The sequence below is a fragment of the Solea solea genome, chromosome 13, assembly GCF_958295425.1.
Source record: "Solea solea chromosome 13, fSolSol10.1, whole genome shotgun sequence".
Lineage (NCBI taxonomy): Eukaryota > Metazoa > Chordata > Actinopteri > Pleuronectiformes > Soleidae > Solea > Solea solea.
The window spans coordinates 11,682,389-11,926,181 of record NC_081146.1 but is presented as its reverse complement, the minus strand read 5'-3'; the positions used below and the strand labels follow the sequence as shown (position 1 = coordinate 11,926,181).

The 243,793-nt window shown below is 40.2% G+C and overlaps 7 protein-coding genes across 15 annotated transcripts; 2 read left to right on the top strand and 5 right to left on the bottom strand.

The window, feature by feature from the left end:
• Window positions 1-544: 544 nt before the first annotated feature.
• rcc1 (regulator of chromosome condensation 1) lies at window positions 545-7,150 on the bottom strand. 2 transcript variants are annotated; one of them, XM_058648705.1, is made up of 10 exons: window positions 7,039-7,150; window positions 5,727-5,815; window positions 5,420-5,607; window positions 5,134-5,313; window positions 3,342-3,438; window positions 3,132-3,254; window positions 2,844-2,984; window positions 2,590-2,709; window positions 1,906-2,058; window positions 545-1,277 (listed from the first exon to the last, which is right to left on the bottom strand). In XM_058648705.1, the coding sequence occupies exons 2-10, from the start codon at window positions 5,803-5,805 to the stop codon at window positions 1,102-1,104; spliced, it is 1,257 nt and encodes a 418-aa protein (XP_058504688.1). In that variant the 5' UTR covers window positions 5,806-5,815; window positions 7,039-7,150; the 3' UTR covers window positions 545-1,101. The 2 variants fall into 2 exon arrangements, with proteins under 2 accessions (XP_058504688.1, XP_058504689.1); XM_058648706.1 differs by having other exon boundaries at window positions 7,050-7,132.
• Window positions 7,151-8,127: 977 nt separating this feature from the next.
• phactr4b (phosphatase and actin regulator 4b) lies at window positions 8,128-37,348 on the bottom strand. 8 transcript variants are annotated; one of them, XM_058647858.1, is made up of 16 exons: window positions 37,273-37,348; window positions 28,721-28,810; window positions 27,970-28,014; window positions 19,633-19,803; window positions 19,234-19,314; window positions 17,931-18,464; window positions 15,872-16,210; window positions 14,757-14,888; window positions 12,452-12,983; window positions 12,008-12,306; window positions 11,564-11,762; window positions 10,953-11,008; window positions 10,655-10,716; window positions 10,426-10,563; window positions 10,191-10,267; window positions 8,128-9,670 (listed from the first exon to the last, which is right to left on the bottom strand). In XM_058647858.1, exons 3-16 carry the CDS (start codon window positions 27,980-27,982, stop codon window positions 9,655-9,657), a joined length of 2,649 nt encoding a protein of 882 aa, XP_058503841.1. In that variant the 5' UTR covers window positions 27,983-28,014; window positions 28,721-28,810; window positions 37,273-37,348; the 3' UTR covers window positions 8,128-9,654. The 8 variants fall into 8 exon arrangements, with proteins under 8 accessions (XP_058503841.1, XP_058503839.1, XP_058503838.1 ...); XM_058647856.1 differs by having other exon boundaries at window positions 37,223-37,334; XM_058647855.1 differs by lacking the exon at window positions 37,273-37,348 and adding an exon at window positions 37,141-37,228.
• A 7,340-nt stretch (window positions 37,349-44,688) lies between these two features.
• LOC131470876 (endothelin-2) lies at window positions 44,689-47,058 on the bottom strand. Its single transcript, XM_058646923.1, has 5 exons — window positions 46,898-47,058; window positions 46,182-46,335; window positions 45,812-45,925; window positions 45,357-45,410; window positions 44,689-45,262 (listed from the first exon to the last, which is right to left on the bottom strand). Exons 1-5 carry the CDS (start codon window positions 46,953-46,955, stop codon window positions 45,202-45,204), a joined length of 441 nt encoding a protein of 146 aa, XP_058502906.1. The 5' UTR covers window positions 46,956-47,058; the 3' UTR covers window positions 44,689-45,201.
• Window positions 47,059-51,346: 4,288 nt separating this feature from the next.
• Window positions 51,347-96,304, bottom strand: LOC131471325 (transcription factor HIVEP3). The gene is made up of 9 exons (XM_058647823.1): window positions 96,048-96,304; window positions 62,502-64,844; window positions 61,948-62,231; window positions 59,752-61,794; window positions 58,789-58,937; window positions 55,726-55,901; window positions 55,464-55,565; window positions 54,110-54,762; window positions 51,347-53,554 (listed from the first exon to the last, which is right to left on the bottom strand). Exons 2-9 carry the CDS (start codon window positions 64,492-64,494, stop codon window positions 52,892-52,894), a joined length of 6,063 nt encoding a protein of 2,020 aa, XP_058503806.1. The 5' UTR covers window positions 64,495-64,844; window positions 96,048-96,304; the 3' UTR covers window positions 51,347-52,891.
• Window positions 96,305-100,725: 4,421 nt separating this feature from the next.
• serinc2l (serine incorporator 2, like) lies at window positions 100,726-106,290 on the bottom strand. Its single transcript, XM_058648246.1, has 10 exons — window positions 106,158-106,290; window positions 104,970-105,131; window positions 104,642-104,829; window positions 104,467-104,546; window positions 104,186-104,323; window positions 103,910-104,079; window positions 103,608-103,698; window positions 102,952-103,102; window positions 102,647-102,856; window positions 100,726-102,393 (listed from the first exon to the last, which is right to left on the bottom strand). The coding sequence occupies exons 1-10, from the start codon at window positions 106,194-106,196 to the stop codon at window positions 102,255-102,257; spliced, it is 1,368 nt and encodes a 455-aa protein (XP_058504229.1). The 5' UTR covers window positions 106,197-106,290; the 3' UTR covers window positions 100,726-102,254.
• A 3,854-nt stretch (window positions 106,291-110,144) lies between these two features.
• Window positions 110,145-112,674, top strand: stmn1b (stathmin 1b). The gene is made up of 5 exons (XM_058648247.1): window positions 110,145-110,286; window positions 111,385-111,428; window positions 111,778-111,950; window positions 112,075-112,266; window positions 112,339-112,674. The coding sequence occupies exons 2-5, from the start codon at window positions 111,413-111,415 to the stop codon at window positions 112,393-112,395; spliced, it is 438 nt and encodes a 145-aa protein (XP_058504230.1). The 5' UTR covers window positions 110,145-110,286; window positions 111,385-111,412; the 3' UTR covers window positions 112,396-112,674.
• A 4,281-nt stretch (window positions 112,675-116,955) lies between these two features.
• paqr7b (progestin and adipoQ receptor family member VII, b) lies at window positions 116,956-122,857 on the top strand. The gene is made up of 2 exons (XM_058648753.1): window positions 116,956-117,110; window positions 120,614-122,857. Exon 2 carries the CDS (start codon window positions 120,620-120,622, stop codon window positions 121,676-121,678), a length of 1,059 nt encoding a protein of 352 aa, XP_058504736.1. The 5' UTR covers window positions 116,956-117,110; window positions 120,614-120,619; the 3' UTR covers window positions 121,679-122,857.
• The last annotated feature ends 120,936 nt before the right edge of the window (window positions 122,858-243,793 follow it).

Genomic DNA, 243,793 nt, shown 5'->3' with positions numbered 1-243,793 from the left:
CGAGAAAACAAAAAGGCATGTAGCTTTGATGTACGTACTTGTACCATCATTTGCATCCAAATGTTTCTGATTTACATTCACAGATTCAAATGTAAGGAATGTGGCGTTCGCTTCCATGTTGGGTATTAAGGAGAAGCAGTGTGAACTGACTGGTCAGCTGATAATGACGATGCTCTTTAACCCATAGAACACAGAGCATTTAGGCAGCTTTATTACATTTGTGTTAAAATGTACTGTATAAACAGAGGCTATAAGAATATGCAGTATAGAGCATCTTATATCCTTTTTTTCCCAGCACAACCTATAAGCAATCTGATTAAAAAAAGAATGTATTCTCAGCAACTCCATCTTGATGAACCAAAAATTTTTTTTAATTTAACGGCCAATGTTTGCACATTGTTGACGCATACAGTGATACAGGAAATGGACAGTGTTCCTGTTTTCCTTCGTAGCATTTAGTAGTTTTCCTCTGCTAGTGCCATGATGCCATCAGAATTAGCACTTGGAAAGGATTAAGAGAAAAAAAATTAAAATGTTGCCTGTGTCAATTTTTAAAAGTTATCTTTATTTTCAGACTGGGAAACGAACAAAATGCAGGATACATTATGATGCATTTCCAATTGTCCAAATGTCCACAACCATATTGTACACCCTGTGTAAAATGAACAGTAGTCTCACACCTGCAAGTATAAATGTTTTGTCTGAAACAAGACCAATTTAATTGCTGCTTTAAAGAAAGAAATATGTTAAAAGACTGTGGGAAGGTCATTAAAAGGCTGGCACTCTTGTTTCTTTTATATGCATGCAAGTTGCATTCTCAAACATCCCGTCCACCATCTTAAAGTCATACTGATGACCTGTAATGAGTTCAAAAGGGAACATAAAAAAAACTAGAGTTAAAAAAATAGTCTCATTTGTCACTATCTACGAAACATCCACAACATTTTCCTCATGCCAAGAAGAGCAAAGTTATCTTAAGACTGGCTGAAGCCCCGCCCACAGCACAAGCAACCACTTACGGATTTACCGTCTACCAACATATAGACAAGGCCCCTCCTTGAAACTCATCAAACTCCTCACACATCAGTCGAGAGACGAAAATCAGCTCTCCTGCTTGTCTTTGACCAGCAGGACTGTATGCTGCCCTCCACTGGAGGCCATCAGTACTGCACGGTTCTCCAACTGTTTGCCTGTCATCTTTACTGGACTCAACGCGTCATCCTCCTCCCCTGTGCCAAGTTGCAAGTTGGTGCCCATGCCCCAGGCATACACCGATCCTGGAGAAAACATAAAGCTATGAATGAAGCGTTTGCTTTTCCGAAAGAAAACATTTTGTGGTGGACTGAACAAATGATTTGAAGGTAAATTCTGCAACGTCTGATGATTTTTGATGTTGATGTTATTCTGCCAGCCTTTTGGAACAGATGCTGTCTCCATCTGTCAAGCAATACTATCAGACCTGACTGAGGAATACAGCAGTGTGTATACAGCAGCAGCACAGGGGCAGGCATCGCAAAGTGCTTCACGACCAGGTTTAAGCAATAGAACTCACTTTTTGTGCACAGTTCTTTGTATTTCAGTCATCTCAATTTACTAGCACAATGTCGCCGTTTCCGTTGTCTGGAAGGAATTAATCACTTCCTGTGTGCAGTGCAAAATGTTGCTAGGGGAAGAGTTGTGTGGGAGCCGACAGGCTTAACAGATATTGTGTCAACTGATTTGATAATGGTTTGAAGGAAACGGACATTTGTTTATATCTAAGTTAAGTAGCACAGTTTTAAATAGCAAAGGCAAAGGAAAGAAAACATTTCTTACACATTTAAACACTGTCTAAACGTATTGCTAAGGTAGTAGGTTATGTTATGAGTCAACACCTGAGAAGCTAACATTGCAACATCTTCTCACCTTCTTTAGTGACCGCCAAGCTCACAGCCGTCCCACATGCCACACTCCTGGCCGGCTCCATCCCCTTCACAGGTGTGGGTTCGCTCTGCTCTTCAGCCCCTTGGCCCAAACCAAGGCGACCATAATCTGCTCTACCCAGGCTATAAACCTGCCCTGAGGGTTGAGGAAAGATTTGAATTAAACTAAACTGTTTTCCAGTGTTTGGGTTTTAGTGTTGAATCCCAATCCCAAGTATTTCATCACTGTTACTTCACACTTAAAGGGCTAATTCATACTAAAATTAGCAAGTATACCACCGTGGAAACCTACTCCCTTTGCCAGTGGTTGATCTGTTTTTTTTTTCCTCCATTCTACAGTTTCCTGTGCGTTGGATTTTGATGTCACAAGAACTCTGGCAACAAAACAAGTCGGAGGAAGAAGAAAACACCACTAATGACAACGTTACAGTTCATACCATTTTGTATCTTTTACTTCGGCCCACCATTCTTTCTTTGCAGCCGATTAGAGCTGAAGCCAATAAAAAAACCCATACGCTTCGCAGAGTGATTTGACATGATGAGAGTGAAAGCAGACAAAACACACTCCCATTGGACAAAAACGCTTGACTTTTTAGACAATTTGTGATCCCACTGCAACAGACTGCAAAACAGTCAAAGATAATCAGGATCCTGAGCTGCACTTTACCTTCAGCATCAAGGCAGACAGTGTGATGTTGCCCTCCAGAGAAGTCAACCCAGGAGGTGGTTGAGTTCTTGAAGCAGGTGAGTTTTACTGGCTCAAAACACATCTTGATGCTTTTTGTGCCTGGTCATATGAAGAGATAATAAAAATTATTAAAAATACAACAGCATTTAAAACATCTGATGCAGTGAGCAGTTCATATATAAGCAACTATTGGGTCAGACTTAAATTCTTGCATATTTTGGGTACATACTGACCAAGCTGGTGGTAGTTGGAGAGGCCAAATCCATACACATGTCCGTCTGTCGATACAGCTATAGTGAGGTATGACCCACAGAAGGCATCGGTGAAGTGAACTTTCCGTTTGAACTTGACCACCTGTGGTTTCAGCAGACGTGCTGAAATCACGAGCGACACAGTCAGAATGCATCAGCAATAAACATATGCACAAGACATGAAGACATCTATGGGAAATGCAATCACATCATATATTGTATAATATTGTATTTTATTAACTGAAGACTTTAGAGGCCCGTGTAACTTACCGAGGCCTTTCCTGCCTCCTCTGTCTGAAAAGTGCTCAGAGACTCTTCCCAGTTGCCCCTGCTCTGCTGTTCCTGATGTATAAAGATCTCCACTGAGTGTTACCAGTACCAGGTGATCATTACCTGATAAAAGTGAGCACAAACATTGTGAGATGTCTATACGCAGTGAGCAAATAGAAACAGTTGGCACTGAAATGGATGGTTTCTTACCAGATGCTATTTTGATAACAGGTTCTGGCATGTCGACATAGAGTGGAACAACAGATGTGTTCATAGGCTCCAGGAGGCCTATAACACCATTGCTATCCTGAAAAGGGTGCAGGAAATTAATGATTTCATCGAGCGATCTATAAAGCTCACATTTTGGCTTACACAAAACAAACGACATAAGTGTAAATGTGACTGGTGTTTGGTCATGTAGTGGTGAACTTGATAGATAAATACAACATAATCTGTGTTCATATTCTTTCAACAATTTACCATGACTTGTGTTAGTGTTTAACCGTGCACATGCCTGTGCATGGTGAAAACAGATCACCTGGCAACAGCATGTCAGTGAAATTCAGTGCAGCTTACATTAAGTGTGTGGCGGTTAACGCAGCAGCATCAATGGTTTAACAAATTTGTGCCATAAGAGAAAGAAAATCAATACCGTGACAGTCCTGAAGCAGAGGTTACACACTGTTTCACAGCACTGTCATAAATTAAGTGGGACTGCAGATGGCAGGCAGCAGTAATAAGAGATATAATTGCCAGTGTGCCACTGAGTATTAATTAAATCAAAAAATATGAGTTATCTTGCAACAGGAGTGATAAGTGTCGAGAGGAAAACAGTGAGGCTTAACGAGAGCTCCACAGTTGAATTTCTTCGCTTTTCTCTTTGAATAGTTAATTGTGGACAATTTATATAGTCATAAAAAGTACTAATGATGTGAAAAGGTTGAAAATGAATGAGGGTTTATTAGTAAATTGTGACAAAGGTAAAACTTCAAGCTTTGTCACTCAACACTGTAGATAATCGTCGATCGACAAATGTAAAGAGCTGTTTGACATTTAAGTCGTATACATATACACAAAACAATGTATGATGGTGTCTTACATCACAAAATCCTACAGGTGTGAGGAAAGAAAGAAATCATCTAGCAATTTGTTCTTTTTATTTGCAAAAGAACATTGTCAGATATTATACACCCATGACTCCAATACACTTAAAACTGAACTTAGTTCAGAGGGACAAGAACTGGAGAATATGATTTTATTCTTACCCAAGTTTTGTGTTAATGAGATATCAAGTGTTTGGATAAAAATCACAGGATAATCGTGTCATTTGCTCAAGTGCCACGCAAGAGAAACTCTAAACAACTTGAAAAAATTTATTTTTCATGTAGATACTGCAGAGATAATACAATTTAAAATGAAAGTGGAGAGATAAATAAATAAAATAGAGGAAGGTAAAAAGTAAGGTTCAGATATTTAAAAGAATGAATGAACAAAAAAGGGAGAAAATATTCCTAAACCATGAAGATGATAAAGACTCTCTATTTTCATCATGGACGCTGCTGTTATTTTTGTTATGCATACTAAATGGCAGTATGGTGCTTCGTTATTAGACATTCTCAGTGCAATATCTTGCAAAATTAGATATTAGATCATTCAAAAGCATTATATAGAGTATATATATATATATATATATATATATATATATATATATCGCAATATTTCTGGAGACATATTGCAGTGTATGAGGAATCCTTTTTTTCCCCATCTACAGGGCTAGGGCTTGGTACCAAACTTTAATACTTGGATGTCACTGACTGATATGCTCACTTTTATTAAAGTTAAAATAGCTCAGAAGTAAAATTCAAAAGAGTCAGTGACTCAATACTCATGTAGCTTGTACTGATACTTGAAAAAGAAAGTGTCTTCTCTCGTGAAGGTTGAGAAACGTTATAAAAACTAATCAACTAATTAACAAGTTTTGGAAAATAGCTCATTAACTTACCCTGAAGGAGCCCCAGAGGTAAACTTTTCCATCCTCTGTGAGTGCAGCTGTGTGACTGTCTCCTGCTGACACCTGGATCACCTTCTCCTCCAGTGTCACCTTTCCTGGAACCATCTCAGTCCCCAGCCCTGCTGTGTCACGGCCAAGGGCCCCTTCATCATTACAGCCAAATGTATACACCTGGAGAGGAGAACAATTCAGAATTCAGATTTGCTGTGAAACGTAAGACATTTCTAATATTGGCAGAAAAACATTTCAAAGAAGAAATACAATTTTTTCTACTTACATGTCCAGTGTCACTGAGACACACTGTGTGCATGCCTCCAGCAATCACCTGCACAACTTTTTCTGGCAGGGGCACATGGGCTGGCTTTTTCCTCTCAATGATGTCTTCGCCCAGACCCAACTGTCCTACATCACCCTGGCCCAGGATAAGAACCTCACCTGCCTCCTTACCATGACTTCTATGGGAAACTAACACACACAATTAATTTAATATCAAACATATTTAATATCATAATTGTTATTTTTTTAAGTTTGACTGTAAAACATACCAAATTCTACCACATGGTGGAACCTGGGCTTTCACATACCTTTCACTTTCTTGGAATCTGTTTCATCCTTGAGAATAGTCTCAGGCTTTCTCTTGGTGGCACTCTTTCTAGCAGGCATGACAGCAACACTAGAAAAAGGAGACTGGTGTAAAACTGGTTGCAAAACAACAATGCGTGTTGAACTAAATAGCCACAAAATGGCCACTTTGTAACATTTGTGACATGTTTTTTTTTGGTTATGGTTACATTACATTACATTTACAAATGACACAGACTTGCTTAAAACAAATAGCAATCATTGAGCAGCACTTGTGTGTCTCTTCAATCTGTATTTTCTCTCTACAGTGCACTTCAATAATATATATCAATGACAATCAATGTGAAATAGACTTTCAAAAACATTTTAGGGAGAGCTGGTTTTAGTGATGAGATCTGCATGCCCCATTTTATTTAGCCCAGGAACTTATTACACATGGGAAATTACCATGTATATGCAAGAAGACATCCACATATAACATGAGCACCACCACGCTCTACAAGATGAAATAAACACGGGGTGCATTTTTTGGCGGAGCTAGTTATACAGCTGCCGAGATTTGAGTCATTTTATTTAGCCAAGTGTGAAATTAACTCTACATATTTCCAATGACTCAGACGTCTACAATGAACCAAGTAAACAGACAGGCACAAACAGGCTTTGTCTCTCACCGCAGAAGCTGTTCACAAGTGTCAGAGGGAGGGTCAGTTCAACAGCAGACACTCACACCACACACAACTGTAAACTCTGCTCACATGCTGCCCGTGTGACAATCAGTGTGGCAATCAGCATGACTTGTTCTACCACTTCACCTAACATCCCACTGAGCCATAATAATAATAATAATACTAATAACTACTGTGGACTCAAACTTTCATTTCGACATATATATAGACAGCTTTAGGGTGCGTTAACTTTAATGAATGGTCTAAAATAAGCAGCGTGAGCAGTGACCATGTGTCCATGTAACCATTTACAACATTAGCTACAAGCGGCTAACATTAGCTACAGGCGGCTGCTCTTCAGTCTGGGTCTTTAATCAAAATGAAAAGGTGTCTGGCCGGGCTACTAAAACAGCAATGATATAACACGTATAAACACACGTTTATTGACGCATAACACATTTAAACCAGCTGGATTTAAACTGAAGCTTACGTGTGAATGTGACGCTGGCTAACTGCCAGCTAACAGCGTTAGCATGCCACCCTTAAATTAATTTACTTTGAAGCGTAAATTGCATAGATATGTGGAAACATATTTATCAATGCATAATATCTAGTGCATGTGCGGTTTGTGAGCTAATAAATTACTGACCTGTGACGTACGGAAGCTTATAGTTTTCCTTGAAGTGAAGGTGCGATGCGTACCTCTTCGTCCCTGAAGTTTTACTTCTTCTTCTTCGCTGGAGATTTACGGCAGCCTTAGTCCACTATGGTGCACACTACTGCCACCCTCAGGCATCGTTTCCCCTATTTTCAAACTATCCAACACTGGCCTTCAAATCAGGATGAAGTGACTGTGGCGTCTTTTAAAAAATGTGATGGGGGAACGTTTTAGTAAATTGAACCTAACATTTGTTAATATAACAGTGGATTACTTTTATTTAATGTATACACACTGATTAGAGTTCTTATGAGCAGACAGAGCACTAAATACTGTATTGTTTAAAATGATAGATTATTTTCTGACAAAAACAGCAACAGGGTTGTTTTCACCTCCCCTGGACATTGTGGCAGGGTAATCACTGGTTTCTCTGTCATTTATTTTGTTGTTTTTAAATATATAAAGCTCTAACGGAAGGGTCCCTTTAACCTTGATGGTAAGACTTTGCCCCCTTTATTACTTTCTTTTGCAGTTTGTCTTGTCTCTCTCGTACGCTTCCCTGACATTATCCTCTTTACTAAAGTATGTCCAGATGTTTTCTAGCATGCTCTTTTCATTGCTTGTTATTTTTGCCAACAAATACTTGTGCGTACATTACTGGTGTTAGTTCTATTCTGAGTTTTCATTTTTTTTAATTATAGTACTTGATAGATCAAGACCCTACATTTGCTTTCTTGTTTGAGTTATGCATTAATTAATAATAATAATTGTAGGCCCGCAAGGATACTGGTTTTCCTCACCATTGATTAAATCTATACGTTCTACTGTTACTCTACAGTAGTACTTTAGACTTTTATTCTGCTACTGAAAATATACCACTTATGTTGCATCATAATGAAATCACCAAGTTTTGCATTTAAAATACATTCAGAATACCAATTTTATTGCAGTGCTCAGACTCTTTCATTATACAAAACTTGCCTGCCACCAGGTGTCACCGCAGCCTCATGTTTTCACTTCATATTCCAGTTTAGGATGCCTATTGATTAGTGCTTACAGGGGGTGGTCAGTGCACAGAAGTTTCAAGGAATTGTAAGATTTTTATTCGATCCAGATGTGACTATTTACAATTAAAATGAAGAAATCTCAGTCCATACAATTCCACATTCAATTACAAATGTACTTCGTTTTACAGAAAAAGTACACTTTCATAATCCCATTCTTGTAGCATTTAATCATAAACTAATACTCTGTGCTTAAAAAAATAGCAACCTATCATAACTTTATTTTTTTCTAAATTAAAAGGAAGACAATATACACAAGCATCAGTTAAAACTACTGTTTATCAACCTGTACAAAGCGTAGAGGACCCTGTAAGCGACTGGCCAGACAACGATCCAAGATAAAACACTTCTGCATTGTCAGAAGGTACCAGCCAAAATGACTCCCTGTTGACCGTATACATTTTCAGAATGTTTGATAAATCCCTGATCTACACTCACAGCAACTTACATACATACTCTTAGTATAGACAGTACTAGCATGTCCTTATTCAGAATGGCTACAGAATGCATTGCATGTTTGAGCTTTAAAGGGAAATACAAATATCCATTAAAAAAAAGAAAAGAAAAAAGTATAAATGAAAAATATCCAAATCCAGCGACACTGGATTCTGTGATGGCTCATGCAATGAATTGCAGAAATCAGTGATATGAAAACCAGTATCCTATAGTCCTTTGGGCATTGGGTAGATTGGCACACACAAAAACAGGCTCCTGACCACCACCTTTTCCTATATCTACATAGACGCTTAAATGGCCAACTCACATCAAAACCATAAATACAGGCAAGCCAAATAAAAAAGGCTCAAATAAAAGCTGTCACTACTCTTGTGATCAAAATTATAATACAAAATATCTTGTGCATAACAGAATTTGTTTTTAAGTAGATCTCTCCATGTTTCATTCTAACGTATCACAACAGCAGTCTGTACACAGTTTATGTAAAACAAATACAATATTCCAGAGACGTCCAGTCGTGCAACAGAGTATCCCAGCTTTCATTCTCTAGCATTTTCTCGCTGCTGCCACTGGTCTCTATTATCTACTATTACCGTGTGTAAAGTTAAGCCATTATCATTATTATTACTGTTATCGCGTTATTACATAGACAAGATGAATTAGCTTTTTCATTTACAGTAAAGAAGAGAAAAAGGCAACACAGAATGAGGCCGCATTAAAGGTTGTAACTAGTTCCAAGTCCCTGATGGGTACCACATAAATAACAGCAGAGTGAGAGGTAAGCCCTGTAGGTCCGTTGCCACTCCTCCACTTCATTGGCATGTGGTTTCCCCTGTCATCTGGGAAAATACTGCATCTGGTCCTTACCCACCTGCACCTCAGTTTAGTGAAAGCAATGTAGTGAGAGGGCGATGTGGGGGTGGGGGCAAATGAGAAGCATTCTTGCTTTTAATTCAGTTCCAGGCTTTCCCTGATAATCTTTACAGTACATTCAGGAAACATAAAGGGCCATCAGTCTGCATAGGGAGCAGCCTCCAGCCACAGAAATCTTAAGTGCTTCACGATCTAAAAAAGAGCGGGGGGGATGCTAAGGTCGATGGAACCTGAAGGAAACAAAACAAATAGATCAATAAATATTCTTTTTAAAAATCACACCGTGCATTTGCAGCTCTTTATGTTCAGCATTTTTTCCAGCATTAAAATCCAATCATTCTGTAAATTCATCTCTATATAGTAATAGGACTCATTGTTCGTGGCTAGGTTCAAATTGCCCTCACAAATGAGGGAGTCGTCCACTGGGAACAAAGTAATCCAATGTTACATTTTCTAATGTTATCCCTCTAACAGCACTCGTGCTGTTTACTATTCTCTTTTCTCTCCATACAGGATTAGCATGAAGTTAGTGGTAACAAAAACCCACATTTCAGGCAATTCACATTAAAATATTTAGTTTTACTTTTATAATGAAGCAGCCACAGGAAACAGTGTCTCATAAAGCTCAGTCTTGTTACAAGAATTTTGGGTAGCACTTCAAACAGATACACTTTCACAGTCACCAAATTAACCAGGACTGAAATCTGAAGGAACATCACATCAAAAACAACCCAACTGATTAAGGTGTACCTTGTGTAAATTCTGCTCTCTTCGTGAACCTCCATTTCCATGCTCTTATAATCGTTAAGCTCCTTCCGGATGGCAGCCTAGTAAAAAAAACAACAGGACAGTGATTGTCAGGTAGACGTGATTTTAAAAAACAGATGACCTAACCATCAGTATTCACAAATTGTGCACTTAGAAATCTGTATATACAGAGTCTGCTTGATACTTGCTGGATCAAGCAAAAACACTGAATCTGTACCTTGTCAGCAGGAGTCAGTTTAGTCCACGGCTTGTCTGCTCTCCGATCGTAGTCTTGAGCATCCGTTACTTCCACGTACTCATGAAAACGCAGGATTTTTCTGGCCTGCAATTCTGCGACAGTGGGTCTTTGACTCAGCTACAACAAACAGAATGTATTTGTCAGCTGAATATCCAGAAAATACACATCATTTAACACTTGGATCTCTGTTGGGAATGTGATGTCTCACCTTCCTGGTCAACCGCCTCTTGATCTCTCTAACTTCAGCTTGTCTGTCGGCGTGATTTTTGGCTGAAGATGGAAAGAAAGAGGAGAAATTAGGTTTGAAAGCCTGGTTTTGATGTGCAGGAAAGGGAGAGCGGTTTCTAAAATTAGACACTGAAAATGTGATCCACATTTCAGCCTTTTTAGGTGTAAATTCTTGTCCCTGCGGTGTTTAAATATCAGATTTTTTACATGTATTGTAATTAAATGCAAGTTTGGCTTCCCCCCCAAAACAATAGTACATTGAAAGATTTGATACTGACGCTGAAGGATGTTTCTTTGCTCGAGCTCCTCAGCTGTGGGTCTCTGGCTAAGTCGTCTGAAGGGAGAAAAAAAAGAAAGCAGTACTATTTTTACACAGTTTCATCATTCTGTCATTCAGGCAATAAGTAGGACAAGGATCTAACAAATTATCACCTGAAGTCTTCAGAAAATGCACATTCACTCTTGTCACTTTAAAGGACACAAAAGCAATGGAACATGTACAAAAGTATGACATTCAGAATCATATTAGGCACCACTGAGCCCAGGATAATAAAAAAAATACACATATGCCCCTGGGGCAGCAAGCAACGGCAGTAAAAGTACATTAACAATTAAAAAATCCCACAAATAACAGTATTTTATGTCAACTGAGTAACTGTATAATCCGAATGTTCAAAGCTTTGATTTTTCAGTGTGTAGGCAGCAGTTCGGAGGTTGTTGATGTTTCCTTTACTCAAACAGTGACAGGCCAGAAGGAGGAGGAGAAGTGTAGTTCGAACTAGGCTCCCAATGACAGGATCATACACCATGGAAATATTAATAACACATAATAATAAAACCTTATTTTTCCAAGCACTTCTCTAAACAAAGTTACGGTGTGGGAAATAACCTTGTGAGTGCAGTGCCGATCTGTGTGCGAATGGCCTCCCACTGCTCCCTGCTCTGCCAGGTGAGGCCAGTCTGTCCCGGAGGCTGGTCGTCTCTGCAGCTCCTATCCTGCAAGAACCTGTCCCTGTTTGGAGCACAGGGACGGCTACTCAGCTTCAGAGCCAGTGTGTCCTTCCTCCTCACCTTGTTGGCCAGGGCACCTAGATGAAAACCAAGCAGAGAGGTGTAGTCCTGTGTAGAGGACAACAAATATCTGCACAATATTTGAATCCACTCTTAAAACAAATACATATGTTTAAATATCATCTTAAAAATAGTTTTCTCTCAGTTGACCTTAAAAAAAGTATTGGAAATTTTGTTTATCAGTGTTTTCTGCGATCCAGTATCGTGACAGTAGCATATCGCAGCCCTATTAAATACATTTTCTAGGTTTGATTATGCTTACTAGGTGGGGGTTCATCCTCCTCATCCGAGTCTTCATCTCTATGAAGCACAGGGCCATCTGAGTCACTGTCGTCCCGGTGCAGGTCATGGTCATCGTCCTCATACTCTTCCTCATCTTCCTCCTCCTCGCTGCTGTTTCCCCTTGGGATAACACAAACACCAGCATCACCAACGAAGCACCGGCGACTCCGTGGCTCCAGCTCCGGCTGGGGGATCTCGCCATCGTACTCCTCCTCTTCTTCATCATCATCATCGTCGTCGTCCTCTAGGTCTTCCTCTTCTGAATAGTCATCTTCAGATCTAATGGGGAGAGAAAATAAATCAATAAAATAACATATAAAGCATCTGTATCAATATTACAGACACATTTCTGTCCTCTGTCTGGTAACCTTACTTTTGCTTTAACTACATTGTACGGAAATGTCTTTCCCCCTGATTGACTCACAGTTTCAGTGGTTGGATGCTGACAGGCAAGGGTCGACCGCGATCTCCTTGGTACTCCTGAGGGGTTTCAAAAAGCAGAGCATGTGCACGCTGTGAGCCGTCTGGATGTGGCTGAGCCGGGCCGGGACTGGACAGAGCTCGCTGGATCATGATATGCAGCGGGACAGGAGCCGGGCGCTGGGGCGACTCATTGATGGGGCTCGGTGGGTCAAACAGCATGGGTATGGGTTGTGGCAGCGGGTGCGGGTAGGAGTGCTGATGGTGGAGGTGGTGGGTGTGTATATGTTGGCGGGGTGGAGAAGGTGGTCTGTGAGATGGAAGGGGAGGAGAGGCAGGAGGGGGAGGCAGCTGGAAGCCCACAGAGAGGCTGCTGTGATCCTCCAGAGAGAGAGGCGAGGGGATGATGGGATGGCTTGAAGCAGAGGAATCCTCTGTAGTACGTTTGGTGACAGGGGTCGTCCTCTTGGGGGGCATCGGTGGAGAAGGCTTGGCTGGCACAAGACTGGCACCTCCACTGGCTTGGGTGAAGTCACCTGCAAATAAGTACCTTCAGTTATTTCATCCAATCACAAAGCAAAAGAGCGAGAGCAGGAGGAGCTTGGAGGTTAACACCAAGCGCTTTTGTTTCCGGACTAGTTTTGCCACTGTGACGTGAGAGCACATACATCAGCCATGACAGAACACACATGAACAAGTACAAATACTGGGATTACATGTCTGACTGAGCATTATCTCATACATAGAGCGGAGTTGGGTCACATGACCGTGTCAACTTGAATGCACACACTGCCCTAACAACCCAGTGTGCAGCATGTGCCCCAGGTCACAGAGACAAATTCAGCCTACATGCTCTACACAGGCAGATTCTAAGATATTGTTCATCAGCTTATTTAAAGTGTAAAGAGCTTGAATACACATATTATATGCATGCACATTTGCATTTTGTAATTAAGAGCTTAAAGGTCCAGTGTGTAAGAATTAGTGGCATCTAACGTTGAGACTCCGGAGAACTCTGATGGCCTTTATGTACAAGAAAGTATCATGTTCTTCTTTGTTTGCATAATAAACTTCCATTTCAAAACACGAAATGCACGCCCTGGCTGGTTTGTCGGTTGGGGTTGTTGTAGAAATATAGCTTCTTAAAGCAGTTATACCCTTATACAGACAGTATATTGGGGTATGCAGCTCGGCTTTAGAGGACAGTTCCATACATGGGCTTCGGATCAATACTTTTATACTTTTAACTATGGGATAATTAGTTTTGATTCAATTTATTTATTCTTTCCATTTTATGACACTAATTACGTGCCGTCATCTTTATTTCTTAGACGGAAAACTTGAGGCCTAAAATAAGACCAACATTTCTTGACACTGTAAATACAAAGTAAAGTTTCACAGACACAGTCATGCCCAGGTGCCTCTCTTTAGCAATCAGGGAAAATATAGCTCGTCTTAGCCCAATATTGCAGTGTATTAACTTTGCTCTCTTAACACTGAGAATAAAATTAATATTACAATTTCACTAATGACAGAGAGACAAAGGGGAAAGTAAAAAAGGAATGTATTTTGTGTGCTGTCTGTGGAGGTCCATCCAGGTCATTGTCAGGAGTTTAGCTGTGGGCATATGGACTTGAAGAATATCTTCAGTTCTGACTAAATGGTGGAAAAAACTCCAGGTATTTCGACTAGTATCTTAAATTCCTCCCAATAAATTGTGCTAAATGTTACAAACTGGACCTTCAATACATTCAAATGTTAAAAAGCAATAGCCGTGCTCTTGAGGCATGATAGGAAATCAGTGTTGCCACACTGGAAACATGCAGTAGACTTAGACTATGCTTAACTGTATTACACCATCTACTCTAAATTAAATCAAGCCTTTATGTCAGAAGAACCCATCTATCCCTCCGTCCATTCATCCATCCATACTGAGCAGAAGCAGAGTGGAGTAGCTCCATTATATTGACTTGATGCACTGCAGGTCACAGCTGGAACCTGCCACAGCCTCTTTCTCACTCACATGCCAAATAAAAGAGTACAGCATTGTACTCATACACTCTGAGGTCGTTCCTCATATTCGCAAAGCACCCAGCACACTTATCAGAAGGCTATTATGTGCATGCGACGCTTATATATCACACCCAATGAGAAGCAACCAAGGCCAGTCAGCAAGATAAAGGCATCTTTGGGGGAGGGGTATGTTGGCGGCGAGAAAGGACGCGACAAGATGAAGAACGCAGACTCTGAAGGAAGACATTCCAGAAACAAGTGCCCCGGCCAAAGAGATCCAGAGGGCATCTTTTTACCTGAGCGCAGGCCTCCAGCCCGTCGGCAAAGGTAGACGGGCAGGGACAGGTAGACATCATAGTCGCACTCTCGCTTCCAGCAGGACCAGTAGAGGGGAAGCTGAGCATTCTCTCCCCCGTGCAGGGCGGAGACTAACGGGGAGGAGATGGAGGCCTTCAGCTCGTGTGTATGCGTGAAGGGTGTACTGGTGTGTGTTGTTGAGGTAGTTGTTACCCCATTTACTCTTCATTATGTCAGTCATTTAAATTTCAACCCTACTTTTGACTATTCTCCCATCTCATCTGATTTCTTATTACACCACTCCTGCTTATGGAGCCACATTTAACTTACAGATAGGAGGGTGGTTTTCATTTTCTTTAACTTTCAGCAAAGAAACAAGTACACAACTCTCCCATGTTGTCAAGAGTCAAAGTTACTACATGTTTTTTAATGAATATTCTGTCAAGTTAAATTTGCTGGAAGTGCATTCTATTTTCAATCTGTTACAAACGATAAGTAACCACAAACAGGACATCTTGCATGTTTTTTTTCTTCCCTCATTCAACTTGATGGTTTATTAACATGTGAACAATACAGTATAACAGCTCATAACTAAAATGAACCTTGCGTAGTGCAATCGCACAGTAGTGCACACATTTGTACGGTGCCAAAGTCAAAAGATCTGCTAATAAAATTAAAATGAGTCGAAGTAGGCGAGATCGTTTTGCCTGAGTGGCAATTAAGGCAAGATCCCAGATGAGACATACCCGGAGTAAACAACAACAACAACCACTACACTGCATCTGACTGAGCAGCGGTCCGCAGCCAAAACAGTCCCCATTATCTTCAGAGTCTAGAACACTTGAAAAGTGGCAGCTAAAATAGTCCAGGCGTAATAAGTAATTAGCTGGGGGAAAAGCTGCTCAAGCTGTTCAGATAACATCATAACCAGGCCGTGTGTTCAAGTGTATGTTCAAGTAGATGTGTTGAAAGCTTCACTTCACCATCAGGTGTGCACTGACTCCTAAATGTACATGCTGCTTTCACCCGTGGGAAAATGTCACCCTAACAGAGCAGACATTTTATTCATAACTGCTGATGTAGGCTGCATCAGGCCACTAGCTGCAGAACTCACCCAACATCGTGGCGTTGTTCCTGTTCACCGGCTTGGGTGGAGGCAGAGGCGGCTGCTTGGTGGCCTGAGAGGTGGAGGTTGCAGATGAGGACTGCTGAGTGGACACACCTGCAGAGGAGACGCAGCGAGCGGCTTTGGACGCTGCAGCCGAGGTGGCGGAGGGAGAGGAGTACTTGGCCCCGGGGTGGTTGCACGGGGTGCGAGGCGCACCCTCGCCGTCAGGTTCAGGGGTGGAGCTCATCAGCCACTTTGGAGGCATGACAGGCTGTTTAGGTGGCAGAGGTTCACGCAGGGTGCTCCGCAGGGCTTCAGGGTCAGGCACAAAATGGCTATCTGACTCTACAAAGACAGAGAGAGAGCGAGAGAGTAATGTGGGAATATGTTACATAACAGAAGTTCAGAAGTATGTAAAGCACTGCAATCAACTGGGACGGAACACTTTAAAACACACTTTAGTGACTGTGGTGCACATACCATATTCGGCACAGCTGCCATTTACAAAGACTGTTTATCTTTTCTTCTTTAATTAGCGATGTCTCACAATATAAATATTTCTGTGTGGAGAATATATAAATGTTTCAGCCCAGGCACTGAGCCATATTCTGCTGCCATTTTCAGAACTCCATGTGCTCTCTAGAATGGCACTTGTTTGAGAACTGCATTATCTAGGGATCAGGTGCAAAGATAAACAGAGTAGGCGACTGCAATTACCACCAAAGGCCCAACTCCCTCTGTCCACCACACCGCACCCATAAGCGGCCTCCACACATCAATTGCTCCCACACAATTCCTCAAACCTGCGGCTCTGAAGTTGATGGTTATTTATTTACAGACGAGCCCTTATCACAGTGACGCCATGCGACTAAATAGGAAATAATCGAGAGGAAAAGAGGAAGTGAGCAAGAACAACGGAGGGAGAGAGAGAAAAGAGGTCAGAAAGGAGGAGATGCGATAAACATAGAAAGAGAGTGGGAGACAGAGAGAAAAGCAGCATCAGAGAAAGAAATCTGAAAAATCCAAGGTGAGACGGAATAAAGAGCACCTTCTTAGAGTAGTTCTGCTCTGGGGTTTTCAACATGAAAGTCAGTCATGTGTCACATACACTGGACAACTTGATGTGGTCATTCAGGATTTTTTGGGTGGGGTTACATGGCCCATGTATTACATACAAGTAACTGTGTCCCGCATGCTCCAGGTGTCAAGGAGCCGCCACAGACAGGTGGGTGCAAACTCAGCAGAGACCTCATCAGAACATCACAATAAACAGATTCTGGCAACTTAACAAAAGGCTCAGGCTCACCTACTATATTAAGTGTAAGTATACACATATAATTTCACGTCTGACAGCCTTTTGTAATAAACTGCTAGTCTGATAAACTGATTGTCATGCTCTGCAAATTTCAAACTCCTTGTACTACGGTAGATCCGATGAATTCACTCGCAAGGCACATACTGCCTTGATTGTTCAATTTGTGTTACTTTGATTTATTTGAATGATTGTTTTAAGATAAAATAAGATAAATAAGATAAAATGGCAAAGACATTGCTAGGATAGTGTACACTTAAGGAGACAGGTGCTTGTGTGTAATACACTTACTGTGTATAAGTACTTCATACAAGCAAAGTATTCCAAACTATCTCTTTTAGTCTTAAAAGAGAGCAAAACACCATAATGTAATACGTAAATGAAACTTTCAGCCGTGATTCTTCACCAGTTATTACTGAAATGTCAATGTTAGCGTTAAAGGGCAGTAATGGGTTTGGCGATTACGACATTTTAATTTGGAGAGGAGAAGAGAGGACGAGCTATTCCCTCATGTGCCTGAATAAGAAGCAGAGCTGGAGCAGGGCTCCTGGGAGCCAATGGGAGTCTGTCTATATCTGGGAGGACAGCATATAAGCAGGAACATGACAGCAAATGAAGGAGAAAAAATACATAGACTGCAGAATGAAGAACATCTACAGACGTACATGAAAAATACAACATACATCTCGTATGAACTCATAGTGAGGAAAACTCAACAGGGTTTTTTTGTGTGATTTGGTGTGACTCACTCACCTCTGTGGGCCCTTCCCTCCTCTGCAGATGCGTGTCGAGGAAGCACAGGTTTCCAGTTGGCTTCCACGGGCCTGCTCCTTCTGCCATCCTCAGATGGGGTCTTCTGCAGTCCAGGCCTCTTCTGCCCATCCTCGGGGTGAAGTCGGATTCCACGTCTGCCCTCCTCCATCTGACTGTGAATCTGGCCCTGCCAGACCATGTTAGGCTTCCACTCACCCTCACCATGTGTACGCATGCCCATCCCTCCACCTCGCCGCCCATTTTCATGCGCTCCTGTACCTCTGGCACACAGAGTCCCCCAGTGGTCTCCGTCTGATGGAGGGCAACCCTTACGGTCATCTGGATGGATGAGCCAGGATGGGTTCATCCTAAAGTCTGACTCTGAGGAGAGTTTGCCCTGGTTGCATGGGCTCCTGCCACTGACAACTCCCCCACCTCCACCTCCACCTCCGCCTCCGACCCCAGTGGTCACAGGCAGAGTGTGGCCGTTCTTCACACAGGGCTGCTTGATGCTTTGTGAATCAGCATCTGTAACTAAGGTTGACAAGAGTCCACAATCTTCAGTAAAATGAACATGAATGTGCATCCATCACTATTCTGAGTTGCTGATCTAAATTATTCATGTGTTGTGTTTCATAGAATATTCATGTCATTTACTGTTCCCTCCCCTGTTGAATGTAGATGCGATGCGCATAATTAGTTGATGAATCAATTATTTAATCGACAAAATGTTACACACAGACATAATTTTATGCAAAATCATGCTAAACATTTGCTAGTTGTGGCTTCACGAAAGAGAGTTGGCTGCTTTTCTCTGGTTTTTATTACTGTAAATTTAATACGCTTGGGTTTAGCGGTTCAAATCATATCCTTGAACCCTACAATTACACGATGAGCATGACTTTAGGACATTTAAAAGACTGACCAACTACAGAAAATGCAACAGATCGTTGATGAATGGAAATAAATATGTGTTGCCCCATATCACTGTTAAAAAAACAAATGCCCAAGTCTGTGTTTGTTGGTGTGATGACAGAGCAGCTGTAGGTTTTAATAAATAGGTGTCCGCTACAGCTGGGCCAGCAGAACGCATGCACACACCCCTCTCAAAGCTGTTTTGCTGCAGGGTACAATTCGTTCCACTTCCCTCAGCTCAGGAGAGAGGAATGCCATTTTGAACAGACTTTATATCACTTTAAAAAATGCAAGGTGAAAATAGATTTTTGAAAGAAAAAAAAAAGCCCATCCCAGACTCTTGCTGGGTGTGATCAGAGATCAGATAAATCACAGAAGCACTTCTCACCGTTGTCCGAGACCTCCTTTATCACTCCCTGCTCAATCAGCTCCTGTCGCGTGCGCCTTGTCGACATCTTTCTCTCCAGCTCTGTCATCAACGAATAGAATTCAGGTTACACACACACTCAGTTTGGTTTTTCACACTCTCCATAAGGAAAAACACATTTCTCGTTGAATGTGTGACCTCATGCTCCAAAATTCTAACAAAACTTCAGAAGGAGTTTGTTGGCAGCTTTGCCTTATTGTCTTATTGCAGGTGGACTGAACCAAGAGGCCTGTAAACAGTCAGGCAGGAAACAGGCATTGAGGAATTCTGATGAAAGCTAAATGCAACCGATATGACCAGTGAAAAAGGCCATGGGTGGGGTGGGGGTAGAGGTGTTGAATGACTTCAACAAACACCAACCTTCTGAGGTTTCCTTGAACTTGTCGCTGCTTTTCTTCTTCCGCCACTTCCAGGGCTTGAAGATCTTGCCGAGGGTAGAGAACTTGCCCTTACGCTTTGGGGGAGGAGTGCTGTCCCCCGTGGTGCCCTCCTCTCCCACCATTGTGCTGTGGTGCTGCTCATTTTCATCATCTAAACAACAGAGGGAACATTTTATCATTCGTGCAAAACTAACAGGGCTGGATATCGCTACTGAATTACTCTATTCTGATTCACAAGGTCTTGATTGGGTTCAATTACTGATTTGATTCGATATCGATTCTTCTTTTTTTTCCCCCTGATATTTAGTTTTCATACCATTTTTGCTTGGCAGTGAAAGAGATCGTCATAGAAAACTAATGCTGCAAATTGTACATTACGTGGATCTCTGATTATTAATGCTAATGTTCAAATTTAAAACGGAACCCAAAAGTAGTTATATCAATGCACTTTTCATTTAATATGACCACACAGTGCAACTCTACAGTACAGTCACAGGCGACAAAGGCTTTAATGAATCAATATCAGATCATTTAAATGAAAATTGATATGAATTTAAAAAAAATTTAACCCAACCCGACGAAACACTGGAGCATCCATGAGCTGTCGCTACATTCCCACACGGCTTGCCTCAACTCGGCACGGCACGGCACATGGGTGGAGTCATCGTAGCACGGTTGCATCAAACTGCCGTGACGCCGTTTCACACGAGACACACGCAGACTAGTGATGAGTGACTTGTAAGGCAGTTATTTTCGGTGTACTGAATCATTAGACTCAGTTAATTAAAAAGATATGTTCAGAGAATCTTTCAGTACGTCCTGCATGACCGGAGCACAGACTCAGTCTCAGAGAGTTACCAAACTGAAATATGGCAGAAGGGGTTGTGATGGGGCTTGCTGCTTGAAATCGCCACTTATGGCTGCCGCTAAATACACGACTCCTCTGTTTTTAAATGTTGGAGATTACGGCATGTTTTCAGGATTTTTACGTCTTTTTAACTGATCTACAGTTCGGCAAATAGGGTCCGATTGATTCTTGTGTCAGACGTTGCGCTCATGAATCTTCTAGTGACGACACTGACCAATATAGTATCAGCTCAGCTCGCTTGGAACCTCACAAGAGCAGATTCTAAAAACTTGCCGAGTCATGCTGTGCCGAGACGAGTCGGGTGCCGACTCGACAACTGTGTAGTGGAAAAGCGCCATCCGACAGAGGAATTCTCTAATCTAACAGATCTCATCTGCCGTCTTTGTAAAGATGGCCATCCTTACTACGGCGGTTATCATCTTTAGCTGTTAGTTCTCGAGGACTGATTGTGCTTTGACAGGGTGATGCTGAAAGCTCATGGCCTCCTCCACGTATCCACAGCATAACAGGAAAGGTCTGATGCTGGCGTTCAGCCATGATTTCTCACTGTCAAGTGCTCACATTCCTTGGCTGGATGGAGACTAGTGCCTTATCTACCATTCAGCCCTCACTGCCTCTTTCCACACAAATGGACGCAGTCACACAGTAGCAGGGAAAACTGTCAGTCATCATGCTCCATATACACACAGCTAACAACCACGCGGCAAAACCTTTTAAAACAACGGTCATTAGGAGACACTACTAAGACCTGAAGCACTCCATTAAATTAGTAGTCATGGTTACGGAGAATGTGCTATGTAATTGACAGGCCAACTGACAGCGTGCTGAGCTTCGATAGCATTTCGAACATTTGCTCTCAAGGCTGCAGCTGCCGTATTCAGCAGACATAATATTTACCAGTGGAGAGAAAAGAGGGTCCGATTCAAAATTACCGACGATAACGCACACCCACAACGATATCCTCCTGACACACAAACTACAATACTGATGGAGTTTAACGAGCAGTCCAACAAAAAATACATGAGAACAGAACATCTAGAATGATTCAAACCCCGTTCTTGCAGCAGAAGGACAATGGGAAGTGTTTTCCCATTTCCTCACACGGTTATTCTTCAATGCTGCTGGCAGGGTCAAATCTGACCCGAATGTTTACATAGTCAATAGAAACTGAGCTGTCAGTAAAATCTCCAACACAGTTCAAATCAAATCACAGAAAAAGTTAATCAAGGAATGTACTTCTTTCTCTGTATAGCCTAAAATGTTCATTCCTGACAAACTGGCCATGCCTCAGTAGTAAAGCGGGTCATTTTTCAACTGGAAGGTGGTTTAAGGTTAGGGTTAAGTCCACTTAACCCTAAGTTGCTCCCAACGGCAGTGCTGGCAGTGTGTGAATGGGTATGATAGTTATAGAAACAGATACAGATAGAGTTGTGTGAATGGTCTAGACTAGACTAGTGCTATACAATTACAGACACTTACTATTTAAAAACTCATCAAAAACAGACACTTTAGTCAGTAGGGCTACATGGATAAATCGATTACTATATGAATCGTCAACTGACTTGGTCATTGAGTGGCGTTTTGTTTATAATTAAAACAAGTTCTCTGATTTTTTTTCAGCTTCTTAAATGTGATTCTTTGCTCCACACAACAAAGAAGTAAATGAAACTGAATCATTTTGGTTTTTGTTCAAAACAAGAAATTTGGGATCATCATTTTAAAAGTTTGGGAGACAACACCGATCAACATTTTCACCAAACAACTTAACAATCACTCGAGCAAATAATCGACAGATCAATCAATGATGAAAATAATCAGCTAATTAATTAGTTGCAGCCCTAATAGTCTACCTGAAAGAGAAGTGTTAAGTGTCCAGCTTGCATGATGGTGGGACTTGAAACAGCATGCCATGAGGAAGCAGGGAGCATTTGTCCACCCACAAATGAACTGTCCTGTTAATATCCCAACAATAAAACAATAAGGAAGAAAAATCCAAGGGGGGCAAGATGCAGGAAACTGTTAAAAACGACTGAAGAAAGTGTCCTGGATCATGGAAATCCTTCTTATTTTGGTAAGGTATACGTAGATTGGAGGATTCAGGCCAGCGGCCATGACATCCGGATAAAGCATTGTATCAGACGGCTTTCCTGTGATCCAGAGGTTTTCACACAGCCCGCTGTTCTGATACAGCGGCTCAGCTGAAGCCCGTGAAGCAGGATAAGCGCCGGCTGTGTCAGGCCTGCAGACTCCACAGCACTGCAGAGATGACGACGGTCGCAGACAACTCAACCCATGCAGCTGGCATCCGCTTGAAAAAGATGACAGATCATATCCTCGGAACTTTTGTACATGAGCCAGCGTCGCCTCATTGTAAAAAGTGTCAATCCACCAACACAAAAAAAATGTCCCCGAACTTAATTATCACTTTGAAAAGAGCTGTGGATCCACTCAGAAATCATTCTTCAGATACAAAGAAAGGCCCAACAACATGTCATTGTTTCAGCCGTAGTGAGAGGAGGTCTGGTGCGTGGTGACACTACAGCTGTGTGTCACTGTGGGAATGAGAGTAAAGGGTAAATACGCTATGACAGACAGAAAAAGTACAGGACTTATGGGGGGGGGGGGGCAGCCTGGAAACACAGGGAGGAAACGGCACTCCACCCTGATTCTGTGACCGAGAACAAAGACAACCTCTTCCCCTCTCACTCCGTAATACAGTCAACTGTGCAGCTCATGGAAACCGCGATGAAAGGCACACAGTACTGTAATGACACTTGTGAAAATCATTAGCACTGTGACTGTTGATGATATATAACAGGTTTTCCATTCAGAACAAAGCCAGAACCAAAAATCCTACTCATGCTCTGTAATCAGGAGTTCTGCCAAGATAAGGCATACCAGTCAGGAAACATGGGGGTGTGTGACACTGTGCGAGTGTGTTCCTCTGACGTAGTCCTGTCCTGTAAACACACCTACCACTCTCTCAAACACGTCCCACAGACAGTTTTGCCTCAAACCCCATGACTGAATGTGTCATGGCAGCTCGCTCAGGTGGTTAAAAGACTTATTTTTTTTATTTTCTTTAAATGCTCCTGGCCTTTAAAGCCAAGCCCTCCCATTCACTTACATAAGAAACTCACTTCCACGAGAGGAAATGGTTGGGAAATTCGACCTCATTATTAGCCTAATCTTTGCAAGGGCAGATTATGAAATGAAATGTAATCTATTTAACAAAGTGACTATAATGAGCGTGGTTGGTTCTTGTGGAATCTGGTGAGGCCTAAAACTAGTTCACCAGTTAAAACTCAATTTCACAGAACAACCAATTCTGATACATACTATGACCATGTCACTAAGGTAAGAAATTTGCAATTTGCAACTTAATAATAATCGACTTATCAGTTTTCACTCTGCAATATGAAAAAGTGCATTCATTAAAATTGGAAAATGTTAAAACAACTCAAAAATCAATCATTTAATTCATTAATTAATCTCATACAGTCACTCCTCATACATTAAATCACACTAAATAAAATGTCTTTCAAACATCTAAGACCACACTCCTGTGCATTGCAAGATAATAAGTAAATAAGTGCAAAATGCAAGCATGAGAGTATAAAAACACAGCTGTGATTCATCCACGTGATCCCAGTGATTTAACATTCCTTGTGGTGGTGAAAGTGAAGGGGGTAGAGAGAGGGTGAGGATAACTGTGCAACGTTTATTCTACAATACCCAGTCCTTTCTTTCTCCTTTGTTATCAAAAAGGCACTAAAAATGACAAAACAATCAAGACTAGAATACGCAAATGTACACACATAGTGCACAAAGAGTCCCAGAGTCAGCGAAGAAACTCACCGCCATCACTGTGTTTTTGTGGGTTCTGAGCTGGAGTCTCCACACCAAGGCTCTGTCCCATGATCCAGCCCCTGAGGGGCCTCGACCTGTCCTGCACCCAAAAAATGTGCACACTACACCGGACAAATCGGCAGCTGCACCTGCCTCTGTTTGTCTTTGACAAAGCTCCCAGATCTCACTCCACCTAAGGTATTTTCTTCTCCTCTCTGTTTCTCTTGTCTGCCCTTAGTCTACGTCTTTCGGCTCAGACCCTCCTCTGTCCCTCCCTCTCGCAATCTCCTTAAGACCTTCCCTCTCTCTAGGAGCTGGACTCCCTCTCCCCTCTCTCACTGACCCTCCCTCCTTGGCTCAAAGCACAGGTCAGCATTCACTATAAGTGAGAGGGAGAGAGAGAGAGAGAGAGAGAGAGAGATGCCTACCATTCCAGGGAGAAAGACGAATTACAAGTATGTTTTCAATTTCATGTGTGCTGTGGTGTGTGGTGCGGAGCGTGCGTCCTGTAATGATGTGATGCATGCTCTGTGTTGCAGCAAGTCTCAAGAGAACAAGAGCTCGCATGATCATAACACTGATCCATGCCAAGCGAAACAACAAAAGAACACAACCATCACTGGAAAAAAACCTCGACTTAAAACCACTGAACTCAAACCACATTGTTTGTCCTGAAAACTATGTGTCTGACACACTGCTGTCAGTATTTTTTTTTTTCTTCTTCCCAGAGCTGACAACGACAACAAGAGAACAGAGGACAGTGATGTACACAAACTGACATTTTTCGTCTGAATAGAAAAGACAAAAGGAAAAAACAGAGAAATTACTTTTTGCAGGAGCAGCGTAAAAGTCCACCAGAGCTGCTCCATCACTTCATCTGCATGTAATTAACTTGTAATAACAGTAGAGTTATGAGTTTTTCTATGTCGGATGTCAGTCTTTAGAAAATATTACAGTCCAATTGTAACAAATGGCACAAACGCATTTATTGAACAACACTTATGGTTCATCTCTCCAATCTGCAGTAAGTGGCTGCACTGAAATGGACTCGGGCCGTCACTTTTTATTCAAAATTCAATATTATTTCCAACATAGGATGTAAAGCTGTAATGACCTCCTCGAAAAGCATGCGCCTATTGAAGTAGTACCAAGCCAAAAACATATCTAAATAACTGATATTTTCACAAAGTAATTTTTATTTCAACATAGTTGCAAAACTAATAGTAGGATTCTATGTAGTTAGTTTGTACAATAATGGTTTAACAACAGAATCCAACGTACTCATATGTAAGGATCCATTATGTAAGCAGACTACTCAACCAATGTCAGCTCAGTATAATTATACACATTTTATTTAAAAATTCATGTTGTTCCAGTTCTGCTCGTCAGGTCAAAGTAAAAATATAAATAAGGCAATCCGCCATCATTTAACAAAATTACATTACCCTACACATGTAAACCTTGTTCTTTGTCAGACTGGTCTTCATATGATGCAAATATCTGCTGTATCACTAACAATGTTAGAAAGCTATCCTTCAACATGCTTCCCAGGTTCTACCCAACAAACTCTTATCTACAAAAGACTGTGTGTTGTGTTAAAAAGAGAGGTAAAATAAATGTGGTCAAGATTCTTCTTCTTGCAAATTCTTTATCCACAAATGTAGATTCTTCAGAAATGTAAATAAATCAATATTCAATGACAAAAAGTATAACTTAATTTAATAGGTCTGGATCACTGTTATTGGAAAAAGTGACGGCCATAAAGTGCACATGTGCATGTATCAGCTATAAATTAAATAAATATGCATTCATTTTCAACAAAAGAAATACAGTTTTAATGACTTGGCAGCTTTTCTTTTCTTTTCGTTTCTGAGAACTTTGTGATATGTAATAATTGGCTGGTTATTATATAATAATCAAATATTTAAAAATGTCAAATGTCAATCTCCCCACATATTTGATTGGTAGCACGACAGCTGCTGCTACTAGAACACAGACAGTGGCTAAGTGTTGATCACATGCTACAACTGTAACTAGCACAGTGTTTATCATGCTGCTCACCTCTGTTGAGGCCTCCAGACACAATTCTTATGCACATCTCCAAGTCTCTCATCACAGTATGAATAGAATCATAAAAGCATTAGAAACACACTTTGCCAAGAAGAGCTGCCCTATTTGGGATTAGGAGTGCAGACGGACCCGTCTGAATTTACTTTTGGTCTTTGGAAAACCTTTTTTTGACTATGCCTCAGGGAAATCCAGAGAATAAGCCGAGTCATTATTATGCCAGGATAGATCAGAGTTTTCGGAGCGTTTGGCCACATCTCAAGCTGTTTAAAAAGATGGGAGCGATCGGAAGCGTTCCCTTTCTCTTCCTATGCCCCACATACAGCCTTCACAGTGGGCCGGCTTCCAAAGAGAGCTGAGCCAATCCAGAACCTGTTGGCCTGACCTGGATAAGAGACTGGGCCAGGCCACTTCAGCAGACAGACAAACTGAGCCAGGTGCACGTGCACACACACACACGCACATACTCCATGCTGTCCAACATAGCAGGAGTGTGGAACATGTCCTATAGACTGTAATGTCAAACAAATAACTGGCTTTTTAACAATTTAACACACTTGGATTATCTATATATACACATTTTACGCGTGTTCTTGCGGGCAGCTCATAGCCAAGCGGAAAGGAAATCTGGCTTGTAACTGAAGGGTTGCCGTTCGAGCCCATACCAGGTCATGGACTGGAGTGCTTGCTCCTGAACAAGAAACCCAATCCCCATTGCTCATTGTTAACTGGACATTCTAAATTGACCCCAGCCACAGGGGGGTGACATCCAGTGGAGTTGCATCCAGCATAAAAAATCTCAAATATCAAATCAAATATGAGGATGTGGGAAGAAGCCAAAAGAGCAAAAGAAATTGCATACTCGTGTGAGATGTAAATATACATTTTCTTCATTGTGCAAAATCAATAAAATAAAAAGATTACATTAAATAGATTTGGAGAGGACGCCAAGACATTTCAGTCACGTTTGCAGAAATCCCCATTTTAAAGCCATAACCAATATTCTGGCTATAATATTGTGCATCCCTAATACTTTTGTCAATTACAAGTCGTTCCCTTTGAAAAGTGAGGGGTGGTCATACCACAAAAGTAAAGTTAAATAAAGTCCTAAGAGCAGAGTTGGTGATAAATCTCAGGGCTCTCAAGTTTGGACAAGGTGGACAGTATGTTTACTTTTGGACATTTCTGACGACGTCTTTAGCAGATCCATTCTATTAAAAGTTGACTGATCAGCTGAAAAGCTGCATGTGGTCTGTGATCAAACCACCTGTTACACCACCTGAGTTTCTGTTGTGGTACTGTCACAACAGTCTCATACATAAACACACAGAAAAGCCGAGCCACGAGAGGGGAAACCGATCCTCAGTCAGCTGAGAAGACATATGGCTCTCGTCCGGAGAGGCTCGTAAAATGTTGGAGGCCAGACAGACCCCATAAACACTCTGAATGTAAAGCAAGATGAGTGGATCTACAGCTCTCTGCCCAGCATTAACGCGGCACTTCACAAACCACAACAAGCAACATGGTACTCACCGCGATTTTCCATTACAGATTTTGAGGCACACCACTCGACAGTTCCTGAAAGAAAAAAGCAGTTTGGTTTTAACATTAAAGTACAGTAATAACATGATGACGTTATTGGAATGATATTGTACTAGGGAGGTTATATTCGTATTTATTACAGTAACACAACACTTTTTCTAATGCAATTTCCATCTTGATAATAACAATAGAAATAGTGTGGCAAAAATGATAATTTTGTATGTCTCTGTAATGGTTAATCCGGCAGTATGCAGAAGCTCTTTAACCAAAATTATATTTTTATGTTAAAATATAATAATTATTGTGATCAAGAATTTTCAAATTCACCGTTTTACAAAAATAACCTGATAACCTATTATTTCTTACTTAAGATGTCAAATTATAGTTATTTACTTGTATTCCATTCAAATGTGAATTCTCAACAGGTGGTCTAATTAATTTGTTAATGACTGTGTGAATATGTATGTATATATATATATATATATATATATATATATGTGTGTGTGTTTGTGTGTCTTTATTATTGTTAGATAAATAAAATACATTTACCTAGTATACATTATGGACAATATGTGAGTGAGTGTTTTTCTTTCATTCTCAAGTACTTCAAAACTAAGCACTCTTAGCCTTCAAAGAAAATACACTAAAGTACATTTTATACACATATTGCATGAAAACATTAAATAACGTTCGCATCATTAACCCTGAGTCTGTGGAAATATTACAAGAGGTGTAGACGTACACAGCAGAAAGTCATGGATGGAGTGGGGGTAACCGCGGCATTTATTCAGGTCTCCTGATGATCATGGCAGCTCCACAAATCTTAACCCCTCTGAAAAAAAAACAATAAAAGAAGATCATAGTTAGTCATAAAACCAGGACCATTGCCAAGAAGTAGTGAGAATTAAAGATTAATGGGGATTCCTAGAAACTCGAGTGCATCACTGGGAAAAGCGATAAAACATTTAAACTGTAATGTCTGCGCTTGAACAGTGGCCTCATTTTTCCGCATCATGACAACTGTATGCTAGGGCTAAAAAAAAGAGGAGAATATATAAATAAATAATAAATACTACAAATAAAAGCCTGCAGCTTATAGATATAGACACCAAGAGGCAACAGAGCAGCTATAATGTGCATTTTTAGATACATACAGTAGTATGTGAAGGTGTCACAGGCAGAGGGACAACAGTTTTACTTTAACTGTCTTTCCCCACAATGACAATAAAGGGAAATTGAAAAATGAAAAATAGATTTTGTGCAGCAGAAGATATTCTCAGAACACAATGAAGTAGACTGAAAACTAGGGCTGAATCCATTACTAAATTAATTGTCAACTATTTTGATAATCAGCTTCTTTCTTTCTTTCATTTTCTGGTTTCTTTGATTCAAAGAAATTTTTAAAACGGAATCATTTTTGGTTTGTGGACAAAAGAAAACATTTGACAGCGTCATCATTTCCAGGTTTGAAAAACACTGTTCAATATTTCCTGACATTTTATGCAATTAGCGCTGCAACTAATGGTTATTTCCACAATCAATTAATCTGTTGACTCTTTTCTCGAATAATTGATTGGTTGCTTGGTCCATTAACGACGCTGCAACAATCCAACATCAATTATTTATCAAGTGTCAACTATTTTGATGATTGATTTGATCAGTTTGAGCTTCTTTTTGTTTTTTAAAGAATAAAATCCATTTTTCTGATTTTTCAGCTTCGTAGACGTGAATATTTTCTGGTTTCTTCGCTCCACGTAACAAAGAAACGAGGGCTGCTCCATTATGGAACATATAATAATCACGATTATTTGTGTCAAAATTGAAATCGGGACACAAGTTTGGAACATCATCATCATTTCCAGGTTTGAAAAAACGCTGCTAAGCATTTTACGGACCGAACGATTACTCGATTCATCGGCAAAATAATCGACAGAATAGTCGGTGATGAAAATTCTCGTCAGCTGCAGCTCTACTGAATACAGCCAGAAAAAAAAAATACTGTTGCAATCCTCAAAAAAAAAAACTGTGCAAGCAAAAGTGTGAGTGGATTTCTGTTGCGTCATGTGGATGGCAGTGTTAAATATCACTGTGGGAGACACTCAGACTTTGGATTCCATCTGGGCATTGTTCAAACTGTTCAAGTGTAAAAAGCCGTCTTCTCTAATTAGATACTTGTGACAGCCAAGTGTTTCCTTTCATTACTACAAAAAAAATGTTTTAAGAAAAGCTGAAGTGCAGTACTTGTTTGGCTAAACATAAATACTGGCGACACGAATTCCAAGAAATGTCAATGACACGTTGGTCTGTAGCTGTGCTTCACTCTCCTTGAAAGACAATGTCATTACCTCTCTAGTCCTAAAACCATACAGCTGCGATTAACCTTCGTAGGTCTGCAGTTTACACTCCTCTTTATCTTTCAGATACATTTTAATTTCATCCAATCAATGTGCTTTTACAGAGCAACTTTAACTGTGTAGGGTTTATTTTTTTTGACTTGTTTTAAGCAACTAGAGACAATGTGAGAACAATTTGAGATTAAAGATAACCAGCATTAGGCAACGTTGCAGGATGGAACCACGCACAGACTGTATGACTGAGGGCAGAGTGAAGAGCTACAGGGCAGAGAGCAGCAGAGCACAGAAACACAGTCAGCTGTGATTTGACTCAGTTTGGAGAAAAGATTGAGTTTGGCACCAGTACAGTGAGGCTGTTATGGGAACAGTTTCCAGACCGTAAGGCAACAAAAAAAAAAAGAAAAGGAGGAATGAGAAACTTTGCAGACTTTTCTTTGCTGCACCACCTCGGCCTATTGAATATGCTCACTTTTGAGAATGGAAATATTAATATCTGCGTTTGTCGTTTTTAAAAGATGGAAAAAACAGAATGGTGGACGATCCATTTCTTATACTGCTGAACAGGAGAAATAAATTCGAAATTTGTATTCCTTAAGCAAAATGCCAAACATCTGTTAGTTAAATCTCGTAAATCTAAAGATTATCTGCTTTTTTTTGCCATTATGAAATTTTATTAAATATATTTGTGCTTTGCCATTGGGGATAACAGCACAGTGATGACGCCACTGAGCTGAGGGATTTATGAAGTTATCTATGATGAGTTTAAGGAAAGAAATCAGCTCTTGACCATTTAACCACATAAATTATTGATTCCAGGCTTTGACGGATGCTTTTGAAAGAGAATATATACTTGGTCATTTACTTTTTTTGTTTAATCAAATCAAAATGAAGCTTCTGCTTAATCCATGTGTGCATTTTAACACAACTGATAATCATGTTCAAGACCAGATTAAGAATGTCAGATTAAAACAATGTAGAACGAAAACTAAATCAAAAATAATAAAGTTACAGCCCTAAATTCAGAACTTAACTGCATTATTACACACTGGCCTGCCAATGCTCCATTCTTTGCAATTAAAATGCTGCCACACTATAAAAGCCACATTTTTAGTGCTTCAGAAAAAAAGAAAAACAGCACAGAGATTTATTTTGCATTAGAAACCCAAAAGATTTTAAGAAAAAGCCAATTTACATACCAAACCCCAACTCTTAATGTGACCACAGCATTCCCTTAGGTCTTCTCTCAGTATTTCTGATGACTTTCATGGCTACATAAATCTTCTGGTTGTTTAATAGACCTCCATATTATCTGAAATTTCTGTGAATTACTGGTCAAATTCAAATGCAGCACGATACTGGAATAAGGTTAAGTTATTTTCAATGACTGGAGAGATAACAGCAAGAAGCTGTTTTAAAACTCAATGACGTCCATTGATGTAATCAATGATCAATGTTTTGTCTTCAAAGCTCCGTCTGTCTGTCTCAACTCAGCCGTGCAAACTCATAATTGGTTTATTACTCATATAATTGTATTCTGTATTTTGGTATTCTTCTCTGTTCCTCTTCCAGGGGAGTTTACCGGCAGGGCCAAAGGATAAACTTCCCTATGAAAAGAAGAAGTGTGTCACGACACATACACATTATGTGTGGCAGTCTGAAACCAAATAAACGAGGCTTTAAAAGTGTTGTAGGTTTCGTAGTACAGTCTTACAAACAGAGTGGAAAAGGAAAACCCAAACACCACTGAGAGGAGTCACTATGTACTGTATCTGTGGTCGGAGATGACATTGGTTTTTTTTTACACTCTCACACGGTGCCACAGTCTTGGCTGGATGACTCAAAATAATCAACAGCGTGGTGAGAGTTTCCCTCTGTCCAAAGAAAGAGAAAATATCTTTGGTGTCGAAACGACAGCACAAACTGGAGGCACTGAGGGGGCAGAGCTGCAAATGCAGAGAATGTTCCGCCATTTCAGCCACAACACTTGCTCACCACGCCGCATGTCAACGACAACATACACAACAGTCCAAAGGAGGGAGGGGGTGCTGGCTTGAGCAGCAGCACCCCACGATCGAATATTGGTCTGTTTCACTTTCTGTTTATTATTTCAGACTCAGAGCCAGTCTCAGAATGTGCGCCATGAAAAAAAAAAAAAAAAGGATGTCAATGATGGCCTAGTTCTCATTTGAGTTATTAACCCTCTCACTGCTCTTTACAAATAATAACTTCATCCAAACTGTACAGGATCGCTGTCACTCTTCTTAAGTCACCGCACAAACAGATCAACACAAGCCATCAATGACAAAAACACCCATTTAAAGCTTAATTAGAGAAGTAACCAACAGTTACCTCAGTTCCCAGCACCGACATCACCGTCTGTGCTATTGTCTTGTCACAACGCTCCACAGTCAGGATTGGTCACCTTGTTTAAAAACTCACATTAAGGAGCCACATCCTTTTCGTGGATGATAGTTAAAGTATGGATGACACCAGCCCTTCCTGGCCTCTCTGTCCCACAAACACAGCCACCAATCAGGTATGTGAAAGTAGCCGTTACAGTCCCGACTGTATAATCTGTGGAGCGCACACACCCTCGCTGGTGCACACAACTAACTCTGATTCAATTACGATGGGAGCGGAAATGACAGCAGCTGGCTGTGTTATGCCATCTTTAAATAGCACCTTGCTTCTCATTCCAGTGCTTGGGTTTTGGGCAGAAAAAGCTTGCCAAGTCAGTGGATAAGAATCTTTCATTTCACACTGTCTGAAACGGACTTCGTTACGATCAACAATCTTATCGATTTAATACCAGTTGATACCTGAGGCAGGTGGAGTGAGCTGATACTTACGCCGGCTCCAGAAAAGGTGTCAGTGAGAGATGTTGCAGATGAGGAATAAGCGGCAAAGTGTGTCTGCTTTTTCTGCAGTGTGTATCCGAGCCGCACACCGTCCCTCTCAGAAATGGACGGACAAGACAAAAGTGTGCGTTCCAAATCCGGGCCGGGTGAGCGTCATCACAGAGCCTGCCCCAGAAAAGCACCATTCACCACAGGGACCGGTGGCCCACTTTTCACAAGGAGCCCAAAATGCTCCTCGTCTTTGCTCAACTTTTTCTTCCTTGCTGTTCCTCCACCTGTGTAGAGACAACTGCACTGCAGGAGCATGGAGCACGGCTTAGCATGCAACACACAGCTTCAGTGAGCAAGTGATCACACACACACCCAACATGGTCTGCTTTTATGCCCACTTAACATTCAGTGCCCCAGCTTGAGGCAAGACTGTCCACCTCTGCTCCCTGTCAGTGCATGGAGGAAAGAAGGAGAAGGAGGAGAAGGATGGTGGTGGAGGAGAGGCATTTAGCTGTGGGCTTCCGAGGAATCTCAAGCACATATCATTCTCATCTGTGGTTTTAAACCAAATCAATCAGGCCCTGGCTGACAGCTTAACCATTCTGGTTGCCTCTTAATGGCCGATTAAAGAGGGGAGGGGGAGCCTCCAGTGGGAGGTGGAAGGAGCTAAGCTACATCACAAGACATGAGGCAGCATTTTTCTCCCAGAAGAGCAAATTAACTTCTGGAGGAATGACACAAAATGGAACCAGAGAAAATGCACGTTGTGCTACAGGAGAGGAGGCACCTGAGTGGACCACACTGAATGTGGATTTGACTGTCAACTGATTAAAGGAGAATTAAAAATCCACTAATTAAATACTACTACTACTACTAATACTACTACTTTTACGCCAGTTTGAAGGCTCAAAAAGAAGCTCCCATCATTAGGTTTTCTGATTTAAACTTGTCGACGAACGAATCACTACAGGTAAAATAATGTCATCCAGTATATTATGATTGTCACTGAAGACAAATATATACAGTCTCCACTGTCAAATGCATAGGTGAGATAGGTGAGGGGGGGGGAGAAGCTTCACCAGCAGCGCCACCATCTCTCTGAAGTATCACCAGTCTTCACCGTGGTAACGTAGAGACCCGAGTGTGGACCACGTCTTCCATCTTTACCCTCAACAACCTACGTCCTAATTAGGTCTACATGGAGCGCTGCTTTCTAATTGTATCGCCGAGATTAGACGTTCTGTTACTTAACCAGCGCTTTCTGTCCGGAGGTAAAGCTCAGTTTACCTGGCTGCGGGTGGCGGTGGACTCGGTCTATGGCGTGAAAAGCATCCAATTAAAGAGCAGTTACTCCAGTTACTCGCGGTTCACGAGCACAGCCGACGACACACACGCACACAGTCTGTCTCTGCCTCTCTCTACCAGCGGATCTCGCGCCAGAGAGCTCATGATGCTGTGAGTGAACAGGAGACCAGAGTCAAGTCAATCTCACAGGATCACACAACATCCGGTCATACACTTCAAAATAAAAGCACTGTCAAAAATAAACCCAAACAACCCTGAGTTGTTGTTGTTTTTTTATTTTGTACTATATACTGTATTTGATTCTGTAAAATACTGTATTCAACGTACATTATGCAGAATTACTGACCAATTATGTAACAAAATAATAAACTTTCCTTTCAGCATAATGTAAATTCAGAGATAACCTGCATGGATACCATTCCGATCCTTGATGCTCTCAGTGAATCCTGATTCAGACACAACTCCGTCTTGAGTTCAGCAACTATTAATTTTCTTCCCAGTCAATGATTTCACCCCCAACCCTGAACTCTGACCTTTTTACTGTAACAGTAATCAGTATAACGTTCAGAATGTTAACAAAATAAAAACACACTGGCATAATCAAATATTTACTTATTACTAGAAATTATTACTATGTAAATTTTGCGAAATATTTCTAGGTCGCAAAACATAAGCAGAACCAAAGTTCTACCGACTAACATCATGAATTGCGGGAAGTGCTCAAAGGTCATCAGAGGTGAGCAGAAGTAAACGTGACAGTGTGCAGCAGTGAACTTCTCCACAAGTTCTCCTCAAATTCACCAGACACCCAAAATAACACCAGACATTTAGTTTCTTCCAGAGATAACTGCATGTTCTTAGTTTCCTACGCCACTTTCACTGTCCTTCCTTCTTTCTCTCACCTACAGCTTACATTGATATGGCCACTGATGGCACCAGTTTGAAAGGGAGAAAGATGATTCTGCACCTTCTATGAGCTCTAACTACAGCATCTTCCGCGAGAATGAGTTTTGTATCTTATCAACTTTTTTCTGCCCATGGAACCAAAATTAATTAATTAATTAAAATGCAATTTTTTTGAAAACCAATTACCCTACTTTGGGGAAATAATGATGTCATGCCTGTGATGGGACAATATAGAATATTATTGCTCATCGTGATAAAAAGCACTTATAATAACTTTATCGTGGTGAGTTTTTATCGTGATAATCATGACTAGAAAAAAAATTAATATTTCACGCGAGCGAAAATCGTGTCTCACTCACCTAGTTTTTAATGTGCCACAATAATTACCTCACAACTTCACCTCACTATGATCTCATTAAATGCATTCTTTTTCCACAAAAAAAATATGTATCCTATCAGCGATCCTATTTGTTTCTGACCACCGTAGGTACATACATAACATAAGGCAACGTCTGTTTAAGTTTAAAAACCTAAATAATTATATTAATTAGTCACCGCAATAATATCGTGAATCGGAATAATTTTGGTCAGGATAATCATGACGGAAAAAATGTATATTGTCCTATGCCTAGTCATTTTTTGGTGTACATGTGGCATTAAAGAACACAGGTCAGACACAGGTCTGGCATATATTACAGCATTTTGAATCTTTTTGAGCGGTTTTGTGAGTATGAAGACATTTCTTGAAAGTGGGTATGGCTTAAATAAGTGGGTATACACTATATTTTGAGATAGGGGGTTTCTCTTATTGGCTGTTCCATGAAACCTACTCTACATACAGGTCCTTTCTGATACTGGAGTACCAACAGTAACATCCTACGCTTTAAAGAAACCTAAAAAAAAAGAAGACAACAGTGTAACAGAGACTCGAGCTGTAAACGCAATAAAACATGTGTCAACATCAGAAAACAGTTTCAGGGATAGAGATTGTCTTAAATCTGTTGTGTATAAATGAGGGGAACGCAGGGCACAGAGCTGTGATCCCAGAGAACGTGAGTCTTTTTATAACCTGTGGACGAAATGCTTAAAAAATGAGTTAATTTAAAGTGACTTTTCAGTCATTTTACACCTACTTTTTAGTTTTATTAACTGTAAAATACATTGAAACTCTGGTATTATTATAGTAAATGCATTTTGCAGATGCAGCACATGCAGATAAACAAAAAGCAAATATACTTTTGTTCATTTGAGTATTATGACTTTGGAGCAAAGAGATTTTCTTTTCTTTTTTAATGAATTTTTTTTAATTTAAAGAAATTCGGATATATTTTTTTTTTTCCAGGTGCATTTTGCATCTTTACGTAACAACAACGAGGTCATGTTTTGTTTTGTTAAATGATATATATTATATGATATGTCATACGACATCTCTACTGCCTCCATCCCGGATGTCACACGCATCCTTTGTTGTGCGTGGAAAGAGCATCCGTGGAAAATGGAGTTTCAGGTGGAGAAACTGCTGCAGTGATTTTCAGCGATTTAACAGCAAATGCAAACATCGCAAAAAACGCAGCAGAAGCAACACAAGAGCCAGACATTCCGGCTCTGCGACGTGCAGTTTCCTGCTGGCGTGTGTGTTTGTTGGGAGTTGGGGCGCAACTTGGTTTATTGTGTTTGGGGAAAATCTTCCCTTTAAACTCTTTCACAGGCGTTCAGCTCTCTCACACACCGCTTCTCCCCTCACTTACCCTCCGCCTCCTCTTCCTCCGCCTCCTCCTCCGTAAACAGTTACAGGCTTATTTAAAAATAGCAGCCCGGTCATCTCCTCACCTCACTTTGCTCGTCTTGCAGCGCCGGTTCCAAACATTTTACGCACTTACCGGAAACCATCCCGAGCCAGGAATCTCGGTACCGGTAGTTCTCCATGGAAGCTGCATCTCCTCCGTAGCTGTAGCAAACGCCGATGCTCTTTGTGCTGTGAAGACTCCACTACCCATCAGGCATTGCGGTGCATTGATCTGGGGTGTGTGAGGTCGGAGTGAAGGGGGGTGGAGGGATGTCACTGCATACCGTTATATTCTCCAGCCTGTCGTAATAATACCGAACAATATCTATCTATCTATCTATCTATCTGTCTGTCTGTCTGTCTGTCTATCTATCTGTCTGTCTGTCTATCTGTCTATGGCCAGAGCCTTCTGTTCGTAATCTTACCTCATTTGCTTCATATTCAAAGACCATGAACCACTTGTATCTAAACACTTGAGCTAATATTACAAATATTATATATTATTATTATTATATAAAAACATTGCTTGTGGTTTTTTTTTTGTGACGTTTGTGACGTTTCCAACAAATGTTACAAACAAACATGAATTGTTGACTTGCTCATACAGTATGTGTTTTAATGGCCCCTGATTCTGGAATGATCTTCAGTCTGATCTTATTACACTGAATGAAATTACGTTTTGTTTTACTGTCTGTATTTGTATTTATTGTTTTTGTCATATATATTATTTGTTGTTGTGGTGGGTTAGGTAGGTCTCACTGGTAAAAGAGATTTTAATCCACTTTGAAGTGAGGTTTGATGATGGATGATGACGTTAGAAGTGATGATTCTAACCATCTTCTACCGCTATCTATCTCTCTCGTTGTATCATTATCTCTTGTCTGCTCCATTTACTACAGGATGTGGTAAAATTGTTATATCACAACGAGGGATGACTGTCAAAATAATATCATAAAATAATATTTGAAACAAGTGCCACTCCTCCTATGTGTCAATATGATGAAGTGCCAACTCCTTATCTGATATGGGTTTGTATCTCAGACTTTAGGAATGTGGTTTATGCAGTTAGTGCCAAATAAACTTTTGTTGTAAATCGTCATCAGCTCTTTCAAAATATTTACTTTTTATATTGATTTAGGTTTTTTTTTTTGCTTCCTCAGCCTTTATTCAACTCACAGTGATTAAAAATAACCTCCAGTTTTTCTAATTGTACTGATTTGCTTTCTTTTTTTTAGATAAAATAAACCATGTGTGCTTATTGTAATTCCCTTCATCTCATTCCCCAACATGCTGTCACACTAGTTGGCCAGTAGGTGGCCTCTGGGTATCATAAACGCAAAAAAGGCATCAGAGTCCTATTTCATTTTGCTACCCATTAAGTTTGAGGCTACTTTTTTAAATCCTTAGCCTTCATTACCATTCAGGAAGCATCTGATTAGTTCAAATTTCATTCTGCAGTTTTACAGTGACCCTAAATGTACATGTGCAGCATGTGCGGTGTGTCCTGCTGTAGATGGTCCACCTGCCACAGACTCCTGATCTCAGCATCTCATTAAAGAGGTCAGAAGAACTGGGGTAAGATCTCCAAGATGACTGAAACCAACCAGACCGCCAATTCTTTTCTGATCAATTGTGTGCATGAGCACTGAGAAGAACCGAAGTGGTTCGGAAACCAAATGGCCAGAGAACATACTCATTTCATTTTGTCTTATTGCTACACAAAATATTCACTGCGTTGTTGTGTTTTTTAAAACTGCACAGAATTACACAACTCAAAGAGGAAATTAGCCTAGTATATGCTCAGAAGTTATTTTCATGTTGTTATATTTGGCCTGCTACCACAGAATTCTGATCTGCAGATAAGCACTTTTTATGGATTTGTTCCACAGTGATTTTTTATAACATTTCCTGAAGGGAGTGACAGTCTATTATGAATATATTGCAGTGTATCTTTATCCCTATGCTGTCAAGGCTTATATTGTCCTCCTTTCAAAGTGATCGTTTGCACTTTGTCCCATACTTTGTTAGTCATCCCTCTTTAGCCAGAGGTGAAAAACAGCACCCACTGCTCACAGACGGAGGTTGGTCCTGCACTGGTTTGGATGTTGACATGAACATGAACAGCACCTGGCAGCTGCCTGAGAGTCGACGTGAAAAAAAAAAAGAACATGATCTTGTGCCCAGGTGGTAAAGAGTCATCGCATTGCACAGTGGAGGGTGAAACACACACACACACGGATAAGTTTATATTTTGATGACGGGCCCGCTTGTCTTTGCATGACACTGCACAATCGTGTGTGTTTAGGTGGCTCGCACGCTGCACTGCACATTGTTGAGGAGCAGATGTGGACGATCTGACCACTGGCTACATCGGAACAAAGTCGTTGTTTTTGACACATCACACACGGAGCTGCTGTTGATAGTGCTTGTTTGAAGTTTTGTGTATTACTAATAGATTAAGGAAAACCGAAAATCCCAGAATCAAACCCAGTACCTTGCAGTGAGGCAAGACCAGTAAGTAATTATACTTACTGGTCACTTAATCAGCTACACGTGTACAACGTTTTATGAATGCAAATATCTAATCAGTCAAATTAGCAGCAACCCAACGCATTTAGGCATGTAGACATGGTCAAGACGACCCGCTGAATGGGAAAGAAAAGTGATTTTCTTCAGAAACTTCTGATCTATTGACATTTTCCCACACGCAACCACATGTAGTGTTTACCTAAAAAAGACAAACTATCCAGTGTGCAGCATTTCTCTGACAGAAACTCTCATGTTGATGCCAGGGGTCAGAGGACAATGACAGCGGTAGCAGAAAAAAGGTAGGATGCAGGTGTCATGTGTACCTAATAGCTGTAGCTCATGAAGACCACAAAGAGCACAAAATCCTTCCTCAAATGCAATATTTAAATGCTATTTTACATGAAGCATTTTCTGCTGTTTTACTCAGCGAAACTTAATCATAATGATCTTTATTGTCTTTATTTGTCTTTGGCTTCACAGGCTAATTACGATACAATAAAAATAAATAGATAAGACAAAATCGCACATAATACAGATACTAGTTTCAGTGTGAATAGTGTTAATGCATTTGTTATAAAACACTCGTGTTTTGCATCGGATGGGAGGTAACCATTTACAGCTACATCTTTACACCACAGACTCAGCGCTAATATGAGTCATTTGAAGGCTTTGGTCCCATTCAACTGTATCATGCTCACAATGTGAATAAATTGAGCATTATTCACTCTCGCTCCACTGAGGTTTCAGGGGAACAGATGCCAATTAGAGCATGGTGACTTCCCCCCAATGAGAAGTATGCACACAGTCATGAAGTATCACATGAATCACCAGATGTGGCTGATCCTGCACCTGCATCTTTAGAGAACAACGCCAGGCCAGTGTCTGCTTCTGTGGTTCACTGAAAAACAAATCTTTGCATGACCTCCTAACAACAATGTATGTAAATCTGCCTGTTGCATAACGTAGTATCTGGACTGTTGCCAGGGAAACCCCTATAGTGTTAATATTAGGACTGATATTTTTAGCAGAGGAAACTTGTCAAGTATGTTTTATTTAAATGTCACAACTCAAAAAGTAAAGCACAGATTGTGATGGAATGTGCTGGGGATGTAGGTTATGGCCTGAGGATGAAATTGATTTAGTTTATTGTTATTATTTTTTTTATTTTTTTTTAACACAATTGTAGTTAGAGTAAGAGTTCATTGACACTATGGGAAACTGAGCAACCTTGTTGGAGCTTTGCACTTTCATTTAATTTATTCTGATTACTTAATAGTGTATATAAATTACAGGACTGTGAGTAATATTAGCATAGTGAGGGAAAACAAAATGCGCCTTCGAATGCAGACTCATACCTAAATCAGACAGAATACTCTCTGACTGCACCTACACCAGAAACATGTCCGCTAGTGCTTGACAAAATGAAGCGTTTTCTTTTTTATACCCTTTGTTGCAGCTCATTTATTTATTTCAATTTAAACAATGGTATTTGTTATTGTGCTGAGCTACCACAGTCACTATAATTTGCATCATTTTGTGGTATAAATCAATCCTTTTAATTATTACTGTCTCTCCAACAACTGTTTAGTGTTTTCATGCTTTCCACAAAAACATCCTTTGTATGAATAAATGAATAAATGAATGACTAAAACTGGAGTAATTAGGTCTCTATATGACCACGGTAACATTGTATTTCCTTCACAGTAACTCCTTCCCTCTTATCAGACCATTTATTTCTTCTTTATCAGCAACTACAACAATAATGTTTAACTTTCAGTCCCATTAGATCCAGTGAACAGTCTCATAAGGCCGCTGAAGGAGCCAAGCAGCACAGGAGGCAAACACAGTGACAGAGTTCACTGGACAATAGCAGAGAGGGGGACTTATTAAAGAGGACAGAGCTGGAGAAAAGGTGAGAGTTTGTTTGTTTGTTTGTTTGTTTGCAGATGAGAGATTTCCTGTTTTGGAGCTGCGCTGGCTGAAGTGGAAAGTCTGAAGTCAGTCAGACTTTCTAAAACTACCACATTGTACGTATAGTAGTTTCACAGGCCTGTTTCCAGTGAAGCAATAAAGCAAAGTTATTACACAGAGGACTATGGAGCCACAGGTAATGTTAAAATGTAACTACAAATATACTCATTCTGCATACCAATGTGTGTAAGATATTTTTTCATTCATTTATTCATCTTCTACCGCTTTAACCTCCACATGAGGGTGACGGGGGGCGCTGGTGCCTATCCCAGCTGACATAGGGCGAAAGGTGGTGTACACCCTAGACAGGTCACCAGTCCATCACAGGGTCACATATAAAGACAAATGACCATCCACTCTCACACTCACACCTACAGTCAATTTAGAGTGTCCACTTTCATTTTTCAACTGTGGGAGGAAACCGGAGAAAACCCACACACACACACGAGGAGAGAACCTGCTATCTCCTTACAGTAAGGCCCTTCGTTCTGACCAGGTCGCAAAAAGATATTTTTTATTATCCTATTTTATTATCCACATATTTAAAAGCTGCATGATAAAGAGTCCTTTTAAAAATGTCATCACTTCAGTATTAAGGTTAGTTAATATTTACCCACATTGGTTTATGTATTAACACATTGTTATACCTAAGAAAGTCAGACTTGATTTTGGAATTAATAATGCGATGTTTAAAAACATGCAGTTAGTTCACTGATGCAAGCACCTCGATATTATAATGACTTTGACATTGATTCAGTGGGTTTATTTTTAAATCGTATTTCAGTCAAAGAGTTCTCCTTTAACCCATTCTATCTGTCTAATGTGTTTATCCTTTGATTCTTTATTAAAGTTAATCAGGTCTGTATTTTCAGAAACAACAAAAACAAATGATGAACTGATCTTCAAGGGTTTTACCTGGTTTATTAAATGAACTAGAGCAGATGTGTTTAGTGGTTCACTGCAACGTGTCCTGTTCCAGCACCATGGACAGAGTTCTGCCACTGATGCTGACTGTGGTTCCTCAGCTCACACTGTCATCACAGAACCACATCGTCTTAAATAAGTCTTAATCAGTAATTGGAATTTGCTTCTTTTTCTTTTTTTGGCATGTTCTTGATCACTAAGTTGTGATGTGGAATAGTCGGTGCTGCTGCTGGTGCTTCTTGGTCAGTATGACCTTTAGAAATGCACAACAATAATAATAATATTAATAGCGTTTAATGACTGTTAAACTATAAAAGACAAAGACGCACTCACAAATCCCTGCAACAAGTTTAGTATTTAAAAAATTTACTAAAATATCAAGTTCAGTCCTGAGTGACACATACAGCATCTGCCAGTAAAAACAAGGGAGGGAAAGTGTCACATCCTCTTCGCTCTGTTCCTCCACCTTGTCTTTATCTTTTTCCCTCTCCTCCTCCTCATCCTTCCCTTCTTCCACTTCCTCTTGATCTTTATTGCACCTTCCACTCTTCATTCACCTCCAATTTCTACTTGTATTCCTCCTCCCCCTCCTTTGCATTTTTGGCTCTGCTCATTGAAAACACTGGAGGTGTACGAGGAGTCTTATGTCAACCTCATATGGCAATATTCTCCCTCCTCCTAACCTTCATTGTCCTTTTCCTCCTGTCCCTGCTAAGTCTTTCTCCTCGTCCACCTCCATGTGTCTTCCGATGACTGTTAAGACAACACATGTTTTACTTTGAGAGCCTTTTGAGAGCCTTTAATAATAATTACACTTATTTTATGCATATATGTTATTTTAGTCTCTTGAAATATTTATATTTTTTCTTATGTATATTTATACTTTTTTTTACAAAAGCATCTCTTTTTTACTTTTTACTTTATGCTGGTGTTTTTTGAGTGGACAGCAAAGTAAGAATTTCATTGTACAGGGAAACGTGTTTCTTTACTGTGCATATGACAATAAACACTTTGAATCTTGAATCTAAAGACCCAATAAATGGATTTCAACACTCTAAGGTGCGTCTAAAACCACGACAACCATTTGTTAAAACTTAATTTGCTGTTTGTAAATGCTAGATTAGGTCTTAATTTAGCATAGTCGTGTGTTTCTGTATTTATTATACTATTTAAACTAATGTAGACACCTTTGACCATTTCTGGGTAACTATGGCAGTTACTCCTTGTAAATTACAGCTGTTAGTTTAATTTATTGTTTAGTTTATTTGTCACTTGATATGTTATCTGTTGCATGTGAAGTGACTGAAAATGTTACTTTCTTTAGGGAACTAATGAGTAAACTATTAGCAGCTCATCCTACAAAGAATAATTACAGAATACTGGGTCAAAAATATAACAATTGATCTTTAAATATATAAATACATGTTTAATCAGTCATGCATTTAAACTCCTGCCGGCAGTAACAGTTGCCTTGACTGCGACCAGTTGTTTTTGCAATTCTGACCATGCTCAGGCCTGTTTGGGGGGAAAAATGCCTGCAGGGTGTCATTTAAAAAAAAAAAATGTGAAGGAGAAGTATGACAGGCATGAAATAAAGTGCAATGAAGCCAGGAAACTCACTGAATGAAATCAGGGGCACATGAACACTTGAGTGTTATCGTTCATCTGGTTATTTGACCAGACTTCAAAGTTACAAAACGCTGCATTCTTTCCACAGATCCTTGGGATAACACGGGCCATGCTGCCTTTGACTACCAGGTGAACGTATTATTATTATTGTGTGCCTTGAATTCCTGGACCATTCATCCATCTCAGGCCTCCGTTTGAACTGAGAAATGTGTTTGCTCATCACACAATTGAACCGCACATGCTGCCTAAGAGGATTTATTTTCCCTCTCTTTTCAGTATGGGTTCTTTACAGTAATCACTTCATTTACACTGTGCACTTGCCCGAAGCAAATAGGGTATATTTTAAGCCTATGACAAAAACAAAACGGGGAGGACATGTTACACATGAGAGTGTTATTTTTACAACCCAAAAAGTTGAATTGAGAAGCAGGTCGTAAGAGAACGAATCAGCCAACTGTTGCCACAATTCAGATTTAATTTCCGCACACAATAAAATGCTTGATAGTTGTGTTGTAATTCATAATTCTACAAAACTTTCTTTGTCAAAGGTCTACCACATAATAACATACACAGATCTCAGATTCATAAAACAAAACTGTGACTGAAACGATGGATTCTTCCAGTATCCATGTCGCTGTGACCCAGTGCTGCTGGCCTGTATCTACATCTCTGCCCAGCCTGGCACTCAGAGGAGCAGCACTTTCAAGCCCTGATATAGTATTGGCTCATCTCATTGCTGGACCACCTCTTCTGTTTCCGTGATAAGTCCGTGCAACACTGTTGTGTTTTTCCACCGTGTGTCTCCAGGTACAAACATCTCTGCGGCCCTTTTCGGCCTTCCTGCATCAGACTCATCTTTCAGCAGCCCCCTGTTTTTTCCTCCTCCTGCTCTCCATCAAAGGAGCGTCATTTGTTCAGCTGCTCGCTGTCCTCTTCCTCTGTCGCGCTCGTTGCTCAACAGCCACTTTGTTTAGTGAGTGTTGTTACTTTGAGCCTCAGAGAGCTGCATCCTGGTTCTGCTCGCCAAAGCTCTGTGGCACAAATCGTCAGACCCGTCAGGAACAATGAGAGGACAGTGTTCACTTTTGAGAGAGCTTATAATGTTGCACGTAAGTTAAAGCTCACCTTAGGATGGTGAAGATGTTTAGTTGACGACTCTTCATAGATTTGATCTCAGGGCTGCACAGCAGTAAACAATGTAGTTATAGTTTACTGTTAACTTAAAGAGCACCTTCACTTGAATGAAAGTATCCACTACAAATACAAAAACAGTTCATATCTTGAAGGTTACAAATGTCTCTTGTCAAACTAACAGTATGTTTCCTGTCACCATCTCCATGTCAATGCTCATCTTGTCCTTTCAGTGCTACAGAAATGAATTATTTGGTCCTCACAACCACCCGAAACAAAAGTTAACCTTGCACCCTGATGTTGTTAACACTTAATTAGGACAATATCAACAACATGAGGCTAATAATATCCTCCTCAAAGAATATACCACCACCAAATAACACCCGCTGTTTGCTCACATTAGCTTTTAACTCTTGCTTGACACTGTGTGATCTCCAGGCCTGACTCACCTGTGTTGACAGAAGTTGGTACATAATTGATCTTGAGGTTTGGCACAGGTACAGCGGCCGGTGGACCTTCTGCGCCGGGTCAGAGCGCTGCCTAAACCATAAACTGTGGTCTTACTGCAGAGAGGGAGAGAGAGAGAGAGAGAGAGAGAGAGAGAGAGAGAGAGAGAGAGAGAGAGAGAGAGAGAGAGAGAGAGAGAGAGAGAGAGAGTGAGAGAGAGAGGGACATTCTTGATTAAAACAACATGCAGACTTTGCTCTTTGATACTTTATGCAGTAACATCTAATGATAGCTCTGATTATCTGTCATCCATATACAAAAAGTGGTTCATCTGATGTGTGTTTGAATACGTATGTGCATTCTCATGCTCACCTGGGTGTATTGACCCATATGATGTCCAGGTGGCAGAAGTAGTGGCACTCAGAGTCCAGCTGGCTCATGCAAGCACAGCGCTTGGTCCTGATTCTTTGTGTTGGGGTTCCATCACCAGCTTCTTCCAGTTGTTTCATTACTGGAAGACCCAAACCTAGTCCAGTAGCAAGAGCCATTCATTTAGTGAACATCAACCGCTTTTAATCCAATCTACAATTTCAGTAGCTTTGCCCACCTTTACTATTTATCCACTTTTTTTAAATCTCTATAAAGATTGAGAACACAAAAAACCTCATCATGTCACAAAGTTATAGTCTTTTCTACTAAAACACATCCGAGTTTTGTGAGCAAACAAACATTTACAGGATTAGAATTTATTAATTCATGGACAAAATACTAAATCTCAAAGGTTCTCAAAGTGAATCATTTATATACTTCCCCATTTTTCTTTAAAGAAAAAAGATATAATACGTGTAACATTCTCCATCTACTTCAGTTATGAGGTAAACAATTAGCGGTTGTGTGACATGACCCCTGTGCTGCTGTGCTTGCCAAAACATGCATGAGCACCGATATACGGTGATGACCATGTGCTGTAAGATTATTACCATTACATAAAGTGCAAGAGTTCCATTTGTCTAACACAACCTAAAACTGATCTTTGAGCATGGAATTTTAAATGTCTTATATCAGAATATTATAGAAAATAGACTCACCGTCCTGCATTGAAGCCCAAAGAGTGATGAAAAGCAGAATGCTCTTGTGTGCAGACATAGCTGATGACAGATGGACAAAGCTCAGTAGAGACGACTATTGTATCTGCACACTCAGCTGTGTTTTTAAATGTGCTGCAGGTGTCTGAGCTCTGCCACTCTATATACTCCCCCCCCCTCCCCCTTCCCCGTCTCCCATGATGTCACAGAAGTAGCCCAACCCACGGCCACTTGTCATTAAGACACACGATGCAACCCTTGGTTGTTGGAACCTGTGACACATTCCAGGAATACCTCCTGATCTGTATCTTCACCGTGACTCCACTGCAACCTGCTGAGTGACATTTATATCTGCAGCTTTCACTTTTCTCAATGAGTGAATTTTCGAGGGGTGGGAGAAAGATGGAGGAGGACACGGTGTCTCAGGAGGCGTTAGAGGGGCTCACGTAATATTATAGAACGCAGAGGCGAAGGCTGATCTGAATATGCTGCAAACAAAAACGTCAGAAGAGATCGAAGACACGGATCACTGGGAGCACGCGAGGAAGAGTGTGCTGGAATGCAAAATGGATATGACACCATGAGGTTTGCAAATGCAAATGTTTCCATTGGTTCATATATTCAACTAAATGTGCATTTGTTAAGCTCCAGAAACAAAGACCTACACAGTGCCAGAAATGAGTTTTCCCTATCAGCTTAAAATGTGACACTACGTCAACATTGTGCTGGCAAAAAGGTCAAAATGTCAGTACTGACCAAACTGCTGTCTCCATGGTGGCTGGAGAAGTTCAACTCACAGATAAGCACTGGCAGTTGGGTTCATTTAATCGTGTCCCACCCACATGGTCCCCAGTCTGCAGGTCATCCATGCCAATGCCATGCAAATACCCATGTAAATAGCCCACATTACAGCAAAGGGCATCTTCACTGCCATATTCTACTGTATTCAAATATGGAATAGATCATGTCTTTTATGTGACTGTCTATTTTGATGACTGTATTGTTCAAACCAAAAACACAAGCGTCTATAATCATTATATTAGGTGTGTTCAATTATTTTGGTAAATACATTTTTCCACATACACATCTATTATGAACCCCTCGATGTTGTTGATTTAAAGAGGCTCTTATAGCATTTTTCATGAAAGCAGACACCTGAACATGTCATGGAAAATAGCCAAGAAGAGGCAGCACTTTTCCTCAGTGTAGAGGGTTTTTACCATAGCTCAAAGAAACTAAACAACATCTAAGGGTGAGACTGCAAATTGTAACTATGCGCAAGCCTCCCTTTCCCAATGTTGTCAGGGAACTGTGGTGGCCTTCACATGCCAGAAAGGATGTCGTTCTTTGTTTGCATACTGAGCTAAATGCAAACACGTCGGCTGGTTTGGGCTGCAGTAGAAACATGATGGTGCAAGATGAAAACCAAGCTCCTTTTTTTTTTAAAAGTCATATACACTCAGTGTTGTAATGTAACAAAGTACACAAGTCTTTACTGTACGTAAGAACAAAATTCACGTATCTGTACTTTTACTTTATTTATATTTCTAGCAACTTTTACTTTTACTCCACAGCATTTCCTCAAACTATCTTTGTTACTTGTTACTACCAAATAAACTCAGAAGAAGAAGAAGAGTTGGTAATGATCTGTATATATATACAGTATAGAGCTAATTTAGCCTTGATGAGCTGCTTTACACTATAGTTTTGCCATTCACCCATTCACATGCTGCAACATGGGGTTAAGTGTCTTGCTCAAGGACACATAGAGACTAGCAGAGCCAGGAACTGAACCCACAACCTTTCTAGTTGAAATACAACTCACCCTACCAATGAGCTACCGTGGTCATTTTTTTTAACTTTTGATACCTAAGTACAGTAAATGTCATATACTTTAAGACTTTTACTTTATTTATTATAAACAGTGACTTCAACTTCTACCAAAATCATTTTCTGGTAAGATACTTACAATAGAATTACATACATATATATTATATACGAGACTGTATACACTTATACAGACATATTTATGGGTAGTTTATTCTATTTCTGCCTATAAACCTTCCTAAATATTACACACTGGACCTTTAACACGAGAATACACCCATTGCTTCAGTGTGTCTGTAGCTCTCTTAGCGATCACTACGTCGCTCTGAACATTTCACTGTCAAACACATCATCTGCCAGGGGAGGGGGACGCCATGTTCCCTTTTTCGCATAAAAATGCAAGGAATGTACAGTATGACACGGTGATGTGATGCTACACACACACACACACAGGGGGTATAAGTTGAGTTCCCTCAGGAGCACAGATGTTCCCCCACTCTACAGACATTGCATCACAGCAGCCCCGTCTCTAAAAATATTACCAGAAGGAAAACAGTGAGGGACGAACGTAAGAGGAGCAGCAAGAGTCTCTTTTTGATTCAGCTGCACCCTCGTGTATTGTGCTGACTTTTGTCCTAGAAACACATGTTTATTTTTAATTAGCCACATTACCTCCTCAGATGCCTCCTTAAAAAACCTCCCCCTGGCTCTGTTGTTGTCAGCATGTTCTGGGCTTTGGAGGAGGAAGAATTTTTTACTTCAAGCTATTTTTTGATATAACATAAAGTAAAAAGAAAATAATACAAGAGCCTATCTGCGCTCCTTTTGTAACATTTTCTATGGAATGTCAAGTCAGAGCAAATACCAACCTTTTGCTTCTTGTCGACACACTTGCTGTGGCTGCTTTACATAATCCATGTCCTGCTGTGCTGTTAAACGTTGTTGTTGTGCCAAGGACATGAGAGAGGGAACACTGCTGGGGTGGAAGATATGCACATATTAATAAATATTGTCCAACACAAGTTACATGCATGTGCCAAACATGTCAGGAGCATTTACACAACTAAACAAAAAGGTGAATTGAATGATAGTCAGTGTGAGATATAATAATAATATATAATATAATATAAAGAGGATGAAATCCAAACAGAATAAGTAAGTGCTCATAAAAGGGAGTCACAACCAGAATCCACTGTCAACTCACTGTTAACCATAGTTCCTGGAATTCATATGCATGATGTCATGAAGTTCATGTTGGTTCAGAGATGATAAGGTGAATTTCTTTTGAAAGGCGTTTCCCTGTCTACTAAAATTAAAACTGAAAACCCAGGGTATCTCTGTGATTCTAGTCTTCACTTGACACACTTCTGTATCAAACATTGCACCAGTGAAGATGGAAACGGAATCTATGACTCAGTAAGGACACCTAGTGGCCATACTAAAGGAATACCATTTTTGAATCCTACAATAAGGTGCTGAAAACCAAGTGTATTATAGAGAAGCTGCAATTTATGAACATTTATTAGATGCAAGAAATTCAAAGATAAAAAAAATGAAATAAATGAGAAACACAGATGCAAGGCGTGAGGGGTCAGATATGTATGTGAGAAATAATCTGTATGGCTATGGTTCCAAACAGTAGATCTCAGTCCTCTTGTACATCTCTGTTACTTTGATGAATGATATTTGACATATTCAGACTCTCTCAGATATTGAAATTTGAAGTTTGACTTTTGTCATTCTATGAACACGTCTCTGCCCCTTAAAAGGAGAGTGTGCAGCATTTTCCTACAAAACAAACTACAGATGAATCCAAAAGTAATCCATATCTATCGTCCTTGATGGGCCACAAGGAGTGTGTGGTTTTCACATTGTTTTGCTCAGGGTCAGTTTCATTTCTGTGTATTGACATTAGGCCACAGAAAAGTAGTATCTTCACTGGTGCAGTGTTAGAAATAGAAGATTCTTCAGCCAACAACGGCAAAAAATACAACCACGCAGGTCTCACAAGCTGCAGTTTATAGCAGACCCGAGAGCTAAGATGTGGTAAACAGCGAGCAGACAAGAGCCGTTCAAAAACCATTGTGAATCTGGTGCTGGCAAACACTGATGGAAAGCACAGGGATGAAGAGCAACACTGAAGAGGCCTCTTTTGTGTTAAGCAGGTGTACTGTTATAGGTGCTATGTTAGCCTACGTAGCTTGAAACTACTGCTAATTACGGTGGGTTCTGACAAACAAACTTTGAATCAAAAGAGCACCACTGTGGCTAATGCAAGCTAGCACGTCTGGGTCTGAGACTGACCTAATTGTTTACATGCCCAATTATGAAAATCCATTCCAGGTACAGTTCCCCAGCATTGTGTGGTCCAGGTCCAGGTCCAGTTTCGTACTCCTGGTAGTGAGCATGGGAACATGGGAGCCAAACTTGGGGGCTGATGTTATCAAAAATCAGCCCACAATTCTTTAAATCTGCAAAATCAAACAAGCAATTGAGAAATATTCTGTCTAAGTTTTTGAGAAGCTTAAAATAGTAAACATGTAAGTTGTATTGGGGGGAATATGTAAGGAGAATTGTGTTCCTAACAGTGCGACGGTAAATTGAAAGAAAGGAACAACCAGGGTATCTGGTGCTTCTTTTTTTTATTTCCTCAGTGACTAGAAATGTTGCTGTGTGTGAAATCTGCAGGGCACTTGATCCTTCAATACGAGCCACTCAGTCTCATCTTTGTCACCAGTTCAAGTCACGAGAGAATCATGGGAGAAAAAAAAAACACACATAATGTAACAAAGTAATCTTTCCAATAACAAAAAAGTAAAAAAAACAAAAACAAAAAAAAACAACAACCTTAAAACAATGATTATTATCATCATCATAAAAAAAAAAAAACAATAAATAAAGAGCACTCTTCCCTGTACAGAGATATATTTTAGTCTAAAATCTTTTGTCATAAAAAATAGATCTTCAGTGCATTTTCTTTGACTCTCCTTCAATATTTCTACTCTGTGATTCTTGGTTACCCTGGCATTAAAGCAATGGCCTTTAAAACAGAATCATTTAAAACACCAAATATTAAGCCTCCTTAAACAACAATGCAAATAGCAGATATAAAATTTCACAGCCTTCTCTTTGTCTATCTGTACTGTACATCTCAAAAAGCAAACCTGGACAGAAAAGGCACAAGTAACTTTAGTTTGAGTAATACTGGACAAAAACAAAAATGGAATAATTTTTCATTTTAGATTTTGGTCATTTACAAATTCATTAATGTTCCTTTATAATATATTTAAACAGACATTAATATTACCCGTATCAATAGAGATACAGGAGATATATATATGTATATATATATATATATATATATATATATTAATATACCGTGTTTGTATATATGTGAATGTCATATCAAACATGTGTCATTTTTTTCCAGTTATAATCGAAATTTTTCGTATTAAATAAACAAATTCCATCACTTTGTTGATTAAGAACTTCCAGATCTTAGGTCTTTGGATATGCAGTGTTGAAACAAACTGTGTTACTACACCCTCTGTCACCAGAATGGTGACATAAAATGTTTCATCCAACAGAAAGATAAAGAGCCAAAACATGAGAAGGGAAGAAGCAGACGATGGAAGAGCGGTACAGTCTCCAGATTTACATCAATATGAGCTGGTTTATGATGAACTGGACAGAAGGTGAAGCAAAGTAACCTAGTGCAGCCCCATTTTTGGGAACTCCAGCAACAGCATTGGGACAGTGTTTCTGAACAATATTTCACTTTCCTTCGCAGAAAGAAGTCCACAAGTGGGCTCAGCTGCTGAATGAGTCAAAACTTTATATTAAATTAAATCTAGGAGTTAAGAAACGGTGATTCCTTTTTAAAAATCTATATTAATTTGTTCTTTGCTTTGATTTCAGAAAAACTGAGACACTATGTAAATTTCAATAACAACTGGAAAAACGTATACACTTATATAGAGAGATTCGCTGAAACATTGTCACAAAGGAAAAAGTGCATTTTTATAACAAACCTGAATGTTGCCAAGGAACAAACGATTAAGTTAACAATAGTATTGAAAACTGTATAAAAACAAAGCAATAAAAAACGAGACTAGTGTAGCAACCAATAAAGCAAAATGGGATGCACGACGCATCAAGTTGTAGACACTGTTAAGTGCTCTGGTCTGTTCTGGACGAGTCTTCCTTAGCTCCACCCTCCACCAGATCACTACTCGATGGTGGCTCCTCCCTCTCCTGCTGCTGTCCAATGAGACGTGAGGCTACAGGGGCTGCTCGACTGAGGGTTGCTCTCAAACGGCTGTCTCTGAAGGAGCATTCACTGGTCTCAGTGGCAGACCTGCAAGTGTGGTCGGCGCTATGTGAGCTGCCATATTGCTTTGAGTCTGTGGTCTCCAACTCCAGTTTGGAACATGGTGGAGCTGTGCTGAGACTGCACCGCCCAGACTGGCTGGTTCCTGCAGCCTGGTGCTCTGACCAGTGGTCTCCAGGAGTCCTAAGCCCTTGAGTTTGGGGTGTTCCACCCCAGTGTAATTCAAATCTGGCCGTTGATGGCCCCTCTAAGGGGGGAGATGTTGGGGATGAGGGGGTGGTAGGGTGGGACCTGGTTCTGGCCTGTACCATTTGGATTCCTCCAATGGAGATCATCAGATAAGGGACCTTGGCTTGTTGGGAGTGCATGGGAAGATGGCTGAATATGTTATCTGCTGCTGGGTGGCCAGGATAACCTTCACATGCAGAGAGACGAAAAGCAGCAGGAAACAAGCTGGTTTCTGGCATTGTTGGTCCTTCACCAGCTGCTGTACGTCTTTTCTCCTGTAGGGGGAGCAAAGACTTCATCATTAAATAATGGACTTGCTGAACAAGAGGGAAAGCCCAAAGGAAATACACTCACTGGCCACCCTTTTTCTGTACACCTGTTTACATGTGCTTAGTAATGCAAGTATATAATGAACCAGTCACATGGCAACAGCTTAGTGCATTTTGGCATGAAGACATGGCCGAGACAACCTGCTGATGTTCAGACTTAACGTCAGACGGGGGGAGAAAGAGAATGTTCCCAAATATATCAAAGTGAGTGGCAGTTCTCTAGTCAAAGGAGAATAGTCAGACTGGTTTGAAATCATGGAAGGGCAACAGTACCTGCAACAGCAACTCAAATAACATCTTTTTACACCTACAGTATGCACAAAACAATCTCTTTCATGCACAACACAGCAAACCTTGAGGCAGATGGGTGACAGCAGCAGAAGACCACACCAGGCAACACTCCTACTCCAACACTACCTTATATAGTGGCTAGTGAGTCTATATTGTGGTTTTTAGTTAAACTTTCTAAGCAAAGATGTAATAAAAAAAAAAAAGACTCACCAGTCTGACATGACTACCCTTTGTACTGGGACTCTCCCAAGGCAGGTATCCAGTTGTCCTGTGCTGCAATCCAAGCGGTAAGGGAGCCGTCCAAGCTAGTGATGATTGGTAGCAGGTGGGTGAAATGGTATGAAGTGGAGAAATAGGTCTAATGGGAGAAGGTCCTCTCTCAGGGGAAGGTGAGACGTGTCGGCTGGGTGAGGACAGGTCAGTCCTGGGGGAGAGGCTGTGGATGGGTGAGGACAGCTCTAGGCGGGGGGAGAGGCTGCGGCTGGGGGAGCAGCTCTCGCTGCTGGGGGAGAAGGCTCTTGGTGATGCCTTCCAACCCCGCCGGGAGTAAAGTGCTCTCCTGCTGCCCGGAGAGGCGGGTCGTCTGCTGAGCCACACTCCCCTCGGGGAGTGCTCCTGACCAGGACTGGGGCCTGAAGGGGGCTCTGGTTCGGGGGTACCCTGTTGAGACTGCCTACAGCTGGTGGAGTGCCCTCCAGTAGATAGGTGGGTGTCTGACGAACAGGAAGAGGGTACGTCGTCATGGGATATGGACTCTTCTTCCTCATCATCGTCATCCTCATCATCATCCTCAGAGTCTTCCACGTCGGAAAACTGATGCTCCTCCTGTTCCTCTGAGCCACACACACGTTCATCACTTCCTCCTGTTTGTGCAGACACAGACAACATATACATGCGTCATGTTTACATCCATACCATGGCATTTCAATTCTTAAGTCATAAGAATTATCCTTACATAAGTTGAGACAAAATCCTTTGAACAGAACAATCTCACAAAGCCTTGAGACATCGTACTGTATCATTCTGACAAACTTCAGCCACTACCCACCAACAGCTTTATAAATAGACTCAGAAGGAAAAGACAGTCATTTCATTCAATTGCACCATTCCTCTATTCACAAACTATCTCAACGGTCATTTGAATGGAAAGCGGGTTTAAAGGGGCGTCCTTGGCTGTGAAGAGTGTAGTCTGTCAGCAAGAATGAGATGACAACCGGAAAGGTAGTAGAGAAAGGTTAGAGAGGAGATCGTGATGTGGCGCTGACAGTGGAAGAAGTAAATGCTGGAGTGCTTATTATCATATGCTATCCTTGAGGACAAGGTATACTTGCCAGCCTGCTGCAACTACCGTTCCATGCTCTGGATTCTTTTATTTATTTATCTGAAACTGTTTCATACCATTTCTTATGCAAGGCCAAAGGGAGAAGAATAGAACATGTTGTTATATAAGCTGTCGGTGCTGAGCTACTACAGTTCTTCATAGGCGTTCATTCAGCTGTGTAACAATATTTCTCTAAAGTGGAAGGGAAATATGTGAGATGCCTCCCCATCCCCTCTTAAGTACCTGTTTCCTCGCTCTCTGGCTCATCCAGTGATGACTCAGATACTCCCATTGCCTGACATTTTTTCCCATGAGCCTTGGACTTCATGTGTTTAGTAAGGTTTCCTAGGAAAGAACAAGAGAAGCACATTAAAACGGTCCTTGATGTACACAGGGCAAATTTAGGTACAACGTGATCACTGGGCACAACACTGCTGTTTATTTATAATATAATGGAAACATGAGATACAGAAAATGTCTAAAGTCGTTTCCCCAGCATTGGTACCTTTGGTTTTGAAGGCAAAATTGCAGTGTTTGCAAATGTATGGACGGACATCTGTGTGTGTGCGGATGTGCTTTTTCAGCATGCTGGGCTTCTTACAGCGGATGCCACATTCTCCACATATGTACTTTCCCCTGCCACGACCTCGCACATAAGTATACTCTTCGTTGGACTTGTACCTAAGAGACACAAAGAGAGCAAATTTCATTGCTGCTTAAATAATTATTTCGTTAATGTTAATGTAATGTTATTATATTGCCCCTGGTAAAGTCGGGAGCTGAATGCATAACTGCCAAGCTATGCTGTCTCCTCTTAGATGGTAAATGCACCAATGTTGACTAATCAGATGCAAACGTATGTGGCACTGGATGGGCAAACACACACTCACACACAAACAGAAGGGTTTCTTTATAGAGGCAGGTTGGGAAAGCCCCACCAAAAACCCTGCAACACTGAGACTCTGGGTTGTTCCCTCCACTAAACCCTGGGCACACAGAAAATACCAGCTATTCCACTGTGATCAGGTGACCCGGCCAACAACAGCAGCAGCTAAAGTGGGGTGGGCAAGCCTAGCTCAAGCCAACAACCTAAAATAGATGTAGTATATATATATATAAAAGTCAAATAACACATTTAGTTTGAGTCTATAAAAAACGTTGTTTACACACAATCTTGAATTTGACCAAAAGGCTATTTGTGGACACAGTGAACCACAGTCAGTTTAAATCCGAATGAATTGTCCTCTATGAAAACCTCTGCGCACACTCCTCACGAGGAGATGTATAATCCAGTCTGAATGGTAAATATCCAGTTTGTGATGTGTGTAATTGCAGGATATGCACCACATCTTCAGGAAGCCCAGCTGTGAATGCTCCCTGTTGTATAACGGAGCCAGCAATAGCCGTTCATAAGAAATCATCATTACACAACTGTAAAATAGTCTCCACAAAAGCATTATGTTGTATTCATTCAACGGATGACTGGCAGTTTACTGGCATGCATTTCTTGCTACTGATAAAAATATCCACCCACAATTTGGGAAAACAAAGCACACGTTGCAATTCACACAGTGAACATGAAATCGGCTGCACGTCTCTCACTAAACTCAACCATCATTCATCATTCGTAGTTTATTTTTACGCTCAGCAGCCGACATGACAGGTTGGTAGAGATTGTAATTGCGTGAATTTCTAAGCAGTGACAAATGAATATCAGTAAATACTAATAAAGACAAATAGAGATTAATCTCATTTCATTTAGTGACAGTTTTAACCAAAGGAAGTTTGACAGCACTAATCTTTTTGACACGAGCCACAAACTCTTTCTCACAGACAGACAATGCCAGTGACTGTTTCACCAGTGTCATGACAAAATTTGCAGCATTGACCTATTTTACCACAGAAATCAATCTGCATCTCAACAGAATCCAGAAGAAGACAGTGTAGAACACACTACAGACTTTTACTGCCACAGAAAAATAAAATCACATGAACGTCGTCTATCTTTCTTGACAAGATCTCTAATGGTGTGAGACATTGGATCAGAAACAAAGCAGCATGATGAATATTCATTTAAAAAATGCTCCTTGTTCTTCAGAATAAAATGAGTGGCGCACAGTCGGGTTTTCAAAGCACTGACAAAAGGCAGACGGGGATAATGAGTCCTAACTGAGCCAGGGAACAAAATATTCAGCAGAGTGCGTAGCTGTGCTTATCCGCAGTGCATGAAAAACATACAGCAGGACATCAAGAGGTACCGTATAGGTACCGTACACAGAAACACAGGGGAGCCTGAGAGGCTGCGATGAAGATGCACTTTTTGGATGCGTGTGTCATGTGTCAACTGATAATTAGTGCCTTATCTGGTTAAGCACACAACTCATCCATGTTCTATGTGTGTGCCTTAATGTGTAAGTGTAACTGTTAAACAAACCTATCTTTGTGAGGACATTTTGGCTGGTCCACAACAACTTTAACGGGCAGCATTATTATGTCTATGAGGATCCACACAAAGAATACAAAACCATGTATTTATATCTATGTGAGGTCCAAAAAAACACTAAGATATAAAAACAAGCTTGTGTATGTGCATGTCAACACACATGCAGGTTTATGCAGCTGTTCTTTGGACTTCCATTTCGTTGGAAAGTGTTATCGCTAATCTTAACCTTTCCTTCTCTATAACTAATCAGAAGCTGGGAAAGCTGCATTGGAAAAGTCAGAAATGTATGGACAACATAAATATGTTAATGCAGCATCAGTGATATAGTGTGCAGGTGTACACACACCAGTGTCAATTGCTCTAAGACAGCAAGAGAAGCTCAGCTTCCTCTAGAATGTATTTACAATACTAAATGTGCACTAGAACACAATTAGAGCATGTCGTAGCAACCTTCGCATTAAAACCACCTGAAGCTCAGCTTCAACTGTTCTCTAAGGAATGACACAGAATAGGTTTATTTCACTGCAGTGAGCTCGGCGGTGATTGGACAAATGTGACAAAATCATAATTTCCATGGAAGCTCAGCTTCTCTTGGAGTCAGTGGAGCAGTGGGAGTGCGCTTAATTGGAGGAACTGTCTGAATGGCGGAACCAGTTTTTGATTGGCAGCGTTGCAGAAACATACGCGACAGCGAATACTTTTCTGCCACAGTCCTGTGTGGATTTTGTGATTCTGTAGACAAATAGCTGGTGGTTGTATGTTATTTACTCGGTGATATAGCCCACCATTTACATAATTATCCCGAAAATAAGTGGGCCTGAAATGAGCTTCCCCTGTTTCAAAGACCAGCAACTGCCACTGACACACACACACAGACAGAAACACACCTATCTCTCCAAATGAGCTATACTAAAACACAGACATTCATGCCAACAGCAAGTGGATCGAGTTTGGCTGCAGGTTCAAATGAAGCTCCCATCTGTTACTGTCATTCCCTGTGCTCTCTTCTCAGCTCTCCATGTTTTGCTGTCACTAAGCATAGGGATAAGGCTGTCCAACAGATTCCTTGTGTAAAGTGTAATAAAAAGCTGTGAACTTCAACGGAATCACTCTTATAAGTCTTACCCGCCTTCGAAAATACGAACACGAGAAGGCTCGCCCTTTTTGGAAGTGGAGGGTCCTTCCTCCTCTTTCATCTCTTTATGTTCCTCCTTCTCGTGCTGTTGCTGCTGATCCCTTACTTCAGTGAGGGTGCTGGTTGGGGTGGCATGTACCTACACTCGAGACACACAGAAAAATTCAAAACAACTTAAAATGAAATCTTCTGTTTTCCTACTACTGACTTGGAAGGGTACTCATGTTATAGATTGTTGCAATTACAATGCACTATGCAGTATACAAGCATATTATGTAAAGTGCTGTGCAAAAGTCTTTGGCTTCCATTAGATTTAGCGATGCTACAATGACCATAGAGTAGAATTATTTTTCAATCACTTTATTGGAACACATGCCGAAAATATGGAAACATGAATGCAGTTTTAAAATAACTAAATTCTCAACAACAACAAAAAAACAAAGAAAAAAAACAACTTCAACAAGTGTATTTAGTGTGACACTACCCTTACATTTGAACAATAGCATGATCCTGGCTTTCTTAAAAACCTGGAGTGGAACCCTAAATAATGTTACTGGTAAAACCTGTGTTTTTCCCACTATCATGTTGTATCGTATATACTGTAAAGGTTATTCCTAAAATAGGATTCAAGGATTCAAGGATTCAAGGTTTTTATTTGCCATTTGTGCTTAAACAGACAGTCCAGGCACATTGGAAATCTTGTGCGGGTTCTACGAGTCAGTTGTAGGAGACAGAAACACAAACTTAAGTATAAATATAAATATAAAAGTATAAAAAGTATAAAAGTATACACTATAAAAATAGTGCAGAATAGTGGACATTCCTCTTTAAGTGTATTAACATGGTTACATGTAAAACTCACTCATTAGTAATTTTTTTTTTTCAAATTGTGTGTCTCTATATCAGACAGGTTTACAGAGTTTACAGAGAGCGTGTATTGTGGTTATGTTTACCTCTGACACATGTGGAGTCCTGCTACTGACAGTGGGCAGCTTGTTCTTGGCCGGGTTTGAGGCTGTGGCCATGGTGTACGTCTCTGTGCTGTGCTTTTGTTTGGAGCACAGTAGAGACAAGACCATTTTAGTGCTGAGTCCTGGCAAGTTGGGGTTGTGAGCACTTACACTCCAGGTAGAATAAACTGAAGTGTGGGGGTCCCTCTGTGTGGATGGGTTGGGTTTGACATAATTCAGGTAGCACCAGTTGACTAAGGTGGAGGTGTGAAGGCTCGGGAATGTAGGGACGCTTAATCTCTCAACCCCCCCTTCCACAAATGGCACCTCTTCTTTTTTTTGACTGGTCTTCACTGTTGACTCCTTCTCCCCCTTTTCCTTTTCCTCCCTGTTATGTTGCCTTGACTTTTTCTCCTGCTCCCTCTCCTCTTTCACAGCGGTCACCTCTACGCTCCCAGATTGTTCCTTCTCTCGCTTTTTCTCCTGCTCCCTCTCCTCTTTCACAGCTGTCACCTCTACGCTCTGTTCAGCATCCCCCTCCTCCTGTTCCTCCTCTCCTTCCCTACATTGCTCCCCTTCCTCTTCCTCTTTTACCCTTTTCAGGTGACGTTGAGCCTCTGTGCTGAGCTCCAGACTGGCTGCAGGGGAAAGCATCCGTTTACTTCCTCCGGCACCCAGTGGACCATATGCCTCCCCAGATCCAGAGGGCAACTCTGAAGGCAGACACAGGGGGAGAATGATGTCTGGAGAAGGGACCTTCAAGTATGAACTTTGCAGCTTTTCCCTTTCAGTTTGGCCCATGATGACCATAGCTGTGCAGGAAATGGGTTCCTGTGATCGTGTGCAGGCCTGGATCTGAGACAGGGTGGTATACATGGCACTGGCATAGGTAGGGATGTGTGTCTGGAGGCGAACTGGAACCACAAGTGACGCTACTGGTGTGAGCTGTGCCAAGCATGTGGTGATGACAGGCCGTGGGTGGTGGTAGGGAATTGTTAAAAGCGAGGGATGGGGAAGGTCAGAAGACATAGAGGAGATGGAGGATCTGCTGTCTGCGATCGGAGGGGAAGGAACATGTGTGCTAAGTCTTGGAGGAACAGGCAAGCACAGAGACAGACTAGCGCTGGTGCTGGAAGAGAACTGAAGAGGAACTAAAGCTGGAAGATGACGGAATGGTACACCCAACTGTTCTACCATGTGGATCTGTGCTGGGTGTGTCTGTGTATGTGGAGGTCCTGACTGAGGGTGTAAGAAGGCTCTGTGGATGAGCTGAGTGGACAGCGCTTCAGAGATGGTTGTGGTGACGGGGAGTAGCTGGGATAGTGATCCTGCAGGGAATGATTGTTGGCCTCTGGGTTTCAAAGGGAGCACATCCTGAGGGGGTGGGATGATTTGTGGCTGTAACATCTGCAATGCCTTCCCTGTGGCTTCCAGGCTGAATTGGGTGCGTGGCTCAATGGAACACCGAGGAGGAAGGATGGAATGAGAAGGCCCAGGCTTTGGACTCTCTGCTCTGTATGCATGACTTGTGCTGGCCCCTTCCTCCTGTTCAGGCTCCCCTAATGTGGCATGCTTTACAAGCAGACACTTTCTCTTTTCTTTCCAGGCAGATGTAGACTGCTGAGGGGATAGAGACCCATAGTCAAAGGACTTACTTCTGGTCTCTGAGATCTGCTCTGTTTGCAGAGGGCTGGCCGGTGCCTGCTCTGAAGCTGAGCGCCTCATCTCCTTGTGGCTTTGGTGGTGTTGATGTGAAGCAGGTGGCACCATTAACATCTGGGAGCTTTGGTTACCGACAGCCCAGACAACAGGCTCTGATCTTGCTGTGTCCTCAAAAGAGGCAGAAAGGCTTGAAGTGTGGGAAATGTTGCTTTCCTGACTGGGGCTGCGGGACAGAGACGCAGATTCAAAGCTAGACTCTCCAGAGGACTGGGCTGCTTCTGCCAGACGGAGTCTTTTCTTCTTTGGTGGCAGTTTCTCTGCAGGGAGCTGGGCTAGAGTCTGGCTACGCTGAGGCCATTGGAACTCCTCAATTCTCTCCACCTCCTAGGACAGAAAAGCAATTTATTAACTCATCCTGCATCAACATATGTAAGCTCTCATCTATTTTAGGAAAAATAATTCAGTCAAAAAGAAAACAGACCTGTAGAATGGAGGTCAAGAAATTACCAGAGCCAAATACTTCAAATAATGATGTACCTTGGATGAGGATGTTGGAGATGAGACAGATGGCATGTCAGCATCAGGCTCCACAGTAACAAGAATCTCTGGCACTTGGATGTTTGGCTGACGGATGAGGCGAGATGTGGAGGGTGATGGTTTTGGCTCGGGTTGCTGTGTTTGCTGACACTTTCTGTGGTCTGGTTCCTGACTTTCCATAGATATACTTTCCTGCTTCTCAAAGGAGCTTGTGTGCTGGATGACAGACACTCCCTTCCTGTCCTGTTGCTGCTGTTCTTTCGGCTCTGACTGTAAAGACAAACCTGGAAACATAGAGAACACATACAGCATTTCTATCATTCTATTATATTGATATACTGCATTTAAATTATGGTGTTTAGTTGTGGATGGATTCTATAATTTGCAGTGTAATGTTTTCTATACTCTATTACGTATTATACGTATTGAAAGTTTATATACCTTCTCTTCATCTATTTAGATTTATGAGATGATAAAAAAGTATCACAGACAACAAAATGATTGCTCAAATAGAATTAGGTTAAAATTGTGTCAGCAGGGATGCATGAACAGACCTGAGAGGGCCTGGTTGTGCTCCGTTCTGCTTGGCACTGGAACATGGCCTGTCGAGCTACCTGACGTGGATACTGATCCAGGGCTGGCAGGGTCCTCCTCTAGGCTCTCCTCTTTCCTCCTCTTCCTCACAGCCATGGCCAGTGCCCGAAACTTATAGTGCATCATCATCGGGGGACGGTCCTCCCGGGATGTTTTTCTCACATCCCTGCTCTCCTGCTCCAATGTTTGCTGCCCTGGGCAGATGCCTCTGTGGGCCTCATAGCTATCGCTATGTTGGAAGTGGGCCCTGCATGCTTCACATTCAAATGGGCTGGGACTTTTTTGCTGTTGTTGCAGCTGCCTGGCTAGTTCAGTGCCTCTGGCTGAGGAGGAGGAGGTGGATGGACCGACTTCCTCCAGCATTACCTCAGCTCCCAGTGGGACTTCTATGGCAGGCTGGCGCTTCAGCATACGCTGAGTATGGCCGGCCCTCATCTCTGCTACCACTGCTTGTTGCTCATCGAATGACTGGCTGAGACGATAACCTCTGGGAGACATGGTGCTAGAGGTGGAAGGCTCTCCTTGGCTAGTAGATGATGGCATTGAGTGGCTTCGAAGCAGAGGTATAGATGACAGCTCCTCTGTATCTAGTGGCTCTGCCTCAGGATTGTGGAGTTGCCTCAAACCACTTGGACCAGCAATTTCTCCTTTGGGATCAAATGTGTAGGGATCTTTAGGGGCACTAAATTTAGGTGATTCCATACTGCTCTTCCTAGACAGAGAGGAGCGCCGTGGCTTTACACTATCAATTTCACTGGTGTCTACTACTGCTTCATTGATAGTGATGAGCTTTGTAATGTGTTCTATTACTTGGGTTTTTTGTACAGTGAAAGGAATGTTCTTTTCCTCCATTCCTGATGATGAGGAAAGTGAAGAATGAGGCTGCTGCTGATGCGGACTGCGCTGCTGTCCTCCCAGCCTTCCATATTTCCCCAGAATAATTTCTGCATAGGTTTTGGCACTGGCACTGGGGGGGCTAACTTGAGACAGTTCAGTGCTACCTGATCCAGAAAAGTAGCCAGACTCTGTGCTGCCTTTACTGCCAGGGCCTAGAGAAGAAGATGAGGTGGAGAGGGAAGAGGGAGGGTCATCTGGAGAAGCCATGGGTCCACGTTTCCTTTCACTAAGCCTCAGTGCCAACCTTTGCTTGACAGCCTGGGAGTCTTCAGGCCTCTGACTCTCCTCTGAGCCTGCAAGGACCTCTTTACCACCTTGACTCTGCTGGCCCAACATCTCCTTGACAGAGGTTTTAGTGTGTTGTCCTGTCTCTTCCTCAGACTCAGTGCTTTCTCCCTCTGTGTGCTCCTCTGGGTCTTCACCAACGCCACTGCCCTCTGGTCCACTCAAACTGGGCTCATCACGACTGGATGCCAATCCTGCTTTAATGCGATGGGCATGGGACTTACGGTGTTTGTACAGATTACTCTTGGTCTTGAAAGAAAATCCACAGGGGGCACAAGGATAGGGTCTTTCTCCAGTATGGGAGCGAATGTGTTTCTGAAGAACACTTGGCTTGGCACATGGACGGCCACAGTAAGAGCACACATATTTCCCTGGTTTTGGGGGTTTCTTCTCTCCTTTTCTGGGTGAGCTGACCCCCTCTACACCCTCTTGGCTGGAATGAGATGGGGCCCCATGGCCATGCTCACCCTGGCTGGGGACGAATGAGGTGGACGGGGAAGCTGGAGAGAAGAAGCTGCCTCCTGAGGGACCTGGGTTGTCTGAATGCTGCCATGCTACTGCTTGCTGCTGCTGCAACCGAAGCAGAAGGTCAGTGCGTCTGGGCTGGCGATTTTGCAGACGTCCCAAGGCTCTGTGTACAGGACGAGGATTAGGAGGCTGCTGGGGCTGCTGAGGTGGACAAGATCCAAGTGGGGATTCAGTTGTCACATGCTGCTGCTCTTGCCTTCCAGAGCGCTGCCCATCAGCTGGACGGCTGGGCTCAGCCTCCATAGAGTGGAGAGGAGGCCTCACTGACACACAAGGAAGGGCTCTTGGAGCCTCATGGGGCTAACTGCTAGCTAGCAGATTGGGCAGAGGCAGGGAAACATCAACAGTGTGGGTTGTAAATGAAAATGGAGGGCCTTCCTCAATGTGGGCCAAAAGTTATTCAAGAGGACCAAATGAGACATCATTAAAAGGTGCCCAAGAACTGCATAGATGCAGATAAGCATGGATCATATCCATTCACAAAGCAGCTCTGCTTCTGTTCTGCCTCAGCCATCCTAACAACTCTCCCATGGTCTTCTTTGCATCTTCTCCGTTGGTTGTCAAGACTGCCAGATGTTCAACTTCTGAGGGGTCTAAAGAAACACACACAAAAAGGAAGAGCTGAGTCACAAAATTGGAAATAGGTTTATATAATAAAGCAACAATAACGGAAAAAAAGGTTCTGCTCTGCTCACTAGAAAAGAATACCAAAAGTAGTGTCCTACTATACTGTAAAATGATCTATTAAAATGATTTCCACATACATCTATAATGTAATGAGAACATTAACAAGGTATGAGCGACATGTTCCCATCTGCTCTAACCTGTGTGCGCAGGGATTCAGAAGTGAAAGAACATCAACTATACATTTATTAAATATGTGGTACAGATGTTCTTGCTATTTTGTCATTATCTAGTAGATAAATCTCTTAAAAGTCCAGTGCATTATGTTTCTCTCAGTGTATAAGGGCTTTAAAATAGCCTTAGAAAAGCATTTATATGTACTTTAGGCAAGAGCCTTGCTTTAACACCATGTTGTGCTGCATTTAATTCTTTTTGTAACCTAGTATCCGAAGGCCACTGTAGTTCCCTGACATGCTTACGAAAGGTAGGGGTGCAGTCTCACATTCTTACACATAGAACCTAATTTCATCACTTGGATTCAGTTTAATACATGATTCACCTCTGACCCATGACTGGGTATAGTAAACCATAGTGAGACAACATCATAAATGTGCCTGATGACCACACATCTCAAAGGACGTATAATATCCATTTGATTAGCATCAGTGCAAAGGTTTGGCTTTAAAAATGATCACCTGATTACCTGCAGAACATTAAGAAAGAATATCACTATGAAAATAGGGCAACGATAAAAAGCAAGCTAATATTCAGCCTAATGGGTCATGTGCTGATGAAACAGTATAATAATATGCCAATAAAGATGATGATTTTGTTCATTGTTATTGTGAAATCACATTTATTTTCTGTGTTAACTGGCCTACACTGCAGGACCAGCCAGGCAACAACCACAGCACATGCCCCAAGAGAGGAGACCAGAGTGGCAAAGAGTCAACACAAACATTGGAAATATAGCCTTTACTTATCTGAACTGGCACTAAAGTAAAAGTGGGTAAACAGAGGGGGGGCTGTTTTGAAGTGAATAAGAGGACTTGACAGCCACAAGGCCTAAACCTTTACCCCTCATACAGCCACTAGGGTGCAGTGTTTATGAGGTGCTAAGACTGGAGCCTCTTGTGAAAGGATATTGTGAATCCTTTTAGTAAAATGGATGTATTGAAATATTGCCCACTCACACACTGCTAGAAAGCGGTTTATGAGTATAGATGATCATAAACACAATAAGAGATGAGACTAAAATTAAATCTCTTCTTCTATCAAGATGCATGTTCTGTAATATTTCCCACTTACAACAAATCTCGCACTCCATCTTAGCTCGAGACGCAGGATTCCTGTACCACAGCTTATCACAACACATTCGGGGCCAATCATAACATTTTCACCAAGAAGCCATGCCCAACCACTGACAGTCCCATGGTCTCATCAGAGTACCAATCATCATCTGAGAGGTTGACACTGCTCGCAACCCCACCAGTCCATCAGGGGATCAGTGGTAACAGAGGGGGACACTGTGCATGTTTACCTCAAAGCTGTGAGGGTGAGTGAGATGGTGGCTTGAAATGCTTAGCACTGACGCAGAGCAAAATGCAGAAACTGGCAATAAAAAGGTTGGATACAGAGAATGCTCAAATGTTTTATAATGATAGATAGTGGGTATGCAATTGAATATGGAAGATGACGTTGAAATTAGACAAAAATCAGTGATTCAGTGGCTGAATAAACAGGCCCAGCAAAAGACTGCAGCTGAAGGTGCCAGTGGTGGCAAGGCAGCAGTGACAGGTTTTTTTTAATGAGCCACACTTGCTCTATTCATATGTGTCTAAAGACACATGCTGTACAGTCAGCCTTCGTTAGAGTCAGTCTACTGTGGAAAAAAAAAGGGGGGAAAGAGAATCACTCCTCGTCTTTGAAACAACTTGACAGATTCCCCAACATCTGTTAAAGTCGATCATCTGTTTAGCATATGTTCCACCATGCAGACCAGTGCTTTGATTACAGCAGGTTTATGCTATCACCACTCAGTAATTAGACAGCATAACAGACCAAAATCAACACCAGTAAAATTCAATTCTCAGTTTTTTTTTAGTTGCTCGTCTTCCACATCTCCTCTGTACACTTTTGAAAATAGTGACAGCTAAAGCCTTTTCTGTCCAGAGCTGTAGTGAGCGAGAGAGAGAGAGAGACACACACACACACACAGCACTCTTGGGAGTTACATGGTGAGAAGTAAGATCAGGAGGGAATTGAGCTTACAGAAGAGAAACATGGTGTCTCAAGAGTATTGTTCTTCACACACTTGCATTTCAGAGAGAGAAGTGACGTGGCAGTAAAGTGTAAATAAAAGAGGAGATGGTGTGGGTAAAGATAGGGGCAAAAGTGGGAAGGTCAGGATGTGAAGAAGGACGATGCAGTGGAAAGAAAACAGAAGGACTAAATGTTTACGTTGTCAAGTGAGGGGATGTAAATCCAAGTGTTTGCATAGTATTTGAAGCATTATATTCAGCATATTCTGCATGGGCACCATTTGTGTCCAGTGTGTCTATGTACATGTGTTAAAATGATATCTTGATTTTGGGTAACTTGCTGTTTATTCTGGTAAATTCATGGCAAATGCATTTCAATAGGCGGTTTATTTTAAATAATTCAGAGGGGAATTGTATTTTACTGCTTTTGGAATGCACAACATGTTGATAGTTTATACCGGTTGTTTGCTGGGAAGAAAAATGTGCTACTTGTTTACAAAATTGCATTCATTGTATATGAATGGCAATGCCGAGGTGAAACAGAAATTAAGAATGAATACGTGTCTTGAGACTTGAGAGGTGAGTACTATGAGTAAAAATGGAAAGCAAGACAAACTGACTTCCTCGACGTCGGAGCAATTTGTTCATGTAGTTGGTTATCCGAAAGCTTTAATGATCTCTGGCGTAGCTGTTGATGCAGCCCTTAAACAATGTGATTACGAGGTTTTAAGGTTGAGAGCATTGCCTCCATTATTCATGGAAGTCTAGACTGCCAGCTCTGAGTGGGGGAAACACACAGTCACAGCCTTGCCAGGAAGATGAGGGAAAGGAATGCCAAAGTGTAAACTACATTGAGCCAAAGCACACATGCGCACACCCCACCGTGTACAGCGCTACACTCGACAGAGAAACAACCACCAACACACAGCAGCCAAAACCTCGCTGACAGCAAATGACCAGCCAATTAACTGCAGTGCCCGGAAGTGACCTATGCTGGTAGCGCTCAGCTGATCCTCCTGCTGTGAGATGAGGGAATTCCTTTCACATCACCCTCATTCCTCATGGATGACCTGACGAGTTCATTGTAACATGAGAACATTGCAGTCATGTGAGGTAAAATGTGCAGGCTATGTACAGTATATTTGTCCGGTCTTATCAATGAGCATAAGGCAGGGTGTTTTTTTTTGGTTTTTTTTTGTTGTTTTTTTTTTAACTCTGCGCTATTTTTAGGCTGAGGTGTGAGCAGGAAGCCGCTGATGCAGCTGTTATACAGTGTTATATTCTTATGACGGTGGGTGTCAGATCAAAACCATAAAGCCCAACATAAGCAGCAACATGGAGCAATGTTGTCCCATTCCAGCCCGTCTCGAAACATTGTATGATAATTCATGCAGCGCTCTCATGTTTTCTGTGGTGTCTGCACCAAAAATGTGGTTCACAACTAGTCTACTAAGAGAAGAAGGCAGGATGAAGGATGAGGGTGTGTGTGTGTGTGTGTGTGTGGGGTATGCATGTGTATGTGAACATGCAAAGGGGCTTTGTCAGCAGAAAGAGGTGCTGATGTTTGTGGTCCCGAGGAAGCCCACATACGACATGGTCGCACATGCAAACTTGTCATCATTGGCACAATATATTCCCTAGCCCCTTACCCTAACCCTAAAACCAGATCTGAACGCTGAAAAAGCCTTTCAACATTGTGGGGCCCAAACAAAATGTCCCCACAAACATAAGAATACAAGTACACACACAGTCTCCTGCCATCATCTTTGCTGCTTCTATTAAGCCAAGCAGTTACATTTCTAAAAGTGTAAATCCTATAAAACAAACATTTAGCTCATCTCCTGCTCAATAAGTAGCACGGGGGCTGTGCAGCAGCTGTACAGTTAAAACTTCATTATCATGCACGGGAGAGTGTGGCCGGCAGAGTTAGTGTTCATTTCCTCATCAATACCCAGATGGATCCGTGCAGCTGGTAATGATGGATAAAAAATATGGGCTAAACATTAAATTACATTGTGCCCAGAGAATAGATTAGACCCTCTTAAGTGGTTTTTAAAAAATCTGCTGTCATACTGTACCGCTCCCTCCTCACACACACACACACACACACACACACACACCTCTCTCTGTCTCTCTCTCCCAATTTCTTTCTTCCTGGCTGTAGCCTGGTGCAGGTTCCTATGGAAACCAGCCTACTCTGAGCAACAGCAGATGGAGAGGGAGCTGGAGGTCTAAATTTATCTCCCAGCATCCTCTCTGACTACAGACACATAGTGGCAGCAGGAAGTGTAGAGGGGAAATGCTTGGCCTCTGCTTGTATTGACAAACTGGCATGACCCTTGGTATCCAGCTCCCTTTGAGTGACACTGTCTTAATGTCACAGCAGCACCATATGTCACATATGCAGCACCACCTGTGACTGCCTCAACCGAGTAACTCATAATCTGAACCAAGCAACTCAAAAAAGCATTTGATCATGAAAACGCTCCGAAGTGCACTCAATAAATCCAATTCCTTTCCCCTGCAAAAAAACACAGCTGTCAATCAAACCCAGGCCCCAAACCCCAGACATTAACAGTGAGCAATTACAGAACCAGGAGTGGAAACATTTTGGTTTGCTAAATGACTGGAAAAACAAACCCAGATGACAGAACAAGACACTAGGTAGAGCATAAAACCTCAACTCATCAACACTCACCCAGGAATACCACTGCTGTCAGGGGGAGCAGCGCGCTGAGGAGGACGCTGTCTGAGAGAAACACCACATACCAGAGCGCTCACTCTCTCTCTCTCTCTCTCTCTCTCACTCTCTCTCTCACTCTCTCTCTCACTCTCTCTCTCAGCTCTGTGCGGGATGCTTGGGGATCGCCGCACCTCTGAGGTGAGACGCCAGTGTGGAGAAAGATTTCACAGGGCTTTGAAAAGACTGGCAGTTCACAACCGTTGCGCTGTTCACTTTGATTAAACACAAGCCAGTGAACTGCAGGTCAATACCGGCCTTTTAAATCAAACACGAGTGGCACTGCACGGCCGGGTAATGCACACCTCGACGGCAGGGGAAGATTGCACTCAGAGTTTTAATAATACCCCTGCCAGTGGAAAAATCAGCTCCTATGGTGACATAATGAACTGAAATAACACACTGACCACAATTTGGACCAAATTGCAGGTTGCCACATTTTCTGTCATTTTATTTGTGGCCAAGAATTTAATACATGGAAACTGGTTTTGGTCATTTCTCAGTTTGTCGATTTTAATTCTGTTTGCGCGCTGTATATAGCCCAAAACTTGTCTTAGAGGGCTTTACCTCTGATGGGAGAGGTAAACTTTGTCCCTCTAGTTAAATTCCACTTTAACAGCAATGGAGACTTCCCAATGCCAATTAAACCTGTGACTCTGAATCCTGATGTCCATGCAGCTCAGTGGTGCCACGTTAAAACAGCTCAGGTATATTATTGTACAGAGGAAAAAAGTGGTTGACATTGACAAAATAATGTTGACTAAAGTGCCAGATTATAATCTAACAAACAGCTAATTTACAGTAACAAACAATCAAATGTAGACACTTCGCCCCAGTCACACAGGTACAGTCACTTGACTAATGACTAATTTACAAGACATTGGATTGAGAGAGAGCGAGAGGGAGGGGGGGGGGGGGGGGAGAGAGAGAGAGAGAGAGAGAGAGTGGGAGGGTGGGGAGGAGAGGAAGACAGAGAGAGGAAGACAGAATGAGGGGAGGGAGAGATAAACAGGCAGAGTTTAGATTACCTGACAGAGCAGTCTGGTCTTCCCCCTTAGAGTCGCTTCACAGGCACTGTGAGACAAGCAGGGAGAGCCAGAGAGTAAGAGCGGATATGGTTGTTTGAGTGGGTGTGTTGCAGAGCAAGAGAGAGAAATGGAAAGAGAAGAAGAAGAGGAGGGTGAGAGAGAGAGAGAGAGAGTGAGAGACAGAGAGAGAGACAGAGAGAGAGAGCGAGAGAGAGAGAGAGAGAGGGGGGTGCTGGGGTAAGGCAAACAAGACTTGTGGAAAAATATGGAGGTAGAGAGGAAAACACTACATGTATGTTTCCACTAAATGCACAGAAAATCATGGATTAGAAGGGAGATGAATGGGAAGAAGAAGAAGCAACAATTTACAGTATAATATTAATGGCAATAATTGTGGACATTGTTAAAATTAATATTATTTTTAAGTCATAATTATCCAGGTAACAATCAGTATATATAATTATTACCTCACTATTATCCCATTGTTTACCAAGTGTTAGCAAAGAAAGTAAAAGTGACTCATCATCTCAGACATGAGAACCACACAAAACAAATCACACCAGCATCTCTAACCACAGTAAAAGCATCAATGCTTATAAGGTGCAGGAAAAAAAAACAAAAAAAAAAAACAGAGAAAGACAGACAGCACACCTTAACACATCCCAGGACGGAACGCACACACATTCAGCAGTGGTGGCACACTGCCCACAGATAGGATTACAAACAGGTCTGACATGGGGTTTTCCCCGGCAACACAGAACCCTGGAAGACAAATCCTGCAATTATCACCTCCTTATCAGCAAAGTTATCTTAATGTAGCAACTCAGACAAACTACCTACAAGACCATGTCTCTTAATTAAAAAAATAAAAAAAATAAAAAATGAAAAATATATATATATATATATATATATATATATATATATATATCTCCTGTCAGAGTGCCACGGTGCTGCATCTGTAAATGGATTCCAGAGTGGCATCCATTCAAGCAAGCCCCCGCATTACTCAGAACTTAGTCAGACTGAGCCTATCAGCAATGCAACACCAGAGAGAGAGAGAGGAAGAGAGAGAGAGCGAGAGAGACGGAGAGACAGAGAAAGAGAGAATTCAGAATGAACGGAGGTCCTGCTGTTCCATAGAGCTTTGCCTCATTGGCAGAGCACAGGAAGTGTGAGTCACACACTTTAAATAAACACACTCACACAGTGACGAGTCGGCACACAGAGTGAGCGGATGGCTGAGCTACTGATCAGAAGACACGCAGAGGGAACATGGTTCCACACAGGCCAGCGACACGTGGTGGCCTGGTGGGACTCACAGCCAGATGACGTGTACAGTCAAAAGGAGAAGATGGGTCTCTTCTCCTGTTATTGCTCCATTCATTACATCTATCACTTTTGTTTTCTTTTAAACCTCATCTGATTAACCTCATCTCACTTATTTGCCTCTCATTTATTTAACTTTTACTTTTATTGTTCAAATCCAGTCTCAACCAATTCATCTCTTTAGCCAATTAATGAGCTCTGGTGGGACATTTTACAATCTACTGCCATTCAGTGGACACGATGGCACCTGATGGCTGCACGGCCTCTGCCTGTCATGTTGCTGTGTCAGATCACAGTTCTGTAGTTGTTACTAGTTAGTATAGTGTGCCTAGCACAAATTACGGGAAAATTGGCCACTGGTGCTGTGTGTAAATGTGATATTCTCCCAGTGAATAATAACAAAAACAACTGTTTTAACAACAAACAAAGAAAAAGGCATGGGAGATTCAGTGTCCCCCACCGGGTTGAGTTTAGAGGTGCATTCAAGGAACATGGCAAATTTCTGCAAACACATGCAGCCCATTAACTATGTGCTTGCTACTGCTGCCATCTGGTAGTAACGGAATTATTTTTTATCAATGCATCATCTATTAACAGTGGTCATTATATATTGCTGTAGCAAAATTTATTGGAATATCACAACATTGATTGAAGTTTTTCTTCCTTGAGGAGTGGGTGGTAGGGGACTATCGGCTTTTTCATGCTTCAAAAGGTTATGCTATCTGCTTTTGAAAATCCACTATTGATCAACCCTCCTTTTTTTGCCTCTGCTCTGTTTCCTCTCTCATTTTATTTGGTTCCACTCAATAAGAGTGTTGTTCAGGACTTGGTGATTACCCCTGACTCCAGGGGGACCGTGCTGGCCCGATGCTGGGCTTCTCTCACAGGCTGTTGGCCTCACTGGCCGAGGCACAGTATTGTGTCTGCCTGAATGCACGCATTGTCGGCCTTTACAGCACACACCTTCTATACTGTACTTCCCTGTGAGGGACCTTCACCCATCTGTCATGCCTTTGTCCTCTGTTCCTCAGACTGAGGGGTTCTGACTGGAAGGTGGCAAGAGGAGCAGAGGCTGAGGAACAAAAGTGCTACTGTGGCGATGATTGACAGCAAAGTCGCTCTGCGCAGACGTGACGATTAGCAAGGCTGGGGACACACAGTGTGCCTAGACGCTAGCGAGAGCTAGGAGGTGTTAAGTTTAACAGCTTTGCAAAAAACAACAAGAGAGATGATATTCATTTTTCAAGTTTGGGATCAATATAGGAAGTGTGGTGGTCGTGAAGGCGTGAAAACAAGCTTCCACGATGCTGTAACGTATGAAAACCAGATGCAACTCGCTGACCACATGATGCTAAGCTGTTTGCATTTACAGTAAATGGAAACAAGGGCTCTCCTGTGGTATGTGTGGTCACATGAGGCAATTATACATACATGACACACACAAACACACACAAACACACACACCTCCCTATGCAATATAATGCAGAGGCGAGTAACACCTAAAATACAAATATCTTCATGCTGTTTTGGAGCAGCCACAGACTATAATTTGGTCCAAATGAGTGGTTTGTGCATTTACAGACAGCCATACAGATGCAATATTTTTGGACTTTCACCCAAATAAACTGCAGACACAGGCAGTAAGACAGGCAAACATGGGTGTATTCAAAGAGGGTTCTCTCTGGTCTGAGGGTAGATTATTCCAGACGTGTGGTCTTGTAAACTGACCCCTCCTCTGTCCATATGACTGTGGTATTACGATAGAAACAAGATCTATTTAAACCAGGGAGCCCACCTTCTGTATAAAAGCCACTATGGACCAGTGTTTTTTTTTTACTCGGTTTGCATTTATTGGCAAAGAAAAAAGGGGTAAAGGGTTAAAACATCTGAGTCTCCTGGAACCCACTTGACAAACCACTAAAGCCAGTAACAGCTAATGTAAATGCATCCCTTTATTTTCACCTCCTACCTCAGTATTACACTTGCATTAAAGCTGAGGGAAAGAAATGAGGTTTTACGCCTCCTGGCCTGGGTACAGCTGCAACATTGATCTGCTGATGAGGAGTGGAACATCTGTTGATGGTCCAGTAAACAGTGTGAATGTGTTATTATTGAGCAGGCAAGTGATCCCTGTGAAGCTAATGTCATATACCGTAGAAGTGAGTAACTTCAAAATGTTTGTTTGACACTGGTACAGATGCAATATCTGTAGATTATCGTTTAAAAAATGTATTTTTAGTCATGGTGGATGGCAGTTCAGGCAGTCGGGAACTGATATAAGTATTTCAATAAGTTGGAATGGATAATACATGAAATTTGGTACAAGCATTCATGTTCTCTTTTAACATTAAATGTGATAACTTGGTGATTCATGACTTTTTATTCAGCAGAATCACAAAGTCAGGGTTGAAATGTGTCCACTACTTTGGTCAATACAAAGCCAAATGCCACTTCCATTGAACTCAGCTGCACATTCTGTTCAGTGCTGTACATGGATGAGGACGACTACGCAAATCATTTGTAGAGATGGGAAAATATCACTTTTCTGTGTCCGGTACTGATATCACAAACTCGAGTATCTAACGATACCGATATTAGTCAAATACAGTCATTTTAGACCATTTATGAAGCTGTGAACATCACATTTGTGCTGAGTCATTTCAAAGACACCATTTTCCAACTGTGTAACAACTATTGTCATTCCAAAAGAAGAAATAAACAGCTCAAACATGAAATGCTTTTGCTGATTTGTATTTACATTTTTACAGTCTATGCATAATGAAGCATGCCATATACAGGATTTTTGGATTTGATCAGATTTTACATTTTTATCTGTCTGATAGCCGAGCCATTGATTTTGACCAGTATCGGGCTAGTACCAATTCCCATCTCTAGTAATTTATCAGTAGTTTGGCTACAGATATTTCTCAAAAGAACTTTGTCAGGCAATAAATCTATCCATCTATTTATTGTGATAAGCTTGTCTCTAATCAATATCTCCCAGAAATGAATCAACAGCAAGGTAATGAGTAACTGTATGTACGTGAAAATATTTGAGTCAAAGGGAGATCACGTTAACATTTACATCATGCAAATTCACACACACTAACATGGAGCACGGTTTTATAGATGCAAACGATCAGCCAGCTAATGGAGTGAAGGATACCAGTGTTGTGCTAGCGCCAATCGATCCATATCCTCAGCAGATGTGACATCTGATCCTGTGAAACACTGACAGACTGACCACTGGTGTCCCTCTTTCTATTTCTATCTATTTCAAATCGGACACAAAGACATGCACAACTCCTACTTTGCATCCACTCTCTCCCCATCTGGTTCTCAAATTCCGCCTGGCATCACACTAATCTTTTCCACAGTGCTGAAGCATTAAGAAACACCAGTGACTGCATGTATATTACGAGGAAAGCTACCGGGAATTCATGTCTCCAGGGTTGCTCTGGTAGTCATTATGTAAAATTTCTCTCAAGGTAAGTCATTTCTTGTATATAGAGGTGATGTATCTATGGCAATTTGTGATGGTGGTGTAAACCCTGCTATTATAGTTATATAAAATTGGATTTCATTCATTGCTTGAGGGCCAAAAGGCACAAAATGATTACATTAGGTACAGTAGCAGTGAAACAAAACACACACACACTCTAAAACCATGTTGAGAGGTACCGTGACATAAATGATACAGATGTGTTCATCAAAGACATCTCGTCTGCCTTTGGACGGCTCAACACACAAACATTAAACCGCTGCACAAGTGTCCAAATAAAAAAAAAGAGTGACAAAGCATGTACGGGGGTAAGGGATAAACATAGAAAGAGGAACTGATATTTTCAAACGCTGTCCTCTCTGCGCCTACAAGTTTCACTGATGCGTGGATGTCGAGATCACAGTGCAAATTCGCCCACGCAGCTGACTGTACCCGTCGTTCACAGTCGACTGTTATATGTTTGCTCTCTCACTCGTGGTGTAACTGAAAAGAATGGGCTGCAGGCAAAACTGTGATAAGTTGGACATTTTCAGCTCATTGACTGGAGAGCAGGCAAGTACATGCTCATAAATCCATTAGATAAAAAGACTCATTATCATATAAAAAAAAAAAATAAATTCACGAGAGGATTTGTGCCTTCCATTAAGTCATATATGAGTTCGATTTCTTTCATTTCCAACATTAAAACATGAGGTTTTACTCAAATTTCCGTCGTTCCAAAATTAGAAATCTGTTTCTGGTCAGTGCAGTTATTTCTGATAATCTATTTTTTGCTGAAGTCACCCATGTGAAATCCTCCCCATGTCATAGAAAAGTCTGTGCAGGTTCCTCTTTCTGCAGCTGCTGTACAGCATCCTGTGTGAAACTACGGCAGGTAGAACGAGCACCAGTGTTGCACTGTGCATGACCCAGTGCCACGAGTTATCTGCACATCGCAGTGACCTGGGGAATATGTTAATCAGAGCTGTTTTTTATTGCTGCCTGTATAAACACAGACATGGTGAAGAGTCAACAGGTGGATGCTCAGCCCGAGTGCATTCAAACACCAAGAACCAGGCCCGCGGAACATATCAACACAGCCTGCGGCCCTGCCATTAAATCCTGCCCCTGGCAGAGGGGCACCCTCCTGATTTGGGAGTTTACTCAAAGCCAGACCAGTCCAAGTAACTGCTACCCACAGTTACAAACAACTCCATTCAGCCCAAGAGTCAGATTACAGTTTACTCTCTGTCCTGCGGAACCCTGCTGCCCATTCTGCCTGGTGCCAAGCTGACTTCCTGGCCTGTCAACAGAGACTCTCCATCAACGTCTCATCAGCCGCTCAGCTTTAAACCAACTAAGAAGTGCATGTATACAAACGCCATGTGCCCTAACCAGTCTGTTTGTGCGTTTATTTCTCTAAAAGTGGAGGTGGGAGTGAGTGCTTCTGATAGAGAGAGACAGAGAGAGAGAGGGAGGGAGAGAGGGAATACATGTGAGGCAGAGAATAACAGGAGAACTGCCTTGTGCAAATGTGTAGGAGACGGACAGAGACACAAAGAGAGACGCAGAGAGTCAACTCTCATATATGGTTATCTCGTGTCCTCAGAACAAAGCTGGGCCTACAAACTGGACTCTATCTACCATCTGAGACAAATCTTATAAAAGGCTATGAAATGTGTGTGCGTGGTGGTAGTGGTGGTGTGTGCAGCCTCTATATCTTGAGAGTGCAGCTCTGGGGCTGAATGAGGCAGCTCATCAATCATACACAACAATCAAGTGCAGCTAAAAAAAAGTCTCTAGGTAAATCTCTGTGTCTATGTGTGTGTGTGTGTGTGTGTGCGTGTGTGACAAGATGTAAAATGCTGAATCTACAGAATACATGTCACCTATTAATACTATCACGTGTATATACTTGAGATTGTCCCTAAAATTATTATGCTCAACATCTGGCTGTTGCACCTCATATATGAACACTTTCCTTCAGCACTAACCGTGTTCTCAAACATTTCCTCTGAATATAATAATAATGGGTCTTTTACATCCTAATATGTTTGGCTTAAATAGTCAGGATTTTAGGAAAATCACTGGAATCCAAGATGGGGGACTTTGACTTGAGTAAAATGACAGGAAACTGACTTGATTTATGGAATATTTCTCAAATATTGAGGTTAAACGTTACAATTTGTTTTTTGAAAGACGGGAAACACTGGCTTTCGAGGCCTTGCATACAAACCTGGCAACCGAGTTACAACAACACCACAATGTGAAATTTCATTTGACACTTCAAATCACACAAAGGAAGACAGGAAGTCAATTGCTATTTTAATCTAACACTAGTTAAATTCTTGCTGGGTCAAAAGCTGTTTTTTTTTTTATTTCCATGGTTTAACGTAGGCCTCTAGTTTTATTTATTAATTTAATTGATGTTAATTATATATATTATTTTAAAAGCAATTCAGTTGTATGGGACCATGAAACAGTCCTTACATTATATGAGTAATACAGATGCAAGAGTGACTTTGGACTTGCTTTTCTCTGGTATTAATATACTACTCATTGCAATGCCAAAGTTACTCTGGATAATCCATTGAAGCAATTTATGTCTGCAAAAGAAGAGTTGCTGTAGAACTTTGCAAAACACGGTCTGATGCTTTGTGTGTCCCAAACAACAAAGTTCATTCACCTCCATTGTATCAACACTTGGGTAAATAAAACCAAATATGACCTGTTAATATGATATTAAAGTATTTGGCTGTACCGGCCCTTTAAGCCATTTTAATATGATTGATATGAATGAACCATTACATAAATAATTCATTCCTGGTTTAGGGTTATGTTTTGCAGAATAATTGAGATAGTCTTTCCACCTACAATTTAAAGTGAAGTACAGTCAGACCTGCACATCATAAGCCGCTAAAGATGGTTCGATGGAAACACGTTAAATCATTGTGTTGCACTCAGTGTGTTAATCTTAAATGAACAGTAACAGCAAGCGGAAGAAACATGGCTGCACTATCAACACAGGGTCAAGGACTGAGAATAGGAATACAACATGTGCATCAAACTTAACTGCAAACCAAGCAGCCCACTATAGAACACAGACAGGCAGAACTGTGTCACTGGCTGTGCTCATTGATGCCGCAGGAGGAAGAGTCCACTGTGGACACTCGGGGGGGAAAAAGCCACACACATCCACACTGTGTGGTTTCATGGTATAGAAACAAAAACTTCTGAATGAGATCAATTTATGACACACACTCACATGTCATGGATGCACATTTCTCTCCCCCGACCACCCAGATTGTTTAGATCGCTGCGGGGAGGAAACCAAGTCCCCAAGATCATGTGACCCACATTAGGAGGAATTAGCGGTGCATTCCTGCAGCTGTCATCACCTCGTAAAGATCTGGTGAGAAACCGGACTCCAAAAGCCAATTTGCCCAACTCTCATGCTCACCCCCATCTTCCACCATCCCTTTCTTCTTTTAACTCGGCCACATCCTCCTGCCTGTGAGGCTGATCACTTGTTCAAGACAACAAAGGACACAAAGACAACAAAGACAACACAGTCAACAAAGATGAAGAAAAAAAAGAGAAGCCCTTAAAATAGAGGTGCTGTGGCTTTTAGAGAAGCAGACGCAGAACGTGAAAAGCACAGGGAGACGGGGGAGGTGACAGACAGCTAATTGAGTGGGCTTGTGTGTTGAGAAACTAAGACAATGCACTGATGTAGGTGAGGCGTCCTTATGCATTGATTTCCTGTTAGTTTATGCCCAGTTGCTTAAAGACTTGTCATCCAATATACGGTGAATTAGTGTCCCTGAACATGTCCAAAGCTCAGATGCACCACCTTGTTTGTAGTGTGGCGCAGGCAGAGACACGAGGGGTTCCACGAGCCATAGCCAAATAAATAGCAATAAATGATAAAATGACGTCTTATCAGGCAGGACAACGGATACGTGGAACATATTCATACTTCTAGATGCTTTCGTGAGAACAGCGAGACTGAGACGTGACCAAGGTTTGGTCATTTGTACAGATTTTGTGGTAACGAACGACAGACGCTGACAGAGTCGCTTTATTTTGTACGTATAAAGTGTCACCACAAAGATAAAACTGTAGGCTGCATCAGCAGGTGCTTGCATCCAAACTCACAGTCCTGGACACTGTGGTCACATTATGTTTGGACCACTTTGCAGGAAGATGGATGCTGGACATGAGACACTGTTAGAGTATATCACTCTGAATCCTTGCATGTAGTTCCCTCCCTTTTCACAATGCATACACACAGGTGATACACCTGCTTCTGATTGGCTCTGATCCTGAGGGCAATGAGTACTAGTCCATCAGAGACAGAGTAGGTTGATTGGGAACTTCTTCACGTCTGTTTGCAGGTGGGAGGAGCGAATATCCAAATACCGTTGAAGAAGAATAACATGTAACATGATATTCTTTTAAATGGGATTTTGGAAAAAAAAGTGACAATCTAGGCCTAATCTAGGAGTTCAAATGACAGTACACATATACTTAATCTCTGTTAGGATTTAAGGGCAGCCCTTGGAACATTATGAGAATCCCTATCCTACGATTTACTGTGAGAGCTGTCCGTGTTGATTACAACACTCTAATCTCAGTGGAACCTCCAACTGCCTCCATCAGAACTACAGATTGAGTGTCAGTCCATTGCAAGATGATTTGACCATTATAGAAGATATAACTATAAGAAACCACACAACATTGAACTTGCACAAACACTGTTCATCAACCAGGGTTACCAGATTAAAAGCATAGTGGCTTTAAATGGATTATTTCATGATAATATGTTCCAACTTGACATGTTAATCACTCTGCTCTGGTTTAAAACACCATCATATGATTCAAAGCTCAGCCTTCTGACCCAAATGCTTAAATGCAGACAGTCACAGTGAAGAATGCGACAAAAACACATCAACGTGTCAGAGACAGAGCGAGAGAAACCAGTGACTCAGCACCATTTGTTGTTTTTTTTACAAAACAAGGTACCGCTAGTTCAGCCAGATAACTTACGTTTGAATGTTAGAATGTCTATTACATCACAATACAAATGATTTAGTTTTGGCACCCAGGCTTCGACTTCATTCCTCTACAAACTCCGCACGGACAGAGAAATGTGTTCTCTTTTCCAGGACTGAGAGAAAAGAATGACGTCATTATTTTCTTGCAGCCCTTGTTTGGGAGTTCTTGCAGCTTGTTCTTGACACATCATCTGGGCAGAACTTTATTTTATTGTGTGACTGGCCAGAGATTTGAAGTGTGCGTGTTTAATGTGGTTCTCGTGAAGTATGAAGTGTCCTGGCCAGAACTAACTTTGTTCTTGTTCTTGCCATGTTGAGAATTAAACACATTTCTCTGTTCTTGTGGAGTATGTACAGGCCTTTATCGACATATCGGGGAGTGACATGTCAATCAAACATCCTAAATACCTCAGTCGGAGCCTACAGGTGGATGTTGGGGTGGAGGTGTGGCTTAAAGCTCAAGCAGAAACACCAGACGTTTTGCAATTTAAATATCCATCCAGATTGATAAGGATATGTATGTGAAGCGTGACATGGATTTTAAAAGGCAGCTCGAACTAGCTTGCATCCTTTTGTTCTTCAAAATTCAATGCAGTCCTCTAAGGAAATAGAAACACAAGCTGGAGAGTTGCACATTGCCAGAATATAAGAGGAATTAAACATTTGTGATGATTAATTGGGCCGACATTTGCCATTTTTCAATAATCGGCATTGGCCTCTTCTCATGTATTAATCGGCCAATTATTACAATTTGTTTTTTGGAACTTGATAAACATTGTCAATAGTCACTAAAACGGTATTGTTTTCATCCAAAAGTTTCATGTACAGTATGTAATATTTCGTTTTTTATATCAATGAAATGACTGTATATAATTGCACTGTCGTGCAGACATCAAATGTTAACTGGAAAGACAGTAAGTATGAGTAAGTTCAGTAACTGGTTACTCAAGTTAAGCATTTTTTTTTCATTAAAAAGTTATATATACACACTTTTAAAATTGGCTAAATATGAGCCCGAAAAATTCAGCATCAATTATCAGCCACCTGCTCTGATACAATCTCTACACAATATTACACAATATTATATGCAACATCTAGGTTTGATGTAATGACATTTGTTTGAGTTATTGTTTGTACTAAGACAAAGGAGAATTTCTTTATTCCCAGGGCAAGTTTTCTGGCACAGTTTCTATTCGGATGTCATTTTATTCTCCATGGTGCTTCGAATTCACAGGCTCTGTGGTCAGCAGGGTCCAGTCACCGTGCACCAACTGTATCAGCGGTAGAAGTGCACTTCATACATGGATCACAAGACAAATTCTCCTTTGTGACAATGTATGACTTTGTCACAGTTTTGAATTGCAGGGGTCTTGAAAGGCTCTTTTGTTCACCAACTATGCAACTGTAGAATTTACTGCAAGATGTGATTGTTGAACTTCACTTTGATATAATCTCTTCAATCTAGCACTTGATTTCAGTCATGTCACTGTAAATTGAGGGGCAGTGAAACCAAACAAATATTTGACCAAGTGATAATATTTCAAGGTCTGAGAAAATGAAAAAAGTAATACTGGCAGAATTTCCAAAAAAAAATAAATAAATAAAATTATGCATTGACCTCTATTGATTGGATTATTTTGTGACTTTTGGGAAGTTGAATATGCCAGGCAAAGAGTCGAGAATGTCACGCGCGACGGAACATCATGGACACATGTACAGACACACATGGAGTCTGAGTTGACTGTCTAGAGCTAGACTATATCTCTGAGTGCTACCGGATGCTGAAACATGTTTTCTTTGTCAAAATGAAATAAAAAAAAAAAAAAAAAAAAAGAGGAAATGAAATGTATGATGATAATGGGGGCGGGACTAGTTAAGCTTTGCTTCTCCCACTTTCCCTTTCGGTTATGTATATTGTGTGAACTGCACTGTTATGTGATGAGTGATCTAAATGTCATGACCGAAATAAATAAATAAATAAATGTTCACAAGATTATTTGATTATTAATCGATTACTAAATTAATTGTCCACTTATTTGATAATTGATTTATCGGTTTGAAGCTTTCTGATTTTTCAGCTCATTAAATGTGAATATTTCCTGGTTTCTTTGCTCCATATAACAAAGAAATCATTAAAACTGAATACATTTCTGGTTTATGGACAAAACAAGACATGTGAGAACATTGTTATTCCCAGGTTATATCAGGTTTTTCAACTTTTTCTGACCAAGCAAGTACTTTTTTAATTGAGAAAATAATCGACTGATTAATCTAATGAAAATGATCGTTAGTTGCAGCTCTACTTCACACTAAAATCCGTATCATCAATACAATATTAAATAAGTCATTTGACTTAATAATAAATCTTTTATGAAGAACTAACTCATGCTTGAAGTGTCTTATTTAAAATCGTACTGATAGAATCAAACAGATGAAACAATTATAGCAACTAAGAGTCTCAACCTTCCGTAGAATGTTCTGGAAGAGGAGGAATGTATTTACAGACCATTTACAGGAACTCATAAGCATGACAACACAAAAATTAAACAAGTGGAAAGACAAGGCCTCCAGTGACTGTAAAACCAAGAGCGGGAATCTAATCCGAAGACCAGTAAAATGTAATCCTGGGACTGGCAAGCAGGGTAACTTTTATTGCTGAGGCAGTTTGACTGTGCATACCGGGTTTCACAGCATCTGAATAAACACCACAAAGAGAACGAGGTATATGGAAAAGAGCAAGATCCAAACTGAGGTTTGAGGTGATAGAAAGTGGGACACAGGCTGTAGATCTGGGCTTAATGTGTCCACTGCCTAAATCTGATGAATCTATGACACACACACACACACACACACACACACACACACACACACAGACACACACACAGAAACAACATAGTTGAAACATGAGCAAACATCACATCGGACAGGTCTTGGCAGATCCTGTCATACTAGCTTTGTTTATATACTGCGTGTTCTGCTCTGGCAAACCTCAACATGTGTTTGGTTAGAAGCTAAATTATTTTTTAAGAGGCTGTGCAAAAGACATTGCCTTCACTCCGACATGAACACAAACCCTCTCCTATTTAATGGATTTTATTCATATATTTGACTATAATCTGGCTGTCTGTATTATGTTGCATTGATAGAAGGAGTAGCATATAATATTAGATGATCCAATATATATATATATATATATATATATATATATATATATATATATATATATATATATATATATATATATATATATATATATATATATATATATATATATGAAATATGCAAGCACCACAATCAAAAGAGGTACCTGATTTCAAATCCCAAATGTGCGAAACCACAAACTCCCTTTAGATCCAGACTGGCTTTAGGGGTATACAGTAAGTTTTTATAAAGGCATGTTTGCAGACACTCACACTAAGCTGCAAAGACCTGGCAGATGAGATACAGTCTAACGCTGTACTGTAAAAGCAATAAACACAGAAAAGCAATAAACTGTGCATTACATAAACTGATGTGATGAAAATGTGGCGCTCGGTGCAAAGCAAATTGCAGCTTCAGAATTCTGAGGAGAAAGAGAAACAAATGTTTGAATATAAAGAGCAGGTTTGGTGCGAGCTCTCGAGCTGGCCACTAACCAACAGCCAACCTGTGAATGATGTGATGCCAATAACAACAACAAACCAACGTTGCAAGTAATAAAAGTTAACTCTGACCGCTGGAAGATGGATTGTTGCAGGCCTCGAAACAGGGACAAATCTCACCAGAGACCGTCCATCCATTGAAAGCCTGACAAAGACACATTCTCCCTTAAGACGGACAACAAAAAATATGTACAGCCTAGACAATAATGAAATATTTACAGTTATATTTGTTGTCATGAAGACAACCTTTACTCTCCTGCTTGTGTTTGAGTGGTTCATGACAAATTGATTTCTCCCCCCCTCCACCCTCATTTCCCTCATCGCCCTCTTCTGTGTGGTCGAGGCAGCCTGTAGATTTGCGTGAGCGTGAGTTAAACAGAGAAAACTTCTTGATTCATTTATTCAGCACAAAAATCACAACTAACACTATTCACACAAACACAGACTGACTGACTTATATAGTGCAGCTCTAGTTCACCACAAAACAACACAAACAACTCTCAAAATGTATAATTCAAACCCCCACTGTTTACACACCCTTAAATTCTGGGACAGATTATGAGCCAGTGGGCCCTATGGGCACATACTGGAAAAGGGCCCTCCGCTGCCACCCCGCGTGCCCTCACACACGACAACAGAGGTACAAATGTTGCCCAAAAGAGAAAAAAGTTCAAACATATTAGATCACATAACCTAACCTTTGTTAGTTGACTTAGGGCCCCATCAAGACATCAGGGGTGGAGCACATCGCCTAAGGGGCCCTACAAGGACATCACATAATAACCAGTGTTATTTGGCTGTGATTTAGGGCCCCTTTCAGATATCAGGGGTGAATAACATTACTTGTGGTATACGACGAAGTGGCCCTTTTAAAATATTGGGATGAATAATATAGTAGCAGAATAGTAGCACAGAGCCAGGCTTGGGCTTCAGGCCCCTAGTAAACCTATCAGCAATCTGTCCTTGTTAAATTAAATTTAAATTAATCCTCAATAAATATCAATCAAAAATGTATACCATTAAAATGAATAAGCAAACCAAACAGAAACCCCTCTGCCTGCCTCCTCAGTTGTTGAAACCCTCCTGGAACTATTTATAGGTGCACAAGCCCGCGGGGAAGTATTCTGCCCCAACACCCTGGGAGAGGGGGAACTGAGCGCAAGTTAATGTTTCGTTTCCAGATTGATTTACAACTCTAATCATCGTCCGTTTTTGGAGTTTAATCCAGCATTTAACCAAGAACACTTTTAAAAACGCACTCAATATTGCTTTCCGTTGTTTCGGGCGAACACCGAGACACCCGGTGTCCGCGCCGTGGAACGCAGATTCAGTCGATGTAAACAATCACTCAGTCTGTCAATCAATAAAACCGTTAAATGTAAATCACTCCCGTGTGTTCAGTTCTCCTTGCTTAACAATAAAACTGTCTGGTAATGGCGACCCCTCGTTACACAGCCCCAGAGTAATGGACACCCTGGTGAAAAAACCAGCCCCACTGCACTCACAAAGAATCCCAGTCTGTCCTTCTCACAGTAATACATTAATACAGCCTGGAAGCTGACATAGAGGCAGAGAAAGAGAGAGTAGGTCCTGCAGAAAAGGAGATCCCCCCCCCGTCTCCTCAGCTGCTCTAGTGCTTCCAGCTGTGCAGCCCCTGGTTTCACTACAGGTGTGGATGTTAGGGTGATTTATGGCGCAGAGCCTTGAGCCAGCGATGCACCATACTACCTCACATCATCAACGGCAGCCCTTTCAAACAATTTACACCTGAGAAAGGAAGTAAAGAAAAGGGCGGCGTTCTCCTAAGAGGACGAGCATGCAGGGCCATTAAGCATATTAAGAGTTGCAGAGTGTTGATGAAAAATCAAAGTCTGCAGTGGCCTCGCTGAGCTTTGCTCACAAGTGCTTTGCTGACAGTGCGAAGCCGGGGGGAAGTGGGGGACTACCTGGTGCAAACACGGGGAGAGCGTACTGTTTCAGGTTGTTGAGGACAGAGCAATTACATAATGGAAAACACTAACACTGAGGAAGAGTGTCCAACATCGTGCTCTGTCTTTTTCCCCCCACAATAAAGGCATCTGCCTTTCTCAGTCTAAGCCATAGTCTACAATATATTTACACTGAATAGTCTTATAGACCATTTGATTCGTATATTACTAATAACAAAATAAGTAAAGAGATAACCAATAACAATAATAAAAAGATTTAGATTATAGTGTTAATTGAATGTAAGGAAAGTATATAAAACAAATTGCAACAATGCATTATTTACAATATCCACATTTGTGTTTCTAGCTCAGCATGTGTGGGATTAGGACCGAAGGATTTGTGGAAAATATCTAATTGCAATTTCTGTATTATTGAACTGAAGTTGGCTACAGATATGTTGTGTAATAGATTCAAACCATGATGGAGCATGACCACATGAAACATCCAATGAATACAATTTAGGATTTTTCGCACATCAACAGGGCTCTCAAACTCAAATGACCTAGGGGGCCAATGAGTATCTAGTCTGGCCAGTAGGGGACCAGTCAAGTAAAGTCAACTTTTTGGGAAAAAGCTACTTTTTAGGAGTGGAAGTTTTGTAAAATTTCAAAATAAAAGTGTCTGTGTTCATATTAAAATAATACAAAAAAACGCCACCTCATTATATAGCGGAGGGCAACATGGAATAGATTGGAAGTGGGAGGAAATTAAAACACCACACTTTATTTGTTTCTGGTGATAATAAAAAGCATAATTTTATCATATATGAAATTTATGTTGAGACATACCCTGAATTCTACACACTGGACCTTTAAAGACTCTACAGTACATTCTAATGCAAGACTGAGAAATGTGAATTTCCAACATGCATGTACTACATTTTTTAATTTGCACAAAAGGTTTAAAAACAATTAAACTGCAACATTTGTAAATGGCCAATTGTGTTGAATTAAATTGAGATTCCTATTTGAAGACAATGAATAGTTCAGCTTGAGATGAGATATGCTGCAAATCCTACAACACCACACAGGATGAGCAGGTGCGGTATAGAAAATTGACTGGTGGATCACATGTGCATCGACATCAAACATCACTTTGTTTATCTGCCGTTTTTCACCAGCTTCATCTGCAGTCCATTCCATCTCATCCGTCCTCGCTCAACAAAAGGTGATGAAAGATTCGGCCTTCACATCGCGCAGCAGAGAATAAACATGCCCTATGATGGGCAGATAGCAGATAGCACTTCCCCCCCCCCATCATCTGTTTATTTTCTCAATTACAGTGTCAGCAAATTTGGGGATTTGCTCTGGCAAGATGGGAAAGGGGGAGGGGGGGGATCTTTCCTGGGGCAAGAAGCTTCAACAAGAAGCAAGGAACTGATAATATCTGGTAAGTGCCAAAGAAATATGAAGTATAAGGCAGGAGAGAGACATGTTTGAGTCACTGTGTAACCGAACATCTCCCCTACATCAATGTTAATTCATCCTCAATTGTTATTCCACTGTAATATTCTAATGAATGTGACATGAGATTACATCACCATGGCTGTGAGCACAGCAGCGCTTGATCTTGACTAGGATGATTGACCGAAAGAAGGACTGTGTGATATGACTGAATGGGTTAGCATGATTAAAATATCTCAACATCAGATGCTACAGACAATAAATATCAGGTTGAGTGTTACAGAAATGGGTTAATTGTGTCATGTCCTGAATTGTTTCTATGTAATGCATATACATTATATTGCTGTTAAATGATATTGCTTTGATATTGATATTGACTTTAAAGCCTTGGGATAAAGTCAGCAAAACATCTTCATTCAAACCCTAAAAACTGCTAGATAAAGAACACAACCAGTTTTTGGTCTTAGTCAGTTCAGTGCATTTGCACGTTTAATTTAGTCGGGCAAAAACTGTATCTACCGACAAAATGCAATTTCTGAATAAAGCAATATTGATCGCAAACCTTCTTTTGATTGTCTGACTTCTTATGTTTGTTGCTTGGCTGAACCTTTGCAACAAACCTGTGACCTGTGAAGATCATTTTGCTCCCTAATTAAAAAAAAACATTGATGTTTTACTGCATGCAAGAATAAATGCAGACTCTTAACAAACCCCACAACTAACTCCACATCTCAGATTTCAATCTCAAAGAGTTTATATTGTAGAAACCAAGAGACGCTTAGACTGTCAGTGTCTATCCAGTGCCATTGTTCCTCTTATTCACATATATTTAAAACAATTAGGAAACTTTAAATCATACAAAACCATTGACTATATACACAGCCGCTGCAGATTGTGGGGAACTAGAATCCTAATACATTTTAGTTGAGTGTTACTATTCTCCAGATGTCCCTCTGTGGGATAAATATGTGTCGCCTGGAGAGAAAAAGCAGGCGAGCATGAGCGGTAACAAGGGAGATTCACACAGTGCCTGCTGGGTAATGCTGTTTATTTAGGGCCATTATAAACTGCCCACACATCCTGATATTGTGAGAGCAGAAAACAGCACCGGCGCCTTCTGTGTGAAGTACCGCTGCACAGGAGAAACTCACAATAGAGTAGAAGAGACCCACATACCAGTGAGTTGGCCTGAACGGCGCTTAATTCATTGCAATGAATGCATTAACGCTGATTCTATTGCAAGGGGAATAATATCTGCGACTAACTCTTCGCTAACTAACCCTTGACACTGAGAAACAGCCACCACATTGCAGTAAATAAAGTTAATAAATGACTAGCACGGTCTTAAATATTAGTCACTAATATTTGTATCTGCTGTCATAACAGTGCAAACTCCTCGAACACTTATTCCAACATGCCTGACCCAACGGCCCCAGACTGTGAACGGGATCATTCCTCTCTTTCTGGCTGTTGTATTTGTCTTCCTCTACTCTCCAGTCACAGTGGCTGTTTTTTTTTTTTTTCCCAAAGTCCTTGTGTCTGTAACGAAATAAGAAAGTTAACAATCCAAGAGGGAAATTTTCACATTGCTGAATTTAATTAGCTATGTGCAAAATGTTTCTCAGAACCTGTACCCCAACAGTATTTATTGAGAGAATCTGTGAGCTTTGCAAAATTCTGATTAGTTTAACAAAATCAAACAAGCAAGAAGCTTTTTTTTTTTCTCCCCATCTCTTGCAGAATAATTACAGGCAATGAAATAGCTCTCCACTTTCCACTGCTTTGGCACAGTCAAAAAAAAAACAACAAAAAAAAACCGTAATGCAGAAAGATGGCTCTGGCGGTGCTGGACTAGCATATGACAGGCTCTCTGATTTTATAGAAGTACAGTGGTAGCCTGTGTCCTGTCTAGACCAAGCTAGGAAAGTTCAGTGTAGGAATGCTCATGCAAATATTGACCTTCAATTAGGTGAAACAGACGCCCTCACTTTGGGGCAGCAATATTGAGGCATCAGCAAAAACATTGTACACATAAACATCCACAGAATATACATAAACATGCAGTGACATATACCTATGCAGCACACACAAGCATGTCTTGTGTAAATACGCCTACATTTGCAGTGTGAACTGACCTCAAGACAACAGCAGGCCTTTTACAGGCACAGTTTTACCTCAGCACAGCATGAAGGCCACTGCAAAAAACAACAACAGCAGTCCTTTCCTAACACACAGAGAGCAACATATGTGACGTTCTGTGTCCTTTAATGGGATGAAGAGCAAATGACCTTCCCAAGCGAAGGCACTAGACCACACTACTGCATAATTAACAGCATCTAAACTGAGGTGTTCTTTATACGACCTTACCTGACAATGTCGGCGCACAACTTGCCAACTGTGCTACAAATGCACATCAGAGCTGAATGATACGGTTAAAAAAAAATTATATATATATATACAGTATATATATCATACATTTATAAATGAGCAAGATTTGTTCTGTATTTCTGCAGCACTGCAGAATTTCAATAGATGTTTAGTCACATTCTTGATCCGAGTCAAACCCTTTGGTCATCTTGCCATTTCTATTATATAGCAATTAGCTGTGGGGTCCTAATGCACATGCATGTGTGTAACCCACAGCTGCACACAGACCACCCTTAAAGACACACTTGTTGTTTTTTTTTTTCATGATTTACTTGATGATACTAGGATATGACCTACAAGATACAAGATTACCACATAGCTTTAAGGCATGCCAGGTCTTGAGGAGTGTTTCTCAAGACTGAATACACTTTTCAAAAAGAGCAGCCATACGACGCAGTGTAATACTCCAAAACTGACATAATTAGAAATGAATCAGTCTCTGATTTGGGTATATAAACATTTAATTGAATTGTGTGGGTGTTTGTTCTCTCTGTATTATTTTTATGCAAAACATCTCTACTCATTATTTAACCAGCAAAAAAATATTCATATTCAAGTGGACCTTGTATGGAGTAAAAAAACACAGATCTGGCAACCGAAGAAATACAAAGAATAAAAAAGGGAATGAATGAATCAGGAAATATATAAAAAAAGAGCAAGAAGAATAGTGAATTATATATATATATATATATATATATATATATATATGTATATAAACAAACAAACCAGGAAAAGACTCCAAAAGAAATCATCAAGATTAATGGAAAAGATAATTTCATAAAATGTAAAAGAGATATGTGAACGTTCATTTTATGGGCTTATTTTTTTTTTTTTTAAAGCAACTACCACAATTATTTATAAACTGACTGCCCTTAATTCACATTTTTCTAAATTATTGAACATGTCCTTTTTTTATTCTCGTATTTATTCATTTTTAATCATGGCAGGTTTTGTCCTCCACAGTCTGAGGTTTAGTTCAACCGCTCTGCTTCACTGCGAGTGACATGGCTGGGTAAGATTGTATTGGACCATCGCCTGCTGCCTTGATTTGCTCAGCAGATCTAAGCCAGGGTTGGAAGGATTTTCCCCGAAAGCCTGCTTACTCTCCCACAGAGCAGAAATCCCCTCCAATCCTCGCACACAGTCAGCGCAGGGACGCCGTGCGTACTGAGACAAAGGACTCCACAGAGGAGAGGAGAGGAGAGGAGAGGAGAGGAGAGGAGAGGAGAGGAGAGGAGAGGAGAGGAGAGAGGCATCGAAAAAAAGATAAGGAGAGGAAAAAAGAGAGGAGAAGAAAAGAAAAAACAAAAAGGAAGATAAATGTGCAAGAGAGACAAAAGGGGAGGAGAGGTTAAAAGAGGACACAACATCAGAACAAAATATACAAGCCAACAGGAAAGGAAATTAAAGGAGAGGAGAATTAAACTGGTTTTATAGGAAATATGTAAAAGAAAGCAATAGAAATGGTGATTAATGATAAAAGTATGTTCTCTCTCTCTTTCGCTTGCTTTCTCTCTTTCAGGTGGGGGTGGAGAGATAGTCATGAAACATAATGCCTGCACCACCCATCAACACACACGCATGAATCATAGCTAATCTTTCAGAGCAACAAAGAATCCTCACCAGAGATTATGCACCTCCAGAGAGTGAAGTCTGACTCTGACTGGTGATTTTAATCTAAACATCCCCTCATTGATAAGCTGCTGCTGTACTACACAGCCATGTGCTTTTTTTTTTTTTTTTTTTCCCATCAGCTTCTCCCAAGTGTTACGCAAACCTCACCAGTGAGATTCTGGCCAAGCCCTTTCCAGACATACCTGTGGTGAGCAGCACAGAGGCTTACAATCACACTACAAGATTCACTATTACACAACAGTGGCCACTGTGGAAAGTGAACCCGTGCACACAAAAACATGCCCTCAACAATGACAGGGGGAGGGGGGGGGGGGCTAACATACAGCAGCTACATGCAGTAATACAACATGCAAATACAGTCAAGATTCCATTGTAAGACCGAGTAAAAGAATTGTTGTGATGTAATAACAAACCCGTGGACTGTTTTTGAGGGAGGGTTGCCATTACAAACAGCGAAACCCCTCTCGACATTCCACTTGGCCACCAACCTTGCCAAAGTGGGTAATGATTAACTCTTATGAAGGGAGTGTTTGAATTAGTAAACCCCCTGCATGTGCTCTCCCTGCAGGACCTGTCTGGCAATGTACATGTACATCATTTAACATCCACATAAGACTGTTACACAACCTGAGGTGGCACACACGCGAGCAGGCCAGGCCGCCGTGCCACGCTCTAAAACACACATACAGCACAGTGCAAACTCCTGCTCTCGCACGAAAACAAGGAAACTCTACCTCCATTTGAAGGGGCAGCCAAAACTCTGGCCTGGGTGAGAGGTTGAACTGAAGCCAGACACTGATAAACAACCTGACACACACTTACACACACACACACTGACCCAAATGCTACAAAAACAGAACCACACTGATGACAGACAGGGCTGTGACACTGCTCTACTCTCAGCAGATACAATTTCTTGGTAAGAATATAATCGCAGTGAGAATGAATGTGTGCAGTAAAGTTATTAGGCTAGTGGGACATTTGTGAAGTTGCCAGACTGGCACTTCTGGCCTTCATTTTCCATTGTGTGCATGTGTGTTTGTGTGAGAGTGTATCCAAGGTCTTTTTCCTGGGTTGCTCCGGTCTAACAGCACTACAGTGAGTCTATTCTTCTCCGGTGCTCCGGAGAACACAATTAATGACCAGCAGCAGTGACATGAAAAGGTTGTGTCCACCAGCCACCAGGATTTTAGAGCCTGTGTCACTGCGCGCGTGTGCACTGGCAAGAATCTAGTGATGATATAACATATATGTATAAATAGGCTTAAATACAACACAAAACCACTGTTGTGAATATTTCCATATCAATAGAGCACCCTCAAAGAATCAATACAATCTGACAGATTTCAAAATGAGACATTTTGTTGGCTTCATCTGCAGACGTCGCACCATCCACGAAACATCTACAAACTTCACTGCCCGAGTTCAAACAAAGCTGTCACTCTTACAAGAAAAAGCCCTGCAGATCAGCACCTGGTCCTTTGCCCCCACTGTTGCTATGGTTATCAGACCTGATGTGTGTCTGAAGGTCTTAGCAGGGATCTCCACATGACCCTCTGCTGATGGCATTTGAGGCATTTAAATCAACACACTGCCACCTCCAACGCTCACTCAGTCTGTGAGACGTGGATAAGTGGAGAGGGTAAGCCGGCTGAGTGTGTGTGTGTGAAAGTGGTGTATAAGGTGATGAGTGGTTCTGTATTAACTGGCAAAAACAGCTGATTTCCATCTGGAGTGTTCCTTGTGCCAAGGAGAGGCATCGACACACAGACCTGCCTCACTGAGCCAGGTCTCCAGTCATCAGTGTCAGTAAGTTACACCTCACTTTTATTTTACCCAAACACACTCTCAGTCCAAGCTGTGACACAAAATACCAAAGCTTTTTTTTTCTAATGAGCCGGTTTAATGCTCGACTGTTGCCTGAAATGAAAAACAGGTTCTACAAGTACACAAATAATAACACATTCACTTCCGACTCTAAAACAGGTTAATTACTCTCAACAAGTCTCACCATTCTTCGAGCATTACCGCTAAGCTACAATGGTATAAATATATCAAAGTAAGTCTGACAAGCAGTATTTATCCCAGTCCATGTTGAAACCATAAATGGCAGTAATCCCCAAACCATAGATTCTAGTCCAAAAACCAAAACGCTCCAGGATGTCAAACTGTCTTGGAATATAATACGGACCTAGAGTGGTGCTCTCCTGGGTGCCTGCTCAACTAGTGCCAGCACCAAAAGTGGTCCTGATCCAGAGCACTGTAAGGCTGCCACTTTGTGCTGATTCAATAAAAAAATAACTGCATATTGGCCTTTCTCCATTCACCCCTTTAACCACCATGGTCTGACAATTCACTGAATTTCTCCACTGTAAGTTATGCTACAGACCTAAAACTGGAGAAATAGACTGCAGCATCGCTGCTGCTGTGGTGGCTTTTTAAATGTCCACTTTACTCAGGGGTTAGATGGGAGGTGCAGTCAATGGCCTATTGAACCACAACACATACACACTAATTCAACAGCACCTGAATTCATACACTTGTGGTCTTACTCTACATGGAAACACACACACGTGCTATATTTGCCTCACATCCTGCCAAACTGCTATTATGGACAGAAAGATATATCTACATTTAAGACGGATTTAATTCCAAAGTGAAATCATCATTGTGTTGCAGTGTAAAGGTGAACCCTGTGTGAGGAGTCTGACAATAAAACAGCTTGAATAACAGAAGGAGCTTAACTGGATGCAGAGTAGGAGTTAGTGACTGAACAGCAGCCAAAATAAACCTGTTCTGAGCAACTCAGTGCATCTATCATATAACAACTGTATACAAAAGCATGATGTCATCCTGGGGAAATCTAGCAAGTGTTGGTGCAGCCCAGGAGAAATCAACTCACATGACTGGGTATGGATCTCACACTGTGTGCACTGTGTGTGGAGATGAGACATTTAGGAACATGCATTTCCATGATCGGGATAATCACAAAGACTTCAGGAGTCACTTGAAAATGTAGACCAGCTCGTCCACATACATTCCTCATAATTAACTTAGAGGAGCCATAAGGACCTCGTCATTTTCACTTTAAACTGTGCACCGGAAAAATATTCTTAGTAGCATGTTTTTGCAACATTAGAACATATTATTGTCACATGTTATTAACATGTTTTTTTTTACATTACATTTAGTGAAAGAATTTTTTTTTGCTCAAGCAAATTTTTTTGTTCGTCGCATGTGAAACTGCAGAGGATTCCTCCGCTCACCACTTCCTTTCCCAAAGGCATCTGGAAACTAAGGTGACCTTTGCATACATAAGAAAGGGTGTCATTCTTCTTCATTTGCACTGAAAGCTTTTGCTTAAAAATGCAAAAGAAAAAACACTCTAGATGGTCTGCCCCTTCGAATTGCTTAAGAAACATGGCAGTGCAAGATGGTGGCCTCTGAAAAGTAAGACCCTTGCCTAAAGTACTTATAAGAGGCTTCTTCTAAGGCTAACCATTTTTATTTTGAAGCAATTATACACATATACAAACATACACATGGATAGTATATTTAGTTTCTGCCAAAATATTATTCTAAATTTTACACACTGGACCTTTAAAGCATATATATATATATATATATATATATATATATATATATACATATACATATACATACTATTATTTTTTTTACAATGATCACATTTGTATTGTGAACTACTTTTGGTGAGGATAATCATGATAGTACATGTTCATATTGTTCCATACCTAGAGCACAAAGTGATGGTACATGATGTAGCACACAGACTGTCAGCTGTACAAGCAGCGCCCCCCTCCAAAAACAATGCTGCACAGAGCTACAGTAGTTTCAAGCCCCCTCCTCTCCTCCTCCTCCTCCTCTTCCTCCTTCACCTCCACCCTCTGGACTGAACTGGCTGCTGCTGCTGCTGCATTCAGCCCATCTTCACCTCCACTCCATTTATCATTATAACACATAATGAGACATGATGAAGTTCAGGGCACACTGTGACGGTGAAACACTGGTGAGATTCTGCCCTCAACTTCACACACACACACACACACGCATGCACTCGCGCGCGCGCGCGCGCAAACCACCGCGCTCCTCTCTGTGACAGCACAGCCGTAACCCAGCCCGAGTCATACAACAACCAGACAATAATATTAAAGCTTAATAATTACCAGCTCGCTAAAGTCCGGGCGCTGCAGTGAAAGGGCCAGACGTGCGCATTTCCTGGATTGTGATGTGCTGGATGGAGCCGCTCTCGGGGCGCAGCGCGGTCGTGGGCAGGAAGAGCCGGAGGAAGGCGGGGGTCTCCCCGCTGTAGTGTCAGACCGGACAGCGATGCCACATTCAGCTGATCGCCACAACAAAACAACATCTCGCCCTACGCAAGGCACACTCAGCTGCTCCGCACCACCCCGCACGGCAGAGTCGGTAGAGCCCCGCCCCCCTCCGTGTCTCAGCCTCCGCCAGTGGGGTGAGGCGCCGAGCCCACGCGTGAATAATCATGAGGTTTCGGAGCGAGCGATTGGTCGCACTGAGCAGTTCCTGGTTAATGCTGTTAACCCTAATTAGCCAGGCTAACAGATGTGTTTCAGTTCTGAGAGCCACTTCAGGAACGTGTGCACATTTAAACTAAACTGAATAAACATTTAAGAGTAATATTTAGTTTTTCCACTCTTATCTCAGATCTGTATAATGTATAACCAAAAACACTTTTGGGTCTTCATCAACTACTACTACTACTACTACTACTACTTAAAAGGTCAAGGTGTTTCCCACTGCCCTGCATGTTTTTGATGTGTCTCTGCTCCAACACACCTGATTCTAATGAATGGCTCGTTACCCTAACGACCCATTCATTAGAATCAGGTGTGTTGGAGTGGGGACACATAAAAAACATGCAGGTCCTGAAGACAATTTCTGAGAAACACTGCTTTAGACAAGGGCCTTGCTTTATAGTGGCAGCCATCTTGTGCCACCTCAGCAGCAGCCCAGGTCGTGCATTGTGTGTTTTGAAATGTGAAACTAACAATGCGAATGAAGAACAACATCCTTTCTTCTGCTTGGAAAAGGGAGTCCTCACCATGTTATTAGGTGTCACTAATTCTTACACACTGATCCTGAAATTGAGACCTTTGTAATTGATACTGACATAAAATAACACTCCATCACGTACCAACCCTATTTCCTGATTCTGAATTGAAGTGAATGTCAATTACAATTCTTTTCCACCGTATTCCTCTCCCCCACGATACCTTGCGTGAACGTCCAGCGCTTCCTGTCTCTTCCGTGGTAACTGTACGCTAATCACCAAGAGTAATTGTGAAATTTAACATGTGGGAATATCACGTCTTCTACGGAGTACATTTTGCAGTGTTAAAGTGACACCTTTAGTGTGTTAAATTTAACAAATGTGTTAAATTGACTTGGCATATTTAACCACCTTATTAAATCCGTGGGTACAGATGGTGAAACGTTGTAAGGCATATCAGTATTTACTCAGCAATAAGGTGGGATAAGGCAGACAAACAGACAACAGAGCTTTTACTTTCACCATCAGGTGAAATACAAACTTCAAGTTTCTTATATCTGATTTTTGTGTGAAGGTGACTGACACATGTGCACATTCTCCTTTTGTTGTTGTTTTGCTTGGTTGCACTGCCTGTGACAATGTGTCTTGGTTATTTATCTTATATTTGAAAATTGTAATCTTTTTATCAGACTGATGTATCCACACACACCTTAAACAAGTCTGATATGAGTTAAATCTTTCTGGTGATGTGAATGTATTCAAATGAGGTCAAAAATCTATTCATTTGAACTGTTGTGGGGTTTGGCAGTCAACACAGTATAGTGTTCAGAGAGTGTTCCCTGTTGATCTAAGGAACCTGTTTGTCTGACCTCATCATACCTGAGTGATAAAGGTCAGATATGGTAAAGGTCAGTGAGAGAAGCAAGTCTGCTTGTAGTTGTGGCTGATGTGTCTCTATCTGTACCCTGGAGATCAAATGGGGCTCTAAAGGCCAGTGGATATCAGCGTTTGCAGGTGGCGTTTAACTGTCAGCACACCAAATCTTTTCAGCTCACGTCATCGTCATTGTGTGCAGATGGAGGACTAAAGCTCTGAGGACAATGACATGACCATCAACTGACAAGAGGAAGGGAAACACCCTGTGTAGAATAAGTAACATTTTTGTCCACCCTGCACAAGAGCTTACAGTCAGTCCCACTTCTTTGTGTCTCATATTTTCAGACTCGTCTGTGCATCTTCATCTAGCTTGGTAATTATGTTCCCGGTGTTGAAAACAGCCCCGCTGCAAAGAGCAAAGGGAAAGAAAGGAAAAGTGTGAGGGGAGGAAGGTGGGTAGAAGATAGGGGGAGTGAAGTGAGACAGGGGGAGGAAGTGAGAGACAGAGCAGGAGATGGTGAAAGGAGTGCAGGGACATGCTGTGGTGTGAGTGCTCCGTGCTGTTACAATATGACTCTGACAGGCTTATGTAACCAGACTGGCCTGGCTCACAGCAGACGCCGGCTGCACTGACTGTTATATAACTGCATTAGCTGCTCCTCTGAGCTGGAAAGAGCATGCGCACTGGAGAGCTGCACATGGATACACATACATATACACACACACACACACACACACACACATACACACACACACTCATGACAGACTGCATTGCACTGCAGCCAAAGTAAAAGGGTGGCAGTGACTGAACACGATGAGACAACATCCAGTGTAACTTCCATCAGTTCATTAGAAACAAGCAGCTCCATTAGTGCCACATAGACAAACTACGCATCCAGTCTGAGTCTGAGGGGTATCAGCCTCTTCTTTTCCCATCATCCAGCAACAAGTTTCCCATCCTGAAAAGCCTAATTGGGGCTTAATGTTGGGTAAATGTTTTCAGTGCACATGCAGTGTGCCAGCAGGGCCAAACTCAGTTAGCTCCCCTGCATGCAGCAAATAATTTAATGGGCCTGGATCCCACTCTTAAAACCCAATTACACCTCAGACAGGCATTTCCAGTCATTCTGTCAAAGAGATGGCTGCAGAATCCTCTCACATATCAATGAAGCATCAGGAGCAGTTCCAACTCAAAAAGTCACAGTTCATTTACCATAATATTTAAAAAAAAAAAAAAAGAACTGAGGCAAAGCTTAAATATTGTCATGACCCATGAAGAGAGTGACCTTATTCTTGACAAGCAAATGCTAAATGCAGCTAAACGCTGACATTTCCCAGCTAATGTGTGAAAAGACAAGTGGAGATTAAGGTCAGGGATAACGCTGCGAGTGATATCTATTGTTTCAGGCAATCTGCAATTAAAAATCCCTGGATACCTGACCAAGCGTGGTTGCAGAGCTACACTAAGTGGTTCATAATCAGAGCATTACAGCCAATGATCTCTTATTACAGTAACAAACTGCTTCTGATGATAACAGAGGAAATGAAGGTGGGATTTATGACACTGGAGCCAATGGCCTAAGACAGAGAGTGTCTTAAATCTACCCCGGGAGAGAAATTGAGTTCACATCTGTTCACCTGATGATAAGAGGGGGAAATAAAAGTCGGATTTACGATACTTGGCCAATTTGTTCTCAGTTGCTGTTGGCTGTGTGTATGTTCAAAGGACGCTAAATTTCAGCTGCGACTAAAGAAGGAAGAACAGTACGGCGTGAAGAGTTCTTCGGTCTCAGGGAAATGAGAGGAACAAGCAGTTAGTGCGGGTAGTTCTTCAAAGAGATATTTAAGTTAGAGAGACAGAGATGTTTAGCCTGAGTGGAGCAAAGAAAATAAAACACCAGATATTTCTCGCCCCTCCCTCCTCTGTAAGTCTGACCCATGAAGTGAAACCCAGTGATCTGTTGCCAATGAGCTGCTGCAAAGAGTCAAGGCAGGACTTTCACGTGGCCAAACATTCATGCTATGCCGAGTGTTCCAGGTCCTGTGCAGGAACAATGAGTGTTTATACAAAAAAGACAAGGCTCACAACGTTGACAGATTACACTTTAACAGTTTGTAATGGCACAACAACTCTATTTTATTATGCACAGTGTGCTAATATTGCACAATTTGCATCAGGGATTTCTAAATGAAACCTTGTCGTGGAATGACACAACAATTACATCATACACTACAGGCAACTAATGTTTTAAATCTAGTTCCAGATAGTGTGCACAGGCACGAGGTGGAGGACAGGACTGACAAAACAATATGTAGCAATTTCTGAACACCAGATGTTGCTCCCAAAACAAACACTGGTCTGTAATAGCAATTTTTCCAGACGTGTACACAGTATATATTTAGTTTATATGTTTAATTTGAAAGACATGTACACACACTTGAACACGGCCATATGCTTTTTTTCAACTATTTGACCGTTTTCTTCTTTACCCTCCGACAATCACGTCACAGCGTGCTATCACCTCACCTACATTCTGTTTTTAAAAGTCTTCTCCACGACACATGAAAACATGAATTCAGTCTCACAGCTTCATTGTGACACAAGGATTCAGATTTGTTGTGGACAGGCTGAGTGCGGGCTGTTTGTGGGAGGGTGGAAGACGACAGGAGGTAGTGTGTCCTGAACGATTACAGAGAGTGCCAACTGGACAGAGCCAAAATCAACATGTCCCCTGTGCCAGCCAGGCTAGAAGGAAATAACACAGTTGAGGCTGTAGGTGCTGGACTGGCACACTGCTCTGCCCCTGGTTACATTCAGTGCAGTTTACTGTTTACTGTTTACTGTTACACGTATCCAAGAGTCACAAATTAGTCCTAAAGATCTGGAGTATCAAACTACTAACATCCGTAGTGAACAGCACTAGTTACAGCACCGGAAACAGTGGTTGAGTGAAAGTTTTTCTTTATTAAAAACATTGTTTATACCTTGATTACAATAATAACTCATTCCATAGGCCTATGCCTTACAGCAGGCAATGACTGACTCACCTCAGTGTATAATGAAAGGCATAAGAAGCACATCAGCATTAGTCATGGCATTTGTTTTTGAAATGTGGGACTAAAAAAAGGCACTTTATAGTGTTTTGTGAATTTATGTTATTATCTGTTGTGGACAATACTGCCAAAATCACCTAAGTAGGCTGATAATTGTAAAATGTAAAATACAAATGACAGGTTTCCTCAACAAAATGAATGACTTAAAAATACCTATTTACTGTATCACAGCACTTTGAAAAACTTCACTTACAATATTCACATGCAGTAAGAGAACTCTGGTTGCTGTATGTGACTTTTGAAATGTTTAAAAAGAAAATAACAAAGGATAACATTTCAGGATTGTACCAAAATTATTTTTTTTTTCAGAAATGAAAAATAGAATGATCTTATTTTAACTCCCATTCATACTGAAATTGAGGTAACAACTATGACTGTACCATCATTACGACCATTAACATACTACGAAGGTCAATACTATCTAAAAGCGACTTTCATCTCTGAAATGTTTAAACGTTTAAAGACCCTTTTCTTGTAACTTAGTGGCATGCTCTGCAGCATTGTGGAAATAATGGGAGTTCATGCGATCACCTCAACTGTTTCACTGCACACTGCATGATGCTGACTGCTATGGATCAATACACGTCTCTTTACTGCAAACGGGCTGCTATGCAGGTACAGGCTGATGCTGTAGCTGTACAAGGCCGAACAGTCAGACACAGAAAGGCATAGCACCGGAGATAAATTACCTTAGGTTAAAGTTGTCAAGGAAGAGCTGAGATTAGACTGTTTTTTTTTCTCTGGCACAATTTGCAATGACATGGCTTTTGCAAACAGACTAGCAGCAAAGGGGAAGCCCTGTTATGATCCGTGGGGTGTGGCAGTTAAGTCTTATCTAACTCTCACACTCACCTCACACTGGGGCTCCTAAAGAGGGAAACCCTGGTGTCCCCAGCACTGAAAAGTGTTGTGCTCAGACTTGGCCAATCAGAGAGGTATAATCTCACAGCCCTTCCAAAAGGGAATCTGCAACAGAAATGTCTGAGGTATTGAGAAAGTGCATTATTACATAGTTTTTTGTGTTAACCCAGCAACTAATATCAAGCATAAATATAACAGCGCTCACACAACCTGCTGTACCGCATCAAGCAGAAGTTAGTGGATAGCCTATCGAGGTGACTGGCATAGAAAATAAATAACTGGGGCTAAAACCAACAAGAAAGCACTAAAGAACCAAGAGAAACACAATAGCAAAATAGTAGAGCAATTATTTAAAAACGAAATCAATAGAAACTTCTCCCTTTATAGTATCCTTCCTATTTCCTCTATGACATCCTTCATGCTGCCTAAAACGAAAGGCAAAAAAATCAAAGAAAATAACCAAACAAAAAAGAACCAAATGTAGTCACACAAAGTGTGCTCAGCTGAAGTCCCTGTCGGGGAACATGAGCGGGGCAATGAGGGTCCAGAGGTAAAGCCCAAGGCCAAGCCAGCTGGAGCTCATCTTCACCCACACAGCTGGCATGCTGCTCTGCATGGCCTGGGTGCTGGTGTCTGGTCTGAGGGAAGACACAGAGACACAAGTACAGTTTAGACAAACTAACTCAAATTGATTTAAACACAGCTTTTATTTAAGAGCCATTAATCAAGGCATTGTGGTGGGTGACATTTTTCTTTCAGTGTAAAGTTTAAATGACATTAGACGAGCTATACTTTAAGAATAACAATGAATCCAGGTGCCCTCTGGTGGCTACAATGAGGGCCTACAGTGTACGAAAACTGGAGACGTCAATACATTGGAGAGACACTTACTGATACCAATTGGTGAGAGTCATCATGATGTACAGAGAGGCCAGACAGAGGTGGAAGTGGAAAAAGGAGTAGCTGTACGTGACTCCCTCCTCCTCATTGTCCACAGCTCTGAGTTTGCCGTCCTCTCCCACCACACCTTCTCCACCTGATCCTCCACCCTCCTCTGTCTGCATAAGCTTGTTCACCTGGGTGTTGCTGGATGAACGGATACTATGGAAGAGATGGAGAAGGGCATATAACAAAAAGGGCAAATAACACAACACAGAGCAGAGGATGGAATATGTGACTCTTTGTGAAAAACCTACCTGGCATAGAGAGTGCAGAACAGAAATATGACCAATCCAACGATGCCTTGAGCATCCCACCACTGCACCTGTTCTGGAGTGCCGTCTGGAGATGTTTCTGTGGTGTTGACGTTTGATACTAGACTCAACAAACTGGGGTTGCACTTCCGATCTAAGATAAAATACACATACACATAGCTTTTGACATTTTATGACACTATAATACACTATAAATTTTAATTTTGAAAATTGAAATAAATGAGCATTTAATTTCCAGTTTTGCAATGATTAAATAAACCAATTAGCCACAACATTCAGTGTCATGTACAAATAAATCTCTGATGTGTGGGTAAAAGTATACCTGAAGCAGGACAACACTTCTGATATCTACCAAATAGAACAACCGGTAACATTTAAAAAAAATAGGCAACAGAACGGAGTTGTTTCTTGCCAATCACGTGGGAAAGGCAGCTCACACAACATGAGACAAGAACGGTAGGCAAACTAAATGCAAAATGGCACCTCTTTGTTTCTATTGCATGCCAAAAGACTCACCCGAATGATCAAACTGCTGCAGCAGACGGAGAGCATGCAAATATACTAAAAACACCAGTACATTTACAACTGATCATGCAACCAGAAGCTGCAACTGTGATATTAAACAACAAGTGACTTACTTGGGTTGTTAGTCATTGCAGACCATGTGACATACATGGTGTAGAGTGAGATGAGTGAAGCCTGGAGCAAACCAGAATGTGGCTGGGCTTCCTGTTACAAATAGGGCAAAGATAAATAATTACACAGTGTTTCATGCTATAGGTGTACAAAGTTTGAACTGCATGTGAGGTGGAGCAATCTATGCAGGATGTACACATGGGAAATAACTAACTGTGGTTGAATGCAAGTTATTTCCAAGGACAATATATGTTAATTTTAGTAAACAAGCTGTAAAAGGTGTGTGGCCTTGGCCAAACCGTACCTGTATCTTGGGTAAGATGGAAACAATGGAGATGATGATGCAGAAGATAAGGTTGAGGCTGATGAACACCTTGTGCTCTGTGCAGTCATCAGGCTGTGTGTAGTAAACATAGAAAAGCACCACGGCCGTGAAAGCCAGTGCGTAGTGGAGGAAGGTGAAAGACAAGAGACCTGCAATTTACATAATCACAAATTACTAAAAATTTGTGAAAAATTACTAATTACTTGTGTTGTGGTGTGATGACAAAAAACCTTCTTTTTTGAATGAATGCTGTACCTGCAAACCAGCATTTGTTGTCACCATCTTCAGCATTTCCAACCCACACCTTGTTCCAGGAGTGGGCAAAGTCGATGAGGAGAATTAGCTGGATAACGATGAAGATGAAGGATCCAACTACTCCAAAGTAAAACCACACTGCAAAGTGAAAAAGGAAAAAACTGAAACTGTCTCTTGAAACTGCTGATCAGGAATAAAAAGTGATACACTACATAAGTCACTGATAAATCAAAACTTAACGTGTGCTTAAGAAAAGTGAACTCATAAGGGCATGTTAGTACCAGTATGAAATGTTCCATCAGGAATGAAAAAAGCTCCCACCGTTATCCCAACCAGGATCAAAAACTTAAAGAACCAAAATCTGGAAAATAAACAGTTAGAAATCCACCATTAGTACAGGTTACCTGCCTCCAACCCTGAATTAAAATGTTCCTTTTAAGTCAAAACAGTACTTACCCATTTTGAATAGCTGCACGTGGATCTTTGCTGTTACGGACGCCAAACATTATGGCAAGAAACAGAAAGAAGAAGCAGGTCATGGCGAAGCACATTCGGTACACAGACTTGTAGCCCACAAGAACATCACAGTTAGCCACGTTGTCAATACCAGGTATGGAAGCACCTCCTTCACAAAATCCGGGGATCTATGACACACAAGAAAAGTAACATGTATTTAAGCTCACCAAGAAGCTACTGACCAGAGAATATATAAAATACTGAAATCACATGAAGAATGTTCAAAGCTATTAGTTGCAGCTTTTCAACAGATCTATACTGATCTCACTTTGCGGAGATGTGTTTCCATTCCAGGGAGAATCATGATGACTGACACAACAGTCCCCATCAACAAAAACAACGAGAACACCAGCCGTGTGATGGTGGAGTTGTTGGAGGAGGGACAGCAGCCGCACAGAAGACATGGTGCTGAGCCACACAGACAGGAGGCCTATAGTAAAGGGCAGGATGGAAAAGAGACCACAGAGAGTTAAGGCTTTTACTTCTGCATTAAATGCAGAAGTAAATTTACAATATAGGTAGATGACAAAAAAAAACGTATTGATTAATCTGCATATACATTATTATTATTATCAATTTTTTTTGCCATGTTTCATAATCATCTGATTATTTCTTTTTAACTGTTACTATTTAGATATGTTTAGTTAAGTGTGCCAAGTGCTGAATTTTCTTTTCATCTGAAAGTTCAGTCAAAGAATCTCAAAGAATCAGTCATAAATAAAAGTCATATAGGTCAACTTGTTCTTCACAACACATAATTTAAGTGTATGGGCATCACCCACACAGCTCCTTTTATATACAATGTAATATAAAAGTGCACATTCTTTTACATATGTGGACAGTAAATAGGACTGTCCACTGATTTCTGTGATTGCCACAGTTAACCATTTATTCCACAGAGTAAACAAGCATTTTTCAAATATTGACATTTGCCATTGTGCACAAATAGACAGGCTGGGCACACATGAATTGTTTTGCAGGGCACCCAGAGTCAGTACATTTGAAAAAAAAAATTAGATAAATAATGATAAAAATAAACAAGGCAGATAGAATAAGGCAAATACATAAAAATGTATACAAAATTAAATTTAACACTTTAAAAAAAGCCCAAACATACACAAAACAATACAGTATGCATATTTAATTTGTTTGTTAACAACACGATAACGTTGACGTAATGACCTAACCCACTAGCTGTGTTTAATATGTGCCACAGGTCCGTTTGCTAAAGCTACCTTCTATACATATCTGACATTACTAATATCCGGCAAAGCCATTATACGACAGTTTAACAGCTAGTGTTTGAGTCTGTCATGTGTAAATCTAACTAATTCCTCAGCCACCTAATACGAACCTACATTTTGTCCAGCTAACAGCTAACGTTGTGACGACATAGGAAACAAACGCCTTACGGTGACATGTAAGTTAATTTGTCAAATTGACAGCAGGTACTTACACAGCTGGCTATAGAGCACAAAGCAAGACAGGCACCCATTTCAACATTTAAACGCTGAAATTGTTGGTAGGACGATCGCGAAACGACACTTTCCGCTTACAGTAAAGTGGTCTGGTGTACAGAAATACCCGGAAATGACATAATACAGGAAGTAGAGCCAGCGTTGTGAATTTTTCTAAATAAAGCTTTTACGCCATTGTTTTTTTCAGAAGGAACCCAAATAAAAATGTTGGACTATTCCCCTACGCATTTCCCTGGAATAAGTTGACTGTATATGTATGATTAGATTAGAAAGCAATGTATTACATTGGTTCTCAAACTTTTTATACCAAGTATCACCTGAGAAAACACTGAGCTCTTAAAGTAACACCATTATCTCCAACGTTAAAATACAGTGTTGTAAGTAGGCCGAGCAAAGTCAGCTACGGTCTTTTCACAGGAGGGAGATTTATTCCCAATGAGATTAATTTGCTCTCTCATCATCCTCCTCTTCCTCACATAAACTTCACACACATGAACACAGTCAAACACAACCTACAGTCAGAGGTTGTTAATAGAACAAGCAATATTTCATATTGAGTTAATTTAGTAGGACAAAGGAGTTTCTCAGTTCATCAACAACAGAGAAGAATCATACTGTATGTATATTTTATTGTGGTAATAGTTTAAAAAAACAAGACATGTGTAGTTTTTGATTAAACTAAAATGTTATCACTAAAAAAGTAATTAATGGTCATTTAAATATTCAGGTTGATTCTTCTATTATTCTTCTATAATTAATCCATAATTCAGATGATACCACCTGCAGCCAACAAGAGCTCTCTTGACTGCAAAAACAATTCAGTTGGAATGGAAGTCTATGGGAACATAAGTGCACTCACTACTTGAGTTATAATGTCGGAACATTTTCCTGAGGAACAATTGCTAGTTTCATATTTTCTTTAAAATAAAATTATGTTCAATTTTGTAAATTACATTCCCGGTTAGAGGACAGTAATGCGGCACACATGAGTAAACACCTGTGTTGAATGACAGCGGGTATCATTCAACAGGAGCCTGGACGCAGGTGATGCGTCTGAACATCCAGTTACAACATGGTGTCTACTGTTCAAAATAGAAGGAACACTTTTTGACTCTGCCCATCCTTGTGCTGTGACTGAATACACACAAACGCTTCCTCACTCAGGTCTGATAGTATTGCTTGACAAAGCAAATTTTCAGACACAACATGCAAATAATGGGACAGCATTTCTGCTCACAAAATAAGAAATATAACAGAATATCAAATCGAGGAACTGCTGTTACAGGGAACTCGAGATTGTATTGATCCATGTCTTCTGAACATGTACCACAAACGTGCATCATATCACCAGCAGGAGAAGAAGCAGCAGCAGCAGCAGCAGCCGCTATACAATCTAACCTGTCAGAAACATACAAGAGCAGTTTAGGTCTGATTCCCATGAGGTTTTGTTGCTTCAACAGAGGCATCTGGTGTCTGGATCTATGATAGAAAAGTTCAACTCATGTAAAATCCTTTGTAAAGTCAACCCATCTGTGCCATTCTCAACTAGTTTAGGAAGATGGAAGATGGTGCCTGTTGACAGAGCTTACAGTGATATGAAGAATGCCTGTCAATTAATAAACTAAATACAAATCAAACTCAAGTCAAAGTCAACACTACACAGATTAATATATGTACTGGCAATAATGTAATAATGCATCACCAGCATGCTGTCTGATGTCCATGTAGCATAAAAGAAAGGAGTCTCCTTTCTTTTATGCTGTGTATAAGTGTTTGTTCATTTCTTTCATTTTGTTTTATTCTTGTTATTATGCCTTTATATGCCTTTTATGTTTGTCTGTTTCTTTTACATTTTTAAGTTTTCCTGTAACTGGCTTTACTAAAACAGAATAGTTATGGGGAAACACCCAACTTTGAGTCAATATATTGACGACAATCTAAAAATTCCATTTCACCTTTATATAATCAGTTTGTGAGTCCATGTGTTAACCCCCTGTACAGTCCTGTACTTTGGCACTACTGGCGATTGCTTGCTGTTAGGTATAACATGCACTCGGGTATAAATCATGACCCGGTTCTTCCTTATTGTCTGAAATGATATCAGCCATTTATTTTCTTCCAATGTCTGCTTATTTTCCATCCATCTATCCATTTTCTACCACTTTATCCTCCACAGGAGGGTCACAGGGGGTGCTGTGCCAATCTTAGCTGACATCTCACTCGCTTATTTTCATTTCCATTAAACAAAGCATCTGTCTATTTCCGTTCCAATAAACAAATCAAAAACAAAACTGAAACACGAGCACAGTAGAAAAACTCTCAATCAGCAACACCTGAATAAAGTGACAGGTGACGCAAATAACCCAGCATGACCCTGAGCTGGTGACAGCCTCAGGCAATATAAGAAAGGAAATACAACCCCCTAGTGGTTGGGGGGAAACTCACAGACAACAAAATGAGTCATGGCTCCTACACAGGTCACTGAGGTCAGCATAAAGTTTTCTTTTTCTTAATTTTGTGAAAACAAAAATGCTGCTGGCTGCAGTCAGTGCAGTGATTGTTTCTTTCAGCTCAATGTGAGACTCTGAACAAACCAACTTTTGCCATCCACTACTTGTTTTAGCCACTTATCTGCTTGAAGCTCCTATAATCACCTCTTTGTTCTGGCACTGGTGAGCTCGCTTGGCAGGCAGCAGCTGGCAGCATGTCTGCTTCTCTCTATAGCACCGTTTGCAGGAGGCAGCAGCTGGGAAAAGAAAACCTCACTCTCATCCAACACTTCTCCTTAAACACTTATTACAAGGAAGCTCTTACAGTTTCCCCCCTTTAAACAAGAGCAAAGAGAAAATATTAGAAGAGTAAAGATTTGACTCTTCTAAATATATTAAAATATTAGAAGAGTAAAGATGTTGAATTTATTTGAAAGAGAGCCAGCCAGAGACAGTCTTGACACCTTGGAAAAGGTTCACATTCATTTGATAGAGAGTGTCTTTTTTAATATTAGGTATGGACATGCATCTGACTTTAATTAACAGAAACAAACTGACAGGGATTGGGAGGACAGATACAAGGCCACCAAAGAAGCACATAGATGATCTTTTCAACACAGATGTCCACAGGAAAAGCCTCTCAATCACACATGACAAGACACACGCCCTCTTTCCTGGATTTAAACTGCTCTCTTCAGAATTCCCCCCCTGTCAAAGAAAAAAGATTTGTGAGGGTTATTTTGTCCCTAATGCAATCACTGTGATGAACCAACTGCAGCCAACGTAAATATGAGTGTGTAGGATGGATATTATGGGTATGAATTACGGCAGAATGATTTTGAATGAATATTTAACTGCGATTGTTTTGACTGAAATTGCGGATGTGATATCATGCGAATGGTAATCTTTACATAATTATTCTCGTTTTCATTTGAAATAACATGTTTAAAATGATTATTCTGTGATACGTGTGCAGATCTGTGAAATATTTTATCTTCAGTCTGTAGATTATGATGTGTATACAGTCGGTCAGGACAATATTTAATCCAAAATGGTAATTTAATAAACATTTTGCCTTTAAAAAATATTGTGCCTCATGCGGCACAACATTGAGACACCTTTTATCTTTTTACATTTATTGTTCCTAATCATGCATGTGTATGTCTGATAGTGAAACCAAAGAAAATGCCTCTAAGAGAAGGATCAATTGTGTTCATCTTCATGTAATGTGCAGTGTAAACCTTGGATTATACATGTATGATCACGTATGTGTGTGTATAGAGGTGAAGGGGCTCATGGGTGAATGTTATGCATGTGTTTTTGTCTCTGCCTGTCTGCCATGTGCCAGCTTTGTCCCCGCTCACTCTGTGTCTGTTAATTTGGCTCGCTGCTTTTTGGCGCTAACGGTCTCTACGCGGCCCGTGATTGGTGGGTTTGGGACCAATGAATGCAAACATCTCAGGTTACGTTCGAGGTCAGACCGTTTTTTTTTGCGCGGAGGTGCAGATGTTGGCGGTCTGAAGTCACAAACGTCTGTTTGTGTGTGTGTGTGAGTAAGTGAGTGTGTGCGCGCAGAGGCAAGGAGCAGAAAGGCTGCAGAGTTCGGAAGCACTTGACGGTGAGGACAATGCTTTTATGTAAATGTTTATCCAGGCTGCTGCAGTGAAAGGTGGTTTGTTGCTCTGTTTCCAGCTTTACAAAACTCTCCTCTCAGCATCTCTGGTCAGATGTAGTTTAAGTTTAAAGTGACTTTGTTGTTCTGGCCGATCTTCAGCAGAGTAATTAAATCACAGAAATAAGGCTGTGGAAAACATCTAAACTGATCGAAATCACACATTATATCGTTTTATGACACATTTAAGTTACACTGAAAGTTAGTGCGCACGACTGTGACTAAATACATTTTTTTGTTAGTATTGTGTGAATATTATTGTTTTGTTTTTGGATGTTTTGGGTATGAAATGGAAGTGCTTTATTACACTGCATCACATTAGTTTCCTTTTATTTTACATCACTGTTCTTCTTTGATGCATTAGTTTTGTTTTTGGGTTGTGTGTTTGTTGTTGTGCAGCACTATTGTTGCCCCCTCCCCCATCCTGCACAGATGCACAGATGCATGCAACTGTGGGCACCATACAGTTAACAGTCATTTTTCAGTCTGAGGCTCAGAAGAACCTGATTTACCTGACACGCCATGTCATGTTATGACTGGTAACTGAACACATACTGTAATATTGTTGTATAATGTGTAGTTATACTTATACAGCATCCCAGATTTATTCTGAGTTGGTATGTTATCTCTCATCAAATAAAGTTTAAAAAAAATAGCATCTGTTACTTATAAGACTGAGAATACCAATGTAGAGCATTGTGCCTACAGGGAAGTTTGAGTAAATTAGTTTGTGGTTTGTGTAAGTGAAATTAGCCCGTGTTTAAGGAGGAGGAGGAGGAGAAGGATAACTAGTCCAGAAAGCAAAAAACAAACTGGTTATAGGTGATGGAAGTTATTATTTTGCGTCTTTGTGCTTGGTTTGATTTTGTAATGTCAAAACATAACAGAAAATGAGAAAAACCTGGCAAAACCAGTGCTGCTGCTGTCCCCTCGTCCCACTTTTTATAAAGTATGTGCTTAAAATGAATGTTTTTCCCCGTTGTTTGCAGTTAGAGATTTATTGCTCGATACTAATTGTCTATTTCCTCACTTGTTTCCCTACAGCGTTGTTAAAGCAAACATCTCTGTTCAAATGGCAAGCTTTGAAGGTAGGTGTAAATTATACAAGAGTTGTGAATATACAGTGTATTCTTTGATTTAAAACGTTTAAACGGAACAAATATGCTGTTGTGGCTTTGAAACCGTACGCAAAGGCTCAAATAACAGAGATTATTGTTCTCTTGTGACCTCCGACAAAGTGAGAGCACGACTCGACTGGCTTTAATTTTCCAAACAGACAGTGATTCTTGGCAGAGGCTCTTTAGGATGATTGTCAAATGCTGATGTGGTTGAGAAGCCTGTCCAGAAGACATTAATTTAACAAGTTCCTGGTTGTCAGTAAATTGTTTGTCATCAAAAATCATTAATACTCATGATATATACTTTTTTTTTTTACAGAAATCCAGGTGAAGGAGCTGAGCAAGCGCACTTCAGGTCATGCGTTTGAGGTCATCCTGAGCCCCTCAACCCCAGATGCCAAGGGGGAATTTCCACTGTCCCCTCTTAAAAAGAAGGAAACATCCCTGGATGAGATCAAGAAGAAACTGGACGCTGCACAAGAAAGACGCAAGGTATCTGTGCAAATAACAGGGATTGCTTACAAACATGAGCAAACGATGGCCAGTATGAATAAAAAAAAGTGTAGTGTCCAGGTTCTTTTCAATGAACCGCAGTTGTTATCGTGTCATTGGTCAGAGCCATGAGGCTGAGGTGCTGAAGCAGTTGGCGGAGAAACGGGAGCATGAGAAGGAAGTCATCATGAAGGCCATGGAGGAGAACTGCAACTTCAGCAAGATGGCGCAAGAGAAACTGAATCAGAAGCTGGAGGCAAACAAGGAGAATCGCTCTGCACGGATGGCAGCTCTCAACGAGAAGTTCAAGGAGAAGGTGTTTTACTCACATTATGCAGCAAAACACGCAACAAGAAAATAATGATCCTTTTGTCTCAAACACTAACAGGAAAAAAAGATCGAGGAAGTGAGGAAGAACAAAGAGGCGATGAAAGGAAGAGAATGACCTGGACAACCGTCTTTACATCTCCAAAGAAAAGCTCTATTTTTTTAACTTACTTTTCCATGTTATTCTTTGTTGTATTAGCTCTGCTTATGCACTTAGGTTTTGTGTGAACGTGTAGATGAGTAGATTTCCCTTTGGCCAAAGTTCTAGATATAAAGTTCATACTTGTGGCTTTGCAATCAACTTGTTAACCGATCATTTGATCGAGCTGTGCGTTTGAATATACTGTGCGATACTATGGTTCTACAAATAAAGTGTTGTGTCCTAGAGAGTTCAAAAGGTGTTCACCCTTTAAAATGGATTTTGAATGAAATGCTACATTTGTTGAACAACACATGATCATTGGGAGTGAAAAGCCAACACAAAGTCATTGTGTAGGTCATCCATCCATGTGGCTGCTACACAAATGTGCTTCATATAGGATTAAAAGAAAACAGATTCATAATTAAGAACTTGATCAACAGTTTTACAAAACTTCAAAATTCAAAAACGAATTAAATTCCATTGATTAGGGGCTTAAATATCACATTTCCTGTATGTTTGTGGACAGCAAAAGAAGTGGAAATCTGTCTGGATCACGAAGCTTTATAAACAAGTAGTGAGGTAAAGCAGTAGGATAATGTAATCTACATTTGTTTATGTTTAGTTTCTGGCTGCTTTGAGAAGGCTGTAGTTTTCATCCATAGCTCCACAGCATTTTTCTCAATTTAAAGAAAGTGAGGATTTTTGTCAAATTTGTAGAATTTAGAAGTGTTTGTTTTTGACACCGCTGACATCTAGTGGCAAAGAAGTGATCTTGCTGATCCTTTAGTAACAAACAAGGTATTGATCCCACGGAATTGCGACTAAATTGATCACTAAATCTGAATTTTTATGGAATTGACAAATACAAAATAAATAAGCAGTAAATAAAACAGCGGATTATTGAAAATAACAAAAGTAAAGGAATAATCTGTAAACTCAACAATAGTCAGGCTCAATATCTTTAGTCATGTGCCTGTAATCTGAGGTCATTAACACTAAAAGGTGATCCTCGCCCCCCCACTAATGGTTGGCAACCTATATGTGACATAGTAAGTAAAACCTTCTTAAAGAGACATTTAACATACATTATTTTTGAATAAAATTCATTTTCAATTATTCCAAATGGCTGCATGTTCTTGACAAAGTCAAAAACACATGATTAGCCACAACATTAAAACTAGTCACATGTTTAATGTATGTGGCTGCCACAAGCAGTTTGTTGTTTGTTGTTGAATGAATTCCTGGTCCTATAGTTACACTGAAATGGCCACACCCACTAATGTAGTGTGTGGACAACAGAATGTTCTTCTTATTTTTATTATTATATTAAATGCCGACACAAGTAACCTCTGATTAAGGAAAATGATTGATTGATGAAAAAGTGCTGTCACGGTTATCATTTCAGTTCAGCTAAATGAACAGCAACACAAATATGCTATTAACAACACAGGTGTTTACAGACAAAGCTGTGAAGATATATCCAACCTGATGCAGTGATAACATCACGCACATGCAGCTCATGATCACCAATAACTGAATTCTCACCATTTCACAAAGTCAACAAGAGGTTTGAGTGTCTTTAAATGTCTAGATAAAACTCAAGAGGACTTTAAGTCATTTACGGCCCGGTGACAAACACCTGCTCCATGTGTCGAACACTCAAAAGTGCAACAGAGTCCACGGATCACAGATGTGTTGAAAACCTGTCAGCTCTTTTGAGTGGGTTCACACTTGCATGTGTCATGCTCAGGCTTGTCGTCGGCGCCTTCCTCGTCACTCCTGTTGGAAATGTCGCCCAGTGTCAAATATCATTCAGTTCAGTTGGGTGTTTGCGCTATAATTTTTTTCCTAAAGCTGCTCGACCTGTTTGATTATGTGACTTCTTCTTTTTCTTTCTTTTACTTCTCTTCATTTCCGCATGTTCTAATTGTACTTTCTTTAATTGGATGATAGTTATTTTAAATTAGCTAATACATTTGAATAGTTGTTGATATTTCTGGTGTCTTGCATTAGATCATTTGTTTGATTTAATTAGCAGCTCATAATATTAGGATGGTTAAAAGAGTTATACTCCGCCGGGAAAAAACACTGATGACTGAACTGTTCTCATAAAGCACAATGAAACATCCCACTTCATTAAAATCATAAATGTTTCTTAATTTTGCACTTTTTTTTTTATCAAGTTTTGTACTTTAAATGACCTATTCTACATGGATATACAGTACAAATGATCATTTTTAGTCACAGTACAATGAGGATGTTTGTTGAAGTGTGGCATGTAGAACTGTACACATATGAGTCTGTGTTTGAGTTTGCATTGCTATGCACACAAACACCCACAGTGCTGCACAATCCCATCATTGTGAGGTCGAGGAAAGTGCTGGACTCATCAGCCCACAAGATTCTTGTCCCCAGTGCAGTTTCCTTCCACTGTCTGACGACACAGGGGACAAAGACTGGCCTGACTCCACGACCATTCTCTCAGCCTGCTCTAGATTCTTCGATTTTTGACTTCTGCTTTTTCTTTTTTAACCAAGATAAAGACGGTTAAATCTCGTTGTACTCTTTCAACCCAGACTGACAACAACACAAAAAGTGACATGATAAAAACAGGGACACACACTATGAGATAATGGGTTTTAAATGTCAACATGGCAGCTGCAGCATATGAATCATTTTTATCTTCTCTCCCTCTCTCTCTAAATATAAATATATATATATATATATATATATATATATATATATATGAATGTATACACACACATATATATATATATATATAGATACATATATATGTGTATAGACATATATCATCTTCTGGGCCTTTGCAAATGTTTTCTGAAGTTACTTTCATCCAGATTGTTCTTTAGAAGTTTATCCCAGGTTGGATCAATAGCCTACTGAGGAGAAACAGTTTTAACTGTATTACTGTTACTGAACAAGGGCATTGCATATTCAATGACACTGATTGAACTTACAGGTCAAGCAGGAAAACTGCTTACTTTGAAAACCAAATAAATACAGTTATCACAGTTATATAGAATGACACGAAGGGAATGAGACGGCAAATTATGAACACAATATCACATCTTCTATAGTTCTGCTACAACACTGTACAGAAGTTATAAGCTCAGTTGCCATAGTGATTGTTTGTTTTCATGCAGGAGTTCTCAGTGATTTTCCCTCAGCCAAAGCCCACCGACAATTTCCATCAGAGTAATTTGACTATAAATTGTTTGATTGGAAATAACCTAAACCTACTTGAAAACATTTTGTAAAATAGTAATCATAGAGAAAGAAAGTGTTGGCTTACATGAGTGATATTTTTGACTACAGGTGGACATATTTATCAGGTTTCTGTGGGCGACGTCATCCTGTATTTGCATAGTAAGCGTCTGCTTCAAAACACAAACACACGTCCATTTGTGCTGCTGTGGAAACATGTCGGTGTAAGGCTGAAAATCCATCATAATGTTGCAGTTTAAAATGTTCTGGATGATACTGCACGCCATTTCAGAGTAAAAGTGTTTGTTTTGATATGTAGTTCACAAAAAAGAACACGATGATGGTGTAAAATCAATATCAAAAACAGACAGAAATACATTTAATCGATAATAACATGTAGACAATTGTAATTAAAACACTAAACAAGCTTGGATATTATCAAATGTTGAATGTAATACATTTAATAATGTGATAAGTGTAACCTAACATATTGTTATTATTCTTATTAATAATTTATTGTTGACGGACCACAGGATATGGGGGTGGGGACTGGGGTTGCCGCATGTGGGCCGTGGACCTCGACTTTGAGACCCCTGCTTTACAGTGATTATACCTATACCTTGTGTCCATTGTGGCATTTAGTGAATACATTTTACTAACTAACATGCCGAAGAATTTCACCATACAAAGTGGGCACTTTATCTCTGGTGTTTTTCAATGCCTTGCTCCAGGAAATCAAGGGGGTCATGTTTGGACTTGTGTCCACCAAAAGGGGCCCCTGGCAGAGTGCACTGACCCCCCCGGAGCAGAGTGGACCTCCAGAGACCCGGAATCCCTATACCATTGTGGCATTCAGTGAATAAATTTTATTCACTAACTTTCCTCACATAAAGTCTCTGCCTTATCTCCAGTGTTTTGTGACCGTTGTTTCATTCAATGTCGGACAATAAGGCCTCTTCATGTTACACTCCAGGCCTAAATATTACCTCAACCGGTAACACCCACATTCTTTACATACTCATTGATGTCTTGAGCTCCTAATTTAATTTCTTAAAAATAAAAGGATAATGGAAATAAACATGCTGCCACTGGAGACCTTCGGTGACAGCCATGTCTCATGGGAGTGTCCTCGCCCTCCCTTATGTTCCGGCTGTGGAAGAATTTCTGCTCAGGTGGGCGTGGCTTATCGGCCAAGGCGGCAGTTGTCATTGGTTGTGTGGGTGTGTGCGGCGGCGGGACAGCGCAGCGTCGTGTTTAGTGATTGGCCAGAAGAGCTGCTCGTCACGGCGCTCAGTCTCCTCCCAGCGGCTGCGCTGTGAGAGCCGTCAGGCGCTGCCGCTTCTCCCGTCACGGTCATCCTCTCTATCCGCTCACCCTTTCGAACAATGTTATCTATGTCCCGCACGGCTCCGAATCATTCACTGACTGCTGCATCCGAGGCTCTGGACTGATCCGAACATCTACAGGTATGTGCGTTTTTAAATCTAAACATTCCCCTCCTCTGGCTAAAAAACACCACTGTATTTCCTTTTGTGATATGATACAGGGAAACATGCTCAGATGCGCCTCCATCGCTTAAGCGGATTTTATGTGTTTGCAGCGATGTTTCTTTCATTGAACCCACAGCAGACGTTTGTACTCCGGGGGCTGATGAAGCGAGACTCGAGGCTCACACAGAGAGCGTGGAGAGTGGATGCAAATAGAATCGGACACTGGCTCTGAAATTCACACAGACATGTTGATCAGGTGCAGCAGCTCTGCTTGTGGGAATTAACTGCAACAGGCCCATAAATAGGCCTGAGCTTAAAACACACTTACAATCATGCCTCCAGGTTATACTCGAGCACTGTGCTCCCGACTCATGTATATTTTAAAAGGCTTAAGACCATTGTTTGAAAGCGAGGGTGTGGACCTGGATGGGGTTGTGTTACATAATTTCTTCCCACTCATCACTCCATGCCTTCCCTTCTGATCCTCGCTCGGCCTGCGCTCATCTCATCCCACTCTGCCTGATCTGTCAGAGGCTGCGAAATGAACCCATACATCCAATCAAGTAAACGATTTTAATAATAAATCTTGCTCCCCGTGTGTGTACATGTGTGTGGATCTCATATTAGTTACAGACCACGGCCATGCACAGCACACTTGTGGTTACTGTATTTCATTTTTTCATTCTTCATGTGTTGGTGTTGCAACAAGCAGGACACTAAATCTGTGCAAGCAATACATGATATAAATCATGTATTTACTACAGTCCAAATGCATACGCCGTTTGGCCTCACCCATATCCTCTCCTATGTCAGGAGGGGAGCTGCTGCTGCTGCTGTGCTCGCATCATTTACATGTGTGTATAAACACACATGTACTACTACACAATGTAGTAACCGTCATTTTGCTTTAGCTCAGTCAGATTCTGAACGACGAAGGAAGTGTAGCTGTTTTAGGGTTTAAATGGTAAATTGTATTTCATTACAATCTCTTGAAAAGAAATGTGCAGTATCATTGGTAGAGTACCTCACGCTACGATACCAATAATATCACGATACAACGATTCTTTGACATTCACTATATTGCAAGACAATCATATAGCGATGCAGGAAAGTGCTGGATTTCTCTATTTATTCACAACATAGGAACATGGATGGGTCATCTCTTAACGTACAGTAGCTTTCTCCGCCATTGTCCCGCTGTGAACTCCCGGCGAGTGAAACTGGCAGGGACTGTTAACTTCATATTACTATTATTCATATTAATTCGAATATGGATATTTGCCCTGGTGTATCAATTATCGTATTGCACAAGGAAGGACAACAATACCTCATTTCGTTACCCGAAACTTGTATTTGAGTAATGACCATAAATTTGAATCTCATCTCATCTCATACATCACCAACTATCTGGACCCACCCCTAATCATTAGGAATATCAATATTGTGATTTATGGATTTTATCCCTGGCTGATCATAACCTTCTGTCAAATCCCATCAACCCTGACACTATAATATTGATTCTTTGCCAAGTGCTTCACTTTTCAGGAAATAATTTACTGTTTGCACACAAAAGAATCCTGAGAATGGTGGATGATCCACAGAATATATGACCACCAGGGCAGCTGAGGGCAAATCCTGATTGCACCTGAGCTCCCGTGGTGTGCAACCGTCCGTCAGAGTCGTGCATCATGTTGTAGAAGAGATTTAAGGGCTTGAGAACAAGCCAGAGACACCAATCGGATGCTACGCTGCCACCATGAATAACACTCGCATCTACAAAAACCAATAATGTCAAATTAATTATGCAAACATACTATAATTCACATTTTCATGTGTGAACACTTAAAGCTGCTTTCGTCAATATTTTTAGGATTAACAAAGGGTTAAATTGCACACCAGGAATTATCACTCGCCACAACCATTGTTCTATAGAGAGCCATTTAATCTCTGGATTGCCGTTTTTGTTTTGTGGTCCGACCACTTCACTCTAATCACTCCTGATTCAGGTTTCAAACCCAGCACCACAGCAGATAGTTGGAGGCAAACTGGTGAACACTGTGCCAGACAAGTGCTGGTGGAGACTAAAACAGAGCTGAAAGGAAAGTGAACGATGGATGTTTGTTATTTATGCGGCCATGAACGCATCACAGGAAGAGTCTCTGTGTCTAACACGTCTTGTGAAAAAAACAGGTTTACCGTAATGAAAATATTGTGTTACAAGACCTTGCAACATACGGTGGCCGACAGGGGCCAAAAAAAACCACAGAAGGAAAAACGAGCTGCAGATTCACAAACGCTGCAGATTCTAAAGCACAAACAAAAACAAATGCAACGTGAGATAAAGGATCTGCAGAAAGAAACAAAACACATGCATCAACAGAAACACGCTGCAGATACAAAACGATGCAAAACCAAAAACACACACAAATCCCAAAACACAAGCAGGAGCTAATTTTCGTATTAAAAGAGCGAATCTGGACTTTTAATTTGAATTTTTTTCAAACATTGTACAGTAGAACTGGTTTACAGTATACTATCAGATATCAATGTATGCAGTACTTTGTGCAGATGCTTATGTCCGATTAATAGGTCTCTAAAACATAGCTACGAGATGTGCTTTCACACGACGATGACGGTGATCTGAGTGTTTTATTTTGAAAACCAAATGTCGATGTCAGCTTTGACTGTGGGCTTTTTACCGTAAATCCCTTTGTAATTCAGGCATTCAAATTCAGCGTCAGGTAGTTTGACTATGGAGAAACAAGTGTTGGATAGCTTGACCGCAGTTGGATAACCTCTTAATAAAGGTCTTTTAATAAAGTGAGAATGAAGTAGTCCCCGAGAATCCTAACAGCTAGTCACCAGGTACTATCGCTAATGGAAAAGCAAAAAAAACTGAGTGGAGTTGAGCTGTGCTGGGCCGAATCGAGCTAGAACTGTGTGTCATGACTTTTATAGAGAAAATATTTTCAGTTTTAACTCGTTTTCAGCCACTATTATCTAACATAATGTGTAAAGAAATGCTGAATTTATTTAATAACTGAATAATTTAAGAAAATGATTTATTAGTAATTTATCAGGTATCCCATGTACGTCTTATTTTTAATTTGACTAGATTGTTTTTACCCTTATCTTTTTTTTATTATTTTCAGATACAGATGTCATTTATAATCTCATGGAGCTCTTCTTGTGGCATCTTTAAATTGCTTCTTTTGTGTGACTAACCACAAGCAGGAATTGAGCAAAGAGTGCAAGCTGCAGACATTCAACACTTTGCTTTATAACTGACTTAAGATTATATATTGATTTTCTGACTCGAATGTTCTGATATTTGTGGTTCAACAGGAGCAAACTCACCCCCTCACCATGTATATACATGTTGACACACTTTATGCAACAGCATCTAAAGGCCCAGACCTATGCTAAGTGATGGACTGACTGTTCACTCTATCTTTCTACCGTCTTCTCTCATCCTCCAGGTTGCCATGGCCACGGTGGTGATGGAACAGATTGGTCGCCTGTTCATCAATGCGCAGCAGCTGCGTCAGATCCCTCAGCTGCTGGAGTCGGCCTTCCCTACATTGCCTTGCACTGTGAAGGTGTCCGATGTCCCCTGGGTGTTCCGCGAGCGCCACATCCTCACCGGCTACAGACAGCCGGACCAAAGCTGGCGCTACTACTTCCTCACCCTCTTTCAAAGGCACAATGAGACCCTCAATGTCTGGACCCATTTGCTGGCTGCCCTCATCATCTTGGTGAAGTGGCAGGAGATCTCAGAGACGGTTGATTTTTTGCGCGACCCTCACGCTCAGCCCCTCTTCATTGTCCTCCTGGCAGCCTTCACCTACCTCTCCTTCAGCGCACTCGCTCATCTCCTCTCTGCCAAGTCTGAGCTCTCGTGTTACTCCTTCTACTTCCTAGACTACGTCGGGGTGGCTGTTTACCAGTATGGCAGTGCCCTGGCACACTACTACTATGCCATAGAGAAAGAGTGGCACGCTAGAGTGCAAGGCCTCTTCTTACCTGCAGCAGCGTTCCTGGCCTGGCTCACTTGCTTCGGCTGCTGCTATGGCAAATATGCCAGTCATGACATACCCAAGTTTGTCCTCAAGCTGTTCCAAGTGGTGCCCTCAGCCTTGGCTTACTGTTTAGACATAAGCCCCGTGGTTCACCGCATCTACAGCTGCTACCAGGAAGGCTGTTCCGACCCGACTGTTGTGTACCATTTCTATCACGTGGTCTTTTTCCTAGTCAGCGCCTATTTCTTCTGCTGCCCTCACCCGGAGAGTTTATTCCCTGGAAAGTGTGACTTCATTGGACAGGGCCATCAGATCTTTCACGTGTTTGTGGTCGTGTGCACCCTGACACAGATCGAAGCGCTGCGAACAGACTTCACCGAGCGCCGCTCCCTCTACGAGCGTCTACACGGCGATCTTGCACACGATGCAGTTGCACTCTTCATCTTCACTGCCTGCTGCAGTGCTCTGACCGCTTTTTATGTACGCAGGCGTGTGCATGACGTTCTCGACGAGAAGGAAGACTAAGAATGGGAAAAGTTGAGTTTAAAAAAAAAAAGTGATTTGTTCCACTGAGGTTACTGTTAAATAAAATGATCAAAAAGTTTTTATTTATGAAAGTTATCAGTTTGTATCAGTGACTGTGATTTGCCAAACTACATTGAGCTATATGTTGTTTTTTTAATGAGGACAAAGGAATCTTTAAATTTGTTTTGGTAGCAATACAGGTAGTGGTTAAAACACTGAAATGAGTCCTTACATCTTTTATTAGTCTGCAATGTTTTTATTTAATCATAGTCTAAAGGAATTTGGTACTTAACCAGCAAAATAAAGACTGGCTTCTAATGATGTCTATTAGAACAATTTAATGTTTTAAATTAATTGTAGCATTTCGATTAGTGCAAGCATTTGTTTTTGCAGTCCCACAATACTTTGTATTTTACAGACAAATAGTGCATCTATTATTCCATATCCAGTTTGAACTGGTACTCCTCTCACTAATTAGGTACCTTTCTGACTTATTCTTCAGTTGGATTCCGCCTGTCTGCGTTTTAATTTATCAAGGTGCCAACACTGTGCCATGCAAATGTTTGAACATGTTTCAGAAAGGTCCAGTGTCCAATTTGAAAACCAAATATTCCACGACTTATTCAGGAAGAGATGTGTTTTTCCCTGTGGGTGACCCCAATCTGTCAAAATATGTTGAAAGTGAGGCTGGCACTCGGTATCAGTTTAGAGATGGACACTAGATTACTGATGTCACTTGTTGTGGCAGTGCTAATCTTCCTTTCTTTCTTTCTTTTTTTTTATTCAAAGGGCTGGAACATCAGCTTTTGCCTTTTCACATCCCATGATATTAATGCTTTGGTGTGCATTGTTGATCACATTTAAGTCACAAAAAGCCGTGTCAGACTGGTGTTCTGCTTTTGACATTTTGTTTTTGTATAAATATATATGTGCCTCTACGCATGTCTTTTTTGGTATATACTGTTGATATTAAGTGTGTGAATGTCTATGAAAGCTTAGCCTTGCACTTCTTTCTTACCCTGTAAATAACCTGTATTCCTCTCTGGTCCTTTAAATCCCCCTTTTTGTCTTTGTCAAAAGCAGAGTTTACTTTTTTTTCCTTCTTCTTCTTTTTATATATATATATATATATATATTTTTTGTTGACTTTTTGTCAAATAAAATCACACTGGTAATGTTGCTTAGATTCCTATCTCACTAAATTCTTAATGTCAGAAATGATCTGCTGAATATTCATTGCAACACTCTGTTCATGATGGTGTTTAATGTGCCAATGAATCTGTTATTGCCTCAGTGATGGTACAACTGGAGACTTCGGGAAGTCGGGTTGTCTGAAAATGATCTCTCGACCTGACTGCAAACATGTTGCTGGGGAGATTTAACCTCCACACCCATGAATATGAACCTTTGATATCTGTTGACTTTGACGGCACTGACCTGGTCTCATCATGCACTGCCACTGTACATATTTTAGCTGACAACACTGGCTATGTTTACATGCATGGAGGTGTCTGCTGTTGATGTCGTTTTTCTGGTGTTTTGTGTTGATTCAGAGTAACCTGGGCAAGCCTGTGCTCTACTTCACCTGTGAAAGACACCTCCCATTTTGCCTTTTCGTTTGAAGGGTTGTAGCAAAAAGAACGAGATGTGGGGAAAGTTCCTTTGCACTTGTCATCAACTGCTTCTTTATAGGAATATCATTTCCAACTGGCTAAAAATGAAGCCTTAAAATCTTCAACCAACTCAGCCTGAGACACAAGGTTCTTGTCCTGGTCATCCAAAGGACCAAAATGATTAAAGCTGGGGTTTTAATTTCATTACCAGGTATAACAGATGACTAAGTTTTGTTGAAATAGAAAAGGGAGCTGCAGAGAGAAGACCACAGTGCTTTTGCAACATTGATACTGTGTCACAGATTATCTATGTTGCATGCCAATTGAACCTGAACAGTCTTGACTGGATTAAGCCAGCACTCCATGTAAGTGACATCTGTGTGTCCTAGGCTACTTTTAAGGACACATTTCAGACTAAGGACCAGTTAGTTGGACTGGCATTGGGACAAAATCTGTGTCCACAAAAAGGATTATTTTATTGGTGAGCGATAAGGGTTTGGGAAGCTATGACTAAGGCTGAGACCCCAAATGTCCCCGGCTGTCTTCTTGCCCTGAACGTGAACTGTGTGTGTGTGTGTATGTGCATTGTGTGATGTCTGTGTGAGAGTGTGTATAAACATAGCCTCAGATGCCATCCAAGGTTTCCTTTTAGTCCTTTATGAAAGCAAGGTGAGAGCGACTACATTGTCTTCTGCCTCTACAGATAAATATGGCTGAGTGTAATATTCTGTGGTATTCAAGAAAATAAAAGTGTTCTAGTGAATGAAATGTGTCGTGCACGTTCTTCTCCGACATGGGATAGGCCACATTTATTATTATTATAATATATAGCGCTTTTCAAAACACAGTTACAACATGATTCAATTAAGAGTAGTGCTGTCAGTGTAAAAACAACACAATAATACACGCTGTCACAATTAAAGAAGGGAAAAAAAAATAGTTCCTGGAAAAGTGTGTTTTGAGGAGTGATTTAAAAGATGACACAGATTTAGCTGACATAAACTCCTAAGGCAGGTGATTCCATAGCTGTGGAGCTAATATCTAGACTCTTTAGTGTACCATAGGGCTGTTGGAACAGTTATAATCAATTAAAAAAGTAATTGTGAAAGTTTTAAAACATAATATTCAATATGAAAACAATCCATATTGTATATGCATGTGTTTGAATTATCACATGTTTAATGAACTGGGGAAGTAATTTTTTAAATACAGTAATTCAATGCAATTTCAGAGAGGGGAATGTAAACCACATGAGTAGATGATTTAATTTATTATAAATGCTCGTATTTTTTATATACTATAATCTCTTGGTATGAGTGAGGCTTTATATAGGTTCATTGAAAAAGCTTTTTGGTCTGTAAAACTTAAGTTTTACTTTCCAATACACCTGGGAGTATCGGTGAAACGGACGCTTTGTAAACGTCCACCCAAGCACCGCAGAAATATTTGACCTGTCTTTTCCATTTACAGACTGTAAAACCGCTCTAATTTTCTTTAGAACCCACGACCAGCGATAAAAAGGTTATACGGTCATTCAAAATCTACAGTTCTGTTCTTCTTTGACCTGGTGGAGTAATGGACCTGGACCACTGTGAGGTGGTAAATGGAAGTAATGGACAATAAAGAGAGGGCGACTCTAAAATCCAGCAGTTTTTCCAGAATAAAAAAAATATTTTTTTGTCATTGCTCTTGCACCACCAGAGGGCAGCCTTGTTGTTTGGTAAGACTTTACTCAGAGATCAACCATGAACATGAGATTACTGCATATTGAAATGATTGTGGTTAAAAGCAACTCTGAAGAGGTATTTTGATGCTTGTCAGAGAGCAGGATTTATATGTGCATCCACTTTTCTGAATTGCTTATAATTATAAAATGCTGTTAGCCGTGGAAGACCTTCAATAATAATAAGGAACAGTTAATCACTCATGTAGTTGTGATCATTGTGAAGACCACACATCCCACAGATGTATATAATTTAACACTGTGGCTAGTGAGTTTTTAAAAAACATACATACATATATATATATATATATATATATATATATATATATATATATATATATATATATATGTCAACATTAAATCAGATCAAATGTTTATTCTAGAAAAGAAAGAAAGAAAATCATTAAGACAGTGTTACTGCTATTTACTGCTACATAGTAACAAACCACTGCTTTGGATATATTGCTAAAACAAAACCGGAACAAATGGCTCTCCTTTTTGTACAGTGCACTAGAGTGAAATTTAGATAAGTCGGCGATTATTATCTTCTTGGGCAAAGAACTCTAAATAGCGTCCACATTTCCGTTTGGGGGCACAAAGGATCTGCATGTCTTTCCAAACATACATTATTGATGAACCCCAGCACTTTAATATGAACGCGCAGCTCAATCAAGATAATCTTTTTTTAATGCACTTTTTTTTTATAGTGATGCCTTGCTGTTGTTATAAAGTGTAATAATAAGCCATCTGCAGCCTGGATTTGTAAACAACATACTGTAAGCCACTTTCTATGTTTAATGAAACCGTCAGTGTTAATGAACAAAAGTCAATTACATTTCCTATTTTGTTCTAATCAAATAATATGTATATATACAGTATATATACATACTGTGATGTTATTAAGAACAATATCACACGATTAAAACAGTTTTTTCATGCACATGTTCCTTTGGGGAAAAAAGTCCTTCTATTTATATAGCACTTTTCTTAAGTGCTTAACAGTCCATTCAAGACTAATCAAATGTTATAAGGTGTTTTTTCCCTGGTAAGGCAAGGGAACAAAGAAGCAGCGCACACAATGGGCAAGCACTAGGCGTCAGTGGAGAGGGAAAAAAAAACAGACTCAAAGATGTGCAGCATCTACCTCGCCCGGTTGGGGTGAAAGAAAAATAGACAGCGGAGAGGTGGGGACAGAAAGAGGGGAGCGAGAAAAAAGAGAGAGAAGGAGTAACAAGGAGAGATGAGAGACGGAGACAACAAGTCAACATATCAAAAATCAAACAATACTTAAAATGTAGAGAACAAGAGGAAGAGGGAGCATGAACCAAACACCAAACAATACAACAATAAAATAAGCTAGAACAGACTTAATCTGCACAGTAAACCCCCCCCCCCCAAAAAAAAGACAGTAACAATGGCACAAGGAAAGAAGGGGACAAGAGAGGAAACAAAATAGATAATTACATTCTCTTGCTCACTCTACAGCAATATGGCTTGCACATAGAGTTAATGAATGCACATCTATGCAAGCTCTGTTTGTGTTAGCACTTTTTTTTGGGGGGGGGGGGGGGGGGGGGGTTTTACATTTGTCTACATCTTGTTCTTTCTATGTTTTTATGCTCACATCTGTCAAAGTGTGTGGGTTTGGATGGCAATCTGTTCATATCTGTCAGGAGCATTGGTTACGATGATTAAACTGGCTCATACACTGACACACACACACACACACACACACACACACACACACACACTTACATAACATTTAGACCATGAGTGGAAATTCATATGCCACACTAATTAGAACATCTCCAAAGTCCATTTTTCCAGTGATGGAGAAGAATCACTGGAATTTAAAGCAGAATTGAGCTCCCGTCGTATCTACCTTGGATGTGATTAATTCATAGTATTACACAGTGGGACGGTCTTAAATCAAATGCCAGAGATGGTGATAATTGCCTTACAGCCTGCTTCCTGTCCTCTAAGTATCAATTGCTTCCGCAGACTCCATCAATTTTCATAGGCCCATTTCTGGAGCAGCTCATCGTCCATCGCCTCCCTGCTTCATTGGTCTCCTCTCCCTCGGTCTTGATTCCTGTCCTTGCGAGTTGCTCTGCAAAGTTATTGCTCCCCTCGGTTCTTTTCTAAATCCTATATTTGCTTTGAATGATTTGTATCAAGGTTGCTGAGGTAATACCGGGTGGCCTTGGTCTCCTATTGTGTTTTGTAATTAAAGTTTTGACTTGCTGTAGGGAACGGCTTTGTTATTAAAATGCCGTCTCTTTTTGCCATTTGATCGTCTAAATTTCCCGCTATCTTTTTTGATGAACCCCTCTGTGCAGCCAGGTATTTTGTGCCCACGTCCCTGGTTATTGTTGTAATTCCATGTGGTCTCTCATTTTTTTGTATTTCAATATCTTTGCTCAAATCACTGTGAAGTATGCAATCATATGGGCAACTGAACAGAGCATTATACAGTCCGTCTGCAAATTAGAGTGAATTAAAGAGGAAAGAAGGAAAAACATGCAATCTTCCAGTTACTGTGAATGTTCTGATAAATAATAATGGCACAGCATCTGTCATACGCGGATGATATTCTTAACAACAATTGGCCAATAAGCACTAAATTGGCAGATATCTACAAGAACAAGCAGAAGAAGAAGGAAGATAAACAAAGAAAAATTGAAGTAAAAATCTGCCCAAGGAATCAATTCCAAAACTTCCAAAGCTCAGATGGGTTGTATGTAATTTAGTCGATGCCAAAAAGTGGCAAAAAAAGTTGTCGCTTATATGGATTATACAGATTATATGTCATGTGAGGCGCTGGTGAGAAGATGACCAATGAATACAAAAGAGAGTGGTGTCCAGCTTCACATTCACCTCGCTGCAAAAATAAAGGTAAATCCTAACAAGCAATGTCAAAACATATTTAACACAACACTGTAAGGGTTCAGTGTGAATTCCCAAAGCCAAATAGGAAGTGAAAAGATATTGAACGGCCACCAGAGGGCGACTCTGCTGTTTGCAAAAAAGAACTCCATTTGAATGGAAGACTATGGAACAATTATCAACCTGTCACTTCATTTATAACGTCAGTAAAACTTTTCTCCCGAGAAGTTAATGGTTTCAATCGCTATAATTATGGGTCGTTTGTTGTGTTCCCATTCAGAGGAAATTAGATGATAAAGTATGGCTCACATAAGTGCAGACCAGCACGATTAATAGCTGGTATCATCCAATAGGAGCGTGCTTGAGAATAAGTTCTTTTGTGAAATTTCAACATGCTGTTCCAGCCAAAAACGCAATTCTCGACACTTCAAAGTGGGTGATGTCACGTCACCACTGGTTGCCACTTCATGTTAGAAATGTCCCATGTTCCTATTGTGCTTGTTGCTCAATTCTCTTCTTTAGCCAGACGTATATTGCAATTTGAATTGAGTTACATGTGTTCCCAGCAGTGTTTATCAGCACTTGCACTGTGTATTTATGTAAGAAATCCTTCTCCTGAAGTTACACAGTGAGTGCAGTTTTGTAAAAAAAAACAACGAGACTCTGACTTATTGTATAGTCTAAGAGCATAAGAGCCTCTGTTGTAACCTTATAGACATTTGCATTGTTCTTGCTGGCACTGATATATACTGTAGACCATACAAACATAATGGATTCGGCCTGTTTCAAAAGAGATACACCTTACCTCATCTTCATTTTTGCAGCTGCGTCTACTTGCTTCACCCGTCACCTCAGCCACTGATCAGGCCTATTTATCATGTGCTGGTTGAGGAGATACTGGAGGCTGCGGCAGGTGAGAAGGAAGCAGGAAGGTCCAAGCTGAAGGTCTCTCCTCTCTCTCTCTCTCTCTCTCTCTCTCTCTCTCTTGCTAAAGCCAAACAGAAAAGGATAATGAATTCCCTCCTTCTGCCCCTTCACCTCCTTGTATATAACAGGGTTACACACTGACACATTATACTCAGATAACCGGAAAGTGCAACACTTGTGATTTTCTCCCAGAAGGTGTTTGTTTCGCATAGAGAGCAGAGAGAAGGGCTGTGCAATGTTACACAATAATGAGTGCAACATACTGTAACTTTCAGGAGAAACACAAGAAGACACAATATACAGTATGTAAACAGCTTAATGGATGTCTCTGAATATTTTCAGCATAAGTGCTTGTTTATTTATGGCCGTAAAAAACCTCCGTTTGAAATTCTTTAATCTAAATTCATAGTCATTTCACAGTACATCTCAATCGTTTTGCTCACTTTGAGGTGAGAAGTTACACAACACACAAAGAGTGTCTCCTCAGACATCATAATGTGTATACACATATCAGAAAATAGTTCATATATTGACTATTGTATATTATATATACTGTATATTAATATATGATAGATGCTTTGTTGCAGACCTCTATGCACACACACTGTATGCTGTAACATGCACTAAAGCCAAATAATCTGAAATAATCATTGCTTAATTTGGGATTTTTTGTTTATGTAACTTGTTAGCCTGCTCATTTTATTAACTTTAAAGCTTGCATAAAATATGTTATTTAGTGTCCATTAATCATTGGCCTTCAGAAGTGTCAGTTGGTGGATTTTGTTGCCTCTGAGATAAAGTGTGAGCTGCAGCATCATATTTTCTCTATTAAAAGATATAGTGGCACTGAGATGAATGAGCCTTTTATCAGAAAGTAAATTGATATAAGTTTAAAATTTTCCATGTGACTGGTTTAATACACAGTTACAGATTATTGATGCCCAGTATTGTAGGGATTGTTTCATTAACCTAAAAGCTGAAAATGACTCAAGTTTTTTAAATGACACCATCCATGTATTTGATCCCATTATCTTGGCTTTGAATGCCACTTAACTGTTATTCTCTTGCCTTCAGGATGGAGTTTTTTGTGAAAAAAAGGGTGAATCAATTTCATAAAGTATACAAAGGAACTGCATTATTCTCTATATTCAAAACACGTGCCGGTGCTGTTACATACATTCTAACAGTGACCAAACCTGATTCACCAGGGACTAAAAAGTTGTTTGTTGCTCCTTCAACAAACAAGAATACTGTACAATTTAAGAGCATACAGAAAATCAACTATTTGGTAGCACAGAACATGGACCGAAGGGTTTGTTTTGCCTGGTCCCTTTAGTGTATCGTCTCCCTTTCTCTGATTGTGCCTCACCCTGGAGTCTTTATGTTCCAGTTCTAAAAAATCCATCACACAGTAAAGTGTCTTCTCCTCCTCCTCCTCCGCCTCCTCTCTACAGTATGAGTTTTCTCAAAAGATTCCAGTTGGCTCAGGCTACATTTCTTCTAGTCATCTCCTGTTCCTTGATACACAATTTTCATTTACCCCAGCACCAGCAGGACAGCACCGCTTCAAAGTGTTTGAACCATCATTTAATGCTTGTTGCTGCGGGAAATGAAAAACTATTTCAAGAATCCCTACACTAGTTTTTAATATCTAAATCAATGTTGAAGAATTCTTTTTTTTGTTTGTTTTTTTTGTTATGACGGAGCATTAAAAAAAACTTCCCTTTTCAAGTGAAAGATGAAAGTCCTGAGCAGGACAAAGTTCTTCCTTTTCAGTTTTAAGTTGTAACTGACTATAATTTTAAATTAATAATTTTAGATTAAATTCACACTGAGGATTAGCATAGAGAATGATAAATGAAATATTGGGGAAGTACACACGCTAAAGAAAAAAAAGTGGTACAATGGCTCAGCATTGATGAATAGACCCACTCTTCTGCAAGAGAGCAGACAACCTGTCTACAGTAGCTAGTAGAAAGTCTCTTAAAGGGATACTCGAGTAAAAGTACAAATATCTTACCAGAAAATTACTTTGGTAGAAGTTGAAGTCACTTTTTATAATATTACTTGAGTAAAAGTCTTATAGTATATGACATTTACTGTACTATTTTCTGATATAAAATGTACTTTTTTTAAGGCTTTCAACTGGAAGGTTGTGGTTTCAATTCCTGGCTCTGCTAGTCTATATGTGTCCTTGCAAGACATTTAACCCCATGTTGCAGCGTGTGAACGGGTGTGAAAGATGTGTGAAAACTGCAGTGTAAAGCAGCTCATTAAAGTAGAAAAGCTTCATATAAATACAGACCATTACAACTCTTCTTCTTCTGATTTTATTTAACGAGTAACAAAGATAGTTAGAGTGCAGTAAAAGTTGTTGTACTTGTATCAAATAAAGCATTCTACTTATTACAATCATTTTGAAGCAATAACTTAAATAAACGTAACTTTATATGATTTCGGTGAAAGCTTATGTTGCTGTAATTATACATGATGCCGCAATTCAGGATCAGGTTCTGCCAATCAACGTTTCCAAGTACATGCATTTGTCTTTGCATGTGTCAGTATGAGACGAGGGGAAATCTTGGAGGCACACCACCTGTGGCTTTAAATATTTCCCAGCATACTGACGTCATAATTCACACCGAGCTAACATGGACCTGGCCACAAAAACCTAAACCAAGTTCTTGAGTAAACATAACACATTCTTCTTCTTCCCAGCTTGGACGACTGAAAAAACAAGCGTGAAGACACTTATAAAACATAGTGGACCCCCATGTCTATCAGTCTGGAACAAAACATATAATGTGATGAGTGTATCTTGACAAAATCTAAATGGAAGTGTCTGGGTGAGAACAAGTAATGGGTGGAGCGATCGCTGTGGTTTGGCGCTCACAGCTCGGAATCCACACAGACTAATGGATGGTATTCAATCTGACAACATGGGCACAGTGACTGAATCACAGAGAGGAGGAGCAAGGCTGATAAAAAGCTTTTCCTTTTCGCTTCTGCAGAGTGAGAGAGCAACACTTTCAAATTTGGTCCGACAGACTTTTTTGATACTGGAGGGAAGTGAGAAACTTCCTACCAGCAACAGTCCTGATTCGTGCCGTGCGGTTTGATGTTTCAACCTTTTAATCTTAATAAATGTAGATGATCTTAGACTCATGTTCAAATACATGATGGAACATTAACAGTTTGTTTTGTTATTTCTTTTATAAATGTGACCATATCAAAAAAGGGGTTCTTTCTGTATTGAAAAATAGTCATGTTTTATTTTTGTTGATACAAGAACGCAATACAGGCTGGCTGCATTCCACTTGCAGCCAATTTGAAAATTAGTTATGTTGCTATTTAGAATTAATTTCAGTGCCACTTTCAAGTCTGGATGAATCATGGTGTAGATTCTGTGAAAGACTGATGATTTGCCCACTTCAACCAAATGACTAAGATGCAGATAACGGTGATTTGCATTTTTTGCAACTCAAGTGCCCTCTCAAAGAAAATGCTATTGAAAGGGACCGAAATGAGTTTCAAGCTGGTTGACGAGCAGTGAAGCAAACACCCACATGCACATGTGAATCATCTCCCTCTGCTACTTCTAAACAGCTGGCTCGACTCTATTTCATCATGCACCAAATGTAACATTTGAATACGAAACGTATCAATTCAGTTGCACATGTTTTTATGGCGTATATGGTTACTTTAGCAAAGAATTTTTAACAAAAACAATGTGCAAATTACATTCAGTGCGTTCACCTGTATGTTAAATGATATATGAAATATGTTAGTTTTGTTGCCTGGTGACATTCCCACGCCCCACACACATACAGTGATGCATTTTACATCACGACTGAGGAGGGAAGGAGGAAACATCACAGCTACACGAGTAATGCCAGATGGTGAGGCGACAGCAAGTGGTTGATATCCTATACAGACCCTGAGTCATCCTGGGGAGATACAGTAGTAAAACCAGCAGTGTTTAGGTGACAGACATTACACACTAGAGACAGAACAACAGAACAAAATGCACAGTGGAAATATAGTACAACTACACTGAGGCTGTGCTTAAATCACAGAAAATCTGTGTGACAAAGTTTACTTGGAATTTAGTTTATTGTGCATTCACACCAGCCCTTCTTAATCGAACCCTAGTTCGTTTTCTGGGAAAGTGTGGTTCGTTTGTGGAGGGGTGAATGAACTGAGTGAACCCTGACTAGGTCTTGGTTCGCTTCAAGTGAACCAAATGCAGGAAGCGGACTACAATGCAGGGTATTGTGGGTAAACAACTATAGCCGGGAGAAATGGCTGAGCCCATTGTTATCTGTCGTATGTTCACATGAAACAAAATAAAAACTCCATGTTTTGCTCTTATGTGGCGGAAACAAAATTTGCCCTGCATGAACCAATAGATGAGTGAATTTTCTTTTTCATTGTTTGTCTTGTCTTCTCCTTCAGTAACTCTTGATGCAGCGCCGCCATTTGAATCGTACTGTGAGTCTAGCTATTAGTTGTGAAAACGACCTAAATCTTGCAAAATACAACACTCATGCCAAAATTTGACCAGTTTGACCATTTGTGCGATCCAACTCAAACAAACACATTTTCATTTGCATTGGACAAAAGGGAGATGAAGGCACAAAGGGAGGCAGAATGTTGAAAAGGCAGTGACTGAAGTGCTCCAGACTTTGTGAAAACTCATCTTTCTGCTCACAGCTTCAATTTTGGTCAACTTCTCTCTGTTAAGCACAAAGGGGCTGCAGTTGTGACGATGACTACAATTATTACCATATTGCTGTCACCAGCCTGCCGCTGGTGCACCCCTCTGTGTCGTATCAAAGGACAGGGATTGTTCATGTTCAATAAGCGTTTTTCTTTTTGTGTGTGTGGGTGAAATCTGGACATAGTACTATTTAAGTATTTTACGGTGTTGTAATTCAGACTGTATCTATCGTACTGATGGCCACAGACCAAAATGCTTGAAGGATACTATTTCGGCACAGATGGAAATGCAGTTGGAGCACATATACAGAGTGAAAATAAACATATTAAAGCCAAGTGAATGAGAAACTGAACAGATGCTGTATTAATTTATTCACAGTTAATCCAATGCTCAGCAACATGCCACACACTTCTTCCCCTCGGCGTTGAGGTCTGCTGTTATGGAATTGGTATTCTTCTGCAGACACAACCCTCTGGGGTAAATATTTATAGAGGGGACTGGCATAAGGTGATAAGGAGTAGGGGTCCATTCATGATAACACAGGGGGATTTATACTGAATATTTAATCAAGCACTAGTTTGTATCTCTGGGACAAAAACGTGTTAAAGCTTTTAAAGGCGTTTGCTGGAGCATTCTGGCAAAGGTCAAGGAGGAATTCTGCAAACTTCTACTCAGCCTGGAGCTGTGTGCTATTTTAGGGGCTGTTTTCACAGGCCTGTATTAATCATAAAACAAAAAAAACATGGCGTATTTGCTGTCCCATAATACAGGGTATACTGTGGGCTGCCAGCTAAAACTAAAAAGTTATCTGAATGCACAACATGCAAAACAAAAACGTACCTGCAGCTGCATATTCTGATACGGATTACAAGCCAGGCAGTTAATTATGTTTTTCTTCTAAAATGGCCACTTAACAACTTTTCAACTCTCATTGTGAAATACACTTTAAATAATTACAAATAAGTTAAGTTAAAAACAAGTGGTCAGCACCTTTCCTGCAGTCAACAGCAGAAAACCGAGTGCATGTTTTAAAGGTCCACTGTGTATAATTTAGATGAACATTATTTTCATTTGGCAAAAATTGATGATAAATGAATTATACTTCATATTTTTACGAGTGTAGCATCACTTCAGAACAAGTCTTTTTCCCCTCAGACACAAAAATGAGTTGCTTTTTTTATTACCTTGACATGTTTCGACCCCTTCCTGTGGTCTTCCTCAGAATGTGACGCTTTCTTGCTTCCTGTTTCATACAGATTTATCACATCCACAGTGGTCCAGACATGTCAAGGTAATCAACAGAAACTTGTTTTTCTGTTCAACTGAACAAATCTTAAGCTGAAGTGATTGTACAATTATAAAAATATGAAGTATAATTAATTTTATTCCCCCTCTCACTCACATGGCACTGTGAGTGAGAGGGGGAGTGGCTGCAGTAGAGCGGCGAAAGCCAATGTGTGCTTCTTTTACTGATATCTTTTGCATTACTTATCCAAACCAAGTCAAGGAGACTTGGTTTGGAGACTACTGGCACTTAGCTCGTGCCAGTAGCACGTTCCTGGAATTTATAGATGTATTTTGGAGGACTGTTTTTACAACAGTCGACAACGACTAAATTAAACATACCTTGAGTTGTAATGCTAACTGAAGGCTACATAGGTTCTACACACTTGGAAGGGCAGAGTGAGGCGGTGATATTGAGCCAATAAATGTTTTGAATAATCCATTGTTCACAAAATGCTCAATGTGACAATAACCAAAAAAGCTCCCTCTTCAATTTACACAGGATAATCATTTTTCAGTCTCTACAAGGTGTGACAGGGATCAGTTCATCATTCACATAACAAGTCCCCTAGGCCCCAATATTCAAGGGTGAACACTTAATAGTTTCACATCTGATGCAATGCACTGTTAATCTGAATGGAAACATTCCAATTACTTCTCAGTAAATTTCAGCCTCTGTTTGGAAAGAAACATGACAAGTCTTAAAAAGCTGAAACCCCAAACTGTATTTCTTTAAGATTATTTTTGCAAAAACCAGTGCAGTGAATCTCGATCTATGCTAATTTTGAACCTGAATACTTGTGTGCACAGCCTGTTTTTTTGGACCCTCCAAAAGAAAGAGTTAATTTAGCTTGGGAAATATTAAGTGTGAGACAAAAGGAGCTTGTAAATCTTTTCAAAGAAGATTCTTGGCAGCGAGGACCCCACTGTGACAGATGGCCGAGGGAGGTAAGGGAATAGAGAATCAGACCTGACTCAATATTGAGGGATATGGGAAAAGGGTTTTTGGAACTCAGGATGAAAAATGGGAGTGATGAGAGGAGGGATTGCAGGATTAACTCCAAACATGAATCACAGAACTAAAATGACAGCTTGTGTGGACCCAAACACAAACATCTTAGTGTTAGTTTCACTGAGATTCTACAAACATTCATCACTTCATTAACACAATCTCAATACAGTGTTAGGCTTCATCAAATGCTCATGTTGAATCTGTGATGACGAGATTTTCCTTGCTCCACATGTTAAACCCAGGTCATTCATATTTGCAAGCAATTAAGAACTGCTTTGCGTGGCTACACGGAGGAATATTGGCTTGCACTGTTGCCTTGCAGCAAAAAGACAGAATTAGGGATTTTGCTGCTTGGAGTTTGCATGTTCTCCACGTGTGTTTGTAGGCTCCAGCGACCCACAATCCTCATGTGGAGGAAAAAGCAGTGGGCAATAAGAGCTGCTTTAATAGTGTAACAAACATGGCTGCTTGATAATGCAGCTCAATGTATTACCGGCAGACCTAGCAAAAGGAGGCCTTTTGCTTGATTAATTAACCTGGATCATGGTTGTATTGTGTTCTGGTCGGTGCAAATGAGTTGGTGAGAGCTTAATTACGAGTGACTCATATATAATAATGTGTAGTTATGAGTGTGACCTACATATGACAGCAAGAAAATGTCAGAGAGTTAAAGGAAATCTATATAAACACCCCTAATGCTCACATAGACACAAATATCCTAACCAGTTAATGCCTAACCCAGACCTTAACCTTTACTTAACCACCATTTAAATCTTAACCCATAACCAAATTGGGTTCTGCCTCATTAGGAAACAGGTTTTGAAACAGGTCTCCATGAGGACCAGACAAGTATTTATGCCAGAAAGGTAACAAATACAAGCGAACACAAACACACACGCACGCGTGCTGATTTAAAATGACTTCCCCTGACGGATTGTTGTTTTTGTTTTTGTTTTTGTGAGTTTCCTCTCTCCTTTTTGGCGTGGTGCTCTTGACCCATGAGCCAGACTTAATGAGTTTATTGGTTCATCTGTTTTTCTACGTTCTACTCTTAACGCCATCTATCGCACTCAAGTCTCCCCTACCCGCATGTCCAAGCCTCACCACCTGATTCTCAAACTGCACCACACTGCTCCATCATCCTCTTATCCTCTCCCTCCTCCTGAGGGAGTCTCTGTTTTTAGACAGCAGATTGGTGGATAGAAAGTGTCCAATCTTTCTGGTGCACTGGGTATTCCATCTTCTCGTCTCTCTGTCTACTCTATCTCTCTCTTTAAAGATCTCTGCAGCCTCCCTGTGGTTTATCTTTCAGATAGGAGCAACAATCTGCATCAGCTTCCTCCCTCTGTAAATTGTTTTTCCCACACCTACGCTGACTTGTTGTAAGCCATCAATGTGATATAAGGAGTGACGCTTCGCTGATTTTTAGTGTCTCTGTTGTGAATCAAACGGGGGAAACTAACAAGGAGGCAACAATATGAATATGTCTTCTTCTCCACTAAAAAATGAGGCTCTACTCTACCTTTAAAACAAAGAAAGAAAGAAAGAAATCAAGAAAGGAAGAAGGGAAGCAATAAAACCTCATGTTTTCTGAGTGAGAGTGCAGCAAGTTCGAAAACTGCATATTACAAAGCACTTTTCACGTTATTATTTAAGAGGCAGCAACCAACTTTTGTGTCTCTAGCGGATCCTGTTTGGTCACTGCCATAAAATGGTAGCAGCCAGCTGGAGTAGTGTTTTGCCTCAATAAGCACTACATCAAAAATGCATGAAAAACACAATATAAATAATAGTTATTATTATCTTAATTGTTTTGGATACAGATTAAGGCTGTGCTGTACATTGGGAAAAAAACCCCAACACAAACTGTGAAAGCTAAGTTTACAGGGGACTAATTCAAACCTTTTTTAATCTATCGCCATTGCACTGTGCAATCAGTTTAAACAATATAATGACACGCTTGAGCAAAAGAAGCTGTGTAGTTCAGCTTTAAATACAATCATTAAATGTACATTAGCAACTTTAAATGACTCACACCTCACTGAGCCAAGCATTGAATGAGAATCAGTCATTTTTTGCACAGACACCAATTAGTGAGAGTGCATTTGACCTCTGCATTTAACCCAACCCATCATTATTACACACCGGTAGTGAACACACACACACACACACACACACACACACACACACACACACACAATGGAATGGGCAGCACTTTTCTGCACCCGGGGAGCAGTGGGAGAATTGGGTGCCTTGCTTAGAGGCACCCCAGCCCTTTGCCTGTCCAAGGATAGAACAGCGACCTTGAGGTCACAAGCTCGATTCCTTTGTCACATGAGTTCATTCATCTGTAAGTTTGTCCTTTTTTCATTCAGAATGATTTTTTTGTCACCTTTTCAAGTAATTACTGAAAATGGATTATTGAATGTGCTCTAAAGAGAATGAACAAACAACAATAGTTACAAATAGTACAGAAAAAAATCATTTAAGGGGACAAAGAATTCAAGTTTGGACAGTAGATGATGACTGAGATAACTTGAAACCAACATTAATTGATCTGACACTGAACGAGTGAAAGATACCAACAGACACAGATTGTCAACACACAGATTTAACACTATTCTGTGTGTTGTATGCATATTTGCGTTAGTACATGCAGGACACGGTGGACATATGCTGACAGCCAGCTGACTGCAATTAATCACACTCCAATCACAGCCACTCTCACACCAAGGTGGTCCATTTACACTCCTTCCTCACTCATTGCTTTTGATAGGCTCAAAAGTTTAAAATGTTCTTCAATGTCTTCCTTGGGCTCACTTTTGTATGAGAGTTTGCTGCATTTCGCCCCCTGTTTTTGGCTTAGCATCTACAGAGTGGAGCCATCAGAATCGAACTGTATTTCCATCTGTTGCAGTAAATGGTTTAATAATGACGAGTGTTCCCGACTGAATTCATATTAGATGAGGAAAGGTGGCCATCGTCCTCCCTAATTTAGCCTTGAGTTAGGAATGCAAACTAGTCTCTCGCCTATTATTGGAGTGGATGGGCCGAGGTGCAGGTGGTCTGGACAGTGATTGTCCCAATGGAAGAAAACAAGAAGTCCACACCAGGTGCCTCTGAGAGTCAGAGCGCCTCTTGCTGAGTAGCAGTTAACTTGTGATTTTGTTGGAGTAATGCTGTAATGTTGAGTGGCATGTGTGAGAAACTTTGGCTGCATGGAAATTGGGCTCAAGTCCTTAGCTTCTAAAACTGATTCCTCATTCTCACTGTAGGCTTTTAATTTTGAAGTGAATTAAATTTTTAATCTTGTCTCGAAACACTAGGCATAGCGATGCTGTGCTACCCTGTAATTGTTGTTTCCCCTCAGGTAAACCAAGTTAATTTAAAGTGGGGTTGTATTCCTGTATTTGACTGATAAGTCATTTAGCTCTTTCTTTTGAAGAGTCCTTTTTCATTTGCTTTTCATTTTTTGTTTGAACAGCATCCTGTTGTTTGCCAGACTTTTTTGTGAATTTACCCTCAACTCCTTTGTGAAATAAATGATTTTCGTTTAAGTTGCTTCCCTTCCACCCCCACAGAGCAGAGATGTAACAGTGGGATAGAACATGATAAACATCAATGTAAGTATGGAAAACACATTTCCCTTGCTATGGAAAGCAGGACAGTCTCAGGATTAGTATTTCTTCAGTTTGCTCAGATGTCATTCAGTCATATAACAGTGATTAGTTCATGGTAATGTACTGAACATGTGTTATTATTACAATGTGCCGTAGATGTTCGATCTAAAGAAGTGTATTTTTTACAAAGCATACTTTTATTTCATGCTGGGATGCAAAGGACAGTAACATGTGGCTGGCTGGTTTATCTGATTTTAATTGGCAGCATAATAACCAACACAACTAAATCTGTCTGCCATCGCATTATAACACTGAGACGAACTTTTCTTCACTCTGTTTATCATACTTTCCCTTTCAAGGCCCTGTTTTTTTCTTCTTTGCAATTACTCCTGACAACATGCACACATTAGCATAATTTCCTTGCGAAGCATTTATGTCTCTTTTTAGCTTTATGCAGAATCTCCATAGCAACGCAGAAATAATCCTTTCCTCTGTGTCTACCTGCAAATACTCTCAGAGACTACAGTTTACTTGCATCACATATCACCTCATTTTGAAGCGAAGAGGATTCGTTAACGAAAACACCCAAACAAAGTTTTCCGGTCCTGTTTCAGAATAAACTGCACTTGACTATAATGACATTCATCAACCAGTTAAGCAACATTGACAACGTTTTTACATGAGCCACAGCTCTGCAAATCCCATTACAATCCTATTATATTTGTATTTAGCCATGATAACTATGGGTGGCATGGTTAGCACTGGTCCCTCACATATAAAGGTTTACCCTGGACAGGTCACCAGCCTTTTACAGGGCTATAAACAACAACTATTCATACTCAGTCTCTTATTCATCTAACCCCAAACTGCATGCATTTGGACTATGGGATGAAGCTAAAGTACCCTGCACATTGAGGACGTTCTCTAACCAAGAACGTCCTTGTTGTCTGACATTTATCTAAACTGACTGGTACAACAACATCATTTTTTAAGTTAATTGCTGCATTTAGCAGTTGTCAGTTTACCGTTTAGCAGCAAGGGATTCCTCAGGAATTCAGGAAAGTTTGGTTGACAAGGTGGGATTTCGTATGACCCTATGAATGTGCTTTGGATTTTTAATTTTCGAAAATGAGCAACTACTATATCAGCCATTGTCACATGATGAGACAGTTCTATGGAACTAGGGCATATCAAGCGACACATTGCAATCTCTTTAAACAATCATTGGACTATCATGAGGATTTGTTGGTTGTGAGTGAATCTATAGTATTAAAAGAGCTATCACAGATTGATTTGTTACACATATGTGCAGGATACTGATCACCGAGTGAGGAAATACCTAGACTAAGACGATGACGACAAAAAAAAAAACTATACATCGCACTTACGACTAGCACTTCATAGTTTGGTTTACTTGAAGCTCTTACTTACTTCTAGCTCTTATTTGTACCCAAATGTTTAAATGCACTTATTGCAAGTCGCTTTGGATAAAAGCGTCTGCTAAATGACATGTAATGTAATGAAATAGGAACCAGTTTTGGTTCAGATAGCGTCGTCACATATGGAAGTGGAAACTCCAAAGTCATATGGAACACAATGTGATGGACTTACTGAGTCTGTGTTTGGCCATAGGAAAAACAAATTACATTTACAAGCCAACAAAAACTACACTAATTGTTAAGACTAAAGTCGGAGCCTTTATACTCACATATTACAACTAGAACATCTAAATTAAAAGACAACTCTTTGAACAAATGTGGTCATTTCAATAATACTGGAACCTTGTTGAAATCATTACACCTCTACTCTGATCACAAAGCTGCAGTAAATGGCTTTTCAAAGCTTTTATATCAGCTCCGAGTGCTATTAAATGTGTACAAATGTTTCAGATCTCTGACAGCAAACAGCTTAATTTATTTTTAAATTCAACCAATAGAGTCAAGTAGTGGGTCAGACACAATCACTGAGGTAGACCATCTGCTTATTACAAATGGTAAGGAAAGCAATTTTAGCTCAGGAGGTGTAGAGGAGACTGAGCGACTGGAGAAAAGATGATTGACTGAGAAAGGGGTCATGTGTTGAGGCAATTGGGAAGAAAATGAAGAGGTGAAAATATTGAGAAATTTTGGCAGAGGGTTTGCTTTACTTGGCTGACAGAAAAGTCTAAGGAGAGGGAAGCACACTGGGTACCGGGGTGAGAGGCATCATCTTTTCAATGCAATGGGGTGAATTTGAGTCAGGAGGCTTGGTTTTAATCACAATTTCATCAGGTATCCAGTCTGCTGAAGCATCACTGAGCCAAACACTGAAACCCAGCTCTAGTTCCAGGGATGATTTGATTGTAGAGGAAGGCAAAGTTGGAAAAATAATTTTCTGATTACAAGCAAAATTGCTACTCATTTTCCATATTTCAGTAATTTCCTGTGTGGCAGAATGCTCACTTACAACAATAAAGGTATTCACATTGTGGTTCAGCTTCAGTGTTGTGTCCAAATCGTTTGCACAGATGAAAAGCCAGCTGGCAGAGACTACGTGTGCACAGATTCTACTGAAGGTAGAAAAATGAAAGAGGAACTGAGCAACTTTTCCACATTGTCTCACACCAATCCCAAACTAATAGCTGTAACCCACACTTCAATGACTGAGCAAAAGAAGAAGAAAAACAATCTACAATACGGCATAATTTGCAGGTGTTTACGCTGATAAGATCATGTGTAAAACTCCTCAGGTACGCAGCTTTATTTAGTGGCAGTGCATCCCTCGAAAGAAAGGAGGCTAAGTCATCCTTGTATACCTGACATTTAACTGATTAAAGGCCAAAACACCTTCGGGAGTATTTTTAAGCTTACAGGCAGATAATTTATTATGCCAGAGTCAGACCTTTCCCACTTCTATGTTTGCTTATTACACTGTCAGCAGCGGCTCATCTTGTTTACTGCTCCCGAAGAATTGTACTTGTGCCACAGTTTTCTAGGGCCACATAACTTTAGAATGGGCTTTTCACAGCTCAGAATGGGGTGATATACGTGTTCATATTGTTTCTGTAGAACATTATTTTCTATGGGCTGTCTGTGTTGTTGGCTGACTGTCACAGGTGCAGATGACAGAAGAGTGGCTGTAGGGTCAGGGTCAGGCGACTGGTCCATTAATTCAGGTTATACTGGAATATCAAAGGCTACTAGAAGGAGTAATAAGGCCTACAATTATTTAATCTAAGCTCACATTTGTCACATTTATTGACACATATATCACACGTTTGCCTGTATATAACAATAATATTAATTCCTATAGTAGTTACCATACTTTGGACTATGGAACAAGGGCATTTAGACACTTGTACACAACAGTAACTTAAAGGGGAGTTCTTGTATTTTTTGACCAAGGGCGTAGGTTTGGAAATGTAAACACCAATATTTGGAGAAGCCATATTGTCCCTACCAATGTTAGAGACAGGACAATGTGTATGTGTGCACATAGGCTGTGTGAGGAGAGAAGGAGTGAGCATTACAGTAATCCAGTCAAGTAGTCATGAAAGCATGTATGCGTATTTCAAAGTCATGCCGTGGTAGAATCAATTTCAACCTTGGCTATTTGCCTTAATTGAATGAAGCTAATCTCCTTATCTAACTTAAAATCAGTGTCTATTATTACCCACAGCTTTCTAACCAAAATAAATCCAGGCCATGTCATTGAGACACGCCAGCAGAGGTTGGACATACATTTGACAGTCGTCTGCATAAAAATGGAACGATATGCCATGTTTTCCAAAGATAGAGCCCAGGGGAAGCATATACAGTGAGAACAGGAGGGACCCGAGGATGGAACCCTGCCGCACCCCACAGAGGAGAGGCACCATAGAGGACTCACAATTACCAATCCTGACACAAAAGCAGAGGGGTTTAGGTTGGGCTTTTAGATATACGGCTGTACAACATCAGGCACCACACCACAAGAAAGACTGCTGTTAACAACAGGCTGAAAAGAGGGACCTATAGTAGCAAAAAACTCTTTAAACAGGCGGGGGGGGGGGGGGGGGGGGGACTAATGTGAAAACTAATGAAAAAAATAATTTAGAGCATAATTCATTTAACATTTAAATTAAAACACCTACATGCATGCACAGCTTCATATAGCCTACCTCCGTGTCTACTTCCTTAACTCGCCAAATGAATAGACTTGTCTTTGAATTGCTAAGAAAAGAAGAGGGTGAACCGCTGCACTGAGTTATAACTTATGTGTTGAGACGCTCAGCTCTGTTCCTTTTATTATGACAAACTGGGTTGCAATACAGAAAAGGAAAAGGACATATGTTCTTAATCTACTGTGGAAAGCAACTTCAAGCAAGTTGACAACAGCTCATTCAAAAGCTAACCGCAGACCTGAAAGCAGCTGAGTGAAAAAGTGTTTATGTTGTTAGATTCAGCATAGGAGACTTTGAAGGAGACGGAGCAGTGTGAAATGGCTCATTTGAGGGTCCTCTTCCTCTTCACAAGTCTAATTACCTCGTGATGAATAGCTGCCCATTCTGCAGGTCACTGGTGCCAGAGTGAGTGCAGTGAAACATCATGTGCAGCCCTCTGCCTCCTGGAACCTACTGTGGCTGACCATAAAATCCAATGCCAATGCATGTCAGCCTTTATAAAGACCTTTTGTCGTCATTGGTTCTTATCTCATGATTTCATGAAGCCACATATTGTTCCCCTGGGAGCCATATATTCATTTGTATTTTCTGGGTTTATTCCTCCTGAACATCAGGAGGGCATAATGGTTAAGGCCGAGGCTGGCCAGAAGAAATTTTAATTAATGTCACTGATCACAAGTGTTGCTAATTTTGGGGGAAGACCTGTTTTGGATGTTTATGGTTTAAAGACTTTGTATGGAAAACTTATTGAAAGTAATGTCGCAACAGAGAGTGGACAGTGTGCAAGTAAACACATTTTGAGTTGTAGTATAAGAAAGTTTCGGGTATCAATTTCTCCGAGTTTTACCTCAATTTACATTTAGATTTAGCCAAATGAAAGCTAGACCCTAGAAATTTGGCACGCACAAAATGATATGTGTTATTCTTGTTACTCATAGCTTACATTTGTATCATGCAAGTGCTGCATGTGTAACTTCACACAGACCTGAAAGAACTGCATATGCTGTAGCATGTGTATCTGATCCTGAGCGCAGGTAATCTAATAATACACATTCCCCTCAGTGAGTCCACAATTCATTAGTTTGTATCAGCAAATCTACACACATTCTTTTATATATATATATATATATATATATAAAGCTGGGATCTGACTCTGGGCTGTATTTGCATAATCAAATCCTTTGTTTATTATACACTTGTGCATTAATTTCACCAAGGACCATTAAACAAGCACAAAGTAGTTAAAATGTGGAAGATATGATGCAGCATATAAAATAAAAATGCAAATGTGGCTCAGCCTTGATCCTCCATGGACCAATAACAGGTAGCGTTCACTTCATTTGGGCCGTTTCTAGCAGCAACAGTCGGGGAGTATTAGACCCAGAGGAGCAGAGCCAATGCGAGATGACAGATGATGAGACTTGATTTCCCCTCGTGAAAGGCTCAGGTGGGTACTGAAGAGCATGTGGAAGGAGACGATGAGGAGGAAGGGGGCAGTGTTTGCATGTGCTTGATCAGACCAGCAATACTGTGCCACATTATTAACTTCCTGCTAAGAGATTTCTTGAACAGCTACTTGTGAACTTGTTGTGAACACAACAAACAGGGTAAAATGAAAGGTCAGGTCAGTGAGGATTTGCTTACTCACTCTGCATACATATTTATCCGATTACGTGCACGTTCGTGTTCTTGTTTTTGTACACTTCTTTTGTTGCAATGCATGTATGCACAGCTACTGCATTTATGCTCACCATTTGCAAAGTGCTGATCAAATATATACTATACTAGGTACAATGTTATAAGTCGCTAATTGTGTTAACAGTCTCAAAGTGTAATAAACTGGATTTTGTGGAGGAATTATCTTTCCCCAGCTACACTGTGTTGTACTGTTGTTTCTTGGAAAGCTTCCAAAACAGTAAGACGTGGAATTGATTTGTATAAGGCATATGTACACAACCACAAATCAGACCCGGTCAGGACAAGGGCCTTTCCGCATGGAGGTTGCATGTGCAAGGGTTTTCTCCAGGTTCTCTGGTTTCCTCACACAGTCCAAAGACATGTAATATGGGCATTAGATAGGAGGCTCAGTAGGTGTGATTATGAGAGCCCCTGTGATGGAGTGGGGCTCTGTCCAGGGTGTACCCGACCTTTCCCCCTATGTCAGCTGAGATTGGCACAGCGCCCCCTGTGATAAAGCAGGATAAAGCAGGACAAGATTGGAAGGATGGATGGATGAACAAATGTTAAGAATTATTGACTGTCAGGGGGTCAAAATTTGGAACACTTCGTGAAAATGTAAAATGACTGTATAGCGCTCCTGTGGCAAACATCAAGCAATTCCATCATGCAAAACAAAGCCATTCATAGACATACTATATATACCAGGCAATATGTCAGGCAACTCGTCTCTTCAACGGCTGTATTCATAAAAAGTTAAGATAGTGGATGCTAATGTGCCACGAGTTGCCAAAATAGTTAGGGACAAGCGTTTAACCGGATCACCAACGATCCTGAAAGACAGAAGAGTTCGATCACTGCTGTAAAACATGCTCAAAGTGAGCGATGAAGACAAGGCAATGGGGATCCACTGGCAATGGAATCTGCTTGTGTCGTGATTGCTTCATATCACAGAATCGAATGCTCACATCATCATTTATTTACATGCAATATTGTGACGTAAAAGTGTTCTCCAGAGCAGGATGAGGGAAAGTTGAAGACGGAATACTGCAGGTGTCATTTTCAGTGTGTTATCTCCGTGGATTTAAAGAGTGCAATGAACTCTGATAGAAGCTTTTCCTGCCAACATGGCGGTGTAAACAAGTTGAGTCAGGTGACGTCCAGTGTATAAGAATGATTTAACCTTGAAATAGACTACTAAAAAAATGGTTGTTGTTGTAAAAATTCAGATTTTGTAAGGTAAAAGCTTCAAATTTAGATGTTCTTTTGGCTTTGAATGTTTGTGTCTGTAGAAAATTAACCAACATGAATAAATAAATATCAATAAACCAATCAATTTGGAGGATGATGACAATGGTGAACAGCTGAGGAAAAGGTATAGTATAGTTAGTTTGTCCATTGCATGGAATAGAACAACTAAATAAACTAAAGATAATCTGTTTTCGTTTTCATTTGAATTTGCAAATCTATCTTATTCGTCCAGGTATTGCAGTGCACCTGCATTAGCCAAATTTATATAATGAATAAATGAGCCACATTTCTAATTATATGCCTATTATTACATATTGCATTAACAGTGGCAATGGCAATCGGATAATTGCTGTTTCATGCTCACCAGCTCATGTGCACAAGTCAAGGGATAAAGGATGAGACATTTTAGTGATAATTAATTGAACTCACATCTGTTATCAAAGCAAATGCGCTTTAAAAAAAAGAAGAAAATATATATATGTGTGTGTGTGTGTGTGTGTGTCTGTGTAGTCTGGTAAACAGCAGTAGTGTGTTGAGATTTATTTGCAGAGTTAGAGGCTCTATAAGACAATAATAATTACAATTTCATTTGAATGTCACCATGACTGCATCACAACATAGAATGTCTAGCATCAATACTACAACACAAAGCACAGTTCAGGCTGACGTCATTACATTTTATCGGTATTTGGTCGAAAAACTTTAATACTTCACATGAAATAAGGATCAGGATGACTTTGACTCAAACTCAAATGACCTGGGGGCAAATGAGCATCTAGTCTGGTCAAGAGGGGGCTGGTCTAGAGAACAAAAAGTGGGGAAAAACAACTGTTCAGTAGCAAGAGCTTAAAATGAAAACACAATATTCAATCATGATTTCACAAGCAAACGGGTGTTCAAATCAATCCCATTTGTTTAGTAATAGCTGCACTAGTTGTATGTGGTCTCAAACACTAATCACAGGCTCTTGAGACATGTTAAAAGTGTTTTCTCTCCCTGGTGTTAACCTCTGTCAAACTACAGCCCATTGATGATGGAGTGGATGGGAAGAATCAAAAAAGAGGTTGGGGTTGTGTGAAAACCCAATGCAAATTATTAGTCAATCATGTTATCATCAACTGGGTTTTTGCACATTTGCACTCAAGTGCACTCCACAGATCTGGAACCAGCAACTTTGAGTTCTTAAATTAAAAAGTATTTCTTTTCATGTCGTTGCCTCTGTGTGTATAACTGCTGAGCCTATAGTGCAGCCAGTGCATGCTGCACTATAGTAAAGGGTGACAAAATGAACAGAATGGGGGTGTCCACATTTAGACGTTGGTTCTATTGTAACTGCTGCGATTTTCACTGCTTTTTGGCGTTTTTGAAATGCATATGCAAAGTAGTGTGTGATTTTATGACACATCTGCTCCCAGTTAAATTGCCAAGACAAAATCATTTTCTCTGTTATGCCATCTTAACGTTTTAGGAGCACGGACAGATATTTGGCATAGCTATGAATACCAATAACAGTTGGAGCAAACAGTTTTGTGCATTGCTTTATGATTGAGGGTTACAACTGTTCGGTCTCTATGAGAACAATTTCATATCTTTCTCTGCAGGTACTGGAAGGATTCCTCATGTCTAATGCAACACAAGCTGTCTTCTCCTGTTTGACGGGTGTTGGTTTGACATTTTTTATATCTCCTCTTAGGAGTTATTAGACTCACATCATTGAGTTTTTCTAAACACTGGATTTTTGTGGCTGTCTTCAGTGTCATGTCATATAGTTGCTAATGTTATATTAACTTTAGAGTTTCCACTCATGTCGAGGACAGTGAGACAAATCTTCATTTATTTAGCTGGTAAATAAGGAAAGACTGGTTGTGGTGGGACACCCACAGTTAAAGACACAAAGTAAATTAAGTTTGTAAGTGACCATGGCCTTCATGATGGACTTAAGGACAACCTGAAGACCTGAGAGACACGAGGACGATAACGTGTTAGTGCTTAGTTCCTGACATGTTGATAACTTCATTTGAAGATGTCCTCACTGTTACAAAATGTCCTCACTTTCAAAAATGTCTTCACATTCAAAGATGTCATCATGGTTAAAAAATGTCCTCACATTCAAAAATGTCCTCATGTTTTTGTAATTTATTCCAATGATTTCACATTTTGGGCTGTTAGAGTGGACCAGAAAACCCGATATCTCTTCAAAATCCTGAATATACATAAGTTTGCATTTCTGAACTGATACCACCGACTCCACTGCAAGGATCATGTGTGGTAAAGCCGAGACATCAGAGGACGAATTCAAATATAACTTCCAAAGGGATTGTCATGGTGCAAACACAACTCCTTCAACTCCCCAGCCCCCGTCCCGCCCCCTCCACAATGTCATCTCCCCTCAAGGCCAACGAATCAATTTCAAAATCCTCCAACACTGGACTCAGTCCCTGGCGCTGTTGCCATGGAGGCCTCCTCAATATCAAGTTTCCCTCCTTCTAATATGGTTACTGGCCTCATGAACAGTACATTTCATTATGGCCCCCCCAAACTAGATTAGAGCTGTTTTGCCCCAAACAACTGAGGGCCTGCACCAGCTATCATGAATGTGGGTATGACACAGAAGCTCTACTTTATTGGACCATCATGTTTATCTGGTCTTTGTGATCTAGGACACATGCATTTTCAATTCAATGAAATATTGAATCTGAATATTATAGCTCTTTTTTTTTATTTTTATTATTATTATTCCAACTCTGCTTCAACTCCATATGAGCTGACAACATTGTTAGCCTTTTTTGTTTTCAATAAAAGTGGAATAATCACAAGCAACAGCACCTCACAGCAACAAGGTAACCGGTTCAGATCCCAGTTTGACCGAGTGCTTTCTGTGTGGAGTTTGCATGTTCTAACCAGTGGCGGGTGGAGATAAAGAAAAATGGTGTTGTTTCAAACTAGTTTGACATTCACAAAAGTTCACGAAAGAAATGATTGTCAACAAGACCATGTCCCCTTAGTTACAGGAGTAAGATGTTTATATTTGGTTATCTCACGGTCAGTTTAATGTATAGGTTGTTCAATGTTGTTTAATGTTCATGTTCCACATCTTCTTCTTCTTCATGTGAGACAGGTGGGGCGGTGCCCTAGCGCCCACTATTGACGGGCCACCACTGGTTCTAACTGTGTGCACGTGGGCTCTCTCTGGGTACTCTGGCTTCCTCCCACAGTCCAAAAACATGCTATTAGATTAACTGGACACAATTGATCCTAGATGTGAGAGTGAATGGTTGTTCATTTCTATGTTGGTCCTGCAATGTCCACGGTGTACCACGCCTTTCACCCTATGGGTCCAACAACCCTGATGTGGAAAATAAAGCAGTAGACAATGAATAATATGAATGAATCCGGATGAATTCAGCTGTTTTTTTACAAATATTATTACTTTTCATGACTTCTTCGCTACCTTGCCTTGTTTCTGAGGAGCTTAGCATCAGCAACAACACCAACAAACATAAACCAAAGTGTCAGAAACTGCCAAAGTGAGCTCCCACACACAAAATAAATGCCTTAGACTGAGTGTGGTGTGCACTGCCATATGGTCAAATACATTCTGCACAAGACTGGCATTCCAGTGGGTGGGATACGTACAATCTAACATAGTGGGTGGCTCTTGTAGAATTCAAATGTTTCATAAGATTAAAGAGGGCACAGGCAATTTGAGTTTAGGGAAAGACATTCAGATCTCTCTGGCAGCTGGAGCCTGCAGGAAAACACAGGGTGCCAATTACAGGAGTCATACTAAGTGTGACATTTTCAGTGGAAGTCTTCTTGCATGTTACAAAAAAAAAAAAAAAAAATCATTATCTTCTATTGTCTGAGTCGGAGCTACATCCTCCCAGTGGCCACAGTGCCTCTCACTTGATATTCCTTAGTGTCGGTTGTACTAGTCAGACACTTTCTAATCAATCAGCCTCTCAGGCCTCTTACCTTCCAAGGTCACAGGCATTTAAAACAGACCATAATTCAGATCCTCTGCTCCCAAATTTTCATCAGCGTGATTTTAAAAGTGTCTCCTAAATTATACAGCAAAGAAGTTCACAGGACATGTGCCATGTAGATAATCTGTATTCACACATATTCTCTGACTGCCAGTGCAGATCGTTATCAAACAGTTTCATAGTCGTGAGTGAAACACTGAAACCCGACAAATGAACCAGGGCCATTTATATTTTATTCAGATTGTAATGACTGCTGCGGTAGGGAATCGTCCTTTGAATGTTTTCGATGAATATTCCATGGCTGTTTCAGGTATTCCATGTGGATACACAATATATATATATATATCATTTCTTTTATAATTTTACCATAGCACCACATGAGACGAAAAAAAAGGCCCATCTTGCTGTTCTCCAAATCACGGCTGAGTTATTTCACCTGCTGAGATAGTGAGTGCACCAGAGGGATTCCTTTGGTGAGAAATAAATTGACGTGAAGAGGTGTGTGGAGTTGGGAAGTAAATATAAAGCATCCCCTTTTTTTTTTTGATTCCTTCTGTTATGAAGCAGCAGGGGGCGCTAGCAGGCCAGAAACAGGGATGGGGGATTTGATTTCAGCTGAACTCAGAGTCGGAGCAGAGACTTTTCTCCTCAAATGTGGCAAAGGAGCTCTTCAGCGTTACAAAACAGTTCCCCTTTCTCGTATGTTGTGCACAGGGCACACACACAATATGAACAATAATAATAATAATGATAATAAAATGAAAATCAACCACATTCTCCCTTGTTTTGACCGGGAAAAGTGTGTGCTGGAGAAATTTGCCCGTTATCTCTTTGTACACCCTGAAAATATTGTGTCACGTTTTTAAATTGAGCTTGCTTTATATTGCATAATCAAATAAACAAACAAATAATGGGTGGGCACAGTTTTGCCTTTAATTTAATAGGTAAAAATGTAGCTGAACAGTCCTTTTTTTCAAGTAATTGTCTGGAAGCATGAACACAGTCCTTCCTTTAATGAGCAAAGATGAACACCACATTTAAAAAACAGTCGGCTTTGGATTGTTTATCACAATTGTAGTCTCTATGAAGGTTGTGGCATTAAAGAGCGTCAGTGCTATGTAGTCTTATGACAAAGAGCCCTCATCTGGTTTTCTCCTCCACTTTTCAGCATCTCGCTTTCTTTCAGCATCTCACTATTTTCTCTGAATTTCCCTAACAAAGGCCCGTGTTTCTGTGTCTGGAACTACTGTCATCCGTGGTGTTCACATTTCAAATATCTCACTCTTTCCTCTTTCAAAGACCTTTTCATTGAGTGCTTGACTATTATTAGTATTATATGTAGTTTTTTTGGGGGTGCAATTTGAGACTTAAATAAGTTGTTATGTTGCATGATATGAAAGTTACGAGTTCAACAGAAGGATTGACAGAGAGCCTCGTTCCACTCTTACTTTGATTAGCCTGTGAAAAAAGCCATCTAAGCCATTTAATGTACATGGGTTTATATGCAGGGAATAATGATAATATGTTTTAATGTATTTAATATTAGGGACCCTTACATTTGGGAATCCACTAAACGACTTTTACTAAGCGATTTCACGGATCTTAACATGGGTCAACCTCTGTATGTTAGATCCTTTATTTCTGACAACTGATAAGAAGTGAATCCCTCCAATTTTTTCAAGCCAATAACCCTGTGACAATCACAGTTATTATTCTTAAAACCTGGAAAAAGCTCCTTCTCAGCTACTGCAGACATTAATGAGTGGTACATTAACTTACCCTTACACTTCCTTTATAACTGAACTCATGCAGCCACTGGACGTCAAGAAAATTCTAGTGTGTGAACCATTTATTCAACAAAAACATGTAAATGGGCCTAAAATGATGTCCTGATTTGAACTGACGTACGTTTTAATGTTAACTTTAACACCTAAGCCAAAAAATGTCTGGACTTTCTTGCTTATTATCACCATAAAAGGGCCAAAAAATGCCCTGTGACTAAGTGTGTTTTCCCACTTTTCCAGAATAACTTTCAATATCTTTTTTACAATCTATTTACAATGAACTGCACGTTAAAATAGTGTTTTGACAATTTAAAATGAAGAAAAACTAAAGGTTTTATTTATTAAAAAACTCTGTAGTTGTACATGAACACCAGTTATGTTTGCATGTTAAGCTTGAAATTTGAACAGTGTAAAACATATTTAAAATAACATTTGTTTGTTTTTGTCCAAAAACAGGACAAAAAATTGGAAACTATGTACAGGCTTTTTTCCAACTCTTTCCTCTCTGGTGACAAAGACGCTGATTCGCCGACTTCCTGCAACAGCGCAGGTGAAATTACCGAAATAACCACAAATTGGTAATAACGCATATTGACTTTCATACATGTTTCTAATAGCACAAACCGCCGCGTAATTACGGTAATGCAAAATGCGCATGTGCAAACATGCCGTCTGTGATACGCTCCGTGTTAAAGGGCTAAAACTAACGAATGCTTTCTTGGTTCTGGTCATGTGGCTCTTAAGCATAGGTCTCATGAACTGTCATAGCATAGTGAACTATCCCACAGCAGCTGACAAAGGTAGCTTTATGGAGTTAAGAGGAAAGAATAGATATCATTATGAGATGTGCTTCATTAGAAGAATAGCTAATGGCTGATCTTTAACGCTGAGCCATGTGTTCAGCGCTCTCTACAACACTGATTGCCAGTGCCGCTTCAGCATCACTTAACTTCACATTAAAACAGTCTGGGTTCTGAGATGCCAGTGAGCAGATTAATGAAGGCAAAATGACCTATTCTAGTTTCCTGTCCTTACTAAGAAGCAGAGGGACACTTTGATGTCTGGACAAAACAGGAATGAGAGGCATTGGGCTAACAGAGGCTTTTATGAAGAGAAAGGAGAAAGCAAAAGGGAATTATTTACTTTAACCTCGTGACTTTTATGATTTCTTTGAACTGCTCTTTCTTTCTGTGGCATTACAGCTGAGTATTTGATCGCTGGAATGAGTTCTTACATTATGTCATTAAATATTTAATAATTATTCATATTTGTCTTCCAGTTTGAAAAGTGAGGTGTGATGGAAGTAGCAGGGGACAAAAACAACTACCTCTGCATGGAAGTCTAGGAGAAAGTTTCAAGTCTCCTTCAATCGAACATGATGGATGTCAGTTTTGTAGATAATGTTCCCATTTAGAGTAAAACTGATGATGAACTGAACACTAGTGTGAGTGACAGCTGGTATCATCCGATTAGAGCCTGGCTGCAGATGACGTCTGGGAATTTTCGATTTCAAAAAACTGACAAAATCGTGACTCTCAAGGGTCCTTAATGAGAGTTTTGCAGCTGCAGACTATACATATATATATATATATATATATATATATATATATATATATATATATATATATACACAGTATATGTATATATGTATACCATCTGTCACTGCATATTTCTTCAAATGTTATAGATTCATTAAATGCCACGATTCCCTGAGTTTAAAGTCAGAGTTAGATTTCTAAGTAAGAGCAATCAAATGAAAGTAAGTGAATGCATTGCCTGTTCTTTGAGAGTAGGTGTGGGAATATGGGTATGTATTCTGGTACCACCTGGGCTGCTATTCAAGCACTAACAGAACAATAGAAAACGCCACTGATTAATCTCTCTTATTCATGACTTGTGGTAGAACTGGCACCTAAACTCGTCCACACGTTATTGTCTTTCTCATTCAGTCACACAGTCATAGTCTCAACATACAGTGGTTTAGTGAAAGCGTTAGGTTTACATAAAGGGCTAGAGCTTTATCTCTGTTCATTACTGGTGTTCTACAGTTTCTGTGTGGTTCACACACCATTCTGGTTCAAAACAAACCAACCAAAAAATCTCTCCAGGGCACATGAGACTATGAGGCATTATCTTGCCAAGCTTTAGATTATATTGGAAGGGATTTTGTTTTGAAGTACACAACATTACATTTGGCTTGAAACAGATCCAGAGATCTTTGCCCTTGAGCAGGACAGCGAGTATCACAGACTATAGTGTTAAGTTCATGTCCAATGTAACAGAAATGAGTTCCCGCACTGCCGAAGACATTCCCTGCGCTGATGTGTGGCCTCACACTGGGAACGTGAATATTAATGTTGAGGATGTCACTGAAACAAGGCCAGGAAACAAATGCACAACAGAAAGAACGGTGACAAATTAATGAAGTGCCATTGGAGAGAAAATGTCTATTTCTCAAAAGTCTGCGTTTAAAGTAATTATATTCACATGAACTTGTCATCTGCTGCTTTGAGATCATCACTGTAAAATAGCTTGTTCCTGTTACATATGGCTTCCCTGCTGTGAAAAACCATGACTCTGTTCTTGAGGGGAAATGAGACCGAAGCTGCAAAGACATCAGAATCAAATCCTTCACAAGTGTTTGATACATCGCTACATTTTCTTTTTACTTTTATAATACTATTGTCAGTAAAATTTAGTTAAATGAGGCCAATATAAAGTCTCAGTGTCAACTACATAATGTATGCTTCCCTTTCCCGCTGGTTCATAATGAAAGTCCAAACGATATAGTCCAGCATGAGAGCGCCTTTTAAAAGTCTCATATTGAAAGCCTCCTCCTTTCAACACAACACAAACTTTTAAGCTAAAATCACACATTCAATGATGGGTCACTTTTGCAAACTGGAAAAAAGGAACCACTTTCATTTCCTTTCTACACCTGGCACTTGGTGAGTGGCTATAAGTGTGAGTGAATTTAATGACTTAATGATTGTCAGGTTTCAAACTGCCAGAATCAGGCCAAGCACATCCAAAAAGTAATGCAGAAGTCAGTTGAAAATGCTTTAAATAAGTAAATTCTTTTATTTTCTGAATTGAAACTGCTCATGCTACTTCCAATACACCATCACAACACTGCAAATAGTTCTGCCTTCATACAGTATGTCACTGTGTGTCTTTATTTATTCTTTTTTTTTTTAATGGACGTATGGATTTGCTTTGAATTACTCTGTTGTGGTCCCCACTGATATTGACATAAGGAAAAAAAGCACGAAGAACCAACCAGACACATGCAGACGCCCACATGGCTGTGGGTGCACAAGTGTTATGAAACTGTTTATGTCTGTTTAAGAGAGAGAGAGAGACACAGAGAGAGAAATTGAAAGTGGAAGGAGAAGCAGCAGGAACGAAAGTAATGCAGGAGCGAAAGAAAGACTGCGATATAAAGCGCCGCCGCCTGCAGGGATCTGTTTTTCTTTTCCTCTGCATTTTTAAATTATTCCACCAAATGTTATCAAGCATGTCTTAAGGAAACATAGTGGGTTAGTTAACTACCCAGTGTTGGGCATAGTACACACACGTCAACAGCACAATGCTTTTGCTTCAACAATGCTACAACAATGTGAATATGTGAACAGCTCCAACAACAAAACTTTTCCACTGAGAAAGCATTTTCTTCATTTTCTTCAGGATGGCTCAGCCTGTGCGATAATCGACCCTTTGGCAGAGACGCAACAGCTTTCCCAACCAACATGTCACTGTAAGCTGAATGCCTCCTGACCTTACTGGACCAGCCAAATGCATTAATATCAATGTGTGTCACTTCATTACAGTCTGACATTATTTAACTACAGGATTCACATGTCTTCATGTAAAAGGAATAATTTATACAATTTATATACATATTAGTTTTCCCATCACAGACCTCAGGGTTTTCTACACATCTGAGTAATACCTGGTGCAAGTTGGCATACACTTGACAATGTGAGCCTATTGGTGCACAGTAATCACAACCCCGCAAATAATTGGTGACTTGACCTTGATACCGTTGTAATCTCTTGCTCAGGATACAACACATGGAAGTAGAGCTGCAACTAACGATTATTTTCATAATCGATTAATATGTTTATTATTTTCTCGATTAATCATTTGGTGTTCAGAATATCAGAAAACCTTAAAAAATGTGGATCGGTGTTCGTCAAACCTGGAAATGATGATGTTCTCAAATGTCTTGTTTTGTCCACAAACCATAATGATTAACTTTCATTGATTTCTTTGTTATCCAGAGCAAAGAAAGGAAGAAAATATTCACATTTAAGAAGCTTAAACAATCGGAAATCTTGTTTTAATCATGAAAAAAGCTTCAAACCGATTATTCTATTATCAAAATAGTTGTCGATTCATTTAGTAATCGATTAATAATCGATTCATCGATTAATCGTTTCAGCTCTACATGGAACTAGAAGGTGCTCTGAGACCCCGTAACTCCACCGACACTTATAGACATGTCCTGCCTCATAATAACGCTAAAGAAAGAGACAAAAAAATGTCCTCTTCACCATCTGAATTGAATCCAACTCTACAATTAAATGGGCTTGCGTTGGATCGTGACCTAACCCCCGACACAAGTTCTTTTCATGATTATATTAGATTTAGCAGATTTCTTTAGGATATAGTTAATAACATCACCATATTATCTTTAAACATAAATCCCATTGAATTAAAATAAAAAAATAAAAATACATCTATTCAGATTGCTCTGCAGTATTAAGTACCATGAACATAGGAAGGTCAGCTTTTAACCCTAAATGGTTGACTTGTTCGGCAAAATCATTGAATCCACTGTGTGGTTCTTCAATGATATTTTGCCTCATTAACTTGCTCAGGGATGACTTTGACTTGTTTGTCTCCTGATACTTGTCCTTTTTTCCTCCATTCACCCAATTGGTAGCAATATATGTAATACTTATATATGCCCTGGTACAGTATTTTCCTAATAATGCAAGTATAGTAACAGTTTTTTCTTAATTTTCAAGTACTTGTAGATTAGTGTAAAATAACAATCTCTTAATCCCTGAAAAGTTGTGGGTGTTTTTCTATGAAGTTTACAAACACTTTTTTTACATTTTACATGGGACAGTGTGATATACAGAGTTATGCTCTGTGGCCTCTCTCACTTCGCCACGTGAAGCAGCACCTCATTAGACAGCTGCAAGTCACTGTCAGATTTCACTACCAGACCATGCTCCCTCACTGCACTACACTCTCCCCTCCTCCTCCTCCTTCTCTTCCTCCTCTTCCTCCCTCAGGTCTCACCCCACTTCCTGGCAGTTTTCAAAATCAGGCAGTGGCTGAGTTAGCTAAAAATGAACATACCATGTAGTTACTAACTGGACTTGAACTGCCTGCATATTGATGGAAATGAGAATTGAGCTGCTGAAACCTTTTAACTGTTAAAAGTGTGTACATATACAGCATATCTCACATTCCCATGCGTTCCCCCAGCAAGAAAAGGTGTTTTAGGTCAGTACTTTTGCTTTGCTGTGTTGTTTAATGAATCATTAATTCAGAGACCAACCTTGAATCAATACAAAGTGCCATGCCAGCACTATCTCTGCCTTATTACAATACAGTTAGTGTCACTGGAAATGAGTTCCCAGCATTTCCACTATAGTTGCTTTTAAAAATGCATAGGATTTGAAGGGAATGGTGAGCTGCATGTCATTCAAGCTCGTCCAAGTGAGTAAATGGACTGAAGAGACGGGGAAACTGATGCTGAACAGTTTCTATAAATGTTTATTTTTCAAAACTTGGTGCACTTGTACTTCTGTTCTCATAAATGTAAGCCCACTGCCAGTTCTGTTTGCAGTGTTCCTGGATCAGTAATGGAAAGGTGGGAGGTAAGGTCATTATTTATTACTGCCAGTGGAGAATATACAGCCTTAGTTTTACCAAGTGTGGGCTAAAATGTCATGTGGTCCAAGTAGAAATGAGAAATAATGATTCTGACCCGAATAAGGGCATCGAGACATTACAGCGAGGTAGGTGTTCTGGTTTGTTATCTGCTAAACAAACACATTCAAATTCAGCTAAAAGCTGTTTACCAGTAAAAAAAACAAATAAAAAAAGGTTGTGGGCTCTTCACAATGTTTCCACACTGTCAGTATATTGAAGTTGGACAGTGGCTAAGATGACACAGCGACTCATGATGAAAGCAACATCTCAGGTGAGTTCCTGTCAGTATGTGAAAATGCAGAAATGTGCTTCCCGTGTTATCTGCAGCATTGGCTGACAGCTATAGCACATGAAGTATTCGCCTGGATCCCTTCAGAATAAGGCTTTGTATCCGAGTAAAAGCAGAATAATAACACTTACACACAGACATACCATGTGGGACTAAAAACATGACGTCTGTGAATCCAGACCCTTGCGCGGCAGAGCAACAGATGAACACTTTCACTTTAGATTTCTCGAGCATATGCGCTCTTGTTTTTGCTTATAAGCACTCGGCATTATGATGACTGCAGCAGCTGAGAGAATAGTAGAGCTGAAGAAAAGCAGAGTGATCTCCAAAAGTTTATTTTGTGTTGAATTTTCTCTCGGCAGGTTGACAGTTGCTGAGATATGTGGCTCCCTCAGGATAAAAAGTTTCCACTTTTTGTTAATGCCATCAGGTCATAATTTGAAATACAAAAATGCCATCAAAGCTATAATGTCATTTTCACTGACCCATATGTTGTGTTCAGTGCTAATGAGCAAATCTGCACTTGTGAACACACTAAGACGTTGAACAATGTACCCGGGAAATAAATGAGCACGGTAGCATTTGTCTTTGTTCCTGTCTCTTTCAGGGAAAGCGTTGCACTTTGTTTTGTTCTAAATTATGGAAAAATGGAAAAGAGCCTTCATTAAACTTCATTAAACTGCTTCATGGGTGCACTTAAATGCTCTCATAAAGGCTTATTTTACCCTTTGACTACTATGTTTGTCAAATGAGACAATCCAGACTCTTTTTGTAAAGTCGTTCCACGCTGGTGGAAGACCTACCGAGCGCTACCAGAACAGGGGGCGTCCCTGTTTATCTTCAAGAAGCTCCTGAAGACCCAGCTCTTCCAGGAGCATCTTCTGTCCTAGCACTTACTTTACCCCCACCCCTGCACTTGGATCCACTTCTGCACTCTCACCCTCTGTCAGTCCACTGTTCTTTCCAGGACTTCTTCTATGTAGCTTATTCCTCTGTAAGTCGCTTTGGATAAAATCGTCTGCTAAATGCTTTAATGTAAAAGTAAATGTTTAAATTACAGTTCTGAAGTTTTAAAATCATATGTATGAGGTTTTGTGATTCATTTGCATTTTCAAAAACATGCAGATTTGTGGATTAGGCAAATTGTCTCTATGTGTTCCTGTGATGGACTGGCGACCTGTCCAGGGTGTGACCCCGCCTTTCGCCCTATGTCAGCTGGGATTGGCACCAGCGACCCTCATGTGGAGGACAAAGCAGTAGAAGATGCTTGGATTTCTGTAATTTAAATTAATTTTTAAAGCAGACTAAGTTGAAAGTATTTTGTAACACCAGCTGAGGCCTGGTGGCCATAAAGGGGTCATAAAGGTGGCTGAGCTCTTTTTGGCATCCTCTGTTTAAGCTGTTTTACACATCTATAGAAATAGAAAAACAACTCAATTATTGGATGAGAGTCATGATTAGGACAGAACTGCTGTAATGAAAAATGGAGCAGAGGAGATGAGAAATCACAAGCAGCTGTTTTCTGTGTTTGCCCACTGTTCAGCACTCTGCTTCACTTATGTTCTTTTGTAGGCAGATATACTGCAATAGATGTGTATTTATCTCGTGTCAATGTGTTTTTAACTAACCAAATTTTTGAGGATTATCCACACATTTATTTAGGGTTTTCCGTTTCTGTATCTTCCTTATACGTTCATTCATTCAGCTAGGATTCCCTCTGTGAATAATTTCTGACATTTCCTAAAGGTTAGAGCAGTGAAGCCCTGACTGTGGTTTAAAAATGTGACAAAAAAGTTTTAAAGATTTGTATTTGTGTTACCTCACTTGTACAAAGACAGAATACTGCAGAATGTAGGCTATATTTTGATATGCAAAGCCATGCTGCTAAAGTCACATGTCAAGATAAAATCTAATGATTTGGAGATGTCAGTGCTTTAGTTGATGGAATTATTGCTATCTCAGAGGAAGGAAATGTTTATATCACAACCTGGATGAGGATTAATGACATCAGCATCATATTAAATCTTTCTTTTCTGGGGCTTGCATTTATTACTACTATTTTAAAATATCTTCACATTTTATGAATAACAAATTGCAGTCACATGTGACCGTGTGATCAAATGTAAAAGGCTCTCATTTGTCACATTGTCCCCATGATCTGTCAGCTGTGAGGTGGGAAGACACAGAAGACAGTGTTATCAATGTATTTAGATTGAGCCAACAAACTTTAACTCTAACCATAACCCTTATTATTACAAGACAACATTTGCAATTTAAGTATCCCACAACAATTGATCCAATCAGAACCATATTTTTCATTCAAAGCCATTTCCAGTTCCATGAACTCTAGAAAATATCTGCAAAATTGGGTCTGCACATTTTCCAGAGTTTCCATTAACATATGAAGAACACAGCAGGAAACCGACTTGGTCACAAGCGATCATAACAGCAAGAAAATGTCTGGAACGTTCAGATGAGGGTTGGCGCCAGCATGGGTCGAGCATGCGGGAGACGGGACACTCTGCTTTGCTCACTGTGAATTTTCCTGAGATTTTCTTGCTGTGTTGTCACATGGGCTCTCAGACATTTTCCATTTTGGGGAACTGGCAGGATTAACATATGCAGACATTTGTGCAGAATTGCCAAACAATTACAGGAAAATGTCTGGTTCCTGAGGTGATGTATAGGGTGGAGGGAAATGCTCATTGAGGCAATCAATAGTAATTTAGCGAAAACTTATTGCATTTTTAAATATGCTATAAAGGCGACTATTCTGTTTTGTTCTACACTGCGAACTTTGATTTAAAATACTTTAGATAAGAAAATTAGAAAAAGATATATAACTAAAGTAAAAGTTCCTCTCAGTGACAGAAAACCGCACACTAATCTGAAACCGATAGAAACCGAAATAAACAAAGCTTAAAGAAAACAAAAGTTGCCGCCACCATTTCTGCTTCCAGGCTATATATTTATATTTTGTTCCTTTTACATTTCATTCACTTGCAATCAATTCAGTAATTGTTGCTTTAAAACGACCTATTTTTATTTTCCACTGGCCTCAAGCAGTGGAATCAGACAACTCCTTACTACTTTCTCTGGTGTGAGTGTGTGTGTAGTTACTAGCTCTATGCACACTAGCCAAAGGTCTACCTGTGCGCCCATAGGCCACACTTTGGAGGTCCACTCTTGTCCATACCATAATAATGCCACAATTGTCTTAACTCTCTGATGAATTGACCTTAATTTTAGACAGATGGGCATCTACATTTGTTTGACTTCATACGATCAGCGTCTCTGCAGCTTAGAGGAGGAGGATTTTTGACTTATTCAAACACATTGTTTATTCACACTCTCCTACAGCGAGGATGGCTTACCACTCGTGGTAGGAGGCTACAGACTGAAAGAACAAGTCTCTTTGGATGTTGTTTTTGTAGTTCAGCTTTAGCGGGTGTCCTTTCTAGTTTAAGGCTTCACACGGCACTGAACATTTCTGAAACCTAATGAAAAAATGACAATGACGTTGGCAGTGAATGGGTTTTCAGAAGATCATTTCTTCAACTAACACCAACAAAGAAATGTGCAAATTTTCAGACCCAACAAAGTCCTTCTAAGCAGTGTGATGTCTGCATCAGAACCACACACATAAATCTCTCTCTGCAGTTTACCAGTGCACAGCATGTGGTATACACCACAGCGAGAGGGAGAGAGAAGCACTGGCTTATCTCAAGATATGAAGGTTTTATTGGAATACAAATTTAAAAATGTTCTACAGTTGCATTGTCGCAACTGAAATGAAACAACGGAAAGATAGCCGTTACTATATTAGCTGGTCGTTGGTACATTTTGGTAAGGTGTGTTAACTTGTATTTGTTACTTGTATTTGTTACCACTGTAGAATCTTTTTTGGAAAGAAAGGACAAGTAGAACCTGGTCCTAATGAGGAAGAAGCTTATTTCTGAGAGCTATAGGGAAGTTCAGGGCTAAGATATGAATTGTGCTTAGGTTAAGGTGAGGGTAAGTCATTAAGTGGTTATGGTTAAGGTTAGGGATAACGCTTTGTTTAAGGTGTCCAAATGAATGGAAGTCTACGCAGTGTCCTAAGAAGAATGAATGTGTGTGAGATGATTTAAAAGGGGAACTGATGCCCTTAGTTTAGGACAACAGCATAGGACATTTAGAGGTCTATGAATCAGAGGGGTCAAGTGTAAAAACAAGTGATGAGGAAATGAAAACTACAGCAATAACAATACCCCCCAAGTTTAGGGTAAGTGATGAAGTAACATATTTATTCTTTTTGCTAATAGTGTCGCTGTGAATAAGTTTGACTCTTGAATTTACTGAATCTCACAGTCACATTTCCAATAATGAATACATTGTTGTCAGTAGTGAGGTTGTCCGACTTTGCTCGAAAGGGCAATGTGTTGGTTCAAAATGCATATTCACGAGTCCAACTCAAAAACGGAGCCACATATACTGCCCTGCTCCTTACTGTGAAGGATCAGAGAGTGAGCAGTATGTAAGAGCTAAACAAATCAATAAGCTAAAGCTGTGTATATAAATAGTGGCATACAGCCTAACAATTAAATCTGTAGCTCCACAAAGGGCTTTGAATAATCACATCACAGTTTAGAAAGAAACAGTTGCTCTCATTGGCTCTTCCTATTCTGCACACTATTTGATATGCTGCAAAGAAACCTAAAAACAACAACAAAGAGTTTTAAAAAGTTAGGGACAATGAACAGAATATAAACCAATGTCAATATTAGTATCAGTGTTTCACAGATGGAGAGGTTGCCTTGGGTAATCTCTCTCGTACGAAACGAGAGCATCTGTTCATGCTCAACCGATGAGAGGAGCTCAAGACAGAGAGCTGTGATCCCAAAACGTGAATATATTAATAACATGTAGATGAAAGCCAACAACTCAACAAAACTACTTTTACAGTGGTCCTGCCGACTGCAGCTTTAATGAAAACATGTCCACATATTCACGCCGACCTATAACGTTTGCAGCTCCAAACCATCCTTCTGTCACTGCATGCACAGATTTGGCAAAAAACGTGTGTGATTTACTCGGCATCAGTCAGTCTGTAATGGCTCCCAGTGTAAAATGAAGACTGACAATAGAAAACAGAGTCTCCATACATGCATCATCATCATCATCATCATATATGACACTTAAATGTCTGTGGGGTGTGTTTGCTACCAGGCTGCATCCTGCCAAGAGGAAATATTCACACTGTTATGGTGCATTGAGATAAAGAAGATTTAATGTGCGGGAGTGTGTGTTGGAGGCCAAGAGTGGAGTATGAATGATTCGCTCCGAGGAATGTATGATTGACGGTGTGTGTTAAAGACAGTGGGCCATCTGTATCGCTCTGGCAGAGACTGATCTTCTGTGCTTGTATGGTTCTTTTGGTTCGGCTGTTGGTTGCAGCCCACCAGTAACACGAGCAAATTACTGTGAGCTCAAACTTACATAGACATTGTCTGTTTTTTTTAGTATGTGGAGTATGAGGAGGATTATATGAACATATTTCTCATTAAAGGCCACATAGACCGGAAGCTCCAATTAACGCTGCGTTTGTGTGTGTATCTGCGTCATTACCTCGTTTATGAAACCCTAAAGTTTCAGAACAAACAGTTCAGCCACTGCTGAGAAAATAGTGTTGTATTGTTTTCCTGGGCTCTGCGAAGCGGATCGGCACTTCCGTAGTTTGATGTCGTCATCAGAAAACCTCACCACTCCTCTCACCACCGTAGCGCCTCCTGGTGCGGGCACTAGTCCGGACACATCCGGTTGCGTACATTCAACCGCAGAAGAAGAAGAACTACTCTCGTTGTAGCTGCTGAGATGCAGAGCATCCACCGTGCCAGAGGGGGAGCTGTGTATCTGAGAGCTGGCCTACCAATTACGTCACTTCCAGGTACCTGGCCAATCCCAGGACAGTAGGAAAGCTCTTGTTGGCTGGCCAATCACAACACAGTCCACGTTCTGGGGGTGTGGTTTTGGTCTGAAACAGCGCGGCTGACGAAAGCGTCAGTGAGGAGATATTTTGATCGGCTCGTTTGCAGCGATTAGGAGGTTTTTAACCATGAAAACAAGTTAATATATGTAAGTAGACCACTCCATAACTAACATATATGTGTGATACAAGCATTCTATGTCGCCTTTAATGTATTCATTCTTTGCTGCTTATCTGTAAGGTTTACAGGGGGAACAGGAGAGTTTGTCTATCACAGGGACAAACCATCATTCATTACCACATTCACACCTATGGTCAATTTGGCACACCACACTAAACAGTGTCTCGGCAGGTAGAAGGTTGAGAGGGTCTTGAGCTTCAAATCTCTACCCCCCAACCTCCCTCTTCCTTTTTCTCTCCCTGCTTTTGTCTCCCACCTCACCACTGTCCCCCATTTTTTCCTTTCACCTCAACCAGCCGTGGCAGATGGCTGCACACTTTGAGTTTGGCTCCATCAGTGTGATTTTTTTTTTCTCCACTGACACCAAAAGGAGTATTATGGAAGAATTTTTTTTTTTTTTGCCATGAAGAGATTAAACTTGAAATTGTGAGAATTTCAAGTTTCAAGAATACCATCGACAACTTTATTTTCCTCAATTTTGAGTTTAATCTCCACATGTCGACTTTAAATTTAACATGTGCAGATTAAACCCAGGACGCATTAAAGGCCAGAACAAACACACTAAAACACATATACACAGAGTTGATAAACAGCCCTATTTTAACACAGTGATTTTATATTGTATATTACATTTTGTATTTATATTTCATTGTATTTTGCAATAACAATAAAGCTACCCAATTTAGAGTCTACAATGAGCCTAACCACAGTATGCTCTGCATTGTTTCATTTACTTCCTAACATTAAAAATTACAATTTGAGTAATGTTTACTAAATTATTCTTCTTTATTTATTACTATAATTTGCGTCAACAGCTTATTGAGCTGACTCATCCAGACATGGTCATTTGAATAAACTCAAAATAGCAACCATATTTATCAAAATGTAAACTCAAATCTAATCCATTTCCTTCCACATAAATGGATTTGAAAAACAAAAAGCATACATGTTATGTAAGATATCCCTCGAGCAAACCACTAGATACCACATATTAATAATTACTACAAAAGAGAATGTACCCATGGGCGACGGATAGCCTAGAAGCATCTCCACACTGGGGACACAACCTTGACAGTGGACGTATTGCAGATCAAGCATCCATAACCTTTTTGCACAGTTCGTCCCGTTCTTGAACTGAAATTCACAAATGATCTGATTAATGCAGAAGACATCGCAAGCTACAGATTAAGGCGGAATGACGGCATTAGAGGTCGTTGTTATCTTGAAGTTCAATGAAGCAGAGGAGGTTTTCCACGAGTTATCTAGGGAGAGGCAGCAGAGCACAACAAGGGACATCAAGTATGACAATGTTCATCCCGGGTTTTCATTAAGATCTCTGCAGAACAGCCACACTTTGTATGGAATATAAGCTGTCTCGCCCTCGTCCTATCATGTACTCGAGTGTACGCCTCCCACTGCTTTTAGATTAACTTTGTGTTCCCTCTTTCACAGGCGAAGCAAGGCTTTCATATCTTCCCACCTGGCACAACGTTAACTTTCTTCGACTGATAAATGCAATTCACAGCTTCCAGTCTTCCTAATTCAGCAATGCTGCACAAGCTATGCCAAGTGAATAAATTAGATGCTGTATCACAAAGTAGTACAAGAGGACAGAAACTTGAGAGCGGAGTTTTGTGAAATTGACTTCGATCACCGCTTATCTCATCTTGGATTCTCCTCACGTTGCTCCATTCCTGTATTTCCGAAAGACGTGGGTTTCACAGAGACTTCCATTAGTCTCCCGTCTTTGTTTTCAAAATGACTGTTGTGACAGGTAGTCTTTGAAACAGACCTCCTGATAATACTGTTTTATCTCATGTATTGGTACTTGCCACTCTCCTTTGGTCTAAGAAGGAAACCTACGTGATGGGAAACAGAGATGACTAACCTTTGATGACACTTAACAGTGGGTTAATCGGATAACATCAATATGGACTAATTAAAGAGACGAAAATAACGCTTTATATTGTGGAATCAAAGATTACTGCAAATTAAATATTACGTATCATTTCATGTTCCTGAAAAAAACACTTAGATGATGAGAATGATTTTTTCACCATCAGTCCGCATCCTTGGTGCTCCCTGGGTAACTCAATACTGATCTGTATCACACCACAATAATGAAAGATATCCATCTACACTATGCGACTCTCTATTAAATGGCATTTTCAATTAAAAGTGTGCCACTGGACATTATGGCTCCCTCTTTTCTTTTATGCTCTCATCCTTGAGCCTTTCCATCACTTTAAGAGCGACTCTGATTCCCGTCAATTAACACTTAACGCACAAACTATTAGAGGGCTCTTGCATTAAAACCTTGTGCTTGCTGGGGTGAAAAAGGGAGTGTTCTTTATGCGCCGTCATTTGTTCAACCAGGTTAAGCTTGCTGTCACCGATAATTAGACCTCAGAGAGCCGTATAAAGACATATGCGAGAGAGTGATTGAACAGATTAAGAGAGAAGCAGACAGACAGACAGACAGACAGACAGGCAGGCAGGCAGAGAGGGAGAAGGAGAAGAGATGAAGCCATTATCCAATATGAGTTTCCATTTTTCTTCTGCTGGTCTTTTGTCTGTATTCCACTCCAATAAATATCCCACTGATAAAACAATTAGACTGAGAGACAAAACACTGATTTCAAAAAGCATTGCTCATGCTTGGCAGTAACATATATTTTGCACAGTTTCGTTGCATATTTCACTCAGACAAAGTCTATGTACTTACACGCAGTTCACTTGGAATATTTGTTGTTTTCTTTACACTACATACACCATTCTACCGCAATAAGACAGCATGTCAACAAGTTGTGTCAAATATTGCATATAAACCTGTTGTTTCTCTGTAATTGTCATGGTAAATACAAACAGTGTAAATCAGTTGTGCTTAGCCGGACCTTTACGTCCATTTCCTATTAAGGGCAGAGGCTCAAGGCACTTTGAGGCAGATTGGCCCCAGTGACACAGGATGTGATGTGAGACTCCTGTTGCATTAGTGAACGGATCTTATTTATCTCAGAAAAGTGCATCAGAAATAGCTGGACAAGTGATATATATCCAGACTCATTTTCACCGCTGGATGTCCTTTCACTTGTCAGCAGGAGTTATTGCAAACACTAGAACTCTATTAGCGCTGAGCCTCGAGCTACTTTTTTTTCTTACAGAACTCTCTGCTGTATTTGCTCTTGTGCTAAAAAGCATCAATTAACAAAACAAGATTCTCTCCATATTTTTATTAGCTCACGGTGTAATTATGAACTGTTTTATGATCTGCACAGAAATAGGTTCCTGTAAAAAAAAAAAAGAAAAGAAAGAAAGAAATGATCTCGCTGCACAAGTGCCATTTATTGACACGTAAAGAGAGAAATGAAAGGGAGAACTATACTGAGGAAGACACTTGTCAGGCGAGAATGTGCGATCTTTGAGACAAAAGCACATAAATGATTGTGAACAGGCTGCCGTGGGAGCACAATTGGAAATGATGGGAAAGTAATTTTCATTTTTTTTTGTCCCTTCTAGTGCCACAGCGGCTCTGAGTGCCCCCTGGCACATTGATTCAAAGATGAAGGGGAGCCTCAGTAGCAGCATGATCCTAAATGCGATGACACAGGACTCTGTGGCTGATTCTTTGGACAGGTGCATGCTGGGTGATTTATGTGCACGTCCTCTTGCAGGTCCCCAGGAGCAAATATTGACTGTTTATTTCTCCAAGCTCAAGGCAATGGGGAGGCAGCAATTTCTTTATTTTTGGGGCTTAGATAAATTGAACCCTGCAAGATGCAAACGCGCCTGACAGGGAGCAATTTTTTTTTTCACCTGCCTCTGAAAAATGGAGTGAAAAAAGAGCAACTTCATAGCAAGCATTATTGATTTATCATTGCTCCTCTAAGACATCTATACACAACAGGGACATTTCAATCACACAGGGGTTTTACGATTGCTTCTCTTTTTTTGCTCCTCACCTGGATAGGTTTCTAGTGATCAACGATGGACACACACTTATAATGCTGTATATTATAGTGCTCACATAGATTAATGGTTTTGTCCAGATGTCGATTTACGCATGCATCACCAAAGAGAAACAAAGAAACAAGGGATGAGTTGATCCAGCCACCAAATATCCACACTGGACAGGATATTGTTTGGGATATTAGGGCCAAACTGAAGAGAAATGTATTAATATTTGGAGAATAAAGTCATAATATGAGCATAAAGTCGTAATTATTATTAAAGCAAAATCTCAGATGATCAGATGAGGAACGTGGAGCATTTTGTGAGGTTATATTTTGGTCTGGGCTTCACAAATATGGAAATACTTTTTGGTGCATCAGCACCACATAATCATTAGCACCAGGACTTTGAAAAGATTGTGCAAAAAACTGAGTCTGTTTGGAAGAAAGAATCACACAGACTTGGAGGAAATCATCTCTTTTGTAGAGGAGGAAATGGCTGGTCCTGGTCGACTGCAAGGCTACTGCTGGTTACATCTGTGTTCTGTAACCAGATTATTATTATTATTATTATTATTATATAAAATTAAATAATGATACAACATTTTATAATATTATGTTTTTTCCTCATAATATTATGACTTCATTCTCGAGAGATATTTTTATTTTTCTCTTCACTTTGGCCCTAATAGTCCATACATCGTAATAGAAAATCACATACAGAACATATGAACTCATTTCAAGTTCAAGACCAAATCTGATAAAATGTCATAGTGAAGGTCAAAGCAAGGTGCCATTGTTATCATCAGCGCCACAATAGAAGAATAGCAGGATAGAAAAAGAACTCTACATATAATACGGCTTCATCTGTAGGCTGACGTGGAGTAGCAGCTGAACATGGCTCCATTGGCCCTGAGAGAGAAATTACAGCAAATTACACCTGTCCTTCATTTGCCCTCTAAGAACACAAATACAGTAAAAGATTCTAACAATGTGAACACACATCCTCCGTCCAGAGGAGTCTGTTTTTCTCTCTTTAATTTGCCCTTTACTGGGAAATGCACCGCACAGGTTTTTCTCAGCGAAATCTGCTCCTGGGGGAAATTGTGTTTAGCGTTATCAGTGGGAGATACACAGACTCAGTCAGGCCAGACAAACAATTATTGTACAGAGGGCAGAGCTGAGCTGCCCACATGAAACTGGCCCACATACTTACTGAATACAAAAGTAATAGAATGAGGATCATCCATTATCGAATAATGAGGATCAGAGGGAGCTGCTCTGTATTCAGTACTGTGCATTAATATTTCACCTCCTCCTCTCTCCCTCTCCCTCTCCCTCTCCTTCTCACCTATGTGTGTGAGTGTGTGTGTGCCATCTGTTTGTGCCATTGTATGTTCGTTTATATAGACACTGAGTGTGTTTCTCCTCTGGTTCATATACCTGAGGTCAGAGACAACGACACTAGAAAAAGAGAGCTACTGGTCTGGCAGCCTATTTCTGCTTTAGGAAATGGCAGCATTATGTTATTTTGGTAAAAATCTCTTCATAAATCCATCACGGGGGAGAGGAAGAGGCTTTTCATGAGCTTGGTTGAGGAAATTGCATCAAATTACACCCGTCAGTTTCCCCCGTTTTCAATAATGTTGTTTTCAAGGAAAATGACATACTGTATAATGTCAGCACTCCACTGTGTTATGACTAAATTATGCTCCTCTTGATTATTAATCGTTTTTGTGTAGATCACCTAGACGGGTTTTAATTGCTTCATAAATAACCAGTAATGCTCCGTAAATCTTCTGGGAAATGTAAATTTCCCATGACCCAACCATGAGGTAAAACAGAATTTATACTTCTACTTTATTATACTTAACAACAGAAATTGACAACACTATTAGATGTCTACTTGTGCTTGAGTGCGACACACCAACATTTAAATATTTAACCCTTTAACACAGAGTGTATCGCATGAGACACGTTTGCCCAAGCGCGCTTTGCATTACCGTAATTACGTGACCGTTTGTGCCATCAGAAGAACTCCAGCAGTTTCTGAAAGCTGGTAAGTTGCAAATCAAAGCCTATGTGGGGTTATTACAGTAATTCTAAACTCACGCTGCTGCAGGAAGCCCGCAAATCAGCATCTTTGTCACCAGAGAGGCGAGTGTTGGAAAAACGCCTGAACATAGTTTACATAGTTTTTGGTGGCTCTTTGTATGTGTGTGTGTGTGTGTGTGTGTGTGTGTCTGTCCGTTTGTTTGTTTGTGTTTCCGCGCTAGCCGATTTGACCAGGAGAGGCCGCAGAGGCTTGTTGCGTGAATGGGGTGATTGCCATGTTTGGGCCTGTTTTTGGATATGAAACAAAGACTCAAACAAATGTTATTGCTTTTGATTCATTTTAAATTGTTAATTATCTACTTTAACATGCGGTAAATTAAAGATAACTGCCAGATATTGAATGGAAAAATGGGCAAAAGCACTTTCTCACAGGACATTTTCTGGTTAAAATAAGCAAGAATGTCCAGGCAGACGTTTTGAGGTGTAGGTGTTAAAGGGTTAAATAAGTCAAGTAACATTTATATGGACCTGATTTGTATTAGTGATTTAGAAGTTTTTCTATGCAGACTTGGAATTCACACTGTGAAATTTATGTGGATCCACCAAAAACATTTGTTTGTACATGCTGTTTTATAGCAGCGGACATCTGCATCACTGCCTTCTTCATGTCTTTCCTTTACCTCACTCTATCCATCCCATTGAATGCACATGTGTTTGAGCCAATTAGAGTAATAATAATAATCTTAATCTTGAATAAGTGTTCACTTATTTAGACATCTGTGTAACACCCTGATTGTGTTGTGCCTCAAGCATCTGTTTTCCAGGAAGAGACTTACAGTACGTGATGGAGGGAGGATGCTGACATAACAGACACTCACACGCCAACCACTGTGGAGAAATCGCTCACAGTAATACGTGACAGTGACAGATACCGTCTGGCCTGCAGGGAACATAATCTGCTAAAACACAACCTCTTACAGTGTTTAGCTGCTTTCCATCCCAGTTTCTGCTTGTATCATCGTATCCACTTCTGTATCTACTGTGGATGTTTCATCATCAAGTTTTAAGAATCCTTAAATACTTGAGGCCAATAGTAGAAGAGTATTGTAAAAAAACGAAATGCACATCAAAAGGCTTCTGGGGCTTCTGTAATCTGTCTCAGTTGTTGGGTCATGCGTAATTTATTTTGGCGAGTCTATTGTCTGACTTTATATGCATAGACCACAACACTCACAACAGCCTGAACAATGCTGTGGTCTATGGTTTTTCCATTGACCTTGAAATTATTATCTTGGGGAATCCTAATTCTTGTCTTGGGCATCACTGATTATTCAGCAGAGATGGGAGTAAGTCACACATATGCAAATCAAAAGCAAGTCTCAAGTGTCAACCTCCATGTATCAAGTCTCAAACTTCTCAAGTCTCAACCTTCAAGTCTCAAGCAAGTCCAAAAACATTCTTGAAAGAATCAAGCAAGTCAAGTCGAGTCCCTGCTTTGAATCAAGCAAGTCACAAGTCAAGTCGCATGAATATAGAAGATGAAGATGAAAATGATATTCCACATTTAAATATTATAGTTTAAAAATTAAAAAAATAAATAAACCTATATAGCCTAAAATGTAAAGAAGGATGACATTATGCCTACATTAAACCTCATTATAAAGTAGTTTGATTTTCAAAACTAAACTATGGATAATTAAACATGTTTCTGATCATTGAATGTACAAAACAAACAACTGTATTTACTATTATTTGTTTTTGGTTTCTCAGTGGCTTTGTGCCTAACATGAATGGAATAAATGAAATTAAATGTCTAATACATGTTATAATTGTGGTAGTTACCACCGGAGTAGCTCTATCTAGAAGCAAACATGCAATGCTTGTCACAACACAACACAATAAATACACAAATCTATATACTACTAAATACCTAATAAGATTTTTTTGCTTACTAGTATTATCACTAGTAATATTAGTAAGCATTACAATCGTAAAGAACACGTGTGCACATCCAAATGTAGCAAACTTATTTCTTGCATATTGTTTTAAACATCACTGAGGATGTGTCCCAGAGCATCCTAAAATGTATATTTAATTCAATAAAACAAATCCATAATTTTGTTATCTGTCTTGTCTGTTTTATTTCCCCTTCACTTTTTATCTTTAACTTTTTAATTTGTCTGTTTTTGTTTAATTTTACCTTAACTTTTGTGTGTTTGGTTTATCTTCTTATTTAAGATGAAAAGTGACCTTGAGCATTTGAAAGGCGCTCACAAATAAAATCCATTATTATCATTATTATTATTATTATTTGAGTACCGGCAGTGTTCAGTTGGTACAGGTAATTAGGACACACGCTGGTTAGATTAGTGTTTTAAATAATACTTAAATAGTCGCCAAGGCTACTTTTTAAATACAACAGCAAACTGCTCTGTGAGTCAAGGAGAGCACACTTCAAAGTAGACTCAAAATGATACCACTTCATCAATTTTTAAACTTGAGAAACTGCTCGGGGAGAGTTTTTGGCAGCAGATGTTAAAAATGACAGTGAGTGGGAGAGCACAGATAGAGTGACACAAACACACACACACACACACACACACACACACACACACACACACACACACAAACACACACACACACACAGAAACGGGGAAACGGAAGGCGTGGTGGAAAAACAAACACTATAAACACTAATTAACTACTCTAATTGAAGTGTAGTCTTAAAGTAATTACTAGACAGACGAAGCAGTATTTACATTCATAAATTATAGTGACAGTGTGGGGAGTCACAGGGGGGAGTCCGTCGTCTTACTTTGGTGTGGGGTATAAGGTGGGTTTCCAGCACTGTAAATCTGTCAGACATCAACAATATCACTTCCAGTTTATTGCTAATGGCTTTGTACAACACTTGACTGGTGAGCATTAAATCAGTAACTGGCCGCTCTCACAAAAATAAAATGCTGTGGGTATATAAAAAAAAATAAAAATCTATATCCTGCAGTAAACAAGCAGTTATTGGAATATGGATCAATGTTGCCTCAAAAGCATCCTCGGATAAATCATATATCCTTGTGGAATAATCTCTTTATTATACAGTAACTGGAGCTTTAGTCTTGAACAACATCCAAAGATCTCTGTCTCGTCTGTAACACAAAGAACCACAGTGAGCTGCTTCTCTCGGTAGCTTCTGTCTAGTGTTTTATGACTTTGAATTTTACAATAAAGCTCTGCATACGGTTCAGCGGCCTCGTGGGCAGGGGAAATTTGTTAATGCATTTTTCAGTCTTTGTCTAATGAACCCATTTTTTAAAAGGCTAAACATAACATACATACCGTTTTTTTGTGAGCATAAAGAGGAAAATTAAAACTTGAACAAATGTGAAAAAATCAGTGCTCATAAAAGCAGTAGAAAAAAATACAGAAAAAAACACCTGTACTTTAGAGAAAACAAAGTGTCCAGTTAAAATGGAAATTATTACTATTCAATGAGGAGAGCTGGAAATGTCGGGGATGACACATCAAACAAATGGCAGGGCACAGTCTTTGTCTCACATATCCTCCTATCATTATTTCGTCCCACCAAGACCCTGTGGATTTCAAAGTGCTCCCACTGTAAAACTATATCATTTCATGTGCCAAACATAGTGGTGAGGGATGGTCGTCTTGACTTTTGCTATCAGGTGAAATATTGCTGTTGTGTTTTCAGAGGTGACCTTTTCAGAAACACCATTTGTTGGCAAAAAGACGACAATACAAGAACGTTTTTTCTTTTATTTGATCATATCGTATAAAAGAGAAACCAGCTTAAAATACATTTCAGTTTCAGTGATATGAAAAATGCAAACTCTTTATCTTCAGACCTGTCGTTACCTATTCAGCTACCTGATTTTAAAGCCAGCAGCTCTGAGGCTCAGCAGGGTTTTTAAGCTAAATACAACCATTAGCACGATAAAGTCCTCACAATAACAAAAGTGCGTGCAACATACTAATGTCAAGCAAGTGTAATATTTATCATATTAGGTTAATTAATCTATAACGCTTGCATGGGGCTGGCCCCAAGCTAAATTTCAGAGATGTTGACACCAGTGGCAGTTGCTGGTCTTTGAAACAGGAGGAAGCTCATTTCAGGCCCAGTCATTTATGCATAAAGTCTTACATACATTCAACAAACAAACAACTAGATCAAGGAAATGCAATAATGATGTAAAACTGAAATGCTACAATAGCGTTTTTATTTACAGTGTATATGTATAAATGAAAACAGCCTATATCACTGAGCAAATAACACACGACCACCAGCTACAGACTTCTTCACAAAATCCACACAGGACTGAGGCGGAAAAGGCTCTGCTTCTCCGAGAGAAGCTAAGCTTCCCTGGAAGTGATTTTGCCGCATTTGTCCAATCACCATCGAGATCACACCAGTGAAAAAACCTATACTGTGTCCATAGAGAACAGTTAAAGCTGAGCTTCAAGTGGTTTTAATGTGGAGGCTGCTACAGGAATATGCAAATCACAGAAGACGATCTGTCATCCATGATAAACAGCTGATTCCGAACAAACTAGTGACATTTTCTAATGGTGTTTAGTTAGTAATGAAATGTAAATACAGCACAGTACATATTTTTGATGACATTTTAGAGGAAGCTTAGCTTTCCTTGCCGTCTTAGAGCAATCACCACTGGTTGACCTGCATAGGAGCCACTGCACAGCCTTAAGGCGGGGCCATCCTGACTGTCTCAAAGTCAAGGAGGAGATGGAGCCTTTGCCATCAGGGCCCCTTGACTTTGGAATGGCCTGCTTGAGGAGATGAAACTTGTGGAATCACAGACGTCTTTTTAATCACTTCTTTAAACCCATTTTTAAATGACTGTCATTCTTGCGACCTTGTCTACTTTATTCATTCATGCATATGTATCTATGTGACCCTTATCCTGACTCTTTATATTGGCAGTTGTTACTGTTCTATAGCTCTGTTGAACCTTAATTTTTAAGGTTGTTATTTGTTATTGTTATTTGTTTCTTATCTGTTGTCTTGTTTGGCTTCCATTAATCTGGTCCATGAAAAAGCACTTTGAGGACTCTGGGTGCTATATGAATAAATAAATAAACAAATACATGATTAATATTATACAGTGAGGCCCAACATTCATTCTGAACCAAAGAAATAGTATTAAACAGTATGTGTGTATATATACATATATATACACATCAGAATCGTCCGTCTCTATAGGCCCGGTTAGCTGGCTCACTAATTGGTGAGAACTTCTCGTATCCTGGAGAAGGCCAAGCTATGTGTTTTGGTTTGGCGAGTGATGGGAAAATTGACCAATCACGGTTTGATTTTAACCAGATTTTAACAGTCAACCGCGGCACAGACAGTTGACTGTGCCGCGCGGTGAAAGTGAGGGCCAGCACGCACCGGCCGAGGTGGGATCCCGGAGGGGCCGGATGCACCACACTTCATAGTTTTTGTATTACCAGCATTTGAAATTGTATTGTAGTTTGAGGATGCTCATGAATTTATTAGTCAATGTCTGTATGGTTTGTTGCGCACCGTGATTTCATAGCACTGTCCATGGTGATGAAATGAGCCTTGGTGTCGGTGTCAGCAGCGTCATGGGGTGACCTCATTTTATATTTCCAGATAATGGCTATGTTTGCACTGAGTATGTTTATTTAATTTCAACTATGTAGCCTAAATGGTCTCCAGTTTTATGAATTATTGTTGAGAATGTATCTTGTTGCGGGGTATGTTATTGATGTTATGGTCTATTTGTTAAAGAATTAAAGAATTGCAGATGTTTAACGCTTTCAATTCATTTTACTGTTGCTTTTTTCTGCGATTATTTATTTTCTCGGCAATGATGGCTGAGGTGAAGGCCCAGCTGTAGTGCTCACAATTAGCCACTGTTATTATCAATGTATAAAGAAAAAAAAAAGTAGTATTTTAGTGCATATGCAGCACGCACACAACAGTGTCAGCCGTCTATTTCATGTCATTTGAGGCATTTGTAGAATATATTGGACTGAATTCATTACACAAAGAGAAATTACTCATTCACTGTTTTTACAGCTCCTCCTGTGATAATAATTGATTATATATGATGAAAAGTCATTGCCAAGTTAAGAAGTCACCTTCCAATTTACCTCCAGGTAAATTGCAATGTCCTCAATTTGTAAGTTTATATTTTGATCAAAAAGAAACACTTGATGAGGAAAGTTAATGCAATTCATATACAAATCTGTACTAATGTTGCAAATACATCAACATGTTCAGTTCCGCAGACTGTTCTCCTTCTTTTCTGTTTTTCTGTGCCAAAGTTAATTGCCACTTTACTACATGTTGTTGATATTCATTACCCTTTTTATCAGACTTCCACTTTTGCATTAATGAACTAGTTGTAAAGTTGAAAAATCTCCAGGTTTTCAATTTAGCTGATTTACAGACTCCGGCTATTTACCACCCAGCAGTTTATTTGTTTGTAGCACTCTCCCTCTTGTGTACGAACAAATTACATTTTCTAGTTTGATTTGGTAGCTCAGAAAAACAGCACAGTGTCTCCAAGAAATAGGCTTCTATTAAGTTATCAAATCTCAGCCCAGCAAGAACTGCAGGGGTGGGGAAGGTTTTTTTTTTTTCTTTTCTTACATTATTATTTTCATTTTAAAAGAAATCTATGTATCCGTTGTTACACAGAGGACATGTATAGGGAAGATGGCGTCCCACTGAGGAGCTGTGTAGGAGTGTGAGACGTGCCATTAAGCATCCCTGCTTGAACAAAAAAACAGCTGGAGTCATAGTTTGTAAGATCTCATCGATCATTGGGAAGAGAGCGGCTGAGGATGATCCAGCTGAAATATTTAATTTAGAAAAGTAGATACATGGTGTGTATGAAGGTGATTTTATTTGGAAAAAAATACAAAGAACATAATAAACCTCACGGATTCAATAGGGTCCTCGCACCACTGTGTGAAGGATGTTTACGCATTGTAAAGACGACTTGCTCCAGAGGAGACGTGTGAGGATAATCATGAACCCGACTCATGGACAACTTGAAATCTCGTGCTACACTTGGTCATGCAGGAAGACCAAGTGAGAAGAGAATTAACCTGCCAACAGGTAACAATGACTTACACATTTCACAAATAGATTAGTTGCGCTTGGAGACGAGACTGGGAGAGCATGCAAATGTTTGTCTAATGTACAAAAGATCAATAATATGACATTTCCACGCCACAAGAATTTGTAGATATTCTGTAGATATTCTGCACAAGATGGGACTGCATTATTCCACACAGGAAAAGACCACATTCTCATACAAAGCAGCACATGAATTGAACACCATTCCAGCAGAAATCAGGGATTTGGATTCATATAATTCATTTAAATTATTATTATTATTATTATTATTATTATTATTATTAATAATAATAATAATAATATATTATTATTGTTATTTTCAATGAGTGCTGGACTGCTCTTGCTGCCACCTTTGTCCTTATGTCTTTAGTCTGTCTTATGTCCTCACATGTTGTCTTAGTGATTTTCTGTCTAACTGCGTCAGTTGTGTGTTGTTCAGTTATCGTTTTGAATCTAAAATTCTGTTAACTTTTAATAGACATGTATTGACTTTGCCTTCTGGCCTTCTGGTGCATCTACAGACATGTTAATGAATGTGCACAATCACTAAAATAAATAAATAAAAGGCTATCACGTTTGTCGATGTACGTCAAATTATAATTCTGACACACACATTAATCATCTGATATAACATAACCGTAGTTACATATTCCATGACATCCTGTGTTTACGTTTTCTTCCAGATTAGTTATTTTCCTATTTTCACTTGTGTACGTCTGTTGAATAACAGTATGCAAATTGTCAACAAATATGGAAATAAGGCAAATATGTGAGCACAATATTATTCTATCACCATGCAGGTGCTAACAAGGCACCTTAAACTTAAAAGAGAAAATGATATCGGTTTTCCTCTAGGTGCCTGATATTTCTTTTCACCTTAATGTAATTTTGTGTCTGAATCAAAGGAAATGTGCTCAGAACAATAAGTGAATGCCTCACTCACATGAGAAAAGAATGCTTTGCCTTTAATCAATTCACACCTCTGATAAGCAGCAGCTGTGAGTTACTGTGTTTATTTACAAAAATCCTTCCCTCCTAAATCATATTTTCAGACTTTGAGGCATCATTCTATGGTTATAGTGACATTTTATCCGCCTGCCTCATTCCTGATTTATGGGTGTGTGGCAACTCTGCAGCTTTTTAATAGAAGAGGAAGAAGAAACAGTTAACGGGATCAGTCAGATTTCAAATCACTTACTGAGAATTGAAAACCAAAGGAGAACATTGAGTTACTTCCCAAACTGTCAGTTGCAAATGTCACATTTATAGAGCAAGCAATGACCTTTTGATTTACTGTAGTTAAATCAGCAGCTCGACCGAGTGAATACAGATTATGCCACATATTGTAATGACCATCGGATTGTAATTTGCAACATAAAGCAACATTATTGTATCTAAAACACACAAGTTGTAGTCACTGAATATGATACTTAATCCACTACTGTCTGCTGATTGAGGTCTGTTTAGATGTTTGTTTAGAATCACATATAATTTGATTACAAGTTCAATTTATGTCCATTTGTGTCCATTATGGCTGAAAATACATTTAAATTTGATCGCAATATTTAATTAAGCCAAAATGTTTGTCACATTACCATTTTTGATGAAATATTGTCATGACCTATACACATCATATTCTACCGACTGAAGAAAACATCTTTGTTTCACACATTTGTTTGCACAGATATCACACAGTAATCATTTAAATGTTATTCAAATGAAAACTATCGTTAAAGCCCTAGTGTCCATACTCTGCATCTGTCACTTACATTATGTTTCCATAAAGAGTTACAAACAGTCCACTAAACAAATGATGTTTAAATCACTCTCATCAACAGATGTGATTAATGCCATGTACACCAAATATGCCCTGGTGCTCAAGAGGAATATACAACAGTACAAATTAATGTGCCACTATCGTCAAACTATTGTCAAATAAATGTATACAATGCTGAATCAGCTCCACGCAACTCTCACTGTATTCCTCAGTGTAGTGGTGTTTAGTTCCTGTGCCATTTCGATGCTGCACACAGGAAGTGATTTACTTCATGTGAAGGCAGATGAAGGCCACAGTAACACTGCGCTACATGGAAAATACGAAGTGTCCATGAACAGTTTCATATGTGAATTCTACTATTCAACTCCTTCAGAAGTTAGACCTCCCAATCGCACTTGTGTTTCAGTGTATACACACAAACACTCCCTTGGTCAGGTCTGATAGTATTGCTGGACAAAGCTCATTTGCAGCACAAAGACCAAACAGAGGCAGAAAAACAACAATTACTAGCAGTTACACACAGCAGCTGGAAATATTTGATGATGCAGAAAATGTCTTTTGTGCCATTTCTTTTTCTTATTTGTGATCGATGAAGTGTCTTACTTGTTACCATCAAACATCCAGATGTATTCATTAAGGCAAATAATTTATGATAAATACTAACTACCAAGTGTTATACACCAGTAGAATATGCATCTAACTGAACTGTTCCCTCTGTGCTCACTGACCTGGGGAATGCAGTTTAATCTTCTCCAAGGCTGTAGTGTGCCCTAACACTCATCTTGGCCCCCATGCCGGGCATGTGATTGAACTCTCCCGGGAGCATGTGAGCTGCAAGAGCCAAAGGAGCGTCAAGGTCCAGAAGCCACCCTGCTGCCTCCAGACATCCAGCGTGCAGGTTAATGAAAACATCAAACAACTCCCCGCGGAGGTCGACTGAACAGGACGCTGCCAGGATGATCAGGGCCCCCCCCTTCAGAACCAGACCTAAAAAGATTCAAGAAAACAATAAACTGCTATGCAAGTAAACACAAACTACACCTTCATAGAGGACATAGTTCTTCATGTTTTGGATGCTCTCATGCGTAATGGAACTCAAAATTGTGACATTATTTCCCGTGCAGCCTTTAACGCTACAAGGTGGGATTTCATGCAAATGACTGTAAAAGTGCTTCTCAGTTTTGACTCCGCAGTGTATTATCTTCAGCACCCAATTTCCAAGAGAGCATTTTGTACCGAGTCTCCAAAGACATCAGAAGAAAACCTCTTTTTCTAAATGCTCTCTTTTCCCTTCCGTGCTGTTTTAGTAGTGATCCGGAAATGTGTTAAATGCAGCTTTTGTACACTACATAAAGCATTTCAACGAATGCAATCCCATGAATAAGACAGACTGAATGTCCTCCCACCATATCTGCCCCACTTAATGTGAGTGCATCGTCAATACCTGTGCAGAAGGAGTCATTTGCACTGCTCGAGCATGTGAGGTAATGAAGTGCTGCATGTGCTTTATGACAAAGAGCGCAGTGTGAGGACATCATGTAGGTGCTTTCATGGTCTGATTATCTCAGTGCAAGATTCTTCCCTGAGAAAACAATCTACAAATGACACCAAATATGAGAAGCAGTTGCCCTTTCACTCTGCTTTATATCATTTAATATCGCACTGTAATTAAAATAACGTTTAACTTCTAAACAACTGGCGAAATGCTCTCGTGGGTTTATTCGGTTTCTCTGCTAAAAGGAGATAAAACATTTATTTAAGAAACAGTGCCCTCCTGTGTCCAGCCAAACGTGTTTAATTCTATGTATTATGCAAGAAAAGTGCTGCTTTGTTAAAGTCAATGATGCACATCAAATATGATCATTTTTATAGTGATGATAATAATGCTTTCATCCCCAGGTGTGAATGGAGTGGATACTTCAAATGACCAGCTATTAAGTCAATAGGTTTCAATCAAGTATTACTGTATAGTAAAGTATGTACGGTACAATCATACACACTACAGTTGTATAATGTACGTTTCATCAAAAAAATACTGTTTTGTCATCCTGGGGCACAACAACTATACATCATCCTCACTTTTTCTGAATACCGTATAGCTCTACACACAGCTGAGAATCAGGAAAACAGTGAAGAAGCCTCTTGGATTACGAGGTGAAACTTCTTCCAATTTAACTCACGCAAGTCCAGGTTTGGTGACTTTTTTTTTTACAGTTGTGTTAAGGTTTGCTTATTACACATATTCTCTGTAAATGTAGTCATCTTCAGTAAATACAGTAAATAGATCTTCATTACACTTGATGATGATGATTGCATAAAAAAGTCACCTGCGGCCAGACACATATATGACACATTTGTTTGTCTAATCCACAGTGAGGGGTGAAATAAACTGTAAAATCACTATATGCTCAAAATTGTCATAATATAGTACAAAGAAAGACATATTCAAACCCACACATCCCACCCACTTTCTGACATATAATATGCAATGTGTTCTCCGTTACTGCAATTCACATTCTTTGCTTTGCTGCATTTTCAGACACTCCTAATTTGTCTGGTGATACTTTCTCTACAGAAATTACATATTATTATATGTAATATTATATAATATAATATTATTTCATAGCAATGGTTTTTCCACCTTCGTTCTGTGCCACTTCAGACAAGGTCAGGCAGTTCTGCAGAAGCACGGGGACAGCTTTCCCTGATGTTCACGGACATCGTTAAAGCATGGATTATCATGTTCACCTTGTGGCTGCACCCTGGGGACAATTGTCATCTGCCCTCTGTGGGTATTGATAACTTTATGTTGCGTCACCTCATTCAACTAAGTAGTCAGTCGAGAACATTTACCTCAAAGCCCACAGGTGTGGAGGAACCGAGTGTTAAATGCACACATAAATCTCTTTAACATTAAATCACAACAAATTAATCCAGCAACACTTTCAAAGAAAGACACTTTGCTCTCGCTTAATTATTCCCATTAGCAGCTGAAGAATCTATAGTATGTATCACTGTCTTTGGAATCGACACAGTGGATTGACCAGGATGTGACGAGTGGCTTTTTAATAGCACACTGAGAGCGTTTTCAGGCTCCTGAGAGAGGAAAACCAGATGGATTTGTACATGACTTCCTCTGCTAACAAGGACTTCTGCAGAGTTCTGCATAACAGATGAAGTTCATGAATCAAGTGTGAAAGTAAAATCAGTGAGCTTGTTTGAACTTTTTGAAAAACCTTCGTCGTCCTGCCAATAACAAGTGCTAGTTATTATGAACAAACCACAACCTCAGAGCTAGTCTTCATTTTATGGCAAGAGAGGGGGATGACATCTGTTTCTCCCTTTGCTGGTCAATGATGCTTTCTCACGTGGAGAACAGTAATCAATACGAACACGGGAGCTTCCATTTCCAGTAGTGTGAAGCTGACCGTAAGATTTATTTAGTTAATTACCTGGGAGGAAAAAAAAAAAACAATAAGAGATGCAATCACCCCATGCTCGTTCTCCTCCGTACACTCTCTCTCCGTTATATCAGAGACCTAATAATTGCCTGAGTGCACTCTGTGTGGAATTCAACGAAATGATGATAAAAGACTGAAAAACAATCTGAAGCTGGAGTCTATCAGCGAAACATATGTACTTTTGCTTGTTTATTTAATACAATGATTGTGATCGGAATCTAGAAATAATAGCTTCGGTAATGTCACAATGCTGATAACAGTGTTTGTAATAGAAATAGAAATGACGGAACCTATTATTGTGGCTGACTAGAGACGCCAACTAAATGAGTGCAATGAGCGTTAATGATACAACTGATCACTGCAGTGGACACTAAATGTTTAAAGGTGGGGTGGGAGATTATTTTCTGGAGCACTGTTGTCTGTATTGCTTACAATCCTTTTTCACATCCCGATTGCAACCCATTAATTAATGCATTGTCACAGAAATAAAACAATTAAATCAACTGGGGAGCAGACAAGCCTGCAAAAACACCGTCATCCGCCTTCCCCCTCCCCCCAAGAGCGTACACCTCTTCATGCACTCATCGCGCATGCTCAGAAGAGAACGCCAGAGCTTGAGCTAGCTTAACATTGCTGCAACGAGACAGTTGCAGCAATGTTATGGCACAAAATGTGCCAACAACAGGTGTTGGGTGCAAATGAAAGCCATTTTTTTTGGAAAGCTACTGCTAAGAAAAAGGCTGATGCAGAGCGATCCAAGACCAGAGTGAACATCTGTGCTGCGTTTGAATGGTGGCGACACCTGAAAGCCCAGAAAGGGCTGCAAAGTGATGCCATGGTGGCTCAGTTTCTACTGGACTGGTAGGTTACCGTTATGTCTTTGTTTTCCGGCATCACGTTGTCATTTGAACAAGTATCCAAAAAAGTTAGTGTCACTGAAAAGTACTGAAAGTTGCCAATGCTGCGCAGTGCTTGTGAATCTATGTGTGTTGCACTTTTCTGTGATTTGGAGGCGTCGCTTCAGATGGAGAAATGGGCTAAGACTTTTGAATACAGAATGTAGCCTGCGTGAACTGTTTTTCTATATAGGATCTCCAACCCTAGACCTTTTAAGGTGTACAATGATTCCTGTTAGCTTATAGACTCACAGTGATTTGCAGTACTAAATAACACAAATACGCCAGCAGTGAGTCTCCAACTGGACTAATAAATGAATGAATAATAAAAAAAACACAAAATGATGTCTAAAGTTTTGTTTAGTCATGTCGCACCAGTTGTGTCATAGTGGCTTGTTGGTACATGCTGTCTTCTTTTGGTTGTGTAAAAAAATAGTTTCATGGGTTTCTCATCATTCCACTTCTCAGCAGGAAGCAGTAACACACCAACAAATAAATAAACATCCTTCTTCTGTAGTCACAACCAAGGTGGGGAACGTCAACAATGATGCATAACAATTGGCTTGTTTATGAGAAAACTACATAGTGCATTTATGATTTATGGAAAATGGTTTTCTAAAATCAATCTAAAACAATGTCCATGCTGTTGAGGAGTATTTGTTGCAGTCATAGACACCGTGAAAAGTGTAGCCAGGGAAGTAGGACAGAAGTGGGAGTCAATTTGAATGGAAGTCTATGGAAAATGAACTTCTCATTTAACTGATGATGTCAATGGTGTCAAATGCTAGATTCAGCTCAGTTTCAATAGAACATGATGTCAATTTGTAAACTATGATCCAGTTTGGAGAAAAATAGATGAATGTCAGTGTGATTGGCAATGGGCATCTGGATCCAGTTTCAAAAACTTCTTCAGAATGTGAGTTTTAACCTTGCAACCATCCATTTTTATAGTCTATGGCTACATTCCGCATACAAACTACTACTTGAAGCTTATTCAGTCCATTTTTACTTAAAATTGAAGTAACTGTGTCCAAAACACTGCTAAGTGTCACTACCACTCCCTTTCCCCTTTTGTATTTTTAAAATACTAATTGTTTACATGGAAAAGTTACACACTATTCGAGTTCTGCAGCCCATATTCAAGGTTTGTTTCCGATCAGCCTGGATGTAGTGACACACATCTCTACATCATGACAGGCGTCTCTGGAGGAGTGTTTGCATCTCTTAAAAGCACCAAGGTGACTTCTGCTGTGTGCTGCTGTGTGCTGCTGTGCTGAATGCAGGCCTGTGATAAGATAAGAGAGGGGCATAGAGTTACTGCCCCAGAGACACAAGCTAAAGAGGAACAAGCTTAGTAAGCAAAGCACTTAGGTCCTATCTAATTCCTGTGTGAGAATTTACTGTATGTGTCAGTGTATTTATAGGTTTAAGACAGTTTCTCTGGGTCTGTCTGAGTACTCTGCTGAAAACAGTGAGATGGTGTTAAGTCATTCAGCAGTCGCATTTTTATCTCTAGCTTTACACAGAGATATACATGCAATCTATTTACAATGATGCAGATTATAAATTACTTCCCCCCCAGATGTAAAAATAAGTAATCAGATTATGACTTTATACATAACTAGAATAAACCATTTTGACACAGAGTTGCGAAGAAGTTTAATTTAACGGTAAAACAACGCTGTGGTTGCTGCTCGGACTCAGATCCGTCCATAGGTACGTTTTTAGAATACGATCCATAGGTACGTTTAAGCGCACCGGTATTTTTCAACTCAACTAGGTACAAGTGTTAGTGAGGTCAGGGTTAACAAAAGACAGTGCTAACCAAGTTACAGACAATAACATACTGGTCATGAGTGTAAAAGTCAAACATGGGTCAAACCCTCTGGCCCAGGACAGCAGCATCATTACATTAAAAACAACAAACAACAGATAAAATTAAAGTGACATAAAACACTTGCACACTGAAAAGATCTCACCAGAGCTTTGACCTCATTCAATGTAACAAGGGCTTGAATTTGAAGTTCAGAATGTAACTTGTTCCATGTATTAGGCACAATGGTGAGTAAGGGGACCACAGCTGGTGATGAATGTCAGCGCCACATGGTAACACGATCCAACTTGAGAAGACTGAGCAGAAGCATTTATATACAACACATCTCTGTCATCAGTAACAGGCAAAATGGTTGTTTCCATTCATTTCTGTTTCACACAAAAAGAAAAGCAAGACTCATCAGAGTTTCAGTTCAGGTACAAACCAGATTGCTGTTATTAATATTTTAAAAATGTATCCATGGCATAAGGCTAATTCACAGCAGATATTTGTCAGAATGAATCAGTAGAACAAACTCAGGTTTTACAAACATTAATTAGGTTCCATTCCAGTCTTAAGAGAGCCAGGGTTGTACTACTGTTCAAGCGTATGGGTAGGTCTTTTCCACAGTACTGTGCATCACATTACGTAGGGCAGACACCGAATAACCCCAAACCAGGAAGTCAACAACAACTGTTTACATGAACACTGATCAGAATGATGGTTGGCATAAACCGCCTCTCTTGATCGGAATGCAAGAAGTTGGTTTCAACGTCAGACCCTCTCTGAAATGAAAGCTGAAGGAACACTGCTCATCATCATTGTGCTGAAAGGGCAGCTTCCCTCACCGTATACAGTTTGAGTTTACGACTGTTGTGGCTGGGTGTAATTTCCAGCCACACTGCAGGAAATGATTGGCACAGGAATATTGCTCTAAATTGCCATTGCAGGGGGTTTGGCTTTGGAAAAAGGTGGATGTATTTCAGAGCTACAAAATACGTCAGAGTCTGTCTGGTGTTGTAGAATGACTTTGTTTCACCACCTGCAGACAGCAGAAAATTACAGCAAACACTTAGCAGCGTATTCAGTGAGAAGGTCGACCCCCACACCCACTCACCCAAAGAAGAGAAATAAGACGGATGAGAAGAGAGATGAGAAACACTGCAATTAAAATCTTACCAACGCAGGTGGGTGAAAGAGATTACAGTTTTTCACACTTTTGTGTTTGAAAGTTGAGCTGCTTTTTTGTTTGCTCGTGTATATATTAAGGAGTTTTAACGGGTAATGTGTAAATTGGGGGGAGTTACCATTTTTGTCAACGTTGCACATGGCCCTTACTGGACTGTGTTAAATTCATACAGTGTCTATTAATCAAAAGCACTTAAAAGCTTGGTGCTGTGAAGTAAAATGACCCAGAGATTTTTGGAGTTTCAGCCTTCATAGAAATCTATGTGAAGTGCAATGTGAGACGATGGAGCTCCATTGAGAGGCAATCAAGCTCGATTGTCTCACATTGTATGTTACGTTGCAATATTGTGACGCTTATGTGAAGGTAGTTCTTCTAAAAGAAGAAAGAAGAAAAAAAGGGGCTGCCGTGGTACCGTGCCTGACATCGTCTGTACTGTCTCTACTAGTAAAACTTCTTCCAGTAACGCTAACATATTGGCTGTGTTTTATGTGTCTGAGATTGAGACTTCAAGACTGAACTTTGGGAACACGATGTAGCTCCACACTGTTAAACATTACAGTGAGCCTAGGGAAGCCGCTTCTACAGGTGTTATGTAAGTGTTTTCACCACAGTGGCTGTGCATCAGTCAGACGGGGTGATAGGTTTACCTTTTACTTAGATACAGCGATAGAACAGCGTAATTGAGAACAAATGGAGTTTGGATAGAAACAACGCTGACGCCTGAAGCTTGAGGTGCAAATCTTAGGTCAGCTTAGAGTGTGATTTATTTTCTCATCAACCTCACAGTTTCTCCACCTGTTTAGAAAAGTTTAGAAATTGTATTTCATTCTAAGATTTGGGATAGTTTCTTCTCCCCGTGTGTGTGTGTGTGAGATTTCTCTGGGTTCTTCTGTTTCCTCCCACAGTCCAAAGACATTCAGGGATTAGGTAAATTGGACACTCTAAATTGACTGTAGGCGTGAGAGTGGATTTGTCTCTATGTGGCCCTGTGATGGACTGGCGATCTGACCCCCGTGTGGAGGATAAAGAGGTAGAAGATGGATGGATGGATATTTTCTTGATGGCCTCAGAGTCATTTTGGGCTATTATGAACAGGAAGCTGGAACAGTGATGCAAATAAAGAACCACGGAATCTGATGACTCTGACCTCAACTGTACAATGTAGTGCAGCTCCACACAAATGCAGCTGTAGTGCAGCCATGACCACCTCTGTAGTTCTAAGCCAAGTTTAAGTAACGGGCATTGATTATAATGATCATTTATTCACAGGAAAACTGTAATTCTTTTGTCATTACTTTGTCTGTGGCTTCCAGTTTCTCCTTTAATAGGCCAAAGTTGCTAAATTGTTTAAAATTTTTAAATATCTTATTGAACATACTTTTTGTATTTTTCATGTATTGGTCAGTCCGTTTTTATCTGGACTAGGGAATGGACAATACCACAGATTTTTACAGTCTGTGTGCATAGTGAAGCATGCATGCATTTTTATCAGTCCGATATCCGATCCAGTGATTTTGACCAGTATTGGAGCGATACAATCCCTTCACCTGCAATGTGAAGATTGAACCTTAATGAAAGATGAGACTAATGCTTATTTTGTGCTACCCTGCTAATGACATATAGGCTGAGTGACTCAGACACATGGTAGATTTCCAATTTCTTTTCTTACAAATTCAGAAAACGTGAATTCCATTATCTAACAACACAGTATGCAACACTAGAAAATGAAAGCTTATTTAACTTTATGATCTTTATCTACTGTATGCACCTAGTTCAATACTCCTACAAATATACATCATGAAAGCAAACACTCCAGATTATGAAATGTGGTGTGTAAATAATGTTGAATAATCATTTTGTTATTTTTCCAAGCTGGTTTGCACAAATGCCATTACAAAATGATCCGGGTTCGCGTCAGTGTCACTGATGAATACATGACTTGTTCTGTTCCATTTGCTTTTTTGCTAGCATGTGCAGATTTAGAGGAACAATGTGCATTAACCATGAACAAAAGAGTCACCAGCTGGCAAGCACTTTCTTTGTCAGTGGCATCACTCACTCTGTCCTTATACACACACACACACACACACACGCACTCCAACTATCACACACGTACCACTTGACTCAACCAGACTGTATCAAACCAAACATCAACCCTCTGTCTGTGTCTGATGCATTTCACATGAAACTATGTGATAATGCATCACATCTTACCCCCACTCCACTGTGCTTTTAATGATTCTTCTCAGTGTCAGTTATTTATTGACCTCAGCGGCGTTTAGAGCTGTGAATAATTAACGCGCCTGCTTTGTCCGATCAGACCGAGAGCGATCGCAGCATCGTGTCAAAAACAATATTGAGAGAAGTCTTAAATAATGCAGCAGCAAGTCATTAAAGTCCACTGAGCAGCTTCTGCTGTTTCACTGAGCAGCCACAAGTAAACTGACAACATCGGGCATGGCTGGGCGTGCACGACAACATAGTGTAACAACAAATACGTGATATCAGAGAGTTTCATGTCACATTTACAAAGGGTGACTTTCACTGAAAATACTAATCATGGAAATCTATGATATCTGAAGTGGTCCCTCTATATATATAAATATAAATATATAAAAAGGGCATAATATTACCCCAAAAACAACATTTTTGAGTGCTCCAATTTGAAAGCATGCTGACAATGTTATTTAAATACTGGATTGATCTGGTAATTGTTTCCTGATCAAGGACAGTTTTTCTTTAATGACACTAGTTTTTCTGTCAGACAAACATAATTTATAGTGACACGCTAATTTCGGAATATTTGGACGTTGGAAAAGTGTTAAAAAGTCGAATACTGGCATTGGTTGCTGCTGTCATGAGTAATCAGTGTTGCCTCTAAACCAACATCAAATAACCAGACATAAACTGTGTCAGTTTTCTTGAGTGGTTCATCAGAGAGTGACTATTGGCAGTTTACCCACTTCTCCTTCACTGGTGATGTGTGTGTTTGTCTCTTACAGGGTCTCTGACTGAGCTTTGACAGACCAAATATTTTTTATATATATATATTCTGTTAACAGCTCAAAACCACCAGGTGTTTTAGGGATTAATTTTTGCAAAATTAGACTGTGCTTCCCTAGGGAGATATTTAGTGACAGGTCTAACTGACTTCGAACCTGCTAAAGACATATGATCACATTTACATGTGCTCTTCCAACTAAATAAAAAACACATTTTTGTAGAGTTGTAACTGATATAATGCATGCTGGGAAGTCTGTTAAGTTGAGCTATTATAAGTTCTTTCAGTGATTCAAATGATTGAAAGCCAGACCCTATGATGCCCTCAAGTTTAAAACAACTCAGCATTAAAATGTATCAGTTTTTAAAACCCTCATGGCAAACATGCAGTTACATTCAGGTGTGAATGTATGCACCAGGGAAGAAGTGCACGACTTTTTCATCCTGTGTGTTTTGTGCTGTAGCTTCCCTATTTATTATTTTTTTATTGACATTATGCAAACTTTATTATTTCATTTGCTTAGGTAACTCCACGTGTGTCCGAGTGGTGTTTTCTTGTTTGTTTTAAGCACCTTCTGTCAAAAATGAAATGGAGACTGCCTCCAAAAGAGTCTGTGGTCCAGCCCTGGCTTCTGTTCCAGCAGTTTGCTGGTGTACGGTCTGCTGCTTGTTGACTGCACAGATGTTTATGTGAGGGGGAACAGGAGTGAAGCAAGCAGCGCATCAACCCAACCACCTACCTCTATACCCTGACATATGGACGGCCTGTCAATTGCAATTTTTAATTTGATATTTCCAATCCCCAGGAATGTGGCACAACATGCTGCCCGCAGTCAGTATAATCAAATTACCAGAGCATAAGTAATGGCTGGCCATACACCACTGCTTTCTCACTCAACTTCTAATTCCTCCATGCTGGCTCTGTGGCTGTAAAATAGGATATATTTGAATTGATAACTGCAGACAGTCCTCCAGAAGGGTGTATTTATTGCTTGCTTGGTGGGATGGATGCACACATTGCTTTTTTTTTTTTGATGCAGTAACTATTACTTTGCAGTTGAGCAAAGTTCGGGGTAAGAATGAGATTCCACGATGGGACCATTTCATTCTCTGGCCTTCGAATATGAAAGAAAGATTACAGCGACTCCATTTCTTTATATTTATTTTCTCTTCATACGTTTTTTTTTTTCCCCTCACAAGACCCTGCAGAATGAAGTGTATCAGCACTTTTCTAAACAAAGTTACAGGGCTTTTTTATTTTTTTTTATAAAGATTTAATTTAAAGGGGAAGGGCAGCTGTATTGCTATGGAGAGACAAGATAAGGAAGATAAGAGCAACAGCGAAGTTTTATTGGTTGAATGTGAAATAAAAATTAAATGTATACCTCTCTGTACATATACATATATATATCTATCTCAAGTATCGCAACAGCTTTTATTTTTTTCATGTCAATATTGCATCCCCACTATATTGTCCTTACATTTCTTAATTATTTGATCACCATCACAACTCGATATCTAGTAACTTCTGTCGCGCCTACACTTACACACTATCAGAAAAGTGCTCAGTCACTCACTGCATTTACTGCTCAGGTTACCACCGGCAACATTACATAAATAAATCACTACAGGTATTTTCAAAATCTCTTAAAGGGATGTCACCTAAGCTCTCACGTGTTAGCCTCTTTCCTGCTCGATTAATCCCAGTCAATATTAATTACTGCTAATCAATGCTGTGCACTCTTTTCACCCTCAGCGGAGTGGACCAAACTAATGAACTTAATGAAGTGCAGTGGTGAGACTTGGGTCATCAGCTTTCGGGGATTGTGCAACATCAGCTGAGAGAACACATGGGTACAAAACAGCATTATGCCTGTGAACATGCATTTGTCCGACAAGAGGACAAATATTTAATATATTAAATCATATGCTTTTTGATGGAATTTAAATGGAGCCCAACAAGGCGGCCAACAACAAGAGCCAAAAGATTAGCAGGGGACTACAGCAAATACCTTATGCAGTTTCTTTGTGACTCTCTAACACAGATTTGACTGCCAAGGACATTACATGCAGTCCATCCTCAAGGGAAAATCCCCTCTTAAAAGCCTTGTCTGCCTAAGATTTAATTTTCCAGCAATAAGGTTTATCAATAATTTGTTCAAGCATGCCCTGCTCTGCAAATGGAGTGATGATTACCCGTGCAGACTTCTAATTGCTCTGTAAATGAGAGCAGAATTACTAATGCATCAACTTGGATTCAATGAGGTGTTTGTTTGCTCAAGACCAGAGTCTGCGATCACGGAGCCATATTTGACAAACACTGTGATTGGATCATAACGGTTCAATATCAGATCCTGTCAGTAAAAAAAACAACAACAACATTTTCAGTGCTGGCTAAAAATATGTTAGGCAAAGTTAGGGGAAATGTTTTTCCTAAAATATTGTTAGACTGTGAGTGTGGACAACTACTGACAAAGTGCTAGATCCTCTTCACAGCTGCTCCTGTTTGTTTGACAGAAGCATCTGTTGTCATATGAAGTACATTATACTGTACACCTACTGTACTTTACTCACACAATATGATAAGACACTATATTATACTACTACACAACACTAAACTATATTACATTATACTATACTAACTAAATTAGACTGCATTATACTATACTAACTAAACTGTACTGCATTATACTATACTTTGCTATATTGTACTGTACTATACTATACTACACTGCATTACATGATACTATACTGTACTAACCTAAACTATACCATATTATACTATATTGTACTATGCTATACTACACTATACTGCATTACATGATACTATACTGTACTAACCTAAACTTTACCATACTATACTATACTATACTATACTATACTATACTGCATTACATGATACTATACTGTACTAACCTAAACTATACCATACAATACTATACTGTACTATGCTATACTACACTATACTGCATTACATGATACTATACTGTACTAACCTAAACTATACCATACTATACTATACTATACTATACTATACTATACTGCATTTAATTATACTGTACTGTACTAAACTAAACTAAACAATAAACGTATCATCTTTTCCCATACAGACGTTTAACTAAACAAATTAAAAGTACCCAGTGGATTCTTTGACTGACAGTTATGCTATGGCACAATGTTTTTAGACATAGGTTTCTATTTTGTTTGTTCTAAATCCCATGGGTGAAGGTATAGGCATGATTTCTACATTATTCTTCTGATGGACAGACAATGATATTGTGGATACAGTTTAAAATTTAAATCAAAACAATCACAGTGTTTGTTAGATCTAAAAGATACACAGAGTGGGTTTTGGTTGAGAAATGCCAATTGTTAGGCTCCTTTCATTTTTAAATGTCACAAAATGAAAGTTTTTTTTTTATAGATAATCATTAGGGAGGCATGAATCCATTGCATTTTATACAGCGGTGAAATAATAAATTATTTCTGTCTCGCCTACAAAAACAACCGAGATGGATTCATGTTTCATTCCCGCAGCTATGAGGATGATGCTACCTCACAGATTCCTGAAAAACCTAAATCCATCTGACATTTTCGTGCAATTCAAAACCTCCCGCACACAATAAACAATAAGAATGAACAGGAATGCAAGCTCCTAAACATATTGTGTGAGGACTGGCCACCATTTGTTTTTGCAATCCTGAAGCAATAGCTTTGCTGCAGCTGCAGAAGTTTTGCTCGAGTCATGATTGTTGTTTTATTATTGTCAGTTTAACTGTTGAATTTGGGGGTGTGACAAGTGAAAAGTGAAAAGTTAAACTACTGTGAATAATGGCAGCATATACAGATGTATACAGATACTGTAATTAATTATTGCTGTGATTAGTCGAAGAAAACCCAATTTCCTGTCTCACAAGCACCCAGGAAGGGGCTCGCTTTTTTTATGGAGGTGACATTTGTCACCGCTGGTGTGATTGATTAAAGTGACAGGCTCTCACTGAACAGTTTTCCTCACCCATATGTGCTTCAATCTGTGTGCCATTTCTTCTTCCTCCTTGTTTTTGTCTGAGAAGCAAAATGTCGCACCTGCACCATCTGCTGTGTCATGTCAGGCCCTCAGCACAAGTGTAAAGGTTGAATTATTGAGTTAGAAACATGTTGTTTTCCAGACACTGCACCGGATGATGGTGTGCAATGTGGTAATCAAGCTTAAATTGGCTCAGAGACAAGAAAAACACACACACACATACAAACAGACTGAAGTGACTCTTTTGTGTGTGTTTGTAGCTTTTTTCTATGTTCTTATAGGTTTAAATGTGTTGGGAAACCAAGATGAGGTCATCACGTGTAAATTATTAATAGTGAATTATCTCGGTATAGCCGAGATTTCTCTCCTAAGATGGATGTTTCCCTTTGGAGTGGCTGCAAAGTGTCTCTCGTGTAATTGATTCAGGTGAAATAACATTGTCTCTTCTGATTTCAACAAACAAACCCCACAGGTTCAACAACAGTGATGCTGTTTCACAGGGACATTCGAGCCCAGGGGGACAGACAAAAACAAGGGAGTGACGGAGTCCACACTGAGACCGTACAACACCTCTGCGACAAGGGAGGAAAAACTCAATTATTCCCATAATTGTTTGTACCAGACCCTTTACACAATAAATAGTGCTAAGACAAAGTCTTGAGGTGTTTGCACTTCAGGGCGTACTCTGATGTGGACATTATCATATCTACTGTTGGTAAAACAGAACTTCAGAGTTGTTTTCTTTCTTTCTTTCTTTTGGCTTTGATTAAATAAATGTCAGCATTCATTTTAATAATCTCTGACAGCTTCCATGAACAGTCACTGAGCCTTGGCAGAGAAAATCTTTGTTTTTGTGGTGAAGCACACCACCTCGTATGTCATGTACTGTGCGTGCGCAGCCTTATCGCCAATTTGACAATCTACGTCTGAGAAGATAATGGGCGGAATAGCAAAATGCATGTGACACGGTAGGTGGCACAGTAAATTCTGCTACAATATATGCCACCTTAACTCTCCTAAATGAGATATGGTGATTTGACTGTAGCATTTGATTTGTCTCTGCTGACAGCAGCTGTGTTAGGGACACCGCATGCGTTGTGTGTGACAAGCGTCTGCAGACAGAAGATAATGGATAACGAGAGAGAGAGAGAGAGAGGCTCAGATGGTTTGGGAGTAGGAATGCAGTGGAAGAGGGAGAGAAAAAGAGATTATTATTTTCACTCAATAAGTACAGTATATACCTGCAGGAAAAGAATGATTGATTCATCAAGCCTGCAAAATCAATAGAGACCAGCTAGAGTTACCGCTCAAGATATCAAAGCAATAAAAGCAGAAAACCTCATTTGAGTCAGATATAAACAACATAAATTTGAGCAAGACAGTGTGATAGAAGTAGAGGAACATGCAGGAAAACTTAATTAAAACAAAAGAAACACTATATTCATGCTGGTATTGCTTCACAAAAGGAAATCATAATGCTGGCACATACAACAATGTGTGTGTCTGTGTGTGAGCTGCGCATTCGCAGCGGCTATGAGCTGATCGAGTACAGGTGCTGGGACAATGTCTCTGTACATCACTCTGCACAAAATGATTGACATCCCCCTTAGAGCAACAGGACTGATGATATATACATACTACATGCACTGCGCTGTGTTCAGAGATGAAGAAACACCTCGCAGCCATTTCCACAGCTCAAAAAGAATAAGGGGAGAAGAAAGGAGGAAAAGAATATAATGATGTCTTGATTAATATGACTTGAATAATAATGATTTTTTTTTTTTTCTGATAATTACAACTATGTCTTGCTAAAGGAATTTGGCTGCTTTTTTCCCATTACTATGTTTAAACACAAAGTATATACAGAGGATATAAGAACGTGTAATATAGAGTGTCTTATATCCCTTTTTCAGCACGACCTATCTGATGAAAACAAATAATAATTCTCACAGACTATATTGAGTACACTTGAGCAAAAAAGTTGTCACAATGTTTAAAATCTGATTGAATCTGTGAAATTTGGGAATGCATCACGGTTCAAAGTTCACTTGGCTCGTTTTTATGAACAAAACGAAAAGAAAACGGTCTGTTTCTAATTCTAATTGTTGCCACTTTATATCACTACTAAAAATGTGATAAAAAATGAATCATAAGTTTCACTCAACAACACATAAGAAGATGAAACCCAGCCACATTTTTGAAAGCCTGAATATGTGACCTGTAAACACACCCCCCCAGGATGTCCATTTAAGGAGTTGTGTATTATTCACACGGCAAATCACCATGGATGCACCTGCGGTGCAGATCCTTGCCGTATGAGCAGTAAGGGTTAAAGTTGAAAGATGAGGCATAGTTTAGATAGATAGATAGATAGATAGATAGATAGATAGATAGATAGATAGATAGATAGATAGATAGATAGATAGATAGATAGATAGATAGATAGATACTTTATTCATCTCACAGAGAACTTCACATCTCACAGAGAAATTCACAAAACACGATGTGTTGACATCTGAAACAAACAACACTGTCACACACATAGTGACATTTTTGTTCAGGTTCTGATATGGTATTACTCAACCATATCTGCACGGACAAAAGCCCCAAAGCAAAACAGCAGTGGTCAGTTATTTCTGTGCTGCAAATGGTTTCCCTTTTGAAAAACAGAGTGCTCCTTAATTTGCTTCTTAAACAGCTTGGTAGGGTGTGCAGATTGTCTCCTGGAGTTGATGTGAAGAGCAGCGTGTGAGGGCAACATGTGAAGATGACTCACTGCTGCTCCGTCTAAAGACAGATCAGGCCAAAGCCGAGGTCAAAGAAACGCCTGCTGCAACACTGCATTGTCCGTTCCAAGCCAGCGGAGCTGTGGGGTACAACCCTGTGTTTGTGATGGACACTCTTTTGAATGACAGGGAACCTGCTTTGGCGTCATGTTCAATCCAGGTGCCGTGAGTTACTTGTTACCATAGAAACAGTGAAACGATGAAAGGGTTTTGTAGTTGCTTTTTGATACAAGTTCACTGCTTTGTCCCTGTTTGAGTTATTCCCATGGGAACACTATTTTCATCGTTTTGTCCCCAAGTTAATGTTTTGCAGCTGAAGCATTCCCAGCACTCGACAATATGAAGTTAGTTTTCTCCTCACACATTAGGTGGAGCAGCCTGATCAAACAAGAGGGGAGATTTAAACACTTAATGTCACACTGTGCTGCTATCAAATAGTCCACTGAGTTACGCCGAGATGACAGTTAATGGCAATGCTCTTCTCAAGTGGAACAAATGACAAGTTTGTTGATCCATATAACAACCAAAAGGGCACCGCTAGATTGCATTTGTTTGTTATTTCTTGTCTCTTCAAGGTTTATTTTAAACTCCATGTTGTCAGACAACTGTCTGAAAACAACAGAGCAACTCGACAAGGCCTTCAAATTCTAATATCAGAGCAAGTAAGGTTAGTTAACCACACTACACTCAGTGACCAATACTGTTCTCTGACATTTTTAGCCGCGATAGTTACTTATGTTCACCCTGCTGTGCCTTAATTCCATTAAATGTATGCTGCAGTAATGAGTCAAAGTCATAGCTCCCCTGTTTCCTTTCATTTGCTGAGAGATCACAAAGCCATTGCACCACACAGGGGTTTCTACTGGCGTCCCAGCTGACCACGGCTAAATGGTGTTTTTGCTCTGCTGAACACTAAACCCTCTGTCAGATAAGGCCCATTATAGCAGGGGTGTAGCCAGCCTGCTTCAGTTTAAACAGACCCGTCTGGAGCCGACAGCACAGTCCTGCAGGGGGCCGGAAATTCAAATGCAATGTTGTGTTTGTGTGTTTATGATGAGAGAAGCGTCTCTCTTGCAACACAGTGAGTTGTTCCTTACTCGTATTGTCCAAAGCTAAATTACGTCATGAAACCTAGGCTGCTCAAAACCTGTAAAATGCAAGATAGTCACCCTTATACTATATTATTTAATGCAATGTGAAGTTTATTTTATTTCCTAACAGATCAGACGGGATATTCTCATGCATCAGCCATGTTTTTGCTGCTCCGACAGCACAGGGGCCATTACATGAGCTACCATCATCAACTGTCCACTGGATTTTTATTACAAAATGAGGGGTGCGCTCATGAAACTCATTTGGAAGTCGACAGATCTATCTTGAGCTTTCCCAGACCCAGACAAATGCATGGAAATGAGGAGCCAAACAAATGCACTTGATTTGTTGGGAGAGCACACAGGCCTTGTTGTTTTTTCTCTCTCTGTCTGTGTGAAAATGAGGAGCTGTGGCTGGACATTCACAGCCTGAGGGGGAGGACATTTAACTTAGAAATGGCTCATATATTGAAGCCCACAATCGTTAGTATATTTTGTGATGTTTTTATAACAACATACATCAGCCGTTTTAGTATTATTGTTGGCAATATAGCATATGTTAAGCCATTAGATGAAATTTTCCATAATAAAATCACCCTCAAACTAAATCATCAGAAAGAAAGCAACAACTATATCTATTTTTATTGCGTTTAATAGAAAAGCATCTTGCTCTTTTTCTCTCAAAGCTGTTTTTTTTCCTGTGGGTGTGTTCAAGAAAGATGAAGGTTCACTCATTAGCTGCTGTTTTCCAGTCCTCTGCAACACCTACATAGCACGCAGTAACCGCTCGCTCACATGGTGACCACCTGGAGCGCTGTGAGAACACATACAGCAGGAGAGAAATCCGTTTCCTTTCCTTCTCCCGCTGTTGTCTCAGCTCTGCTCTGCAGCTGCAGAGTCCTTAATGTCATCAAGGGTCTATTCTGTTGATCTGTCAAAGAGGTGACATCTCAAAGCGTGGAGGAATGTTGGGAGTATAATGTCAAGGGAATTGGCTGCATGGGAGATCGTAGGGAGCGATCAGAGTGACTCTGGATGCCAGCACTTTAACTGTGTGCTCACTGTAATGAGCTTGTTCAGGATCTATGTCTATTAATCTTCTTCTTCTTTAGAAGATATTTTATTTAGATTTTGGGACACTGTTATTTATGTTTTTGTGGAGTCTATCTTCCACCTACTGTATAGATGCCTGTTTCATAAGTAATAAACTTAAAAAAAAGTTCCCCTGCCCGATGACTAGAATGTTTGTCTCCACTATGATTCATTGCAGCATCTCCTGAAATAGTCTAGTATGGTGATAAAAATAATCACTGCTTGGTTAGGTTTTGGAAAAACAAAAAGGGAAGATTCTAGATTTAAAGAGACAAATGGTTTCAAGCAGAAATCAAACTATATGTGCAGTCAGTGCGCTCAGCACCAAAGGCCTTTTCATCCAACATTTGCCCTGTTACTGTGACATAACACGGCAGCCTCTCTCTCTACCCTTTGCTTGACTGAAAATGTTTTCAAATCTTCTTCTGCTTATTAAAATAGTGACTTTCTATAAACTAAAAATGGCAATATTTTTCCATTACACAACTTATGCTAATGACAGACTATCCATCCATCCATTCATTTATTCTCCACATGAGGCTCACGGATCACTGGAGCCAATCCCAGCTGACACAGGGCAGAGAAGGGTCACATACCTCGACAGGTCGCCACTCCATTGCCGGGCCAATAAACCGAGACAAACAAACGTTAACTCTCACATTCACACCTCAAGGCAATTTAGAGTGTTCAGTTAACATCTGCATGTTTTTGGACTGCGAGAGGAAACGGGAGCACACGGATAAACACACACAAACATGGGGAGAACATGCAAACTCCAGCCGAGTATTCTCATTTCTGTTCAATGAATATTACTTTCACAGCAGCATCTAATTGATTACTGGTAATAATAAAACAAATAATAATTAGATTTATAAAGCACTTTTTAACAAAACCCAAGGTAGGAAAAGACAAATCAGAACAAAACACAACAAACAAACAATCAGGTGGCAAACACCAGCAGGAACAAGTGGTTAGACCTTGCGTTCATAATTAAATGACTTTAAGTCACAAAACACAAAATCATTTTCTTTTTTAGAGCTCACACAATTATCAGAATGACAACAGATTTAGCCTACTAACAGTTTTGTCTGCAATTTTAAATAGCACTGGTCTGCAGTATTAACATGGAATATTCCACTGCTGTTATAATGTTGTGATTCATTTTCCTGTCTCTTAGCCCTTCAGGCTTTTACAGTCCATCCTTGGAGGTTTTGAAACGTCAGAGCAAAAGAAGTTTATGAACATTAACAAAAGCAAAAAGCATCCTCACTACCGATGTTGATGTTATTGAAAATACGCTGATGATAAGATGCTGACACACAATTGGTGTACAGAAATGGTCTGTACAGCCTGAATGTGATCACTAAGTGAGGAGTTGTTCTGAGCGGTGCTGAGGCTGAGGGCATCTATGGTTTCAAATTCATGTTTTTCTCGTTATCACACAATCATGATTGAAGCGTCTCATTATCTTCTTATCTTTAACGTCTCATGATCATGGCTTAATAGACTCATTATCGAGACGACATGGAATGGTTTCCTCAAAGATCACTGCTTAATGATTGATGTTGCATTTTTCCACATCATGTAAGCAAATATCAAGCACAGCTACGCGTTCATTGGTTCAGACCTAATAAGCTGTTTTGGCTCTTTCTGTCTGAAGTTGTAAGGTTTCCTCCAGGTATTCTTGGTTACTGGTTTGTGCTATAGTCATCAGACAACTTGATTTATTCATGGCTATCAGGACATGAAGAGGATTTTAACAAAAAAGAAAGAAAGTGTTTAAGAAACCAAGTATGCACTGCACATTTAAAGTCATTTTTAAAACTAAAAGAAAAATCCAGACACACAGTTAATATTTTTCCCCACTAAAAGGATAAGAGTCCTCATATCATCCAGATCATCCAGTTCCCTGCCTTTTACAGCTCAATATTTAAACTGTACATGCTTCACAGACTCTCCGACTGTGTTCTCCAATAACAAAAAATACATGATATATAAAATGAGTAGGGTATAAGAGATTATCCTAACACCGAACACTTTTATTCTGAAATATACAGCAAAAGGGGACTATGAACTTTAATCTAAACTGGAATGTTCACGTTCCTTCCATTATCAATATAAATATCAATATGTGCTGAAGGGTTTTCCACCTCTAGATGAGAAAGGTATGAATGTAGATTCAGAGAGCATCGTTTCTGTTTCTCTGTTTGTTTTACAGTGATTATTTTCTGCTCTGTTGCTTTCATTAGTTTAGTAAGTCAACATGAAGATGAATCTATTTCTACATAATGATTCATTCTGTTTATTAAGTGGTCAGACTTGATGAGACATGGTCAGGTGCATTACTATTTATTATTTTATTTTTTTATGTCTTGGCTTTGTTAAATGAACAGTTTCATAACACAGCCTTTATTATGTTGCTTAATAACTAATAGCAGCAATTATGCAGATTTTTTACTGGGAATGAAATGACGTGCCCATCATTTGAATGTGAAATGGTGTTAAATAATTGAGAGGCAGTGATATAAAGGGGAAGCTTTTCCAAAGCACGGTAAAAAAAATGTTACACAGAATGATTTATCCGTTTTAAAACCTCTAACAACATATAATTTTTTTTTAATTTGAGATACAAGTTGGCTTTGCGATCCTTTAAAAAGCTAATACAGCATAATATTAATAATACACTGAGCTTGATAAATAATTGTCTTATCTGGTCAGACTGATATGTCTGAATTTTGTCTTAGTATTCATCTGCTGTTCTAGAGAACCAGGTTTTTACTAAATTATTAGTGGAATTTAGCTTGTTGTTGTTGTCAAAATCAATGTTGACCAGGCTGTTGTTCCTTATTATTATTAACACTATTTTCACATTATCTTTCAGTACAAATAAACAAATCCAGCGATCAACCAACCATCCCTGTTCATCCTAAACCTTAAACATCGTGTATCATTAGTGGTTGTTGATGGTGAACTCACGCTTATGTGGGTCAAAGACTCGTCAAAACTGCCACAGTGCTGCAGTGGTTGTTATCCATTTTTACAGCTGACAATGGATTTGCGGAATCTGAAACACACTTCCTTGGGGAACAGTTAAATTTTTCCACGAGCATGCACTCCCAGCTCCAGGAGCAGCAGCACAGTGACTCTTTATGAGGCTGAAAGATAACCTTGGTGTATCTTGGAAGCAGAGAAAACTACAGTTCTGGTGTCCGTGGCTGTAAAGATTGTGATCATAGGAGCTCTCAGTAGATGACCAGGCTGTTTTAACTCCCACCAGAGACACACTTTTGCTCCAGTTACCTGGTTCAGACTTAAACCCGCTAAGCTACCTTCCGAATCACCATGGCCTCAAAATCTTAGTCATCCTCTACGCCCAGTCAAAGAAACATTCTAAAAGGCCCCTGGTATACTTCCCAACATGCATTGTGCGCATGATGCGATTGGCGTCATCAACGGTTCATCCAGATTTTAGAACCGCGCGCAAAGAGCGTGTTGGATGCGCATGGACAGCGAATGTGTTAACTGAATTTCCCCCCCACTGGTATGTGGAGAATTAAGCCCTGCTCACCAAGCAGAAAAAAATATATATATACAACAGAAGAAGTCCACTGTCCTTTAAGCAGACATGTCCATGGGAGCTGTAGCATCGTTCTCTTCTTCTTTCCTATTCCCTACGTCAGGACTCTTACTCCACCCGATAGTGAAGTGGGATACTACAGGACCCTGACACGCAAGTATACGAGGGTCCGCGATATGCGCCACGCACACATGCTGCATGTGCACAGAAGTATACAAGTATACCTTAAGACAAACGCCCCTTTTCCACTGCATTTCCATTAGTGTTAGTACTAGTCACAGGAAGAGGTATGAGCAAGACGTCTGACACAAGAATCAAACCGAACAATGTCAAACTGTAGATCAATAAAAAAAAAACATGGGTTAATCTGCATTGCTTTAATTTTTAGTTTTCTTTAGTTTCATGCAACCGCAGTGAAGACTCCGCCCACGTTGAGGAGGTACTACATTGTAATGGAAACACAACCAAACGGTGCAGAGGCAAGCTGGGAACATGTAGTGGAAACACGGCTAAAAATCCAGGTCCTGAAAGGACAGTGTTGAATTTGATTCACCAGTGTAAAACGATACGTTATACTCGCTGCTATTTGAATTGTTCTAAGAATAGTAACTATGACAACATGAGAAAGATAGAGCATAGCGAAGAGGTGTAATTTTACCGAGATGAGAAAGGGGTCTGGGATTTGTTGACCAAGAACATCCTCCACTCACTATCTGGACTTTTTCCATCGCCCTGTCTCGCAATTTAGTGCCCAAGACTTGTGCCCCCTGAGGTAAACAAGCTGGTCACAACAATGGTCACACCCACGTCTGTCATGTTGTGATGAACGTGATGAATGCAAGAGCAAATCCAAGCTGTCCACGTGACTCAAACTAAGCCCGAAGATGGAAATATGAATGAAAATAACCTGATTTATAAATATCAAATCATATAATGCCACAAAAAATACAGTCTTAATAGACTAATGGTCAGTAGGAACAGTGCACAATATCTCACAGACCCACATTGGGGAGAAACTGACTGATTTCCTCTTTGCCTAGAGAAACTAGAGAAAAGGTTGCAGATTTCAGAATACTTCAACACACAATCAAGTTTATAAGCGTAGCTGTGGTCTCCACTATCCCAAAGGAAAAGGTTAATATGCTCTGATCAGGCAGACACAAACACACTATATTAAGTTAAGCCAGGTTTGCACTGCTACCCTGTGTGCATATGAGGGAGAAGAAGGGAAAGGCTCTGTGAGCAAGAGAAACTCTGAATTTCCTGTCAGTATGAATTATACCTTAAATAATTGTAATTCTAATACACACAGACCCACAGCTCATTCCGGATGCCTACATAAGTGGCTGGGAAATGTTCATTTACACCCTCTGTGCATAAAACATTCCTCAGAAATGGCCAGTTTATTATTGTTGAATAATCACAAACATTTTCTCCAGCAATACTTCATGAAATAAATAGTGTTTGGATGTGTACAAGGGTTTACCATGTGTTACACAATCAGCATGGGAGCCCGAGGACAGCATGACACGACTGCAGCCCATCACATTCAGCAGCTTCCACTTAATACGCACAAGCACAAGTGTTGTAAAGTCACACAGGCTTTCAGTAATCACATCTACAACTGCAAATTGTTCTCTGTGGATGGAACTCTGTGTTTTTTTTTTCCCCCCTGGAACTCAGTGAGAGTGGGTACAGACTCACTGGGTGGACGTGTGACAGTGTGAGAGACAGATTTCTACAGTGACATCTCTGTAATTGAAATTAATGGGAGGTATAAATTACTCACATCCATACAGCTTCAACAGTCATTACCTTGCATTTGATTTTTCGTCTTCCTTTCGTGCCATTTCTACTGAAAGAGAAAGCTTTGCGTATTTCAGCCTGGCAATCAGAAGCTTTGCCAGGCTGAAATAATTGCAGGCGACTGTGATTTTCAGCTGAATGCTGTGAAAATCACTGTACAATAAGAGTTGTATTTAATGCATCAGAGTCTAACACTTCATGTTCCATTTCTTTTTCGTTACTTAAAACGAGATTTAAAAAACAGCAACAAGATAAATGTACAATAGTGACTATAAGCATTTAAAATGAGTTTCCATAACGAGGAAATAAGGAGCTGCACTTGGAACGTGGTGTTTCACTGTGTACAAACACATAACTGCCCCGCGATCTGCTTTATTTTTCAATAAACACTGAAGCTATTTGATTAATTTCCATGTGGCGGCAACAAGCGTAGAATGAATCTAAAGTGTGCTTCAGATACAGCACAGCAGAATCACAGCAGTGGAGAATGATCACACGAGAGGAGAGGACGGTGCTGTTAATCATTATACGTGTTAAATCTTCACCAACAATGTGCACGAGAGGGAGAGAGGGAAAGAGAGCGCGTTAGTTAAATTTAGCGGAATCTTTTTTGTCTGAATTTATAGATTTATATGTTTTACTGCATCTCCACTGCACCCTTACTCCAACCTCATTTTTCTTTTCTTATGGTCGAGACATTTGTGTGAGAGGTATTGAGGCTTTTTCAGTCTGGTATCTTTCCTCATTTCCACCCCCATAGCTGTGGGTCGCTGTGTTGTCTGGTGACAACCCTTATGTTATGAGCTGCATTAGTCATTATTGGGTGAGTGGCTGTAGGCAGTGGCAGTTTTTGATATGGGCCACATGGGCAATTGCCCAGGGCGGCATTCTCTAAGGGGCGCCATGAGAATGAGGAATCGTCTCATATTTGTTTGTGCTCAGCTCATCTGCTCAGGTCATCATGTTATGTGTGGCAGACGCCTGTAGAGGGCGCTCACATGAAGAGGATGAAACCAAACCAAGAAGGAAAGGAAAGGATCAATATTGTCATAATACAACTGAAATTGCACGACAAAATTGCGAGCCACTGCAACTAAATGCGCCACCACAAGGGACCAACCGCGTGGACACGGGGAGGACATGCAAACTACACACAGACATGACCCAGGGGGTGCGGCCAGCCAGGACCAACACTTGCTGTAGGTGGTGCAACAGACCAAAACACCAGACTAACACATAAATACAGTTTGTGGCTGCAAATGAGGCTTTAAATTGTTACTATACTGGCTGCACATTAATCTCTGATGACATGGTTATTTTATTGACTTCATATAAAAGAGTTCTTACATATAGCCTCTTTAACCGATTACTTTTTGGAAGAGTGGGCCCAAACCATCCCAGCATGTGGGCAGCCTACAGCAGTGCACATTGAAAAAGTGTTATTAACCTGATTTGGGCAGAAGAATTAATAGATATTACACGGACAGCCGTTGTACCTGCTGATACACACAGAATGTCTACTGTAGTAACAAAATGATCTGCAGCGGACGCACCTCGGCACTGGCATTTTCAGAAATGAAAGAGGCTGATCTGTCAGACACCGAGAGAGGCCATCGTCACCACATCAGGAGGAGAGAAAGGACTATACTATTCAATAATATTAGATGCAGGAGGTTAAAGTAAATGTCAATTGTTTTTTTGTTTTGTTTTTATGCATGAAACCTCCAGTGTGTGGTATACTCACAAGAGAAATTTACATTACAGTCAAACACAATTATTTATCACTGCATGTGCTGTTTGATAAATGGCATGCTCTTCATTTCATTTCATGTTATCCAAGATCATCCATGTTTCATGTGCTCGAGATATCAAAGCGCAAAAGGACACAGCCATTTCCGACTGTGTCTCAAAATGCTAAAGGTGAAGGTGTCAGCTCTCCATCTTGTTTATTCCCCACTAGAAACACAATAAATTCAAAGCCTCTATATCAAATAATTTGACATTTTCTCTTCTCCTGCCATTTGGTCTCATCATTCTTGCCCGTCTTATCTCTGATGAGAAGGACCAGTGGCTTCTCCCTCTGCTTTACGCCTTCCAGTTCTGACCTCCACAGATATGTCATCAATTGAAAAGCGTACAATAAGCCAATACCTTTCTCTCTCCAGAGAGACAACCGGAGGTGGTCATACTTATATTGGCAAACCAGCATTGATTTTCTTTTTTAATTACAGTTTTGATATTTTTCTAGAGCCATGATTGATCGTTGATCGACACATTTATGTCCACAAACTCGAAGTTTCACTGTGGAACACTTAAACACTGCCACATTTACACAGTGAAGCGTAAACTGCCAAAAAGTCTAAAAGAGTAGAATGTCATCCAGAATAAAGACTGGAAAGAACAGAACTTCCACATCTCAAATTATTTGGGGGAATGTGTGTTTCATTATCTGAAAGTAAACCATAATAATGCTAATGACTAAATCCATATAGGTATAAAGAATAGCTGTAAATCCAGTGTGAGCCTGAATACAACCAGATAGTTCTGCTCAGACTACAGTCACTAAAAAAAAAAAAAAACTTAGTATAGAGATGTTATACAGCATCATATGAGTGCAGACATCTATATCTATATCTAATACTTTCTCAGAGAGTCCAGGGAACATGGATATTTGGATAACAAGCCATCCATTGATAAATAATACGAGGTGATGAAATCTAGACACCTCAGGGCTCCTGAAGTACTTAACTTTTATTGAGGCTGCAGCAAAATTTAAACCTTCTATACCTGCAATGAGGTTCAAGTGCAGCAGTATAGACTTCATATACAGTATGAGCAGCTGGATAGATCAGTGGTACAGGTGGCACAGGGGATTGGGGTTCGATTCCCAGTTCAGGCGTGGTTATCCAGCTGGGCTCTATATGCTCTTCAAACTATAGGCCTATACCTCGAACATTAGTGTAGTCACAACTGATAGAGCAAAACAGGCTCAGACATCGCCCCGGTCAACAAGGAACCAGGGAAACCTGATGAGAGGTGGGCTTCTGGAACATGCCATAGATGGAATAGAGCAGAGAATAGGAATCTGACGAAATGCTGCTATAAGAACAAAAGGTAGAGGCCAGGAGAATAAACAGGATATTGTTCATCAACCCATCCTAGCTCTACTAGTAAGACAACAACGGATCCGGCAGTCTCAAAGAACTGTAAGACCGGTAACACCTGTCGGTGCACTGCATGAATAGACTTAGAGAAAGACAAAGACTCAAAGCCACTCACATCGATACTGGAATGCATGGAGCTGTAAAATATCAACAGGACTCTAAGGACCTTCATTAAGAACTTGATGGGGCTGTGGAAGAAGACTCTGGGGTCCAACTCAAAGGTCATTGCACAAGTGAGCATCAGATGCGGAATATACCAAGGAGATGATCTACCCCACACACCCCCATCCCAAAACCGTGTTTATCCTCTACTCTGAGATGGATGACTGTAACTCCTCACATAGGGAATTGTCTAATTTCAAACTCTCCAGATTACATATGCTTCAACGCAGCCACCACATGCCTTATGAAAAAACAAGGCAACAAATCACTTCCATTCTGAATATGGAATTTACTTCAGAATGCTCTTATTTGTCTGTATAAGCCTCCAAGCTGATTCAGTCCGATTGCTCATGTGTCGCCATTTTACTTTATTATTTGAACGTCATCTTATTTGCTTTGTAAAGCAATATAGCTCAACGTCTGTTGCTGTGCTATATATATATGACTTATATGACTTGAAAATAGTATAGTATGAGTGCTAAAAACTAGGTCATTCAAGACCAGAATGTTTTGGTAATTATTAAGTAGTCCACAGGGGGCGATAGAGGTTCCTAACTGGAGCTTTAACTCTCCACAATAAGTTAGAAATTGAGGATTGTTATTTTACCATTATGTGTTAATTTGAACAAATAATGATGTGATAACAATAAGGAGGTGATGTGTGTGAGAAATGATAGGGAACTCGTCTCTTTCCTGTAGGGGAGAGAGAGAGGGTGACACCAGACCTGCTCTGCCTCGGTATAATTAAGGGATAATTGAACAACAGTAATGTTTTACAAGCCAAGAATGGGGGCCTTCAATCGATACGCATTGATCTGGAAGTCATCATATTAATGATGGAGGCTAAACCAAATGGTGATTCTGTCTCAGTGAGTCAAAGTCGGACTGAACATCTCGTTAATATACTGTCTTCCGATTGTATTTGTACAATAAAGATGTAACTTTTGACATGTCTTCTTTTCTTGTTCCTTGGACTTAAGTCCACTGAATCCCTCAATGGTGTACGTCTCTCTATACGCCCTGTGCTTGATGAACTATGTGATATTTATCCATCTATGTGATATCCAACCTAGTGATGTTGACCACTATTGAACCACTGGACTCATTCCTTAACCATAATGAAGGCAAATTCAATGTTACTTATGGTGCTCAAATTGTGCACACTTCATTTGGCTGAAACAACACTTTGAAGGACTAATTAACTGAGATTTTGTGAAAAAGCCTTTTTTTTTTAAGACGGAAATGTATCACCCCCTTCATGTGCAAGTGATCATAAGCACCATGTGGTTAGCTTAGCTTGGCACCACGCATGAAACGGTGGGAAAATAGTAATTAATACAACACAACAAAGCCAACCAGCATATGTTAAGCTTACTAATTAAATCATCATGCCTCATTTTTTAGTTATGAAACTGTTTGTTACCAACGCTTGTTTTTTTGTTTTTTTTTTGCATCTAGCAGGAAAATCAATGCTTAAAAACTTTTTTTCAGCCGACACAACCTTTCTGCTAATGAGAGTCGTTTACAGCCTTTTACGATCATTATGCATGCATAAGTAAGCGGACTTATTTTTTGGATAGTGTGCATTATGTGTAATTTTCGATAACATTATACTGTAAACGTGAGTGTGTTTGAATCCATTTTTCTCCCATGGAAACAAGGCTGTCAATTGCTGCATCATGGCATCAAAAATAACCACAGATGATACTAGTGCTAGGTGCAGGAGGGCTGTATACCTCCATTTGCATACATATACACCATGTGATTTTTGGCGGAGGCAACCAAGAGGAACCATCATTTGACTGTTTGACATATTATGTGTTTCCACACAACTCTCTAATCCTCAACATTGTAATTGTTGGAGGCACACAGAGTTGTCAGAGCATGAAAAGACCCTGATTAGCTCTCACCTTACACCAGTCAGCTCTATTCACAGGCATTTCACAGTATTTTTAGTATTGCCTTCTCATTAGTAACACAGAAGACACGAGGTGTGCTCTCTCTCTCTCTCTCTCTCTCTCCATTTAAGACGGTTATTTAACTCAAGGCACAGGCACCTTCTCCCTCACCGTAATGCCACGACTGCACTTAAAGACAAACTAAGAACTTAGTTTGAAAGAAAGTAACAAGACGTATTAATTTGCTACACAGGTTGAACACAAAAATAGCCTTCATCTGACTTAACTGACTAGAATTACACAAAGCCACCTTTTATTAAAGGTTAAGAATAAAAAGGTATCAAACCTTGTCCTGCTTTTAAATTGACATGGCCTTTCCCAGTGGACTATGGAAAAACAATGTTTAATACAAACATAACGTGAAATTTGTACTGAAAATGTGAGGTAAAGCATGAAAAATTGCATGAAAAGAACAACAGTCTGAGTCCACTGCACTCTAAATCAATGGAGATCTTGCAATTGATCGTGGAAATTGCAGACTGAATATAACTGCCCCATATGCCCGGGGGGGGGCTTTTCATGAGTATGGAAACAGCCAAAAGCGGATATTATTCCAATCCTACAGTATTCAGACATCTTCAGATTCCCGATAAACTGTCTCTCATCTGACCTACTCTGGAGAACACTTGGACATCGCAATAAACACATGTCAAATAAACAGGATATTAAAATAAGTGAGTGTTGGATTCTGTACCCGAGATGAAGTGACCACTACACAAGCACAATCCATAGCCTGTGGTTTCCCATGGCTGCTTCTTCTACGCATGCTTCGAATGCGTTTCATAACAGTGATCCACATTTGCAGACTCTTGCGATCTTAGAGGTGCTGGTGAAATCCTCTCCCTTTGTTTGTCTCCAGCTGATTTGGCATCCGGGGGCACAACGGACTGACATTGCCTTGCATATACAGTACGTCTATGGATTTGAACGGCATGGTTTCCTGCTAAATTGCATTGTTTTGATTCTGAGTGTTGCACGACAGGACTGTGTGATGTCAGCCACCAGAGCTCTACACCACCTACCGAGAACACCGACTAAATTGACCTAGTGACCTCATCAGAATCATCTCCTTGCTTGCCTTGCCTTGACCATAGTCTATAAAGTGGCTCGAGATAATACATTTTATGATTTGGTGTTTTAATAAAACTCATTTTAACTGAATAAATGGAAGAAATTGGAGCACACAGAGCAGGTTTAATGAGAAAACTATCCCTGTGTGACACACGTATATATACAAAGACTAACTAGATATTGAAAATATTCATGCAGACTCTTCTAACATATGGGTGTCACTCACCGCCTTGTGTGACTCACCACACATTTGGTAGTACTGTCTTTGCTTGTCTGCTTAAATGGTAAGGAAATAGATAGCCACTCATTCTGTAGAGGCCAGCGAACATTTACTGTGAATGGTCACATTAATGCAGTGAACCCACAGAATAGCATTAGAGCAGACAGTGGAACTGCATCACATCCTCGGTAGTTATTGGTGAAAGGGCAGCCATCTCTGTGTTCTCCATGTCTTTATCCACATTAAATAATAATGCTGTTGCTGCAGTGCGGAGACTAGGAATATCCAGAGGGTGCAGACGGTTGTCACATGGCTAAACAACTCTTAACTATCCTACACCCAACACAGAACAACAGGGACAAAAGATTAAGTCAAACCTCTGACTGTTCAAAATATAAATCGCATGAAAACTATTCGCTTTGGGCGTGTGTGTGTGTGTGTGTGTGTGTGAGCGTGCATGTATGCAGGCATGCCTGTGTGTGTACCTTTTGAAGCAGCGATAGCTGTTAAATCATACGACTTTGAAAGAATCTTAGTGTCAGCGATTTCCAACCATTAGAGGGCCTATGACTGCTCAATAATAGATAAGGCTTAATGGCTTCTTTGCTACTGCTTCTGGCTATGTTTGACATGTAGTAAGATAATGAATGTAAAAGAGTGCTGGGGATATGGGTCACATGGTTTTACATCCTATTTTAGAGCTGAACATTTCCTAGTACCATGTAACTCTCACCTATCTGTGTCACACTTTTATGAAACAGTCCCTGCACAGCGAGATGCTTCGTCTCTATTTATGAAAGGGATGCAAACACAAACCACGACGGCCTGTACAAAAAGTTCCATTTTCTTTCACCCCCCCAAAGTCCCAGCCACCTCACACACTCACATGTGATTTAATTTATGATCACTGGATGAATGACAAGAGAAACACAAGAAATAATTATAGATGGTAATGTTTTACTTCTCCCTAGTTAGCTAATTAGCACACAGCCAAACACAGTTTTGCTTTTCTCAAGCAGACAGTCCTGATTATATACACAAAATTAAAATGTCTCCTGGTGTTTAAATAAAGTTACCTTGAGGTATACCTTATTTTCATATACTATAGGCTTTTGTCTGTGAAGGTAGTCAGTCATCCAGGTCACTGTATCTTCAGGAGTGTAAATATAGACAAATGGAATTTGTTAGAGTTTCTTTTAAAGACCTTTCACCTCTCAACCAAGAGATAGATGAATCAAAGCTATAGAAGAAACTACTCAATCAAGTGCAGTTGACTGCATCAACCCTCCAGAGGCCACACAAATCTCCTGTCCTTCTCCCCCAGCTGAGGCCACTTTTGCGCTCTCTCAAATTTCTGTTCCCGTTTTTAGATTTGTCTTAAATGACATTGTCATCAACAGTTACGATGCTGACCACGTTCTTCATAGCAAGCGTGTTCACTTCTTACAGCATTCCTTACGAGCGGATAAACGAGGTTCAGCAGATTACTGTGCAGGGGACTTTCTTCAGTGTGGCATGGGAGTATTTGTATGTACTGGTATTTATTATCTGCTTATTACTGGTTTTCCCCATGAGCATAGTTCCAAGTAGCACAGTTCCCCAAGGGCATTTGCGATATTCTCATGAAACTGTTTCTATTCCGTCACCGAGTCAATCACGATTAATTCAACGGGGGGTGAAGAAAAACTAGGTCTAAGGTGTGACATCCCAGCAATATATTCAATATAGGTGCATTTTAAGTAGTGTGTACTCTGGCTCCCTCCCACTGTCATGAAAACATGCATCGACTATAGGTAACATTTGAGATTGTAATCTCAATGTGACTTCCTAGCAAAATACATTAAATGTAAAGATAGTAACAGCGCTGTTAAAACACTTGCGTCCTTAACTTGACTTGATCCATGCTGGCAAGTGATCCACTGAACCCAGTTTAACAGTAAGCACAGGGGACACTGTAAGAAGAACATGCCTAAAAAGACAAACCAGGGTCATCTTTGGCATCATATTAGCTGTGGAGTTTTGAGGAGACAAATCTGAGGTCAGAAGACGCACAAGCTCTCAAGAAAGACACAAACTGCAGCATTGGTTTGTGCAGGGACAGTTTTTCTGAATGACAAAAAGGGTATTTTAAATTGTATTATAATCACATATGATTTGTTTCCAAGTGAGGGAAATGCTATATTTATGACGGAGAGTCATTTTGCTTTGAGTTTAAAAAATAATAACTACCTCAGGTGTCTACTGTGGTGCTGGAGACATGGACACTGTTATGGGAAACAGTGTCTTTTATAGTAATCTCATGATAGATTAAAACAACTACTTTGGTAACTGTAAAAGTGACGTCTGTAGCCTCAAAATGCCATTGTATTGAAATGTAACATAAAAGGAGAAAAAACAGTATTAGCATTTTGATATTCATAAGTATTATTGTAAATAGAACATAACAGTGTGGCTATGAAAAAAGGCCATTTAAATGTGACCAATCTCTAAATCCAAACAAGCAGATTTGGTTCTGTGGTGAGAAATGTTCATCATTCTTTAAAAACCTCAAATCTTTCTGATTCATGTGGTTGCATCCGATCTGAACTTAGTGGCTTCTTATTTCCACATTTCTCTCTAATGATTGTGCTGCCAGTTCCTTCTCTGCGGGTTGAGTACGATAAGCCGGGTTGCTGTTAAAGATGGCTGACATTAGTCAGGAGGAATGTGGCAAGATTGACGTTAGGCAGTATAAACAGATCTCTGTTAAGTAGAGAAATAGCTACGCACCCTCCCATTCACTGGTAAGAAAAAAAAATTAGAGGTGGGTTATTGATGCGCAGCTTTCTTGACTGTCAGCTCAAACAGTGTGACGATGGTCACATTCTTCATTAAAACGAGGAACAATTTATCAGAGGCCTGAATATTTAGAGGTATTTAGAAATGAGGACAGTCAGAGGCAGAATCCCAAGAGCATAACAAAATTTATAACAAGAGATAACAAAAATTTCGCTCAACCTCAAGCCTTAGAATATGTCTTTATCATCAAAATGTATTAGTGCCATGGTTCTCAAAATGTGGTGCGTGTACCACCGGTGGTAGGCGAGGTTCCTCTGGTGTTGTTTGGATGAAAAATTAGAAATACTGTTCTACACGTGATCAGAGGAATTTTGACCGGAGTGCGTAGAAAATGAAACACATGCCAAAAAAACACCATATCTCTTGCTCCATGTTAATCTAATTTCACTATGCCAGTGTCTGAAGTATATGTGAGTAAGAGGCAGACGATGAGAGTGCAAATTATGTTATTGAGAATAAACATAAGAATATATCCTGTGAAAAGTCCGTAGCTCACTTTGCTCGGACTATTTACACCACTGTGTTTAAACGTTGGCAATAATGGTGTGACTTCCAAAGCTCAATATTTTCTCAGGTATTTGGTATAAAAGGTTTGAGAACCACTGTATTAAAGTGTTCATACATAATATTTTTGAGAAATTATACAAATAATCCAAATGCAAAAATGGGTGAATAAGGCCACTTCTAACCAGGTACCTTATTCTCCTTGTTTCGTTTACATCAAGGCAATCATCGACGGTACCGGAATCCTCATCAGCATTTTCAGCTCAAAGTTATGCTGCTGCACCTGATTAGGTGATTAAAAAGAACTCCTCTCAACCTAACATACAGGCACACACTCACCTAACCCCAATGGATTTTTAAAAAGCTGCAATCAAGCAGTTGTTATAACGCTTCATATTTCAGCATATATCACAGCATTGCATGTTAGATTTTTCACAGCTGCGATCTCTCAAATCAGATGGTCTTAATTGGAAGTATTGAAGGATTATTTCTTTAGCATGGTCCTGTTTTGAACTAGTGTAAATGTAAACATTGCTATCGATCTTGTCATAGACTGCACAATCTTCCTCAATTTGTGCAATTTGAGATTCTATTCAGAGACATTCGAGACTGCAGGAAAACTCCCAGTGTAATTTGCAGTTATCACTGTTGACGTGCTATGTCCAGTTGGCAGCTTGCGTGAGAAAATCCGATTCGACAAAGTATTCGACAAACAACTGCAGCAGTCGTCAGCATCACACTCTAATAGTCGTATGTTTAATGCTGCCTTGTGGAACGCCAATAACATTGCAACCTGAGACCCACACTGAATCTCAAGAGCAGTTGTTTCCTTTTGTCAATGGATGGATCTCAGAGCTGCAAATCAATTGTAATACAGAGCATTCAGTGGTGAAGTGTAAGTAGTAAGACCAGTATAACTGTATCTGTTCTGTCATTAATCCCGAGTCAATCCCAATTAATTCACGAGTGAAGAAAAACTAGGATGTGACATCACAGCAGATTCTGTGAACGGGCAATAATATATTCGATATATTGTCATAAAAACATGCATCGACTAGGTTTAGGTATCACTTGCGAAAGAGATTGTAATCTCAATGTGACTTCCTAGCAAAATAAATTACATTTAAACATAGTAATAGCGCTGTTAAAGCACTTACGTCATTCATGCTGGCAAGTGATCCACTGAACCCAGTTTAACAGTAAGCACAGGGGACACTGTGAGAAGAACATGCCTAAAGAGACAAATCAGTGTCATCTGTGGCATCATATTAGTTGTGGAGTTTTGAGGAGAATTGAAAACAAAAAAAAAAAATCTGAGATCAGAAGACTCACAAGCTCTCATGCTTGCAGTTGGTTTGTGCAGGGAAACTTTATCTGAACGCAGACAGACAGGTTTGAGCAGCAAATGTGCATTTTTCAACACAAGTCAATGAATAATTGCTTGTTCGGTCAACACAATACACTTAATTGCTTCTCCTTAACCATGCAGTCAGATGTTTAAACTCTCTTGGGGGCTGCACTTCAGGTGGTCAGTCACAGCAGCCCTACCTGTGTCATGGAAATTACCTATATATAAAATTGTAAATTGTTTTCCTGATTACATTGTGTTCAAATGTAATTTATTATAATAACAGATGATTAGGTTCCAAGTGAGGGAAATGCTACATTTATGGCGGAGGATAATTTTGTTTTGATTTAACCAGCAGATTTTACCAGCAGACAGAATATAACAAATATAAAGTAAATAATGATTTAACACACAGAGAGCAGTTCTGAGTTTAAAAATAATAACCTTACTCAGGCGTCTGCTGTGGTGCTACGGAAATGGACATTGTTACAGAAAACAATGTCTTTCACATTAATCTCATGATAGATTGAAACAAGTGTAACTTTGGTAACTGTATAAAACTAAGATAGTGACGGCTGCAGCCTCAAATTGCCGTAGATATTACATTTCAATCAAACGTGACACTACGGGAAATGGCCATTGAAAGATATTTTGCTAACTGGTGTCTGCCAATATGTGTGTGAGATGTTTGGACACTTGGCTCAAAGATGAACTTTTTACATTTTTATATGTACACAAATACAGATGGGAGAATAATGATTCTAAATATTTAACTGCAGGGCACTTCCACAGTGTCTCCCTTTTGTCCACAGCCATGCCAACAGCTATCAGAGTATAGCTTGAGTTTGAAGGAGGTCTCTATGAAGAATTTTCTCTAGTCTGTACCTGACTGACTTGGATATTATGAATGTGCCTCTCGATATTTGTTTCATCCTCTTTCCCCATCATTATTTAGCAGCTTGTACAGACCTGAGTAACTTTGTTTGACACTTATTTATCCGTCTCTAAATTATAAACAAAATATACGTGTCCTGATTGAACGGTTTCAGGCAAGCTGCAGCATTTGAAGTGAAATCACTCGAGACAGACAGGTAGTCGTCGAACTCTTGTCAAGGAGCAGGACAGATGGAGCAGAGAAGAGCAGAGTCTCTATTGAGGGAGAAGCTATAGGCAAACTCACCTATAGTATCAAAGTGTGATCTCTTCTGAGTGTGATGGAGTCTGTTTGATAGGATGAGAATGTCCTCATCAAGGTTATAATAGTTTTGGATTTTTCATTAGTTTTAGTTTTTATTAAATTAAATCTTTTATTAGTTTCATTTAGTTTGTAGAGCAGGTTTGCTAGTTATTATTAGTGTTTATTTATTTATAAGTGCTTAGTTTTATTTTAGGTTTTTATTAGTTTTAGTGGGGGGGGGGGTTTATGGAGTATTAGTGCAAGATTCAAAAAAGTCACAATATTGTCACAATAATTTTATAAGTGTATTAGGAAGGACGAAATGAGGATTAATCAACTCAGAAAGCAATAGTGATTAAAAAATGAACGATGTTTCAGTTTTTGTGAAAAAGTGTGAAAAGGTTTATTTGTAGAAAATGTGGCCTCTCTGACTCACGACTGTATGGTTGGAGCATTTTGAAAGGATTATTTGAACAGGAGACCTGTCTGGCAGGCAGTGGTGGCATGCACCTGGCAGGTCATCTACATCGGTGTAAGTATACAGTGTAAAGGAGCTATTGGATGATGCCGGACCATTGTCTCTGAGTGGATAATGGGAAATACCTTGGTACCTTTGGAGAGAATGAAGCGATCTGAAGAATGGAAATGACTGACTGGAATTTTTGACTGGTGGTGTGATAGGATCCCCTCGACGGGCTTTGCTGGCTATCATTAGCAGAGTTTCTGGGGCGACCGGTGGCACACCGAGTTGTTGGTGAGCCACGCAGCTTATTGTTGGAGGGCCTGATGGACAGCTAATCCATGATGCAGTGCCTGGTATGTCAAAAAACCTTTTTTTTTTTTCTTCTGATGCCTAATAACATGCACAAGAACATGTGTGTGATCCATGCATGAGAAGCAGGAGAGGATGAGATACACACTTTTCATCTAAACCTACGTATGGTGGTAAACAATCTCTGATTGGGTAAACTATCTCCATGTATAAAAAAAAAAATTTTAATTCAACAAGCTTATCATTAGTGTGTGCTCCTGTCATTTATTTTACACACGGGTGGCATGACATGTGGCGACGTTAAACTGGAGTATGAAGTTATTTAAAATATTGGGAAGTAGAAAAACATTAAAACCTTTGACCAACGCCAAATAGCCTGGTACATTGTCAGTCTCTGTGGATGCTCCACCGACAGCTGAACATGTCTGATAAGAAGTGAGCCAAGGAACAGTGACAGAAAGAGAGGTACCAAGACTTAAAGAGAGATGACAGAGACAGAGAGGGGGAGGGAGGAAGGAGGAGGGAGTCTCCAGAGCATGTTGCTTCTTATTGTACACAATAAAAATTGTATCCAACATTAGCTTGAACGAGCACTTACAAATACTGTTGACTTTTGACTGTAATGTAAGATTATTATTTTCTTTGCCTGGAGGAAATTCACATTTACACATGTGGCAAAAGTTAAGATGTCCTCGAAATTTTATTAACTTAAATCAAGATGAAAATAACATTCTCTGACGTCCGACCCAAAAGAATCCCATCAAAACAATGCATTCTTCATGGAGCAAATTAGGTAGGACAATGACGCTTTATATAAAAGTATTAAATGTTATATTAATCACTTGTTCTCAGGTTGCCTTGAAAACTATTAACTATACAATTAATACATTTTAACAAGGTTGCTAGCCACCTACACGGCACCTTCTGTTATTACAGAATGCAGGCTTTTATTGCTGCAATAATGATACTGATACTATTGGCCTAATGTGCAGTGGATAGCATCGGTGACTCACAGCAAGGTGAATGGATAATGTTCTTATGAAGTAGGAAATTGTGGTTGTCCTTGAAAAGACTGAAGATTGTTATTGTGTTGGTAGATAGTTAATCATGCCTTCAATGTGGCTTTGTATGAAAGAATTAGAATGCAAATGTTGATGTTTTTTAGTTCACCTTAAAAATTCAGGTATATATATATATATATATAAACTGTATTTGCATATATGAAAGGGTAAAAAGTTCAGCTCCATGGAAGTAAACTTGTGACCAAAGGTGACTCACACTATCAAGCAGAACAGCCGACCAATACTCCCCTGTGTGCTGCCCCTGCACGCTTTAAATAACAACTGCAGAACTGATATAAACAAGGGCAGAAAGTATTTGGACTAAGTACTTACAACTACAACAGAGCAGATGATGTTGTCCAATATGTTCCCTTCGGGGTGTTTTGATCCTTGTTCTTCCTGAACTGCATTGTTTGTATTAACAACTTTCCTTTGAAAGCTATTTTCACAGCTGCACTGTTTTCTTGCTGCTCTCGCTGGCTGACATGGAAGAGCGAGCAGTCTCAAAGAAATTACCTTGGACATGCTCCATGCAAAGGGAAAAAGAAAAACAGAAATAGCAATAGAATCTTCTTTTTTTTCCCTTGTGGAAACAAAAGATTTTGTCACAGTTTTCTTGGCACAAGATATCATCATCGTCATTTGATCCAGAATGAAAATGGTCTTGATTGTGTGGTAATGGTTCATTTTTAACTGTTGCTGAACATGTTTGTATACTATCTCTGTGCAGCCTTGGTTATCTTGCAGTCTTTTCATATACCTTCCAATATCCTGTCTCCTGCTGCCTTTGTAGACTGCACAGAGCCAGCCCACACACACTCAGCAATCCATGCTCATCAACCCTGTCCACCTTATTCCACTAATCTATTGTCTACCTAAGTAAACCATGTGCCCTTTGACAGCACAACTTGTCAGTTGGACCAACACGGAGGAAACACATGGACTGCTCCTGGTCAACCTCTCACAAGGCCACAAATAGATTAAAATGCCTGGATGGAAGCTTGAAATCCAGTATTACATTGAATAGACTGCAATGGGTTTTGGATTAATCATATGATAAAAGATTTAAACATTACAAAACATTAAAAAAAGACCAACAAATGAATCATCAAGGCAGAGCATTGTGTGTGATGGAGTGTGATAGCTTATCTGCCTTTGTGCGATCACTGTTCTGCTTTGATAATGTACTTTGTTCTCATTAAATAATGTTGTAAATCAAACTCACAGTTTGCAAAGTATGAAGAACACAGTTACAGCCAGATTTAATACAGAACAGTAAATGATCTGATATGATGTTTTAATACTTTCTACTTTAGAAGAAACATGGGTGATGCATTTATTCATTTTCTTGTCTGAGTAACTACTAGCTTAGCATTTAGACATTTAGCATTCAAAAAACAGCAAGCCTGGCACTGTTCAGAGCAACACAAACTATAGTGAAATGTTTAACTGTTCCTTAAAATAAAAAGTATATGCTCATTTTGCATTTAGCAAATTACAAGGGTCAAGTCTGTGTTGCACTGCCTGATGTGATATGGTGGACGAGGCCCAGAGGACGGCGTGCTACCCCTCATTATGCAGAGGTAAGAAGAATTTGGGAAAGCAGGGACATGTGTGTCATCAATGTGAAGATCTCATACAGACGAATATTGAGGAAATGGATGCATGGCATCGACTCAACACTGCCTTCTGAATCTATGACATTGTGTCTCTTACTGTCTCAGACAATTTTGGAAAAGACTAACAGTCCTGGTTATGGTTCCTCTGTATGTTAACTGTGCAATTGCAATCATCAGAATGGCAGCTGAGAAGTTAGAATAACTTCTCTAGTCTGGGAAAGGTGTGTTCAGGGTCCCAGTGGGCCCGGCACAGTAATGTACCTCCTCAAGATGGAGGAGATTCACCACCTTTCACCATCAAAGTGGCATTTACACCTGTAGGTTGACACCTCAGCCAAGTAGAGGTCAACCTCTTTGCAAAGAAGACAAACACTCACTGTCAACTGTGGACTTCAGTGTATTACATCTGAAAGTTTTCCACCTCTCATCTTCCTTCGGGGGGTTGAGGGAGATGGCCCACAATGGCAAAGAGTTAGGAGCTTCTGAGGAACAGCCTGCAGTCAGAGACATACAGCATATGAAGTCAAAGTTCCAAAGCAAGATATGGTACCCAAGCCCCAGGGCCTTAACCCTTATGCGAAATCCTGTCGTTGCTCCACCATCTCTTTACACTGGGACAGGCAGAGTGTACAATGAGGGGCTACCTGACAGCAATTTTCTACTATCCAGGATAAGTGTGATGGGCTGTCCCTGGGAGCTCTTCCTCTGGCATGGCAGATTTAAAAGGTGGTGGGGAGAAGCTGGCTGGCACAGAAACGTGTGCTACCCACCAGGGTCCTTGAAGTGCTGCTCAGAGCTCTTTATATTTGCCCCTTTGACTCCATTTAGTGTCAGCCTACTGTTTCTCTGTGTGAAGGCAGCCTTCCTTTCGACTGCTGCTTCACCCAAGACAGATTCATGCTCTCTAAGTGGACACATTGTGTACCAAAATGGGGAAGAAATACACGGTGGTCTACTACCTACTGATCCCAGCCTTCATTTTAAAGTCCTTACAAATAATTTTTGTCTTGTAGACAACACTTAGTCTCCAAAGACAGACTTCTGTCTCATATAAGAACCACATACATCAGGCATTTGAAAATAGCATTTTCTCCATTGGATAATAGATCACCCTTACCCAGGTATGCAGGTGTTATTTCTTAGCCTGGTCCATTTTAATTGATGTTGTTTATCCTGTTGAGCATATTCAGCTGTCTTTTTGGGTCATGTTCTGGATTTTCATTTATCTTTTTTTCTCGTTCTCTCTCCTTGCTAAACATACCTGGTTGGGATCAAGCTATACAGAAATATAACAACCTTGGATTGCAACTAGGTTATTATTTTATTCATTGAACTACTGTTGCAAATTTCATGCATGAATTAGTTCATAAAAATTAGTCGGTTAATCGTTAACAATAAATTACAGAAACATGTCTTTTTAGTGAGATCTTAAGTCTGACTGGAGAGAAATCTCTGTCTCCAATGACACAGATCTAGTGTGAGTGGCCACAGGCTGCAGCCGGACGATTCTCCTACATCCAGCTTCACTTCCATGATAATTAATTCTGTGCTCATTACAGTTAAATTCTTAAGTGCAAATTATTTGGCTAACTGTTAACTATTCAATTCCCTAGTCATTACTGTTTTCTGGACTGTTCTGTATGCATCTTCATTATTTCTTTGTAGTGGCTGTACCTTGTATGACCTCCCTCCTTTCGTTACAAAGAAAAGGGTTGCTTATTTAAACACAGTTTTAGGAATTAGAGTGAATGGGAATGATTCATTGGCTCTTGATGGGGCATGTGGGTAGTTTGTTTCCTCTTGAGACAGATAAAAGAGGGTGACTGTGAGCGTGTGTGCTGCTCATACAGTGTGCGTCATTAATGGTGCATTTAATTTTAAAATAGGATTCCTGTTTTAAAATTCCAGCATCAGATTCATTCATAAAACCATGTTTACATATTTATTATCTTTCCATCGTCTTAGATGAAATTAGACTAAATGTATGTTACTAATAAGTTCCAAAATATATTTAGTGTCTTTTATCAAGTGATCAGTCCTTTAGTTTGCCCTCGTGCATGACATGTATTTGTTTTTCACACAATGAAACCAAAGGGGAACATTAATCAGGTGAGTTTATGCTACTGCTGAACATGATGTCTCATGTGCTAGACTTTTTCAGGCCCCACAGGTCTGGTTTTAATGAAATTTGGCCAGATGATGCATTCTGCCATCACTAAGGAGATTAAAACATTATACAATGGCTCAATGGGGGCATTTCATTTTGTTATTTTGGTGGGGGCTCAACTCTCATGAGTCTCTAGACATCAAATAACAACAGATTAAATTTCAATAGACTATCTTCACATTTCTGTTTTGAAAAGATAAGATGATATATCAGTTTGTTCCCATTTAGAACTGGGATGTACATTTTCTATAGTTCTGTCTATAAAAGATGCAACAATTGTAGGTTAGCCATCATGGGGTAGCTCTACTGGTTGTAAAAGGCCAATTGAAATTGGAAAATGATCCTACTTCTCATTATCCTAGTTCCAAGTCTTCTTCAATATAGCACATTATGTCAATTTTGTAAATGATGTTCCCATTTCAAAGAAAACCGATGATAAAGCATGGCACATAATAACATGATTGACAGCGGCATCATCTCGGTGCCTGGTTGCAGGAGAAGTCGTTGAACTTCAAGTTGGAAAAACTGCAATGGCGCCGGTCAGATTGAGATTGTGAGTCTCAAGGATTCAAAATGGGAGTTTGTTGGCACGAAACCCAACACATATAACGTATGATAAGAAAATAACTTGCACATTAATGAAATTGACACTGTGCTACCGCATGTGACAATAAGTGCAATGTCTGCCTTTGAAACTGCCACCATATGAGGGGAAGCTCTGTGAAAACGATGACTGATAATAGGATTAATTATCTTTTACCCATACCACCCAGGGAAAATCCCCATATGGGGTTTCCAGTGAACAAATTAAACTCACAGATGTTTCAGCATCTGGTTGATCCTTTTGGCATTTGCCAAGGCATGCTGCATCTCCAAGGGGGAACATACATGCTCTTTCTCCCTGTTATCGAGTGCACAATTAGGCACTTCAAAGATCTACACAGAAGCTAAATAGATCCCTGACAGGCCCACCCTCAGATTGCTGTTGGTTTGAATTCACAGTGAAGTGGACTGATTAGTAACCGGGCATATCACTCAAACAGTATAATCAAGATAACTACTTTTTACATCCTGATTTAATGCTCTTTCACTTTGGCATCGGCCGTTCTTGTTTACTGAAACACTGTCAGGAAACGAAATGAGCTTGAATTAAACAGCTGAGAATTTGCTGAGTTGACAGAAACGGAGATTTGGACAGTTATGCATGAGGATTATGCAATGTGTTTAGTCATATTTGGTCATAAAATTTTGGCTCATTACACTTCCAGTGACGACACTCTATGCCACTCAGTGGTCGGCAGTCTGTCAACATCACAGCTGGCCTGGAACCTCATCAGAGCAGGTAGTAAAAAAGTACCAGGTACAAAACAAGTTCTCGAGCCGCGTTTTGCTCCAACTGTACAGTGAAAAAGCGCCATTATACTTAGATTATTTTGTCTCACTGTAGTTGCATGTCAGACCCAGCGGACCATGACTTCTTTTAGGATTTGCAAAGGAATTTCACTTTAAAGACAAGTGAGGCACTGCCACAGTTGTTGCCTGCTACCGTCGGCACGTTCAGTCTCAGGCTTATGTTGCACCCCATGGTGAATCACTCAGAATGTTCTAAATTTCACTATTTTTTTTGACAGTATAAAGGATAAACAAATGCAGCTTCTGAACATGTTGCCAGGATATTTGTGAGTATGCATGAGAAGCTTTTCGGTCAAAATTGATTAACATCTGAAGCAACGAGGCCACAGAGAACAAAGTGGTAAACGCTAATCACAGAAGTAAGGTTGTCGTGAGAGTGAAAGGTGACTGTGTTTTAAGATTCCAAATAAAATAAGCCATTAAGTTGATTGCAGTCCTGGCAGTAATGTTCTCATAAATGTGCCCTGCTCAGCCACAGTTTACGTTAGGATGATTTTTCTCTCTCTTTGCTATATCAATTTGACCAGAATAATAGGAATGGCATATGCTTTCTGTTCTACAGTGGATTTACCTGAACTAGGTTCATGTTTTTGCTTTTTTTTTTTTTTTTAATCACTTTACATGTCAGTGATCATTTTTGGCTGGGAATTTATTAGCTGTGAATAGTGGTCCATGTCGCCTATCTGTGTATGTTAGCAAAGACCCTGGATAGGATGACGCCAAATGGAGGAAAGCAGAAATGTGACAGCAGCCACTGACCTTTGTTCAGAGGAGCATCAGCATGAAGTTGAGGCAGAGAATCACAGCCTGCAACAGCCACCTGTGCAACTGTATTACCCTCATCTCCATCTCCTCAAACCAATACAGATGCAGAGCACAGCCCCAGAATGGACATGTTCATTTTCTTTGTTCTTTTTTTTTCATCCATTAGTTAATTCTAGGTATCTCAACCACTCCAGCTTTGTGTCACATAATGATAATAGTGTAATCCAGTTGTAATATTGAGGATCTTGCGTTTTGTTTGTTAAAGGTTTTATTGCACACAAACTAACAAACACATTATGTTGTTTTTGTTTGTTTGTGTTTTGCTTTCCCTCCAACATCAGACAAACCTGTGAGGGAAAACAGTAGCTGTGCAGTGCAACATAATGGCCACAATTACATACTGTTCTATTGTGTTTCGTGTCTGTGCAGCAAAATTGCTTTACCCTGCCATCTGCTTGCTCTTTCTTTCATACATTGTGTCATTAAGGATGATTAATCACAAAGCTCAAATGTGTGCTCACAACATAAAAAACAACATGTAATTTAACAAAATGTTGCTACAGAGTATCAATACATTCCGTCTGTGAATGTAAAATAACTCGGAAGATTCCTTTATCATGTCTTTTATTCTTTTCCATCTTCAGGGAAATTGAACTGAGTAAGGAGTTGTGTCAGGGAGACAGCCACACAAAAGGTGAGTGAAGGTTTGTCTCTTTATCAGGTTTACCTGAAACAACTTCAAAGTAAATCACATCCCTTGTCAGGGAATGCAAAATTCCAACTCTTGAATTTTTACTTATTCCAATGACTCAAAAGTTAATCTTGTGGGACATTTTGTCTCCCAGTGGGAGTCAGTAAAATTATAGGGAAAGACAATCAGAAAATGTACTTGCTGTGGTGTGGCTGTCACCAGCAGAGAGACATAAATAACAAGTTCTTATACCTTAATCTTTGTTGCTTCCTTGGTAAGAAAATAGTCTGTAATGACACATACTGAAAGACTCCTAGCACCTCCAATTGTCCATTATTCTCAATAAACTGTTGTATGCTGTGCGTGTGCAACTGTGTGGGTGCAAATATCTTAATTTCCAGCACTTGTGCAGGTCTGCGTGTGCATCAATCCTGCCTGAAAATTGTGTGTGTTTACTGATCATTCGCAGTGTGAAAATATAATGATCGCATGGGCAGGAGAGATATGATTATTGAGGATGTCCAAAAGACTAGGCGATGTCACTTGGTGGGATAATTGTGAGCCAGCAATTGAATAGAGGCCCATTAATGCCAGCAGAGGGTTTCTGATGATGTTTGTGAAAGCCATTATAACGCAGCAATTCAAGGAGCCGAGAGCTCAGTGCAGGCTGTTCTACTCGCACTGGCTTTTTATGTGAAGCACCGGCTCGAGCCAACCAGCGCTGTCTCACTTGGAAGAGAGGGAGCAAAAAAAAAGTAAGAGAGAGATGGAAAAAGAACCATGTGCATCAGTTTGCGAAATGTGATTTCAATAATACGACACCCACCAAAGAGGCTTCACACCATTGTTCTGCAAGCACTCCTCATCAAAGTGGGACATGACCTGTTGCTGAGTGCTGTCAGCAGCTCAGTCGTGTTTTCTTCTCAACTCAAGTGCACTCTTCACTTCTTGTATTCAAGACATTTTAAAAACCTAACCACGTGCTTCTCTGATTTTTATGGATTGAGATCACTTCAAAACATAAATCTGAATATATTATTTAGGCTCCTCGGTGTTACAGTTAAAACGTCCTGCCTCTCAGCAGTTCAAGCAAAGTGATGGAGGCTTTAGGACAAGTGACATAAATCTCTCTGAATTACTTAAAACATCCCAGTGCAATTATAAATCAAAAATTATAAAAGAGTACAGACACAGTCATTGCATGGTTTCCTAAGTTCCTGAATTAAATATGAGATATGTTAAGAGACGTTTACCAAGCAACATTATGAAATGTAATCTAAAAAAAACGGTTTAGTTTCATATTAGATCTCAATTCAGTTCTCAGTAGTACCATTTGTTGATGTCCAGTATTTATACTGTGTTTTTCTTTTATTTCTAATAAAAAAAAAAGGTACTACATACTTGTGTATGTATCAACATGTGTGTGTCGATTACATAACCATATGTCTGTGCATTAGCTTCATTCTAAATAATACTTCCTTCTCAAAACTTTTTCTTCACCAGATTCAAACTCTGAAGTCTGGCTCTTGGGTTGCACACAAATGATCAAAAGAGAAATACTGAAATTTCCAAAAGATCACATTTTCATGCATAACTTCTTGGAGGAAAGGTATTAGTCACTGGGACAGGCAGGACAGGCATGAGTAAATACAGATATGGGTGAATGGTTCCAAGGCCAGCGAGTGTGTGTGGCTTAACACAGCTGACAGTTTGACATCTCTCTCATTTAGGTCAGCGTGGTGCGTTGGAAAACTCAGCACAGCTTTCAGTAGAAGACATATTGTGTTTTGTATGTTTTCTGTTTTCTCTCCATCTTAACGTTTTCTTCTGTCCCAATATCCTCCTGTATGGAGGAGGGATAATGGATCTGTAAGTTTAGGTAGAGAGCAGCAGCAGGTTGTGGCTCATCCACAACAAGACATCATGGATGTATGTTCAGCCACTATCTGCCGATTTCTCTCTACAATTCAAGTATCATTTCAAACAGTGATGAAAACACAAAGAGAAAGGCACTCAGACACAAAGGATGTGCACATGCTCTATACAAGGGATGTCAAGATGAATGCAAGTATGCAAGATGAATTTTTGTAAACTACTGTTGTAAGAATGCAGCAGCCACTTTAGCAAGTGTACATGCAAGGAAAGGGAGAGGGAGAGATAGTGAGTGAGTGAGCAGCGCTGTGTAAGTGTGTGTGGAGAGAGAGAAGCCGAGTTAGCATGAGTCACTATGAATTGGGGTAAATATGTGTTGTGATCTGTAGAAGTAAGGGTGTTAACCTATAGAGCAGCCACAGCTCCAGCCCTGGAGGCAATATCTCCCCTGCGCTGTGCAGAAGCAGAGCAGGAGAGTTAACACTACATTGAAGATAACTATAATACAGTATGTAGTTATATGTACAGTAATTCTTCATTTGTCCCCTGGGGTCATATTTTTATTAGCTCCCACTTTAGTTTCAGGAATACTACATAGATGTGTATTAAAACACATTTCTAGATCTTGACATGTTCTAATAATGTCAAATACTAGAATGTTTGTACCTTTGTAGATTCACTGTGATCTGTGAGTTGCAATGGACATGCGTAAATGGTAAGTTTAAGCATAACAAGTCAGGTTTTTCATAATATGTTTTGTGAAAAGGGAAAACATTGGAGTTCCTGTTGTTTATAGGTTGCTATTATTTTACTCGTCCTCCCCCCTGCTCCACACATACAGTACATGGGTATCAGACAAACACAAGTTACTCAGGCTTCACCATACTCGCATGTGCACTTTACGCAGTGAACGTTCCTTTAATGCTCACTGTATAGTTTTAAGGCCATGGGTCATTGTCTCTGGGAATGTCATGTGCCACATCAATTTGTGACACTGTCGCTCGACCCTATAAGCCCCGGGGGATGCGAGTGAGAGGAAGAACTCTCTCTCAGCCTTGTATTAATGCTATAAATAAAATCATTAGACTTGTGGTATTGTTTCTAACCCGCAGGCTGCTTGCTGCAGCCTGGTGCTGTGAAGGACAATTTTCTGTCAATGACAGGTGTTGAGTATTGTTACGTACCCTCCAGCAGTCAAGAAGAAGCACTCCGGACAAGGGCTACAGACCAAATGGATGCTGTAACTCAGGCAGAACCCCCTGTAATCTCATCTGGTGGAGCTCTCAGTCTGTTGTATTAACATTCACAGACAAGCAGCCCTGTGGTATTAACTCTGTCTGACTGTGAGCAGCATAACTCATCAGGTAAAGGGCAGATTTGGATTAATTTTCATTTTCGTGATGTAGGTAATGGCACAAGCAAAAACATGATTACATTTTGGTTTTGATATGGCTACAGATCCGGATTCAGGACTAAACAAAAAAACAACCACAATCTGTTCACCTTGTGAGACAGGTGACTGTATTGACACTGTGGGAACCTTGGCACGAGTGCTTTCTCTCTTTTACATCCTGCAATATATTAAGGAGGAAGAGTAAAGTGTTGCTTGAGCAGTGTGGGAATAATAATAATAATAATCGCAGAGATGGGTTCTCGAGTCATTGCAACCGCTTTGATGACTTGACTTGAAAACTTGGAAGTTTAAGACTCGGGACTTGACTTGAGACATGGGGACTTGAATTACTTGACTGTTTACTTTATGTTTTCAGTTTAAATATAAAATAAGTATCTGATATCACCATGTCTGCTAGAGGGGTGCCAAGGGTCGTCACCTTCGGCTACACACGAAACTACACATTTAAAAGGAAAACAGCGTTGAAGTGCTGAATGCAAGACGTGCTCATCAAAGATTTCTGACAGCCAGACTACAACACAGCTCTTTAGAGTGCATCTAGATTTTTTCGACCCACCTTTACACCTGGCATTAAAATGCATATTCTGTGATCAGATTGAGAGTACGCATTGAGAAGAGACAGAAAGACAGAGAGACAGAGAGACCGAGACGCACTGGGGACAGATTGTTATCCAACCTGCCAAAGGCTCCGAGCAGGGCTAACGTGAACGTTTCGGTTTTCCCGCTTATCGAGGACGACTTCTCCTGCTTCTAAAAGCAAAGAGGAGTCCATACAATAGTGCGACTTCAAGTGTGGCTAACACTGTTGTGGATACGGCGAGCACACAGGATGTGACGCTGTCGTCTGCTGCTGGAAATCTTTGCAGAAGAAGAGCAGGGGGTGATCAGATAAGATCTTGATGTGGACACTGGAGACACATGTTAATACCAGGTGTAAATGCATATGGTGAAGCGCTATCTGATCACAGAAAACACATTCTAATGCCAAGTGTAAAGAGGGCCAACGGGAGTTGACTTGACTGTCAATGAGTGACTTGATCCCATCGATGGTCCATACTGGGAGCCACCTGTCCATTAAAGGGACTAGGAACATCAGAAGAGACTGCTTGAGGAAAGTTTAAGAGTTTAACAGATGGACAGACTTTCATCTCCAAGCATCTGAAGCAGATGGTGGATCATCATCAAAACAAGAACTTCAGCTCTAAAAGGGCTTTTTTGTGATATAGTTTTTCTCCTCTGAAAGTTTCCCTGAACCTTTAAATTCTGGTCCCATCCTCATTTCTTCCACAGTTTCTGACATGACCATGATTTGATGGTTTAAAAGCCACTAAATCGAGTGCAAGTAATGGTTTGAGACTTCAGGGCACATGAGCTCAGCCAGCTGTGGGTGGTAAAACTGGAGGATCAATGGGTTTTAACGTTTATGCTGATCCTGTTAATTATACAAGGGTTTGATAAAGACTTTGTTGGCGCAGTCATAACGAGAGTTGTTTATGTCTTTGAAGGGTCATTATAGAAGCCCTGGTTGAGATCTATCCCTTTTTAATTATCTCTCAATTTGTAAATTCTTGGTCACATAGCCACTATATCATGATGTCAGCTACACTGTTAAACTCTTATGAGGATGAAGCAAGGTTAATTATATTTAAATTTATGGGGTAAAATACAAAACAGAGTCCTGAATGACATTTACTGAAAGTATCACACCCGTGCTGAAAAGTGACGGATAATCTTGTTGGCAAATTGTTATTATTAAAATGGTTTATTCAATTGTTGTCATCCATATTGTTTATAATGTCAAACATCCAGCACAGCACATATCCTCGGGCTATCAAGCCTTTATGTTTAATGCATGCACACACACACACACACATATATATATTTATATATAAATTTCAGCCCATGATATTTCCAAAGCTACAATATCAAAACCACACAACTGTATAAACTCAACAGCCACATATGAATAGCCAATTAAACCAGCATGACCCACATAGCAGATTATCTTGGTAGTTGGGCTGTTAATTTCTCTTCAGATTCGTGAAAAAATACTAAAGAACATTGACCGTTGTAGAGAAAATCAGTCCCTGTCAATGGCAAGTAGCGTCATGTGGCGCTTCATTAAAATCATTCAAGCCTTAATTATGAGGACAAAGATTCTACACATTTTGATCAGACTACTGTACCGTTCCATTGTCCTGTTATTCGCTCCTATCTGATACGAGAGAACACATCTGAAATATATTTATAATGAGGGTCTCCACGGCAGACATTTTGGAGTTGCAGAAGAAAAGCGCAGGATATGTTTGATGATGCATTATACAAATATCTACATGTGTTACATATGATACACCTTTCTCTGCTATGAGCATTTTCTATGAAAAGGTTTTAAGTTCATTACAGAAGTAAGGCTCTCACGAACATGATCGTAAAAAAACCTAAACATAATACCTAGGGATAGATATGATCAACAAATTTACAATGTCAATAAATATATATCTGCAGTAGATATTTGGGAAAACGTGCAAAACATCGTCTATGGCAATGATAATATTGCTTGTGGTTAATAAATAATTATTTAAGTATACATTAAACATCTGACTGCCCCCCTTTAAACAATTTGACCTACTCAACACAAAACCAGCCTTTACAAGGTTAGAATTCGGAAATAGATAAATGAACAAATCTGAAAACAAGTGAAAGGGTTTTTTTCTTTACAAAAATCCTAATAATATTCATGGAGAAACATTGTAAAGTACTGAGAACTGATGCAGAACCATAATCATGTTGATAATGATTTATTTAAGCATGTTGCGTCACGCTGTATAACTCCCTTGCTCGACTTCATATCTGCCTCATTAAACTGTGACTTTATTATTTGTGGCAGTTACAGATGAGCCCTATGTTAGAGATTTGTGAGCATGGTGATACTGTGTCAACCTCCACTTCATTTATCATGGCACACGTACATGTTAACTAGCTGAGGGCTCTCACTTTCAACTCTCATGACATGTCTCGTCTGAAATTACAAACAAAGTGGTAATAATAGCTAGTTTCCTGATATTCGCCCTTCTCTCTTGGGTATAACAGTATCACTGTGTAGCAATCTGCTATAGCACAATGTCTTTTTATTGTGTTTGGTGTGGACGCATGGCTTCCCTGCAACACAGATTGAGTTCAAGCCCTCAAGACTACAAGCGAAGATTCAGGCCATCTCTTCATTTTTTTAGCCTGAAATGAGGAGTCGTGTGATTGACAGGACGTTAATAGGGGATGGATCAAACAAAAGATTTTGTCTGTTCCGTGTGAAAGGTACCAGGTGCTGTGTGTATACATATCCTGACAAGAGGAACACACTCTGGCTCTTTGGTCTTCGACATATATGCATATATGCATTCTCTCCCTCATCTGCTGCAGGGAAGTGAGCCAAAGACGTTTTCGATATGAATGCAATTTTGAATGTTGCAGCATTGACTGACACTAGCACGCCTTGGAGTCTCTCGCAGTATTTGTATCCTTTTTTTGTGAGTGTGATATTGAAAATGTGCTATTTTAGGCACCAACAACTGAACAATTATGGATATAAATATGTTTTTGTTTTACACAAATACTAAAGATAAGGGGTAAAATGCTATGTTTTTTGTTAAAGTAAATCTACATTATGTATTTATATTGAAACCGTTTTCTATCTAAACACAATGCCTTGGGATAGATATGGATAATAAACCATGTCAGTAAATATATATCTTCACTAGGGCTGCAAGATGAACACAAAAATGTCCTAAGTCTGGACATTCAGTAAGAGTTCACGATCATATTTTTTATCACAATCTTGAATTTAGGCTCTCACAAACATGATTGTCTTACATTGAAAATGCTTTGCAAACAGCAATCAAGCAAACTTCCCAAATAGCTGCCCGACTACGTGCTTGGACAAGTAACGCTACAGTAAAAGACAGATAAACAACTTCCAGAACCGAGTAAAGTACTATAGACAAAAAAAACTGTCTGTGTCTATCTTTCTTTCTCTCCATCTCTCTTTGTGTATGTGTGTGTGAGTGGGGAGGGGTGAGGGGAGGAATACAAAAAAAACTAGGTCAAATCAGAACCAGAGTGTTACGGCAATTACTCAGAGGTCCACCGGGGGCAACAGAGGTTTAACACTGGAACTTGAAATCCTAAATTTGTGCAAACATTCTTATTTTAATTCAAGTGAAACGTCTCTCATTGCAGTTGTCAAACCAATTCTCTCCTCATTTGTCAGCCAACCAAGTCATTTGGATATGAGAGAAGTGAACTCGTCTAGCATATCAGGAGAAAATAAGAAAATACAAACAAAAACAATATTTGTGTCCAAAGAAAATAAGCATAAGGAACAATCTACATTTATTGCAGTTCAGGAAGTAGTTGCAATATGTATTGACCAGCTCTAAACTACACAGTACTATGCAAACGTAATTAAGCATGAACGTGGATTTAATGTTTGCATTGCAGCAGCTGGGAAACTCTTTATGACACATTATGACACATCATGACACTGTATTCATAGCCCAGTCTTGTGCACCAGACACTTAGTCTGCCTGTGCAAGTGCAGGTGAGTGCTGATGTTGTGTGAGAATAGATTATATATAGACACCTATTTTAACATACAGTAGATGTATGACGGGCAAGAAGTGTCTGTCAGCACCTGCCACGTGTTTAAATGAACCTGGCAATATCTCTGAATCCCATTGAGAAAGTGTCTTTGTACAACACAGTGTAGATTTCCACCTTTAAATATTGTCACCAAGATCATTTTACAGGATAAATGGCAGCCCCACATCACAGTGTACAACCCTTACCCTATTCATCTATCTCTATGTATAATGTGGACAACAGGACTATATCATTTCGCAAACAGCACTGTATTTATATTGAGTTACTTAAAGGTGACATTGAATGCTTGTATCACACATATATGTTAGTTATGGAGGTCTACTTACCTACATTAACTTGTTTTCATGGTTAAAAACCTCCTAATCGCTGCAAACGAGCCGATCAAAATATCTCCTCACTGACGCTCTCGTCAGCCGCACTGTTTCAGACCAAAACCACACCCCCAGAACGTGGACTGTGTTGTGATTGGCCAGCCAACGACAGCTTTCCCACTGTCCTGTGATTGGCCAGGTACCTGGAAGTGATGTAATTGGTAGGCCAGCTCTCAGATACACAGCTCCCCCTCTGGCACGGTAGATGCTCTGCATCTCAGCAGCTACAACGAGAGTAGTTCTTCTTCTGCGGTTGAATGTACGCAACCGGATGTGCCCGGACTAGTGCCCGCACCGGGAGGCGCTACGGTGGTGAGAGGAGTGCTGAGGTTTTCTGATGACAACATCAACATACGGAAGTGCCGATCCTCTTCGCAGAGCCCAGGAAAACAATAAAACCCTATTTTCTCAGCAGTGGCTGAACTGTTTGTTCTGAAACTTTAGGGTTTCATAAACGAGGTAATGACGCAGATACACACACAAACGCAGCGTTAATTGGAGCTTCCGGTCTATGTCGCCTTTAAAGCTAGGGACACACTATCCACTACACATTTTTTTATAGCTGTGATCACACATTTAACATTTAACACATTTAACGAATGCACCTGATGAAGGATCCCAGACTACATGATTTGTCAACCCAACTGAATGCATCAAACTCTTGCAAGAGAGACCATGTCTAAGAGAGAGACAGTTTAGCCCGACAGGATTTGGCATGCGTACTTCTCATTACCCTAACTCGTAACTAGACAGTTTGTGATATCTAGAAAATTCAAAAACTATGGACTGGCGATCTGTCCAGGGTGTGACCCCGCCTTTCGCCCTATGTCAGCTAAGATTGGCACAGCACTCCGCACAAACCTCATGTGGAGGATAAAGCGATAGAAGGATGGATGGATGGATACCGGAGAGCAAATAAATAGAGCTTTGCGCCCTTATACTTGTCATTATGGTAGCCCTCAGGACTCCCGCAGAACGACCGTCCATCCACAGACAAGATTCACCACAGCGCCACATGTTAGCATGTTAGCATGTTATTCCTAAACAGTTGAATAAGTGCCAGATAGGGAAAGTGAAAGTTGTCTTGGAAAAAGGAGCAGAAAGGGGCTGAAGCCCTCACTCATTGAACATTTTTTGACAATACTACAGCCATAAAATCAATGAAAAATCCAGGCAGCATCATTATCTTGATGGTCTTAAGAGAGTTAAAAGATAAAAAAAACATCACCATTGCTGTTTTGGTATTCCCGACGTCTTCTGACACTATTTCCTGTGTCCCACGCTGTTGGCCACGTGTTTGCAGTTAGTTTGGTAAACAGCACGCGATTGTGTCCAGAGTCGGCTCAAAAAATTGAAAAAAATGTTTGATTGACAGGTTGGGTCTGTTACCCCCACACACTTGCCGACTGAAGTCTTTACCCCTCACACACTAACAGATTTCTGTGCCAACTCACCATGCCGACTGGTGCAGACTCTGCCCAACTGTGAATCGTGGGTAAAATCGGGCAAGCAGTCTTGGAGCGTGTCCTCAGCTTTATATTAAAATCTGAAACATCATCTGCAACAGCATCTCACCCGGTGGAGACACTCGTGCTGTCACACCTAACATCAAGATTTATCTGCAGCAGAAAGGGTGAGAGGGTGCATGATTCCCTCACACCTCTCTCCTGACTCGCGGGCCATTGACAGTGACTTATGTGAGAGGAGACAGACTTGTCAAAGGAAAAATACAGTTCTGTTCTGCTCTCATGGAGACAATCTGAAACAGTCAGAAATCCTTGGCACTGAGGATATGACACATCCAAAACCTATAAGGCTAATATTTATTTCACTTATAACACAGATTTGAACCCTAGAATAAAATGACACACAGAATTTGAGGAATGATACATAACGAAACACTCTTGAGGTGAAATCCACACGTCTATGACTCTTCTGATGAGCCATCATTTGCTTTTTCGTGGTTTTCTTCAATGTTGATCAATAGCCCGTATGTAAAGTGTCCCTCAGATACCCTCGCTATGCCTACAAGTATAATAACTGAAAAAACTATTTGTTTCACTTTAGACTTTTAAGAAGAAGACACGTTTAGGAAGAGGACTATAGTCTACACATGTATGGGTGGGTTTGCTGGTGAGTAGAATTCAATAGAGCAGAACGGAACCACTAACTGTAATGCAGTAGCATATTAATCACTATGGCATGTGTGCTAATGTAAACGGCTTTTCCTGGCATGTAACCCCACAAGATAATGCAGTGAAATGCAGTGAGGTACCCTGAGCTTGGAAGACCTACTGAACTCAACAGTGCTCCCGCATGAGGTATTTAAATGCAAAGTATGTCATTTCTGCTTCTAGGGGTTCTCAATCACAACAAAGAAAAATGACCTCGTTTTAATGACGTCAGTAAATAGCATGGGTGATCGTTCAAAGGCAACAGAAATGAAATGGACCATTACCATGAGCATAAATATGGATTTCTATGTATTTAAAAAGTTTTATGGGAAACATTAGCTAAAGTAAGTCTACTCTAAAAATATATAACATTAGTCTCATAGTTTTAAGATATTTTAATATAGAAATGTTAGTAAATAAAAATAAATAAAAAAAACTTGATTTATACAGTTTTACTTAATAAGTTAAGTGCTTTCAAAGCATTCATTCATTCATCTTCAACCACTTCATCCTCCTCATGAGGGTTCCTGTCCGTCTCTACCTCCCTCCCCTCTGTCTCTCCTCTCCACTCATCTGTGCTTCATTTCATTGATTGCATCCCCGCGCTGTGAGTGGAGAGGGAGAGGCGTCATCGTGGGGAGGGAAGTGATAGTGGACAGAGAATGGGCAGCCAGCTGGAGCGTTCTCTTTGGGTTTTTTTTACATTACATTACATGACATGTCATTTAGCAGATGCTTTTATTCAAAGCGACTTACAAGGGAATTGAGTACGACCTGCCAGAGGTGGAGTTGAACTTGCGACCATGATGTCTCTGCACACGGCACTGGTCTTAACCACTGAACTACCCCAACCCCCCAGTTTTTTCCTCCCTCCTCAGATGATTGTGTTCATTTAGCCATGGCACTGGCATCTACTGAGCCATGTCGAAATTCTCTAAGGGAGGCCATAACAAGGCCACATAGAGACAAACAGCTATTCGCGCTCACACTCACACCTACGGTCAATCTAAAGTGTCCAATTTGCCTAATATCCCAGGGCACTGTCTTACCATGTTATCTACATGGTAAGACAGAGAAAACAAAGCAACACGACAGATCACGCAATGAGCAAGCAATTGGTGACAGAAAAAAAACTCCCATTTAACAAGAAGAACTTTCTGGCAGAACCAGACTCAGAGATGTGCAGCCACCTGCCACAGGGGTGGGGGGGAAGGGGGAGAGAAGGAAAGAGGGAGAGGAGATAGCAGAGAGAGACCAGGAGCAATTAAGAAAAGAAGGCAAATATATAAAAATAAATGAGAATGACAAATGGGAATTTTAATCTATATATGTAAAGTCAGTTGTTCCCAAAAGCCTTGATAAAGATTAAGGTTTTTAGAAGGGATTTAAATAAGGTTTGGGATGTAATTTGTCGGATGTCATTAGGGAGAGAGATGAAAAGTGTCAGGGCTCTAACCTCCTCTTGCTACAAATTAAGGGCTCCATCAGCTGATCTCAGTGGTTGGGCAGGAAACTATCTATTCAAGAATTCAGTGATATAGATATCAGCAAGGCCGTTTAATGCATTGAGAATGAAAGTGAGTACAATTATATTAAATGTAGGGTCATGTTATGTTGGCACACTGACATAAACACAACCTGATCCCAGGCCAGCCTCAACTGCCCAGCATGATTTTGATGAAAGTGGTCTTTTCCAGTCTTTGACGACCACTCGAAGCCGCTTGACACTATAGTTTTGCCATTCACTCCCTCACACATTCATACGGCGCTATCCATGCGCAACGCACACATCTTTCATACCCATTCACAGGATACCGGCACAGCCATCAGGAGCAGCATGGAGTAGAGTGTCATGCCCATGGACACATCGGCATGTAGACGACAAACCCACCTTCCAGTTGAAAGACGACTCACTCTACCACTGATCCACCGTCACCCCTAAGATGACCTCTATGTGAGCTTGGTGCATTTTTGCATGTCCCCATTTGCTGCACTAACAATATAACCAACAATAATTATAACAGGCAATAATAATGTCAGCTTAAGTCTATGGTTATCTTAAAGCTTGTACTACACAACCTTTGAAACCCATCACAGTGGCCCCTATAAATGCATCCAGTGCAAGAGAGCTACCCAGACACTTGGCCAGAGATAAATTCTACTCATTTCCTGTGTTGACAGTCTGAGGCTGCTTCCTTGACTCTGTAAAATTAACGGTCCAGAACGTTATTTTCCCATCCAATATGTTACCATCGATCATTCTGTGTGCCTTCATCACTTCCAAAAATTATGTGTCACTGTTTTCGACAAAGGCAAAGCAACAAATTTAGTCTCCAGGCAATGGAGAGGGAGAGGAGCAAAAAGTAAAATGTTAGTTAAAAAGTTAAAATGGGGTTTAAAATCAAATTACAGGCCACAAAGATCTGATCATCTAACTAATGTTACATGTGTGAACTCACGGCAGCGCTGCAGTGCTGTATATTCACATATTATATAAAGTGTCAGAGTTATTAACAGTTCTGAGAAACAGTTGGCATAAAAATGAAATGGAAATGATTTTTAGTAACAGGAAAACAGAGCAGACACCAACGCAATTTAACAAACTCTTTTCCATCGCATTTTTAATTAGTTGTGTTTCAATAATAATTTCATAATTAATTCATTTTCATCTTTATAGTGTGACAGCAAACCTCACAAAGTCTGATAGACAGAGGAAGGGGTATATCACAACTGTAGGCTGCAACTAACCCTGCATGAAGTATAGGGTTTCATTGCAAAGTGGGTAATTGGAAGTGCCAGGGAACAGCAGTGAATGACATCAAGGAGGATCGTATGGTAAGGGAGCATATAAACGTGCATCCTCATTTCACTCCTGGGCTGAGGCTCTCCCACTCCCTGATCACAGAACAGCAAGGGTTGATGGGAGAGCGAATGGGAGGGGGGGGTGTGATTTGAGGGCATCAAGAAGCGGAACTGACAGAGACGGATTCACTGTGGCCCAAGCATAGAATTGCTTTTCCTTTCCCCTGGAACTGAGCTGGAAGTGTCTCCGGCTGCAAACAATCTCTAAGCAGCAGCTTTCACAAAGCCCAAGAGCCAGAACCGCGAAAGCTCAGAGGCAGGTGAGAAAATGCTGAACTATTTAGAACAAGGAGATGGGGGAAAAAAAAAACAGGTGGTGAGAAATAACTAAAAGTCAGCATGGGTCCTTAAAACTGTTGCATCAACAGAAATCTCTAATTTTAACATATAGTGTGTCTTCTCTTGACGGTGAAAACTGGGAGTGTGTGTTACTGTCGCAGAGTCACAAAACGCACATATGGGTGTCTGGGAGCCACAGGAAGTGTGTGTGTGTGTGTGTGTGTGGTGCTGTTGTTGTCAAGTTGCACAATTAATTAGGGAGGTGTTACAGAGCACCAGGATGGAAAATTAGGAAGAAGTAAGTGCTTCACTCTGGGATAAATGATGAAAGTGTGGTACGTGATTTATACTTTAGCCCCAGAGAAGGTCAATGAGCAGTTCTGTTGTCAATATCTAAGTTGGATGGCAACATGGCCATATGGATTATAATGATTTAAAAAGTCAGTATCGATTACTATTGTGATAAATGTCACAAAACTAAAACTGATTTATGTTCCTTTTTGAAAATTCATAAAATTATCTATATTGAATCCTTGTTATATTGGTAATGCAATATTTATAAAAATACAATTTCATTAGAAAAGCCATTTTCACATAAATACAACACAACTCCCAAGCCAAGCAGCTAAATGGGCAAATCATAAAGACAAACATGTGTGCAAAAAAAGGGTGCACAAACCAGGGGACCACAACCACTTTGGCCAACACACAGACTCTTATGCCACATGAAAGCCCAGATTCAGTTCAGCTGTGTAGTTACCTGTTTTCTACAACCAAATACTCAACAAGCAGCAGCCAAAGAAAAGCAAAAACAAATGCACTTCAAACAGCAATGAACAGAAACCATATGTTACCTTTGCTTTTGTCACTGTAATGCAGATTCAGTCCTCAACATCACTACTTCCTGTTAAAACTCAGCTTCTTGAGCATTGGGACAACTGCACCTTCCTTTTCCTCCTCTTCTTCTTCTTCTTCCACTTCCTCTTTTACTTCTTCTTCTTCTTCTCTTTCTAGGCACTGACAAGAAGCAAACAACTGCATTACTGCCACCTTCTGGATCCATCCCACAAATCATTGCAGCAGCAAGTGTTGAGCCACAATGAATGTGTGAGCAGCTCATCTGCTTTGTTAAACGTGTTGCTTTCCATTTGGGAACCCGTGTTCACAGATAAGGGCAGCCACACTGCCAGCATGAGACATGCATTTTAGGTGCATCCTATACAAAAGCAACTCTTTCCACCATTTACCATTAAATGTACTGTGTTTGCCTCACAGTGGTTGTTGGGAGTGATTTGCAGTTTTTTTCCATCATTTCTAATCTAGTCTCAGTCTGAACAGTATTACTGATGAATGGGGCTGCAGTGGCATCTCTCTGGATAACCTACATTAAAGGTGTTAGAGTCTAAATTGCAGCCATTATATTAAGGGATGCGTTATGACAAATTTGTAGTGAATGGACTTACATAATTCACCCTTGCACTTTGTAGTTCTATACACTTATGTCATGCGATTATTTCCTATTGTGTTATGCATGTAGGAAGGACTGTTCCGGGATCATGGTCCCTTTTAGTAACTATGTTTGTGATGACGTAGAGCCCTGTGCTGGTTGGTTGGTTACTGTACGTCCTCATCTTGTATTTTATTCGTCCTTGCTGTTTCAATAAACGAGGCACACAGTTTGTGCACTCAAGCTGAGAAATTGTACATTTTTGAATGCAATTTCCACAAATCAACCTTTGTATTTTAACAAATAATATCCAAATATGTTGGCATATTGTGACACAGAAGTGACCATTGGAAGTTTCAGCCTAAACTCTTGCATGACGTTTACATGCTCTCCTCGTGTGTGTGTGTGTGTGGGGGGGGGGGGGGGGTTTCCTCCCACAGTCCAAAACATGCGGTGTGAGTGTGAGAATGGATGGTTGTTTGTCTCTATGTGTCCGTGTGATGGACTGGTGACCTGTCCGGGGTGTACCCCACCTTTCGCCCCATGCCATGTCCTCATGTGGAGGATAAAGCGGTAGAAGATGAGTGAGTGAGTCAGTGAGTCAGTGAGTGAGTGAGTGAGCTCCACCTGTTTCTCTCAGTATAGCAGTGTTTTGTTTTCATGTCTGTGGAGACACAGACTGTCGTGTTTCACATCACAACTGACTTAACAGCATTATCCCTAGTTCTCTGAAACATAAGTGAGGGAGTGAGATACCAAACAAATGTTGAAAGAGAACAGTCAGAATAAAGTTGTCTTTTCAGAAAGCTCTGCAGGCTCATCTGAGGTGTGGGGGGGTAATATGAGGGCACGCCACAATCTCGCCTAGCAAGAAGGATTTCATTTCATTTTCCATGATTATTATATACTTGGTATATTCAGTGTAACCTTTGTTAGGTGGAAATAAATTGTTTCCATTCTCATTTACTCTAACCCAGTAATGTCTGAACTATAGTCATTGCTATTTACATCATTATAGACATAATGAAGAAACACCACCACAATGAGCCACAAGGGAGTGACACTATGATGAAAAACATACACATTAACTGAAAACCCACAGATTAATCTCATTTACATTTTTTCTTAATGGCCATAAATCTGGGAGTTAAGAAAAAAAAAAATCTCAAATTAGATGAGAACCCCTGTTGTTTCACTCTAATGGTGCATGTCTGTGAGCAGATGAGCCATTTTCAGTCTGAGAACCTTGTCCTCAAAAAGCCAGTTTTTTTGTTCAACTTGGCTTTTTCTGTTCATCACTCAATCTCTCCATGTATTGTGAACTTGCAATTTCGCACAACTCGTCCCCGATGTTGTTGACATCTTTGACAAGGTAAAAGCAGTTTGAAGCAACCAATCAGCATCCAAAGCCCCAGCCAGTCCAATCACTGAACGTGTCAGAGACTTTCACCCTCTCAACTGACAAAGGCTGAACTCAGTTTGCCCACACTGAAGCTGTGGACAGGCAGCCACGTGTGAGACATGCGGGAGCATTATCCCGTGCCTCTGCCTCTGTTGTCTAGCAAGATCAGATGTGTTTGTGTAGTGTGAATCCTCCCCATCTGTCTGTGTGCATTCAATCTGCGTATGAAGAGGCCCCATTACAGGACTATTACAGTCCATTGACAAAAGCAGAATTTAAACTGACGTTAACATCAGAGGGCATTAAATACATACGCAGACTGATTCTTCCTCTCTAATGCTGTTTGGACGACACAGGACTGTTAAGCCCGTGGTATACTTTCTACAGGTGGCGACGGAGTAGGACGCATTCCTACCAAGGAAGAAGAGAACAATGCTACAGCTCCCTATGACACGTCTGGTTTGAGTGGCTCACAGCTGAAAGGACCAGGCGGGCAGGGGAGTTGGGGTGTCAGCCAGTTCGAGGGTCACCTGGTCGAGGCTCGGATGACTGTCCTTGGTGATTACTTCTTCTGTTGTCGAAACGTTTTTTCTGCATGGTGAGTGGGGCTGTAACAGTTACGCTAACACAGGACCAAGTGTCACTGGTGGGTATATTTCTCAACTCAGGGGAAACTGAGGTTGGGAAGCACAACTTTTCACAAATACTACCCCTATTCTAGTAATACAAAGCTAAATGCAAATCGGCAAAGTATTCCTTAATTAGCATGAATTTCATTTCTCAATTTCTCATGTCATACATCATGTCTCAGTGCTTCATCTGTTTTTCTGCTAATTCCAGCAGATTACCATCAAACGTGGGGTTAGGAAGTTTACCATGCATCAGGGAAGTCAGTCTTAGAAAACAACAGCACGAAAGCGTCGAGCCAAAATCTAATTGTTGTTCACACCTGGGTGAGTGTGACTTTCCTTGTCTGTTTTTGTGAGTAAACTTTGTTTTCCACCCTCTACACCTCCCTCTTCACTCGCTCTACAGTCAAAGTGAAATGTGAAGCAGCAGCTCTTAAAATCGCAGCGATAACACAGTACAAATAAAGTACTCTCAAAAGCAAAACACATTTGTGCCATGTTGTTGATTGTACATTGCGGTGCTCTGTATTGCTGCTGAAGTCTAATGTGATAGACGCAGAGCAGGCTGCTTGTAATAGTATGTAGTGTGAAGGTGTCCCCAACCGCCCACCCCAGAACTGTTGCTCCCTCCACCCTGACTGACAGAACAACATCAAAAACATGTCTCTCCACAAAGGATGTCATGACCCCGTCACCCCGGTCACACAGCACAGACAGCAGACAGCTGACAAGAGGGCAGGCAAGAGCTCTGCTCTGCACAATCCCCGGCAGCTGTCAGAGACTCCCATATTCAGCAGTCTTCTTACCTGACAGGGGGCAGGAGAGATTCTACAAAAGAAGAAGAAAGGACAAAAGGGCTAAAAAGGAAAATTCAAGTAAGAGGTATGATGGAGTACTTATTGTCATTGTACAGCAAAACCCCCAACACAGAGCGTATGGCGTACTCAGCATTACTGTAATTACACTATTGAATTAATTCCAACGGTTTCGGATAAAGCCAACATGTGGTTATAACGGTAATTTCCGTCGCGCTTTTGCAGGAAGCTGGAGAATCAGTGTCTTTGTCACCAGAGAGGAGAGAGTTGAAAAAAAACGCCTGTACATAGTTTCCATTTATTGGCCTGGTTTTTGAACATTGAGACAAAAACTCAAACAAATGTTATTTTAAATATGTTTTATACTGTTCAAATTTAAAATTTAACAGGCAAAATCTGGTGTTCATGTTTTTTCCTAAATAAAACGTTTTTGTTTTTCTTCATTTTAAATTGTTAATACACTACTTTAACATGCAGTAAATTGTAAACAACTGCCAGCCAGATCTTGAGAGTTATTCTGGAAAAATGGGGAAAAGTATGCAGGAAATGTTCTTGCCCATTTATGGTTAAAATAAGCAAAAAAAATCCA

Excerpts from the sequence above, each read along its gene's own strand:
- phactr4b (XM_058647852.1), bottom strand. The coding sequence starts at position 24,439 with ATGGGACAGAGCCTTGGTGTGGAGACTCCAGCTCAGAACCCACAAAAA. Across the intron at positions 14,889-15,871 it reads GAACAACGCCACGATGTTGG|TCTCCGCCCTGCACGGGGGA; the intron begins GTGAGTTCTGCA and ends CCTCCCCGTTAG. Across the intron at positions 12,307-12,451 it reads AGCATCCAACCACTGAAACT|ATCTGAAGATGACTATTCAG; the intron begins GTGAGTCAATCA and ends TCTCCCCATTAG.
- stmn1b (XM_058648247.1), top strand. Across the intron at positions 111,951-112,074 it reads CTGCACAAGAAAGACGCAAG|AGCCATGAGGCTGAGGTGCT; the intron begins GTATCTGTGCAA and ends GTCATTGGTCAG. Across the intron at positions 112,267-112,338 it reads ACGAGAAGTTCAAGGAGAAG|GAAAAAAAGATCGAGGAAGT; the intron begins GTGTTTTACTCA and ends AAACACTAACAG.
- rcc1 (XM_058648705.1), bottom strand. The coding sequence starts at position 5,805 with ATGCCTGCTAGAAAGAGTGCCACCAAGAGAAAGCCTGAGACTATTCTC. Across the intron at positions 2,985-3,131 it reads AGGAGGCAGGAAAGGCCTCG|CACGTCTGCTGAAACCACAG; the intron begins GTAAGTTACACG and ends TCGTGATTTCAG. Across the intron at positions 2,059-2,589 it reads TGTCTGCCTTGATGCTGAAG|GGCAGGTTTATAGCCTGGGT; the intron begins GTAAAGTGCAGC and ends CTCAACCCTCAG.
- serinc2l (XM_058648246.1), bottom strand. The coding sequence starts at position 106,196 with ATGGGTGCCTGTCTTGCTTTGTGCTCTATAGCCAGCTGT. Across the intron at positions 105,132-106,157 it reads TGTGCTCTATAGCCAGCTGT|GCCTCCTGTCTGTGTGGCTC; the intron begins GTAAGTACCTGC and ends CCTTTACTATAG. Across the intron at positions 103,699-103,909 it reads CCATCTTACCCAAGATACAG|GAAGCCCAGCCACATTCTGG; the intron begins GTACGGTTTGGC and ends TATTTGTAACAG.
- LOC131470876 (XM_058646923.1), bottom strand. The coding sequence starts at position 46,955 with ATGTCTGCACACAAGAGCATTCTGCTTTTCATCACTCTTTGGGCTTCA. Across the intron at positions 45,926-46,181 it reads ATATGGGTCAATACACCCAG|TAAGACCACAGTTTATGGTT; the intron begins GTGAGCATGAGA and ends CCCTCTCTGCAG. Across the intron at positions 45,263-45,356 it reads AACATCTTCACCATCCTAAG|AGCTTTGGCGAGCAGAACCA; the intron begins GTGAGCTTTAAC and ends TTTGTGCCACAG.
- paqr7b (XM_058648753.1), top strand. The coding sequence starts at position 120,620 with ATGGCCACGGTGGTGATGGAACAGATTGGTCGCCTGTTCATCAATGCG.
- LOC131471325 (XM_058647823.1), bottom strand. The coding sequence starts at position 64,494 with ATGGAGGCTGAGCCCAGCCGTCCAGCTGATGGGCAGCGCTCTGGAAGG. Across the intron at positions 55,902-58,788 it reads GTTCGTATTTTCGAAGGCGG|GTACAAGTCCAACGAAGAGT; the intron begins GTAAGACTTATA and ends TGTGTCTCTTAG. Across the intron at positions 54,763-55,463 it reads GCCAGAGAGCGAGGAAACAG|GAGGAAGTGATGAACGTGTG; the intron begins GTACTTAAGAGG and ends CTGCACAAACAG.